Source organism: Mytilus californianus, unplaced genomic scaffold, assembly GCF_021869535.1.
Source record: "Mytilus californianus isolate M0D057914Y unplaced genomic scaffold, xbMytCali1.0.p SCAF_2, whole genome shotgun sequence".
NCBI classification, from domain to species: domain Eukaryota; kingdom Metazoa; phylum Mollusca; class Bivalvia; order Mytilida; family Mytilidae; genus Mytilus; species Mytilus californianus.
The window spans coordinates 37,941,510-38,229,867 of NW_026262668.1; the positions used below are offsets into that span (position 1 = coordinate 37,941,510).

The 288,358-nt window shown below is 32.5% G+C and overlaps 2 protein-coding genes and 4 long non-coding RNA genes across 7 annotated transcripts; 2 read left to right on the forward strand and 4 right to left on the reverse strand.

Moving 5' to 3' along the window:
• The first annotated feature begins 24,027 nt into the window (after positions 1-24,027).
• On the forward strand, positions 24,028-33,510 carry LOC127727967 (uncharacterized). Its single transcript, XR_007993948.1, has 4 exons — positions 24,028-24,107; positions 25,876-25,985; positions 32,904-33,040; positions 33,158-33,510. It is a non-coding gene; the product is annotated as an uncharacterized LOC127727967 (long non-coding RNA).
• Positions 33,511-85,105: 51,595 nt separating this feature from the next.
• On the reverse strand, positions 85,106-102,187 carry LOC127727941 (uncharacterized). Its single transcript, XR_007993920.1, has 3 exons — positions 102,017-102,187; positions 92,579-92,746; positions 85,106-85,442 (listed from the first exon to the last, which is right to left on the reverse strand). It is a non-coding gene; the product is annotated as an uncharacterized LOC127727941 (long non-coding RNA).
• A 175-nt stretch (positions 102,188-102,362) lies between these two features.
• Positions 102,363-129,237, forward strand: LOC127727920 (early growth response factor homolog 1-like). 2 transcript variants are annotated; one of them, XM_052235072.1, is made up of 4 exons: positions 102,363-102,422; positions 120,966-121,194; positions 124,062-125,549; positions 127,451-129,237. In XM_052235072.1, exons 2-4 carry the CDS (start codon positions 121,056-121,058, stop codon positions 127,819-127,821), a joined length of 1,998 nt encoding a protein of 665 aa, XP_052091032.1. In that variant the 5' UTR covers positions 102,363-102,422; positions 120,966-121,055; the 3' UTR covers positions 127,822-129,237. The 2 variants fall into 2 exon arrangements, with proteins under 2 accessions (XP_052091032.1, XP_052091034.1); XM_052235074.1 differs by having other exon boundaries at positions 102,364-102,447.
• A 3,830-nt stretch (positions 129,238-133,067) lies between these two features.
• LOC127727917 (condensin-2 complex subunit G2-like) lies at positions 133,068-229,694 on the reverse strand. Its single transcript, XM_052235067.1, has 29 exons — positions 229,630-229,694; positions 226,413-226,501; positions 225,684-225,833; positions 223,211-223,328; positions 219,150-219,304; positions 214,214-214,348; positions 206,284-206,378; positions 200,728-200,797; positions 199,157-199,237; positions 198,576-198,668; positions 194,820-194,945; positions 193,528-193,707; positions 190,262-190,414; positions 182,488-182,710; positions 181,645-181,772; positions 178,551-178,658; positions 171,012-171,089; positions 165,663-165,733; positions 164,871-165,048; positions 163,106-163,279; positions 160,622-160,741; positions 158,566-158,859; positions 148,387-148,486; positions 144,639-144,829; positions 143,567-143,710; positions 142,064-142,158; positions 139,349-139,449; positions 137,322-137,427; positions 133,068-133,236 (listed from the first exon to the last, which is right to left on the reverse strand). Exons 2-29 carry the CDS (start codon positions 226,488-226,490, stop codon positions 133,173-133,175), a joined length of 3,609 nt encoding a protein of 1,202 aa, XP_052091027.1. The 5' UTR covers positions 226,491-226,501; positions 229,630-229,694; the 3' UTR covers positions 133,068-133,172.
• A 23,494-nt stretch (positions 229,695-253,188) lies between these two features.
• On the reverse strand, positions 253,189-264,283 carry LOC127727950 (uncharacterized). The gene is made up of 6 exons (XR_007993931.1): positions 264,236-264,283; positions 261,523-261,586; positions 259,272-260,863; positions 257,707-257,773; positions 256,501-256,551; positions 253,189-256,146 (listed from the first exon to the last, which is right to left on the reverse strand). It is a non-coding gene; the product is annotated as an uncharacterized LOC127727950 (long non-coding RNA).
• Positions 264,284-265,602: 1,319 nt separating this feature from the next.
• On the reverse strand, positions 265,603-267,733 carry LOC127727966 (uncharacterized). The gene is made up of 3 exons (XR_007993947.1): positions 267,665-267,733; positions 267,239-267,302; positions 265,603-265,904 (listed from the first exon to the last, which is right to left on the reverse strand). It is a non-coding gene; the product is annotated as an uncharacterized LOC127727966 (long non-coding RNA).
• Positions 267,734-288,358: the final 20,625 nt, after the last annotated feature.

The following is a 288,358-nucleotide window of genomic DNA, read 5'->3' on the forward strand; positions in this document are numbered from 1 at the left end:
TGAGCTGACGGGTAACCGTTTCCCTGGTTCTGTTGGTTATTTCCACTTCTTTGTCCTTGATAACTAGGACGGTTTTTCGTCCAGTTTGAGTTTGATGGGGGGGCTTGATTTGGTCCAGCTTGTCTCTTGTATAAGGGGCAATTCCTATAAAAGTGGTCAGGAGAGTTGCAGGTAAAACAATTTCTTGGGCCTCTTTGAGGGGGTCTGGCTACTGTATGAACCATGTTCTAGTCTATCTATTCTGTTAATAAGTTGCTGTAGGATTGATTCATTTTATTTGCTTTGGACTGGTATGTCAGTATCTTGGGTGTTTAGGTAAGTCTTAGTGTCTGAAACTTGTCTTATATTTCTCCTTTTTCTATCATTAGGATCCCCCAAGAGAGCCTCATATCTCTCTATTAGGTCTACTGCTTCAGTAACTGAACGACAATCTTTATCTATACAACGACATTTCATCTCCAGGGAAATATTTTTAAACAATTGGTTAAGGGCAAGGACTTCTTGGGCCCTTGTATCTAGGTTACTGTATGCTTTTTGTGCCATTTGGCGTAAGTCATCTCCAAAATTTGCAATGGGCTCATGAGGTTGTCTGTATCTAGTTTCAAATCTTGAAAGCCATCTATTTTAATGTCTGGCATTTCCGCATCTCTGCTCAAGGGTTCTGACTAATAAACAATAGGATTTTTTCTCTGTACTTGTAAGGCTTATATAGAATGTCCTAGCTGGTCCCCGTAGGCTAGCAGCAAGCAAAAGAACTTTTTCAGATTCTTTTCATCTTCCAAGGTCTGCACAGTTTTCAAAGTGTGAAATATATTCTTCCCAACTGTCCTTTCCATTGTAGGGCTCTGGTTTAATGGTAGTTCTACTTATACTTCCTCTTGGACATCCTACCGGTATCTGGTTGTCAAAATCTGGATTGTTGCCACGGATATTTGGTTTTCTGTCTGGGAAATCTCTCTGGTTTGGTACAAGTGGGTATTCTTTACGGTAAAAATTCTCGCCAACGCCTCGGTATTCGTCTCTTATCGGTACGTCACCTTGACCTGCTTCGTCGTCGTCCACGGCGGTACCGCTGCCACTCGGCCCTAGATTCCGTCTGAACATGATTTCTCGGTCGGGAGATTCCTCTCGAGGTTTTAATAATTGGCGCGTCTCATTATCATCACATTCAAAGTCTGACATTTCTGCTGCTGCTTTATCAAAAAGATAACAAACATTATTTTGTGTTTGTTTTATAAAACTGATTACATACAGGGTTAAAATACGGTCGTTGAAACGTCCGCCTTAGCTTTAATTTATAAATACAACTGTAACGGAACAACGCAGATTACTATAAAAATTAACTGGAAACGTTATTTACAAATTTATTATTTACATGTTCCACCACACGTCAAAGCTAAAATAATCCCGAATTGGCTATGGGTACGATCACGGGATGTCTGGAAAAATTGACATCCCACTTCTGACACCAGTGTAACAAACCGCCGACACAGGCCGAGTAATTGTGGAAGGGTCTGTTGACAATTTTAGGGCCCATTATGCTCTCGTCAGGAATAACTGCATCTTGGATTTCCTACCTTCGAAGACGAATGGATGCCAGGCAATACACTCATTATACTCCATAGTTGGGTTGTAAAATAAAGTTCTAACGTATATTATATTTATTTACATATATATATATATACACACAATAGCAGACACCTTAGTTAGTAATCATTTTCGGGACATTTAGGTCACTCAGTGTGGTGGGGGATAACTGCCGCTACATTTCTTTCCCTTAAAAATACTTCATCTTATCATAATGAATTAAATTATATTAACCTGCTTGGCTTTTCTTTTTGGAATTGGTCTGGTAATGATAAACTTTCAAGAAGATTGTTAAGCTTACTAGTTAGGCTTCAGCTAACAAGTTATCCACCATTTCACTGAGCAGAGCCCTATTTATACTCTTTTGAGATTCCTGTAAGCCAATCGAAAATAAGGGATCTAGCCAGGGATCCCTGAGGGCCAATGAGAACCCTGTCAGGACTGACAGGAAAATGTCCGACAAAATAGGGGCTTGACAGGAAAACCTGCACATTAAGAAATAATATACAAAATGGACATTAAAATGCCTGTCCATTAAATATCAAAGGGATGGGACTTAGTCTTAACTTTTTCTTTATTAAACTTTATAGTTAGAAGCTTAAATATTTGTAACTAGACTTGTTTCCAAGTTCTAACAGTGCGTAGTACTAGCAGACGCCGGGAGTACTTATATTAAATTCCAGCGGTAAACTGGTTAACAATATAATTCCTATAAACTATTCTTTTACAGGTATAAACATTGAAGCTTTAATAAAATTATTAATACAATGCCTTATTTCTTACTCTTAAAGACTACTTTTGATATTTAAGGTATACCGATACAACGACAAAAATATTTCCTACTGCGGTCACATGATCAGTAAAATGGCTCTTCACAGAAAAACGAGAAACATGGTATTGACCGATAGTAAAATCTTAAATATTTCCTTACTTAGACCCTTTCAGGACTTATAATGGGTTGAAATATAATTTCAGGTATATGAATATTTATGCCAGACACCTTACGATCTTTAAAAAATATGTTATCAAGTAAAACGAGTTTGGTAAACAAGTGGAAGGGGGCACTTGCCAAACAAAATGGAAAAAGTTAAAAGATACAAATGTTACAATATGTGCAGTTTAAATTAATGTTCATAAAGTCAATAATATTTTCTGTTCCAGATTATCACCAAATAAAGTTTATATCCATCTGTAGTTGATTTCTTTCTTCTGTTGGCATGGTAAATTCCAGGTTGTAAAAATTATTAAATGTTATTTGTTCCAGTTATTACAATATTTTGCAATGTTCAGATATTTTCAATGTTGTTTTACCAAAAATTAAAAGGCAATAGCAAATTTTGACTATACTTAACCCATCTTGCAAAACATTTATAAGTGACGCAGTTAGATTATTTTCTTTTGGATTTTGTAGGGTAAATTCATTTGGATAGAACAGTTGTGAGTTTAATCATACCTGTTTCAAGTTGAAGAAATACAAAAGTCGATGAAAGTAAAGTGTAGTCTAATGAGTCTTAAACATCTTGAGTACATAATAATTGTATTGTCATTGTGTTTTTCAAATTGGTTTTTTTTACAGCTTTTGTGTATTTAGCTAAATTATAACTTTATTGAAAAAGTACTTTACGCCCATATGGGCAAATGGCTTAAAAACATGTATATAGTCATATATAACAAACAATGAAAATAAATAATACATATACATCTTACAATAATCATCTTTTTTCTTTATATATATAGAAGTCTATAAAGGACCAACCAGCAAATTTAATATGTACAGGATCGTCTAGAATAGGGAAAAAATGATAATTTGGCACTCATTTTGCAGCGCTTGCCTGGGTATTGTCTAATGGTTGAGTTGGGGTTTGGCGTTGGTGGACTTGTTTATCCTTACTCTTGACTTGAGACTGTGGCTGAGTAAAACATATTTGTGAGCGCTTAACCATCCCCAACCTGGGACACTGGTGTAACAGCACAACACAAACACAAACTATAAAAATCAGTTAGGAGCTGCCAATATTAAATTGTTTATTCATTTATCTATTTTCAAAATTATTTAAAAAAAAAAGAATCGAGCGCATGCACTGAAAAACTTGATGAAATAGTTATTTCCGTCATGAATCTTCCGCCAGCATACAGTATTGATTTCACGATAAACCGTCATAATCACTGCAAATGTGTCACTTTACAAATCGAATTGTGGAACAACTAATATCTCAAGTTGAATATTACTGACATTTTAAATTCTGATTACGATATTAAGGGCTGTGTAAAAAATCAAATAAAACCTAAACAAAAGAATTCAAACTGAAAGTAGTTGTGTGCACAAATCAGGATCAGAAAAATACCTAATCAAACATTAAAAACTAGACAGTGTAGAGAAGGAATCGATCTGATAAACATGTGATGAACTTTTAAAAAAGGGACTTATTCTTTCTTTAAACCAATTTACGATAAATAGGTTACTGCCTGAAGACATTATGATTCCAAGTTTTTAGTAAATTGTTTACTTTTAAATGGTTATTTTTAATTATAATGTTAAGTAGGTTTTAGAAAACAGTATTTGGTTCTCCTGATCACATTTTCAACTTTAAATGTCTCAAAGATTTATACTTACAATTTACGTTCTAATAAACCTTTATTTTGTGCTTTTATAGATTATCGTATTTTAGTATTCGATTCAGTGATTATTGTGCTTTATCATATACTTGTATAAAATATTACTTAAATTTTACAGTTCAATAACATTTAAAAATAATTAAAAGGCTATGAAAGGGTTATTATGTTTATTAACCAGATTCCCAAGAATTTCCTCGGCGGGCTGATAAACGAACCTTTATTGACTGCTTCCGGAATGTTATCACATGCCTTTCCGTTATTGTCCGTGGGGTTTATCACATGCAACTTCGTTCATTTCCGGAAATTTGTTTGTAAACATGGCAGACGTGACAATATTTTTTTCAAATAAAGAACATAATAATTGTTGTGATATGTCACATGATAAATGAAATGCTTGTTATATCAATAAAAACAATTAAAGTTAATAAATTTGTATTTCATTGGTTGTCTGTAAATTAGGGGACGACCATTTGATATTCCAGGGGGGGGGGGGGGGTGCAGAAGGATTTGTTTTGGATCGGTTATTTATTTTTGAGGACTAAAAGGACAGATTATTTATTTTCTGCACTCTTGAAGCATGATTAATCGTTTTCATTAAAACAAGGAACTGATTATTTATTTTCACAATTATATTCATAATGTTTGAAAACACACAATTTTTAAATTCATTTTTTTATTCTTAAATTAATAATACATGTATAGTTAAGTCATTATGTATTATTAAATCAAAATTAATCCTCCTCCTCTGGAAGTGAATCTTCTGATTCCAAACTGCATATATTGCATGCGTACAAGGTATTAAAGTTGGGCTGTAAATAGACTATTTTAAAAGTAATGCCAATTATATTCGCCGATCGGAGCGAGGCGAAAAAAAATTTCGGCGAAGGGTTTGGGGGCCGCTGAAGGCCCCAAGAAGCTATAGAAAAAAATGCAAAATTGTGCAATCTGCGTGTTTCCCAGACCATTTCTTAATCTGAAACACAAGTTCTGTTTTAATTATTTTTTCGACAATATTTTGGTCTCAAAGCAAATTATATACTTAGATTCAGTGTAAGACTTTTAGTTTTTAGGGACAACATCAAAAGACCAATATGTAGGATAAAGCAAAAAATGTAATTCACATAGTAAAGTATGTGGCTGCTGTTTTTTTATGCCCCCGCACTCGCGGAGGGGACATTAAGTTTTACCATTGTCCGTCTGTACGTACGTACGTCCAAAAATTGGTTTCCTTTCTCTAACTTTAGTTTGCCTCAACTAAATGTTATGAAACTTATACACAATGCCTATTACCACAATACACAGATCAAGTTTGAATTTTGGTGGCGTCCCTTTAACCGTTCTAGAGTTATGTCCCTTTATAAATGGAAAAATTGCAAAATTTTTAGTTTCCGTTCTCTAACTTAAGTTTACCTCAACCAAATGTTATGAAACTTATACACAATGCTGTTTACCACAAAATACAGATCAAGTTGAATTTTGGTGGCGTCACTTTAAACATTATCGAGTTATGCCCCTTTAAAAATCGAAAAATTGCTAAATTTTTAGTTTCCGTTCTGTAAATTAAGTTTGTCCCAACCAAACATTATGAGACCTATACACAATACTTATTACCACAAAACTCAGATCAAGCACAAATTTGGGTAGCGTCACTTTTATCGTTCTTGAGTTATATCCCTTTAAAATGTTGTATGCAAGCGGGGGCATCATATGTGTCCATGGGGACACGTTCTCTATTTATTTTATTTTTTTTTGGTATTTCGTCTTGCAGAAAATCTCTCATACCTGTCAATTATGTGTTTTTTTTCAAATTAAGTTGAGAGGGGGCTGATTATCATTGATTTAACTATGTCAGGTAAATTTTTATAACACATTTCAATTACAACTTGATGTAGTTCCTAACTGGGATACAATTTAAAGAAGTTTGTAAAATAAGATAAAAAGTCCTTAAATAAAACAAAATTAATAAATTACAAATGGAATGCAGCACTAAGAGAATAAGGAAGGGCAATTAATGAGCAAAAGACAAACCCGGGAACAGATAAAACACAAAACAACAAACAATAGACAAATAACACTGAAAACTAGAAATAAATGAGAAACATTGATCCCGAAAAATGGGGGCTTCGTCAGAGGGTGAACAGAACTTGCTTCTTGCAAGAAACTTGCGTGAAAACAATTTGATATGAAGACAAGCTTTTGTTTTTGAAAATTCCTACATGAGGCATTTGCCTCAATGTAGTTACGGCCCTGTAATAAAAGGGAGGTAAATGTTCCTGAGACAATATACCTCAAGTAAAATGAAACCCGAAAAAAATATGAAAAAGATGAATTTTGGAAGAATCTGGTGCCAACTCATACATTAGAATAGCATTTATAAAATGGCTTAAAAGACCTACCGAGTTATTTATTTTCAATACATTGTAAATCAGGTTATTTATTTTCAAACTACCGCAGAACAAACCATTCATTTTTGTTATTATCAAGGCTGAGTTATTTATTTTCAAAATCCTCAAAATGTCAGCTTATTTTTATAGCAACAAACGAATTGATTCAGATGTGGGAATATCGGTATTTATCGCAATGGGAAATTCGTGTAAATCACCATCATCTAGATAATAAACAATGACATCTTTTATTTTGATTTTAACTGTTACTCTTAGTAATAGTTATATTGTAACAACAAATTTCTGAAGAGTTTTCTTGACGACAACCGTATAATGTTATTTTGAAACACGAAATAGATTTTAGCAGACAAGATAATGACAAATTATTTCCCCCGTTATAGTTACAAACGTTCAACCAAGAACACCGCAATCCAAACGCCAAAAAAAAAAGGAACCCTTTTACTGTTTTCATTATATATTATCGTTGATTAATTATTTTTATTCATTTATCTACACACAAAAAACCCAATTTAATATAAATTTGATAACAAAATGAATAACTATGGCGAGAATTTAAAGGTTTTGATTAAACCCGCATAAATGTGAAACATAATATAAATATCAATGTTAGTTAGATGCAGCACATTTCAAATGTATAACACGCTGTATAGAGATCTAAAATGATTTATTTCGATATTATTCGAGGAATTATTTCTATAATACTACTTGCACTGGTTTTGAAGTCTGGACTCAACTTATTTCATCACAAGATATTCGAATTGATAAGTAATATTTTTTCAAAAATTGTGAACAATTTATCTACTTTTCTTAAAAGCAAAACCTACAAAGCAGAACCTTATCACAATATATCGAAAAATAGGACTGTCATCTCTTCTTCGGTCCAGCTTGAAACCCATCATCAAAGAAATAGAAGGCAGTCTTCATCAAAAAGTATTACACGATTTTCACCAAATCCATCTCCATGCAAAAGACAGAGAAAGGAATCATTAACGACCAAGCTTTTAAAAAATATAACTGGTGATGTTTCTGAGTTTATCAGTATATTTGGCTTAAATGCCCATGAAATGTTGATGGAAAAATATAAAGCGTTTGGCCCAGTTTACACATTTTCAGCTTTTGGAAAGAAAATGGTATTTTTATTTGAGGTAGACGATGTTGAAAAATTGAAAGCTGCTGAAGGTAGATACCCACAACATGTTGACTTCAAACATTTAAGGCGACATAGAGAGGACCAAGGATACCCAAAAGGACTCTTAGTAAGGTAAGATGTGAACATTTCATTTGTTTGAACATACACTTAAGTAAGTGTATTATATGTGTATTATAAAGTAGAATCAAGAAAGCGAACCGAATAGAAAATGAATCAGTAATGTTAAAAACATCTTCATCTTAAACAAGAAAATCAAGATGATTAAAAAAAAACAACCAAATAAACATTATTTGTTTAAAGAACAATTAAAATGTTTCCAATTTCAAATTGAAAACTGTTCATAATTACGATTTGACAGGCTGAAAAATATGCAAAATAATCAGTTTTTATCAGATACGACACCAGTCAATTTTGTTGTCCTACGATTGGTTTCGACACTCATAATCTAAATTGTGAGGCTTCATGTACCATATGAAAAAAGGTGAAATTGGTTACTTCCAGTTTATGCAGAGTTTCTTTCTGTCATTGGAACGTCACTTGACACCAATTCCAAAAGTATGGTTTCAATGCACTTTTAATGAAATATTGGGTAATCAACTATGTCCTGTTAACACAATATCAATTCAGCTTTCAGTACGATGATGACAAATATATATGATATGATTGTTAAGTATTTTTAAATGATATAACATCGAATGCAACCAATCAACTGACTTGTACTAAGAACCGTTTAGATTTCTGGAGAATCAGAAAAAAAGGGTGTTCGTGTTACACATTTTTTTGTTTTCTGTGTAGCGTTTTCTTGTGAGCTGTTTGTTATCTATTTGTCATTTTTCTTTTGCCATGGTGATATAATATAAGGTGATATGGTATGATTTCTTTGTCGCAACATTCCAGCCGCGCCTGCATATGGAATATATATCTCCCAGTTTATACGATTTCCTATCGTGATTTCATTAATAGAGAGTTGCTGCTTACAAGGAAGCTCTTAACCCAAGTGGTCAAGTTCAAGTCATCCTTTCAAGAATTTAACGGAGACCATCACGAGTTGGTTGACCGTTTTGAAATATCTGTTTCACAGATATCGACATATTGTCGCAACCACAATTCCGTCTACTTTTCATCGATTGTGACATCAACGAATATTATCGAATTGATACTTACACGAACAAAACGACGAGTGCCACATGCGGGACAGGATCTGCTTATACTTCCAGAGCAGCTGCGATCACCCCTGTTTTTTGGTGGGGTTCGTGTTGCTCAATCTTTAGTTTTCTAATTTGTGTTTTTTATACATATATATATATATATATATATATATATATATATATATATATAACGTCTGAATAATAGTCAACGATTTTTCCCACGAGGGCGCTGGATCGTTACGAGTAACGATACATGTACACAATAAATAAATTATATATATATATATATATATACTGTTGTTTGTCTTTTTGTCGTATTTCCCCATGGCGTTGTCAGTTTGTGATCGAGTTGGAGTATCCCTTTAGTATCTTCCGCCTTACTTCAAGTTTTCTCAATATCTCTTTCTTTTTGACGTTTACTATTTTAATGCAAAATAACCCATGAATTCATCATGTATAAATTGTTCCAATATAAAGTTGTGATAAAAACATTAATTCAATCATTTCAGAGGCAATTATCACAACAAATATTCTAAGGATCACATCGTCAAATGTACAATATCTGCGTCTAAGGAGTCAAGCGCCAAAACAGTTTACATCAGCTCTAGTTTTGTAGTTTATTCACGGCGTTTACTCCTTGAAAGCCTACAACCTGTGATATACCGACAAAATACAGATACAAATATGTTGGCATTCAAGAAATAGTTTCCGATTGTCAAAACCAAAACTAATTATAATTTGTAAAAGTTAAGATTGGCCTTCCAATTAAATTTCAAGATAATATTTCTATTCTTCTATTTGCAATCAAGAGAATGTTTTTGTCTCTTTATTTGGAATGAGGATTTTTTTTTCTTGACAGCTCAGTGAAAGCAAATTAAAGATAACTAGAACAAGACTGACTGGGGAATAGAATTATGGTAACAGTGGTTACTCTTTATCTTTTCCGACCAGTTGGAAGTAAAACCCTTGCAAATGTGGAGTGTACGTGTAGCTGTGCAGAAAGTATAAATTCTCAACCATATAGAGAGAGAATGCCTCACTCCTTGTACGTTAAGCACCCTTGCAACAACTCTTTTATGGGTTGGTGGCCTATTACAAGGCATAATTTCAGTTCATATGCGATTTATCATGATTTCCTGTGGCATTCCAAAGGAGTAGGCCTTGTTGAACCCCTTTTTGGCCCCAAAATATAGCATTTTTATAAATTTGTTGAAATGTAAACTTTTAGCTATTCATTGGAAAGTAGAATAATTTTGTTCCGTAAATATGGGCTGTTTTTGACAATTCAATGCACGTGCATCAGGTACTAGTATCATAAATTCATGCAATATTACTGAAATCGTCACAATTTCAGCATTTGCGTTAATTTTCAGACGGTTTTTGTATTAAATGGAAGTGGCCGCATTTGTGTTCAGTCTTTTTATTTAAATATATGTTGTATTTGATGATAATGTATAACATATATTAAGGTTGAGACTGAACACGAATGCGGCCACTTATATTCTAGACAAAAAAACAAAAAGTGACGTTTTATGGCTTATTTGATAAATTTTTCATATCTAAGCTTGAATTTGAGCGCCTTAAATGGTCAAATCAGTTCAAATCTTTGAAAGAAACTAATTGCATCGCTGAAGTAGACACTTAAGTGTTTAAAAAATGTCAAAAATCTTTTATCAGATGTACTTCGAATTTTAGGCCAAAACAAGTCCTTACCGGACCTTCTCCTTTCCCGCACTTCATCCCGGTCGACCCCTTTTACAGGACCTATACCTATTGTATGTATTGTTAATTTGTTCCCGTCCTTAACATGAATGAAATATCTAACACTGGACGTTTATCAACGAACAATAAATCATTAATCTGGAAAATATCTTAGTCTTCAACAAATTATAGTACCTAAAATACAATACTTTAAGGAATAAATTGGAGTATTGTTGCATACAGAACAGCAAATATTTATAAGGTTGTGTTGCATCTAGGTCATGATTTTCTAAAAATTGTATGACATTTCACAGTGATATCATACTTTAACTTTGTTTAAACCTGTTTATTAACTTTTGACTTTAATTATTTATCCCTTGTAATTTTTTATTAACTGTGTATTTGCATTCAGGTGTCACAGGTCAAATTTATTCGTTCATTGTGTGTTAATTTACGTTTTTTGATTGAGTTAAGCCTTCCAATTGATACTTTATAGTGTGTTTTTTCTGTGTTGTGATGTTATATTATTGTTTCAGAAAAGGGAGAAGGTTTGGTACCATTAAAACGTTTAATCCCGCTGCAAATGTTTGCACCTGTCCTAAGTCAGGAATCTGATTACAGTAGTTGTCGTCTGTTTATGTAGTTCATACGTGTTTCTCGTATCTCGTTTTTATATAGATGAGACCGTTGGTTTTTCCGTTTGAATGGTTTTACACTAGTAATTTTTTGGGGCCCTTTATAGCTTGCTGTTCGGTGTGAGCCAATGCTCCGTGTTGTAGGCCGTACCTTGACCTATAATGGTTTACTTTTATAAATTGTAACTTGGATGGAGAGTTGTCTCATTGGCACTCATACCACATCTTCCTATATCTACAGACGGAAAAACTAAAAAGAATTTCAGAAAAATACAAGAACTTGTTGTATTAACAACGTAGTTATTAATTTTTAGATTCTTTCAATAAATTGGGTGAGGTTGCAGTAATCAAACGGTCTATCGCATGATCTGATTGCAATCATTTTTTTTTTTGCATCACACATAAAACATTCTCCTGTAACATTGTGTAATGAAAACGATACATGTGCTAGATATACTTACTGGAACTGTAGTAAGATGATTAAAATTATTATTCCTACATGTCAACATTCGACAATAGAGTTTATTGGCAGATTGTAGGTTTTCCTATGACCATCAATTGCGTCCCTTTAACAAAAAGTATGACGAAACTAAGGTTCAGACTCCATAAGGAACAGTTAACCTAAAATGAATTTGGTCTTTTTAATGTACCTTTTGGTCCTTTTTGTGTATATTCCCCAACTCCTTTGCCATGCCCGTATTTGTTGTTACCTTTTGGATCCAATTATTAATGGTGAATTTTGAGAAAAAAAAATCCTTTTAAGTTAAATCTTTTACTAAATATTTACATAATCACACATATTTTGTTAAAAAGTTTGGCTTTACTTCTGAAATCCTATAACAAAGAGAATATCACTTTTAGTTTTGACGGTTGTGTTGTTTATATTTTGAGCTTGTAAAATAAAATACGATCCATATGAAATTTTTCGTCCTTCAAATAAACCTTTTTTAAAGGATATTAAAAGTAAGGTTACGTAATATCTTTGAATATTGTCTTTATTGGTACAAATATTGATTTATTCATAAAAGTTTTAACTCACAACTAAAAACGTTTTTTTTTCTATCCAGCTATTTATACACATGCCTGTCGGAACTCATATTTTGGCATTTCACAAGGTCATGTTTTTCTCAAACTGTTTATGACATTTTACACAAAATACGTTGGGAGTTTATGAATGTTTAGAAAACATGGTTTATGTAGGATGAACTTCATAACAGCTTGGATACGCGTACACAGTATGTTGTTCATCTTACCGAACACTTTACATTGATCGTATCTGTCAATAACTATATATAACAATGATTTCACGCAAGTGCAGTTTTTAGGGGCCTTTCAGTACGACCACTCAATACACGTTCTATTCATTTAGCAGTTTTAGGATTTGCTTTAAATAGTAATTCTTTAAAATCTTTATAAAAAATAATCACAATAAAAAATATACATTCTAATTTGGTCTTACGATTTTTTTTTTGCGAAAGTAACCGTAATCGATATGAAAAAATCATTTAAGTCCTATAGATTAGAGGATTTTCCGCACTCTGAATTCACATATTACACTCCGGCGGTAAAATTATTTTGAAAATTCAAGTATCGATTCGTAAAATATCGTTCGTGTCGGTTGTTTACGTGCAAGATTTACGTTGATGTAACGGGTAAACACAAATAGCGGCACCTTATTAAGTCTCCCAAACAAAGTTTTGAAATTTTACAGAAATGCGCCCCGTCATTCTTATATCAGAAATTAGGGTTTAAAATTTCAATATGACTGCCATTTCCATGGATACTATTTGACGTGACATCAGTTTTTGCTTGAAGTTGCAATTTTAGTTATTCATAGGTCACCGAACGAATGTAAGGTGACATATTGTTATTGTGGGTTTTGTTTTTTTTTTTTTTTTTAGCTCAAAGATCTTATCCTCTGAAACTACTGGGCCAAATTTAACCAAACTTGGTCACAATCATCATTGGGATATATATTATCTTGAAAATAATAATAGATAGATGAAGCTTTAACAGGCAAAAATAACTCGTAAAACAAGATCTAGAAATAAGTCAAACATGACAGAAATAGTCATATATAGATATAAGAAGATGTGGTATGAGTGATAATAGATAGAAAGAAAATTAAAAAAGCAGAAATGTATCAGTAACTGTAGGACAAGATCTACAAATAAATCTAGTGCCCGAATTCTTCAGTCGACTCGTTATTGGAGTTATATTACTCTTTAATGACAATATTTACCAATGTTTAGTGTTTTTGCCTTGAAAACTATAATAGATACATAGACACTTTTTAAAAATAGCAGAAATGATCAACAAAACAAGATCTACAAATAAGGCAGCATGGCTGAAATCGTCAGTTGACTCATTATTGGTTCACAAAAAGTGACTGCAGTTCCTTTATAAACATGGTAGATGTCTATAAGAAAAACTCTAGAAAAACTTTATATACTGCTTTATACTGCAAATATTTTGGCCTCGAGCATCACTGAAGAGACATTGATTGTCGAAATGCGCTTCTGGTGCATAAAAATTGGTACCGTTTATGTTATTACTACCACTGGGTCGATGCCTCTGCTGGTGGACTGATAGTCCCCGAGGGTATCACAAGCCCAGTAGCCAGTACTTCGGTACTGGCATGAAAATACGGATTTTGTGTTATTAAAATTTGCTGTTACAAAGTTTTGGAAATTATTTTGAATTAAGGAATATATCTCCCTCATGCAAAGCTCTGATTCCTTGACTGACATTTTATTATAATGCTATAAAGGACTGGAACTTGTTGTCAAATGAATTAAGGAGCAACAAACATTTTGAATCTTATAAATCTGGTTTTAAAGATTTTCTGTCAAAAAAGGAAAGCAGCGATTTTAATAGCAAATTTTTATTTTATTGATTGGCTTTAATATTCTAGTCAATGTCATCGTAAATTTTAATTTTAACATAATTAGCATAAAGCCTGGCAAAATCATGATTTCTTAAAACTATATTTGATATTTTTAAGAATGTAACATTAAGGGACCCCATTGGAAATAAGCCGTATGGCTTTCATGGGCAATCCTGATTAGGTATCAGCAATTGTTTTAAGATTTTATGATTTTAGTATGTTTACATGTCTGCTATTGTTTTATACTACATTTGTAATGTTTTATGATGATACTTGATCAAATAAATCTATCTATCTATCTATCTGGAGTTATTGCTCTTAAATGACAATACTTACAATACGGAGTATATATCTCCCAATTGATACGATATTCCCGGGTTTGGTTTTCCTATCATGATTTCCTTGATAGAGGATTGCTGCTCACAAGGAAGCTATTAAACCAAGAGTTCCAAATGGTGAAGTTGAAATCATCCCTTCGTAAATTTTACGGACGCCATCACGAGTTGGTTGACTGTTATGGAATAACCGTTTCACAGATGATATCGGATATGTTCCTTATGTCGTAACTACAATACCCTTCCCTTTTCACGAATGTGACCTACCGAATTAGACTATTTACCGGATTTGTAATAACATAAGCAACACGACGGGTGCCACATGTGGAGCAGGATCTGCTTACCCTTCCGGAGCACCTGAGATCACCCCCAGTTTTTGGTGGGGTTCGTGTTGCCTAGTCTTTAGTTTTCTATGTTGTGTCATCTGTACTATTATTTGTCTGTTTGTCTTTTTATTTTTGGCCATGGCGTTGTCAGTTTGTTTGCGATCTATGAGTTTGACTGTTCCTCTGGTGTCTTTCGTCCCTCTTTTACAATTTTTAGTGTTTTTGTCTAGAATCTTGAAAACTGATAGATAGATTGACTCTGAATTGCAAAAATGAAAGCTTTAAATAACAAAAATCATCAGCAAGACAACATCTACAACCAAATAAAATTTTGTCGAAATAGTTGGAAAATTCTTTATAGGAGTGATTGCCTTTTAAATGACGATTACTTTTTACCCTCTTTTGTGTTTTTGGCAAAAACTAAAGAAGATAGAGAGAAACTGTAAAGAGAAAAACTATTAGCAATACAAGATCAATGAAAAGAGATTTTGTCATGAATTCTGTTCTGGTGTATGATATTGGAGAGTGTCCATTGTTGAAGATGTACATAGACCTAGGTGAACGAGTAAATTGAATCTTCATTTTTCAGTTATAACTTGAGAACAGTTAAAGAGAGGCGGAAGATACCAAGAAATATTCAAACTTATTAGTCGATGACAAACTGACAACGCAAAAAAAAAAACCAGGTGTGATCTCAGGTCCGCCGGAAGGGAAAAAAGATCCTACTCTACATGTGATACCTGTCGTGTTGCTTATGCAAGTTAAAACTTGGTATTAAGTCACATTCATGGAAAAGAGGACGCGATTGTCATTACCACAATTAGAACATATGCGTTTCATCTGTGAAACAAATATTCTTTTATGGTCAGCCAACTCGTGATGGCGTCCGTAAAAGTTTGGAAGAGATGACTTCAACTTCACCACTTAGAACCCTTGGATTAATAGCTTCCTTATAATCAGCAACCTTCTAACAAGGAAATCGTGATAGGAAATGCAAGAGAGTTGTCTCATTGGCAATCATATCATATGTTCTATTTTTTTATAAGCTCTGGAATATTATTTTTAATGAGAGATAAATACTCCATATGCAAGCGCTGATGGAATGTTGCTACATAGAAATGGAAAGTCACAATTTGGAGGCTGAAATCATCCCTTGTGTCGTAAAGTTGTGTTTTAAACCGACTATCATTGTTACTTTCTAGATGTAAGTCAAGATATTAGGCAAAATTTACTGTATTTATTGTATCCTTTATTTCAAATTGTATGGGATAGATGACTTCAACATAGTCACAAAACACTGACTTATTTAGTGAGGGACATCATTTAACTAGGAAAACGTGGAGTTAAGGGATAATACTAGCTTCTTTTCATTTTTATAATAAGCTCCTGTATGAAGTCTGTCTCATGCGAATAAAGGAATAAATCGGCTAGAGCAGGAACAAAGTTGTTGTCAATCAAGAATCTTGATAATGTCAGTTTCAAAGGTTTTTTATTTGAATTTGTTTTTTTACAAAGTATGATTTTATTCTCCTTAAACAAGTTTTTATCCAATGGTTGTCGTTGGTTGCTGCCTATCATCAAATTATTTTCGTTTATTTTGAGAGCTTTTATCGGGTCATTGTTACTCTCATTTGAATTGTTTCATATTTTTTCATCACTTTTATTGCACACTATACGATATGAGCTTAGCTGATTATTGAAAGTCAAGTACGATTACGTAATGGTGAACAGTTGTCTCATTGGCATTCATACCACATCTATTTGTTGTTATTATATGTACAGAATGTTATGCCATAAAAAAAAACACACTGTTTTCAGTCTTGCTTCAGACTATTCAAAAGGAAATTGACGTTTATCTCCGAAAATATCAGCATATTTTAACAATTAATATATCAGCAGAATGATTCAAACAATCGAATGAATCTTGAGAATAAGCGTATTATTTTGCCTGAAATTCGAATACATAGGTAAGATCAGAGTAAAGCCATAGGAACATCTAACAAAACGATGACTTCGTAAAACCAGGTTTAGTCCATCATTTTTCTACATAAGGAAATGCCTGTACCAAGTCAGGAATATGACAGTTGTTTTCCCTTCGTTTGATGTGTTTGAGCTTTTGATTTTGACTTTCCGTTTTGAAAATCCTTGGAGTTTTTTTTGTTATTTTACTTTTTTCGTATTCATAAAATCAAAAGATTGAACCACAGTACTGATGTTACAAAAGTGAGTGTACATAGTTACAAATAAATGTTGCACAGAAGAGTTTCGTTTTTCATATTTTATTAAGCGAAAACGCGAAGGCGAAAAGCCCTAAATATGATATTTTGTTATCCTCTCCTTTCCCTATCTTCGTGACTGCCAAAAGTAACCAGTAGCATGACAACTTTAGTATATATGAATTGCTATTTATCTTAAACTCATTGTTATTTCATTTCAGTAATGACAATGAATGGTTATGTCAAAGGAGGATTTTAAGTAACCCTATGATGCTGAAGATTGGTCACCAAATTAAGCATTTAGAAGAAGTATGTCATCTTTTGTAAAACCGTAACAGCTTAGATAAGTTGATGGGATTATTTTACAAAATATCTTACGAGAAAGATATTCGCACGTTAGGAACATTTCAGAGTAACCTTCCGAGAACCTACCATTTATTAAATGTACAAGATTTGTTTGTGAAAAAAGCTGCGGGCAATGATGAAAACATCCTATTGTTCCCCTTGATTTGATATTTTTCGCATGTAAGAACATTAGAATCATTTGCAGTCATATCTAAAACTCATACTATCAGATTCACTTGGATTTTCCAGTATTACACTACTGAATTGCCTTAATTTAAGCATAAATATAAAGGTATCCCAAAAATTCTACGCTAGCTATTTTCTATTTGTATATATGCTTTGTGTAAAGGAGAAGCCGATACATGTGTGAGTGATCCTTTCTACTTTTTTGACCAAAGAAAATCATATTCATACACAAACTAAACTGCTTGTCAAAATATCATTCTACTTTAGTGTCTCATTGACGAATAAGGCATATCCCATTTTCATTTGAAAATAGATAAGATGCCGTCATAATATAGATATAAGAAGATGTGGTTTGACATAAGTCCAGAATGAATGAATTCTCAATCAAATTAAGAAACAAACTCATGATAAAACATAATTTCTTACAAGGCTATAATTTGCTGTCATTCTCATATTGAACTTCATATTCTACAGACCACAGTATTTAACGATATTTTGTGCCAAAAAAAGGAAAGATTATTTAGTCCATTTTAAAGAAATTTACGCTAGATTTCCCAATTTTACTAGATTACTGAAAACTGCAACACTCGTTTTCCAAACCTGAATGCAAGTTCTTTGAGGTCTTTTGGGTTTTTAAGTCGTTTGGTTGCTGAGTCCTTGTGGTTATAGTTCGGGTATTTCGCTCTTTTCTTAGAACAGAAACAATTATTCGTACATCTGCCCATACAACTAATGTGTTATACCATGGTCATTAAATGTAGATATAAAAGAAGAAAAAGTCAGATGAATTGTCTTTCTAAAAAACACGTGTTCTTTTAAAATGTGAACACTTAGCATATACTTAGTAGTCCATAATCCATTTCAACTCATTCACTGGATTGGTCAGTTAGCTAAGGTAACTAATATTGCTTATCATGTTAACAAACAATTATATTGGCGGGGACATTAGTATGCTGGTGTATTTATATTCATAAAAAGTAGTGCACCCGACCAGCTGATTAAATAAAAGGATTTATGTTTCGCCATGATATTTAATTTTTTTTTTTAAATTACCAATCACTCAATTTCTGTACTTATAAAAGTCGATTGATGGACTTATTTTTAAGTGTTCCTTTATAGTTTCTTGATGTTGGGAATTTTCTGCAGCTTCAATTGGCCAGAGTTCTTCTGTATACTCGGTTTCTAGCACGTCCTAAATTTACAGCAGCCGGCAAAATCTGCATAACTCGAGATGGACCGGAAAAGATCGTCATTAATGTTACTCTCCACACTAGACATTTTTTACTATGGTAGTGTAAAATATTTTTCGGGACTTAATATAAACGCCTTTGAAAACAAACATGCTCTGATCAAAGGAAAACTAAAATCAAATTAACACGATCCTATTGATTTATTCTATACATACTTTTTTAGTTTCCCAAGTTTTAGCGAAGATTGTGCATTACTCAGATAAGGTACTGAACTATTACAATTTATTTTTTCAATATTTATTCATGAGATCATTCATTATACAAGTATGTCCAAGATATGTTAAATGACATGATTCATTTTATATATGTGCAGCTTATGCAAAATTAAAAAATATTCAAAGGTGATCTTTCTATTTGCTTTCACCAAAAGAAAGTAATAGACAAATATAAATGAACCGCCTACTAACTTAACATTTATTAAGTTTTATGGCTTCTCCGGACGTTGTCTTTTAAATGCCATGTTGTCTGTTATTAGTATGCATTTCCTATTTTTTCTTTTATTAGTGCCTTGTTTATTTTCAAACTTGAGTAATATTGCAGCTTACACTAAAAACATTAGCAAACGCAGTTAAAGATTATACCGTGAATGGATTTGGAACATTTGAAGTCGAACCAGTCACAAGAGATTATGCAATAAACGGTAAATTTAAAATTTACGTTTCTTCTATATCTATTAAACTATTAAAATGAGAAAACATTAACAGATAAAAATCATAAACAACGTCGGCTACCAGATTAAATATCTCAGTCTATATAGGTTTATATCGATTTACAAATCAAAGCAAATGAATGTTGTGTACAAATTGTAATGTTGTTCAAATTATAATTTATACAAAATTTTGCTACTAGTATTTTGTGCTGTATTTTTGTCACGTAGTGTTTTGGCGATATTTTTCAACATTGTCATAAAGCATGGAGGTTTGGCATGCTATGAAACCAGGTTCAACCCACCATTTTTTCAAAATGTCCTGTACCAAGTCAGGAATATGGCAGTTGTTATCAAATAGTCGTTTATATGTGTGTTGGTGTTTGTTTTTGTTGCACTTCGGTGTTCCTGTTGTTCATTTGTTTTCCTCTTATAGTTGATGTGTTTCCCTCGGTTTTGGTTTCTAACCCGGATTTGTTTTATCTCAATCGATTTATGACTTTTGAACACCGGTATACTAGTGTTGCCTCTATTTGTGAACCTGCTAATCATTTGATAAAACAAGAACACTGTCTTTAAATTTGCCTTTCATTGTCAGATTTTCATGATTACATGCTACAGTCCTATACACAGCACTAATACAAAGATTATATAATAACACTAGTCTGCAGTGATGCAAAATGTTATGAGCTTATTTATCGCTAGCTTAAGAGTCAAGGTTAGTCAAGATCAAAATATTATCATCGTCCAAAAGTAAAACAATGTTTTCCACCCACTGGGATCTTACATGACATTCATTCACATTTTCATCATCCGCTTGGGTTACATTACATTTGTAACAATATTTTTTCACTGCCTAAAAACTTGATTAAGAGATTATGCACTTGACCACTTTTTGTTGTTGTTTTTTACATCGTCTGGTGAAAGAAGGTAAGTGACAAATTACTGATATCTTGCACACAAAAAAAACCCTGTAAAAAATGAATTTGTACAAAATTACAACTTATACACAACACATATAACGGCAATCGTTATATTTTTATTGTCATGAAATAAGAAATGACTGTGGAGCAAAATCAAAACCTTTATATCTCATATCATAAAACAGAAATGTTCAAATCAAATACATATAATTTCTTACAAAATTCATAGGATGAGATTTTAGAAATCGCAATTCAAAGTGAAAACAATTCCTTTTAAATTAATTCAATTCATTTCAAATATTGATTGACATAATATACTAAAACTACAGCACGTGACAGAGTAAAAACAAAAACAACATCAATATACACTATTTTAGAAAATACGTCAAGAGACCCCTGTCCTCAGTTTTATGGACGGTTTTAAAAAGGAGCCACTCTTATCTACCACAATGAATGATGGAATCTCTATACATTTATGCTCGATCCAATTAACATCCTTAATTGATGGAATAACAGGAAGTGTAAATGTAACATATATGACATGTCTTTGATTTTCAGAGGCACTTCAAAGACTTTAAATTGCACACAAAATTTCAAAAAACAAATTGATGATTCAACTTTTTTTGGCGTATTTTTTAACATATGAACAAATTTATAAAGGCCTAAATATGCTTCATAACAGCACTTTGCAGCTGCTACTCAGACTTTGTAAAACGTCACAAGTGTCTGAGCAAAAAGTTGATGAACCAGGGTTATGTCAAAGAACGTCTCGTCCTTTTTCCAAAAAAAAAATCATCAGAAGATACGAAGACCTTGTTGATAAATATTCCGTATCAACTTCACAAATAGTACATGATGGTCTTGATGTATAGATTCTAGGTACTGACGTTGTTTATCATCTTAATTAAGTGTTATAGTGTTCTTTTATTTGTCTTTGTAAATTATTAACGTTTACTGTTTGGTCCATTTTTGGTAATATCCTTTAGACGTGGCTCGGTACTTGTACATCCCGCCATTGTGCTGTTGTGCTGTTGGCATTTTTTTTATTCTTGTGTTTCAATGTTGCATATGTGCTTTGTCTATATGCCATTTTGTTTTTCTTTGTTGACATATTTGTTTCTTTTTATAGTGAATGAGATTATAACACAATGTTGACTGCTGTACCCCTATTTTTGACATTTTTACCTATTATGTCTGTTTGTTTTGTTCACACATTGTTGTCAATATAATGAAATTTTATGCGACTGTCATACAAGTGAGAGGTTTAGCTAGCTTTAAAACCAGATTTAATCCACCATTTTCTACATAAGAAAATGCCTGTACCAAGTCAGGAATGTGACAGTTGTTTTTCATTCGTTTGATGTGTTTGAGCTTTTGATTTTGCCAATTGGTAAGGGACTTTCCGTTTTGAATGTTCCTTGGAGTTCGGTACTTTTGTTGTTTTACTATTTAATAGAAAAATCAAGCCTCTATATAAAGTAACACTATATGTTGTTTTTAAGATACAAAATTGTTCATTTTGGTTAACGTTTTCCTTATATGCAAAATTTTATATACAAAACATAAAAAATATGCACCATTGTCTTCAAAAGCAATACAAATATATCTAGCACTGAAAATATTATTGACAGTAGGTAAAAATATAAAACTGTTGCATCTTTTTAAGTATATAACATAGACTTCCGAAAATTAAATTCCAATAGACAACAAGAACTTTCTTAATTTGACTCTGTCACTGAGTATAACAATCATTGGAGAAATTGTTCCTACTCCAAATTTATGACAAAATAAAAATCGAAGAACAATATGACAGACAACAACCGACACCACCACTGAATCATAGGCTCCTGACTAGGGACAGGCATATACAGAATATGGCAGGGTTAAAAACGTTTGTGTGCGCACAATCCTTCCCTAACCTGGGACAATGGTGTAACAGCACAACAGAACAAGAAACTGTAAAAATTAGTTGGACAGAAATAGTGCAATTTATAAAGGAACCTGTAAGAATTTTTTCGATTCTATGTTATAGCAGGAATAAACGTACGGTGATCCCATTGTTTCTTCTAATATTCTAAAAGCATATTACGAAACGCGCGTCTGGCGCAAATACAAAATTTCAATCCTGGTATCTATGATGAGTTTATTTTCAACCATTGGGTCGATGCCACTGCTGGTGGATTTTTTATTCTCCGAGGGTATCATCAGCTCAGTAGTCAGCACTTCTGTGTTGACATGAATTATTATTGATATGGTCATAATTATAAATTAACTGTTTACAAAACATTACATTTTTGAATTACTAAGGCTTTTCTACCTCAGGAATACATTACCTCAGCTGTATTTGGCAAAACTTTTAGGAATTTTTGGTCCTCATTGCTCTTCAACTTCGTACTTTATTTGGCTTTTTTAACTTTTTTTAATTCGTGCGTTACTTTTGTAGACGAAACGCGCGTCTGGCGCAAATACAAAATCTCAATCCTGGTATCTATGATGAGTTTATTTATAACAGCTATCTTTTGATATTCTATTTCAAAATAATATCATTTAGTTTTTCTTCTGTTCACATTATGATGTCTCTTCTCTGTATAATTCATACAAAATGTGTCGTTTTTTCACCATCTATAGTTTGAAACTATACTCCTTGACCTAATAATTTTATCATATTTTTTAACATATCCCAATATATACTGTATTTTGATAAATTATGAAAAAATTTCTATCATATTTTGTTTGTACTCCTACACAACCTTAAGGACAATTTATGATCAATGCGCACATGAAAAATATATAAAACCGTTGCATGCTACGTGCATCGGCGATACAATTTGGCGAAGTTTTAATATATTGTTTTAGAGATATATGTCCCTTTTATTAATAATGAGGATACGTGTCACATGAAAGTCTTATAGCTAGAGTAAATCCCTCTGTAAAAACAAGGAAATTTCCCATTACTGTTCACCTCGTCATTTGCATAATATTGTTTAACACTCCAGATGCATCTAAACTTAATTTGAACTTTGAGTATAACTTTTATTTGATGTTTGATTTGTTATGGTTTATTCTTGAAATTATTTGTAAAATAAAGCAAATAATACATGTAAGATTAAATGGTATCGATTTATGATACTGTTCATGGGCTAGTTATTACGTGCAATACCAACCCTTTGAATTTCATCAAACAAATCAACAAGATACGCTAATGCGTCACAAAACATATGTCTGGTTCTTTGACAAGTTGTGTTCAGTTGTGTTTTAAGTGCCGATTGTGTTTTGTATGTGTTCATACCCATCTAAATTACATACCTAAAAGATGTTACCTTTAGTATGTTTAGGAAACAACAGTACTCCGAAACTGACGACTCTATCAAGTTAATTTAAATATGGATATATTTTCAATTCTGAGAAGAAACATGGTTTGTGGTTTTGTGTAAAATGTTTTTGTATCTCACCATTCTTTTCCCGGTTACTTCGGAATCATATTAATTATGGGTCGAGTCACATCGTTTCCCGTATTAATTTAAAGAACACAAAAAGGGGGAAAATGAAAACAACACGTTATTAATTTCATGCGTCCGAAGCTCATTAAATAATGCATTGGCTTTACTCTTTTTCTGACATATTTTCAACTGTAACACATTTTTTTTTTTTTTTGATTTTCAGCATTCGGAAGTATTTTATACGGAAATTCTTTCGAAACAACATTTACACAGAATGGAAAGACAATACAGAAATTCGCTGAAAAGGCAAAGTATGATATCATTACCTATTTATAGTCCAGTCACCGATTAAGAAAATCGGAATTGCCCTAGCAAATCAGAGTAAATTATCCCTCAAATCTCCATTTAACAATTTCGGTCTGCTGAATCCGAAAACTAACATTGACATAGCGATAAATGACCTTTAATTGATTTAATACTCCTTATTAAAATGGCGGCCATTCGTAAATTATTTCCCATTTGACAGAGAGAAGTTGTTTAACTGACTTTAAATCGTACTATCTGAACATACTTTAAATTTTTCACCATCTATAGTTTGGTACTTTATCCCGGCCTCGTTTAACATTAGTAGTATATAATTAAATAAAACTAGTAACATGTCATTAATCAAAATTCTGAAATATACATTACTATATTATTATGTATCCTTTGTTTATAGTGTATTGTGCAATAAAGAAAGACCTTTATTTTAGAGAAAAAAAAATAACAAAAATAACAGAAAACAGAAAAACAAAACACACACAAATTTGGATTTTTGGTAGTATATATATTCATAGATAAACATGATTTAGATATAGCATTTACTACAGTTTGGAAGGATGTTTTTCTTTTGTAAAATGGTTATGAGCACAAACAAGAACAAAACAATTACACAATAGAAACAACATTATAACAATATAATATATAAATAACATATACGGTGGTTTGGATAAGGTTAAACAATATACACAGTAATACTACCTAAGGTAATGTTAAGTTTCTTTAGTGAAAATTTTCGCAGGAATGGAATCTAGGGATCCCAGCAGAAATTGGTCATGTGGGGGGCTTAATTAAAAAAAAAACATTCTTTTCTAATATTAGATTTTCTCTGAGTGATTTTTGAGTCCTGTAAAATTTAATTGGTTTTCACATAGTTTTGTTTTTTAATAAAGAAATTAAATTAAAAGTAGTATTTATTTTTTTTATTTTTTACTATTTCCTGTTTTTCCTAAATTTTCAAATAAAATTATATCCATGTTTAACGAAATTATTTTGTGTATATGGTTATGAATCCAGTCACCGAATTTTATCCACAGATCTGCTATTTTATGGCATGTTCAAAATATGTGCTTACTATCTTCAAAAGCTTCATTGCAGAAAGTACATTTATCCTTTTGCTTTATCGAAGAATGCCAAAGATTCAGTTGTATTGGAACTCAATTGATGAAGTTTTGAGCTATTTGTAGTGTAAAAAGACATATTGTGCAAGCTTCTCTTATCGAAATTCTGTTCAATATTTTATAATATGTTTGTTAGGCCTAAATAAAGTAGGCTTTCAATATTGATTTTTTTCTGTATATTATAATGGCTAACTAGTATTAAGTTTTGGGTTGTCTTTTAACAACCGTCGGATCCAACTTAGTTTCAACTCTTTAATATATTTGTCAATATCTAGCATTATCAGCCCTCCGAATTTATATTCAAGACATAATATTTCTCATTTTACTTTGTCATGATTGTTTTTCCCAAATAAAGGAATACATTCTATCAATTAATTGGTTTAAAGCATTTTTACATGGTGCTTGTAATGTTAGAAACAGGTGGTTTAATTTTTAAATAAATGATTGTTATATTCTAACTGATGTCATTGTTTGTTTAGACCAATTTTTTTTATTAATTTATCAATTTCTTTGATTCTTGGATACAAATTTAAAAATTCCATTTCATGAATTTACTTAAAGGTTTATACAATTTCTATATAGTTTTATTTCGATGTGACATAATTTAAAAAAAGCTATTCTTATTTAACAACTCTTCTAGAAATAATTTTAACGATGCAAAGAAGTTATTAGTAACACCAGAATGCATGATGAAGATGCACCCAGCATGGAAACGTCACAATAAGAGATGGAATTTTCTACTGAAAACAAGTTAGTATCAATCTTGTCTTGTTTCATAGGCAGCTAACAATGAACCATTGATCAAGTTGCTATGAAAACGTCAGAAATTAAAACATTAACAATACGGTAAACGTGAAAAATCCTTATATTCACAGTTTCATATTTTTCAACGTCTATCCAAATACGGATAATCGACAGAACAAAATTGGAACGACAACAATTCGTTCTTTCAGGTTTATGAGTAATAACATTAACGGTACCAATTGTACTGCACCAGATGAACATTTCGACAAGTAATGTCTCTTCAGTGATGCTTGAGGCCAAACTTTTTGAAAATTCAAAACTTATTAAAAAGTTGAAGAGCTGGTAAAACCAAACAAGGACAATAAGTATAGCCAAATCCGGGTAATTTTTTGGTAATTTTCCTTCATTGAATTTTCCAATCTGATGAGGTAAGCAAAATTGAAAAGGACTGAAGAGGTATGGCCAATCTCCCCTGAATTTATATCACACTTGGGCTATTTTTAAAAACCATACAATCTTTACTTAAAGTCTCTGTATATACATAAAGTATACTAGTAAGTGTATTTATGAAATTTAACCAAATAATAAACGTTTAAAGTTTGTTCAGAATTACAATCTAATTATTTTGATTTTCGTTTACCACCAAACTATTAAAATCAACAACGTGACTGTATAGAACTTATGAAAAGAACTTTTAGAATAATGCAAAGTGCTCTAGACCAATGAAATTATTGGATTTGGTGTTATTTAAATGTGAGGAATGAATGTACATCGTGTTTTTAGTAAGATATTATCATATTGTTTAGGCCTATTTACAGTTCAAAAGAAAGAATTTCTATAAATGCGAAGCACATTTATCAGCTTGAAAGGATTAATGATTGAATCTAAATTGATTATTGAAACAAACACACAAAATCCACATAAGTTTGAAGTTTACCAGTACAGTAATATTGATGATTAATGTCATTATGTAAATATTTATAACTTCGGATTTATAAAAATATGTAAGCAATATCAAAGCTGAATGCAAAAAAGAAAGAAGAAGAAGAAAAAAAAAACCTTTAAGAGTTCAATATAACTTTGATCTTTAGCTAATACACTTAGACTCAGATTACTGTATCTGCAGGAAATATAAAAAGAATATAATAACGTTTGATTTATTTGAAAAATTAAATTTAATTTGATTACGTAGTATTTGATGTAAAGAACTATGTGATAAAATTTAGTTGTAACTCAGATTTTGAATATATTGATTTGAACTGGAAATAAACAAAAAAGATAATTCCTTACTTAATTGTTACATGAATTACATTCATACTCACAATAAGGAAACTTATACAATTCCTACCATTTCATCTACTGTTGTGTCATCTAATGTCTAAAACACAATTTATTAAAATTTTTCAAAATTGTAAGAAAGATCCTATATCAATAAGATTAATCCATAAATGATATGTCTAAAAAGGAAGCCCATTCATAATAGGTTCTAATTAAGACCATAACTGGAAAATTCGTCACAACAATAGTACGAGACACAATAGATAAGCGCTAGTACGTTTATAAAGTACCATTCGCCGTCCAGGTCAATGAATTGTATCTTTATAACGAACTAGCGCTTAAACTCTCAAACCACTACTGTGACGTCAGTCTATTCATTTTCTGTGGTTTCTTTTCTAGACTAAACGATTTCAGTGACTGAAATCCGTCGCTGAAATAAAATCATAAATAAAGGAAACAGTAGTATACTGCTGTTCAATAGTCATAATTCGATTAAGCAAAAACAAATCCGGGTAACAACCTAAACCGAGGGAAACTTTGAACTACAACAAAAGCAAACGGACATACATAGAAACGGACTTTAGATATCAACTGCCATATTCCTGACTTGGTACAGGACATTTTAAGAAAATAAATGGTGGGTTGAACTTGGTTTTATGGCTAGTCAAACCTCCCGCTTATATGGCAATGTTAAAAACACCGCTAAAATGACAACACTACGTGACAGAATACGGTACAAACAAACGCAAGAACACTCAACACAGAGAACTACACAAATAAATAATATAAAAGTACATTACAACATGCAAACCGCAGAATAACAACGGACACCTCCCATGAATTTACGACAGCACACCAGGACAATACAAACGAAATATAAACTGCGCGTCACATGCATGGATCAACGTCACAAAAATTTATGAAATTATATTGAATTGCTCCTTTTGTTCGTTTAAATTGATTAAGTTTGGAATTGTTCGTTTTACGCCCTTTGCTATGGCGGTTTTGTTAATTTATCATCGACGTACGAGTTTTAAATCTCCCCATGATATTTTCTTTTTCTTTGATATAAATGATAAATCGATAACGTTCATCGAAATCTAAAACGACACTTCAGACATGGACATAGATCAAACGAGTTGGGATATATAAACACTGTAATCAGTTCGATTGAATTAAGACGGATCTTTACTAACCTCGGCCATAAACTGTGATTGATAACAATACAGGAATAAATCTTCTATAAATATGGCACACTTGATGTCCATAGGAATACCAACAATCTGTAAATAAAACTAATGCCGAAACTGCCAAGGTTGGAACAGGGTGAGCCGCCTTCAAACATGTTTAATCCCGCCGCATTGTCTATGTGTCTGTCCTATATCAGGGACCTGTACTTCAGTGATTGTCACTTGTTGCTGAATATCATACTTGTATTTCTTTGATTGTTTCTTTTTTGAATAAATCAGGCTGTTAATTTTCTCGCTTGAATTGTTTAACATTTGTCATGTCAGGGTCTTTTTTTTATTTTGCAATGCAGTAAGGGCTTTTCTCAATATTGAAGACCGTACGGTGATCTCTTGTTGCTAATTTCTACGTGATGAGGTCTCTAGTGGAAATTAGTCTCATTGGCATTCATACCACGTCTTCTTGTATTTATATAAATGTTGTCAAGGAAAACATGTTAAGGCTTAAATCTTCTCCTCACACTTCCAGTAAGTATATCTTGTATATTTTCCATTTTCATTACAGAAGAAGGATGTATATTAGTTGCAGCAAATACATTTAAAAGGATCATCTAATCAAATACAAAAACTTTTGTTGGATGGATAAAATTGTGCGGAAGTGTAGTGTAGAGAGTCGAATAGTCATTACTGTCAACCGAATTGAAAGGACCATTACAAGCAAGTTGGTTGGATATTGTGTTATGGCTTATCGTTTGTGTTTTGAATTCTGTATTTTCGGTACATTTCACATATGTCTTATTTGTCAGTATAGTCGAGTTAATTTCCATTTAAAGTATTGTGTTAGTCCAAATAATTATGACGTCGTCACAGCATTAATTTAAAATAGCCTTTCAAGACCGTCATAATCATGATAATTATTTGGACTAGTATTGTGAAAATAATCGGAATTTTTGGATCTCGTTCCATATAATTGTATGAATTTCAAGATTATATATAGGTCACAAAAATACGTCACTTTTTGTGGCGTTGGTCTATTCATGTGATGCACAGTTTGTGGTGTCCTGTGCTGTCGTTAATGGGAGATGTCCGTTGTTATTCTGCGGTTTACATGTAGTAATTTACTATTATATTATTTATTTATGTATTTCTCTGGCTGAGTGTTCTTGTCTTTGTGTGTACTGTATTCCTGTTAGTTATTTTTTAACATTGCAATATAAGCGGGAGGTTTGGCTAGTCATAAAACCAGGTGCAACCCACCTTTTTTTCTTAAAATGTCCTGCACCAAGTCAGGACTATAGCAGTCGTTATCAAATAGTTCGTTTCTATGTATGTTGGCTTTTGTTTTTGTTGCAGTTCAGTGTTTCTCTTTTTCCGTTGTTTTCCTCTTATAGTTGATGTGTTTCCCTCGGTTTTAGTTTGTAATCCAGATTTGGTTTCTCTTAATCGATTTTTGACTTTTGAACAGCGGTATACTACTGTTGCCTTTATTTCTTAAACATCCAATATTTTTTTTTAACTACAAAAATAATTAATTCTATTATTTTAATTTGCGTTATCACTTGATTACAGTAAGGAAACTTGTTAAAAGCACTGCAATATTAGTTGTAAACACTTACTAGAAGTCGAAATGAAACGATAGAGTGTAGTTTAGATATCCAATACATAGTAAGGACATATATAACCGTGGCCATAGGCTCATATAAATTCATACAGAACCTTCTCAAAGACAAAATGCAAAAACACATTTCACAAAGTTCTTTAATTTCACTTGCGGATATAATGAGGATGTCATGTCACTCAACAAGCCATATTTCAGTGAGTGCTTCAATCTCATTTATCCCAGTGAACTTGAGATTAACGATACTATCGACACGAGAAGGTCTGTTTCACATATCAATCTTTTCCTCGATATTGCACAGATTGACGACTATAAAAAATTGAAAACAACACGTTTAATAATTTCCTGCGTCCGAAGCGCTTTTCTGGATTTACCTCCATCAGGAACGCTCAAAGCCAAACATTTGAAATCCGAGGGATGTATAAGTACCGAAACAGTTGAGGAGCTAAATTAGAATAGATGACAAACGTGATGATTTCAACTTTTCAATCGTCAACTTCAAATTTATCAGCGGTAACATTTCTTCTGTCTAATAGTATGACGCTTTCATATCTCAATTAATACGTTACACCGTGCTTATTCACACTATATCGACTTCAATTGAAATGGTGTGCTCGTTTCACAAAAACTGCTCAGGAAGAACGAATGAAATCAACACTACTTAAGTTTCACGATGACCATCACATAATGTTTGACCGGTACGATGTCTGTTTCTCAACTCACTACAACATTTTTTGCAGTCTTAGATCTTTAGATACCAGAATGGTCGTCTAATCTGTAATTTTATCGATTATGTCCTATTCCCAATTGTGACATTTTGCCTGCGTGTAGATTCGTTTGGCGAGTTTATCCGATTCCATGTGTTTGTTTGTTACCTTGAATTGACTTCTTACTCGATTTATTAGATTAAAGCATCGATAAACTAGTGTTGTCAATATAATGGAATTTTATGCGACTGTCATACAAGTGAGAGGTTTAGCTAGCTATAAAACCAGGTTTAATCCACCATTTTCTACATAAGGAAATGCCTGTACCAAGTCAGGAATATGAAAGTTGTTTTCTATTCGTTTGATGTGTTTGAGCTTTTAATTTTGCCATTTGATAAGGGACTTTCCGTTTTGAATTTTCCTTGGAGTTCGGTATTTTGTTTATTTTACTTTTTACATGAATTGAGCGTACAACCTTCAACAATAAACAAAATTCATACTATGTAGTAAGCTATAAAAAGTACTAGGATGACGAAAGAGAGACTGATACCAAAGGCATATTCAAACTCATAAGTCGAAGACAAACTGACATCGCCATAGCAAAAACAAAAACGACATAAGAAAACAACAGTCTACAAATCACAACATAGAAAATTAAAGAACGAGCAACACAAATCCCATTTAAAACTAGGTGATCTCAGGTGTTCCGGAGGGTAAGCAGATCCTGTCACACATATGCCACCCGTCGTGTTGCTCATGTCAGTACAAAGTTGGTGATAAATCTGATGTCACACTCAAGGAAAAGAGGACGCGGATGTAGTTACTACAACTGAAGCATAATCGTCGTCATCTGTAAAACAGAGATTGGTCAACTCGTGATGGCGTCCATAAAATTTTCGAAAGAATGAAATCAACTACATATCTTGGAACTATTGGTTAAATAGATTCCTTGTAAAAAGCAACTCTCTATCAAGGAAATCATGATAGGAAATGCAAGCTCTGGATGATCATATTATCTGGGTGATGTATACTCAATATCTATGCGCTGCTGGAATGTTGCTCCATAGAAATATCTCTTTAGTCGTAAATTGGTTTTTTTTCAGTCGATTCTCTTTGTCAATTTCTAAATATATAAAGTCAAGATATGATATATACTTAACTATTTCTGTAGTATCCTTTGAGTCAAGTTCGATGGGATATTACGCTCAAAATAGTCTCAAAACTTTGAACTATTTAGCGAGACGACATCATTTATATAGCTGGTCGTGAAGTTTAAAATAATGCTAGCTTCTTTTCATTCTTCACGAGAAGTACTTGTATGAATACCGCCTCGTATGAATAAATAAAGAACTTTGCAGTTGGTTTCCATAACATCCTGATTGTTTGTTGAGAAAAACGTCCTTCAAACGTATCAAAACATGCTGTAAACCAAGAAATCAAGTATCTTGATAACATCGGTTTCAGATTTGTTTGACTTGTATTTCCTGTAAAATGATTAAACTTAAATGTAATCAAATAGTTTGCGCAATCTTAAAATAAACAATCCTAAATACGTGCAAATGTTATGCGCTCCACAAAAAATGGTATCACAAAACTGTACAAGAAAATGCCTGTACCAAGTCAGGAATATGACGGTTGTTTTCCATTCGTTTGATGTGTTTGAGCTTTTAATTTTACCATTTGATAAGTGACTTTCCGTTTTGAATTCTCCTTGGAGTTCGGTATTTTTGTTATTTTACTTTTTATGTGACAGAAGAAAATTATACCGGGTAATACTCATTTTTGTGACAACGAATATTTGTAGAAAATGGTGGATAATATCTGGTTAATATTGTTTTTTTTTTTTATTTTGATGGTTTACTGAATCGACATTTTACCCTAAATTTTATTTGATACGAGTTACATCCCTTAGGTGAGAGTAGTGATGTTGTCTGCTATGGGAGGTATGTTGCGGGAAAGTGATTAGTAGTTGCTTTACCGGTTTATTCTGCGTTCATTTGCGGGCATGTTTATTTTGGGGTAAATAGTGTATTTTAAGTTCTAGAAAACTTGCTTTAATTGGTTGTTTTTTTTTATTACACTAGCTATCCTGTGATAAGTAATGATTAAGGCAAAAGAAAACTTTTCATTACAGCTATGGATATGATTGAAAGGCATTCAAACGACACATCTGATTATAGTATTCTATCACATCTGTTGCATAACAGAAAACTCAGCGATAAAGAAATCTACATAAACTTGACGGATTTACTTGTTGCCAGCATTGATACAGTAAGTTGAACAAATTGAACCATCCAACCATAGTTCTTCCTTTCTTAACTCCGGACATTAAGAGTCTTATAAATTTGTGTGGCATGAGGCCTCTATTTTTCTTGTTTTCTGTTTCAGACAAATACAGCATTACAATGGTGTCTCCATGAACTTGCATGTCATCCTGATGCACAGGATACAATTCTTTCTGAATCTGAAAGGATATTAGATGGACGATCAAGTTTGGAGAAGACTGACTTGGATAAATTAGATTTCCTCAGTGCTGTTCTTTGTGAAACTTTAAGGTTGAAACTCAAATTATAAGTTATAAGATTAATTGATTAAACTAAAACGAAATTTGGTATGCCTCATATAATATCAATTCTTTATTAACGTCGTAATTATATTTCAGACCGTTTTCTAATATATACTAGGGAAACTCACAGTAAAACATGACAGACACTTCTTTATAATAGTAAGGTGGTATCAATTGGCGCAAGTATGGCAACTCTATTTGTAATATAATGCTATTTGTAAGGAAAACACTACTTGTAATTGCAGTATTTTTGTCTGTTTTTTGCCAATCTGATTAAAATAAGTTCTTTCACTTTATTCTGTTAGATTTGTATGTCGCTTCATTTAAGATCAGATAAAAATTTTAAGGGGTCATGTTCAGTTACCTTTTAGTATCCAATATACCCTTCCCTTGTGTGTTACAATTCAAAATCCAAAATATTGTTGGGTAAACCCTTTTTACGTTATATTTTTAAACTCAATGTTTGCACTGAGTATTCAATTTTCTATTTGTATACTACAAAGCTAACACCGATATGCTTATTTACCTAGTTGTTGGATAAATTCATCAACTCTGATACAATCCTGTTTTAATATACATAATTTTAAAAAAAACCAAGACAATCAACTTGATTCCATCTTGTTTGAACTTTAAATTGATGTGCACCAGAAAACTCCGTTTTAAAATATGACCAATAAGCTTAATGTTACCACAATAGCGCTAAAATGGAAAACAATGATCAGTCGGAGTAAAATAGACAACAGCATGGCCAAAAAGATAAACGACAAAACGACAAAAAATCAGAATACAAAACATTACGCAGAAAACTAAAGACTGAGAAATACCAACACATCAAAAAACAGGTAATAACATATAATTGGTTGGTATTCATCGGAAGAAAGGGAGAAAAAATGTTGAGAAGCATCAAAATATATGGAAATATAACAAATTACCTATTATTACAGATAAGATATTTTATGTGAAAAAATGCGGTGCTCAACATAAACAACATTGCAGTGTGTTAACATCATTCGAAACAAGACCTAGTAATATCAGTCATAGATGACCATAGACTGCCGTATGGCGTACTAAAAATATCTTTTATAACTCCATGAAGTTCGTTTTCGTTACAGTCTTTGTACAATAGAACAAACCGAAGTGGAAATTATACAATCATGGTCATAGTAGAAAAGATGAATATCCAAACTGTCCACCCTGAAAGATTATTTCCCTGATCGCAGCCAAAATGAAATAAAGTTTAAGGGTTGACTATTTTGGATATTTATCGCTTCTAAGTAACCACATTTATTTTATTATACGGAACAAACAGTAAAGGTCCTTTTGAGCTATTGAAGAAGCAGTTGCCTTGCTATAGTAACTTACATTTAAAAATTATTTTGTGTCTTAGATTCTACGTCAGAATTTCTCGTATGTACAACAAAGGTAGACTCTTTCTGCGAAATATTAACGACCCAGAAAAGAGCCGTTTGTGAGAGCTATCATCAGCACTAGATTACTTTCCAACCATTGTTTCCACATCACTTGGTGGGTTTCAAACCTTGCCGTTGGAAGTTCGTATACATGCTTCTGTGAGGTCATTTTGATGGGAAATAACTCGTGTACAAATCAAAAAGCTTGAAAGGTTAATAGAACAATTCATCGCTGGGTGATAACTTTTATGGTTATTCGTGCTTATTTGCATTAAATTAAAATCAACTGAATTAGAATTGTTTATCATATATGTAAGGTATAATAATAACCTTTAAAATTCTCCTTCAATGTGTGTTTGTTTGTTGTTTTCGTAGCAGATTAGCTCCCAAAGAAATACAAATTGTTGTTTACTTACAAATTTCGATGGTTTTTGTCTATTTACATAACTGCATACCTTAAAGGTACCACTAACCTTAATAACGTTTACTTTTCATGAAATAACATCATTTGAAATAACTGGAAGAGGGTTATTTCATCAAACAGTACAATAACTTTTAACCAAAACAATTTATGGATTGTAGATTGCATCCGGTTGGATTCTTTACAAGTCGCATAATAAAAGACTGCATGGAAGTGAAAAGCATTATGATACCACCTGAGGTAAACAGCCTGCTGCTGTACTGAGTTTCCTTATACAGCTAATATACTATCAGTGTAACCCCGACACCCCATCCGTGATGCATCTTATTGCTTTTTATCATTAAGGAATCCTCGATCGTTAAATTTATTTGTAATTTTACAGACTCGAGACTTTTTAACGTATCACATGTTATACAGCCATTTTTAAATTGTTAAAGACTGCATATTGACCTGTAGATGCATTCTTGGTTTTTGTTTCCAATTATTTATATATATTTAATTTCAGAAGTAACGCATTTTCTGATTGGATAAATTTATTTTGTCTATCATCTCATAGACATAATTTTACCACGTGACAGTGGCGTCATCAACAATTTTTTATTACAAGTTTTATTTCGATACTAAAATTAAATCATAAGGAATGACTGTAATATTTTTCTGTCTATTCGAAATAACCTCAATTCCCGTGGTGCACACTTGAAAATATCCCACGTGATTGAGGTTATTTCTTCAATGACAGAAAAATATTACAGTCATTCCTTATATAATAAGTGGACTGTCGTTGGTGCTTTAACGTTTGTCGATATAGTGAAATGAACAATCCCGATTTATATCAATAAATAAGTGAAATGTACATCTTCTATCGATGTCATGAATATTGTCGATAAACGGCTAAGAAATAATAGGTATCATGGTAAACGTAATCAAAGTACTAAAGAACTGAACATCGGAAGACCGCAAGTTCTTGTGGATGGTCACAAGCACTTGTCTCAGAAAAGAAAAATCACATCTCTATACCTGAAAGTGAAGTTAATGTACAGAGATGTATTTTTTCTGAGACAAGTTCGTGCGTGGATGATGAATAAATGACAGGGAATTCAACATCACCGTAATAACTATTATATTGTAGTGATACAAATCAGTATACTTTGGTTTGTTGTTATATATTATATTAATATTTGTATATAACAGTTACATGTATATATAATTTTCATCCATTTGTATATCATTATATTCTACTATTCTAATAATAGTGCAGTGCAAGTGCATGGTAGACACTCTTCTGTGAAAATTCGATTGTTCTAATAGATTGGATTTGAGTAGGCATTCATATTTTCCCGCAAAATGTTCTTGAGATATTCTTCCGCATGCGTTAACACAATTTTTCTGTACGTGTGCATAGATATTAATAATTTTTTACTTATATATATATATATATTTCTAACGACAAAACATTTTCATATTATTAATTTATGTTCTAAAAAAAATTTTTTATGAGTATTCATTGAAGAAATAAATTTATAACAAGCGATAAGGAATGTTATTTTGCACTCGATAATGTCCGCGTATTTATAGATCGGTTACCAGTCAAAAACGAAGGTTACGTAAGTAGAAATCTCTGTGGCAACAATACATCGGAATGCCCTCACGGTCATCGCGATGTAAAAACCGTAATCTAAGTATTGAACATCGTATAAATTATACACTTGCTGATCTGTTATCTACAATTAAAAATAATGGTAGTAATCAATTACTATGCAAACTTGGTCATAAACCAATAGGTAAACTATATGATATTTTTCTGGAGTGTGATAAAATTTCATTTTTCAGCCCGTTGTATGAATACACCCGTATTATTACAGCCTTTTGTCATCACAGGCTGTTTCCTAGTATCGATAAACCTGGAAATCATAAACGGCATTTTTTAAAATTAAAATATATAAATAGAGGTATTGATTTTATTAACTTATCTAGTATATTCAATGACTCTACCATCCATAGCCAAATACCTCCATATTTTGATAATGCAGAACCACCTATTATTTCGTATTCGTACAAAAAAAACCAGCAGAAGTTTGATTTTTAATTATACGTCAGTAACATCAGACGTCAATATAGAAAAAAATAACCCTTCCACTTGAGACTGTGAAACATCTAGTTTTAGATATGTTCCCGGTGGTCATGTCATTACAGGAGATCTCAACATCGTTGAAGATCGTTATGTCAAAACTTTTCTTAAGAAAGGACCTCAATATCGTCCTTCATCTATTATAGATTAGAATCAGTGTCGTCGGGTCATTAAAGACGCTCTTCTGCCAACTGTAAAAATTTGTGTAAACGTGAAAAATCTGATAACAAATCTCTAGACAGTTATTTGAGTAAAATTATGTACACCGTTGATATTCGTATATCTTCTTTTGAAACCAATTCTGAAATTAATTATAGGGTTCATGATATACCCATTTCTAGAATAAAAAATAAACTCCAAGTACTTGCAAAGCGGTTTGTGTTGGTACCGGCAGACAAAGCAGCCAATAATGTAGTGGTGGTGTGACGCATATACTACACGGAAGTTCTCCAAAACGAAATTATCAATTCTTCTACATTCAGGTCCGTATGCTCCACAGAAAGTCAAATTGTAAACAAGCATAGCACTGCCACTACCCAGCTAAAAGTCTCTTCCGAACATTTGAAAGTCCCGACTATGTACTGGTTACCTAAATTACACAAACAACCATTTAAATTTCGTTTCATCTCCGCATCTAATAAGTGTCAGTGCTTCTAACTACCTCCCTTACTACTATCAAAGAATTTGTTATTAACTTTTGTTATAAAGTTTATGCAAATAATGGTATTAATCATTTTTGGAGTGTTAAAAATTCTTTAGGTTTTAGATAAAATACGTGCTTTTGATGGTCCTTTTAATTCTGTTGACAATTATGATTTTTCTACTCTCTACACTACACTTCCACACAATCTTGTCAAGAAAAAGTTTTCATATTTAATTAAATGGTCTTTTGAAAAATCTCATTGCAAATATATTTGCTGTAACTAGTTTAAAGCCCTTTTCTGTAACGAAAAAGGAAAGTATGCTAGATACACTTTCTAGATTGAAGCTTTAAAGTTTCTCCTAGACAACACATGTGTACGTTTCGGCGATAAAGTGTATCGACAGGTAGTAGGTATTCCTATGGGCACTAATTGCGCCCCTTTAATAGCAGATTTATTCCTATATTGCTATGAATCACAGTTTATGGCCAAAATCAGTAAAGACACGTCATTGTTACATTTAGTTGACACATTCAACAATACCTACCGTTATCTTGATGATATTTTTTCATTAAATAATCCAGAATTCTCTAAATATACTACCGAAATTTACCCAAAGGTAGTTACTTTAAATAAATCTAACATAAACAGCAGTAGTTGTCCTTTTCTAGATTTAGACATTCAATTTCTAAAGGGGAACTAATACAAAAATTTACGACAAAAGAGAAGATTTTTCATTCTCTATTGTTAATATTCCTTTTTTGGACGGCGATGTTCCTTTGGCTCCATCATACGGTGTTTATATATGCCAACTTGTTCGTTATGCACGTGTGTGTAGTGATGTCATAGATTTTAACGAACGTAATCAATGTATCTCTTGTAAATTATTAAGTCAGGGATTTTGTTACCATAATACTTTAAACATTTACTAAATTCTTTCATAGATACAAAGATTTGATTAGTAAATTTGGCTTTTACTAAAAGCGCGGAATTCACTATGTGATCCGTGTAAACTTATCGAACTTTAAACAAACTTATTAGTTAAGGTTATCTTATAAATGTTGTAATAAGATCTTTGAATATTGTTTTCATTGGCACTAAGCTCGGTTATGTCATCAACAAATTAAAATATAACTAAATATGTATTCTTTTCGAATGTTTTTTTGGGATGTATATATACACATCCAAGTTTATTTTCTATTTAGAAATTGTTTTATCTATACATAACATCATACATATTTATTATTAAGTTAAATCCTAACTATCCTACTGCCTGTCGTTACTTTTATCTTGGCATTGCAAAAGTCATGTCTTCTTTGACTGTCCATGGCGTTAAAACATTAAATCCCTGCCTGGGATGTGTTTTACTTGATTTTAGTCTCTGGTGCATGATATTTTATTATTAATTGTTTTTGGCTTTTAACTAGCTTTCAGTAACTGCGAGTACTCTCAAATCGTACTTTCGTGTTAATTTGACCTGTTGACACAATTTGTAATGCATTTCTGTTATTCAATGTTTACTTGTTTTGTGTTATATCTCGTCTTACTATTTCTAATATGTACCACCTTTGATAAGTATTTAGTATGACGAAAAAAAATTCACTTCTGTACTCGTACTATGAATAACAAATTAATTTTGTAAAAAATGTTTCTGTACTCCTAACAACAAAATTGTTATATTTAGATTTACCTGTGTACGTTACTTTATTTAACGCCATTTTGTCCTAGGTTAAAGTTGTCTTTTTGACATTGAAACATCTTTTTTATTTAAATTGTGTCATAGATCAAACTTATTCGTTCAGTGTATACTTGTTTTTGTGTATTGTCTTTTTGATCGAGTTAAGCCATTTCAATTGGTATTTTATTGTGTGTCTTTTTATGTTGTAATAATGTTATACCACTGTTTTAGGTTAGGGTGAAGGTTGGCACCTGTTAAATCGTTTAAACCCGCTCCATTCTTATGCACCTTTCCTAAGTCAGGAGCCTGTTGTTCAGTGGTTGTCGTTTATTAGTGTGATTCATAAGTGTTTCTCGTTTCTCGTTTTTTTATATAGATTAGACCGTTGGTTTTCCTGTTTGAATTGATTTACACTAGTCTTTTTGGGGCCCTTTATAGCTTGTTGTTCGGTGTGAGCCAAGGCTCCGTGTTGACGGCCGTACTTTGACCTATAATTGTTTACTTTTTACACATTGTGACTTGGATGGATAGTTGTCTTCTTAATTATAAGTATATCAAAAGTTCAGCTTTCATGAATAAACTAGCATGATCAAAAGTTATAACTATCAAAATATTGAGTCTTTCAGAAGTGACAGTTATAGCTCGGAAGTGATCTTCTCTACCAGCAATTACACATTTTCCTGGTTTTGATTATTTTGGATGTCAATTCTTTATTGGATATTGGTTCGGTTAAAACCTTGCTTGTTGTAGCCTTTGTTATATTGGCCATTTTTCATTTGTTGAATACATTGTTTGTTGTCGGCGTTTTACTGATCGTATTTAACATGTTCTGGTTCCCTGTAATAAAAGCATGACCCTTTTCCTGAATGGTCTCCTTTAAAAAAATGGTTGTCGGCACAGTATAATTAGTATTAAAACCACCGACATCAGCAAGTTGTCGTTAATTTGGTTTTCTATGGCTTGAAAGAGACGCTTCATATTTCAAAGTCAAATAAAGGACATACTCAGTAGCATCAATAATCAATGGTATAAGGCCCCAGGCAAGGTAATAATTAATCAATGCTTCTCTTAAACTACCATAAGCAATATTATCTAAAAACCTCGTGGAGAGCTCTTGTGTAATCCAAACGGAGAAGCCTATTGATATCAAATGCCTCTTCAGGCAAACTAAACTTTTTTTCAAATTAATGCGTCACTTTGACTTTTTGTATAGTTTGGTCTGATTTTCTAGAGAAAACATTCAAGTAAGAGTATCGATAAGCTCAGTATTATATGATGGCCCATTCATCTATTAAAAGATAGACGAAAGATACCAGAGGAACATTCAAACTCATAGGTCGAAAATAAACTGACAACGCTAAAAAAAGAGAAAGACCAACAGACAAACAATATTAAACAAAACACAACATTAATGCATCGCAGATACCAGGATTCAAATTGTGTACGCCAGACGCGTGTTTCGTCTACAAACGTGACGCTAGAATAAAAAAAGGTTAAAAAAGTCCAAATAAAGTACGAAGTTGAAGAGCATTGATAACTCAAAATTCCGAAAGGTGTTGTTAAATAAAGCTACGGTAATCTTTTCCTGGGGTAGAAAATCTTTAGTATGTCGAGATAAATCAAAGTTTATACAAAGTTAATTTTTTAAATATGACCATATCGATGATGATTCTATGTTATATGTCTATATTCAATATTCAGGTTAAGATTGCATGAACATTTTTTTTTCTCGGTCTCTATAAGTCACAACAACAAATAGTGTGCTGGGTTCTTGAATCAAGAACAGTTTTGAATATCAGTTGATAGGAACACTCTTAGTGAAGCGCGAAGTGTAGAATTATCGTTTTGTCTGTTCCATTCATAAGTTCGTTCAGTCGTCAGTCCAAATAATTGTTTCTTCCTTCGTCTATCGTCAGTGATTGACATACGCAACTACTAGAAAACTTTCAATCATCCATTCAAAATACTTTTAGACATTGTGCGCCTGTTAATTCTATTTTATATGGATAAATTTAGAAATTATTAGAATTCTTAGATTTCACCCTTTCAGGCATAGCTGACATTAGGTGGATTTGGCTTTTATTTTTATGTCTCTTTTGGTCGTATAGCTCATCATGTATTCAGGCATTTATAAATTGTTAGCTAAAAATATATGGGTTTGTGCATTCCCGATGAAGGCAAATCGGACGCACCACATTTATAGTATAAAATGAGGAGTTGTGGTATGATTCCAGTTGAAACATCTATCTAACAGAGTCCAAATGACATGAATTTAAGAAATTATATGTCACCGTACGGCCTTCAATAATGTGCAAAAGCCATACCGTATATACAAAAAGTGCTGTCTTCGTTTACATGAATCATCATAGAATGTTTATTCATAAATTGTGCATTGTATAAAATTAACTGTGCACAAATTACTTGCTTTATTTCAGACCAATGTTGCTATTTCAATGTACGTGATGGCAAGAAATTCGGCTCTTTTCCCAAATCCAGACAAATTTATACCAGAGAGATGGATGACTGATAACGTTAGAATCAAAAAGCTTCATCGTGATGTTTTCTTCGGTTTTGGACCAAGAATGTGCTTAGGTCTATACTATAAGATACGTTTAATACATGTTTAAATTGAAAAAGTCCTTGGATTTTTATAATAGCAATACGTGATTGATAATTGGTAGGAAAGTGACGTATAAAGTATGGAACTACTAGTATAAATGTAGGACTCTAAAGTGCGATATGGACGCTAAAGAACGATTGTTTCGCAAAAGTGCGATGGTATGCGCTAAAGTGCGATGCCTCCATACGCTAAAGTCCGATGGTCCGCGAAAGTATAGACGTAAGAAACGTAGTTGGATTATGACGTTAACAGTCTTTTATACAAACCAAAAATGAACATGCTGAAAGATAAATTAAGAATATTTGATTAACAACTTTTAAACAAAATATCCATGACTTAATTAATTTAAACCTAACCGTGCTTTGTCGGCTGAAGCAAATGTGTTTTTTTTTTTTCGGGTGCTGGATGCAGGACTTGTATCCTGCAGTCGACCATTTTACTATATATGATCATATAGATACAAAATAGTATACGCATAAGTATCCTGTATCCTGCTTCTATTGGAAGCGAACGGATACATTTGAATCATTATCTATGTTGCAGTTTACTAATTGCGGTCCCCTTTAAAATACTGTCTATTTTATTGAAAAGTAACGTCCGTAAAATGAAGGTACATGTTTTCAGCGTAAATTATAAATGTCGGCTAAAACATTAGTTTGTACATAGTAGGAAAATATAACATGCATATGTACTCGCTACGAAAAAGGAAAGAGCGCGGCGAACATCGCCTTTCTTTCGCATTTAAATTATAAAGCTTATACAAATACATGTTACTTATTCCGAAAATGAACGAATTTTGTATTTGAAATTTACAATGACGACTGTAAGGGGATGTGTTCACATTAGTGAAAGACTGATTGAACGGCAAGCTACACAAATTATCCAAATATCTAATACGCCCGAATTGTTAAAAATTCATTTAACAGGAAATAAAGTATTTTGTGACACCTAAATGACACCTAAATTACCTTTTTAGCAATTATTACGTGGTCGGTTGTCTAAATTTAGAAACAATCACTTAAGCCTACCGGTAAATTATTAAGCCTATCACATATGTTATACCTTAGCATACTAGCTTTTGCAAAAATACTATTTTTTTTAACTTCAATATACTTAAACGTTTTAATCCCTCGAACCTTACCCTATTGGTCAATTGCACTTTAGCGTGATATACTATCGTACTTTAGAAAACAAACAACCATCGCACTTTAGCGCGAGACACCATCGTACTTTAGCGTAGACCATCGCACTTTAGCGTGACCATCGCACTTTAGCGTACCATCGCACTTTAGAGTCCTACATATATACTTTGTTTTCCAAAAGTTTTCAGATATTATACGTTAAATCTCCCCAATTGGAAATCATAATTTCTGAAATTCAGGCGATTGTGCTTTAAGTTAAATTTGTGTTCATGTATCGATTATCAAACTGGAAAGAAATATGACTATAGAGTCCTATAGAGTCCTAGATTTAGGCCATAACCTTAAGCTATGTCTTAGCTCACCTAAAACCAATATTTACAATATAAACAAAATATGCAAAGTTAAGTAAATAATTGCATTTAAAAAGTTTATTACCATCTGGGAATCATCGGCCACAGCACATCGACATAATTAAAGTTTTAAAAGAAAGATGTGTTTTGGCTTAATACACTTTTAAAAAACATCTTCTCTATTAATACATGAAACCAGTTTTGTTTAAAGCAACCCAATCCTTATGTAGCCAACATAATACTCAAAATTTTGATTTACATCGACATTGTGTGCAATATACACGAAATGATGCCATCATTACTGACTGACTGATATTTGTTCAGGCCTGTAGATTTTGATTTCCACCATTCTTGATTGTCCTGTTCTTTTAATTGTTTTTCAGGTAAAAAAATGGCTGAAATGGAAATGAAGCTCTTTATCCTGAAAGTAAGAAATTTAAAGTTCAATGGAATCTATATCGTATATATCTATAATACAAAAAATAACGAGGTCCAATTGTTAGCCGGCATGGGGTAAAACGACGAATCAAAGAATTCAACTTTATATATATAGGACAATGGGGTTGATTAAAAATTACACCATTCCAGGCCCTTTTGTTTTCAACATAATTAATATTACCAAATATTAACAAGTTCCGGATCGAACCCGATACCGATACCAATAGTATATGTCACCTGTAAACTGGTCCACCATTCCATCTAAATCTCCGCACCGTTAGTGTAGCGATAATCCGTGAATACAACAGAGGTCCAGTTTAATGTCACCTGTCACCTGTTACCTATTACCTAATCTGTACATTCCGCATCTGTCAGGCGCACCACCAAACGGTGTACTTGGAATTGGCTTTATACACGGGTCATAATCACTGTTTCCTATTGTAGTATCTTAATCAGCATGATTATAAGATGACAATACGAATACTAAAAACCAGACTTAAAATAAGGCGTAGGTACCGTACAGTTTCCAATTCGTTAGCCGGCATGACGTAAAAACGGCGAATAAAAGAATTCAACTGTATATATAACTAATATAGAACAATAGTGTTGATTAAAAATTACACCATTACAGGCCCTTTTGTTTCCGAAATAATAATTAGTTCCAGGTCGACGGGTTCAAACAGAAAGATTTTGAAAGCAGAGAAAACCGTGCATCTTATAAACAGCATGACTTTATCAGATGACAATACCAATACTATAAAAATCCAGGCTAAAAATAAAGCTTATACATGATAAGATATTTTAATTCAGTCACGGACCCGCGATGTCGCGGGTGTATTCTAGTAGGTATATAAGATAATACACATCCACAAAATAACATATTTATGAGAAAAAAACTGTAGTAAGTGAGTTTTTAAATATATAAAATATATTTTGGCCTCGAGCATCACTGAATGGACATTTTATAGTGTGTCTTTCTATGTTGTGATGTTACACTATTGTTTCAGATAGGGTGAAGGTTAGCGCCTATTAAAACGTTTAAACCCGCAGCATTTATTTGCACCTGTCCTAAATCAGGAACCTGATGTTCAGTGGTTGTCGTTTGTTGATGTGGTTCATAAGTGTTTCTCGTTTCTTGTTTTTTATATAGATTAGACCGTTGTTTTTCTTGTTTGAATGGTTTTACACTAGTCATTTTTGGGGCCCGTGTTGAAGGCCGTACTTTGACCTTTAATGGTTTACTTTTACTAATTGTGACTTGGATGAATAGTTGTCTCATTGGCACCTTCTTATATCTATTGATTGTCGAAAATATACTCATCAAAGAAACCAGGCTTATAATTTTGTACACCAGACTCGCACCAGACAGGCACTTGTCTCTGAAATTTTTACGTATATTAAGGTATAAAGGTAAACATTTGTTCAGAGACAAGTGCCTGTGTGTAAATGCGCATTTTGGTTCAATAAAGTTAGTACTGTTAATGTTTTTACTATCGCTGGGTCGATATATCTTGTGATGGTTTTTCAACAGATTGTATCACCAGCCCAGTAGCAAATACTTCGATATTGGCATGAACCAATCTAATTAAAATATAGTTCTCTAAATCAGAGAACTATATTTTAATAAGATTGGGCATGAACATACGGATATTGTTCTATCTAAATTTGCTATTATAAAATTTCGAAATCAAGGAATCATGTATCTCCCTCAGTATTGGTTATTTCTGTAGTTGGCTTGCTGTCTCATTGACGTATACCTTACATGCATCTCCTTTTACTCATGAATCACTTAATTTTCCGTGTGCACAGATGGCTGAAAATTTCTTTTATATATATTATCATATAAATCTGATATCACTGTCAGTTTTGTTTTGTATCAACTATAGCGGATTGATTTGAATGTTTTCTACTTAACGTCTAGTATATATAGCAATATTTCACGCATATCAAAGCCATTATGCCAGAAAATCAAATTGTAAAGCTAAGGCACATGTGACGCAAATACAAACCACAGTTTACAAGCCACATATACATTACATTTTATTAAGAAATTGTCTCACTCAACAGTCTAATTCTTCGTTTTTGGCTTAGCTTACCAATTGATCAAGGTAGTTCTTCTTGTTGCTGTTTAATAATTGCGGTTGCATGGTGTTTTGTTTACTTCGGTTTATTAAAGAATGATATGCTGTCCTACACTCTAATATCGGTTACTGTACTTTAGAGAAAATGCCTTACAAAAACGTCAGAAACAGAACAAGATGACCTATCACAGGGTCTGGATGGGGGTTCCTTCAATTCAGTATTCTTTAATATTTGAAGCTATTTTTTTCTATTCTTATAAATTTATATAAAAATAAGGAGATGTGGTATGATTGCCAATGAGACAACTATCCACCAAAGTTCAAATGAAGTGGATATGAGCAATTATAGGCAACCGTACGGCCTTCAACAATCAGAAAAATCCATACCGTATAGTCGGCTAATAAAGACACCGACATGAAAAATATGAAACAATTCAAACGAGAAAACTAACGGTCTAATTTAGCCCATTCTTCTATATTCATTATATTTCAACACACCTTTATTCTCTATTCTTTAATTTTTTAGCCTATTTTTGTCTATTCTTTATTTTTTTAGCCGCATTTATTCTGCAAGTTTTGCCCATTATTCTCTATTCTGTAAACCCCATCCAGACCCTCATATCTTTGTGCAATGCAATGCAATTCAATGATAAAAAAAATTACCTTGTCATACCGTTCAAGAATTTTATGAAATATTGGTTGTAGTTTTTTTCATGATTACGAGATATATATAATAATAAGAAATGTGGTATGATTGCCAATGAGACAACTCTCCACCAGAAACCAAATGACATAGAAGTCAACAACTATAGGTCACCATGCTACCTTCAACAATGAGCAAAACCCAAACCGCATAGTCAGCTATAAAAGGCCCCGAAATGACAAAATTTAAAGTAAGAACAGCGAATATGATGCCGTTCAGTTGCGTGCTGTTGGATTGTTGTTTAATTGATGTATACCTTGCATCTTCCTTTATTCATATTCTATGTTGTATGTGTCAAAAAGTTGTTGCCTATTTACTATACATTGAAAATATTATCTCATTTTATAGCTCACGTTTATCATTAAAAAATCTATTTCACGGCACCCCCCTTTTCTAAAGAAATTTCAAAACACAAAACAATGCAGAAAGCAAAAGTAAAACACCCCAAAAAATGTTGTTCCACACATAATACGAAACAAAACAAGCTACTTCTCTCAGAGGTTAGCATACGATGTGTAGGGTTTGAACCCCTTATATAGTACACAATTTGCAAAATTTCCTCAGAGAAGGTATTGGCAAAAATCTTGGTCGTTTATATACGTATTTTATACGTTTGTAAGGTTTTTGGCATTTTTCGTATTTTTTGAAGTTGTGATCTGCACAGACTAAAATTAAATAGTCCCAAAAAATTTTAAACAACGACTCAATCATAAAATGAGTCTTTATCATGCTTTTTTCTTGATAACAAACACAACTTTTGCAAAACTTTGAAATATTTCCGTATTATCATACCTTTTCCATCAAATAATTTTTACATATAAGTTTGCATTGCGAGATTTGTAATCTGACCGCAGTCTAGTATATCACAGTCTTGTCTGTTGGGAACTTAGCCCTCGTCGGGACTGAGTGAAACCCGTACGTACATTGAGTCGACGGGATTTTAATCTATGATGCAACTCTTCCCCTATCTCTCTCTCCTAGTAATATTGTAAGATAAAAGGGGGGATGGTTGATATTGAAAAAATACTATAATTTAACCCTGTTACATTTCATTTTCTTATACGTGAGTGAGGAACGTTCGTTGTCGTTGGTGGTCGTATGTCATATCGTAATGTGTCCCCCTTTATTTAGAGAATTTAGTGTTACTATCAAATCTTTGATTGTTTCTGTTGAATTTATATATATCTTTCATGGAATCTAGACAATTATGAGCGAGACATATTGTGTGTGTATTTACCAAAGACTGTATGTATGCACCAAGATGGGGTGAACACTGCTGGCTGAAAAATTTATATAAATATGATAGTACTTATAAGACATATTGTTAGGACATCTGTCTTTTGTTTAAGACTATATATACACGTTTACCTCTAGATGTCTTTCGGTTATTTCTGTAGTTGGCTTGCTGTCTCATTGAAGTATACCTCACATGCATCTCCTTTTATCCATGCATCACTTAATTTCCGTGTGCACAGATGGCTGAATTTTTTTTATATACTGTAAACCAACTTATTTGCGCGAGCGATTTATTTTCGCGACTTTCGCAAGTAGAAAAATAACGCGAATATAAATCGTCGCGAATATGTAAAATTTAGATCTTTATTTGTTTAACTACATCAAGCAAATTTGAAAATCGCGAATTTAAATCGCCGCGAAATGGGCTAGTAAGGACTAAACGCGAAATACAGTATCCGCGAAAATAAGTTGGTTTGATACCACTGTCAGTTTTGTTTTGTATCAACTATAGCGGATTGATTTGAATGTTTTCTACTTAACGTCTAGTATAGCAATATTTCACGCATATCAAAGCCATTATGTCAGAAAATCAAATTGTAAAGCTAAGGCACATGTGACGAAAATACAAACCACAGTTTACAAGCCATATATACATTACTTGTTATTAAGAAATTGTCACTCAACAGTCTAATTAATTCTTCGTTTTTGGCTTAGCTTACCAATTGATAAATGTAGTTCTTCTTGTTGCTGTTTAATAATTGCGGTTGCATGGTGTTTTGTTTACTTCGGTTTATTAAAGAATGATATGCTGTCCTACACTCTAATATCGGTTACTGTACTTTAGAGAAAATGCCTTACAACAACGTCAGAAACAGTACAAGATGACATATCACAGGGTCTGGATGGGGGTTCCTTCAATTCAGTATTCTTTAATATTTTAAAATTGAGAATGGAAATGGGGAATGTGTCAAAGAGACAACAACCCGACCATAGAACAGACAACAGCAGAAGGTCACCAACAGGTCTTCAATGCAGCGAGAAATTCCCGCACCCGGAGGCGTCCTTCAGCTGGCCCCTAAACAAATATATATACTAGTTCAGTGATAATGAACGCCATACTAAACTCCAAATTGTACACAAGAAACTAAAATTAAAAATAATACAAGACTAACAAAGGCTAGAGGATCCTGACTTGGGACAGGCGCAAAAATGCGGCGGGGTTAAACATGTTTATGAGATCTCAACCCTCCCCCTATACCTCTAGCCAATGTAGAAAAGTAAACGCATAACAATACGCACATTAAAATTCAGTTCAAGAGAAGTCCGAGTCTGATGTCAGAAGATGTAACCAAAGAAAATAAACAAAATGACAATAATACATAAATAACAACAGACTACTAGCAGTTAACTGACATGCCAGCTCCAGACTTCAATTAAACTGATTGAAAGATTATGTCTTCATCATATGAATATCAGGCACAATCCTTCCCGTTAGGGGTTTAGTATCATACCATCATAACATATATGAGAAGAACATAACCCGTGTCATGCCAACAACTGGTTTTTAAATAAATGTGTTTAGTGCCGATGCAAAGACCCTATAAGTGAATCAATATTAACGCCAAAATATGCAATCTTTAATGACCTGACAACAGTATCGTAACTATATCCCTTCTTAATAAGTCTATTTAAAGGTTTTGTTAGCTTCAGAGGTGAATACTGACATTTTTGTGCTTTATAAAGAATATTTCCATAAAAAATTGGATGTCAAATACCTGAACGTATAAGAAGTCTGCATGTTGAGCTATATTTACGAATGATGTCCTTATACCGATGATAAAATTTAGTAAATGTTTTGACTAGTTTGTGATATCGAAAACCCTGGTGTAATAATTTAAGCTATTTTTTTCTATTCTTATAGAGAATAATTTTTTTTATAAAAATAAGGAGATGTGGTATGATTGCCAATGAGACAACTATCCACCAAAGTTCAAATGAAGTGGATGTAAGCAATTATAGGCAACTGTACGGCCTTCAACAATGAGAAAAATACATACCGTATAGTCGGCTAATAAAGGCACCGACATGAAAAATATGAAACAATTCAAACGAGAAAACTAACGGTCTAATTTAGCCCATCCTTCTATATTCATTATATTTCAACACACCTTTATTCTCTATTCTTTAATTTTTTAGCCTATTTTTGTCTATTCTTTATTTTTTTAGTCGCATTTATTCTGCAAGTTTTTCCCATTATTCTCTATTCTGTAAAACCCATCCAGACCCTCACATCTTTGTGCGATGCAATGCAATTCAATGATAAAAATACATTACCTTGTCATACCGTTAAAGAATTTTATGAAACATTGGTGGTAGTTTTTTTCATGATTACGAGATATATATAATAATAAGAAATGTGGTATGATTGCCAATGAGACAACTCTCCACCAGAAACCAAATGACATAGAAGTTAACAACTATAGGTCACCATGCTACCTTCAACAATGAACAAAACCCAAACCCCATAGTCAGCTATAAAAGGCCCCGAAATGACAAAATTAATGTAAAACAATTCAAACGAGAAAACTAATGGCCTGATTTATGCCCAAAACAATGAATGAAAAACAAATATGATATACAGCAACAAACGAGAACCACTGAATTACAGGCTCCTGACTTGGGACAGGCACACCACCTTTTCTTGTCCCTAATTCCTATCCACGATAATTTTTGTACTTCCGTAAATTTTATGGGGGCGGGATCAATATACCGTTATTGATACGTCAGAACGTACTGGTTACCGAAACTTTGGATACACCAAACAAGGTACAGTAACTTCATATCTGAAAAAAACAGGCAAAATATGCCCTCAATTTTAGAATTATATGACCCGACAATTGTTCGTTCAAAGTTCACATTTAGGATTTTGTATATTTTTATAAATGTTAGCTTTTTATTATTATTCCGAGTCCTCATTGCGTTTTAATAATTTATTAGTTTATTGTATTTTACGCTTTTCAAAAGTTACTTGTATTTTACACTTAACTATAATCCTTTCATTCAGATTAATTATCAAAGATTTATATCCGTCTTTAAGATAAAAGATTCTGTAACAAAGAACATAGATAATTTGACACTAAGTGATAACTGCCGAAAGCCATTCTTGACAAACTTATACGAAGCATGTTTTTCATCCGTAATCCCCGCTTTCGGCAAAACGCGAATTAATATTATTTAATGAAAAGGTATTTGATTGGTTGATATTCTGCATGTCAATCAGTCTTTTGAATTTGTATTTTAGATTTGTGTTTATGTTGTTATTCAGTTATGTTTTATTGTTTGAATTATATGGATGCTAAATAAATATGAAAACTTTCCAGCGACTTGGACATTATCTGAGCTACCGCTAGTTTCCCCCGAAACTAATTAATATGACAGAGGTGACCAACAACCTGGTCATATGTGGTGGATTAAGTCCCGTGATCTCAGAAGTGTACCTCAAAAGCCAAGCGAGTGACAAAATGTACTTTTAATATTAACAATATTTCGTTATAAGTGCTATTGACAAAATTTTAGCGAGGAAATGAAACGACGAAAGAAGAGAAAAATGTGTTTTCCGTTTCCATTGGACATATTCCTATCACAACTATGATGAACTTTTAATATAGATATAGATCTGTACAACTGATTTCAAAATGGACCCTACTAAATTATTAGCTAAATTCAAAGGTGACTTTACCGAAAACCCAAGTCGTTGGTGGAAATTATTTGAAAACTTCGTTTCGTTATATTACGATGAATCTAAATTTTGTAATGCCTTTCCACTATTTCTAGAAGAAAACGCACAAATATGGTTTAATGGATTACCGGAAGATTTAACAAACACTCGTGAAAATTTAAAATGCGAATTTCTGAAGAAGTATCAAATTTCATACGGACAGAACTTTCAAAAACTTTCGGACTTTATAGATTTAAAACAACAAGAAACAGAATCTGTTGCAGAATTTATTAACCGAGTTAACGCTTTGTCTGAAGACCAAGATGTTGGACAGCAATTCAAGTTGACGAAACTGCAATATAAATGCAAACCAGAACTTGTTAGACTTATGTCCCTAGATAAATGGCCGGAAACAGTCGAAGAGGCAGAAGTGCGCTTGCGGTCAGTAGAAGCAAACTCTCACTATTTAGAAAAATGCGAGAAGAAGGAAACTGAAGACAAAATTATGTCAGAACTGAAACCTAAAATAGATATGATGTTTCAACAAATAAGTGCCGTTAACAGCAATACAATAAAACAACTTACAACCAGCCCTACAATGGTGGAACCACTTCTTTATTCGGATGCTGATCGCAAGGCCAAAGTTCAACAACGTACAAGAACGCCAAGACGACAACGCAGACGTAACCCATGCCACAGATGCGGTGAGTGTGACCATATACCATCTCAATGTCGCTTTATTAGAATAAAATGTAATAAATGCAAATCCATAGGCCACAAAGCAAAAATGTGTAGATCAAAACAAAAACATTTTTTGGCGCAACCAACAAAATTTATTTCGGCAACAGGTTTAAATAACACAAAAGTATCAAATTTAATTAAAATTCGGGTTGCAAATCATTTTGGTATGGCTATGGTTGATTCTGGAGCTACTATTAGCGAAATTTCGGCAGATTTTTATTATGCAAATTTGCATAAGAAGGTTACACTTAAAAAGGCATCGCTTCTTGCAGCAGGAGCAAGTGGAGCATCTTTAAGAGGAATAGGAACAATTGATGTCCCTATAGAAATAGGTCGTTTATCTATGGAACAAACATTTCAAGTTTTTGAAAATTTTAGACATTCAATTATTCTTGGTTTAGATTTCTTAGATCAACAAAAAGCTAGGCTGAATTTTGATGACAAAACCCTTGTTTTACAGTCCGGTATAACGGAAGTTCCCCTTACTAATGGTGAAAATAATGACAATAGTATTTGCTTTATTTCTTTAATTAACGACGAAGTAATTCCCAGTAGGTCAGAAGTCATTATCCCCGTTCAAACTGTTGACAAAAGTATAAAATCTAAATTAGGTATTATTGAACCGAACCCAGCCTTGGTTGGTAAACAGAATATTGTAGGTACCACATGTCTTGTACAAATAAGAAACAATAAAACATTTTTACAAGTTCTTAATCCTACAAATGCCAAAGTACGGTTATCGAAGCATACAAAAATAGGCAAGTTCAGTGAAATTATAGAGAACTCGATTTCAAGTGAAATCACCGATGACACAATAGAAATAAATTCAATAGATAAGGGTACACAAAATAAAAATAATGAAGCAAAGTACATCGAAATAGCTTAAAGTTTAAATTTCAATTTTTCTGACTCTGATTTAACAACAGAACAAAAACAAAAACTAATGGTGATGTTAGGTACAAATAGGGACGTTTTTGCTATGAATTTATCCGAACTTGGTTGTACAGATCTCCATCCCCACCGTATTGAAACAGGCGACGCGCCACCTGTAAGACAAAGGTTCTACAGGCAATCACCAGCCATTAAAGGAGAAGCCAGCAAACATATAGAAGAGATGAGAAAATACAATATTATAGAACCGTCACAAAGTGAATGGACCAGTCCCATTTGTTTAGTCCTGAAGAAGAGTCCAAAGTCAGCATCGTCAACACCCAATACGCCCCAGTATAGGTTTTGCGTTGATTTTCGACTCCTGAATTCTTTGACAACTAAAAAGGTGCACCCGATTGTTCAAATGGACGATATTGTTGATATGTTAGGCGAGGCGAAGGCGAAATTCTATAGTACCGTCGATATGTTCAATGGATTCCATCAAATAAAGCTCGATCCAGAAACGAAACACAAAACTGCATTCACATGTCACGAAGGAGTCTTCGAATTTAACCGACTACCATTCGGCCTTTCTAACAGTCCGCACACTTTTCAATTAGTCATGTCCGAAGCCTTACGTGGTATAAACTGGAAAAGTGCACTAGTCTACATGGATGATGTACTCGTATTTTCAAGAACATTTGAAGAGCATCTGCAACACCTTACGATTCTATTCCAAAAGCTACGGGAAACCAATCTAAAACTTAAACCTACAAAATGTACTTTCGCTGCAAAAGAAGTAAAGTTTTTAGGCCACGTTTTGTCCAAAGATGGAATAGCTGTTGACACAACCAAGACAAATGCAGTAAAAGCATTTCCAGTTCCCCAAAATACAACAGATGTCAGAGCATTTTTAGGACTTGCAAATTACTATAGGAAGTTCGTTAAAGGTTTTTCTAAAATTGCTAACCCGTTACACAGACAACTTGTAAAAGGAGCTAAATTTATTTGGGGTAAGAGCTGCCAACAGTCATTCGAAGAAATAAAGAAACTTTTAATTTCATCTCCAATGCTCGCATTTCCAGACTTTTCAAAACGATGTTCCATACAATGCCTTTTCAAGTATCGAAATGATTTACACTTTTCGTCTTTTGTTTAAAATAGATATCAGGTATAAGCGACATTTTGATAAATGGTTACATTCACATAGATGTGTTCGATGTATTAGTACAAAGATGTGTACATAAATATGCATATAGTGCTACAGAACTAGTTCGGACAAATGTTCCTGAAACTTAAAATATGTAGTAACAAAGTTCAGATTGAAGAGAATCTCCGTGATATTCTTAGTGTTCATTCCAGGTGGAAATAGAGTTGGTGATGAAAACAGATTTATTTGACAAAACAATGACTTAATGCAATGACAATGTTTATATACATATTACTGATTTGTTTTATATTCCCATATAGATTCAAGTATCGAATTTCTGTGAAAGAGACACAGTGTTCATTTGTTATTTGCATGGTGGCAAATATTACAGACTGTTCGTTTTATACATATTGATTCGTGATTTATTCGTGTTGGTATTTAGACACACTTAGATTTAATTACATGTACTTTAAAGAAATTTTGAGAGAGAAAATTTTAGACGACAAATGTTCGTAATAGCGCGCTTGTAAATAATGTAAATAAATTTTGCTCTTTTTAATTTCTCCTCTATGCATTTTGAAATATTATTCGTTCATAATTTACACATGCTGATACGGGAGTATCAGATAAGGAGCGACGGGGTAATATGACCCGACAATTGTTCGTTCAAAGTTCACATTTAGGATTTTGTATATTTTTATAAATGTTAGCTTTTTATTACTATTCCGAGTCCTCATTGCGTTTTAATAATTTATTAGTTTATTGTATTTTACGCTTTTCAAAAGTTACTTGTATTTTACACTTAACTATAATCCTTTCATTCAGATTAATTATCAAAGATTTATATCTGTCTTTAAGATAAAAGATTCTGTAACAAAGAACATAGATAATTTGACACTAAGTGATAACTGCCGAAAGCCATTCTTGACAAACTTATACGAAGCATGTTTTTAATCCGTAATCCCCGCTTTCGGCAAAACGCGAATTACATGATATTATTTAATGAAAAGATATTTGATTGGTTGATATTCCGCATGTCAATCAGTCTTTTGAATTTGTATTTTAGATTTGTTTTTATGTTGTTATTCAGTTATGTTTTATTGTTTGAATTATATGGATGCTAAATAAATATGAAAACTTTCCAGCGACTTGGACTTTATCTGAGCTACCGCTAGTTTCCCCCGAAACTAATTAATATGACAGAGGTGACCAACAACCTGGTCATAATTCATTCAAACATTTTTGTATTATTTAAAATTGTCAGTCAATATGTGTTCTACAAGGATCACCAGTCCTTCACCTTTCATTTGATATCTAAATAACTGAAATATTTTCTACATAGTTTTATATTTACATCTATGCGTAGGAACTATTTTTTTTGAAATATGTACTACTTTCTTGTGTGTTCTTTTGTCACCGGGTCCGAATTAGTGGTTCTATACCTTTTGGTAGTCAAGTTAAGCGCAAAATAAAAGAATATACACTCAAACCATTTTGGGAAATTAGCACATACGTCCTTGCACGCTCTATGTAAGCCTTACTTATTTCCTGGAGACAGATTCAAATAAGCAAAAACTAAACGAAGAGGAAATTGAAAGAATAAAAAAACACTGACTCCTTTTTTCATGAATATATGTTTATAATTCAACAATAGTCAGACTATTTTTGGAAGGTTTTGTGACTCTAAAAAGAGCCGTTTTCAATATGCGATTGTCTTTGTTCTGTAATAATCTGTCTGGGTTTAATCACTTTAACTGCTTCTTTGGCAGTGTTAACATTTGATTCTTCCTCTAACACTGCAGTGTAGACCGTCTTTCTTCACAGTTCCGTTACATCTGGTACCATAATGATGTCAACTTCGTCTTACGACTTTTTTCTACTCACGGAATGGTTATGCCAGTGTGACTCCGACTTCGACTGAAAACAGTCTTTAACAGTTTTAATCGTTCACGATGAAATTATGCTGTTTCTTCGTCTATTGCCGATATTATACTATGATATTATTACGTGAGTATTTCTGTATTGGCCTTGTTATTGGTCCGAGGCTTGCTGTATTGGCCTGAGGCGAAGCCGAAGGCCAATACAGCTGGCCGAGGACCAATAACAAGGCCAATACAGAAATACACGTAATAGTATCTTTATTAATTAACTACAGTGTTACAATATTTTTTTTATTTCATTTCACAAGAGATAAACATTTTTACCTTGAAGTGGAACTATCCAAATCTCAGTTTCTTTTTATAAGATGCTCTATCTAATGATCTGGTGTCGTTTCCAGGTGTCTTCAGCATTTTCTCATCTGATGAATTTTTCTACCCTTTCCAGTCACTATAAAGTGTTACAATTTAAATTTAGACAAAACACATAAATAGTAATTGGAAAGGTACTGCCATTGCATGTGTTATGCAGAAACAAACTGAAAAAATAATGTAGGAGTTGAAAATGATACAACTATCCATAAGCCAACTGACCAAAGAATGAAGATTTGCACAATTACAGGTCACCCTTCCAGAATGCATATGCCTGGTTCGGGTTTAAAAATAAATGACAGTTTACAAAACATGAGAAGCGAAAGTAAACAGTAAATCGATTTGTACCATCGTGAAATTATGAGGTCGACAAGAAATGAACTTTGTGATAATCTACTCGTTTCCCAAACCTGAAATAATTCCATCGTCTGCTTTCAAAATGCTTTTTAAATGAATGTGACCATCTTAAGCCTGAAATATATGCCATACTGAACGTTTCAGCATGTTTATGGTGAGTAAATGAAAACTGCGTCTTCCAAACAACTGTTTACTTTCAGTTTGTGTTTATCGTGACTTTCGATCTAAAAACTAGAGACGTTCCGAAATCCTGTATTGACCGGATCAGAACTCGGCCAATACAGAAAAAAAATCTATATTGGCCGAGATATTCTGTATTGGCCGAGTTGACACCTTTATATTGCATAGGCAGTTTTCATCATATTAAGTCCAATAACAGTGTAGTTAATTAATAATGTGATATAAAATTTACATCTACTCAGATTGACGGCATTGCAAAACTCTGTAACTCGCCTATTTTTACACAGGCCTGCACAGAAAAAAGTGCCGCTCTAAAATTCTATTTATTTGGCTAATTTGCTTCACTATAATGTCGTCATAATCATAACTCCACCCCTTGCACGTGAAAAGTGGTGTAGATTCGAACTGACAATCTAATAAAGTAAAAACAGCGAATATGATGCCGTTCAGTTGGGTGCTGTTGGGTTGCTGTTTAATTGATGTATACCTTGCATCTTCCTTTATTCATATTCTATGTTGTATGTGTCAAAAAGTTGTTACCTATTTACTAAACATTGAAAATATTATCTCATTTTATAGCTCACGTTTATCATTAAAAAATCTATTTCACGGCACCCCCCTTTTCTAAAAGAAATTTCAAAACACAGAAAAATGCAGAAAGCAAAAGTAAAACACCCCAAAAAATGTTGTTCCACACATAATACGAAACAAAACAAGCTACTTCTCTCAGAGGTTAGCATACGATGTGTAGGGTTTGAACCCCTTATATAGTACACAATTTGCAAAATTTCCTCAGAGAAGGTATTGGCAAAAATCTTGGTCGTTTATATACGTATTTTATACGTTTGTAAGGTTTTTGGCATTTTTCGTATTTTTTAAAGTTGTGATCTGCACAGACTAAAATTAAATAGTCCCAAAAAATTTTAAACAACGACTCAATCATAAAATGAGTCTTTATCATGCTTTTTTCCTGATAACAAACACAAATTTTGCAAAACTTTGAAATATTTCCGTATTATCATACCTTTTCCATCAAAAAATTTTACATACAAGTTTGCATTGCGAGATTTGTAATCTAACCGCAGTCTAGTATATCACAGTCTAGTCTGTTGGGAACTTAGCCCTCGTCGGGACTGAGTGAAACCCGTACGTACATTGAGACGACGGGATTTAATGTTAGATGCAACTCTTCCCCTATCTCTCTCTCCTAGTAATGTTGTAAGATAAAAGGGGGGATGGTTCAGGTTGAAAAAAATACTATAATTTAACCCTGTTACATTTCATTTTCTTATACGTGAGTGAGGAACGTTGTCGTTGGTGGTCGTATGTCATATCGTATATGTGTCCCCCTTTATTTAGAGAATTTAGTGTTACTATCAAATCTTTGATTGTTTCTGTTGAATTTAGATATATCTTTCATGGAATCTAGACAAATATGAGCGAGACATATTGTGTGTGTATTTACCAAAGACTGTATGTATGCACCAAGATGGGTTTTTTTATTTCTGTCGTCGGGCTGCTGTCCCATTGACGTATACACCCCATCTGATTCTCCTTCTATTTCTCACTTAATTGTTCGTGAACACTGCTGGCTGAAAAATTTATATAAATCTGATAGTACTTATAAGACATATTGTTAGGACATCTGTCTTTTGTTTAAGACTATATATACACGTTTACCTCTAGATGTCTTTCGGTTATTTCTGTAGTTGGCTTGCTGTCTCATTGACGTATACCTCACATGCATCTCCTTTTATCCATGCATCACTTAATTTCCGTGTGCACAGATGGCTGAATTTTTTTTTATATACTGTAAACCAACTAATTTGCGCGAGCGATTTATTTTAGCGACTTTCGCAAGTAGAAAAATAACGCGAATATAAATCGTCGCGAATATGTAAAATTTAGATCTTTATTTGTTTAACTACATCAAGCAAATTTGAAAATCGCGAATTTAAATTGCCGCGAAATGGGCTAGTAAGGACTAAACGCGAAATACAGTATCCGCGAAAATAAGTTGGTTTGATACCACTGTCAGTTTTGTTTTGTATCAACTATAGCGGATTGATTTGAATGTTTTCTACTTAACGTCTAGTATAGCAATATTTCACGCATATCAAAGCCATTATGTCAGAAAATCAAATTGTAAAGCTAAGGCACATGTGACGAAAATACAAACCACAGTTTACAAGCAATATATATACATTACCTGTTATTAAGAAATTGTCACTCAACAGTCTAATTAATTCTTCGTTTTTGGCTTAGCTTACCAATTGATAAATGTAGTTCTTCTTGTTGCTGTTTAATAATTGCGGTTGCATGGTGTTTTGTTTACTTTGGTTTATTAAAGAATGATATGCTGTCCTACACTCTAATATCGGTTAGAGTACTTAAGAGAAAATGCCTTACAACAACGTCAGAAACAGTACAAGATGACATATCACAGGGTCGGGATGGGGGTTCCTTCAATTCAGTATTTTTTAATATTTTAAGCTATTTTTCTCTATTCTTATAGAGAATAAATTATTTATAAAAATATGGAGATGTGGTATGATTGCCAATGAGACAACTATCCACCAAAGTTCAAATGAAGTGGATGTAAGCAATTATAGGCAACCATACGGCCTTCAACAATGAGAAAAATACATACCGTATAGTCGGCTAATAAAGGCACCGACATGAAAAATATGAAACAATTCAAATGAGAAAACTAACGGTCTAATTTAACCCATTCTTCTATATTCATTATATTTCAACACACCTTTATTCTCTATTCTTTAATTTTTTAGCCTATTTTTGTCTATTCTTTATTTTTTTAGTCGCATTTATTCTGCAAGTTTTGCCCATTATTCTCTATTCTGTAAACCCCATCCAGACCCTCATATCTTTGTGCAATGCAATGCAATTCAATGATAAAATACATTACCTTGTCATACCGTTAAAGAATTTTATGAAACATTGGTGGTCGTTTTTTTCATGATTACGAGATATATATAATAATAAGAAATGTGGTATGATTGCCAATGAGACAACTCTCCACCAGAAACCAAATGACATAGAAGTTACCAACTATAGGTCACCATGCTACCTTCAACAATGAGCAAAACCCAAACCTCATAGTCAGCTATAAAAGGCCCCGAAATGAAAAAATTAATGTAAAACAATTCAAACGAGAAAACTAATGGCCTGATTTATGCCCAAAACAATGAACGAAAAACAAATATGATATACAGCAACAAACACGAACCACTGAATTACAGGCTCCTGACTTGGGACAGGCACATCACCTTTTCTTGGCCCTCATTCCTATCCACGTTAATTTTTGTACTTCCAAATATTTTATGGGGGTGGGATCAATATACCGTTATTGATACGTCAGACCGTACTGGTTACCGAAACTTTGGATACACCAAACAAGGTACAGTAACTTCATATCTGAAAAAAAACAGGCAAAATATGCCCTTAATTTTAGAATTCATTCAAACATTTTTGTATTATTCAAAATTGTTAGTCAATATGTGTTCTACAAGGATCACCAGTCTTTCACCTTTCATTTGATATCTAAATAACTGAAATATTTTCTACATAGTTTTATATTTACATCTATGCGTAGGAACTATTTTGTTTGAAATATGTACTACTTTCCTGTGCGTTCTTTTGCCACCGGGTCCGAATTAGTGGTTCTATACCTTTTGGTAGTCAAGTTAAGCGCAAAATAAAAGAATATACACTCAAACCATTTTGGGAAATTAGCACATACGTCCTTGCACGCTCTATGTAAGCCTTACTAATTTCCTGGAGACAGATTCAAATAAGCTCAAACTAAAGGAAGAGGAAAATGAAAAAAAAAACACTGACTCCTTCTTTCGTGAATATATGTTTATAAATCAACAATAGTCAGACTCTTTTTATAAGGTTTTGTGGCTCTAAAAAGAGCCGTTTTCAATATGCAATTGTCTTTGTTCTGTAATAATCTGTCTGGGTCTAATCACTTTAACTGCTTCTTTGGCAGTGTTAACATTTGATTCTTCCTCTAACACTGCAGTGTAGACCGTCTTTCTTCACAGTTCCGTTACATCTGGTACCATAAGTGATGTCAACTTCGTCTTACGACTTTTTTCTACTCACGGAATGGTTATGCCAGTGTGACTCTGACTTCGACTGAAAACAGTCTTTAACAGTTTTAATCGTTCACGATGAAATTATGGTGTTTCTTCGTCTATTGCCGATATTATACTGTGATATGAAATTTACATCTACTCAGATTGACGGCATTGCAAAACTCTGTAACTCGCCTATTTTTACACAGGCCTGCACAGAAAAAAGTGCCGCTCTAAAACTCTATTTATTTGGCTAATTTACTTCACTATAATGCCGTCATAATCATAACTCCACCCCTTGCACGTGAAAAGTGGTGTAGTTTCGAAGTGACAATCTAACAAAGTAAAAACAGCGAATATGATGCCGTTCAGTTGGGTGCTGTTGGGTTGCTGTTTAATTGATGTATACCTTGCATCTTCCTTTATTCATATGCTATGTTGTATGTGTCAAAAAGTTGTTACCTATTTACTAAACATTGAAAATATTATCTCATTTTATAGCTCACGTTTATCATTAAAAAATCTATTTCACGGCACCCCCCTTTTCTAAAAGAAATTTCAAAACACAAAACAATGCAGAAAGCAAAAGTAAAACACCCAAAAAATTTTGGTTCCACACATAATACGAAACAAAACAAGCTACTTCTCTCAGAGGTTAGCATACGATGTGAAGGGTTTGAACCCATTATATAGTACACAATTTGCAAAATTTCCTCAGAGAAGGACTTAGGTATTGGTAAAAATCTTGGTCGTTTATATACGTATTTTATACTTTTGTAAGGTTTTTGGCATTTTTCGTATTTTTTGAAGTTGTGATCGCACAGACTAAAATTAAATAGTCCCAAAAAATTTTAAACAACGACTCAATCGTAAAATGAGTCTTTATCATGGTTGAGGTTGAAAAAATACTATAATTTAACCCTGTTACATTTCATTTTCTTATACGTGAGTGAGGAACGTTGTCGTTGGTGGTCGTATATCATATCGTAATGTGTTCCCCTTTATTTTGAGAATTTAGTGTTACTATCAAATCTTTTGATTTTTTCTGTTGAATTTATATATATCTTTCATGGAATCTAGACAATTATGAGCAAGACATATTGTGTGTGTATTTGCCAAAGACTGTATGTACGCACCAAGATGTTTTTTTTTTATTTCTGTCGTCTGGCTGCTGTCCCATTGACCGTGTGGGGTTACTTAGGCTAAAATGGTTTAATTGCATATTTATCAAGTAAAGACCCGAAGATCAGAGACATATGTCTATGCGAAGAAACACCCTGTCAAGTCATTTTGACGGATTCTTTAAAAATAATGGTCTTACTGGTTTTGAGTGGATTTTAATGACCGAAGTCAAGGTTTTCGAACGCATTTCCAATGAAGATAAATGAAGAAAAAAAACAGGAAACATTGAACAAGCAAAGAAATGATACTTAAATAGATAGTATAATCTTCTTAGTACGCAAATACTACTTTACTACTTACAAATTCAAACTAACTGAACGAAATGCCCGGAAACAATAATTTTCTTCTTAAAAAAAAAAGATGGGGGACAGGGAGTTATACACAAATTGAACAGCAGACATTCAGAAATCAAAGTACCTTTCCGATGTGTGCACACATATATGTCAACCTCTTGGGTCTTTTATTGTTTCTGTTTTGGTATTTATAGCCGGATATTTTTTGGGGTTTGGTGTATTAAATGTCTTAAAATTAAAAGTTAAAACCATTGTTGTTTAATGTATTCAGTGATATTAGAAATAAAATAATTACTGTAACTGTTCCTGTAACATATAAGTAATCAAAAGAATAAATCATATGATATATAATAAAAGAAAAGAGTTCCAATGTCCCCGCGTTGCACATATTTTATTTATCCAAGGGCAATAACTAAAAAAAACACTTTGTTCAAAACAATTCATAAGTATCTTAGAGAAATGAAGGACTCAGAGCAAATGCAATGCGATTTCCGTTATAATTAATTTTTCCAAGAGGCATAACTAGTTAAAAATATTTATCAGCACTTATTTTCGAAAGTGTTCAAGTCATTGCTGATATAAACCTATGATATAAATTTCATAAAATTCTGGTAAGAATTGTACACATAAGAGCGTTAACAATGCAATTTTCCATATAATCAATATTTCAAAGGGACATAACTTGTTTAAAAATAATTGATCGGCACCAACTTTTAACTTTGTCTGAGGCATTGATGAATAACCCTATAATATAAATTTCATAAAAATCTGGCAAGAATTGTACACATGAGAGTGCTAACAATGTAATTTTCAATATAATCAATATTTCCAAGGGGCATAACTCTTTTAAAAGTAATAGGTCGGCACTGATTTTCGAACTCGTCAAAAACATTACTGATATAAACCTATAATATAAATTTCATAAAAATCTGGCAAGAATTGTACACATGAAAGCGCTAACGATGCAATTTTCCATATAATAATGTTTTTAATAGGCATAACTCTTTTAAAAATAATTGATCGGCACTGATTTTCGAACTCGTCCAAGACATTGCTAATATAAACCTATAATATAACTTTCATAAAAATCTGGCAAGAATTGTACACATGAGAGCGCTAACGATGCAATTTTCTATATAATCAATATTTCAAAGGGGCATAACTCTTTAAAAAATATTTGATCTGTGTTATAAGTTTCATAAAAATCTGGCAAGAACTGTACACGTGAGAGCGCTAACAAGACCTGACGGACGGACGGACGCCCGGTATTATTTCTATGTCCCCCGCAACGCTTTGCGTGGGGGACAACAAATGTCATACTACGTATGAGTAAAAATGGTATATGCAGTGGTATATTTATAAATTATGATAACATATCGATGAATTCGTTGCAGTGATATCGTCCTAAGTGCGAGTCTCATTGGGGCATCCAGAAAGTGTTCCTGGGGTTGGAATCCCCCTTTTTTATTTTTTTTTATTCTTAATTATGTAACGTTTCATGGTATTCTGGGGGTTGAAACCTACTTTCAAAATGGCCGGATTCGCGTCTGTGGGTGGGGTGGGGGTGGTATGTGTTTGCTTCGCGTTACGGTGCGGAGCTATTAGTTTCAACCTATTACATGAAATCAAACACAACCAGAAAAGGTCGCTTTATCTATTTATATTTATGTTTATGTTTATATCGGGTTATGTGACCGTCGTTAGTCTTCGGAGGTAATCTCGATGGTTAATTAGATGGCATCTAGGCTAAAATACACACGAAATGCTGATATATATTAACGCGTCCATGCATTGTTAATTGTTTATTTTAAACTTATTGTAATATGGATATACGTTTTAGTATGTTATAGATCAAATATGAGAATTTGAGTCAAATCGGTGAACATGAATTTGACAGCTAATGCCCCTTTAACATCACATTGGCGTGTTCTTGTTCTTATCATGGACTTTAAACATAGCATAATTCAACTGCTTGGTTTCAATGAATGATACATCTCAAACTGAAAAGTGAATATCAATACGTACTTGTTTGAGAATATAATCAAAATTAGTAACTAATCATAAAACTAGTAATTAATGGAATAAATATAAATAATTAAAGTAACTGGGGATAAAATAAGATAAGGTAAATACAGGATGATGTTATTTTATTCAAATACAATAACCTTTGAAAAACATAAGGTTATATGGAACTGTAGTCTTATATTATTACTTTCATAATTATGATGCATGAAATGTGACTTGAAAAATAATAAATGGACCACTAAACTCAGCAACTCCCATAGAAATGTTAACTTAGCATTAACTTTAGATATATCTGATCAATTTTGGAACAAGGCAAAAAGAAAAGAAAAATGAGTCAAATAAATTTTTCCATTTTTAAACAAAAGAATGTTATTTTTCCTTATGGTGTGTTTGCTTAAGTAAATCAAATATTACAAGGGTCACAAAGAACTAAAATATGCAAATATCACAATTTCGTGTCACCGAAATTGATCTACTTTGTAGATACATTAACTTTATTAATAATATTTTGATATTTTAGTTTTGCCATCAGTTTGAGTTTTCTACGGATGATGCTGAAATGGATCAAGTCGTGAAACTACTACTGTCACCAAGCAGGCCCGTCAAAATCAACACAGTATTGCGACGTCTCACTGATTGATTTTACATTAATAAATGTCATTGCATAATATCCTTCTGATTAAAATAAATTATCTATTTGGTCAATTTCTTGACCGTTTAGAACTTTAAAAGACATAGTTGATGTTTTTATATTTGCGTGTACAATACGTGTATTTTATCATTGTCATGAAACCATCAATGAGATACAAATTGATTTATTTTCATTAAAGATGTCCTTCGATGCAAATTTTACAAAAATATGTAAATTTTGAAATGTTGTATAAAATAAGTAATCAACAGCATTATATTGCACCGAACCACCATTTTCTAAGTGAATTTGTTAAGCAAGTGTGTATCTCAAGTGTCAGTCCGGAAGAGTAAGCAGATTCTGTTCCATGCGTGGAACCCGTCGTGTTGCCCAAAGCAAGTACAAATTCGGTGAAAGGTCTCATTCGGTGCTGTCATGATCGAGGAAAGAGGACAGGATTGTAGCTACGACATATTCGTGGTCATCTATGACGCAGGTGTTCCATAACGATCCAATGCTATCACTGATCCATCAGTTGAAACCTGTATGTCGGACATGTACATCGTATACAATCATTCAATTCAATACATCAAATATAGTTGACCAATGGAAGAGACATATTGACAACTCTGTGAAATCACGTGAAATCACGCGGCCAAGAATGAGACTTGCCGATGAATTACTCTACAAATCGTGGACGAATAACCCCCGATAGCTAAAAAAAATCAAAGTACTGAAGTACTGAACATCGGATGACCGCAGGTACTTGTGGATGGTCAAAAGCACATGTCACAGAAACAGATCACATCTCTATACCTGAAACTGAGGTTAATTTACAGAGATTTTTTTTTCTTATACAAGTTCGTGCTTGGATGATGAATAAATGACAGGAAATTCAACCTCACCGTAATAACTATTATATTGTAGTGATACAAATCAGTATACCTTAGACTATTATACTAATATAATAATAGTTCCAGAGAATACACTGGTTTGTTGTTATATATTATATTAATATTACGGTTGCATGTATATATAATTTTCATCTATATGTATATCATACTATTCTACTATTATTATAGTGTAATGCAAGTGCATGGTGGACACTCTTCTGTAAAAAAAAATCAAAGTCTTAAAGGCTGTAAAAGCAATTGCTGCCATGTTAATGTTTTGTGGACTTTTATTTTTCATCCATATATATAAGAATTAAACCTGACAGGACAGGAGTGTTGACTAGTGAGAAGCAAGACGGTTTTAATTTTATATCAATATAAGACTTTAGCAGGAAATCATTTTAAATATGTTTTATATTTTACAAGGAGAAAACAAGTTTACCAGGCTAAAGTTGGGGTTAATTATACATGTGCTGAAACATATAACTGAAAAAAAAATCATTATGGATTATCCCCTGGTAGTGTTTGTAACTGGGCAATAATTTCCTTTATTGATTTAATTTTAACCATTTTCATAATTAATTTAAATTAACCATTCAGTTAAAACATTTCAACTTTCCAGACGCAAATGTTGAAAAACGGGACAGAAATAAAATATCTTACAAGACATAAACATGTAAAAAATAAATATATATTTCAGCTTACTAAAAATATTTTCATAATGTTACTTTGACATCATTCCTTAAAACTAAGTCCCAAACATAATTGCTCAGTTGACATGTGTCATCCTCATGCGATACGAGATAACTATAATTCTGATGCAATCCCGAAAAGGGGGGTCATCACAAACAAACATGACATTAAATTGTCATTATACGAACTAGAACAAACAGCTCTATGTTGCTTTGATATTTATCAATTTTCAGGAAACATGTGAAATAAATTTCAGGTCCATTTCATTATAGTGCCTAACAAGATTGCGTGAGGTAGACGAAATTGACCTTAAAACGATCGTATTGTCTTTTGATGTCCAAAAATAGGCAGATCGGACATATAAGGACTTTATCTAATGACTACATACATTTGGGATTTATTATTATTATAATATTCTAATGAAACTGAAAATTGTATTTTTTTTTAGGATAAACAACAATTTTACCTGGCGTAGCCGTTCATAAATGTTTTTTCTGCATTTATCTTCGAAAAATGGCGTATTTAATGGAATAGAACGTTAATACAGTAAACTTTCTCTTTTTTCTCCGCAATAGGCTATCAAAAATAATTTATCTAATGTGTATGTGGAAAATTATGTGAAAAGATAAAAAGTGGCAATTGTTACCTTTCATACCTTAAGTTTCGTTCATCTGATTCTGACCAATGCTTATATTTATATGCCGCTATTATTGTTGTTGTTACCAATTATGTAAATCAATTGTATCCGATTTTATGCCCTTTATGGGCCCTGTAATTTGGGAAATAAAAAAAAAATCTATTCATTGATAAAACGTAATATGGACTGGTCCAGTGTCCAGTTTGCAGGTCATTTAATTTTCTGTACACATTCATGCACGCTCTGATTTAATCAATATACTCGTACGAAAAAGCATGAACAGTTTGAAGGTAATCTAATAATAACTTAATCCAATCAAATTGCATAAGATTCAATAACAATGTCAAGTCCACATCATAATGAGTAATAGAGGTAAACTGGGTAGGGAGAAAATGACAGATATTTCAAGTTAATATTTATGCAATAACGAATTAAAATTTGTCAACCAAAAGTTTTGCTACAATTTCAAAAACATGTCGTTCTGTATGGGTATAGTTTTCGGATCTTTCATTAGCGTATTTAAGGCTATTAAAAGTTTGGGCTTCAAAAGTTCACACAATTATTGACTTTATACAGAAAATTCGTCCTTGTAAAACATTTAATAGTTCACAAATGATACGCGATTTTAAAGTAAAATTATTTCTTAAAACACTGCAAAAAATTTCATTCATATTGATAAAGTGGTATCGTCATAAAGTGCGTTGAAATGAACAGTGGTATAGCAAACATCGAATTCCCTCACAAAATGTTATCACACACTACAGTAAGGGGAGTCAGTTAAGTTTGTCTATTTGTAGATACTATACAGGTAATCTTTTGACACTACGTATACAACCTGTGTGACCTGTGTAGTGATTTTGATTTTACGATAAATTCATGAATGAACGATAATTTTATGAATGAACATGAGCACCTGACCTCTTTCTTAAACACCTATTAAACATATAAAACCGTATTTAATAAGGAGATAATTCAGTCAAATTTTCAGTACTAAATCAACAACTGAAATGATTCCATTTTTTGATGAAACATCGTACGAACGGAGAACGGAATCGCAGGTATAAAAATGCACTTTTTTCCCTTGTAATGACCGCGGATCTATAATTTTTATAGATCGGTTGAAATCCCAAAACTAATTTGCATAATGGAAATTTAGGCGATAGCAATACATCGGAGTGACCTCAAGGTCATCCTCTGTAAAAAACAATGGGAAAACGTACTTCAGATCAAATAATTTCTTTTCCAAGAAGCTATTTGAAAATCGTTGTATTTAATTTTAAGTATTTATTGAGAAAAATATTTTCTGCTTTTCGACATTTCTAATTATTTTAAGATTAAAATATGGGAATGATCATAATATTGATAATGCAAGAAACATTTCTGCACTTCACTTCTTTGCTAAACTTGGTCCTTAACTGATACCCAGTGAAATTATGTCTAAATCCGATTATTGTGGATTCACAGGTGTGCGATTACGTAATTTATTGCCCTCCGATCACCTGAATCAGTCATTATTTGTTGTTTTTTTTTCGCTTTGTTTTTTTAAGACTTAATATCACCGGTTCTGATTAAAAACAATTTGTATTATTATACATGTAAGTATAGTAAAATTCTCTGCTGAACTGTAGACTTAATTTTTTTGTTTTATAGACTACCGGAGTACTGCAACATTCTTATCTTTACTCTTTACTATCGGGAAGTGAACCTCGAGTTTGAAATTAGACAGATATGATATTGTGCATAAGTTCTATCTGATCTTTTGTTGGTTTGTGTTGCTCAAGGTAATTTTCGGTGCAGTGCTATGTGGGCTGTTATTTTCTTTTCTTTTGTTATTTTTTCCAACTGTGTTACACGACCTTGTCTTTTTGTATTGCCCCTTGACATCTTCTGCTTCTGTTTGCTTATTTTAAGCTACTTTGGTCATTCTAAAGATTTAAAATAAACCTTAACCACTATTTTTTTTGTGGTTTGTTCTAATAGGATAGTGTCTCATTCCCTGAATTTGTTATACAGGAATTCATTTTAATATCAGTTTTTTTTATACGCAAATAAACTGCTAGGGCTCTTCACGCAACTTATTTTAAGGACGGAATGTAAAACTGAAACAACACAACAGATAAATACAAACAAGCACCGTTGTATAAAAAGGACTGAAACAAACATAGATGATGACCAATATGAACCCATAAAGACTAGTGTACCAGTAGATTGAACATTGCTTGCTTCTTATTCAACATCTTTTGTCATTTCATGTAAACAATCAAATATTAAAACTTAACAACGAACCATGAAATAAAAATGAGATCGATCTTGGTAGGCTGAAACTAGCCAGAGTGCTATCAGTATGTACGCCAATTATAAATGAAGGCGGCCTAGTTTATAGTAATTGAAAACGGACCCAATCACGAAAGCTGAACCTTGTTCACTGTTCCATGAAAATAGTTCCAAGGTTAGGCGAATCTTGTTTCTGAATGATCATAGATCACATAATGTCAGAAAGTAATATTTGGCCACATCGAAGGAGCCAGTCTGAGATAAATTCTAAAAATTGTTGACACAGTCACAGTCACAGATATGTCTCTTTGGCACGGCATATCTACTAATTAAAAGTCTAAGGGGACAACAATTGTTATCGACACATGTTCAAACATAACCCTTAGGCATATGTGTTGCTGATTTGCTGTTTAATTGATTCTTGTTCAGACTTCTGAACTTATTAAATTTTTAACATAATTATACCTTATATAAGAATGCCGGATTTTGATTGGTTGTTAGCCAGTGTATTTTTCGCATATTCTAACATTTTTTCCTCATTTCAAACGAATTTGCCTGTTTTTTTTACCACTGCCGGTGAATTTGCCTCACATTCCCCTCTCTGCCGTGGTATTTGCCATTTTGGATATTCCTCTTTTACCCTCGCGAGCCTGTTCCCGCCAAAATTATTCGGAACCTTTCTCAATTTATCCCGACAACATGGTTAAGCAATATGATTGAGTTTAACCGAAAACTGTCAGAAATATACATATAGAGGGGGGAAAAAATGTCCCGTCCTAGCATTAACTTGTTGGGAGTGTAGCCAGTACTTCTATTTATACTGGCCCTTAAAACCCCTGCTAATTGAGCTAAGTGTTCATCCCAGCTATCTTGCTGTTGGTCCCACAGCATCCATTAAACTTCTGTTCTGACGTTCTACCTGGCCATTAGCAGAAGGTCTGTATATTGTAGTCCTGGCCTTATGTATCTGTAGGAGGTCACAGACTGCCTTAAACAAGGAACTCTCAAAATTCCGACCTTGATCTGAGAAAATTTCGAACGGGTATCCAAATCTGGAGAAAAATTCATTGATAGCCGCTTGTGCTGTAACCTCTGCTGTTTGCGAAGGCAAAGGGATACATTATGTCCATTTAGTAAATTGGTCAACTAGCATCAAGAGGTTCTCATGTCCATTTTTGGTCTGGGTAGTGGTCCCATAAAATCTAAATGTAACATCTCCATAGGTGAACCAGCATGGTAATTGGTCATAGGACATCTCCCATACCTGTTTGGTTTCTTATTCTTGTTGCAGGCAGCACAAGTTGCAACAAAGGTCTTTATGTCAGAGGTCATTCTATACCACTGATATCTTGTTTTAACCTTAGCCATGGTTCTAACCATACCCTGGTGTCCTGCACTAGGTAGCTCATGATAGAGCTCCATAACTGTATCCTTTAGACTGGACGGAATTACTAACCGGACACTTGCTCCTTCATCTTTAGGATAACTTTTTAGGATGCCACTGTCGTCCAAAAAGAATTTCTCCTTGTTTATCCAGTAACTTTTGACTGCTGGTGAGGCTGAAAACAAGATGTTCTGAGTTGGCTCTACTTTATTTTTTAAACAATTTGTAACAATAGCAGATCAGGGTCTGCTGACTGTTTAATCAGTGTGATCAGTTCTCACTGTAAACTCCTTGCCTAACAAGTAGTGGCGAAACTGACGTGTGAATCTTATTACGGCCAGTAATTCCTTTCGTGTAGTGCAGTAACTTTTCTGTTCAGGAGTCAAGATAAAACTACCATAGGCTATGGTTCTCTACCTTCTATTTTGGACTTGTATTAGCTCAGCTCCTATAGCATTCTGGGATGCATCTGTGTCCAAAATGAATCTATCTGTGGTGTTGGGTAAGGCCAACACTGGAGCTACCATTAATTTGTGCTTTAAGGTGTCAAAAGCCAATTGTCTTTGGTGAGTCCAAAAGAATGGTTTTTTCCCTGTAACTTCATACAAAGGTGCTGAAATCTTTGCATAATCTTTGATAAAGGAACGGTGATAGTTCACAAATCCAAGGAACCTTTCGACATCTTTAGTACAAATAGGCACAGCCCAACCACTAACTGGTTGTAAATGTTGCTGTCCAATTTTAAGTCCCTTGTTACTCACACTCCTCCCCAAAAATTCGACGGAGGTTTTGAATAAAGCACACTTCTTGGGTTTAAGCTTCAAACCGTACTCTCGGAACCTTTTGAATACATCCTCTAGATTTTTTATATGTTCCTCAAAGGAAGGTCCTAAGACCAAGATATTGTCCAAAAAAGCTAGGACTGTTTTCCATGTTAGTCCCCTAAGGACTAGATTCTTTACTCGGGCATAGGTCCCTGGTGCATTACATCGTCCAAACGCCATTTTAACACATTCAAACAAACCATACTTGGTCACAAAGGATGTTTTCTTCCTGTCTTCCGGCTTGATGTTAATCTGCCAATAAGCACTATTTGCGTCCAGTTCGGAATACCAGAAATTTCCGGCCAAGGTGTCCAGGCACTCGTCAATGAGAGGCAAAGGAAATAAATCCCGGGATGTCACTGAATTTAATTTCATATAGTCAATACACCAGCGCACTCCCTCGTCCTTCTTCCTTATTAACACTGGTGCAGGGGCCCATTCAGACATGGAAGGTTGTATCACTCCAGCATCTAACATTTTTTGTAAATGTGCTCTTCTTCGTCGACGAAGCATGCAGGGGTTCTCCTCATTCGGTGTTGAATAGGCTTTGCTTCCATTGAGTCGATGGTATGTTCTATGGCGCTGAAGCTGCCTAGATCAAAATCTTCTTTGACGAAAACGTCGCTGTAATTAATGAGCAACTGTCTTAGTTGTGCTCCTTGTGAACGTGACAATACACGAATCTTCGTACAAGTCTTTTAAATGACTTGGTATCCCAGACTTGGGACTGCCTTTTTTCAATGTACTAGGGGTAGTGCAAGTACCAACACTTGGCAGAGGTTCTTCGTCCATTGATTGTATGACCTTGACCTCTTGGGTATATCCTACCTCGTCACCCTTTGGAATTCTGACAGGATTATCTGTTATGTTTAGAAAACATAGAGTTGGTTTTTGACCTTTTGCACATACTGTTCTAGGGACCAGTAGAGTTGTGTTGTTCAATGAGGTAATCTGAGGCCATGTCTGCTGACTCCAGATCAATAGGGAGAGCTGAATTCGGTGGTACTATGACAGTTTGTTGTACTGTGACCCTGTTTACCACTGGAGCATTTGTTGGAGAAGTTTCTCCTCCCAGTTTCAAATGTACTTGTGTATTCCTTAAATTCATCTTTTTGGCAGGTACATCAAGAATAGCTCCATGTTTAATTAAGAAATCTGCCCCTATCAGCATATCACAATCGATAGGTGCTACGTGTAGAGTTTCTTTGAATGCCAAGAGTTCAATTGAAAATTCAGTAGGGTTAGTGATCCTACATGTCATACGAATGTCTCTGCCTGCACCATGCATAGTACTGAGTTTCCCTCATAATGTAAGGTTTCTGAGTCAATGCATCAAAAACACTGTCCTTTAAGATGGTTACTTCTGACCCAGTGTCAATCAAGGCACGACGAAACAAGTGTGCAGACCCTTAAGTACCTACAGATGCACCTCCAGTGGAGGTCTTATCTACTTCATCCTGCACAAAGATGTCTTCCTCAAACTCTACTCTCCTTTCATCTTGAGTGTTATTTTTAGATGTCAATTGTTTTGGTTGTTGACAGTTGTTAATCCGCCATAGATCTGGACAATTTCGTTTGTAATGACCCTGCTTGTGGCAATAGTAGCATTCATTGTTATCATAGCCCCGTCGGTTTTGTCTTCTGTCAGTAGAATTATTTCTTCGCCCAAGTCCTCGGCCATAGTTACGTCTAGGCGAATAATTTGAAGACCTATTGTCTTGGTTTGGTGACCTAGAACTCGGACTGGTTCCCTGTTTGGCTGATTTCTCCTGTACCAAACTGGTGACTGTTGACATCATTTTCTCCATATATTCCTCCATGCGAGAGAGACGGTTGTCCATACTGGACTGTGTGCTTCCTAAACCAAGAACTACTGGTGAGTTACCTGGCTTCTCTGAAATAGACTCAATTGCTTGCTTACCAGGTTTTTGAATAGCACTAACTGCCTTTCTGGTGTGCTGACACCATCTTATCATATCCAAGGCTGCATCCATGGACTTAGGTTTAGAGATACAGGCTTCTGTTCCTGCAACTGTATCATTGCAACCCTGGCAAAATCTCATGATTGCCTGTTCAGTCATCAGTTGTTCACTGTACCTGCTATATGCTCTTGTGGCGAGAGACAATACCCTTTCTGACCACTCCTCCAAGGTCTCCTTTTCGCCTTGGGCACTTGTCTGAAACTGTACTTGTGAGGTTTCTGGCAGTTTTTGATGACCAAATCTTTTGTTCATATTGGATATGATATCAGTAAAACTCGCTGTTTTATTATTTTCTAGGAGTAAGGTGTAGTACTCACTAGCTGCATCAACTAAACACCAGCAGAGCTGTTCCCGTTTTTGATCATCCGTCCACTCAGCAGTTTTAGCATAACCAGAAAACTTGATGTAAAAGGCTTTCCAGTTACCTTTCCCACTGTAACGGAGTGTTTATGGGATTGAGGACAGAAATAGTCTTTTCTCTATTTTATCTTTCTTTTTCCTACTTCCCCGACTGCTTTTAGAAAGTTGCCCATCTGTGTCAGATTCTGGTTGTGAGTCATTAGACCCTCTGGACCCTCTAGGACTATTACGAGTACGGTGTAATGGAGAACTCCTTACACTCCTCATAGGTGAAAAATCACGCTGATGATCCTCTCGAGGTCTGTTGTACACAGGTTCTGACCTGCGCTTATTTCTGGTGTGGCGGTATGCTGAAACATCTGACGTGTCAGAGTCACCTGTATACTTATGACCAGGATCACTTCTTCGTTGTCTCCCATAGTAATCACTTTCGTACTTATATTCCTTCGGTCTTGCTGAAGGTGGGTTATAATGTAGCTGAGGTTCTCCTGATGGTGGAGGTTGTTGCTGTGTGCCAGACATAGATAACTGTTGATAAGGCAAGTGTAATGGTTGTAACTGTGGCTGTGGCTGATAGCCTGAAAGGTTAGGATGACCCAAGCTCAGATACGTTAACCCAGATATGTATTGTTGGTTGTAAGGCGGTAAATTTGTTGGTGCCTGTGGCGGTGGTCCACCTCTAGGAGGCTGGAACATTGATGTTGGGTGACCAATCATCTTATGTGGTTTGGTCCTTGATACAGAACTGGGTGGTTGAATCCTTGGTTCTTGATAAGTTGGTTGTTGATGAACAACCGCACTAACCTGTTGTTGTTGTAGCTGCTGTTGAGGTAAAGAAAGCGGCAGGTTGTGCATAGTTATTGACCCCTTGTTGAAGCTGGTCTAGCCTTTGTTGTAGGCCTTGAACTTGTCGTTGCATTTGCACACTTTGTTGAGCTGGCAACAAAGGTTGTTGAACCTTGTTGACACCTGGTTGTTGGTTGGTGGGACTACTATGATAGGATAACTGATGATGACTCAGTACATTAGTCTGATTTTGTACAGTTGGTTGTTGACTCTTGTTGACTTCCAGTCGGTGTGGACTGTTGTAGCCATGTTGATATTGGTTGACATCCTGATGACTGTGTTGAAAAATTGGATGTTGAAGGTTGGCAAAATTTGACGGTGTTGTTGGTTGACCCTCAACACTAAATGACTGGTGAAGAGGACTGTTGGCGTCTTGTTGACGGTGGTGCGCATGTTGTACACTTGGTGTAAAGTGAATATGGTCAGATGTCGGTGTATGTAAGAACCTTGGTTGTTGGTTATAATAATTAGTTGGTGTAGGGCTGTAATATCTTAGTGAAATCTATTGCACCTCTTGTTGACGATTGCAATCCTCCTGTTGATCAACTTCAGGGTGTGGAATATGCCAGTTCTGGCTAAGTGGTGAACACATTCTGTCATTTGGTTGTTTTTGGATATCACGGTCCTGTTGACTGTCTGGTTGAGGGCGAACAACCATGTTGGTCCTTGGTGATGGAGTACGATACTCACTGTTTTCACAAACACTCAGATTCTCAAGCTCTGAGTTTAAACTCTCTGTAGAGAGGCTCTCCTGTGGTGGTTCACAAAGTGACTGCTCTAACATAGTTGAATGTTCAGAATGCCTTGGTGGTTGTTCCAAGCGACGTTGCTCCCATTCAAGACTGGAGCAGGCTCCTTCCTCTGAGCAAGACGACGCTACCTCATCTTGTAGATCGCATTCTTCTAACCAGTGTCTTATGTTAGAGTTGAATTCTTGCAGATGTGCAATCTGTTTCTCATCTTCTGTCCGTCTATCTCTTGGGACAGGATGATAAGGTGGTGCCTCATACTCTGAGATGCATGAAATATCTGTATCCTTCAAATTCGCACCATGACACTCCTCTGGGTCCATATCAATAATCACGTGATTATGCTTTGGAGTCGACATGCTCATAGATCCTGGTCTACCACATCTGGCTTTACTGACCTCAGCCTGTGGTCTCGGTGAAAAATCAATAATGCCTAGGGTACCTTCTGTCACTCTCATGTATGGAATTTGGGACAAAACATCTCGATCAATATGTATACCTTTTTCCCTCATATCCATAATTCGTGCTGCTATGGCATCCCATATGCCAGGTATGCAGGTAAGTATGACCCTAGGACAGGTGTTAATGTTGATCATATACCCCTTACTACTCTGCATAATGTGCTATTCCAGAAATAATCCATACCCCACTATAGAAGGTTAAGGATTTCCAGAAAAAAAATCTGTAAAAAACTCTGATTTTCCAGAAAAAAATCTCATAGTCGCCAATAATTTCCAGAATATTTAAAAAATTCGAAAAAATATTCCAGGGAAAAAATGAGAATAATAAGAAAATTTCCAAGAAAATATCCCTTGTAATAAATATTTCCAGACAAATTTAACTTTCAACACAAAATTTCCAGATAAAACATTTTCATGAAGCATATATACTTTGAATATTGTTTATATTGTGTCATACATGTAGATGATTCAGATCAAACTCATTCATTCAGTGTATGCTTACTTGTTTTTGTTTAAATGTCTTTTTGATCTTAATTGATTTTTTTTATAGTGTTTTTTTTTTTATATTGTAATGTTACACTACGTTCTTGGGTTAGGGTGAAGGTTTGCTCCTCTTATAATGTTTAAAACCACTGCATTTTTATGCACCTGTCCTAAGTCAGGTACCCGTTGTTCAGTGGTTGACGTTTGTTGGTGTGGTACATGTAACTGGTTCATAGGTGTTTCTTGTTTCTGGTTTTTCAGTTAATTTTGGGGCCCTTTATAACTTGTTGTTTGGTGTGAGCCAAGGCTCCATGTTTTTGACCTATAATTGTTAACTTTTTTATTGATACACTGTGATTTGGATGGAGAGTTGTCTCATTGGCACTCATCATGCTCATACCACATCTTCTTATTTATATCAACTTATTCATGACATTGTTTTTAAAAAATACATCATCTTAAACAGTTATTAATGATTATAATTATCTTTATTTAACAGTCAATAGACCTTATCGCCAGGGGCGTTTCCAGGATATTTGAAAGAGGGGGCGTAGAATACAATCCTTATTATTTTGGAGCTTTTTTTGGCCAAAAAACATAAAATAATTGTGAAATGCACTAATGTAACGGTTCCTGACTTGGAGCATGTATATTTTATAGTTAAAGTGTCAGGGTTTGATATTTTTTATGCCGAATTCTCTCCATTAATTGTCTATGGTATATTAAAATGATTGGATGGATCTTAACAGCAGTAGACCAATAACGAGAAATTTCAAATTCTAGGGTATAGGGCGTTACTTTACATTTCAATGGTCCTAGGCCAGGATTTTATGAACGGGAGGCGTAATTCCGGTTGCCCTGGTATGGGGTCCATGGGGAAGGTCAGAAGCTCCTGGATTTCAACAATTCAGCATCATATTATGAAGTATTATAACAGACTCCATGATAGACAAATTGGTGAAAATAGTCTGCCTTCGGATCATTCAAATTATGTATTGATTAACATGTGGATATCAAATCTTTGGAAGAAGTTGTAAATTCAGTTAAAAGGTTATATGAAATGGGCATGAAAAATGAAAAATAAATCTTTAACGATAGCTTTTTCTGAACTTTTGATATATATATATAGCCATACCCGTTTTGTTAAAATATACCTTTTCACTGTTTTGGTCTTTTGGAAAATGTTGTTTGTGCTGTATTTAGACCCCTTTACCAAGAAATTTGTTTTGCATGCACACGTATAAAAATTGCGTTTGAACGTTGTTTTCAATTTAGTAGATATAAATAGATGTGGTATGAGTGCCAATGAGACAACTCTCCAACCAAGTCACAATTTATAAAAGTAAACCATTATAGGTCAAAGTACTGTCTTCAACACGGAGCCTTGGCTAACACCGAACAGCAAGCTATAAAAGGGCCCCAAAAATTACTAGTGTAAAACCATTCAAACGGGAAAACCAACGGTCTAATCTATATAAGAAACGAGAAACACTTATGAACCACATCAACAAACGACAACTACTGAACATCAGATTCCTGACTTAGGACAGGTGCAAACAGTTGCAGCGGGTTTAAACGTTTTAATGGTACCAAACATTCACCCTTATCTGAAACAATAGTGTAACATTGTATTTATAATACCCCGTTCTAGATAGTCAAATCTGACCCCTTCCAATGCAAGGCAAAAAAACATAACCCCATTTCAGACAATTTAGCTGAAAGTGCAACCCCGTTTGTCGGAACATACCCGGTATCATATATAGCGAGTATCCCCCGGGTAGATGTAGAATGACCGTTGGGGAAGTGTCACACAAAACAACCATTTCATGTATAGATTTACTTACCGCTTTGGTTGTTTAAAAAAGGTGTCCAAGTCACCCATCGGATGGGGGAATCAGTATAAAAAGAAATCAGAGTATGTATTTAATTAATGAATATGATAAATTGCCATATTCAATACAATATAAGCAGAAAACGAGTTTTTTTTTTTTTTTTTTTTTTTTTGAAAAGGGAGGGGGGGGCGAACGCCCATTACGCCCTTACCTGGACCCGCCCCTGATCGCTATTTGGGAATCTGCAACACTTGACCTCACAATTTGCGATACTTGAACTTTTAATCATACAACAGTTCATTGATAATTTTCTATGTTTTCTATGTATTGTGTGCGATTTTGTCCCATGTACATTTACTCCATATCCTTTCATTTTCTAAACAATCACTTTTCCTTTGTGGCATCAGAATTTTTATTCTTGTGACCTCAAAGTTTCTTCTGTGATTTCCAGTTATGACAGACCATGGAAGTATAAAATTCGTAAGGGTTCCGTGGAATCCAGTGTCTCGCCTACTTTTGCTGTTAGTCGCAGGCTCAACAAAAATGGGGAAATAGTTATTAAAAATTTTCTTCTAGATACTATCTTTTGAATGTAAGAAGCTTCTGTTCAAGTTTGGTAAGGATCCAGGATGGTTTAATTTATGAATCTAATAAATGTTTTAAAAACTTTAACTGCAGACTGTATGTAATGTTAACTGGAAGAAAAACTAAGTCCATTTATAAGTAAAATACGGATAAACAGGATTTTTTTTTTACAAAATTGACTTCTGGATACTAGCTTTTGATCATAAACAAGCTTCTGTCCAAGTTTGGCACAAATCCAGGATAGTTTTAGAAAGTTATTAAAATTTGAAAAACTTTAACCACAGAGTGAATATTTGTGGACGCCGCTGTCGCCGCCGACGGAATGTAGGATCGCTATGTCCGACTCGCTTTTGCGACAAAAGTCGCAGGCTCGACAAAAATTACCAATAAAAATATAGAAAACAAACAACAGTTAACAGAAAAAAAACATACACTTAAAGGACAAATGCTAGATTATAGTTTCATCAACCAAATAACCAGAACATTACCTAATTAACATCTTATATTGATAAATCATTTAGTCAAACACTTGTTTATCTATCTTCACAGTAGGAAGTGACCAGAATCAGTAGATAACTGATAGTGATAAGCCATGTAAGAAATGTCAGACCAGTTATGTTCTGTTCAATCATCATGGAAGTATTATATTCATAATAATTGTCAATATAATACTTCCATGGTTCAATAATCACAAAATAGATTGGCCAGAATCAGTGGCAAGCTGTCTACTGATATTTTGAATTTACAAACACAATTGGTTTATTACTACAAGGGAATTCATAAATTAAAAAAAAAATATGGGTAGTGTCATTTTAAGGATATTACAAAAACTTTTGAGATATGAATAAATAAGGAATATGACCATAATAACTGATTTTTACAAAATTTCAAAATTTTTAAATAGTTTTATTGTGTACTTGATTCAAAAAGAAAGAAAATATAAAATTTGATGTTTTCGTAACAAACATATTTTGAAAATTTATTCTTTAACAATGGTTCCCAAATCAAAAATTTGAAATGCAAATGTACATGTATATAAACTTGACTTCATAAACGAAAAAAAAAACTTTTCCAAGAATAAAACAAGACCTTTTAAAAATTGAAAAGGTATTTACAACTCAAAACATTATGACCAAATGTTTTACAGTGGCTTAAAATAAGGACATTTTTTTTCTTCTTATAGATTTATTCATGACGATTCAAATCATGATAATTGGTGCCTATAATAATATTAAACTTGATATCATTTTCTGATATTGATTGTTGGGACAAAAAACATATCTGCTCTGATTTTCAAGCTACAAAATTGTGCATGTCATAATTTCCTAAAACATTATGAAGTTAAGGTGGTACCAAACACCTTGACTAAAATTAATTTGGCTCTTTTAATTTTCATAAAATTTTGACAAATTATTTACTTTGACCCTATGACAAAAATATCAAAATTTCAAAAAACTTGAACCAGACACATTATCGGTAAAAATTGGTTGGATATCATGGATATATTGAAGTTTGACAAACACTAATTTTGATCATTGAGAAGCTTCAAATTTTCTTAACAATATAACAATATATATATATATTAATATTTGATTAAAACGTTCAGCTGACTTTACAGATTTATCTCCCTGTAGTGTAAGTATACCACCTTAAAATAAAATCACAAAACTTTTAAACAATCGTTAAACTCTAAATTTGTATAATATGAATGACATTTTCAATGTATATTTACATGTTTATAGTTAAAATAAGTTATGGAACTGAAAGATGGATATTCAAAACATATTCAAGCAACACAATTTCTACAAACATTTTAACAACAGCAAAATTGTAAGCTTTCTTCTAAAAGAAGATATTGCCTTTGCATGACGATTTTTACCCATATCTTGTGCGAAAAACTATATATATTAGACAGAGAGAAACTAAAAATAGAAAATAATTAGCAGCAATAAAAAGAGGTCATGAATTATATTATTGTAATCAAATCATGAGAATGCACATAGGTCACAGGTGAGCGACATTAGATCTTCTCTGTTTAAGAATATAAATGACAGGCATTGACGTCTTTACACTAAATCCATTGGATGTTGGATGTGTACTGATTGATATTTGTTTATCGGTTGTTATAAGCTTTGAACTAGCTGTCAGTAACTGCGAGTACTCTCAGATCTGTACTTAATGTCTTTTGTTGTTAGGGATGAGGGATGGATATATAACCTGCATGCCACGTCCTGTCTGTATTTTTGTTTGATGTTTTTCTTTGTATCGATCTGATGAGTTGAACCTTTTTCAAATAATGTTTATAGTGTGTTCTTATGTTGTGCTGTTACACCACTGTCCCAGGTTAGGAGAGGCTTGAGCGCTCACAAACATGTTAAACCCCGCCACATTCTTTATGTGCCTGACCCAAGTCAGGAGCCGGTAGTTCAGTGGTTGTGTTTTGGTTCACGTCTGTCATATATATGTTTTTCGTAAATTGTTTTGTTATAAATTAGGCCGTTAGTTTTCTCAATTGAATTGTTTCATATTTTTCATGTCGGGGCCTTTATAGCCGACTATACAGTATGGGTTTTCTCATTGTTGAAGGCCGCACGGTTGCCTATAATTGCTTACATCCACTTTGTTTTAACTTTGGTGGATAGTTGTCTCATTGGCAATCATACCACATCTCCTTATCTTGAAAGGGCTGCAAATAAATAAACTTGCAGAAGTCAGAATGACATTGAATAGTCTAACACAAATAATGTAGGAAACAGTTGTGTATAAAAGCGAAAATTAATGTTCCTGTGTTGAAGCCACGAAAAAAATAAGCACGCGTAGCAAAAGAGAGAAAAGATACAAAATGGATAATCAAACTCATATGTCGAAAACGAACTGACAATGTCATGGCAAAAAAACGAAAATCGACCAAAAGACAAACAACACTAATATTAATTTAACATTTTTTTTAAATCATAATTCTATGACTGGGAGAAAAAATAAACAGATTTTTTATTTGTTCAATGTATCAAAATTGACTACATTACATTGCATCTCATATCTGAATGACATATGTTAACTCGGATATATAAGAGATATAAAGCATAATTAGGTATTTGAACTTAAAGCGCTACTTCGTGAAAAGGACGGCATATATTTTTTTTAAAACTAGCAAGTTGCCATAGAGTAGGAAAACAAGTGGCCGTACTGTAAATCTGTAAACATTAGCAAGTTGCCGTACCCTAGGCTTGATTGGTTTTTAACGATATTCTTTAGAAAACAACTTTTTGATAGCGAATTTCAGTAATTGTGATGTCACACTATCATAATCTAAAAATTTGTCTGGAAAAAGAATGACAAAAAGTTGAAAATCTGGCCAGCGGGACGTCGGCGGGCGATTGACCTCTAAATTTTCTGGTACCAAGTGCACTGTTTTGAAGTATAACACAAAATCTTGTCTTTGTTTGCTACTTATTGGCATAAGAAATTAAAGCACTATCTATCAGAAAATCATTTCACAAGCGGTAACCTCATCAAAACGGTAGAAATGGTTGAAATTAAAGGATTTCTTACCTTGCTTATTTTTTTTTCTCCTTTCTCTCCGCTTCGTTGGTACCCAGTGTCCGGTGGCGATGATACACAGTGATTACATTAATCTAATGAAAATTAAATTTAACTGTCAATAGATATTTTAATACAGTGCATAAACGTACAAATTATTTAGCATGTGTTTAGGATCTGCTTATCCTTTCAGAGCACCCGAGATCATCCCCTGGTTTTTGGTTTGGTTTGTGTTGCTCAGTCTTTATAGTTTTTAATGTTGCGTATGGTCAGGGGCGGATCCAGGATTTTAGGTTAGGGGGCGCAAACTTAATTTTTTTGCCTAGGGGAGCAAGGCAAAAAATTTTTGGAGGTAAAATTATCGAAATATTCTTTATTTAGCTTTTTAGCTGAGGACAACACATGCTTTGCAAATTTTAGGGGGGCACACGCCCGCCACGCCCCCGCCTGAATCAATCATCAATATTGAACTTATCGTAATTACCTCCATTTTGTCATCAGTAACAACAGTCGGACTACAGTAACAACATATTAAAATTTGAAAAGCTTTGGTTGAACGGTCCATGAGTTAAAGCATGGACACGACTGGAAACACCATTTTTCAATCTTGCAAGAACAACAACTCCTGAACGGTGGAAGTGAAAATCGTCAATATCGAACGGACGATTGGAAACACCATTTTTCAATCTTTCAAGAAACATAACTCCTGGACGGTGAAAGTCAGTAACAACATATTAAAAAAAGTCAATATCGAACTTGACCTCCATTTTGTCATCAGTAACAACATATTGAAATTTGAAAAGCTTTGGTTGAACAGTTCATGAGTAAAGGCACAGACACTGTTTGACAGCCCGGATGCCCGCCTGCCGTACATCCCCAAATCAATTTTTTCTTCGGAAATCTGATTAAAAAAACGATTTTTAGATTAATTGAACAAATATTTATGTTCTTCTCTCAGTATCATGAAATAATGAAAATCCAAGTATGTTTAAAATAAAGCCACACACTCTTTAAGTTTCTATATCTATTTATTTCAAGTAATCATTATTTAAATATCTTGATGCTAAATTTAGTTTCTTGTCGCTAAATTAATTTTTTCTTGTCACTGAATTATTTTTCTCGTCGCTGCTTGACGCTTCTACATGGATTCCTTCTACATTTATGTTCTATCTTGGCTCGAATTAGTGGTGTTAAACCTAATCCAGTAATGTCAAATCTTATGATATATCTAGTGACAATAATACAAATATCGTAAAGATATTGCACATAATCTTTACAAGTGGTAGTATTTTTGAAATTTAGGCAAAAAAATCCTTGACTGAGGCAGAGACATATATACACATATATGTGTCTGCCAATGGTAATAAGGGAGCAACCATTTAACTTCAAAAGGGGGTGGGGTAATGTTTTTTGTCCGAGTCAGAAATTTATTTCCGCGCCGTGAACATTTTTAAAAAAAAATTTCAACGCTATCAATCAAATTATTTTTTTGAAAATTTAACACTATAAGGTATGGGGAAAATCTGGATTCAGATTTTTTTTTGTCATCTGCTTGACCACAATATTTTTTTTCATCAAATTGGGGATCAGAATATTTGTTTAGGAAAAAACCATAACCCCCCCCCCCCCCCCTTGAAGTTAAATGGTGGTCCCCTAATCCCTTAAAAACAGACTAAATTACAAAAGATTGACGTTGACAAATACAAATGAGGTCAAGGTCAGATGAAAAAAAAAAAATTTGGGTTTCCCTTACCAAAAGCATGAAATTTGCAAGGAGCAGGGGTATCATTTTGTGAGCTTTGCTCACAGTGCCTCTAGTTATTTTTTGCTGGTACATGTAATTGTGCTAGTGCCTAGTTTTCCTTATTAAAACAATACGTAAGTAAATAAGAAAATAAATAAATTTTATTTAGAATTGGCACATATGTACAAACAACAATAAACATGAGCTTAAGAGGCTCTAACAACCAACTTTAGCTCTTACAACCTGGGACTTTTATACTGTCAATACATAATGTCCCTGTTACAACCGACTATAGCTTTAACAAACGATTCCTGATAGTACAATATATGCGTAAGACTCAAACCCCATTGATTTCTTCATAAGAATTTAAAGTCTGTCTTCGATACATCCTTGAAAAGAAAAAAAAAGAAAATCCCCATTTCCAAGTCATGAAACACCACACTGTTGTTAAGTAATATCCTTGTCCCTGAATAGTTAGACCTGAAAATACACAAAAATACCGGGGTAAACACATAGATTAATCAAACATTTATTTTTTTCTTTCAACATATTACACTTTGCTCAGTAATATAACAATAATCATGATAAAACTATATTTCAAGAAAGTGCCTTTTTTCTTCCTTTTAATGCTATGATTATTATTGTTTAATCGATCTATTCACGAAGTTTATAGACTAGGGACGATATAGGTTTTGACATATTGTATGTATAAAGACACTTGTGTTTACTGTCAAAACCTGTATGTTGCACTCTATATGTCTTTTGGTAATGTAGGTCCTGCTTGGCGTCTCATAGCCACATCTCTTTTAATTTGCATATTTGTTTTTTTAATTGGTTTGTCCTGCTGCAGACAACAAGAGTTTAAACTTTGACCAATTGAAAAACTTGAGAGCCGTAAAAAATAGTCATGCTTCTAGTGAGACCTTAAAAATAAGCTGGATTCTAATGACGTGAAACAAAATTTCTTTACAAGACACAGAATATCCATAAAGGACAAAAAAAAGAAGACAACACCTTGTGATTTACCAATTACACCCAGGCAATCAACATTTATAAGAACCTCTGAAAGTATAAGATATATTGATATGGTCCAGAATTTTTTTCTCTCTCTAGGTTTTATGCATTACCCTCTTTTTGAATCTTGCAGTTTGATATTTTTGTTAAAATATTATAAATTTAAAGTCATTCGAAACGGTATTTGGAATGCCATATAACTTACCTCAATTTAGGATAGACTCTTGAATTTTGAAGAGTCGAAATAGGATGAACGGATCATATAAACCCGAAGGCAAATATAATACAAGCCCAAACGAAAAAATATAAATAAGTCTAAATTGAAAACAACGTTCATACCTATGATTGCATTGGATAAAAACCGTAATTTTTATATGTGTGCATGCAAAACAAATTTTTTGTTAGAGGGGTCTAATACAGCACTAACAACATTTTCCAAATGACTAAAAAAATTAATGGGTAAATTTTAACAAAACGCATTTGATTAGCAGGTCAAACAACAGATGTTCTTAAACCCTGCTGACTGCCATTGGCGATTGCCAAATAAACAGATCACCAGATGTAACAAAATGGATCTTAACTATTAATTTAATACCAAACACAAAAACAATAAACTTGCGGAAAAGATGGTATACCGCAATCAAAAGGTGCAAAAATTAGTACACCATATCCGGATTTCGACAATTAATGTCTCTTCAGTGATGTTAGGAATCAAAACAGTATTTGGAAGGCATAATTTACCTCAATTCAGGATAGACTCTTGAATTTTAAAAATCGAAAACAGGATGAACAGATAATATTAACCCGAAGGCAAATATAATTCAAGCCCAAACGAAAAAAATATAAATAAGTCTAAATTGAAAACAACGTTCAAACCTTTGATTGCGTTGGATAAAAACCGCAATCTTTATACGTGTGCATGCAAAACAAATTTCTTAGTAGAGGGGTCTAAATACAGCACAAACAACATTTTCCAAAAGACCAAAAAAAGTGAAAAAGTTTATTTTAACAAAACCCATTTGACTAGCAGGTCGAACAACGCATGTTCTTAAACCCTGCTGACTGCCATTGGCGATTGCCAAATAAACGGATCACCAGATGTAACAAAATGGATCTTAACTATTAATTTAATACCAAACAGAAAACAATAAACTTGCAGAAAAGATGGTATACCGCAATCAAAAGGTGAGAAAATTAGTACACCATATCCGGATTTCGACAATTAATGTCTCTTCAGTGATGTTAGGAATCGAAACGGTATTTGGAAGGCCATATAATTTACCTCAATTTAGGATAGACTCTTGAATTTTGAAGAGTCGAAAACAGGATGAACGGATCATATTAACCCGAAGGCAAATATAATACAAGCCCAAACAAAAAAAATATAAACAAGTCTTAATTGAAAACAACAATCAAACCTATGATTGCATTGGATAAAAACCGCAATTTTTATACGTGTGCATGCAAATCAAATTTCTTGGTAGAGGGGTATAAATACAGCACAATATATATTAATTGTTTTAAATTATGCTTGTACATTTTGTATATATATATATATATATACAAGTCTAAATTGAAAACCACGTTCAAACCTATGATATATATATATATTTAGACCCCTCTACCAAGAAATTTGTTTGCATGCACACGTATAAAAATTGCGGTTTTCATCCAACGCTGAAACCTTGAAAATGAGGTCAAGGTCAAATAAAACCTGCGTGACTGACATATAGATCATAAAATATTTCCATACACCAAATATAGTTGAACTATTGCATATAGTATTAGAAAAAAAGACCAAAACTCAAAAACTTAACTTTGACCACTGAACCATGAAAATGAGGTCAAGGTCAGATGACACCTGCCAGCTAGACATGTACACCTTACAATCATTCCATACACCAAATATAGTAGACCTATTGCATACAGTATAAGAAAAACAGACCAAAACACAAAATCTTAACTATAACCACTGAACCATGAAAATGAGGTCAAGGTCAGATGACACCTGCCAGTTGGATATGTACATCTTACAATCCTTCCATACACCGAATATACTAGACCTATTGCTTATAGTATCTGAGATATGGACTTGACCACCAAAACTTAACCTTGTTCACTGATCCATGAAATGAGGTCGAGGTCAAGTGAAAACTGTCTGACGGGCATGAGGACCTTGCAAGGTACATACATACCAAATATAGTTATCCTATTACTTATAATAAGAGAGAATTTAACATTACAAAAAATCTTAATTTTTTTTTCAAGTAGTCACTGAACCATGAAAATGAGGTCAAGGACATTGGACATGTGACTGACGGAAACTTCTTAACATGAGGCATATATATACAAAGTATGAAGCATCCAGATCTTCCACCTTCTAAAATATAAAGCTTTTAAGAAGTAAGCTAACGCCACCGCCGCCGCCTTGCGGGATCACTATCCCTATGTCGAGCTTTCTGCGACAAAAGTCGCAGGCTCGACAAAAATTATTATCTCCATATGAAATTGGGTCTCTGTCCGGAAATACAATTCAGCAATTAGTCTGGAAAGTAACAATAATCATTTTTTATTGTCACCAGAAATAGCTGTTCTTGCGCATATTTCACATATATTTAGAAATATTTTAGTACAGAGAAACCAAATATTTTAGAAATCTGTATACAGTAACCTATCATATGAGACTGGAAGTGATATTTTGTAAACCAGAAGAAGCAAATTATCTCCCTTGATTTAAAGAAAAGATCAGAAAAACCAATAGTTTTGGAATCAGTGTGAAGAAAGCTTACATATGAAACTGGTAATGACATTTACCAAACCAGAAGTGGTAAATTGTCACCCTTATGTCAGGCAAAAGTACAAAAAATGTAAATAGAAACTTTACATTTTTGGAATCGGGGTAAAACATATATAATTTGATGCTAGACGGAACCAGATTTGGCTTCTCATCAACCTAATGAACATTCTATTGTGAAAAGAAAAGATTTTCAACTGTTCGGTATAATTAATTAATTGTTATTTTAAATATTTCAGGGGTACTCCAAGACCTATAAGAAAGCATCAGATTTATTCAAACCAGATTTCAAAATCTTGGTCTTCTTGTTCCAAACACTTTCCTTTATGCTATCTTTATCGATATTACAGCTTCAAAAGAGTAGCAATAACAAGCAAAAGATAAAATCTAGAACATCATAACAGTCATTGGCTTTGATCAAATCATTATAATTTTAATATTTAGGAAAGCATGCTTACACTAGTATATCCTGAGAGAATAATAGACAATTCAAAGTACTAACACAAATGTAACAGATATCTTGATATATAATGTTTCAAAGACAGTCATTTAAGTATAACTTATAATAAATTGCTTCACCGAGCGCAGCTGGATACGACCGCAGAGGTCCAACCCTGAACAGTTGGGGAAAAATGGACACAATATTCGTGCTTGATACAGGTCTGAATTTGGATTGAAATTAAATGTTTGACACATAATAGGTTTCTGACACAGAATAACTGAAGTCAAAGAACTTAGAATTGGTTATATGATTTGAATTTATATTCAATTTTTTGCTTTTGTGCAATACACTATGCTGTTGCGAATTGACCCCCCCCCCCCAAAAAAAAAAATTTCACCCCCCCTTTTTTTTTTGGCAAAATTTTTTTTTCACCCCACCCGTTTTTTTTACAAAAAAAAAATATTTGAAGAAATTTTCTTTTTAATTTCTGAAATCTGTAATGAGAAAAAAAAATTGTTCCCCCCCCCACAATTTCTTTTTAACCCATAATTTTTTTTCACCTCCCCCCCCCCCCCTCCCCTTTTTCCAAAAAAAAAATCTTTCCCTCAAGATATGGTCATTATCTCAATTCAAATTTCCAATGGAGTTTGCAACCATAATTACCCATTTAAATACATCATAAAAGTCTTAATTAAAATAGAAAATGACATACATAATCATGTCTAAAAATAATATATCTTTAATCAGCATTTTTATTAGTACCGGTAACTTCTAAAAATAAATTGACAGCTTATCACCTCAAGACAATACAAAATTTCTTTATACATAATTTTAAAGCAGTGTAAGGGAGGTAATCCAAATTGAACATTGTACTTAAAAGTGATTGTCCATTAACAAGGAAACCCTTGTTTTTCCCCCTTTTTTGCCCCTAATTCCTAAACGGTTTGAGCCATTACCTCCCAAAGCCAATTCTAACCATCCCTTTGCGGAATGGTAACTTGTACAATTTCAGAGAGATCCATACACCATTCCACAAGTTATTGTCTGAAAACTAGAAAAATGCTTATTTGGGCCTCTTTTTTTGCCCCTAATTCCTTAACTGTTAGGACCGTAATCCCCAAAATCAATCCCAACCTTCCTTTTGTGGTTATAAACCTTGTGTTTAAATTTCATAGATTTCTATTTACTACTACTAAAGTTATTGTCCAGAAACCAAGTGTCTTCGGATGACGACGACGATGTGATACTAATATACGACCGCAAAATTTGTTTGCGGTCATATAAAAATGACTAAACACATGAATACTTTTGATTGATCCTTTTTCATGACCTTTAAATTTTTAACCCATGCATGAATAGGACCTTTTGCAGTCAACTCGACTCACTGAATCAACTTGTTTAGTGTGACCATATAAATATAAGCTTCATGTTATTGTTTTCCTTGTTTGTTTATTTATATATATAACTAGCTGTTTCTGTATTGGCCCTGGTATATATTTGTAGATTTTCCATCAGCTGTATTTTCACTCAACTCTTCAAGTCTCTGGTCTAACACAACTAACCTCTAATATATACCAGGGCTAATACTGAAATGGTCATTTAAAATAATTATAGGAGTAATACCACATTGTTTTTTCCCTATTAGTCTTGTTAAATTGGCATAATTTCAAAAAAATGTTCAGAATTCATCTTTGTTTCAAATAAAGAAATACTAAGCATGAGTAATGTTTTATCCTGTCTAGTACAATAGTCAAAATTTCACATAATATTTCATTGCATATAAAATAAAAAACCATCACTGGAAGTTAACTAATAAAATTGGCACCTCTTTTTTTACCTGTTTACAAGCTTTAGTAACCATGTCATCTCAAGTTTCCAGAATATTTTAAAGAAACACCAAATAAAAAAAGAATGGTGCTTTGAATCACCAAAGGTAAATGTTTTTGACTCAGAAATTTTTTTCTGCAATGAAATGCAGGGTTAATTTCCTACAACTGTCAAATTCAATGGATTTTTTTTTCTTTCGTACTATGATTTGGCGGTAGTACAGCTATAGCATTGACTTTGTATATATAAAAAAAAGAAGATGTGGTATAATTGCCAACGAGACAACTCTCCACAAGAGACCAAATGACACAGAAATTAACAACTATAGGTCACCGTATGGCCTTCAACAATGAGAAAACTCATACTGAATAGTCAGCTATAAAAGGCCCCTAAATGACAAATGTAAAACAATTCAAACGAGAAAACTAACGTTTGCTGACTTTGTATATGTATTCTATGTCATTTGGTCTCTGGTGGAGAGTTGTCTCATTGACAATTATACCACATCTTCTTATTTCTATATGAAACAATATGTTTGATTTATATTTGAGTACTCCAAATCCATAGAATTAGTTCAGTTTTAAATATTGGATATATTCCAAAATCTAATTGTGATACTAATATAAATTATTTCATTTTTTATCGATTCGTCTTAGCATTAAATCTTCTTTTATCATAAGTCATTTCAAATTAAACGCTTGTTTTAATATCATTATAGATATAGGAAGATGTGGTATGAGTGCCAATGAGACAACTCTCCATCCAAGTAACAATTTATAAAAGTAAACCATTATAGGTCAAGGTACGGCCTTCAACACGGAGCATAAACATGATAAAGGACATTTTGTCTGTTTTTTTATAAACAAAGCCTGACTACTGAAAAAAAAAAAAAAATGTTTGGTTAAAATACTAGCATATATTAACATTAAAAACAATGGAGTTAATTTTATCTCCGCTTTTTATTGATTAATAACCTTGACAGGGGATATGAGCCTAAAGCAACATCAATCAATCAGAAAAATTGAATAAACTTTTCACACAGAGATATGTCTCCTCAGTTTATTTTGATAGTAAAATGCAAATGTTGAAAATTAAAATAGCAAAACTTTCACATGTTAGTTATGCAATACTCAAATTAAATGAACCTTGACCAAAGGAACAGACCAAAATTATTTCTGAGATATAAGATATGTAAAAGCTAAAACAACTGCATGTATACCAAATATCATTGACTTATCATAAGTAGTTCCCCCGAAAACCAACCTAACCACAAACTTTAGCGTGTAAAATATGCAAAAGTTTCAAAGTCTATAAACCATGGCTGAAGAGGCGTGGGCCAACTAATCTTCATGGAAATGAGATGTGGCAAATTGAATGCTTATACAACTGAATACCAAATATCATAGATTTACTGTTAGTGGTTCCCCATAAACTGACCTAATCAGAAATTGTTGACACAACCGCTGGAAACAGCATACCTAAGTCTCACTTTTTGACTCCCTCAACGCGAGACAAAACATGATAAAGGCAAAAGATTACCTTGACTTTGTGTAACAGCCAGTGCCAAATAAACAGCAAATCCTACTACTCCAGCTAACTGTATTAAACAACCAGTCAACATCAATAACTTTAGATTTGGCATGCGGTTCTGACTTTTCTTCTTAACATACCATAAATGGAGAAAAAATGTTCCTAATGCAGCCAAACCTGAAACAAAGAAAAAAATAGCTTTAAAAACATAGATGAATAATACAAGAAACTGCTGTGCCATGAGTGCATGATTTACCACAAATCAGTGAAATAATGGATACTGAATGTGGATTTAGTACATTTTTTTGAATGAACAAAACAGTGATTAAATCTTTCATGATTCAATGTACATGTACACACTAGAATGATTGTCAGACACACGAAAACTTCCTAGTTTTGAGGATTTAAAAGTCTAATAACTCTGGAATGATCATGATGAAGATATTTGTCAAAATTAAAAGGCCACAGACTTTTATTGGAACTAAATGACAGTAAAAAAAAAACATAACTTTTTAGCATACCAGGGGCCAAGGGTTAGTGTGAGTTATTGCCATTATTGTGGGTTTATCATGATCAGCAGCTCTGTCATTATGTCATCCATCCTCAACATAAGCTTAGACTATATTATACTCATGAGACTGACTTCAGAGTTATATTCAATGAAAGAATCAACCATGAAGATCATCACTTAACATGCTAAAATAGAAAATTGCAAGGAAAAAAGTCTCATTTATTACTAACATGTTTGTAACTGATCGATACCCTTTTGATGCTCATGACACCATCTGCAATTAGACATGTTCACAAGCATTCATACAAAATACGGAAAGTAGGCAAAACCTCAATATTTTTTAATAAAAATTCTCGTAAAAGGCTCATTGCTACCAAACTTTGAATAAAAGTATGGGGATGATGGGTGCAACAGGCTCCCACATAGATTCGTATAAAGGCTCTGATGGGCAGCAAGGGTTATAGTATATCAGAAACTCTCCAAGTTGAAGCAATTATATAAGAGAAAGCCATGGTCTAACTCTATTATAAATCTTTTTATCCCTATTTTTTCACCTTTAATACATATCTGAATTAACATGATGTAGCTTTTCAAGTTGTTATTTTGTATATATATTTGAAAAAGAAAAATGAGCAATCTTTGACAAATGAAACAATTTCTTGTTAGAGAAACGAGAAGATCTTATTGGGAACCATCACAGAGGGCCTTGCTTCATGTAAATACGTTAAAAGTCGATGCACTTTTTGAGGTCATCAAGGTTTTTTATTTAAAGAAAATAGCTTATACTTAAAGACCACAGAAATTTTACTTGAGCACTTTTCACTTCTCTACCATATTTCTACTAGTGGCAAATAATAATTCTCATGTTTCATTCCCTACACTCCAAGGGTTTTCTAATATTGGAGAGCGAAAAACTTTCTGTACAGTTTGGACCATGATTTCAATGAACAGTTTTCTTTCTTTCATATTTGTTTTTCGTTCATTATTTTGTACTTAACTCAGGCCTTTAGTTTTCTCGTTTGAATTGTTTTACATATGTCATTTCTGGGCTTTTTATAGCTGACTATGCAGTATGGGTTTTGCTCATTGTTGAAGACTGAATAGTGATTTTTAGTTGTTAATTTCAATGTCATTTGGTCTCTTGTGGAGAGTTGTCTCATTGGCAATCATACCACATCTTCTTATTTTTATATATATTTACCAAAATCTGTACATGTGACTTAGCCAATCTACAGTTCCTTGACCTTAATTAAAAGTACCAGTGAAAAGCCGTGCCAAGTTTCACCACTTTTAAAGTTAAAGAGCAGAAACATTTTTTTGTGCATATGCACAGGAAATGACATATGTGGCTAAGTTAAAAGAAGTATTTGACTAAGATTTTCAATGTACTGTTTTCTTATTTTTTTTAATCACACATCTTCTTGTAGTGGTGGATATACAAGCCAAGTTTAGTAATTGAGCTCCATGGGATTTTAATCCTAGAGAAGAAATAAATAATGACAGATGCACAGACAAAACACAGATGATTCAGTTTGCTTGAAACGTTTGTAGAATTTCTATATTTGAAAAACATTTGATCATGTTGATTAAAAACTCAAAATAGGGATAATAAATTTGATCAAGAGTGCACATGTTGACATGTCTCGCCTACTTAACTTACATGACTTATCATTATTGAATTTATATTGAAAGTCTGTAATATGAAGATTTCACTACAACATTGCACAAGTATAATTTAAACTTAACATCATCAATGTAAATGAGGTCACGGTCAGATGAACCCTGCCAAAGAGACATGTACACCTTACACCTTACAATCATATTAAATACCAAATAAAGTCAGCCTATTGCTTATAGTATCTGAGAAACAGAACCCATGAAAACTTGCCATTGACTGATGAATCATGAAAACTTGCCATTAACTAATGAATCATGAAAATTAGGTCAAGGTCATATGAAACCTGCCAGACAGACATGTACGCCTTCAATCATTCCATACACAAAATATAGTGACCCTTTTACAAACATGTATAATATCTGAGAAAAAGACCAAACCACTAAAGCAAAATATTGTCCAGCATTTGTACCATTAAAATGAGGTCAAGGTCAGATAAAACCTGCCAGTGTGATATGAACAGAAATACAATCATTTCATATACCAAATATAGTTACAGTATCTGAGATATGGACTTGACCTGAAAACTTAACCTTGATCATCGATCTATGAAATGAGGTCAAGGTCAGGGGAACCCAGTCTGATGGACATGTAGACCTTGCAAGGAACCCATATGTCACCAGGCTTGTTTTGGACTTAATTTTAATTTTATCATTTTATTTAGAAATTGGACTTTTGGAAAAGATATTATTTACAAATTTAAATATTTACATGTATAGACAAATAATGTGTTAATCTTAATTAGTGACATATGATTTTCAAATGTTTGTGACAGATTTATTTATTGAGTAACAGAAATTAATATGAAAGACATTAATTCATACTAAAGGTGTGAAAATTATTGTATAGGAAAATGAAAGAATAAGATTATATGAGTATTATAAATTATAATTATCTTTTATATTAATTAATGTGATTGCTGTCACTTATAGCTTAAAGTTATGAAATGTCATTTTAATTTGAGTATTGTCATGTTAATTGGGTATTGTCTATTTCCGATATTTAGTATAAATACTTATTGTAAACTTTGTAAAATCAGTACGATCAGAAGTAAGAATACTTTGAGTAAGAACATTCGGTAGATACAGTAGGAGTCATAGTGTTATGCTGACATTGTCCTTTGTATAGTTTATATTAGTACTTTGGCTTGGAATTAAATTATATAACTTGAATGTGTTGGATCTTTGTGAACTGCAACAACTAGTTCCTGAGATTAGTGACCGTCATAGTTTAATTGTTTTTCTAATGATTTTACAAATAAAATCATGACCCCGTAACATTTAGGGAGCCAAGACAAGAGTACCAACTGTGCCCCTATTGGATACACATATACCAAATATAGTTATTAAATTACTCATAATATGTGAGAAATTTACATGACAAAATTAAAATACTTATTTTTTTGGCAAGCAGTGGCTTAACCATGAAAATGAGGTCATGAAACATACAGGTCTTCTACCCACTGAAATATAAAGCTTTATACAAATAACATACATTTTTCATTTACAGCAGGCACATTTGCAGGCATTTCAATTTTATCTAAGATCATATTTCTAAATTAGTTATAATGATTATAATTTGCTTTCTTTCTGAAGTTTTTGGACAGTGAGTTCCATATCCATAATAAAGGTGCAGCATATTGAAAAGATCTCCAAATGTAGTTTTGCTCATTGATGGAATTTTCAGAAAAGCCTAATAAAAAAATGCTTGTGTTTCTTTAATTTTTAAACACTTTAATGATCATCTTTTTGTCATTTTTGAACAAGTACTATTAAGTATGGCTCTTTCCTCTGTGTAGACCAGTCAAACACTTTAAAAAACAAAAATATTTGACTACATATACCTACCCTATTTTTTAAGCATGTAAGCTAAAACACAGGCAAAGACAAGGCATTATTCAATTATGCCTAAATTAACATTTCTACAATGTAATTATACTTTTAGTTTGATTTTATAGTAACAAAATTCTTCAGACTTGGGAGGAGCTAAGCCTTTTATGATTTTAAAAGCCTCCAACACCATCTTTTTATGCAACCTACACAAAGCAATGTATCATAGTCTGAAGGATGACCTTTGTATATAAATCTCAGAGCCCTCTCCTAGATTTTTTGTTATTCTATTTACATTTCACTATAGGTTGCACTTTGTAAATACAGCTGTTTCCCAAACCAAGCCTCTTTTGGGGAGATATTTAATATTCATTTTTTATTATTTAATGTTCTTTTTTGACCAGGCCCCGATTAGGTGGTGTTACATCTTACAAAGTCTATCCAAACTTATTATTTTTGCAAAGAATTCTGCTCAAGCCGGTGCTTAGGGACCGTCTTAAACTTGCATTGAGGTGAGAGTTTTTTTGTTCCATGTTGAAGGCCTCACTGTGACTTTGAGATGAAGAAAAGCAATAAAAGCGCTGTTCCTTTGCTTATTGTGTGTTTTTTGCTGTGCATGTACTGATTTTGTGTCATGGATAGATACCCCATATCCTTTGTTTTTCTAAAATTAAAGATATTTTGATTTGTTAACTACTGGTTCCCAGATATGATCTCTATGTTTCATCTCATTAAGCTCATAGAAACACAACTTGGTACATTTACCGGAATAAATACACAAGGATAGCAGCCAAATCGAATTCTGAAAAAGACCCAGAGTGAAGGGAGGGGTAGTACAGAATTTAAATACATGTATTAGTTTAAACTTTTAAAAAGTTGGAGGCATATAAATGTTGAAAATATGTAGCATATGATTTGACCGGTGAAAAAAATAGAAGTGCATAAATGACCTTCCCATTCTGAGGATATAATTTTTTTACAAAAGTTCATAGTAAAAGTGGCACAGTTTTAGTCGTAAAAAGAATTCCTATGGGAAATTCCATTGTCTATCATGTCTATATTTACAGAAGTGCAACCTATAAAAGTGCCATAAAAGTGGACAAAAATTTAAATTTAAAAGTACAAATGAAGTATCAACATGATAAATTAAGGTGTGATAAATAGTTAAATTGTTTAGTTATGATAAATTACCACCAATATTCTTTTGAAAACATTTAATTGTTAATAATGATGCCTTTCTACATGATTTGTGTGCATAAAGTTAAAGTCTAATTGCACCGAGTACCCAATTTGCATCCATTTTGCAAAAAAAGCAGATGAAATCTTACAGGATTTCTTAGAGACGAAACAATTTGTATTTTTATAATTTGCAAGTATGCATGTATACCATAGCTATATACTAGTCAACAAAAGAAACGATACAAGGCAATGTATTTTCCATATATAATAAAATTGGATACACTGTACCAAGGTAAGTAATTGCCCAATTGGTCTAATATTTACAGAGTGTTATTTTCTTATCAACACCATTGATTTTAGGCAAAAACGCGAATTTTTTTTTGGAAATTTTTATTATTATTATTTTCACCTAAAAAATTCAAAAATCGATATTAGAACTTAAAACTTTAAACTTAAACATGGTCTACTTAAATTTTGAATGCCTTTGCAGATATTTGAATACTTAATTCTCATCTTCGAAAGTAAGTGCCGACTTTTGTCATCATTTTCCGCAAAATAAATTTGACCCATTAGTTCAATAACACGGTATTTTCTCACTTTTCAATTTGGTCAGATTCTTTTAATCATATGCATTTGCTTGGCAAATGAATGTTTTTCATTTGATAATTAAGCAGTTTTTCCTATTTATTATATTTTTTGATAAATTTGAGTTCAAACTTGTGTATCGTTACTTTTGTTAACTAGTATATATTCTTAAATATACACAAACAGTCACATTATAAATCAACAGATGAAGTCTCCAATGAAAAAAGTAAAATTCATGGAAACGTTTCATGCAACGTCTAAAAAAGTCTAAATAAAATTTTTTTTTTTTTTAAATATATGTCACAGACATCCATTTCATACAAAATGCATAAAAAGCATGGATTATTGTAAAATTGTTCAAAAATGTGAAGAACTTAAACCAGACATCATTTATTCAAATTATACGGATGTGAAGTTAAGCATGTGTGCAATTAAAGAATTTTTAATTAGATCGTTTGGACGTCTGTTCAAACCCATTTTTTTAGTTTTTTTGATAATTCAGAGGAGACATTTCCATTTTGGAAAAATTTCGTATGAAGTTCATAAAAGAAATTTTAGGTGTTCATTGCAAAGCACTAAATGATGCATGTAGGGCTGAACTTGGCAGGCTACCATTGTGGTAAAAAATCTCCTTTTCTTGTATTAAATTTTTTGATCATTAAAACTGTGTGACCTTGTATCCAAATTTTTCTGACAACTGAAAAAAATAACCCCTAAACAAAGAAACTTTATTCCATTTAAACAATCTAGGATTTTCAAGCCTAGCTAAGAGAAAATATTCTATTAAACACTATCAAGTTTTAAACAACAAGTGATTGATCAGTGCACGCAGGATCAATCTTCAAAAATTTACGGTTCATCCTAATTAAAATCTTATCAAAAATTCTATAATTCAAATCAGCGTAGTTCTTATGCTGATGTTCTAAGGAACAAATCAGAAAGGTCATCTCTGTATAAACTAAGATTGAGTGCACACAATCTTGCCAAGAGCGAAATTTAGGCATACCCACCAATGAATGAGTTTGCAATGTTTGTAAATCGGGTGAGGTCGAAGATGAAAACCACTTTTTACTGAAGTGTGAAAAATATTCTAACTATAGAATATAAGCTTTAAAAATATTATACAATCCTGGGTATTGAAAACATAATAATATGTCCTAGGGTAAATAAATAAGTACATGTTAATAATTATTCATAATTGTAAGCTCACTAGAACATGCCCTTCACTAAATATCGACTTTAAATAAAACTTTGAATATTAAATTGAATTGTACATGTATGAAGGTGCTGGTGTTGAAAATCGTAACAATATTACAATTATCATAAGAATTAATTGTTTAAATGTTCTTCAAGATAATACTATAATGTAGTAATGCCAAAGGCGAATATAATATAGTTCAATGGTTTGATATTTGTGATGGCTGCTTTGAGCGGTTCCACCCAAACATGCATCAGCCTTAAACATGCATGCACCCAAAAGCACATTTACTGAATTTCCAGAAGTTGCCATTCTAAATCAACTATACAATGCATGCAATATTGTATTATTAAATTAATGTAGAATATAAGGGTTTTCAGCTTCTATTTCAATATGCTACTATTCCCAGCATTCATCGAAACGCATTGACATAACAATAACGCAATGTAACCATAGACTCAAATATTATTGTTATGTCTGTAAAAAATCAGTTCATCATGTTCATAACACAACCTTGCATTCACACAATTAGTCTCAAATGTAACATTAATTTTTGGTTATTAATACATTTTCAACACAATGGTAGTCAGTGTTTTGTATAAATGATAAGTCTAAACAATGGAGTAAACAATCAGAATACATGTACAAGTGTATAATGAATACAGAGTAACAGTTCTTATAAATATAAAAATAAGAAGATTTGGTATGATTGCCAATGAGACAACTCTCCACCAGAGACCATATGACATAGAAGTTATCAACTATATATATAGGTCACTGTGCGGCCTTCGACAATGAACAAAACCCATACTGCGTAGTAAGATATAAAAGGCCCTGAATTGACAAATGTAAAACAATTCAAACGAGAAAAATAACGACCTATTTAAGTACAAAACAATGAACAAAAAAACAATATGATACAGCAACAGACAACCATGCACTGAATTACAGGCTCCTGACTTGCACGGTTTATTAAGTTATTGTAGTTTCTGTAGTATGCAGCATGTAAACAAAATTTTTCACATTCTTTTTTTGTGTTTTGGATAAATCTATGAACCCTGTTAAAAGTCACTACAGTCAAGACAGTAGCTAATCTTGGGTGATCCATGTCCACTCTTCCCTTTGCCAACTCGTACTCAACCAACTAATACCGGTACCCGACTTTTACTAACTCATACTTTTACCAACTTGTACCCAAGTTTCAGTTGTATTCATAGTAGTTATTTTGAATGATATAAAAATAAATTAAAAAAAACAACCAGAAAATCTAAATTTTGATTTGAAATTATAATTATAAAATATACTATCAATTAGGTGTCATTATACTGTGGACCTAAAACTGATTAAATTAGGGGTTAATTGAGTTTATAATAATTTGAGTTTATTGAACATAAATTTCGGAAAAAATGCAGCACTTTGAATATCAGAGTCTGTTCATTAACTAAGGTGTCTACTCTGACAATCTCTATTTTCACTGAAAAGAAAAAAAATATTGTTTTAAAGTTTGACATTTTAAATTAAGAAAATGCATTGAAAGTTTTGTTATTATTATCATCAGTGGCGGATCCAGAACTTTTCATAAGGGAGGGCCCGCTGACTGACCTAAGGGGGGGGGGCGCCCGCTCCAGTCATGCTTCAGTGATTCCCTATATAATCAAACAAATTTTTTCCACGAAAGGGGGGGCCCCCCCTGGATCTGCCTATGATCAGGAAAGTATCTAATATATATTATATGTATATATTTACATTACATTTGGTTTTGTTTAATTCGTGTGTATCAAAAAGATGGTGAAGACTTCAGAGATTATTTAATGAAAACTTCTTCAAAACACACCCGATGAAAAAAATCATTCAATCAAGAAACACTTTAATTTGGACCTCAGATTTCAAGCTCATTCTAGCTCAAGATGAAGTGATGTGTGTCTTCATTAATCATACATGTATGCAAACTAAATATGTCTCGAACAAGATCAATTATAAAAAAAAATACAAAATTACCATTAAATTTACGATTTATCTAATTAGTGAATAGTAAAAGTACGAGTTGGCAATGGTAAAAGTTGTGGTGTTTCAATTAGGGGGAGGCACCTCCTCTTCTTGATTGCAAAATATCTTTAATTAAAGAAGGATCATTAGATACTGAAAAAAGAAGACTTTTCTTAGTTTTCTACAGAGACATGTTATATGTATAATCTGATAATATGTCTCTGCTTTTTACCTGTTCCACTGAGAACATGGAGGTTGCCTAGTTTGGGGCCCAACCCCCCTTTTTCAAAATCCTGGATCCGCATCTAATGTAAATTATGAACATGACTGGATCATTATTACAATTCTCTTTCAAAACAATTTATCTCGCCAGAGTATAGTAACATGCTATAAAAGTCATGTTTGGGAAAGGTCAATAATTAGAACAAGGATTTATACAACTCCTTGGTTTTTGACTGTTTCTTCTTGCGTTATATATATTTACCTGATATAAGACCCCACAAAGCAGCATTCCAATTTTTGTATTTTAATCCGAAAACAACAAAAACCGAAAATCCTATGAGAAATCCAGTAAAGCTGTACACAAGTCTAACTTTAAGACCACAAGCAGGACGTCGACATCTACAGCATCCTTCTGCCATTTTTTTATCCGTAAGGGACGGACACGCAAGAAAACCCGGGCCTTGTCATTTTTTACGTCAACCATGCTCATAACAAATGCATCGTTCAGAATGTAGGAACTAAGACCTTATATATATGTTTTCTATGTACAACTTGACCCACAAGTTTACGAAAACGAATGTCCGGAAATAAAGTTCGAACTTGATTAATATTTAGACATACCCATCCCATTATGGAACCAGCATCAGTTGCATCTCAGCAACAAAAATGTATGTACTACACCTGAATTGGGACGTAAGTTATGTCCTAGACATGGCCATTATAAAATCGTAACGTTATTTGACAAATGAACTAAAAGACCCCCTCCCCCCAAAAAAAACACATAAAAAGACAACACACACACTGACACATTTAAGTTCAAAGTCACAACACTCAACAGGGGCAGGAATAACCATTTTAAAATATGTGGCTTAACACAATTATACTCAAATTCCAATTTAGGAATGCTAGATTTATTTAATTCCCTGCATGTTATAATCAGAGACATACATATGTGTATAGATATACATGTATGTCTCTGTTATAAATTAGGGTAAGAGTAGCTTTTGCATACATAACATCAGAAGTCCATTACTAGACCAAGTGTGCAACCTGTGCTATATAGTAAGGAGATCACGATCTCCCCTTTATCAGTGGAAAGCGCCATTGGTGGTCCCCCAAAGTCTCGTTTTATAACCATGGAATCATGGGTAAAAATATTATCATCGAACAGATAGCTGTTAATTAGTCTCCTTGAGCGTTTGATTAATTATCAGTTTGGTGTAAATTAAGTCAGCCGACTTAGTGCGGTGGTTTCTTATTGCCAGTTAGTTTCTTCATTTTAATTCAATATTTAGAAAATGATATAAAATTTTATAAACAAATTCATTGGTACCATTTTTCATCTCGCAAAGGCAAATGAGAACTATAAAATCGGCCGTGTCGGACTTAAAATGTATCATCTATCTAAAAAATAAAGTCATAACTGTCTCCTTTTTTAAATAGAACCGCGTTGTGTTGACGAATTATGTCTCGGTCATTTACGGCACCAAGGAAGCTATATACGGTGATGGATAAGCAAAAGACAGGGGTTTTTTCTTCACTTCTACAGAAAAACAATAGTATCCGACCATTTGTTGCTTCAGATGACTTCGAAACAATTTCGAATTTCAAAAATCTCTTGTTTTTTTTACCTTTTTTAAATTAAGAGACATACTTTTCTCATAATACGATCTCATTATCTAATTCTCATCATTACGTTCGCTAGATTAATCACAAGATCACTCACAAAACTGAAGGCATCTGTAGATGAAGTGGATTAAAATAATGATTTATCGCCTGTTGCTAGCGTAACGTTCAGTGGGAAATATAAATATGCATATCCCATCACAGAGTTGTCTCAAGTGTAATTTAACATCAGAGATTGTAATTAACATTCATCCTGAATACGCGAGGTACTGGATTTCACTTGGAAGTAGCCTGGGATCCTGGCTAACTGCTCGACGAAGTATTAGACTGGGTCAGGATGTCAGGCTAGATCTGAAGTCCCTCCTCCGACCTGACGCAGCTGCTATTAATGTATACATCCCACACTTGTAAGAAAGGGTTTTACTGTTGCAACCGGACAATTCCAGGAATTACTGACTTTATTTCTTCACGGCACAACTTAACCCTTGAGATTGATTTAGTATTTGAACAAATTAAATCAAATTGTCCTACAGCAAGGTTTTTGAAATAGGACTTCGTCTTATTTCAGTATAAAGTATACTTACATAAAGAATATATATTTATTACCCTGCTTACAAAGATCGTGATCGCAAACTTTTCCTACAATTTAAACCTATAAAATTTATATGTTGAACGCACGTGTTGAGAACTGCTTTTGTAGTTTTTAAATTGATAAATTATACAAACATTTTTATCGTTTAATATTTAAACCATCATAATGAAGCATGACACTGATATAATATCGCATCTAGGATCTGCTATTCATTAACACGTCGATGGTCAAACATTATATTCAACTGTGTGCTAATTAATGTATAGGGTGTTTTGAATAAATTATCTCTACCCAGAATGCATCACAAAAAATTTGGCCATTGATTTTTGTTACTATATATAGCAATCTCGCTCAAATCCCGTTTCAATCACAGTTGGAAGTACGGGGACAACGTGATCGCCTTACTATATAGCGGGTTGCACACTTCGTCTAGTAATGGACTTCTGATAACATGTATAACTATTTACATATTTACATAATCACGTTGATATAGATTAAGTTATTTCTTGGATGTGCACATACTTTTCTAATCCAAAACATACTAGAAACAAGGAATGACCTGTCAAATTGACACCAAACTGGGTTTTCTGTATTTTGAAAGGCACTTTCAGGCTTTTTTGACCTGCCACATTCTATAGATAGAAGAAGATGTGGTATGAGTGCCAATGAGACAACTCTCCATCCAGGTCACAATTTGTAAAAGTAAACCATTATAGGTCAAAGTACAGCCTTCAACACAGAGCCTTGGCTCACACCAAACAGCAAGCTATAAAGGGCCCAAAAAATGACTAGTGTAAAACCATTCAAACAGGAAAGCCAACGGTCTAATCTATTATATAAAAAACGAGAAACACTTATGAACCACATCAACAAACGACAACCACTGAACATCAGGTTCCTATCAAGGATCATAACTCCTATTAGCTATGGGAAGTTAGGTGTTTTTAGCTCATCTGGCCCGAAGGGCCAAGTGAGCTTTTCTCATCACTTAGCTTCCGTCGTCGTTGTCGTCGTCCGTCATCGTTAGCTTTTTACAAAAATCTTCTCCTCTGAAACCACTGGGCCAAATTTAACCAAACTTGGCCACAATCATCATTAGGGTATCTAGTTTAAAAAATGTGTCCGATAACCCCGCCAATCAACCAAGATGGCCACCATGGCTAAAAATAGAACATAGGGGTAAAATGTAGATTTTGGCTTATATCTCTGAAACCAAAGCATTTAGAGTAAACTAACATGGGTAAAACTGATTATCAGGTCAAGATCTATCTGCCCTGAAATTTTCAGACAAATCTGACAACCTGTTGTTGGGTTGCTGCCCCTTAATTGGTAATTTTAAGGAAATTTTGCAGTTTTTTGGTTATTATCTTGAATATTATTATAGATAGAGATAAACTGTAAACAGCAATAATGTTCAGCAAAGTAAGATCTACAAATAAGTTGCATGACCAAAATTGTCAGTCGACCCCTTTAGGAGTTATTGCCCTTAATAGTGAATTTTTAACAATTTTTTGTAAATTTTTGTAATCTTTTACAAAAATCTTCTTCTCTGAAACTACTGAGACAAATTTAACCATACTTGGCCATAATCATTATAAGGGTATTTAGTTTACAAAATTTGTCCGATGACCCCGCCTTCCAACCATCATGGCCGACTTGGTTAAAAATAGAACATAGGGGTAAAATGCAGTTTTTGGTTTATATCTCTGAAACTAAAGCATTTATAGCAAATCTGACAGGTGGCAAAAATGTTCATCAGATTTAGATTTATCTGCCCTGAAATTTTCAGACGAATCCGACAACCCTTTGTTGGGTTGCTGCCCCTAAGTTATTAATTTTACAGAAATTAATCAGTTTTTTGTTATTATCTTAGATATCATTATAATATCTAATATCTAATACTATTGATTATGATTTTAAACTTATTTTACATGATTTCCAAAGCATCAGTAAATACAGGTGAGCGACACAGGCTCTTGAGAGCCTCTAGTTACTTGTCATTTTCCGATCTATCAAGGACCATAACTCCTGAACGGCAAATATGAAAATTGCCAATATCAAACTTTACCACCATTATGTCATCAGTAACAGCATATTTAAATTTTTGAAGAGCATTTGTTGAACGGTTCATAAGTAATTGCATGAAAACAACATAAAGTGCCATTTTTCAATCTATCAAGAACCATATATTTTCCAAAACGGCATAAATAAAAATCATTGATATCTAACTTTACCACTATTATGTCATCAGTAACAGCATATCAAAATTTTGAAGCATTGGTTAAGTGGTTTATAAGAAATTGCACTGAAACGACATAAAGTGCCATTTTCCAATATAGATCAAGGAACATAAAATTGAGAATGGAAATGGGGAATGTGTCAAAGAGACAACAACCCGACCACAGAACAGACAACAGCAGAAGGCCACCAACAGGTCTTCAATGCAGCGAGAAATTCCCGCACCAGGAGGCGTCCTTCAGCTGGCCCCTTAACAAATATATATACTAGTTCAGTGATAATGAACGCCATACTAAACTCCAAATTGTACACAAGAAACTAAAATTAAAAATAATACAAGACTAACAAAGGCTAGAGGCTCCTGACTTGGGACAGGCGCAAAAATGCGGCGGGGTTAAACATGTTTATGAGATCTCAACCCTCCCCCTATACCTCTAGCCAATGTAGAAAAGTAAACGCATAACAATACGCACATTAAAATTCAGTTCAAGAGAAGTACGAATCTGATGTCAGAAGATGAAACCAAAGAAAATAAACAAAATGACAATAATACATAAATAACAACAGACTACTAGCAGTTAACTGACATGCCAGCTCCAGACTTCAATTAAACTGATTGAAAGATTATGTCTTCATCATATGAATATCAGGCACAATCCTTCCCGTTAGGGATTTAGTATCATACCATCATAACATATATGAGAAGAACATAACCCGTGTCATGCCAACAACTGGTTTTTAAATAAATGTGTTTAGTGCCGATGCAAAGACCCTATAAGTGAATCAATATTAACGCCAAAATATGCAATCTTTAATGACCTGACAACAGTATCGTAACTATATCCCTTCTTAATAAGTCTATTTAAAGGTTTTGTTAGTTTCAGAGGTGAATACTGACATTTTTGTGCTTTATAAAGAATATTTCCATAAAAAATTGGATGTGAAATACCTGAACGTATAAGAAGTCTGCATGTTGAGCTATATTTACGAATGATGTCCTTATACCGATGATAAAATTTAGTAAATGTTTTGACTAGTTTGTGATATCGAAAACCCTGGTGTAATAATTTTTCAGTAATACATAAATTTCTCTCGTTAAAATCTAAAACATTGTTACATACACGAGCGAATCGTACAAGTTGAGATATATAAACACCGTAAGATGGTGACAAGGGAACGTCACCATCTAAAAATGGATAATTAACGATAGGAAATGAAAAATCATCTCTTTTATCATATATTTTAGTATTAAGCTTTCCGTTAATGATATAGATATCAAGATCGAGGAAAGGGCAGTGGTCATTGTTAGTATTAGCTTTATTTAAAGTAAGTTCAACAGGATAAATTTCTTTAGTATACATACTGAAGTCGTCATTATTGAGAGCCAAAATATCATCCAAATATCTAAAAGTATTATTAAATTTGTGTATCAGATGTTGTTTCGATGGGTCTTTACTGATTTTTGTCATAAATTGTAACTCATAGCAATACAAAAAAAGGTCCGCAATAAGTGGTGCACAGTTAGTCCCCATTGGAATTCCGATAACCTGACGATATACGGAATCTCCAAAGCGAACAAAAATGTTATCTAGTAAAAATTCAAGGGCATATATAGTATCAAAGCATGTCCAATTGACATAGTTTTTTTGTTTATTGCTACTAAAAAAAAAAGACCTAAAAGAGTTTGAACATATATATTCACATTCTGACTTTTTAAATGCCCATTTAATTAGGTGTGTGAATTTTTTCTTAATGAGAATGTGAGGCAATGTGGTATATAGGGTAGAAAAATCAAAACTTTGAACAGATTCAAAATCACCAATATATGCATGCAATTTATCAAGTACTTCCAACGAGTTCTTGACACTCCAAAAGTAATTAATTCCACTATTTTCGAAGGCCTTATTTGAACAATTTATTATCAGGTTTTTGATTGTACCAAGTGGTAAGAAGAATAGACAATTTAGTAGTGGAACAATGGCTTGAAGACGAAATGAATCTATATTTGTAAGGTGTTTTGTGTAGATTCGGAAGCCAATACATAGTTGGGACTTTCATTGTATTTGGTTCTGCTTGTAAAGCGGTAGCTAAAAGTTTATGTTTGTTACAGATGTCGTTTTCTGAAAATGGAGTCAGTTGGAATGTTGGTGAATTGGTAATTTCTTTTTTCAGAACCTCAATGTAAAATTTACGTCAAGCAATAATAATATTATTAGCAGCTTTATCGGCCGGGACAAAAACAAATTCCTTGGCTAGTTCTTTTAGTTTATGTTTGATACGAGAAATAGGTTTATTGTGGTTATTGTTAAGAGTAAAATGTTCTTTAAAATGTTGAATACGTATATCAACTATGTTCATTACTGATTTAAAAAAAGAGTCCAAAGATTTTTTTGTCAGCTTTTTCCCGTTTTATCCATTTCAAACAGTAAGTATGGAGTGAGTAGTGGATGATATTACGACACTCATTCCAATTAATAATTGACGGGGGACGATATTTAGGTCCTTTACTGAGGAATGATTTTAACTCTCGGTCTTGAACGATGTTAAGATCTCCTGTTATAACATGGGAAATGGGTCCATAAATGTATTCGGAATTACTGCAATTACATGAAGTAGGTGTATTTTCACTGATATTAACATCTTTACACAATTGGCTATAATTAAACACAAATTTCCGGGTAGATTTCTTGTAAATATAACAAATAAGAGGGAGCTCAGTATTATCAAAATATCCCGGAATTTGTTCTTTAACAGAATGGTCGTTAAAAATACCGGCAATATTTACAAAATCAAAACCTTTATTGACATACTTTATTTTAATAAACTGTTTTTTATGATCTTCAGGGCGATCAATTTTGGGAAACAGTTTAGAATAACAATATGCCATTATAATTTGAACGATTTCATACTTAGGACTGCTATATGAAATTGTGTTGCAATCCTCTAAAATTTTATTTAACTTATTAACCGGTAATGAACAGAGCTTTGTTAACAGATAATGTCTGCCGTTGTTTTTTGAAATAGAAATTAGGTCCGAAATATTGGTATGATTGGTCCGAAATTTTCTTTGATTGCGATTTTTTCTACGACCATGAGAACGGTTTTTACGAACAGTTTTAGAAACTATATCCAAAATGTTAACAGAATCGGTTCTTGATATATTACCAATTCCCATGATATTATCATTAAGACCGAGAGGGTAGACTGTCTGTAATTTTTTAATCCAATTTAATTCAATTATCTCCTGAACGGTAAAAGTGAAAATCAAACTTGACCTCCATTTTGTCGTTTGTATTGACATAGTAAAATTTAAAAAGCATTGGATGAACGCTTCCTCATTTTTTGTATGGAAACTGTTGGTAGCCGCGCGCCTACCGTACTTCACCAATTTAATAACTGTTTTTTTCCCTTCGGAAACCCCAGTTAAAAATATAAGAAAAGTGTAGAAATTTTACAAAATATACAAATTCTGTCCACTCCTTAAGCAATCAAGCTAAGTACATGTAATACTCGAAAAGTGACACCAATTATTCAGGAGAGTCCATGACTAAGCGAGCATGACTTACTTTGCTACAATTCTTCATTGTATTGCTGTGTAAGTCTCAGTGTGTGTGAGTCTGTTATTACTTTTACAATACATTTTCCAATTAAAAGTGTAGGGTTTTATATGGAAATCACTCTTTGGTGTTTATTTTATTTCATTAGTAAAACAGACTTTTTTAAATGATGAAGAAGATGATATATACATATGATTTCCTTTTGACTTCTACTGGTTCAATGTTACCCACCTCATCATAAATTACAAACACCTGTAAAAACCTGAAACCTTTATTTTCTGACAAAACGCAAACAACTTTTTAATGCACTTTACCCCAAGCTAGAGACAAAAAATGTTGGTAAAAATAAGTCCACTGTATATCTATAGGGCATCTACTTTCAATTTAATTGTGTATAATAAGTCATCAAGCCTTCATCCATTAATCATAAATTGTGAGATTGCTAAGCCCAGGGGTTCACAAGGGTTATTGTCACGACATTTTCCCTGAGGACAAATTTTCTATTAGCTATGGGAAGTTAGGTGTTTTTACTTGTCATTTTACTGAACAGATGTAGTCCTCTAAGGGCACTTAGTAATACTTTTGAGTATTACTGATATACATTTCTGGGTTGAATTAGTTATTGGATTGTAATGAAAAACTGTAAGTACATCATAGTTATGATGGGTAAATTCTTTTTTTTTGTTATTTGTTATTATGGAAATAGATAGTAATACTATACTAAATTCTTTTTTTTGTTAACTGTTATCATGAGAATAGATAGGTATACTGAACTAATTTGATACCAGTTGACATTGTTTTATTCTAATAAAATTTATATGAATACAAGTCACTGTTATCACATTTGTGCATGTTAGAATATTGTGTATAATAATATAAATATTACTACGAATAAAGATGTTATTGCTAATCATATCAGTCAGTTATATAGAACCAAATAATTTTCATGATTTATTTTAAAGAAGTAGTAAATGAGAAATCAGTTCTTTGTATTTTTAAGGAAACCCGCTCATGCATGTTTACCCAATGTCAAAATAATGTCATAAGAGAATCATGTGTCGGCATTGTACCTTATTGTAAATCTGTTGCCCCTGGGTTAACAACTTAATGTTACTAAAAATGTATATAAATGCTTCAGTGGCATAAATTACAGATGGAAAATAAATTTGTTATCAAACAAAATATTAAAGGTTGACTTAAAACTTACAACTCCCATTAGCGCCATGTGAAAATATTAAAGGCTGGAATATTTTATAATTATTTTCATCTCTGAATTTTTTTTGATTTAATATTGATTGATGGTCAATGGTTGTCACAGCAAATATTAGATGAATATTAAAAAAAGAGTGGAACTCAACACTGTGGAATTCAGTTTAGATAATTCAAAACACCAAGTTGAATTCCACAGTGTTCTCCCCAGATATATTATATAGCATCCTTATAAACAGGAAAATTTGAAATACCATCTTGTTTCTAAAAATTATAGAATCACATCCATAACACAACCTATGCATGCTATAAGAAAATAAATTCAGTTGCATCACATTCAAGAAATATAACATCACATTACCATGATGCTAAAAGGGTCTGGGGAGAACACTGATTCCAGTAGGCTATTTGGCACACACAGCAATATGACACAGTATCAGAGTATGTAATGAGGGTAATCGGTAGAGTGAAGAAAGAGCCACTTCTTTTTTTTTTACTGTCATCCTGGCCTGGGGTGCAGGTTTAAAATCAGTGTTTACTACCATCCCTCCTTTTTCAAATAGGTCTCCTTGATTTAATAGACTTATTAAATCCTTAACTTATAGACTTTTGTCTTATTAAATCCTTAACTAATAGACTTCTGGCTTATTAAATCCTTAACTTATAGACTTATGGCTTATTAAATCCTTAACTTATAGACTTATTAAGTCAAGGAATAGGTTTGTTCCTTGTAATTAAATTGGATTAGGTTGTAAAAACATAAAGCTTATTAACTTCAGGTAAAGATACATACAAGTTACAATGCCTTAAGTTTTCATCAATGTCCAATTCAAAAGTACTAATAAAAGAAAATATCAAACAATTTCTGAAAAATACATGTTCTTGTATTACTGAAATTGTCCGGTATCTTTATTAGTGTCATGTCATGAGCTTTTCCCATCACTTTGCATCTGTTGTCTGTCGTCCTCCATTGTCCATCATCTGTTAACTTTTTCAAAGATCATCTCCTCTGAAACTACTGGCCAAAGGACAAGGTTCACTTTAGGCCAAATATGACCTTGAATTTCAACTTTATCAGAAAATTTTAAAATTGCCATAATTTGGTTCGTAAATCATGTAAATGGATCTATTTTAAAAGCTTAACTTCTTTGTTAAAATAAATCTCTTCATAAGAGTACATTCTTGGCTTCAAAATCAGCACATTTAGGATATATTGTCAAAATACGATGATTTTGTGCATTTTTCAGATCTAAAAGCTTAAGGAAATCATTGGCTGCAACCTAGTTTCCAAAATGTTCTGTAACCAAAAGTTGCCAATGATGATATTGAATCCCTAGACACAAAAGCTTTCTGGATCATGGGGGGCGGCCAAAGTAAATTATGCTAAACACTGTTAAAAATTATTGAAAAATTGACCAAAACTGACGTTTCAAAACAAATAATGCATACTTAAGGAGTCAATACATGTACTTCGTCATTTTTAATTTGATGTGCCAAAATGAAGGCATTTTGTATGAAGAGTAATATCACAACTTGTAGTATTTTGGCTTGATTAAAAAACCGTCAAAATCTTCAGGCCAATTTTAACCCATCGTGAACTTACTCCGTTAACCAAACTCTACCACAATCATCAATGGGGTATCTAGTTATAAAAAATGTGTTCACAATGACCCCACCTGCTGACAAACATGGCTAACATGGCTACAAATAGAACATAGGGGTAAAAAGCAATTTTTGTCTATTATCTTTAAAATAGAGAAAATCTGACAGTTGCAAAAATGTTTAGAATGATGATATCTACCTTATAATTGTTGACTTATAAACTGTCAGACTACTTCTTATTGGAGTTATTGCCCTTAAGCAACACATTTTACCACTTTTTAGCTCACCTGGCCCAAAGGGCCAAGTGAGCTTTTCTCATCACTTGGCGTCCGTCGTCCCGCGTTCGTCGTCCGTAAACTTTTACAAAAATCTTCTCCTCTGAAACTACTGGGCCAAATTTAACCAAACTTGGCCAATATCATCATTAGGGTATCTAGTTTAAAAAATGTGTCCGGTGACCCGGCCAACCAACCAAGATGGCCTCCATGGCTAAAAAAAGAACAAAGGGATAAAATGTAGATTTTGGCTTATATCTCTGAAACCAAAGCATTGAGAGCAAATCTGACAGGGTAAAAATGTTTATTAGCTCAAGATCTATCTGCCCTGAAATTTTCAGATGAATCGGACAACCCGTTGTTAGGTTGCTGCCCCTGAATTAGTCATTTTAAGGAAATTTTGCCGTATTTGGTTATTATCTTGAATATTATTATAGATAGAGATAAACTGTAAACAGCAATAATGTTCAGCAAAGTAAGATCTACAAATAAGTCAACATGACCAAAATGGTCAGTTGACCCCTTAAGGAGTTATTGCTCTTTTATAGTCAATTTTTAACAATTTTTCGTAAATTTGTGTTATCTTTTACAAAAATCTTCTCCTCTGAAACTACTAAGATGAATTTAACTAAAGTTGTAAACAATCATCATTAGGGTATGTAGTTTAAAAATTGTGTCTGATGACCCCGCCCTCAAACCAAGTTGGCCGACATGGCTAATAATAGTACATAGAGTAAAATGCAGTTTTTGGCTCATATATCTAAACCCAAAGCATTTCTAGCAAATCTTTCAAAAACAAAATTGTTCATTAGGTCAAGATCTATCTGCCCTTAAATTTTCAGACCATTCAGGCAACCCGTTGTTGGGTTGCTGCCCCTGAATTGGTAATTTTTAGAAATTTTTTCAGCTTTTGGTTATTATCTTGAATATTATTATAGATAGAGATAAACTGTAAAGAGCAATAATGTACAGCAAAGTAAGACCTACAAATAAGTCACATGACCAAAATGGTCAATTGACCCCTTAAGGAGTTATTGCCCTTTATAATAAATTTTTAACAATTTTTATAAATTTTGTAAATTTTTACAAAATAATTTCAACTGAAACTACAGGGCCAAGTTCATTATAGATAGAGATAATTGTAAGCATCAAGAATGTTCAGTAAAGTTAGATCTACAAACACATCACCATCACCAAAACACAATGTTGTCATGAATCCACCTGTGTCCTTTGTTTAATATGCACATAGACCAAGGTGAGCGACACAGGCTCTTTAGAGCCTCTAGTTTTCATTTTTACCTGCTATCTCAAAAATTATTATAGATATTGCCCTTTAATGACGATTTTCCCAATTTTTGCATTTATGCCTATTATCCTGAAAACTATTGAAGATAGATAGAAACTTTAAATAGCAAAAATTATCAGTAAGACAAGGTCTACAAATAAACCACATGGCTGGAATCTTCAATCGACTCATTAATGGAGTTATTGTATATTTTATTTTTCTTTCCTTTTTCAAAACTGTTGTGTTTATTTCCTCTTGTAAACAAAAGTGTTTGTCATTTAGTGAATCCATCAAATCTATATATATAATAAACAATTGTAAAGTGAAACTTATTTATCGTAAAAAAATTGAATTTACTAACACCATAATGTAAGCATTGTTTAAGCACCAAAAATACTTTAAGCACTAAAAATATAATCATACTCATGAGAGAAATTTATCATATGAATTAAGAATTAATTTTCTAGGCTTAGTATATTACATGTGTATCATGAGAAAACAGAGGAGGGATATCAAATGTACTCTATCGCATTGATAAAAAATATAGCAAGTTTTCTCATAGAAAATTTTATTGATGATCAAAAATGACTTTTACACAAAATATTTACTGTTTTTTTACTTCTTTTTGGTAAATTATATCATTAAAGATTATGTCCCATAATGGCGGAAATTTGTATTCGATCTCTGTTAAAATACAAGGCACAATTTTTGTTAATATTTCGTTAATTAGAGTGTAACAATCATTGACATTTATATTGTTCATCATACAACCTTGAACATAAAAGGGCTCCTTAAGTGTCCATCCTTTGCTGCATAGTAAGTCGATAAAAAACAATGATTTTCAAACAAAATTTCCAAATATATTTGTCAAATCCGTGAACAAATACATAAACATTAGGCTCAAAAACCAATTTTTTGTGTATTTTAATTATATTTAAGTCAAAATTAAAATTTTTCACCAGAAAAACCATGTAAAATAGCTTTTTAATTTTCTAATTTTGTATTTTTTGTGTATCGGTCAGCTTGCTTTGTTTATTGTGTTTTCTCGTATTTTTTGTACTGATAAATGAAGAAATTCCAATATTTATAATTTCGTATTTACAGTAATAAAATTTTGTCCGGAATACAAACTGGAAATCAATGTAACGAATTCAATAAATGAGTCTTCAATACGAAATAAGTCCACGGGAATTAGCAGAGTTGATAAAGGGAAAAATATGTACATTCCCAGCAAATAATGACAATTACCAAATTCGTTTATTATATATACATGTAGGAATATTGTATAAAAATCACAACTGTATATTACTGCTTGAGCTTTTAATCTCATTCAACAAATTTTGAGCGTCCAGGTGATGTTCACACCATGACGTGCTTGTAACAAATGACACGTTATCACTGCGACTGATCGATAATATAAGACAAATCTGTGTGATGTGTGCAGAGTGTCGTCCCTGACTTCTGATAAGAAAAGAAACAAACTTGCTGACTAGTTATAAAATATAAAGACTACATGATGTTAGAATTTATCACAAAATTAATCTACATAAAGTCAGTGTGTCAGATCTGTGATCTTGGACTAACATATGAATTCCATCTATGGGTCCCAGGTGTAATGCTGCTTCTGTGTACTGTGCTTGGTCTATCTTTCTTTAATAGTTATGAGGTGTATTTGAAATTTGGCTTGGCCTTATCACCTTTATACTTTTGTAGCATTTATCCCAGCACCAAAGCTAGCTAATAAGATTAAGGTTAATATTGTCTCTATATACAATGATATATATTTTTATTCTCAATAAACATATATATATATATATACATATACATGATATAAAGGTAAAGAAAAGACATTTATGTACAGTGTTTTTAATAAAACAGGAAAAAAATTGCTTATACAATATATGAAGTACAATTTTAGCCAGGAGCACTTATATACCTGTGTTGATAATCTTTCTAAATTTACAAAGTTTAATCAATTCAAACACTGTGTCTATTTTTTTGTTCTAAGTCATAATCTGCATTTTTAAATAAATAATATTCAATGAAATTCATCAGACCAAATAATTTCACATTTCTTATTCGATCAATTAATTCATTAATTTTCATTTAATAGTACATTCATCTTTATTTTTTAAAATTTTTAATTACATACATGTATGTAATACGTGTAATTCTGCTTGTATTTTACATTTCTGTATTAAGCTTTTTATACCTCATTACTTTTCCTATTTGAAATATTATTTTTATATATATTCAAAGCACAATTCTATGTATGATTTTCGATTTGATTTTCTGCAATGTATCCATTTTAAGCTCACCTGGCCCATAGGGCAAAGTGAGCTTTTCACTTCACTTGGCATCCATGGCCGTCTTCTTTAACTTTTACAAAAATCTTCTCCACTGAAACTACTAGGCTAAATTTAACCAAACTTGTCCACAATATTATTAAGGTATCTAGTTTAAAAATTTGTCTGATGGCCATAATTATATAAATAGAACATACATGTAGGGGTAAAATACAAGTTTGTCTACTACACCGTATCTTGAAAACCGCTATTAACAGAGAAAATGTGACGGAGGCAGAAATGTTCAAATGATGAGATCTACTTATTGTCAAAACTGTCAGACAACTTTTTATAGGAGTTAACTTTTATAAGCAAATATGATAAACAAGACAAGATCTACAAATTAATCAACATTGTTGAAATCGTGATTTCACTCCTTATTAGAGTTATTGCTCTTAATGACAATTTTTTCCCATTTTCAGTGTTCTGCCTCTTATCTTAAAAACTTTAAAAGATATGTAGACACTTTAAATAGCAAAAATGATTAGTATGACAAGATTTATAAATTAGTAAAATTTTGCCGAAATTGTAAGTAGACCATTTTAATGTGTGATTGCCATTAAATACTCCTTCAACCAAACTCACCCACAATCATCAATGGGGTATCTAGTTTAAAAAATGTGTTCATGATGACCCCACCTGCTGACAAACATGGAGGGTTGAGATCTCACAAAACATGTCTAACCCCGCCGCATTTTTTGTGCCTGTCCCAAGTCAGGAGCCTCTGGCCTTTGTTAGTCTTTTAATTTTAGTTCATTTATGTTTTGGAGTTTAGCGTGACCTCCATTTTCATTGAACTAGTGCACATTTTAGTTTAGGGGCCAGCTGAAGCCCTCCTCAGTGTGCGGGATTTTCTCGCTGTGTTGAAGACCCATTGGTGGCCTTTGGCTGTTTTCTGCTCTTTGGTCGGGTTGTTGTCTCTTTGACACATTCCCCATTTCCATTCTCAATTTTATTGGATAGAGAAAATCTGACATTTGCAAAAATATTTAGAATGATGAGATCTACCTTATAACAGTTGACTTCAAAACTGTCAGACTACTTCTTATAAGAGTTATTGCCCTTAAACAACACATTTTACCAATTTTTTTTTTTCATTTTTGCCTATTATCTCAAAAATTATAATAAATAGAGAGAAATTTCAAGAGAAAAAAAATAATCAGCAATACAAAATCTACAAATAAGTCAGGATGATCGAAATGGTCAGTCGACATCTTATTAAAGTTATTGACCTTCAATGTTTTTGCATTATTTTGTCTATTATCTTGAAAACAATAATAGATAGATAGAAATTTTAAATAGTTGAAATGATAAGCAAGACAACATCTACATATAATTTGCATGGCTGAAATTGTAAGTGGATTCCTTATTGAAGTTATTGCCCTTTAATGACGATATTTCTCATTTTTTTGGCATTTTTGCCTATTATCTATGAAATTATAATAGATAGATAGAAACTTTAAAAAGAAAAAAAGAATCAGTAAGACAACATCTACAAATAGATCAGCTTGACCGAAACCAGTAGTTGATTCCTTATTGAAGTTATTGCCCTTTAATAACAAGTAAAACCTAAAATATCAGTGTTTTTGTGTGTAAATCAATGACATAAGAAGGCACACCACTAATTCTTGGCCCCATTGGTTTCTATGTTAAATCAGGAACATATATATTGACTGTTAGATATACTGTTCCCAGGTTAAATTCTTTGATTTCAAACATTCATAAATATTTTGTCAAGTTGAGATAAAGTGAAAGCCATTTCATGTCAAAGCACTACCCTAACTTGTCTTGTGCTGAAAAATGCCTGTAATTGTATATAAGAGTGTACTGATTCCCAATACAAAGGAAGTATCAAGACAGGTATTTCAGATCTGAGAAACAGGCAGAATATTCCCTCCTTTTTTAAATTTTATGCATTATGTTTTTTTATTATTATGGAAATTTATCAGTCAAAAAGTGTTCTACAATGATCACCAGTCATCCAGCTTTCATTTGATACCTAAATAACAAAAATATTCTTCATATTTTTTAATGTATGCATATGCATAGGAATTGTTTTGTTTTAATATGTTTTACTTTCTGACCAGGCCCAAATTACTGTTGTTGAACCTAACTTGCTATATTGACTTCTTCATTACTTAATTTCATTCTATTATCAATTTCTAGCAAAGAAATACATTCCAAGCACAATTCCAAACACTATTCCACTGAATGTAAGCTCATATTAGACTGGTAGTAACATACATTGTATATGGGTTATGCAAAGAAAACTGCATATGGATATTACCAGTGACCAATATGAGGTTGTTTTCTATTATCATTAGTACTAATTTGTTGATTTTCTGCTAAGAAAACAGTTTTTTTCCTTATATATCAGAGATTGTTCATTAAATAAAAATACTGTAGTCTAAACATAACACATTTTAGACAATTTTGCCCTGCCTTTTGAGAAAGGAACATTTTAGGTATAAAGCATACTTCTATGGTAAAACATGGACAAATGAAAGTTTACATGCTTAAGTTTTTATATTATGATAAGGTCAGTTTAAGGAAAACCATGTGCCCTAATGATATGCCAATGATAATTATTCTATATACAGTTGTTTGAGCATTATTGCATCTGATTTTCATGGAAATTATTTGTCCACTCCACATTGGTCATGGTTAATTGACTTTGAAACTTTTCCATATTTTACTTGTCATGCATGATCTGGTCAATTTATATACTAATATATCAGAGTTATGATGAAGAATGGGTTATAAATTTTTGATGATTATTATAAAGGCATACAGTCTTACTGTCGTTTGTTAGTTTAATCTTGTCATTTATCTTTCATTGTTGAATACAAGTATTGTCGTTTATTTTGAAAACCATTATAGAAAGAGGAAATCTGACAAGCGCAAAAAATTTTCAGAATGTCAGCATCATGATATTTTTTACTTTCAAACAAATTTTTCAGACAACTCCTTATAAGAGGTATAGCCCTTAAATGAAAATGTTTACCATGTTTACCATTTTTTTTAGCCTATTATGCAAATTATAATAGAGATAAAGTTGAAGTAGCAAAAATGATCAATAAGACAAATCTACAAATCAGTGACACCTTATAGGAGTAATTGCCCCTAAACAACTATTTTTATCTCTTTTTTGTTTTTTGTTTTTAATATATAAATAAGGAGATGTGGTATGACTGCCAACGAGACAACTATCCACCAAAGTTCAAATGAAGTGGATGTAAGCAATTATAGGCAACCATACGGCCTTCAAGAATGAGAAAAACCCATACTGTATAGTCTGCTATAAAAAGCCCTGACATGAAAATTATGAAACAATTCAATTGAGAAAACAAAAGGCCTAATTTATAACAAAACAGTTTACGAAAAACAAACATGACAGACATGAACCAACAACAACCACTGAACTACAGGCTCCTGACTTTGGACAGGCAAATAAAGAATATGGCAGGGTTAAACATGTTTGATGGCCCCAATTCTCCCCAAACAGTTGAGTAACAGCACCACACAAGAACAAACTATGCAATACAATAAACCAAAAAAGATATGAGAAACATGAAAAAACGACAACCACTCAATTACAGGCTCCTGATTTGGGACAGACACCTATAAAATGTGGCGGGTTAAACATGTTTGAAGGCTCCAACCCTCCCCTAACCTGGGACAGTGGTGTAACAGTACAACATAAGAACAAACTATAATAATCAGTTGAATTGTCCATTATCTTGAAAAATATAATATATCATGTGCGTAGATAGAGGGAAACCTTTAGAAGCAAAAATGAGGAAGTGTATCAAAACAAATTTGAATGTGTTCTTTCCAATTTATCCTTTTGTATGTTTCCTAACCAAGGTCTGTCATGGTTCTCTCCAGAAACTCTGACTTCCTCCACTAATAAAAACTGGCAGCCACGATATAACCAAGGGTGCTGAAAGTGGCGTTAATCACCAACAATCAATCAATGATCATCCGTCTATTCATATTTAGTAACACAATGGTTGGTTCCATAATTTGTAATTTCTGGTGATGTTATCCCATTTATTTTGATTATAATTATGTGTGTTAAAAATTCTGTTAGCTAAAGTTTGCCTCAACAGTCTTTATGAAACTTTCAAATGTTCTATGAAGCTGCCTTTTGTCAATAAAATTTTTCATATTTGTTATTTCAGAGGTTAGAATTAGACTTAATTTTTGTAAACATGGTAAAGGCAACATTTAAAAGTTTGTATATATGCATCTTGTGATAACTTCAGTTTTCTTAAATAAATCTTTGGGAATTATTACATGTATCTTATTAACACTTTCAGTGTTGAAAATTTTCAGATTTGTGTTTACATGGTGAGAGAATATGACATTGTAACAATAAATTAACAGGGGTAAACATTTCCCTAATGAGACAGATTTTAGGAAATGAATAATTTATTTTACCTCTATTCAAAATGTAATGAACTGTTGTTTATATTTCAGAAGGAAAATTAATGCCATATAATAGAGTAAAAACTTTCAAGTGCATCACCAATATTTGTGTTAATTTTAAACTGAAAATAGCTAGACAAAATGGAGGCAGACTTGGTGGATGTCAAACAATTGTTTTCAAATATGATGAAGAGAGTACAACCATGGATTCTCTCTCATTTCATTATGTGGTTAGACCTTAAAATAGCAGAATACAAAGTTTTAGGCTATATGGTTCTTGGTAAGTTTTCAATTTTAACAGATGTCAAATTTGTCTTTTGTGGGAAATTTTTCAGGGAAAAAGAATTAAGTTATGTTTCTTATCAATATAGTACGATTGTTTCTTATCAATATTGTATGATTGTTTCTTATCAATATTGTATGATTGTTTCTTATCAATATTGTACGATTGTTTCTTATCAATATTGTACGATTGTTTCTTATCAATATTGTACGATTGTTTCTTATCAATATTGTACGATTGTTTCTTATCAATATTGTACGATTGCGTTGAATTTTCAGAGTAAATAGCTAAAACTGCACCACGATGAACCTGTAAAAAATGCCTCTGAATATCAGTAAACTGTATATATATAGATACAAGCTTTATATGAGCTTTGTGATGATTTCATGTATACATGTATATACAAGAAGACACAATTCTGTTGCTAACTACATTGTTACTCAGCATATAGTGTTCAAAATTCAAATAATAGTTGTCTTAGATTGTTTACATACTGATCTATCGCTGCTGTTGGATATTAATCTGTTGTGTTAAAAATTTATCTCTTATTATAATATTTACATGTACCAGTAGTTAGACATTTTTTAGCTTTTCTCGTCACTTGGTGTCAATGCAATTTTTGGCTTATATCTCAAAAACCAAAGCATTTAGAGCAAATCTGACTTGGGGGTTAAAGTGTTCATTAGGTGAAGTTCTATCAGCCCTGAAATTTTCAGTTGAATCTGATAACCCTTGTTGGGTTGCTGCCACTAAATTGGTAATTTTAAGGAAATTTTGCAGATTTTGGTTATTACCTTGAATATTATTAATGATAAAGATAAACTGTAAACAGCAAAAATGTTCAGCAAAGTAAGATCTACAAATAAGTTCGATGACCAAAATTGTCAATTGTCTCCTTAAGGAGTTATTGCCCTTTAAAATCAATTTTTCACAATTTGTTCATTTAGTTTGCTTACTTTAAAAAATCTTCTCCTTTGAAACTGCTGAATCAATTTCAGCCAAACTTGGGCTGAATGAGTTTCAGAGTATCTAGTATAAATTTTGTATTTTATTTTCTTGTACGTCAAGAAACATAGCCACTATGGCTAAGATGAAACATAGGGGTAAAATGCATTTCTTTGATTTTGAAGAATATATGACAGATACAAAGAACATTTCAATGGAAGTTTTAAGCCAGTCATTAATATATATTGAAAAGCAAAAATAATCATTGATGAAAGATTTAAGCAAAAATTTACAGGTGAGCGATTCAGGCTCTTGAGAGCCTCTTGTTGTTTTGCCTATTATTAGGAAACTATACTAGATGGACTCTTGAGAGCCTCTTGTTTTTTTGCCTATTATTAGGAAACTATACAAGATGGAGAGAAACTTTAATCAGGAAAAATTATCAGCAAGACAAAATTTATAAATGAGTCAAATGCCATAGCTGAAATCATCAGAAGACTCTTTATTTAGGTATTGCTCTTTAACAAAGATTTTTACTACTATCTTTTTTGCATTTTTGCCTACTATCTTGAAAATTATAATAGATATATATATATATATATATAGAAACTTTTAATATAAAAAATGATCAGCAAGACAAGATCTACAAGTAAGCCATCGTGTTTTAAATCTTAAGTCAACTCGATAATGGAGTTATAGTCCTTTAAAGATGTTTTTTTCCCATTTTTTTAGTTTTTACCTATTATCTTGAAAAGTATAATAGATACAAATGTAGATAGAAAATTTTAAAGGCAAAATGATCAGCAAGACAAGATCTACAAATACAACAACATGGCTGAAATTGTCAGTTAACTCTTTGAAGAGTTATTGCCCTTTCATGATGATTTTTTCCAAAAAGTGGCCATTGTTGGTGCAGATGAGCGACACAGGCTCTTTAGGGCCTCTAGTTTTTATTTTTGCCTGTTATTCTGAAACCTATAAAAGATAGAGAAACTTTAAAAAAGCAATAATGATCAGCAACAAGACCAGATCTACAAATGAGTCAACAAATTTTGTCGAAATAATTTGTAGACTCTTTGTAGAAGTTATTGTCCTTAAACTATGATTTTATTTTACCTCTTTTTGTGTTTTGGGCAAAAACTAAAGGAGATAGGGAGAAGAATATACAGAAAAAATTATCAGCAATACAAAATCAACAAAAAAGATGTTTTTGTAATGTATTCAATTCTAGTTCATAATGTTGGAGATATTCCATTGTTAAAGATGCACATAGATCTAGGTGAGCAACACAGGCTCTTTAGAGCCTCTAGTATTTTTTTTTTGTTCATTGTTTTGTACATAAATCAGGCCATTAGTTTTTTTGTTTGAATTGTTTTACATATATTATTTTGGGTCTTTTATAGATAACTATGCAGTATGGGTTTTGCTCATTGTTGAAGGACTTATGGTGACCTACAGCTGCTAACTTCTACATCATTTGGTCTCTGGTAGAGAGTTGTCACATTTGCAATTATACCACATCTTATTTTTGAATTTTTCATACAATATAGCATGTTTAGTATTAGCTATGAAAGGCTTTTGAGGAAAAATTGTCCAACAATACAACAGAGAAAATTGTGGTGGACTTAAAGATGTTTGTCAGAACTCAAGTGAAATAAGTCTCAATACAAATTGATAAAGTTTTCCTTTTGTATTTCCGGTCAAAATTAAATTCTGGAGTTCTCATTTTCTTAATTCAGGAAATTACAGTTAGTTTAATGAATGATATAGATATAAGAAGATGTGGTATCATATGAGTGCCAATGAGACAACTCTCCATCAAGATATCTAGACTTTAACTAAAATTGATTGAGAATGAAGCATTTAATGTGAAGTTAATGTTAAAACAGTGTAATATGTTATTATATTGTTTATTTCAGATAAGAGATCAGCTTATGATAAAAATCATGCAACATTGTACAATCAAACAAGTCGAACCAATACTTCATCTCCAGCTTCAGCATCTTCAAGTGAACATATGTATATCATACCAACACAGGAGAAATGTATCAAACAGAACGGATCACCAAATATAACAAACGATAATACAGAGTATGAAAATTTTATAGAAGGTTCTAATAAACAGGAGAGTCTCAATACCTCTGGGGCTTTTGTATCAGAAAGAACAAACATTGCATTGAAATGTGTAAAGCTGAAAAGTCAGAATAAAGAGATGGATAGACAAACATCTGTTTCTGGGCGTCAAGAGAGTTGTCAAAGTAAATCAAATGAAAAGGGAATTCAGAACCAACGAAAACAGCGAAAGCCAGGCAATTTCTTACACAGTATTGTAAATAATTTAAAGCAGAGCTGCATTAAAAATCCACTTGTGGGATACTCAGGACCAACTGTTTGCCAAATAAAGAACCTGGAGAATGAAATACCTGAGAGAGAAGTTCAACCTGACTATGCCCATACTAGATACCATTCAGATAAAACAAAAGATGCAGAAGCTTTCATTGGAAAAAGTGAAAATAATCGTATCAACATTCAGAACAGCCTAGAGATAACAAGTTCGACAAAACAGAAATTACAACCTGAAGATTTACAAGATGATATGGTCATACCAGTTGGGACAACAACTAAAACAGAAATTTCTGCTTCCCAAGAATCAGCTGTATTTGATGAGGATAATACACCTTTATATAAGAGCCAACAGTTTAGTTCATTAATTTCCCTTTCAAGGTCACGTGGAAGAAGACGAAGGTCATCAAATGATGAAATTACCTATCCCTTAATTTCTACCAAAGATAATGAAATTTCACAAACTTATGAAGAGGAACCAAGATCTCAAAGCCTTGCTGATTTTTATTTTTCTCAAAATCAACTAGATGAACAATTCGCTGTAAGAAGAGCTAAACAAAATGTCTGTAGAGTGACAGCAAAAAATCATGACGAGAAAGACGACCTAATGAGGAACAATCTATCTGAGCCAAATCACCAGGATATAACAGTAAAACAGGAAGTAGAGCCATTATTCAGAAATGAAAATAAAAGTCCAAGAAATCATGAAATTATAGGAGAGAAATCATCAGAGCCAACTGAAAGTTTAGTTCCTCATCAGTTTTATGATAATTATAATCACAGCAGTATGTCTACAACTGATGATGGAGTTATGGTTCACAAAAATAGCAGAGCAGCAGTTGTTGTTAAGTCAGAGCCAAACAATGATGAGGAATATTGTTGTTCTTCTACAACAGGAAATTATGACAATCACAGTTTCAGTTCAGAAGGGGACACTTCCAGTAACCATGACATTTCAACACATTATGAATACCATGGAGATGATATGGCAGACGATTCTTATATGCTCAGTAATTCTGAGTTATATGGAGAAGATAATGTTGATTTGCTACAAGGGATTGCAGGTATGGTGTAACAGATATTGTACATTTATGAAAATACTTGATATTCAAAGTGTCTTGTTTATACTTGTAGTTTGTATTCATTCCTTGTTTTATACGCCTTCATAGACGATACTTTACTTATAATGTTATACTATTGTTAGTCTGTTATTTTGTCCAATGGTTCGTTCACAAGTTAAACAAAAACTATAGAATGCAACTTGTATGGAATATTCAATGTGAAAGTAAATTAGTTGGAATTGGAATTCCGAATTAAAGAAAACAAGACAATCGTTTTTGGTTTTTCGAATGACAGTGGAAGAAAGCTAGGTATTTTTCGATTTTTGGATATGAATTAAGGAGATATGGTATAATTGTCAATAAATCAACTATCCAATAGATTTCAAATGAAGTAGAAGCAAGAAACTATAGGCCACCCTACAACCTTCAACAAATGGCAAAACACCTGCTATATAGTCAGCTATAAAAGACACTGGCATGACAAAATGTAAAGCAATTCAAACCAAAAATGAAAATGTATGAGAAAACAATAAACGAAAAACAAATATATTAGACAACCATCGACAACCACTGACTTAGACTCCCAACTTGGGACAGGCACATATAGGGTTATCTGACCTTGACCTCATTAACATTGATCATTGATAATGATAATTTTGTGTAAAACTTGTTGTATGGCCTTTTTCTCGAAGACTATCAACATTAATTCAATCATGATCATTTTGGAGTTATTGCCCTTAAAATGTAAATTTTTAGAAAAATTCAGTTTTTGGCTTAAATCTAAAAATTTAAAAGAGTAAGAGCAAAACTGGAATGGATAGAAAGGAATAACAGGTCTGTCTTCCATTAAATTTTCTCAAAAATCCAACAACCCATTTTTGAGTTTGCTCCTTAAATGTCAATTTTCCCAAATTTCAAAGATTTTGGTGATTATCTTGAAAACTGCAATCGATGGAGAAAAATATTAAATAGCAAAAATGACAAAACCACAAGATTCACAAAAAGGCAACTGAACAAAGATTGTTAATTGAACCCTTATAGGAGTTATTGCCTTTTGAATGATGATTTTTACCCTTTTTTGCAGAAACTATAGATAAAGTGAATCTTACAATAGTAACATTTTTAGGTAAAAATAAGATCTACAAATAAGTTAACATGGACGAAATTGTTAATTGACCCCATATAGGAGTTATTACCTTTTAAAAAACAACATTTTTTTTGGTTCATTTTAAGCGTTTTTCAGAAACTATCAAAGATAGACAGTGCCAGTAAATAGCAAAAATGTTCAGCACAATATGATCTGCAAAAGTGTCAACTGACACCTTATAGAACTTATTTCCCCTGTTGGTGATTTTTTTGCATTTTTGTCAAAAACTATAGTTAATACAGAGAAAGTTTAAAAACAAAAATATCCGCAAAATAAGATATACAAGTAAGTTAAAATGTCCAAATTGTCGGACCCCTAGGATTTGATGATAATATTATTATTATATGAAGTTTTATATCCACCCTCCAAAGGAGGGGGTGTACTGTTTTACCTCTGTCTGTCCCTTGAAATTCTATTGCTATGTTCTTAGGAACTACAGATCAGAGCTACCTGAAATGTGTTATCAGTCTTCATGTGAACAAGCTACACCGTGAAAGCAGTTTTAGATTCATCCATCTTCAACTTCATGTTTTCCAAATACTAATATATTCTAACATATGATGACCATGCATGGAATTCATAACCTCAGTGTTGACAGGCTAGTGATGCAATAGTTGAAATACTTAGACCACTGGGCCACTGAGACCCAATTTATTAATGAAACTCTTCAAACTTGAAATAGACTAAAAAGCAAATAATTTGCACTAAGGGAAATACAAAAATATTTTTTAAAAATGTGAAATTTCTCTCATTTTAGGAATGGACCAGCATGAAAGTAAGATAATGAGGCCAAGAAGTAACAAGAAAAGACAGTTACACTGTTTGTCAAATCAAGTCCCTCGAGACCCTTCATCAGGAAAGTTTGTTTGTGAACTCTGTGGTGGAACATTTACCAACAGATCATCCTACTTCAGGCACAAGAGAATCCATGGAGAAAAAAAATTCCGTTGTTTTCTTTGTGATAAAGCCTTTCATAGGAAAGAACACCTTCAATCACATATTCATAGACATACTAAATCGTTTCCATTAAAGTGCTGCAAGTGTAGTTTTGAATCCCACAGCCTGGACGAAGCAACTGCTCACTTTCAAGTTAGCCACAGTCATCATGTACAAGAATCAAAATCCTGAATTTGTAATTAACAAAATAATATTCTTGCAAAATAGTGTAAAAATATAAGACTTGTCTATTTTTTAGACCGCATATTGACCTCTAGATATATTTTATATTTACTAGATAGTACCCCGTGCAATATATGGTATATACTTTTTTAGTACCCAGTGCAATATATGATATATACTTTTAAATTTTTACAATTATGTTGTATTGATTGATGAGATAATGTCTTATATGTACTACTTCAATTGCTCTTTTTCCGCAAGTCTGTTTAATGAAATTATGCAGAAAAACCAAATAACCCTTTCTATACAGATTTCCTGCTAAATAATCTCAACATTTATCTCAATGATCCAAAGTTAGATCATGATTGAAGAAAAAGAATAACATTTGAGTCCACACAGAATATTAGAATAGTCTACTGTTTACAGAATTCTACATACAAAACTGCATACCAAATGCTTCTATAAAAAGACGAAGAAAATTTATGCCTGTAAGAAGAGATTTCAAATGTGCTTACCAAGATTACTACAGTTTGAGCAAGGGAAAGCGAGAGTACAGCGTTAAAATTTACAGATGGTAATCATGATAGAGCAATGTTACGTAACAGTACCCTTGAAAAAAAATTGGGAGTCAATAGGGGGACTGTTGCAAGAATGTCTGCCCGTCTGACATGCTTTTTCCCAGTTGTAGTCAAATTCTTGTTTTCATCCTAGTCAAAGAACTCTGCTGAACCTCTCAATTAGATTATTGTTAATTTGTTCTCTTCCTAAATATGCATGCAACATTTATCACTTGATGTTAGGCAAACTACAAACAATCAATCAAACCGGAATCAAATTGGACTATTTTGCAAAGTGGTTTGCCATTTACCTGATTAAATATTTGCTTTAAATACACGTTTTTGAGACGCATTAGTGCATGGACTCCCAAGGCCTCAAATCGTTTACTTCACCAAAAATAAGGGTCATGCTACACCACTGAAGTATAACAATTAGTTTCTTTATCCCAAACGGAAGTGACCCTAAGAAATGGTGAAAATAACATACATGTAACAGTCCAGAATATGTTTACATCTTACCTAGAGGTCACAACCATTTGGACTATTTCCAAGTGATGTCATGGGCTTTAAATGATAGCAAAATCTTTTAAATCTTGTTTTTATCAGTTTTAAAAGGGCATTACAAAAAAATCACTCAATATACAGGTAAAATTATGATTTATATTTTTTTAATTTACACCATGAAATCAAATAGACCTAGAAAAATTGTTGTTGTACCATTGCATGTGCTTGTCTGTCTATATTTATGTTTATATTGGGCAGTATTACTGTCACCAGTCTTCAGAGGTCATCCCAATGGTTAATTAGATGGTGGCAATTTGAAAATATGCACAAAATGCTGATACATTAAAACAAGTTTATAAATTGTTTCTTTTAAATTTTTTGTAATTTGGATATATATTCACTTTTATAGCTTGTTATAAATCAAATGTGAGAATTTAAGTGAAATAGATGATAATGAATTTGACAGCTAAAATTCATGCTTTTCTATGATTGTTTAAGTCGTCTTTACACTCACTCCCTTGGATGTGTACAGATTCTTTAGTCTGGGAGTTTCATGGTGCTCCAGTAGGGTATCACCCTTAGGTCACAAGGTCAAGTTAAAAAATGCCTCTGGTCACCTGGTAATTTTTAAGCAAGGAAAACATTTGAAGGGGCATTAGCTACGAGATATATATGTTAAGCTATTAAAAGGAAAAGAATGTCAACATTGAAAGTGAAACGAGGGTAAACCATTTGGTTGACTGATTCGATCCACAAAAATTAATTCTTATACAGGTAAAAACAATGATTAACATATTATTTCAACCTATAATATGAAATCAAACAGACCTAGAAAAATCCAATTGCACGTGTTCCCTATCTATTTATATCTATATTTATTTACATCGGGTTATATGATCGTTGGCAGTCTTTTCAGATGTCACCTAGATGGCAAATTAGATGGTGTCTAGACTAAAATACACAGGAAATGTGGATACATATTATTGAGTCCATGCATTGTAAATTGTTTATTTTAGACATAATTTGGATATATGTTTGAGTATGTTATAAATCAAATATGAGAATTTGAGTCAAATCGGTGAACATGAATTTGACAGCTAATGCCCCTTTCAATAAAATGGTTTTGAACATTTCTAAAAAGATCACAGCTCCTTTTAAATAAAATGTCGCAGTTAGGATTTGACTTTGTTGAAGCCGTATTTATACATGTATATTAGTTGTTATTGGCTTTGAACTAGCTTTCAGTAACTACAAGTTTCTCAGATCAATACTTTGAGTCGTTTGACTTCATGTTAAGTTATTTTTTGTGGTTCTTGTCGATCTGATGAGTCATTATATTGTCCAACTGATTTTTATACGACCGCAAAAAATTTTTGTAGTCGTATATTGGTATGACGTTGGCGTCGTCGTCGTCCGGCGGCGTCGTCGTCTGGCGTCGTCCGGCGTCGTCCGAAGACACATTGGTTTTCGCACTCTAACTTTAGTTTAAGTGAATGGATCTTTATGAAATTTTACCACAAGGTTCAATACCACAAAAGGAAGGTTGGGATTGATTTTGGGGGTTATGGTAATAACAGTAAAGGAATTAACTTGTAGGAATGCTGGGATTGATTTTGGGGGTAATTGCCTCCAAATTTTAGGAATTAGGGGCCAAAAAAGGGGCAAAAAACAAGCATTTTTCTAGTTTCATGACAATAACTTGTGTGTAAGTGTATGGATCTTTCTGAAATTGTACTATAAGGTTCCATATCACAAAGGGAAAGCTGGGTTTGAGTTTGGGGGTAATTGCCCTAAACGTTTAGGAATTTGGGGCCAAAAAGGGGCCAAAAAACACATTTTTTTCTAGTTTCCAGACAATAACTTGTGTTCAAGTGTATGGATCTCTCTGAAATTGTACTGCAAGGTACCATACTACAAAGGGAAGGCTGGGATTGAGTTTGGGGGTGATGAATCATAATGGGGGTTCAAAAAATTTTGGGGGGGATTTATTTTTTTTTCCTTTTTTTTCTTTTTTTCCTTTTTTGTTTCTTTTAAAATTTTCCATTTTAAGTTGGTTATTTCTGATTTATATTTAAAATCAAATAATAATGATATGGTAGGAGATACACACCAAACAGGATGTGTAAATTATTATATAATAAGTATTGTGCAATAGCAAGAAATTTTCAATTGCACAGTATTGCACAATAGCAAGAAATCTTCAATTGCACAGTATTGCGCAATAGCAAGAAATCTTCAATTGCACAGTATTGCGCAATAGCAAGAAATATCCAATAGCACAATATTGCGCAATAGCAAGAAATTGTCAATTGTACAGTATTGCGCAATAGCAAGAAATATTTAATAGCACAGGATTGTGCAAAAGAAGATACTTCCTATAAATTGCTTATTTCTTGACCAATTTCAATGGGGTGTTATTCTTGATTTCATGGGGTTCTTTAATATGCTGAATCTAACCGTGTATTTAGTTTTTGGATTTTGGGCCCCGTTTTTAAATTGGTCCACATTGAGGTCCAAAGGGTCCAAAATTAAACTTTGTTTGATTTCATCAAAAATTGAATTATTGGGGTTCTTTGATATGCCGAATCGAACTGTGTATTTAGATTCTTAAATTTTGGTTCCGCTTTCAAATTGGTCTACATTAAGGTCCAAAGGGTCCAAAATTAAACTTAGTTTGATTTTAACAAAAATTGAATTCTTAGGGTTCTTTGATATGCTGAATCTAAACATGTATTTAGATTTTTGATTATGGGCCCAGTTTTCAAGTTGGTCCAAATCGGGGTCCAAAATTAAACTTTGTTTGATTTCAACAAAAATTGAATATATGGGGTTCTTTGATATGCTGAATCTAACCATGAATTTAGATTTTTGATTTTTGGGCCCCGTTATCAACTTTGTCCACATTGAGGTCAAAAGGGTCCAAAATTAAACTTTGTTTGATTTCATCAAAAATTGAATTATTGGGGTTCTTTGATATGCCGAATCTAACCGTGTATTTAGATTCTTAATTTTTGGTTCCGTTTTCAAATTGGTCTACATTAAGGTCCAAAGGGTCCAAAATTAAACTTAGTTTGATTTTAACAAAAATTGAATTCTTAGGGTTCTTTGATATGCTGAATCTAAACATGTATTTAGATTTTTGATTATGGGCCCAGTTTTCAAGTTGGTCCAAATCGGGGTCCAAAATTAAACTTTGTTTGATTTCAACAAAAATTGAATATATGGGGTTCTTTGATATGCTGAATCTAACCATGAATTTAGATTTTTCATTTTTGGGCCCCGTTATCAACTTTGTCCACATTGAGGTCAAAAGGGTCCAAAATTAAACTTTGTTTGATTTCATCAAAAATTGAATTCTTGGGGTTCTTTGATATGCTGAATCTAACCATGTATTTAGATTTTGGATATTGGACCATAATAGGTGAATGTCCAATTTAAAATTTTTAAGTTCTTAGACCACATTCAATCTGTGTTAGAAACCTATGCTGTGTCAAATATTTAATCACAATCCAAATCCAAAGCTGTATCAAGCTTGAATGTTGTGTCCATACTTCCCCCAACTGTTCAGGGTTCAACCTCTGCGGTCGTATCAAGCTGCGCCCTGCGGAGCATTTTATTACAGTTTGTTCTTGTTTTGTGCAGTTACACCACATTCCAAGGTTACAGGAGAGTTGAGCGCTCACACATGTTTAACCACCACATTCTAAATGTGCCAGTCCCATGTCATGAGATTGTAATTCAGTTGTTGTCATTGGTTTCTGCATGTCATATTTTGGTTTTATTATTTTGTCATAAATAAGGTGGTTGTAATTTTCGCTGGATTTGTTTTAAATTTGGTCATATTGGAAGCCTTTTATAGCAGATTATACAATATGGATTTTGCTCTTTGTTGAAGGCCTTACAGTGTTTTTTGTTTGTCTAAATTCAAGTCATTTGGACTCGGTGGATATTTGTCTCATTGGAAATTATTCCACATACCCCGGTATCCTTTTTTTAAATTGGTAAACCATATTTTTTATGGCTCAAAAGATTTTGTTCCGAAACTGAAATGTTGACCATCTAAATGCCATTCATCATATCTTTAATACTGGAGTAAGCAAATTGTTGGTGAGGATGCCTGACATTTGGCGACTTGTTTTTGCAGCTATGGCAATAAAGTACAATCTCTAAACTATGAATGAAAACATAGACATGTTCACTGCAATGAATTTATATGTTTTTAAACATGATAGTTCTGTTATAAAATAGTAAATTGACAATAATAGATTATACTCTGGGCTATCACACATAAACTGTTTGTCACTGAATTGTCATTCCACTGGATATCAAAGCCAATTTCTGATTCATTAATCTCATGCTTTCTCTGTAAAAGAAAAAGAAATAAATTATTTTCCAAAGATTGCAGAATATATTTAAAATTTTCATAAATCCCTTCAAGCTTCAGAGAGCATGTCATTTAACCGTTAGTGCAAGCAATTAAAAAAAAAAAAATCAATTTCCTATAAAAAATATTTACAAGAAGCATGTTTTTTCGAATACTTTTTTAGTAGTAAAAATAATGTTAATGATGATATACTACAGCTTATATAAAGCTGTGGATGCACAGGTTCCTGATATGGGTGTCCAGGACACATGTACATACCTTAAGGAGAACCCTGCATGTTAAACAAGAATTTAGAGGTATATATATATAATTATCTCGCCTTGACAGAGTCAAAAAGTGAGACCTAGGAATGCTGTTTCTGGTAGTGACAACAATTTGTTAAAGTTTGTGATAAGGTCAGTTTAAGGGGAACCAATAATGATAAAACAATCATATTTGGTATGCAGTTGTATTAGCATTGGCATACCTCATTTCCATGGAGATTATTAGGCCCTGCCACCTCAGTAATGATCTGCTGACTCTGATTTTTTTTTTTTTTTTTGCATACTGTATATTCAGAAATTATTGCGTGCATTTATTATTGCGATTTTTGAAGCATGGGCTAAAATGCAAGGTTAATTATTGCAATTTCAGGAAAATCTACATACAGATATAAGTATCAGATATCGAAATACGAGTTCTTATTATTGCGATCTTTATCCACTTGCATTATTCGCATTAATAAAAACCTCGCAATAATTTCTGAAATTACAGTAGTTTACATTTTGAAGTTAGTGAATAGGTCAGTTTAAGGGGAACATCGGAAATAAACACATTAATTCTAAAACCAGTTATTGGCATGATGCGGGTTATGTTCTTCTCATATTTTTTATGATGGTATGATACTAAACCCCTTACGGGAGGGATTGTACTTGATTTTCATATGATGAAGACATAATCTTTCAATCAGTTTAATTGAGGTCTGGAGCTGGCATGTCAGTAACTGCTAGTAGTCCTCTGTTCATTTATGTATCATTGTCATTTTGCTTAGTTTCTTTTGTTACCTATTCTGACATCAGACTCGGACTTCTTTTGAACTGAGTTTTACTGTGCGTATTGCTATGTGTTTCTTTATTCTACATTGGCTAGAGGTATAGGGGGAGAGTTGATATCTCACAAAACATGTTTAACCCAGCCGCATTTTTGCACCTGTCCCAAGTCGGGAGCCTCTGGCCTTTGTTAGTCTTGTATGTTTTTTTAATTTAAGTTCATTCATATGTTTTGTAGTTTAGTGTGACGTCCATTTTCAATGAACTAGTACACAATTTTATTTAGGGGCCAGCTGAGGACATTCTCGCTGCGTTGAAGACCCATCGGTGGCCTTCGGCTGTTGTCTGCTCTTTGGTCGGGTTGTTGTCTCTTTGACATATTCCCCATTTCCATTCTCAATTTTACAGTTTAAGGGGAACCACTTATGATAGTCAATTATATTTAATATGCAGTTGTATAAGCACTGGTAACCTTATGCAGCTATGTAAGTACATGTATATGCACATCTCATTTCAATGGATATTAGTTGGCCCTGCCCCCTCAGTCGTGATCTGTTGACTTTTGAATCTTTTGCATAGTTTACATGTGGAAGTTTGTGAATAGGTTAGTTTAAGGGGAATCACTCATAGTAAGTCTGATATTTAATATGCAGTTGTAGAAGCTTTGGTAACCTTTTGCAGTTATATAACTACATGTATTGACAAATCTCATTTCAATGGATATTAGTTGGCCCTACCCCCTCAGTCATGGTCTATTGACTTTAAAACTTTAGCATATTTAACATGTTAAAGTTTGTGATAAGGTCAGTTAAAGAACCACCACTTATGATACATCAATAATATTTGGTATGAGGTTGTATTAGTATTGACATATCTTATTTCCATGGAAATTATTTGTCCATGTACCATCAGTCATAATTCATCATTGACTTTGATGCCAGTGCTGGTGGACATTTCACCTGCCCTTTTACCCCATTTTTATGATTGACATGAAATATCATGGAATATCATTGATATGTTAATTTTTTGTAAATTTACTGTTCATAAAATGAATTATTTGAAACACTAAAGTTTTTCTACCCCCATGGATGGATTACCTTAGTAGTATGTGGCACAACTTTTCAAAATTTTATGATTTTTACAGGTCTACACTTCATATTTGATTGGCCTGCCAACTGTTTTAATTCAAGCGCCACTGGTTAGTCTGATGTACTTGAAATGAGTGTCTGGCGTACAACAATAATAAACCTGGTATCTTTGATGAGTTTTTTTTCTTAACTGTATCTGTTATATCCTTTATTTCAAGTTGGATAGGATAGATATGTTCAACATTGTCACCAAATTTTGAATTATAAGTGAGAGGACATCATTTATATAGCAGAACAATATTAAGTTAAAGCATAATGCTAGCTTCTTTTCACTCTTCCCAAGAAACTCCTGCATGAAGTCTGTCTCATGTTAATAAAAGAAGAGGAGCACAGTTGGTTCCCATTGGAATGAGGATTGTTTGTTAAAAAACGCATCCTTCAAACATAACATAATGTTGTCAATAATGAAATTAAGCATAACTTTATAAAGTTTGTTTCAGAGAATTATTTTTTTTTTATCTGAGTTTTTTTCTTCACAAAGTATAATTTAAAAAAAACCTAACTAAAATAAGATATTTGTTCTATGTTCTTTTTTTATGAAACAAAGTAAGGCCAATTCTTTCAATTTGTTAAGTTTGGAATGGGGAATTGCTGTGACAGTCTTTGTCTTAGCTATTGCGTTATTTACTACAGAAGTACAGGTAGTCTGATAAACTTTTATAATTTGGGTGCTGGTCACTTAAGTAAAATAGCAGTGGTGGACATGAGTTGTTGTCTCGGCTGTAGTCCAAGTAGTCTTGAGAGACGTTTGCACCTTCAGTGCTGTACACAGGTGAGGTGGTAGCATTGTCTTGACAGTCATTGTGTAAGCTGATGTCTGAGAGACGCTTGAAGCTTCAGTGCTGGACACAGTATGTAGTGCAATTAGTCTATGAGATAGTTGTATCTTTAATGATGATCCCTGGAGAGGTGGTGGGGGCGGCCATGAATTTTGTTGTCTCAGCTATAGTGCCTGCAGTCTGCTTGTGACTGAGGAGGTAGTGGCAGTGGCCATGATGGTCAATCATCTCTGGTGTAGTGTCAGCAGTCTGATGGACATTTGTATCCTCAGTGTTGAACACTGAAGTGCCAGTAGTCTGAGAGAGACAGTTGTACCTTCGGTGCTGGACACTGTAGTGTCAGCAAGAGCAGTCTACATGATAAACTTTCGCAGCCACAGGCCTGATGCTCATTTTTTGGAAAATTTTGTAGATTCTATGGGCCTGCAGTAGAAATTTCAGCAGGACCGACAGTGATTTTACAAACCTGAGCTAGTGGGCCTGTGTCTAAGTGTGAAGACTACAAGAGGCGGTTGTACCTTCTGTTGTGGTCGTTAGAAAGTGGGGGCAGTGGCTGTGACTGTTTGTTGTCCCAGCTATAGTGTCAGTAGTTGGAGAGATGGTTGCACCTTTTGTGCTGACCACAAGCTTAGCGGTGCTACAGTCATTGTATAAGCTGAAGTGTCAGTTGTATCTTCTGTGCTGGACACTGCATTGCCAGGGGATTGAGAGAAGATTGAACATTCGGTCCTGGTTACTTTACAAGTTGATGATGGCGGCTGTGAAAGCTGTTTCATCTGAAATACTTGTAGTCTGAGAGTTGTACCATGGCACAGGACACTGTAATGTCAGTAGTCTTAAAAAAAACGGGTGTACCTTAGGTGCTGGTCACTGGCAGGGTGATTCCAGCTGCTATGACAGTCATTATGTCAGTTGTAGTGCTAGTTGTCTGAGAGACAGTGGTACCATTAGTACTAAGATCAGGTGAAATGGCTGATCAGTGGAAAAGATCCTTCGAAAAATGATGGATGCCAATTGATAGGAAAAGTTTACACTTGCCATTAGCCAAGCAAAACAAATAATGTAAATGAAATAGTGCCTATGGAATATATATTTTCTTAGATACTAACTGTTCAGCAACTCCTTCAAGCTGTTCCAGGTCTTTTCTTTTCAGCTTCTCCAATTCCCTGTGTATAGATTCCCAACAGTCCTTTGTTCCTGGGAAAGCTAGCCTACCTTTAAATAGATTACCTATATTAAACATTTTCAATGAACAAGAGCAAAATAAAGATAAATAATTTACAATTTTATTGAACAGTATATGACTTATATTAAAGATCATACTGAAAAAAAGAAAACTTATGGCATCAAAGAACTAGTATCACTCACATGGCATTTTTGCATAAAATTGATACAATGCCATAAGAAATTTTTTTTTAATGGTTTCTGGAAAAACAGCAAAAAAATGGGTAAACATTGTCATTTCTATAAAGTTATCTACTGATGATTTTGGTCATGTTGACCAAATATTTTGTCCTGCTGTTAATTTTTGCTGTTTACAGTTTCTCTTTATCTACTATAGTTTCCAAAAAAAAAGGGTTAAAGGTTACCAGAAATACAAAAAGGATATCAATCATCAATAAAAGTGCAATAACTTTTATTAGGTGTTGACTGCCAATTTCGGTTGTTTAACCTATATCTAGAGCTTGTTTTTGCTGATCATTTTTGCTAATACAGTTTCTCTAACTTCTAATCATGTCTATTGTCTTTTAAGAAAAATGCAAAAATGGGTAAAAGTTGTGATTTAAAGACAATAACTATGTATACTATAAGGGGTTGATTGACCATTTTGGCTATGATAACTTATTTGTAGGTCTTATTTTGCTGATCATTCTTGCCTTTAACAATTACTCTTAATTTCAGTTTTTGCCCAAAATGCAAAAAAAAGTACAATAGGTAGGTCTTGAAACAGTGTTTCAGCCTGGATGAAAAGACAAGACATTTGGACTCACTTGATAATGAGGGTATATGGAATAGGGACAGGAATTAAGCCTTGCAACCAGCCACCTACAGACACTCAGAGTTTTTTGCAAGGGTTCTTAACGTGCAGAGAGTGTGGACTCTCTCACTACATGAGACATCAAATCTAATGTCCCCATTCTGACTGGATGTGGAAGCAATTTATACATCCCACACAGCCAAACTGACACCCCACTTTGGCAAATGTTTTACTGCCAGTCTGAAGATTACCAAAAATTACTATATTTCTATTCCCCAGTCACCCTTGGGGGGCCAGACATTTAGTGTTCATTATAGATTCTGTATTTCTATTTCATTTCACATTTTTTCTTGTCAAATCCAACAAGTGCGTTACAGCTTTGGTTGTACAATCCTGAATACTGCATACATTTACATGGATACCATTTTTTATGGATTGATGAAAAATAGTCTTTTGTGGATATCTGATTTTGTGTTTTTAACAAAAACTGTGTACCAGCCTGAAGAAAATATGTACTTTGTGAACATTTAAATTTGGTTATCCTATACCTTCAAAATCTTTGAACATTGATATCCAACAGATGATGATGATTCCACAGTATCACCTGTATCACCTGTCCAATGAAATCTGACAACAATTAGGTCAAACCCTGTCTGCATCCAAGCAAAAATCATTAAAATTAAAAGGGAGGTTGTCTTTATGGAACTTGACAATGTGTATAATATTAGACTTATTGAAGCAAACCATAGCATTATTGAGATGTGCTTCAAATTGTTATAATTTTCCCATAGTAACATGATGGGTGTCAACAGTGGAACAGGAATTGTTCAGTTTTTGAGAAAACAGTTTATATTGTCTTGTATGTTTTTTTTAATTTTGGTTCATTTATATGTTTCGGAGTTTAGTGTGACATCCATTTTCTCTGAACTAGTACACATTTTGTTTGGGGGCCAGCTGAAGCCCCCCTCTGGGTGCAGGATTTTTTCACTGTGTTGAAGACCCATTGGTGGCCTTGGGCTGTTTTCTGTTCTTTGGTCGGGTTGTTGTCTCTTTGACACATTCCCTGTTTCCACTCTCAATTTTACCATAATATGTGCATGCCAGGCTATGGTTCCTTATGTTGATTCTACCATGAAGGTGCAAAAAATATTGGCTTACCGTTGACAATAGTTGCTAATAAATGTGATGCACTATGTAGGTTGTGTAGGTCTGTTATGGCTCCTGAATCAATACATACTGACAATTCAGTAAGAAAATTCCTAAAAGAGAAAAAAATGGATCAAAGACTCAAATTGCTGGGTTGTGGAGATTGTTTGTTCAACATTTGAGCATGGTCTATACTGAACATTTAGATATATGGAAATATAGCAAAAACTCTTACAACAATACAATTTATAAACTAAATCCTATAAGGAATATTCAGGCAAAGTTTGGCAACATTTTGTCCAGTAGTTTCAGAGGAGTTGATGTTAATACAAAAATAGAATCAACAATGACAGACCTTACGCTATAGCAATAGCTCACATGATCCTTTTAGGCCATTTTAAAACCAAAGATTCCGAAAAGTTGTGCTGAATACAGCTACGGTAATCTATACCTGAGGGTAGAAAAACTTAGTGTTATGAATAATTCAACATTTTATATACAAATCTCAAACTATCTTGTTCAAATTTTTCACAATAATACAAACAAGGCAAACATTTCAGAATTTACAGTATACACCTTATTGCTATTTAGTCCAATTCAGAAAAACGTCACTTAGACAACTTCCTGTTTGGGTCAGGTGTCGCTAAAACAAAGGTCATCAGTAACGAGATGAGGGAGGAAAAAGTTTAGAAAACAAATATTTTAAAACTTTGATAGATTATGATTCACTTTAAAAAAAAAAAAAATTATATAAATCATAAAAATGCTTTGTTTGAAGTGTTTACGATGGTTAAAAAATGTCTCTTTGAAAAGTTTTATGCAAAATACATTTTTTAAACAGGGCCCCAGACAGATTTGACTGGATGAAAAAGTTGTGTATTTCAGAACTTATTCAGATTGGAATAAATAGCGATAAGGTGTATTTGAATTAGCATCTGAAAACCACTTATCTGCACAAATTTCAGTCTTTTTATAGTATAAATAATAACCTTGACTTTTGACCTTGAAACTTAATGCACAATTGACGACAGTCTACTGGTTAAAAAAGCATGTGTAATGGGTAAGAAATATCAGCATGTCTGACTTGTGAAAAGTTCCTTTTTATAAAAAAATTATAAATAGAAAATTTTAATGTAGAAATCAAAATCATCAATAGCCTTTGCTGAAAAGTTCACAATAAAGTAAATTGTCTGTACTTAGTTAATATTTCTGCTGTCAGGTAAGTCACATGTTGATAAGTCAGCTAAACCCTTACAGAACTAAAATGTTTGCTGCTAACAAGAAGTTTGCAGGAAACCTGTAAATAATGCTTGCTGCAAATTCACAATAAGATTGCAGAATCTTTGATCATTCTAATGTTCACAAAAAAAAGCATTGCAAGATTAGATGTGAGGACACAGTTATCTACCAAATATAATTCCCATTTAATTTCAGTGTATTTTTTCTTATTTTTTTTTTTTTTAAAGAATTTTTCAAATATACAGTCTGAAAAAAATCTTTTTGAAAATTTCAGTAGAAACGCATGATTTGGTCAAGTTAATAAAGGTGTAATTTCCTCTTCTCAGAAGCTCTCTGGCTCGATCCATACCTACCTACCTACCTAAGTCTACCTAAGTGTTTCCAAACGCAGGAGATCAGCTTGCTCCTCTATATTTGGCTCTATTTCACTATCACTGTTGATTACTGTGCTACCTCCGATCGTGAAGTTGTAATCTACTGTGTAGCCATAAATCATACCAATGTCCTTATGTTTGAGGTTACCAGGAGAGAATGAGCTGATAGACTTTTCTGAATTTTTTATATGTTTTAAAATAAAAGTCCAACTTTATGCAAACCAAATCTAAGTAGAAAAACACAGGAGGATTTTTTTGTTGTTAAGATTTTGCAATTTGGTGCTTGAGTAATTTTGAATATGACCGAGAGAGGCATTTGTTGGTTCCTTAAGGGATATTCAATGTGTAGTTTTCATTATTTATAAGTACAAATTATTCATAGACTGTAGACTATAAATGAAAGTATTCATTTGTCTCCTCCCCAAATACCTTTAAGGTTTGAAAAAGAAACATGTTTGAAATACCCACTAATCTCTAATCGTTTCAGATTTTTTAAATTATAAGCCATGTTGAATTTTGTAAAGAAATTTACTTACTAGCTCACAAAATGCACTTCCAAAGCATCCCTCTTTTGTATTTTTAAATATTCAATCAAGTTTGAGCACTTCAACAAAAAAATTAATATATCTAAAAAGTAATTACTGAAACTAAGATAATTTTTCGAAAGATGATGTCTTTTTTAGAATTTGAATAGGTGATGTGAAGACAACATGGCATTGATACATTGTAATTTGTGTAATTCCTGCAAGTTTGCAGCAAACATACACAGGAAAGATTAATTTGCATGGTAACTTGTTTGTGGCAAACTTGCAGCAAATATAAATTCTATTTAAAGTCCTTCTTTGGCCTTTCTGCTATTTACCCAAATATCAGTAGGGTTATTCCCCTAAATCTTCCAATTATATAAGTTTCAATGTTTAAATTAAGGATATTGCATCTGGAAAGCATTTGCCCAAGACCATGACAGATGGACATAGCAACCACTATGTAATGATGTTCCCTAATTTTTTTTATAATCATAACTTATTCTCCAAAATATGAGTGATTCTAAAGACCCTTTATGAGTTTGAATATCACTTTGGTATCTACCACTTCTCTTATATGTATCACTAACCTGGCAATAAAGGACTTCCTGCAAACAATTTCACACAACCATGCTGACAAAAGAGGTAATGAAGTAAAACTGTCACAAAGCCCATCAAGATCAAGCTGAAAATAAGAAAAAAAGTGGCTTGATCATTCCAATTCTACTGGGCACACAAATTCAGTTTGGGTTAGCAAAAACATTTTCCTGAAGCAAATTTCATCAACTGGTTTTAATGGAAAGTACATATTGGGGAAAGGAGTAAGTTCGGTACGGGCCAAATTTGGCCCCGATTATTAAGATCAATGTTTCAGGATAAAACGTGTTTTAAGTTAATGAAAAGACATGTGAGAAAGTTATACAGAACTATTTTTGCCAGAGTTTTATTTTTAAGCATTGATTTTGACATCCCAAATAGGTTTAAAATAGAGATTTTTGGACAAAATTGTTCGGATTTCAACCAAATTAAGACCTAGGAAACATAGAGCGCAGGCGTCGACAAACAAAATATTCAAGTCAGATATGTAAAATGTCATAACAAACATTAGGTTTAAATATCTGTGTTGTCGATGCATGCGCTCTATGTTTCCTCTTAAAAAAATCAGTGTAAATTTACCATTTTCATGGAATTTTCGCAGGAAATCAAAATGAGTGCTATTTGTGACGTCATGAATAGAACGCAAAAACATAAATCTTCAACAAAGACGTTTTTCCAATCTAGTCATTATATTAGCTATGATTCCTTATGACATTGGTCAATAAATCCTAATTTCAAATATCAGATAGAATTAGGGGCCATCTTAGGGCCTTATCGAACCTACTCCTTTTGCACTGTAGATTCACCAAAAATAAAATGTTGTATGATACTATCATTGATCAAATTTTAAAAGCATTAGAAGAAAGGCTTTCAGAAAATTTTCATGTTAGCCAAGCCTTGACAACACAATTTGACAGACACTCTGTGGTAAAATTAATATAAATTCAAGCCCCCATGAATTATTTCTATTCAAATAGGATTGAAGTGCTGTGAATGAAGGCAAATAATCGCTGTTCCTGTAATTTAACACACTATTAATATTACCTGAAAGAAAACTGAATAATTGACATGCTTAAACAATTAACAATAACATAGTTAGACAAGTTTGCAGGAAGTTAAATGATTATCTTACATTAATTTAAGAAAAATGGCTTTCAACAAATTCCTTTAATCGTTTGTTCATGTTTCCATGTTTTGAAGACTTTCAGTTTCACAGTCCTGCACTTTCCCGTAGAATGCTTATATTCTTACGTCATTGTTCAATGACCTCGATTACACCAATTGACTTTGGATAACTCATTCATAAAAAAGCATACCATACGGCATTGGAATATGATTGGAATAGAACAAACAAATCATGACATTGTCAATCAGCTGACATACAATAATATTGGTATTATGCACAGACAGGAAACATAATGCCTCTTATATGATCATTGGGCTTAAAAATCGACCTGACAACAGAACAAACAGATTTAAATAGCTTCATTACTTACATTTCTACTAGCATTAGACATCTCAGCCAAGACAGCAGCTACCATTGTAGCACTGAGGTCTCTGATCACAGTAGATTCCAACACATTACTTTTATATACAGACATCAAAATTTCTGTTACTGGTCCTTTCACCAAGTTCAATACCTGTATGAGGGTAACAATCAGGATCAATAGAAGATAATATTAGAAGTAGATGCACTGGTTTATTCTACACAGTCATATATGTGTACAAGGTATTGATTTGATACTAGATATACCTAAAAACTATTAGAAAAACAGAACAAAACACAAAAATAACTTAAAATTGACCAATGAACCATGAAAATGAGGTCAAGTTCAGATGAAGACTGAAGTGTATAGGGGCAATAACTCCAAAATGGATTGTCCAAGATTTCTGAAAATTCCACAGATTGTTGTAACTGCTTTAGTTTTTATGATATTAGCAAAAACTACATTTTCTTCCTATGTTCTATTTTTAGCATTAGTTTCCTTGTTTGTTGATGGATCAAATCCCTGGATAATTTTTTTGAACTGGATACCATAAGGAACATTCTTGTAAAGTTTGGTAATTATTGTCCCAGCAGTTTCTGAGGAGAACTCTTTTTTTTAAAGTTTACTTAACGGACACTAAGTGATGGCAAAAGCTCACATGGCCAGATAAGCCTTAAATGTGTGACAAAAAATATTACATTCATTGAACATATTGAAAATTCAAAGGATTGGTAGAAAGGAAGAAGGTGTCACACAGATAAAAAAAACTTTGAAAAATTATAATGTCCTGTTAATGAGAAATACAGAAAAGATGTTATCACATGAATTTGCTTGCTAGTTGGGATAAAACGTGTATTTTTTGTATATATTAAATTATTTGTAGTTTCAAGGAACTTGTTTTGAGACAAAAAAAATTGTGAACCACCAACCCCCGTTCAATGACTGGCACCATGTAATCTTTAGATGACTGGAGCAAATAACAATGGTTAAAAAATAGAGTAGAGGAGATATAATGTATAATGAACTATTTAAGACACTTGGCCTTCAAGGTAGTTCTATCAGATATGAATTAAAAAAATACCTTTATTCCATGTTCTTTCTTCTTGCTTATGTGAACTGCCAAGGAAACAAATGTCTTGCCAAAAAAGTCAGATATCAGGTTACCATGGTGGCTGTTACTATTATTGTCAACAACATGGTGACTTAGCAAAATAAACTCAGTCACCTGATAAAAACAGGTTATTATCTGTGGCAGCAAGTTCAATGCAGAATCTGGAAAAAAACCATTCTTTATGATTAAAAGGAGATAAGGGATATAGACATCTTTAAAATCATACATAAAAGGATGACAGAATTTACAATTTGACAGTTAAACATATCAAATCTCCACCCAACCACCAATCTCCATGAGAAAACTGATGTACAAACACAAACAACAAGGAATAACACTGTCCAGGTTAACCCGACTTGGTACAGGCATAACATGTGGTGGGATTAAACAAATTATATGCACAAACAATCACCATCCCTTCTTTGCCTGTTTCATCATGTCATAAAAACAAATACTGTAAATTCAGAAATTATTCTTGCATTTATTTTTGTGATTTTTGAAGAATGGACAAAAATGCAAGATTATCAGGATAATCTGCTTACAGATATATGTATTAGATATCAGAATGTGATTTCTTATTATTGTGAAACTCGCCCAATCCCATTATTTTAAATAATATGAAAATAGCTTCTGCTGTTTTAGCTAATAGACTTATAAGAGTTTAACTGTTTATTATAAGTTTATCATAAGTTGGCATTGAAGACCTGTTGGTGGCCATCTGCTGTTGTCTGTTCTGTGGTCGGGTTGTTGTCTCTTTGACACATTCCCCATTTCCATTCTCAATTTTATTCATCACACAAAAATATTTCATCAAAGACAGATTTTTGGTGAGAACACACACCTTTTATATGATTTACTGCACTTTTTTGAGGAAAATAAAGGTTCTTTTATTATTTGTTGATTTTGAAAAGGCTTTTGATTTCTTAGAATAGTTGTTTTAAAAAAATCTTTAAAAAGTTTTAATTTTGGGTCATTAATATGCAAATGGTTTGAAACTTAATAATCAACAACAAGAAGTTGTGTTCTAAATAATAGACACATGTGTTGCAATATATATTTCTAATTTGGAAAGAGGTTGCAGAAAAGCTGACCCTCTTTCTCCCTATGTATTCATAACTGGTGTTGAATTACTATCTTTGAAATTAAAAAGTAATCCTGATATAAGGAGAATAACTAATCACTTTTAGAGCTATTTTCCTAATGCTTGTAGTTTAAAGGTTTGGTTGGCTTACTTGCTTTGTTTGTATAAATGTTTGCTCAAGCATTGTAATTAAGATTGACATCTGCTATCAATAGATAGGCGGGGCTTCATCTTGCATACATTATATTTAACATCCAATAACATTAAAGAATAATGTATACAAGCTGAAGCCCCTCCTATCTATTGATTGCAGATGTCAATCTTAATTACAATGCTTGAGCAAACATTTATACAAACAAAGCAAGCAAGCAAGCCAACCAAACCTTTTAACTACAAGCTTTAAGAAAATAGCTCTAAGCAAGTATTCAGATGACCTATTCCTTATGCTAGATGAAAGGTAAATATCTTTGAAGAAACAATTTCCTATTTTGAATCTTTTTATAAAATTTCAGGTTTTGAAAACATATGCTTCAAAAATAATAGCATTCTGGGTTAGAAGCCAACAGTATTCAGATCTTATTCTATGTTTTATTTTATCATGTTTATTTTTTCATAACATTTTTTGCAGTTGTATTGAACATTATCATTATACTTGACTTTCATACTAATGTATGCCATGTACTATATGTTTGCATTTTTTGTTTATGCTTTTTCTATGATGAGGGCCTCAGGGAAGATTCTTAAACAAGAGTTGGATGTTGTTATTGTTCTTAAAATAGAGTTGTTGTTGTGTTGTTGTTGTTGTTGTTGAAACTTCATTAACTTTTTGGGATTGAATTTTCTTTAGATTTGAACTGCATCACAGAAATTAATTTTGCCTCCTCTCTACAAGCAGTTGAGACAAAAACCATTGGGAGTAAATGACAACAACTGATTAGAATTTTTACTTTGGCTTGTTTGAACCAGTCATATTAACATGTGGCTGTATGAAAGTACTAAATCATTATACTGCATCTAGTATTTTGATCTGACAGCTGAATATCAAACAAATGATATAGATCAAAATACAGAGGAAAATCTCCTTGAAGTTGCATTTCAACATTGATATCACTAATGACATTATAACTTGAGGATCCAAGGAGCATTAAATTGTTCTCTTCTGTACACCAGATTTAATTACCTGTACATGAGATTTGTCTACATGAGTAAACTACATGTACAACCCATGTAAATGTTTATTACATAGAATTGAATAGAAAATTTCTCTGTTCAACTCTGGAAGCCTTTAGACTATTCATCCTTGGTTGGTTGGGTTGGTTGGGTGGGTTTGGTGATGTTTTATATGTAATATATTTTTGTTATTTGAAAAAATGTTTAAAAAACCTTATAAAAATTTGTTTCAATTGAAAATAAGGGGTTAAAATAAATTCTACATTGTGTTTCCAAAAAAGTCCTTGTTCCTGTATGTTACTGAAAAAATGTTTTTGTTTTTGCTTATGGGCATACAATACAGTTACAGGGGAGGTAATTACGTTGCTAACGTTAAATGTTAATTTTCGCGACGTCTAACAGTGAAATATCGGGGAAAGATGCATTTTCCAACAGATTTTAATCATTAGCTTTAAGACGAGAACATCGACCCTTCTTTTTTAAAATGACATTTGGCTTGATTATGTATGACAATTATTTGAAGCAATTTTTATGAAGAAATCACTGATGATTTTTTTTAAATTGGATAAATATACAGCAAAAAATGCTCTTTTTTTTCTTAAATCCTGAAATTTTTTAAAAAATAATTTCAAAAGAATTGTTACACAAACTTATGGTATACTTATGTTAAGACAATATTCTAAATGTTTTTACAAAAATCCGTTTGTGATTATCTTTTGAAACAAAAAAGTTAGGTATGTCTGTTCAAAGGATAGAAATGTCCAAGAAACCGAAATTTTGAGCAAATGTCTAAAATTTTGACCCCACTTATCTCTAAAAGTAGCACAGGTATATTTTTTATTACATATTTGAATTGACTGGGTTAAAAAATAGCTTGTTTGCAAATTTTCGTCAAAAATTCACCATGGGATCAAAACTGTATATAGTATGCCCTTAAAGTCGAAATATTGGTTTGCCTCCCCCCCGAAAAAAAAACAATCAATCAAATAACCATAAATTCATTAATGTCAGAGTTTCTGGATGAGTCTACTCAATTCAGGAAGCTTATGATATGTATGATGATTGCATTTTCAGTCTGCCACCTGTGAAGTGATCTATAATCATTTACATGTACTAACATTTTCAAAGTACTTCTAAAAAGGAAATCAAATTTTTCCATGGAATTACAGTAAAAGATCATACATCACTTGAAACTTACTTAGGGCTGTTCCATAAAAACATACATGGGACCCAGAGAAGGCAACTTAAATTTTCAACTATGGGTGGGTATGAAATATTGTGCTGTATGGGTTTAAATGTATGCAGGATTTTCTATGGGTGGTCACTCTGTTTGCAAAGTGCCTTCCCTGGGTACAATGTGTGTTTTAATGGAACAGCCCTTAAAGAGTTTCACCAATTAACAAATATCAAATGTTTTATTTTTTTGTGAATGTCAATGTTAAGCTTTAGAAAATATTGTTTACTTACCTGCTTGTAAGCAATCTGAACAAAAATTGGTAACTTGAACTGAAAAATCTTCATCAGCTATCCCAATCAGAAACATGTTACTGCAAACACTTAATAAACCCTGAAATAAAAAATGTTTATTACTGTCATTGCCAAATATATGTACAAGGCAATAAGATAATTTAGAGAGAGATTAACACATGGATCAGATGTGGATTGAGGGAGGGGGTGGACTTCCACCATCTTTTGGAACTACATATATGGTTAGTGCAAAGTCTTTTTACAAGTCCCACTCATTATATTGCCTTGATGCCCCCTTCAAAGTCCTGGATCTGCAACTGTGGATGTTAACAACAATATGGGTGTTTGCAATATCAGTAACTAGTAAGTAATGGGGGGCTATCATATTGGATCTTTGCTCACTTCAGAAAAGCAGAAACCATGGAGGCATTGATTTCAAACCCCAGACATGGCAGGTGCGTTCCGACTCAAGTCATAATTGACTAGGATTGTCAGTTTTCCTGCCAAAGGTCAGTGGTTCTCTCCCCTTCCTTCTCCAATAAAAACTGATTGCCAGGATAAAGCTGTGGTAGAGTGGAATTTGATATATATTTCTAATTGTAAATTTGTATGTATCGATTAAATTTATTGGAATAAAATGATTTTCATACTATTGATATTATTAGCTACAAATTGAATGGTATTTAATTTGTCCAGCCTGGATACTGTTATACTGACCAGTTTACCAGTTTTTCTATGTTGCCGTGATTTCTATATTTAGAATCTTAATTCTTTAAGGCTATATTTCTTTATGGATAGTGATTTTGGTCACAGGTTCTTTTTGGGGGGATATTTCTATTGTTTAAGCACTCTCATTTCAATTTACTCACTGAGCAGTCATATTTTTAGATTCTGGATGGATTGTTAAATTGCTTTGATATATATTGCTGTAGTTACTCTTGAATCTTTGGGAATCATTATTATTACTTAACAGGTCAGTTGTATATACCTTCTCACATTATTTTAATAAGTCTTAGAGTTTTTAACAGAGTATGCAAGATTTGCTAAGATTGATTGATTGAATGGAGAAATGAATCTGAAGTGTGAATCAGATCTTTATGAATGATAAATACAATTAATTAACCATAAAATGCTTTAAAGTCATTAAAGTTTGATAAATAATTAAAACATTAAATAATCTTAAAGCAATAGATTATAATGGAGTGAAATGATATAAAACAGAAAGAAAAGTTTTCTTGTGTATAAATAAGTATAAATTAAATAGTTATATAGTCATTTCAAAACCTTTATTAATTCTACCATCTAAGGAAACAACTTTTTGTAGGTTTATTATGTGTTCATATTATGAAGTCATATTTTAAACACTGAATACATAAGTTATAAATTCACATTTATCTTCAGGTTTATATTTGATGATGTACCCATATGATGTGATTGAGGTACATATAAGCATATAGTCTTGTGAACTTCAAATTAACACTTGAGGTAAGAAAGAGTTGTATTATGTAGCTTTATGGTTAAGTTAGTAATTTGCTTATTTTTGCTTATTAGAATTTGCTTAGTTGCTGCATGTAGATATTTTTAATGCTTTAATGTTTTGCTTCATTTACTTACAGTTAAGAATTCATGTTGAAGTATATTTTTATATGGGAACAGAATATTTAGCACAATTAAGTTTATGAGATGCACAAACTAATACATGTAAGACACAAGTTTAAGTTGAGTCTTTTAGACAGAAAATATAGATGTAAATGAGAATGACATTATTTTTCTTAGAATGTTATACAGTGCAAATTTACTTGTTCATGGACATGTCAGAGTTATCTTTCTTTGCACTAGTATTTATAGTATTTTATGATGGTATTTTGTAGGGGCTTTATATGAGACTACATTGTTATGTTGATGCCATCTTAGACCTTTAAAGAACCTACATATCTTTCCATCCAAGTGTTTGTTATACTCATGCCTATTTTCACCTGATTTCATAGCCAATAGGACTGAAAGTGGTGTTTAACAACAACTATCAACATATGCATGCAGATATATGTACTTTGTCAGTCTTGTATTATTTTTAATTTTAGTTTCTTGTGTACAATTTGGAGTTTAGTATGGCGTTCATTATCACTGAACTAGTATATATATTTGTTTAGGGGCCAGCTGAAGGACGCCTCCGGGTGCGGGAATTTCTCGCTGCATTGAAAACCTGTTGGTGACCTTCTGCTGTTGTCTGTTCTATGGTCAGGTTGTTGTCTCTTTGACACATTCCCCATTTCCATTCTCAATTTTAGATAGTAAAATGCGAGTTCTTATTATTGCTTTACTCACTCTGTCGCATTATTCACAATAATAAAAATCTTGCAATAATTTTTGAATTTACAGTACTTGAAGAGAGGTCATGGTCATGGTCAGGTAACTCCCGTCAGAAGGGCATGTAAACCATACACCCAAATTATAACCTTTAGTTGATATATTTATCATATTACCGGTAAATAAGAAACTTACTTAAGTGTGTAAACTAAATATTGATCATTTAACCCTGAAAAGGTCAATGTAAGAGGAATTCTGTAAGACAGACATGTACACCCTAGAACCATTCTATGGGTCATAGTTCAAGAATTTGACTAAGTTCAATAAATTGTTAACATAGAGATATGTCATGTCTTATCAATCATATGGCTCAATGAAAACATTTTATGAATTGAACATATGTACCAAGTTTCAAATTGATGTTACCACAACTTCTTAGTAAACAACCTTAACAAAAAACTTTTAACTTGAGAATGTACTGGTTTCACATTATCACATAAACTGAATAATTGGTGTCAAAACTAAACTGGCATATAATTTTAAAAGTTTATAGGATATTGGTTATGAACATGAGTAAATGTACTATTAAGTTTCCTCTCAACTTCCTGGTAAATATCTTACCCCAAAAATGTTGAACCTGTTACAGGACATATGGAAGAAATATTGGACTGACCATAGTTGCCAACTCACATGATATTCGTGTGTAATACACGCTTTTTCAACAGTTTACACACAAAGATTTTGTCACATTGGGTGTACACGCTTTTTCGTTATTTTGAATTTTTGGTCGTTAGTGATATCACGATTCTCAGGTTTTTTTCATAATTAGACGAAAAGTACCAAAAATTTTGTAGTATTAGTTGGGTCGCCATTGTTTATTTTTCGATATGGACGAACAACAAAAGCCCTTCAGGTAAGTTTGTGAGTAGTTTTTAAGAATTTGTCTCTGTTGAGTTTTTCTTTCTGTAAATTATCAAGAAAATAATAATATTCCTGGTGGAAATCTGCATACACATGAACTTACTACAGGTTTACTAGTAATGACATAATAAATCAAATCAAATATGTTTATTTTCCTAATCAAAGGGCCATAAAGGGAGAACTATTTGATAAAGCATTCATTCAATGGTATATATTATAAAAATTATAAAATTATTTTTCTTTTTCAGTTTCAAATCTAGCCAACAGATTTCCACAGGCAATAGGGGATGGGAATATCACAGAACTGTTGGATCAGTTCGCAGAGTACCAGCTGTCTTCTCCTGATGAACTACCCACCTTTGAACAGGAAATAGCAACATTCTGGGGAGCAATGGCAGATATAGATGAAATTTTAATGACAAACTAGATCTGGACAATGCCCCCCCCCCCCCTTTTCTGCTCTGCCATATGCATGAGTATAGTTCCACATATTTTAGATTTGACAAACAGTGATGTTGGCATACAACTTGAAATAGTTACGCTGTCTGTAAGACACAAATGATGCCCCTGCCTGACCAAAAAAATGACTTAAGTCCAACTACCTGTCATTTTCAAAATATTTGAAAAAAAAAAATCAAAATCCTTTGGCCATGCACACCTCCAGTATGTGTTTGAACATCCTACAAAATATTAAAGCTGTATCTTCAAAACTGTAGGAGGAGATAGCCGGACAAACCATGATCTCTTTATGCAGCTAGTACCAAAAAAATGACTAAGTCCAACTACCTTTCATTTTCAGAATATTTGAAAAAAATCAAAATCCTCTAACCATGTACACCTTCACTATGTGTATGAACATCCTACAAAATATTAAAGTTATACCTCCAAAACAGTAGGAGATAGCCGGACAAACAATGTATCGTATGAACGGACGGACAGGGGTGTACATGTTATCTGGATGTGGATATGTAGATATAGAAAAATATCAGCCCGCGAGCTAGAATATGAAGCTAAATGTCGAGTGAGCGTAGTGAACGAGCCATTTAGCTTCATATTCTGTTGAGGGGGCTGATATTTTACATTATCGCTATTTTACGAAAATTTCCTTTGATCTTACTGACTGATAATTTCCTTTCTCAGCGGAGTCGAGTGATATGAAAATTATCGCTAGAAACTAAGGGGGCACGTGCCGTTGCTAATGAAATTGACAACGTCGTCATAGGTAAAATAGCGATAAACAGATTATCATTGGTCATCTCAACTCGATTGCTTTTCTCCCTTTCGCCGTACCGGCTCAAGCTAGAAAATCAATAATATACGATTAACGATAATCTATAAATATCTATACAATCCACATTCAGATAACATTTTTATCATCTTTCAAAGCAATGTTTTTTATCAAAATTTCCTTTTTCAATAATTTCGCGGGAATTGTTATTACCAGAGTGTTTCTGTTATTACTAGGCAACACATGTCATCAAAATATTAAACCGCGGATACACCTTGTGGCCAAAATACGCAGGGTAAAATATTCCAATTAACTAGAGGAAGAAAAATGTTTCGTGTTCATGATAATGCATATATGAGAGTATAATATTTGAAGAGGATACAAAAAAAAAAAGAAATATTAAAGATTATATTGAAAGATCGTAGTATTTCATATCAGCAGAAGAAGAAAATTTCTACTCGCTGACTGCTGAACAGCATACGCTTCATAAAAAAATTCCAGAAACGCATCAAAATGCTGTTTGTTTTCAAGACTAAAGGTACACATATATTTAAGTAGTCATAATTCGTAAAGGAGAAGTTAATTTGAGAAAGACAGATGTTGGTAAATTGTCCTTCTTGTATGTAAATAGTTATATCTCGACATCTTGCACCTTGTACCCGCCATTTGTACATGAGAAGACAAGGAAGATTGGTGTTATTTTTGTAACGACTACCCCACCAAATTGCATTGGGACGGTATTCTGGTTCAGGTTATGGGTACCATTTCCTATAAGTGCTTTGCTAAATGTTATCATTGAGGAAAACATATTTGGTTCAAACATGTCAAAATTTTCTTCTGTATTGACAAATAACAGAACCAGATCACCTGGATTTTTGAAATATTATACAAAATTGCTTCACTGCATTCTGTTTGTCCATGTACATTGAAATATCATTCTTTTGATGACTTGGAGTTAAAATGACAAGATACATCATGTTTATGTTTCTTGAAAAAAAATTATGCTTTCAGTGTATTCAACTAGGTAGCTCAGGGGTCAGAGCATCTCTTTATGAGAAGGTCTTAGGTTCAAATCCTAACTTAGTTACACAGAAACAGTAAATACTATAAATGGAATTTTAACATGTTTTACCTGTATTAATCATTCAATATTTTGCCCTCTTCAGTCTATTTCATGTGAATTATCAATGTACATATACAGATATAGCCAAAATATATGATTTACACCATTTTTCACAACAAAAACATTAAATTGCGACTTTTTGTGGAATTTTTCAGGATACCAATTTAATATGCAGTGAACATGCTAATAAATTGTTGTATGTGTGCTTTTTTTTTTGAAACAATTATTTTTCTTTGTTTTACAAGCAATTTGAGAAAACTTGGTATATGTAATTCAGGCTCAAATAATTTGACATTAGTGATACATGTATGTACATGCACTCAGTTTGACTTTGACTTTCATTTGCTGAATTTCCCCCGAATTGAAGTAAAAAATGTCTGTTTGATTGGTCTTCAAAAGCATTATTTTTGTCAGTAGCCATTTTGTATGTTTGTTTTGTTTTGTTTTGTTTTAGCAGACGAAATAAGTATTTTAGACTTGTCAGAAAGAGGGTTGTTGTTTTGTGGTAGATTTTTCCCCCTATTTTATTATTTAAAATGAAATGTTTAACCTAGAGTGTATAATATATGTGCATCTAATTAATCAATTTTTATTATAAGTTTTACTGTGAATTTTATGTTCACTATAAATGTTTTTAATAATTTAAACTGCCACCCCCGCATTGTTGACATTTGTATCGATAGATTGATCTCAATACAGGTCAGATCAATAGTTCAAATTAGGTCAAATAATTTAAGTTCTGAAAAAGTAGTCCCGGCAGAACTTATCAAGACTCCCGTCGACAACATTTTATCAACATCTCGTTTCAGAATGTAAAGTAATTTTAGGAAAAAAGAAATGGTTCATTGTAAAATATGTACTGCAAGTGTAATTTATTTTATTAAAAGAATTTATTTGGTGACTTATCACCATTACAATACAAGGCAATATGTTGTGAGAATTTGTTGATAAGTCCTGCTCACTTGATAATGTCTCCTCACTTGCACGCGCTAACTGGATACGAGTTTTACAGATAAGTTGAGGAAGCTGATATAGCGATAGGGAAGGATGATGAAAATTAATATGCCCCTCGACATTTTGTCGCAGGGGCATAAAAATGTTGACATTCTTTCAAAGCTTACTAAAGCTATTTTAGTTCTGCCAAATAGCAATTCTGACTGTGAGAGAGCATTTTCAATTATAAAGAAGATTTACATTGAATTCAGATCAGAACTCAACAATGACATGAATGATACATTGTGTGCATTGTTATCATGTAAATTTAACCAAACTGGCAGTTGTTTTGAATATGTGCCTAGTTGTGTTGTTTTGAAAGCAGCAAAACAGGCCACTGTTGAATACAATAAAAGTTAGAATATTGTTTTTTGTATTAACAAATTTGTATAATGTTCATATTAAAAAGTCCCCATCTACATCACACGTTTTCACACGCTTTTTGGCATGTCATGTCATGACATAATTTGTCATTGTCAGAGGTTGGCAACTATGATAATCATTAGGAAACAATTTCAGGATTTTACTTTGCCTAAAACTACTATAATCCTCCATTGCCTCATTGCATAAATATCATTTTAGGGCAATAAGCCCTACAAGGTGTTGATGGCTAGCATTTTTAAATTTTAGGACATTCTTTTGTTGGCACTGGCTACGATTACGTTATTGTTACTTGGACACTAATTGCTGGAATACTATGGTGAGGAACCGATTAATTACGAACGTAACAATAATATTTGTGTCTACTGTTACGTTGCATTATGGTAACTTAGATTTATCAAACTTTTAACCAACTTTAGTTTTGTTGCTGAATTCTGTTTTAATGTTCTTCAAGAAAATATTAGTTTAGTAGTACCAAGGGCTAAAGAATATGGTTCGATGTTTAGAAGAAAAGTGTTCACTTCTATGTATTTAAATGCACAGTTACCCTTACTTTTGTCATTATTATACTTTGAACAATGGATGAAATTATTCCCAAAACAGCATCACATGTTTCCAACAAAAATTTGGGACGAAAACATAAATATTTCAAGAATAAAAAAACTACTTTTCACCTGAAGCATGGCAGGCATTGAAAGCTGGTATAACTTCAACAAGGGAAATTGCATAGTGGAACTGTTTAGTTTGCAAAACAGACATGCACATTGCAGCATCACTCGTTTGTGATGGGTACCTATAGTGGTTCCACCCAAATTCGTTGGACTAAAACATGCACCCAGAAGCACATGCTGGATGGACAGAATTCCCAGCATACATTGAAATACATTAGCGTAACAATAACACTATATAACCATAGACACAAATATTATTGTTAAATTCGTAATTAATCGGTTTCTAACCCAACCTAGCATTCCAGCAATTGGTGTCCAACGTAACAATATTTTTGTTGTTATTGTTACATTTCCAACGTAATCATAGCCAGTGCCTTTTTTGTTTATACTTTCTGTCCATCTATTATTGTTTTCAAGTTAAATAGGCAAACTTGCTAAAGTTGGTAAAAAATATCATCACAAAAGGACAAACTCCTATGATTATTATGACATAAAATGGATTATCGCTATTTTATGAAATTTTCCTTTGATCTTACTGACTGATAATTTCCTTTCTCAGCACAGTAGAGTGATATGAAAAATTATCGCTAGAAACTAAGGGGGCACGTGCCGTTGTCAATGAAATTAACAACGTCGTCATAGGTAAAATAGCGATAAACAGATAATCATTGGTCATCTCAACTCGAACCCGTACTGGCTCAAGCGAGAAAATCAATCTCTTTGAGATGCCCAACGATAATCTATAAAGATAGATAGGTATACACTTTTGAACATTTTGTGTCCCGTTAAATTGTTAAACCTATTATGGTTTTGAAGACATTAAACAACTAAAAAACAAACAGGTCAGGAAGGGCCCTGCTTGCACATTTTAGTATAAGGCAAATACACAAATAAGAATACTGATGAAAAAAAATCAATATATAAGATATGTGACATAGCATATGTTCATCAGGAAAAGAATGTCATAGACAAATTGTAGTGCCAGTTAAGGGGTACAGGACACCTAACGGAGGTAACTCTTTAAAAATCAGCTTAATGTTTTAATCACATACTATTAGTAGAGGGAAATCCAGCTTCTCAATGATCAAAATCAGTGTTTGTCAAACTGCTATATCCAATGAAATCATTCCTTTAAACTGTGTTGTTCAAATTTTATTGAAATTTTGGTATTTTTGTCAACAGGTCAAAGTAAATATTTTGTCAAAATTTTATGAAAATTAGCCAAGTCTATTTTATTCAAAGTGTTGGGTACCCCCTTAATTATGATTAGTTTTCAAAATTTAATCTCAATTCTATAGATAACATCAGGAATTAAATTTTATGTTAGAGTTATATTAGACTTTTTGGCAGGTCCCTAATTACTTGCTTAATAAATACTGGACACCCAAAGGATCAATTCTCGGAAAATTTGATTGGTTCCATAGTTTTAGAAATGGGACAGAGATCCAAAAACACAAAAAAACTCAAGACTTCTAGAGGGAAACAATATACAGTCTGCAACTATAGAAATGATAAATGTGCGTACACAATTTGTCAAGTTCTAAATCATCCAGACTATGAAAGATCTGCCATTAAATGATTAATCTTTGGTTAAATCTGGATTGCATCTTTGTTTATTGATTTATAATATTTTTAAGTCCTTCCTCTTATTTGCCTTTTCGTTAGAATTCTAGCTTTCTTTTAATAAAATCACAATACGAGACTATAAGCTGCTTTCAAACAAAAAAATCGTAAGGGTTCCGCAGAACCCAGTGTCTCGCCTACTTTTGCTGTTGATTTACTTTTGCGACAAAAGTCGCAGGCTCAACAAAAATAGGGAAAAAAGTATTAAAATTTTTCCTCTAGATACTATCTTTTGATTGTAAGAAGCTTCTGTCCAAGTTTGGTAAAAATCCAGGATGGTTTATGAATCTAATAAATGTCTTAAAAACTTTAACTGCAGACTGTATGTAATGTTAACTGGAAGAAGAACTAAGTCCATTTATAAATAATATACGGAAAAACAGGAAATAAATTTTTACAAAATTTCCTTCTAGATACTAGCTTTTGATCATAAACAAGCTTCTGTCCAAGTTTGGTACAAATCCAGGATATTTTCAGAAAGTTATTAAAATTTTAAAAACTTTAACCACAGAGTGAATGTAATGTTAACTGGCAGAAAAATTAAGTCCTTTTATAAGTAAAATACGGATGAACAGGATTTTTTTTTTTACAAAATTTACTTCTGGATACTATCTTATGATCATAAACAAACTTCTGATAAAAATCCAGGATAGTTTAAGAAAGTTATTAAAATTTCAAAAACTTTAACCACAGAGTGAATATTTGTGGACGCCGCCGACGGAATGTAGGATCACTATGTCTCGATTTTGCGACAAAAGTCGCAGGCTCGATAAAAAGGGATGGAAGATTTGGGAAATGAATATCTTTAGGAAAAGGGTCAAATTTAACTGGAGCTCCTATTCTTTTTGGTGTCACCATTATTCTACATATATCGCAGTTTTTACATTTATTTAAAATATACAACAATACAGCTTTTTATCTATTTTTCTCACCTGTATTACATTCGAAGCAAGGTTAATTGCATGTGGTGTTGCCTTTCCAATAGAGCGTTTTCTGGATCTACCTCCAGACAATAACACCGTAGCATCTACATTATATAAAGTACGGCTAAATACACCTTGAGTAAAATCTTGTGTATTTGAATGAGTGTTGTTATCTGATTCAGAAGACAGACTTGTTGTTGAATTATTTGATCTTGACCGATCTTGTGATTCTAATACAGGTATCAGGTGAGAATCACTCCAGTTAATAACTTGACCAAGCTTGAGTATTGCACTGTTATCACCCTAAAAAAATACAATAAATTATGAACACCATGGTTACATATATACAGAAGTCCCTCATGATTACTTCATTTTCTCTATCAGGGTAGCATTTCCTTACAGTGGACAAATTGATAACAGGGAAGCAACTTTAGCAAACTAGAGGTTCTAAAGAGCCTGTGTTGCTCACCTGCATCTTCAAAAACAGCTAATTTTTGGTAAAAATCATCATGAAAGGGCAATAACTGACAATTTCAGTTATGTTGACATATTTGTAGTCTTGTCTTGCTGATAATTTTTGCTATATAAAGTTTCTATTTATCTATTATAGTTTTCAAAGTAAAAGGAAAAAATGCAAAATAATGGAAAAAAATCATCTTTAAAGGGCAATTATTTCAATAAGGAGTTAATTTCCGTCATTTTGACTTACTTGTAGATCTTGACTTGGTGATCATTTTTGCTATTTAAAGTTTCTTTCTGTCCATTATAGTTTTTAAGATATAAGGCAAAAATGCCAAAAATTGGTAAAAATTATCATTTAAGAGCAATAACTCCAATAAAGTGTCTTCTGATGATTTCAGCAGGACAGTAGGTAGATCTCAACATTTCTGCTTGGTCAGATTTTCTCTATTCATAGAGGTTTTCAAGATAATAGACAAAACTTGCATTTTACCCCTATGTTCTATTTTTAGCCATGTCGGCAATCTTGGTTAACAGGCTGGATCATGGGACACATTATTTAAACTAGATACCCCAATAATAATTGTGGTCAAGTTTGGTTAAATTTGGCCCAGTAGTTTCAGAGAAGACTTTTGTAAAAGTTAAACAGAAAACGACGACGGATGTCAAGTGATGAGAAAAGCTCACTTGGGCCTCTGGGCAAAGTGAGCTGAAAAAGAAGAAGAACTAGAATGTAATGTAAACACAAAGCTTAAATTTAAGAATGTAATGGGAAATTTTGGCATATTTCTTACATTTTAAAAATGGATTCCGAATGGACTACTAATCTACTGATCATTGCTTCAGATCAAGTTTCATTGAGTGTATAATTTCTTTTGTGTTTTGTTCACACATCGTTGTCAATATAATGGAATTTGATGTAACTGTCATACAAATGAGAGGTTTAGCTAGCTTTAAAACCAGGTTTAATCCACCATTTTCTTCATAAGAAAATGCCTGTACCAAGTCAGGAATATGACAGTTGTTATCCATTCGTTTGATGTGTTTGAGCTTTTGATTTTGCCATTTGATTAGGGACTTTCCTTTTTGAATTTTCCTCGGAGTTGAGTATTTTTGTGATTTTACTTTTTTCTTTGGATTCTGTAAATGCCCTTGAGTTCTTTAATATCATAGATGGATTCCTATAATCCCTCCAAGTCTATCACTTTTATCAATGAACAAGTAAAAGCTACAAAAGGTATTTAAGAAACAGTAGATTTTGTTTTTGTTGAAATTTTGTCCAATATTTATATTCTTGTCCTTGAGGGTTTTTGCGCAAGTTGGAAAATAATGTTAGAAGTAATAAGTGACCACTGACATTTATATAGGTCATATGGTCCTATGACCATTACCGAACCCAATGTCTCTATCACTAATTACTGTTCTCAAGTATCATTTAAACATGAAAAACAAGTAGCTTTAAAAAAAAGAGAAGAAAAGTGCCACTAATGAAGCAGGCATACCCTTCTAAAAAACATGTTTTTAATCTGTTTTTCTATATACTGCACTATACCAGGTAATCTTTTTTTAAATGTTTGTTAAAACTAATTCTTTTCAATATACTAACATCATCATGCAGAAGTACAAGTAACTTTAGGTACACTGTAAAACATTCCACCAATAAATCATCTGTAAAGTCGTCACCTTCTGTAGGTATTCTGTTTGTCATTCTTCCCTCAATACATTTCTGTAACAGTAACATAATTGTTAAAATATACAAAATTTTCATTAGCAAGAAAACTAGCCTATCCAACTACATATACCTTTAATAGAATGTACAGTGCTTATTTCATACCAATATTGCACACACTGAAATGACTAGCCTGCTATGCTTAAATGATATATGCTGAGAGTCTGTAATACAAAGATGCTACTACAAGAATCACATACACATTACATTTTCAATGATCAGTGAAAATGAGGTCAAGCTCAAATGAACCATGCCAGATAGATATGTACACCGTGCAATCATTTCATACAACAAATATATGGCCCTATTGTTTACAGTACCTGAGAAACAGACCAAACCACTAAAACTTAACATTGTCCAGTGAATCATGAAAATGAGGTCAAGGTCATATAAAAGCTGCCAGGCAAACAAGTAAACCTTACAATCATTCAATACACCAAATGTAATGGCCCTATTGCTTAAGTATACCAAACAAAAATTACTCAACATTGTCCATTGAACATGAAAAAAGAGGTGAGAGTCAGATGAAACCTGCCAGTGAACATGTACGCCTTATAATCATTCCATAAATTTAGTTGACCTATTACTGATAGTATTTTAAATAGACTTTTGACTACAAAAAATTAACCTTGATTGCTGATCAATGAAATGAGGTAGAGTTCAAAGTGAACCCTTCGAAGACAGACATGTACACCTCACAATCACTCCATACATCATGTACATCAAATATAGCTGACATACTGTTTTTGAAAAACAGACCAAAACACTTAAAATTGACCAATGAACCATGAAAATCAGATCAAAGTCAGATGAAAACTGCCAGATGACAAGTACACCTTACAATCATTCCATACACCACATATAGTTGACCTACTGCTTACAGTATCTGAGAAACATACCTTATCATGTAACTTTAACCTTGATCACTGATCCATGAAATGAGGTTGAGGTCAGGTGAACTCTGTCTGATGGACATATAGAACTCACAAGAAACCCATATGCCAAGTATATTTATCCTATTACTTATAAAAAGTGAGAAATTTACATGACTAAAAAAAACTAAACATTTTGTTCAAGCATTCACTGAACTATGAAAATGAGGTCAAGGACATAGGACATATGACAGACGGAAACTTTGTGACATAAGGCATCTGTATACAAGGTACGAAGCATCCAGGTCTTCTACTCTCAAATTTATAAATATTTATACAAATAGCTTATGCCGCTGCCACCACCAGAGTGTAATCACTGAGACTTTTGTCGCAGGCAAGACAAAAAAAAAATTCCATAATGGATACTTTACACTCAAAGAAAATAAAATACTGTAAACTGAGAAATTTTCGCGTTGGTTTTTTTTGGCAGTTTTCTCTCAAAAGGCATGTGTTTTATTTTGTTGTGTGTAATTTGGGTGCTTCGTCCAATTGATGTTTTTCAAAGTTGGCACAATAGTAGTGAGCGAGCTCATTCATATTTGCCTTTATTTACCAGTTTATTGACAAAATATCAATGAACTATATACACAAACTACAAAGTTAACTAAATAACAGAATCTGATATGGATGTAATTGCAAATAATTCCATATCTCAGGGTTCAAAGCTGAAAGAAAATATGAAAACATAATTTATACATTTTATTTACAATAAAATCTAAAACATTAAAATCATTTTTTAAATAGATTATTTATATAGTACAAATATCATATGAAATGATATTTAATCATCATTTCTCTTGCAGTACATGTTTATCTATTGATGATCAAAGATTTAAATTTTAATCCTTATGCCTCTGGCAGTACATGTTAATTTTTGAAGATCAAGGATTACAAGGACTGTTGATATTCTAATGATCAGTGATGGCATCTAATCAGCAATGTCGATAGTCTGACATATTTATGACATGTGTGAATAAATTGTGTCTTCGTAACAATTTTAGAAAATTGACAATTAAGTTAAAATTATATACCGTAGTGTTATTGTCAAATTATACCTGGTATTTATTTGCAGATTTGGTATAGAATTGTAGGAAATATACCGAAGATATAATAGGATAAAATATTTTTCCCTACAATTAACATTACAATATTATCATAGCGGTACGTGATTTTGGCGTTTCAATTTTCATTGTTTGCTTTATTTTCATGTGTTTAATTTTGGCACTTTCATTGGAGGCGCCAAATAAACCAAAATAACCCAATTTACGGTATATTTTATCATTTAAACAACATATCTCTTCAAACGAATAACCAAGAAGAGGACCTAAAAGCATTAACTATCAACACATTTGTAAACAGAATCTTAATACGAGTGCAAGTTCAGCTGTACCAGTACTTATAGAACAGTGCAAGGTTGTTTATGTCTCACCCTGACATCTTGTAATGTTGCTATCAGTTCTACTACATTGTCTCTGTATTTTGATAGAATAATAGCTTGACAAGTTGGATGTTTTATCAGGTAGGATATATACTCTAGTCCAAGCTGTGGTCGAGGTGCACTAGGCTCTACAAAACCAACACTCTTCCTTGTTCTTTTTACAGTCTGAAAGCAAATATCACATAGGTTATATCAAAAGTGTAGCTAGAGGTATTCAGCTTTCTTACAAAATGACATCGTAATGAAAGTCTATGATATAAAGAGGGAAACCCCAAAATTATTTGGATAATAACAAGAATGTGTCCATAGTACACAGATGCCCCACTCACACTATCATTTTCTATGTTCAGTGGACTGTGAAATTGGGGTCAAAACTCTGATTTGGCATTAAAATTAGAAAGATCATATCATAGGGAACATGTGTACTAAGTTTCAAATTGATTGGACTTCAACTTCATTAAAAATTACCTTGACCAAAAATTTTAACCTACTTTTTGAAATTTTCAACCCAAAAATATTTGTCAGTCTCTTTTTTGATTACACCATTGATGTCAATCTCATCAACTTTGTGTCAATGTTGAAGGTAAATTTTCCATGTTATTTCAACACAGAGATATGTCTCCCATGTCAGCATAAAATTCAGAAAAGACAATCTGATGGACAGCAACATTACTAATTAATTCAGTCACTGGACCATTATATAGAGGGCAGCATGTCAAACTGAGATGTACTGATAGTAATGCAACTTTATAGAAATATCATTGTTTATCATAAGTAGTTCCTATTAAACTATCGTAAGCAGTAAACTTAAATTGATAAGTAGTAATTAATTCAAAGTCACTGGACCATGACCTAGAGGGCAGGGCCTCGAAATAGTCATCAAACTGATATGTACTGAAAGTTATGCAACTTTACAGAAAATATCATTAATCTATCACAAGTAGTTCCTATCAAACTGACTTAAGCAGAAAAATTTACAATTGATGCCGCCAGAAACACAACACCAAGTCTGGCCTTCTGCAATTTTCGTTACCAAGTTCCATTGACTTATCATAATTAGTTCCCTTTAAACTGACCTAAACAAAATTTAACTTGTAAACGTTTTACAAGTCAATGAGCATTAGATGGGGCGAGGTCATAAAATCTCCATGGAAATGAGACTGGTTAATGCTTTAACAACTGCATACTAAATATCAAGGACTTAACATTAGTTGTTTATCTTAAATGGATCTCCTCACAAATTAATACATGTGAACTATGGAATCATTCAAAGTCAATAGACCATGACTGAGGGAGAGGAGCCAAATAATCTCTATATGGAAATGAGATGAGCCAATGCTAATACATCTGAATATTATATATCATTGGCCTACCACTAATGGTTCCCCTTAAACTGACCTAATCAAAAACTAATACATGTAAACTAAGCTTAAGTTTCAAAGTCAATAGACCATGACTGAGGGGGCAGGGCAAAATAATCTCCATTGAAATAAGACGTGCCAATACTTATACAACTGCATTCCAAATATCATTGACCTATCATTGACCTACCACTAGATGTTCCCCATAATCTTTTAACTAATCACAAACTAATACAGAGTTGACACCACCACTGCCACTGGAAACAGCATGCAAAAGTCACACTTTTTATACTCGAAGGGATACAAAAATTGAGGATGAGGGAATGCTTAATGATGGCAATAGCTGTTTATTGAAATTTGAACTACTGGGAAACTACAAATAATAAATATTTTACTGTAGCATAAGATGCCAAAATGTTCTTCACTGCTTTAGGCATTGATGCTTTTATCCATTCATCCACCATTTCAAAAACATCTTCAATTTTCCCCCAGTTACACATGACCTCTAAAAAGCACCCATAGTCTTCAGTTTTATTTTCTTCCATTTTCCTCAATTTTGACAGGCAACTTCGACTATAAATAGAAGATTTCTGTATATTTTCAAAATTGTTGCAGTTACTCTTTACTTGCAATATGTAAGACATTGAAGCATTGATAAAAATAATTTTGAACATGAAAAGATTTACAAATGAATTATCAAACTGAAATTCCTTCATGATAAAAATGTGCAAAGGGTTTCTCAGAACCCTGTCCCTCATCTGCAATTGCTGATATCAGTTCTAAAAGTGTTATCTTGCCTGTAAAAAGCAAGTCCATTTATCAGTAAAATATGACTCAAATATTTTTTAGGCAGACCTACATATATCTTAAACTAGTTGGTACTAAGATATGCACTTGCAACATGTGCAAGTAAAATGCTTTCAAAAACTACCAATGCAGCTCCCTCTGGCTAAGTAATCCCAAAACAAATCAGCAAATTTGGCCGCACTTCTTTACACAGCCTTTGCTTTTTATTTTTTTTTTCATATTTTTAACGATTGCTAGTTGCCTTCCTTCAACCACAGTCAAAAAGATATACATTACACTGATTTATACTGTGTCTTCTGAACATCTGTTACCTTCCCTAGAAAAACCCTAAAGATGGCTGATATCCAGGATAACTTTCAATAACTTAAGACTATAGTTACCTGACACTAGGTACAGATTTAGAGGGCAGATTACCCGCTATCATAATCAGCGATGTCAATATCTGTGAATCCTAAAAATATAAAAAGTTTATTGGAACAATTTACAACAAATATCTCAAATGTAAAAAGACTATTCTGAAACCAATCAAGTTCAGAGGTGATATGTTAAAAGATATTTATTCTTTAAAAATGCAATTCATGATACAAAGTTGTTACAATTTTTTCAATATATTTAATAAACTCACATGGCATTTTCCCATATAACTGATACAATGCAGTAAATATTATGCTGAAATGAAACTGTGTGGTTTAAAATCTTCCATGATTTTTTTTTTGATAAACAAATTTTTTGTCTTTCTTTTTTAGTTTTCTTAAGGAATGACTGTAATATTTTTTCAGTCTATGAAGAAATAACATCAAAAATGTGGTGCACACTGAATAACCTGTGTAGCGTGTTATTTTAAAGTGTGCACCACATTTTTTATGTTATTTTGAATAGACAGAAAAAATATTACAGTCATTTCTTATAATTTAATTCTAAATACCATTTTAAACCGGAGTAAACCATGAAAAAACGTTCATGACGTCACGGTCACATGACAAAATTATGTCTATGAGCTGATAAACAAAACAACTTCAGCCAATCAGAAGACGCGTTACATCCAAAATTAAATTATAAAATAATAGACAACAAGAATGTGTCCATAGTACACAGATGCCCCACTCACACTATCATTTTCTATGTTCAGTGGACTGTGAAATTGGGGTCAAAACTCTAATTTGGCATTAATATTGGAAAGAGCATATCATAGGGAATAGTTTACTACGTATCAAGTTGATTGGACTTCAACTTCATCAAAAACTTCCTTGACCAAAAACTTTAACCTGAAGCGGGACAGACGGACAAACGAACGAACGAACGGACACACAGACCGAAAAACAAAATGCCCCTCTACTATCGTAGGTGGGGCATAAAAATGGAAACACAAGAGTGCACACACTGAAATGTCTCGCCTTCTTTACGAACCATTGATTTTATGTTGATAGTCCTAAATATAAAGCTTTACTACAAGTAACACATAAAATTAACATGATCCAAGAAAATGAGGTCAAGGTCAGATAAACCAAATGAGAAATACATGTACACCTTACAATCATTCAATAAACCAAACATAGTTGACCTATTGCTTATAGTTTCTAAAAACAGTCTTAACCAAGAAAACTTAACATTGACCAATGAACCATGAAAATGAGGTCAAGGTCAGATGAACCATGCCAGACAGACATGTACACCTTACAATCAATGTATGCATTAAATATAGTTGACCTATTGCTTATAGTATTTAAGAAACAAACTTAACCATGAAAACTTAACATTGACCAATGAACAATGAAAATGAGGTCAAGGTCAGATGATACCTGCCAGACAGACATATACACCTTACAATCCTTCCATACAACAAATATAGTTGATCTATTGCTTATAGTTGAAGAAAAACAGACCAAAACACAAAAACTTAACACTGAGAAATGAACCGTGAAAATGAGATCAAGGTCAAATAAAACCTGCGAGACTGACATGTACATCATAAAATATTTCCATACACCAAATATAGTTGACCTATTGCCTATAGTATTAGAAAAACAGACCAAAACTCAAAAACTTAACTTTGACCACTGAACCATGAAAATGAGGTCAAGGTCAGATGACACCTACCAGTTGGACATGTACACCTTACAATCATTCCATATACCAAATATAGTAGACCTGCTGTATATAGTATCTGATATATGGACTTGACCACGAAAACTTAACCTTGTTCACTGATCCATGAAATGAGGTCGAGGTCAAATAAAAATTGTCTGATGGGCATGAGGACCTTGCAAGGTACGCACATACTAAATATAGTTATCCTATTACTCATAACAAGAAAGAAATTAACATTACAAAAAATGTTGACTTTTTTTTCAAGTAGTCACTGAACCATGAAAATGAGGTCAAGGACAATGGACATATGACAGACGGAAACTTTGTAACATAAGGCATCTATATACAAAGTATGAAGCATCCAGGTCTTCTAGCTTCTAAAATATAAAGCTTTTAAGAAGTTAGCTAACGCCGCTGCCGGATCACTATCCCTATGTCGAGCTTTCTTTTGTCGCAGGCTCGATAAAAAACCATAAAAAACATGGGTTAAAATTGTGAATAAGGGAAAAAAACTCCTGTAGAACAAGCAAGCGACAATATCAATAATATCAAATTGTCAATAAATTCTAAAAGGATCCAACTGACGACTTTGGTCATACTACTTTTTAATAAATCTTAATTAGTTGATCATTTTAACTGTTTACAGTTTCTCTCTATATATAGTATTTACCAACAAGAGGCTCCTAAGACCTCACTCGTCAAAAATTGAAATAAATTATAATAGGCAAAAACTCAAAAGTTAGTAAACAACTAGATGTGTTGGAACGACATGAATGGCCCCGCTCACACAAGCTTGAAGCCATTTTTAGGAGTGGAAATTTGAAAATGAAAGTCTGTATAACCATTATTTTCAGCAAAAATCAATATAGCGGAGCCAAACGTAAATTTGATCTGTAACTCATCATAGTGGACTCGCATACTAAAAATCAGCTCAAGATGTAAAGGCATTTAGGAAAAAAGTCCTTATAACTGCTATTTTCATGAAATTTTCAAAGTCCAGTAATTTCGGCAAAAATCAGTGGATGGGAACCAAACTTAAACTCGATCTATAACTCATCATAGTAGACTCACATACTAAACATCAGCTCAATATGTGAAGTCATTTAGAAGAAGAGTCTGTATAACTTTTCTTTGCGGAATGACGGAATGGCGGATAAGGGTAAAACTATACATGCTATATATGGCCCAACAACTTTGTTGTGGGGCCATAAAAATCATCTTTTATGGCATAGAACCACTAATTCCAGCATGGTCAGAAAGAGCATACAATAAATTACTACATACTTTAAACAAACTAAGTACATAATTAAACAAAAATGTTCCTATCCCTAGCTGAAACTTTGTCAGTTAGTAAAATACTTGGGTAATTTTGGTATCAAATGAAAGCTTAAGGACTTGGGATCACTATGGAACCTTTGTTGAGTTTCGTTTGGATAATAAAATAAGGAATTAAAATAAGGCATATTTGCCCTGTTGCTTTGATCAGAAGTATCTGATTTTGTACTACAAAACTTCCAAGAACCAGTGCTCTCTTGTATGCAATTAAAGAATGAAAACAAAACTTTATAAATTCCTTGAGTTTGAAGCGCTTTTCTGGATTTACCTTCATCAGGAATGCTCAAAGCTGCATATTCATAAAGGTGAGTTGAATTTTTCAACACAAGTCAGGATAAGGTATAGTTTTGACATAAAAAGCCTGTCGCTTCATTTGAACTTAAGGCAAAATAGCTATATGAATGCTTGAAATTGCAGAATTTAACATAGAAATCAATGGGGCTATGAATTAGTGGTTTTGATTCTATTACTGTAGAAATGAGACGAAAGAAAGTACTTACATGTAAGTGATATTCAAACTCATAAGTCAAAAACAAACTGACTAATTTTGGTGGATAGTTGTCTCATTGGCAATCATACCACATCTCCTTATATTGACAATGCCATGGCAAAAAAGGAAAAATGATATCAAGACAAACAATAGTATACAAAACACAACATAGAAAACTAAAGACTGAGCAACACAAAAACCACCTGAAAAGCATGAGAAATTCAAATTTCAGAAATTATCCCCATTACAATAAAAATTAGTCAAATTTGTTGTTAGTTATGTTACAGAAATTATTTTAAGTAAAACTATGTTGGTGTCAAAAGTAAAATAACAAAAATACTGAACTCCAAAGAAAATTCAAAACGGAGAGTCCCTTATCAAATCGCAAAATCAAAAGCTCAAACACATCAAACAAATGGAAAACAACTGTCATATTCCTGACTGGTACAGGCATTTCCTTGTGTAGAAAATGGTGGATTAAACTTGGTTTTATAGCTAGCTAAACCTCACATAAAAAAACAATTATCTTGACAACAATGTGTGAACAAAACAGACAGACATAATAGGTAAAAATATCTACGAGTACAAAAATAGGGGTACAGCAGTCAACATTGTGTTATAATCTTCATCACTATAAAAACAAACAAATATGTCAGCAAAGAATAACAAAATGCCATATAGACAAAGCACATAAGCAAAAATGAAAGACAAGAATACATATAAATGACCATAGCACAATAACACAATGGTGGGATGTATAAGTACCGAGCCACGCAAAAAGGATATTACCAAAATTAGACTCAACATTAAAGGTTTATAATTTACAAAGACAAATAAAAGAACACTATAACTATCATCATCAAATTGCACCAATAGGGTATTTCAGCCAGAAATCGGTGAAACATGCATATAATTACTGGTTTATAGTTAGCTTTTGTTCAAATTATCTTGTGACTTTTCATGCTTTATTGGGTTTGTATCATTTTATGACTTATGAAATTGGTACATATGTTGTAGTACAAGTTGAAATTCAGTAGGATCCAGAATCCTCCTAGTACAAATTGGAATTCCAATATCTACGAGTAGAAATTGGAATTCTGATTTAAAATTAATGAAAATCCAGTGCAAATCAGAATTCTAATATAGGGATATCCAGATTTTTTCTAGGTTGATTCTGGATTGTACTATATTTCTAGTAGGATCCAGGGCCTGTATGCATAAAAAATCTTATATTACAGCTCTTTTCATAATGCTAGCAAGACAAAGGTTTGTTTGGCTTGCTTGCTTTGTTTGTATCAATGTTTGCTCAAGCATTGTAATTAAGATTGACATCTGCAAACAATATAAGTAGGAGGAGTTAAATCTGTGTAAAGGTAAATTTGATTATTTGATAATGTCCAATCAAATTTAAATATAATGTATACAAGTTTAAATGCTCCTTTTTATGTTGTTTTCAGATGTCAATCTTAATTACAATGCTTGAGCAAACATTGATACAAACAAAGCAAGCAAGCCAAACCAACCTTTGCCTTGCTAGCATTATGAAAAGAGCTGTAAGTGTTCCTTAAACTTAGATTTTACTAATAATTTCCATTGATAAGTGAAATTCTCAAGTCCTACGCATAAAATTGTCTTTACTTAACTAAGGAAATCTTAAATCAGAACCTTTCTCGACTTATTACTTATATTTAATATATATGTTAGCTCATCACATGTTCTCATCCATGCAAAAGTTTGATTTTTTTATTATTTACATTGATTGAACAAATAATGAACTTTGGTTAAATTACAATGGTGGTGTATAATAACTACTTACATTGAAAGCTTTAAACATTTCTGGTAAAGCAACCATGAACTTATTCTGTAATCCAAGTAAAATCTCTTTGTTACATGTCTGTAAAATAAAATACCACATAAGCAGTCATTTAAATACATTGGAAACATGGCATTTAAACTTGTTAAAAAAATAGACGTTAATTCAGATCCAAAAAATAACATTCAAACTGCAAATATCAAGTTTATAGAAAAGAAATTTTTAAAATAGTGATGGTAATTGAGGAGGGGGATTATATCACTTTGTGGGTCTGCTTTTTACACTGTTATATTCACAGCAATGTTTCTATAGACTGGCTTTGGATGCAACCATCAATCATGATTAAGTGCTTATGTAGGTATGTTTACACAGAGGCTTTAACTACAAGCTTATATTTCCCCCAGGATTATTTCATAATCATGATAATTCAGTATACTTCAAATTTTAAGTATAGACCTTCCTGTTCAGTGTGAGCCAAGACAAGAGAGTTGTCTCATTGGCACTCATACCACATCTTCTTATTTCTTCTTAATGTTTTTGGGAATCTGCAACACTTGACCCAAAATTTTGAGACTGTGAACAATTGATGTCCTTAGGGTTTCAAAAGTTACAAAAAACCACCAATTCAACAATGAATGAGGATGCTTAATTCAAATAATCAATCCTATAAAGTTTCAAAACATTTGCCAAACAGGTTGAGAAGATGATTTTTTTTTTGATTGGCCAATTAGAATCAAAGATTGCCATTTGTGCCATATTTGTCATTGGTTCAAAACCAAATGAGGTATATATCATTCCTGCCAAAGCTGGTTAAAATGACAATCTTGTTTAAGAGAAGACGATGAAAAATATGATTTACCTTAATTAAGGTTTAATTGGAACAGCATACCAACAATTCTGCCTTATTTTTGCCCCCATTGAGGTTGAATGAGGATTTTTTGTAGAGGATCTTCCAATCATCAATCCCTTAAACTTTCAAACTATTTCGTCTTGTAGCATCAATAAAAATTTATGTTCTATTTGGACAAAAAATTCCAAAGAAAATTATGATAATGTGATTTTCAATGGGAGTTCTATAGGAATTATGTGCCACCAATCCCCACCATGTTTGCCACCCAATCAACATTAAATGACAAAATTTGGTAGGTCTTCCAATCATCAATCTCTGAATGTTTTAAAATATTTCCAAATATAATTTCCGAAAAGATAACTCGAAATCCCCCAATCAGACGTAAAGATTAACTTTGAGGGCCATGTTATATTTGAACAGAATGAAATGAAGAATTTTATGAAGGACCATGCATCAAGAGACAAAAAAATATTCCTAGATGATTTGTATTTCCTTAGAACTGGACCCTAATGTTATACTTAAATAAGTCAACATGCTTAGGGCTGTTCCAGAAAATACTTTGTCCCCCCCCCCCCCCCGGGACAGCACTTTTTTTTTAACCCCCACCACCCACAGAAATAAAAATAAATTAGAACAACACTCCCTCTGCATTTTGGTATTTCAAATACAACCACCCACATAAAATTAAAAAAAATTGCCTTCCCTGCGGGGGACATAGTATTTTCTGGAACAGCCCTTATAATGCAGGCCAATTCTTTTAATTTTAGTGTAAGCCTCAATCATTAAATATGATACATCAACTGACAAAGGATCATTCCTCGATGATTATAGCTGCTATCAATCTGATTAATGTAGATTCTTTGTCCAAACAGGATATGTATTTTAATTAGTTTGCTTAAATATAGACTTCTTCATACAACTTAACCAATTTTATAGCTTTAAATACGTTACCATCATAAATTCTGAGTGTAACCCCAATTGCGTCATAGGTCAGATGGAAAATCCCGACTAAAAATAAACGTACTCTCACTGGTCCGGACATATACCCCTGTTTGCCCATATTCTCCCATTCAATTTCCATCTGCGACATCGGTCACACGTGCAAATATATACAGATTCAACAGAGAAGTGTTTAGTTGTTTGTAAAGTTTTTGAATAGCTTAATTGCTTTTCATATTGTGTATATTATTGGAAATTTATTCCCTTGTTTAGTTTGAATTTCTAAACAAATTATTTGTGTTTTTTTGACTAAAGTAAATTTTATTATGGACTTTAATTTGAATAGTCCGTATGTAAATATTCCTGGTTCGGACTATCTCTTAGATGGGTCACTACCTTTAAGTCCCCCCCAAACTACCAGTACTATGACCGGAGTTTCGACAACGGTGTCTGGTAATGCTACCTATCCGACCCTTTCACAAGGTTCCGCCATGCATTTTGGGGGGGTACCTACGTCAACTTCGGTGACTCATACTTTATCTAGGCCTGTTAATTCATCGGGTACTATTAGTTCTGTCCCAGGTACAGCTATGGGCTTGAACTTGCCAGGTTCTAGACCCCCATTATCCTATTGTGGGTATATGCTTCCCAACTCGGGCACACAACCTTTACCCTCATGGTCTCAGCCACCTTGGCCACAGTCTTACCCTTATGGTGGGTTTATGCCAAACCAACCTGGTTTTTGGCCTTATAGGGACAATTTCTATGGTCCCCCTTCTGGGGTAGCTACTGCACCACCTTTAGCTCCTGCTCCACCCGTAGCAGTATCTTTGACTCCTGCAGTAGCTCCTTCTACCACCGTACCTGACTCTCGAGCTCAATCTTCTAGCTCTTCTCATGGTACTCAGGGTTCTGATCATGCATCATCTTTGGATGGTTTTCAGAAGTTGCTTTTGGACTTTGGTGAGTCTTTCAAGGCTGAATTTAGTACTCTATCCAGTCGTATGTCTCTACTGGAGAATAGAGTTTCTTCTCATCAACCTTCTCCAGCTAAGTCTGTAGAATGTGATGAGAGGGAGGATGACGAGCTTTCTGTTTCCCCTGGGAGTCATGAAAGGGCTTTCCTCACTGATGAGGATGTTGAAAGTTCTTCTTCTCCCAAGGTATCGAAGACGGCCCCTGAGCCTTCTTCTAAGTCAGCTCAACAACCTCCCACCAAGGAGACTGAGGATCCTCCATCCTTGAAGGATCTTAGGGATAAGGTGTATACCTTGATGAGGGATGAAGCACATATCCCTTTTGCCTCTCCTTCCAAGCCGAAAAAACCTTCTTCAACTTTTGAAGCTTCCTGTGGTATTTCTCAGGATACTGTGACTTCTCACAATTCTTTTCCTGAATCTGGCCATATGGCATTTGCTTTACAATTTATTAATGAAGGTATCGCTAATTCTGCTAGTGAAAAGGTTGCTAATAACAATATCTCTGGATTTGGAATGTCATCCTTTTCTGATCAGGTTAAGTACAAGGATTTTGATATCTTTGATTCTTCACTGGGTAGACTTGTTCCCAGTTGTGACAAATCTATGTCATCCTTATTGGGAAAAAAGCCAGTAGATGGTCTTTGTCTCACTCAACCTGTTTGGTCAAAGACTGAGAATCTCCTTCGTAGTGCTTCTCAAGTTCTTGGCACAGCCGAACATTTTCTAGCTGCAACCGGACATTTGCTTAACAGCGAAGATTCGGTTGTTCCAGCAGAAGTACGATCCTTCTTACTTCAACTGGATAAAGCTCTAGGTTCATCTCAGTTGCTTTTAATGGGTTCTATTGCTAATTGCACCCTATCTAAAAGAGCAGAGTTTCTTGAAAACATTTCTGTTGCTGAGCCTTTGAAAGATTCTTTACTGAAATCTCCACTTACTGACAAGATGTTTGGTTTACCCTTACAGCGGGTTCAAGAGGAACTCAGCAAAAACCCTCCTCCAGTCAAAGTTAGTGTACAAGTTACTAATGGCAAGAGGTCGGTTAATGCTACATCTAGTTCTACTAGTACTTCTGCTTCAGGTGGTCCTCCTTCTTCTGCTAAGAAAAGGAAGAATAACTACGGCAAACCGCAGAACAAACCCAATAACTCCGGAAAAAACTCAGGTAAGCCTTCTGGTGGTTTTAAGGGTCCCAAGAAACCTGGGTCTAGTACCTAGGTTCTTGCCCCCTCGTACGTTATTGACAGCTTCCCCAGGGGAAAATTTACAACAAGTTCCTCAAAAATCAATACCAGTAGGGGGGAGGTTAAGTTTTTTCCTAAATCAGTGGAAGAAAATTACCTCAGACTGTTATGTGCTGTCAATAATTCGAGGGGGATTAACACTTCAGTTCAAGAACCCACCTCCTCTGTCTGCAGTTCCGATAAGTTTGTCTCATACTCAAGACCCAGTCAAGTATCAACTTCTATCAGTAGAAGTGGACACAATGTTACAAAAATCTGCAATAGAGGAGGTGTCGCTCTTAACTCTGTCTCCGGGATTTTATTCCCGTCTTTTTCTGGTTCCAAAGAAGACTGGAGGAATGAGGCCGGTCATAGACCTATCTATTCTGAACAACTTTCTTATTGTTCCCCATTTCAAAATGGAAACCAACAGATCAATCAGGGCTTCAATCCTTCCAGGAATGTGGACTACTTCTCTGGATCTTTCAGATGCTTATTTCCACATTCCCATTTCCCATACTTACAGGAAATACCTTCGCTTCGTTTGGAACAACAAAGTTTTCCAGTTCAAGGCTCTCCCTTTTGGCCTGTTTACAGCCCCTTTGGCTTTTACCAAAATCATGCAGGCAGCTATAGCTCACCTACATTCCCTGTCTATTCAGATTCATTCCTACCTGGACGATTCCCTTCTCAAGGAATTTTGCCCAATCAAATTGAGGGTTCAGACAGATTTGGTCATCAATTGTTTTCTGTCCCTAGGCTTCCTAATCTCTTGGAAAAAGTCAGAGATAATTCCTTCTCAAGACTTTGTTTTCCTGGGAGAACATTTCCTAACCAGTGTAGGCCTAGTCCTCCCACCAGAGGAAAAATTTACAAAACTATGTCAGAAAATACATTTATTCCTGACGGTTCAATCAGTCACAGCACGTCAATTCTTGCAACTTCTGGGTCTATTGAACTCACTGGCAGATGTAATTCCATTGGGACGACTTCACATTCGTCCGCTTCAGTTTTATCTGCACAAGTTATGGATTCCAGCTTCACAAGAATGGGAAGCATTGATTCCAATCACTCAGCCTTTATTTCCACACCTTCAATGGTGGTTAGTACGGGAAAATGTAATGAGGGGCCTATGTCTGTCCCCTCAAGTTCCCAGTCTAACATTATTCACAGATGCCTCCACCCTCGGTTGGGGAGCATATCTGGAGGGGCTTACAATCTCGGGAGTCTGGAATCCAGATCTTTTGGAAGAGCATATCAATGTATTGGAAATGAAAGCAGTTCTGTTTGCACTGAATCATTTCCAAATGTCTCTAAAGAACCAGTCTGCCCTTATCTCAAGAATCAGGGAGGAACTCATTCACCTTCTCTTTATCAGATAGCCAGAGACATTCTCCTTCTGTGTTTTCAACTCCAGGTTCATCTAGTGGTGAGACATATTGCGGGGCACCTCAATATTCTAGCCGACACTCTATCCAGATCCCTTGCTCCAGTAAACACGGAGTGGGAACTACTTCAAGTAGTTTTCAAAGCTGTGACTCTTCATTGGGGGTCACCTCAGATAGATCTGTTTGCGACCAGTCTCAATCACAAACTTCTAACATTTGTGTCTCCGGTTCCAGATCCAAAATCTTTTGCGGTAGACGCAATGAGCCTATCTTGGAAAGGAATGTTCGGGTACGCCTTCCCTCCTTTCAGGTTTCTCTCCCCAGTACTTCAGGAAATAGCAGGGGAAAATTGCAAGATCATAGTTATTGCTCCAGCATAGCCGAAACAGTCTTGGTTTCCAGACCTTCTGCGCCTATCATGTGCTTGTCCTCTAGTTCTATCTCTGAGACCAGACCTTCTGTCTCAAATCAAGGGCAAGGTTCTTTATCAAAATCCAGAAAAACTTCATCTACACGCCTGGCTTCTCTCAGGGTTAGCCTCAGAAAGAGAGGTTTTTCTGAAGGAGCAACCAAGCATCTCACAAAGTCTGTCAGAGACTCCACTAGCATTGTCTATGATGCAAAATGGTCAATCTTCTCAGATTGGTGTAGTGAGCGGGAAATTGATCCTTTCCAAGTCACTGTACAACAATTAGCAGACTTTCTAGTTTTTCTTTTTGAATCCAAAGGATTATGTCCCTCTACTATTAAGGGATATAGATCAGCTATTTCAAGAACTATTCATATTTCTGGTGGCCCAGATTTTGGAAACAATGAGCATATTTCTCTTTTGGTTCGTAGTTTTAGTCTTGAAAGACCAAGACAAAAAACTTTAGTTCCTAAGTGGGACCTTGGACTAGTTTTATCCTTTTTAAAACTTCCTCCTTTTGAACCAGCAGAAACAATAGATTTAAGGTTTCTTTCCTATAAATGCTGTTTTCTTTTAGCTTTGGCTTCTGGACGGAGAAGGAGTGAAATCCATGCCTTCTCTATTTCTGATGCTTGCCTTCGATTTAACAGGGATAAATCTTCTGTTACTCTTTTAACGGATCCTGCTTTTTTGGCAAAGAATCAGATTCCAGATAAGGGTGCAGAATCAGTCGTGATTCCTGCACTCCCTAGCGATTCTATTTCTGTACTTTTATGTCCAGTAAGAATCCTTTCTATTTATCTGGATAGAACGAGTAGTTTACGTTCTGTTTCTAACTCAAGACTCTTTATTCCTATTAAAAAAGGAATCTCAGATCTTTCTGTTAAAACTATTTCTACTTGGATATGCAAATGCATATCTTTAGCTTATGGTTCTTCTAAGTCAGAACTTTTAAATAGTTTTAATGTTAAAGCTCATGATGTTAGGGGTATCTCTACATCCTGGGCTCTGTTTAACAGTGCATCTTTAGAAGAGGTACTGTCTGCAGGTTTCTGGAGAAATGAGAACTCTTTTATATCTCATTACCTCCAATCTATGGCTACTTTTGCCGAGAGTTTATACTCTCTTGGACCTATAGTTTCAGCACAAAGATTGAACTTTCCTCCTGTTTCTTCTGTTACAGGGGATTCAGCTTTACGTTAGATTCTGTTACTCAGAATTTATGATGGTAACGTATTTATAGCTATAAAATATTCAAATTTTAAAGTAAATTTGGATTTTATTAGATAAATACTTACCATCATAAATTATAGGTCCCACCCACCTCCCCTTCATCCCCTTTCCCTACGTTTCTGTCTTGAGGAAATTGAATGGGAGAATATGGGCAAACAGGGGTATATGTCCGGACCAGTGAGAATACGTTTATTTTTAGTCGGGATTTTCCATCTGACCTATGACACAATTGGGGTTACACTCAGAATTTATGATGGTAAGTATTTATCTAATAAAATCCAAATTTACTTTAAAATTTGAATAGATTGTCCATGCAAAAAATGAAATGGAGATCCAGGTATACAATTCTTAGAGTGCAATTTTTACATTAACATTCCTTTTAAATCATTTGCAAATGCTAACAGGACCTTAACCATACATTGAACAGAGTACCAAAGCACAAAGCCAACTGATGGCCTTTTCGACATGTGATTTTCAAAATTTGGCAGCAAAATCTTGAAATTTAGTGTTTCATACTTACCTTGTCTAACTCCACAGAAACAGAGTTCCACAACAAAACTATAGCTTCAAGAATCCTGGTCATAAGTTTGATGTTGTGTACAGAAAGTTCATCCTCTGAAACATCAATCTGAAACATACTGTTAACTTGTTACATGTTATACGCAAAAGTAGTATCTGAATCAAATACAATAATGAAAATATCTTTACTGATGCTGTTGTGTATGATTTCAATTCTAGAATATAAGGATTAGAAAAACAGCTATATGTCAAATTTTTACTTGTACTTGTGAAAAGCGTCAATCAGGTCATTTTTATGTGTGGTTATATTCCAAGGACAAGAATTTCCATAACAAGAGGCTCTGATGAGCTTGAATCACTCAACTGGAACTTTAAGGAATTTAAAGACAATGTTCTATGTATTTCACATACATGACATCTCTATCTAAATATTCAAGATAATAGCCAAAAGTGAAAAAATGGGTAATGACTCATAAACATCGGTATAAATTGTTTTTTAAAGGCAAAAGCTCCTACAAGGAGTCTACACACAATTTCAGCCATGTCCAGTTGTTTGACATGTCTGAAGATCTTGTTGATCATTTTTTACTATTTACAGTTTCCCTATCTACAATAGTTTCAGTGTTCCAGCTTGAATCTCAGGGCAGAAGGGTGCTTGTTGTCTGAAAGGGCACTTTAGCATTATAACCCAGATTTTAAGGGCAATGTTGGACAGTGTATAAATTACCTTGAATATTGCTAGGCTCAACTGGAGAACATTAGTTGTATTTAAACCATATTCAGAAATTAATGTGTTCTTGATGTTGGTTCCAGTAAGAATTTGTTTTCATCAAATTATCATACCATGAAGCAAAGCATATCATTTTGATGTTAATCTAAACAAACTTGTACATTTGGTATGGAAAATAATCATCAGAAATTTCAATGTTTTATAACTTATACCAAAATAAACAAGTAGTTTTGAAAGATGGAGTTATACATGCAAAATTGAATGTTGAATGTAATTAAATTATCTACATTTAAATTACTTGTTCAAACATATAGTATATATCTTATTGAGAGTTATTTATTATCATTTGAATTGTTACAAAAAAGTATTTTTAAGTGCACACCAAAGTGCTCCTCAGTAAGAAGTTTTATAAATATAACAGGTGAGACAGGAGATGATCATATTTTATATTGATGCAACAATATATTGCAGAAGGTATAAACAGTTACTTTTTTCTCCATCATTGTTAAAAATAAATTTGTTGAGTGCTCCTATGTCAGGAGGATTATAAAATACAAGAAGTATTAAAAACAGGAAGTGAATCTTGTTATGTACCAAGTACAAATTTCTTTGATTCCTCTTTAAATTTCATACTCATGGTTATGAAACAAAAATTTCTTTACCAATTAAGTCAAAACTATGTATGCCTTTAAAATTGTTTAAGATTTTATTTTTTATGTTATGCCTACTGAAATAAATTTTTTCAGGTGTACATGCTGTACATAAACATTACAAATGGATAACATGTGGACATTTCATTCTGTATTAAATATCTAGTATTTGTTCAATTATCTTAAATCCACTAATTAGCAGTAAACAATCATTAACAAAGGTGATAAAACTGCCAAAGCACTAGGTATTTAACTTAATCCCATTGTCAGTTAATTAGTGTTACACAATCAGGTAACAATTTTACCGGAAATGCCGGTAGGCATGAAATTTGGAAATTTTATTTTTTTGAAAAGGCAGAGGGGTGCATTCTTTTACTTTGGAGGGCGGGGGTAAGGGCACCAAGGGCGGGCCGCCCTTCTATTTAGGGCAGGCGGGAACACTGAGTTTCCATAATAAACACAAAATGGGTAGACATTTGCCTTCAACAAGGGCAATAACTCCTAAAGGTAGTTGACTGACAATTTCTGAATTAGTGAAATTATTTGTAGCTCATATATTACTATTTACAATTTCTCTCTTCTTCTTTGCTAAAAAATACAAAAGCATCAAGAGTGAAAACCAAAATGTTGCAGTCAGTCATCTCCTTTAAGAAGTAATTGCAAATTAATAAAAAAAATTATCCATTTTTTTTGCATATTTGGGAAATACTATAGCAGACAGAAAGAAATTGTAAACAGCAAAACTATTCTGTAAGAAAAGATCTACAGATAAAGTCTGAAAGGCAAACATTTCAGTCACCTCCTTAAAGGAGTTATTGAGTTATTTATAGATCATGTGTTGCTGATCATTTGCACTTTGAAATTTTCAGTCTATCTTTTATGGTTTTCAATATACTTAGTAAAAACACAAAATTGGTCAAAAATCATCATTTCAGGTTAACTTTCTCAACTCATCCTTAACTAATCATAATTGCGTGTTGGAAGTTTTTAAGATATATGTTTCACTTAATCCTAACATTATTAATTAGTAATGAAAATGAGGTTAAGGTCAGATGAACACTAAAATACAAACATGTATACTTTACAATTCTGGTAAAATTACAATAATTCCATATACCAATTATAGTTGACCTACTGCTTAAAACTGATTAGTGATCATTAGCCAATATCTCCTTAAAGATTTAAACAGTAACTTGGAAGGCCCTTTTCATTACCATACAATACCTAGTAGCAGTTTTATTATTGAAAAAGCAATGCCAACAAAAATTAGTGCAAAATTGTGATTAAAAATCAAGATCTCAATGATATAACCAAAATGATTTCTGTACAATTTATCTTTCTTGACCTAAATCCCAAATACCATTTCAGTCATTGGTCTTTCAAAAACAGTCATGTCTGGCAAATATGACCATTTTCTGACCCTTGCCATGCACAGGGGTAACTAAGCTGGACTTTTAAAAAAAAATTACTTTCACAGTACTGTTTTCTTACAGTATTTGTATCATACACACCTTTTAGTAGTGGAGAATAATCTTGTCAAGTTTCTTTACCCAACTCAAAAGAGTGTAGTTGAAAGAGCATAAACAATTTGTAACAGATGATATATGGTGGACCAATGCATAGACAAGCTGATTACTATAGGTGTTTGGCAGATTAAAGAAAGGACCATAAAAAAGACATTGATACAGTATGCCTATAAAAGTCATGTAACAAACCTGAGTGTCATCTTGATCTCTACCATATTTGTCACCATCACCAGTAGCACTGTCATTTAATCTGTTCTTTATTGCTTCTGCCTTCATACATTGTAGTATACATCTACACAACAGTGTGATGTAATTTACTGTAAAAAAAAACAGAATTATACTTTTGTTAAAATAGAATACATGGCAGCCTGAACATGCTCTTTCTAATTGTAGGCAAATCATAAAATCTTAAATTTAGCTGTATTACACCTATAATAAAGTATATCTCTTGCAGTTATTAAACAATATAAGGAGAGGTTTTTTTTAATTTGTTGATTTTCATATGCCATTCTAATAACTGGATTTCTTCTCTGGATTTTTCTGGGGGAAAAAAATAAAAACCTTTTTTATTCATATTAAAATAAGAATATGTGGAATGATTGCCAGAGAGATATCTCTCCACCAGAGACCAAATGACGAAGAAGTTAGCAACTATAGGTCACCATACATCCCTCAACAATGACCAAAACCTATACCACATTGCAAGCTATGGAAGGCCCTGAAATCATAAAATCAATTCAAGAAGCACTTTATTTTTCTGAAAATCTGTATTAAGTATTCTATGTGTCACATTGACCCTAAAACTGTAATGCACATTAAGGCATAAGTAAATTTGGGCTTAAAATGGTCCAAACATATTTCTCATTCATATAATTTTTTTAAGTTTTAGTAAACCACTTCAAAAGAACTAAATTTGATTACAGTTGGGCTTCTTTTACATGTGTTCTCAATGTGATTGGTTGAATCATTGAGTCTTGAATATAAATATAATATTGCCAATGGCCACCTAATAACCAGTAATAAATCATATACCTGTATCCTGTATACTCATATGGTTATGTGCTTTGTTATAAAACTGTCTGGCTGCCCCAATGTTGGTTTGTATTAGGGTCACACATCTACCTATCTGCACATCAGCAGGTTTATCTGCTGGCATAAAACTAGAAAAGATCAACTTCATAATACGCCTAGCAATAGGGGGTGTGTCTATCTCTAGTCTGGCTAGAAGATGCTCAACAGGGACAATGCTCCAAAACTGAAAAACAAAACAAGGCATTGTGAGAATTTTATCTATCATTAATTTTAAAGAAAATAATGTTACTGGTACAAAAATAAAAGAGCAGCGTTCAAATGTCCCCTGTGTTGCACATATTTTATTTGTTCAAGGGCAAAACATTTGTTTTTCCTTTTTTTTTCAACAATTCAAATCAGGGTATATATCTTACAAGAAGTGAAGGCATGAGATCATTAATATTATTACTTTCGATTTATTTCTATTTCCTAAGAGAATATCTCCTGTAGAACAGTTGGCACAGCGTAAAGTTTCCACTTTATCAAATCAAAGCCAAAAAAATTATAGTACAATATGTGAAAAATCAGATCTGACAATTAAAGTCCCATCTCTCTGGAGCAACAAACCCAAAAATTCAAAAAATCAAAACGAAGCTTCCTTTCATCAATCCCCACAATAAAGTAAAGTTTGGGGGAAATCTATCCAGGAATAGTGCGTGATTTGTGGAAAAATTGTCTTAAATGTAACAGTTAAGTTTCTGTAGCTCTGGAATAACAAACAGGAATCAATTCCAACGATAATGTAAAGTTTGGAGGAAAACAATTCAGGAATACTGGAGTTAGTGCTCGATTTGTGAAAAATAGCCTTAATTCTAAGGGTCAAAGTTCCGTAACTCTGGAATGACAAATCCAAACCAAAACAAAATAAAAGGGAGCATTCCACCATCAATTCTAATGTTGTAATTTAAAAGTAATATAAAAATTGGTTAAAGCAAATTTGAGTTATCTGATGAAGTGTTGACCGACACATGAACAGACAAACATTAGTATACCATTATACGTCTCGTCTTCAAAGGGCGTATCAAAATTAATTGATTAGCGCGCTGATTTTGGGACTCAACCTTAGAAATAAATTTTATAACAATCTGTCAAGAAATGTAGGCTTGAGAGGACATGCAATACAATTTTCTATATACTTAATATGCTCTTATTTCAAAAATTGTCCTAAAAAATTGCCAATATCAACTTTTGATATAAATTTCAATAAAATCTGGAAAGAATTGTACACATGAGAGTGCTTACAAGACTGGACAGTCAGACACAGGAACAGACTGACAGATGGATGTCCAGTATGTCTATGTCCCCTGCAATGTGTCGTGTGTGGGACAAAAACTATATAACTATGTTCAATTGCTAATTTTCATATTTATGATTAACACTTAGTGTCCTTACCACTGCTGGTGGAATTTGTCCCAGGGAACATTCTCCACTCAGTAACCATTGCTAAAACTTCAGTCCATTTGATTTAAATAATAATATCTTTATACAACACAGGTTTCCATATCGATTTTCTTTTATAAAGTTTTTGTGGTTTTTCCTGGGCATTCATATGTTTATTTATTCTGTATATGGGCAATAATTTGGTATTGGGACTGTTTCCGTTAACAATAGAAAAGTGATAAAATATTGTATTTTGTTGAGAGAATGTTGTTGCTCCACCATCAAATGCTATTATTTCTATTAAAATATAGGTGCTTTCTAATCTCCCCTAGAGAGAATTTGAAATAAACAAATGTTTAAGATTCTTCGACCACTTTTGTATGTCGTTTCTTATCGTTATTTTCGCTTCCGAAGTGCGTAACGCTGCCCGATTTAAAGATAATCGTCGCCTGCAAAATCGTAATTTTTGCTTTCAAATAATAAAGAACATCGATCAAAAATTATAGTCAGAAGAAATTGCCAAGAACTGTAAGTATTTTTGTAGCAGGTGTAAGGAATTTAGCGTTACTTTGGTTTCCGATTTCGTAACGCAAATTTTAGATGGTGTAGTCTGCTTTATTGTGATTGAATTTTTCATAATGATATGCAAATCTCGCGAGATGTTCAAACAGGTAAATCAGTGATTATTTACATTCTAGTTTTGTTCTTCGAAATAACTAAGTTAGAAAATGACGTTATCGTTATGCGTTACATTTCACACGAAACAGAAGTCGTTATTTACTTTTTTTTATTAAAATTGTTTTTGTCGTTCAGTCCAAATCATTTCCGGTCATACGTGAAACATGTGGCTAACATGTGATTAAGCGCTTACGGCGGGGTATATGAAATATTAGGTCTAAACATTGTTTTTGTTTCCAACGGGATAGTAGCAAGCATATTCTGTAGACTGTTTTCATATTGTATAAAAAAGGAAAAATACAATTTTCAAAGAGATCGTGCTGGGGGTCTATTATTTTTCCTACGTGCATGTTACATACGATCTTGAGTGAAAATAAATGCCCAATGACTTGACAAAATCGATTTCTTATTCGCGGGGTGTTACAACACACTTTGTTTCCGGATAACGATGAAAAGGGTCCTTGGAAAATTCATTCAACATTACGTCTCTTATCATTTTGACGATTCTCGTTGAATTGATTTTGCTTCAGCGGTCAATTGTACTTGATATTTTAGGTAAATAAAGATAATTTTAAAAAAATACATGTTGATATACCGTTACACTTGGAATGTACAGAGTTGGTATCTTTGTTACATTTTTTTTTTTTTTTATTTTAATCATATTCTCCAAACACTTTTCAAAAATGCAATAATAGTGTCAAAGGAGAAGTAAACTTTTACCATGCATGACTTGAAAGGAAGTACTTTTAGCCCACTAAAGAAGGTTAACATGTGGAAACCATGTAGATGGTGTACAGGTCACAAATATCACATAATGCCTATTATAAGATTTTAATTCCAAGTTAAATGATTTTTACTCTACTGGATTAATAGGAATTTGACATTGGAATTAATTGTATAAAACTTGAATTTCAAAACCAATAAATACATTTTTTTGGCTAAAACATCAAGATACAACGATTATGGTATCCTGTATCAATAAAGAGAACGTGGAAATTTCTGAATAAATTGCACTAATTTTTTTTCAAAACAAACACATATATAGGAGTTTTATAGTAATACTATTACATTTAAGACAGATTTTAACCAGAGATGCAAATCTAAATGCATAAGTATGCCAGAAGTAAATCAATACACGGAAACCGCCAATGTTGTATCCAGTTCAGTTGTATGCGTCACAATTTCATAGCTTTTCAAAAGTGTTATTTCCCTTCAGATAAGTAGTGCAGGTTCACTGCTCGCATGGCCAATATATCAACACACTTTTCTTTTCAACTTAAAAGTAAAATTTGCTTTGAAAATATGTTCACCTATATCAAATTTGCCATAAAACATTGCATGAAATAACATGTCACTTTAATGTTGACATGTAAAATAAGCTTTTTACTGTTGCCCTTGCTGAAAGGAACTAGGGTTCTGTTTAATCTAAGGACTTGTGACTTTGAAGATCGGTCATAATTTGTATTGAATGATAAGAAGTTACGATCAAACATGGGACCTTTAGAGAAACGAGCCTAATAACAACTTACCAGAATTATTTTTAAAATCAGATTTATATATTTGTGGTCACAAATTTTGGAAAGAAATTTTGTGAAATAAACCAGGCTATTCTTTTTGGTACATGAGGTTTTTGGGTATGTTTCTGTAATCCATGGTACTTGTAATTTTCCAGCAGTTGTAATGAATGGGTATAAACAATTATAGGATTTCATTGAGTTTCTATACACCAGCAAAATAATGTTTTGTATATGGAATCTTGTCTATATAAAAAAGAAGATGTGGTATGATTGCCAATTAGACAACTCTCCACAAGAGACCAAATGACACAGAAATTTACAGCTGAGCTATCAGTCACCGTACGGCCTTCAACAATGAGCAAAACCCATTCCACATAGTCAGCTATAAAAGGCCCCGAAATCACAAATGTAAAACAATTCAAACTTTCATTGAATATAAGAAGATGTGGTATGAGTGCCAATGAGACAACTCTCCATCCCAGTCAAAATTTATAAAAGTAAACCAATATAGGTCAAAGTACGGTCTTCAACACGGAGCCTTGGCTCACACCGAACAGCAAGCTATAAAGGCTCCCAAAAGTTACTAGTGTAAAACCATTCAAACGGGAAAACCAACGGTCTAATCTATATAAAAAACTAGAAACACTTATGAACCACATCAACAAACGACAACTACTGAACATCAGATTCCTGACTTAGGACAGGTGCAAACAATTGCAGCTGGTTTAAAGGTTTTAATGGTACCAAACCTTCACCCTTATTTGAAACAATAGTGTAAAATCATAACATAGAAAGACGCACTATAAAATATCTATTGAAATGGCTTAACTCAATCAAAAGACATATTAACACCAGTGAACATACACTGAACAAATAAATTTGATCTATGATACAATGTTTAAGTACACTATTTTCGACAACTCAAACAGAGATAAAGGTTACAACAATTCTAAATTATGTATGTCTCTTTAATTTTTTTTTCATTGATTTTCTTTTTATGACCACCTATATGATTTGCAATTTGGTATGCAGCTACAGCATGTTTGGTTGTTGCAGTTGGGTCACTTTCTGTTATATAATTAGGTGGGGCTATGCTTTTAACACATATCTTCTACCTCATTTGAAATTTATTGTATCTAGCATATGATTTATACACAAACTGTTGTAATAAGGTATTTAAAGTTTTTCTCTCTTGTCCATACTAAGATTTGAACCTACATCTATCAAGCTGTAGAGTGCACACCACCTTAATACTACAGTCCTTTTAAGATGTGAAAAAATAGTTATATCAAAGTTTTCATTTCTAATTATTTGTTGTTTTCTACTTTTGTCATCTATGATACATGTACCTTGTACATACGCATAACCATGATAACACATGCAAATTTATTAGATGGTTGATGTTTATAATCAAGTTTTGTAGTCAATAACTATTCAAGTGTTATTATTTGTATCTTTGAATTTTGTTTCATCTTCAGATCATAGTTCAGTTTTTGTTGTATATCATAGATAATAAGCTATGCCACCAGCCATTATCATTATTGTTGAATTCTCATTGCAGGTCACAAAAGTTAAAAATCCATGGCTGTGGTTTCAATTTTACAAAAAGCAAGGGACAGGGTGGACGTTACAAGATACTACTTATACTGTGGATAAAATGGACATCACTCACATATTGGATGTTCCAAACATTAATATGTTTGTTGGATCACGCTTTTTGTTTTGTGTTCAATAAAATCATGAAAATTTAGAAATTTAAAATGTCCTACATCTTTCCAATTGAATCAAATGAGAGCTGAGAAAGTGCCTCCTAACACCCCAATACATTCACTTCTGGAACAGCCCTTTATAGAAAAGTACATTATATAAGATAAGAAGCACTAGCTAGATCTCCCAGTTTTTACAGTGCTAATTGACGCATAAGCATAAAGTGTAAACCATGCAGTTGTGTTACAGAGCTAGCTGGCACACTGCATTGGGTGCACTAAGGGTTAGTAGGCACATGTGCTACATATAAAAGTGTATAAGAATTATAACAAAAAGCATGAGAAAATACATTGGTAGTCAAAATCAGTAGATGCAAGTCGGTGCCCAAAAATAATTTATTATAATGACATCATAAATTGTCCTTGTTTCTATATTCTCATAGTTTTTATTGTCTTTTGGGAAAAAATTATCAAAAACAGTCCTAAATTTAATAAACAGCTGCGCCATGAGCGCATGATACGCCCGTCGTCTTGTGTGTGAATTTTTATGCAATAAGCATAAATAGTTTCTGACATACGGCGTGACATGCGAAAACCCCCCCCTTTTTTTTTTACAAAAAACTCAATATCTCTAAAATAAAATTTTGAATCAATACCAAAAAGTATACAGATCTTTAATTTAATATAACTAAGAAGTGTGTAAAATTTTAAGCAATAATCATAAATCGTTTTTGAGATACGGCGCGACATGTGAAAACCCCCCTTTTAAAAAAAAAAAAATCAATATCTCAAAAAAAAATTTTTTGAATCAAAACCAAAAAGAATAAAGATCTTTAGATTAATATAACTAAGAAGTGTGTAAAATTTTAAGCAAAAATCATAAATCGTTTTTGAGATACGGCGCGACATGTGAAAAAACCCTCCCCCTTTTTTAACAAAATACTCAATAACTCAAAAATAAAATTTTGAATCATCACCAAAAAGTATACAGATCTTAAGGTTAATATAACTAAGAAGTGTGTAAAGTTTTAAGCAATAATCATAAACTGTTTGTGAGATACGGCGCGACATGTGAAAAAAAACACACACCTGTTTTAGTTACTAAGTCCCGTAACTCAAAAAGTTTTAATCTTTTTTTCACCAAAAAGTATACAGATCGTTTGACCATCATAAGAAACAACTATGTTAAGTTTCATGAAATTTGGATAAGTCATTCTCAAGTTACGGTGCGACATGTTTACGCCGGACACCGGACATTTGTATATCATAATACGTCCCGTCAAAAATTGACGGGCATATAAAAACCAAAGTTATAAGTAACATTATCAAGAAAAAGTTTACTGTTCAGATTATTTTAAGCTGATTTTCCCATAAAATAAAACTAAAAAAATGCTTTCGGTTTCTTATGGTTTCCTGTCGCATTTAAAAAAAAACCTTAACTTAACATTGAAAATAGATTTTAAATATTAACATGAAGCAAGTGACACTAGTAATGGTGTTCATTTATGTCTTTTGAAATAAATTGTGCAAAATAAAGAAAATAAAGTTTTGTTTCCTGTTTGGTTTCCTGTCACAAAAACGGTGAATCAAAATGGATTAATTTTTTCTCGAAAAACCCACATGTTCCATTAATACTATTCTCACACCAACACAACCCACAGAATAAAAGTTAAAGTTTTAGAACTTAAAAAAGAAGATACAAAAAGAAACCAAAGGCCGAATACCAAATTATTGCCCATATATACTAGTATGCTCACATTTTGAAATGTATATTTACAGCATACATGTATTGATATATAAAATATATATCAAATGCCAGCTCAGTTAGTCTGCACAGCTAAATGCATTCATTTTTGTTCATTGTTATTGAAGTGTAGTTGAAATGTTCAATAAATATCTATTTTAGTAAGACCCAGTCAATGACTGTTTATATAATAAAAACATGTGACATGAATTGACAAATCAATTTATAAATAAAATGACATTATAAAAAAATATGTATCTCTCATATGTTCAGATGAGATTTGAGGGTAAATACAATACTGATACTGTGGATTCAATATTCGTTGGATTCCAATTTTCGTGGATTTCATTGGTACAGGTGAACCACGAATTTAAATGTTCAATGAATAACAAATTTTCTATGGGCTTGTATGCAGATTTCCGTAAAACCATGAAATCAAATGGCCACGAACATATAAGTTTTCCTTAATCCACAAAAATTGGTACCCACGAAAATAAATGAATCCACAGTATGCTACATCCACTTATGGAAACCTAATGTCAAAGTATAACAAACAATGATTTATTCCTGAATTATAGATATCACACTCAATAAGTTTTGCTTATGAATAAGCAAGAAACATTTTTGCAAATTATAATTAAACTAAAATCTATCGTTTCAAAGATTTCTTAATAGGCAAACACAAAAATTAATCAGAGTTTAATACCTACCCTGATTGCTCTAAGACCTTTGACTTTCAGCAACATATCTAACATGGCCACCCTGACCTTTTCTGAGGAATCATGGACAAAGTTCTTCAACTCAGGAAGAATTGGTTTCAAAACCGAGTGGCATAAAGGATTATCCAGGAGGACTATTAGACCCTAATAAAATAAAACAAGACATAAATCATGTGAATCAATTTATAGCCTGTTTACAAGTCTTTACCTGCTAGATATCAGTCTTTAGCAACCTCAAGCAAAATAATGTACAAGACTAAAAGAAAAGGAGGAAAAATGGAACTGACACTATTTCACCTATTTGGTTTATTTGTTAGTATTTTATGCCACTTTCAGAGACCTTTGCAGTCAGTTTTTATTTGTGGTGGAATCCAGAGTGCCATTGAGGTCCACTGACATTATGTGACCTAAATATTAGTGTAATACAAAATAAATTTTGTGTTAAAGTAACTGACAGGTATATATATATGTGCAATATGTCTTCACCATAAGTTCCTTTAAATATTATGAGTACTGACTGATATTTTATTGTTAAAATTGGCATACTTGAAATGTTCATAAAAAGACAAACAGAGGCTTCAAGGAGTATGAATCACTCATGTGGCATTACTATGACATAATGATATTTACTAAGACAATCAAGACAAACAAATTATCTAAATTTCTTTTTATTTGCACATGAACATAATAGTAAGTTATAGACATTTTCTGCATAATATAATATATAGGCTGAAGATACATTGTATACAACATATAAAAATAGACACAGCTAAAATAGTTTGATAAATTGCAAAATATGATTGCAAGACAAAGGCTGCTTGGATAGAGAATACATATTTTTAATTTATACAACACACAGTGTCTGTTGTTTATCTTTGCTGTTATGACAATAAAGGAGTCCAGGGGTTCCAGCAGTTCTCTGCCCTACTGAGTCTTTTATTTTTATAAAATATATATTTTTCTATTAATAAGTTTTCTTTTAAATATTTTTTTAGCGCTGTCATATTGGTTTGTTCCAATGATAATTTGCTTCTATAAATATAGAATTTTGTTAACAGAATTATTAAGTTTCTTATGTCATTTATATCAGTTTTCTTTTACCAAATAAAACCAAATCTATATTTAAAGTTAGTTCTATTTCTAGCTTCTAAAATATCCATGTTCCAGAGTTAAGGTCTTCCCATAATTTCGATATATACAGACAAGTCCAGAATATATGTTCTATTGTTTCTACCCCTCCACACTGAAAACTACACTTATTTGTATCTTTCACTTTTATTTTAAAGAGAAGTTCATTCGTACCTAAAATTCGATGTATTATTCTGTATTGAAACCACTGCATTTTTGAATTCTTGGTAATATAAAAGGGCAATATATGGATATTTTTCCAATTGTAGTTTGTATTGAGAATTAAGGACCATTTTTGTTCACATTTCTGTTTAAGGTTTGACTTTTTACTATTTAAAATATTATACAAATCTTTTGAACCTCTCTGGGATTTAAAAAATATTTTTATAACTGAGGGCAAAACTGGACCGTTTTCTCTCACTATATCATTGGGACATATATTATATTCTTATAAATACTATTTTATTGCAGAAATTAGGCCTTGATATTGTACACATTTTTAAAGTTATCAAAAGTCATGAAATTTCCACATTCATCTAACAAGTCATTATTCAGCCAAACAAATTTTTTAGTCCAATCTTTATATAAACCTGATTGATTACCAATCTTTATTTCATCATTCTTCCATATATTGCATGTGTTAATTTGAGATTTATCTTGTATATTTTGAATATCAGTCCAAGCATCAAATACTTCTTTCCAAAATGGATTTTTCAGCCTTTTATAAGGCCCAAGAAATGTTGCATTTCCAAAAAATTATTTCTATTAATTCTTCTTATTCAGGTTAATTTTAAATCTTTTATGTAATTTTCAATGTTTATCATTTTTAGACCTCCTGCACTGTGTGGTTTGGATAAAGTGTCTCTTTTAACTTTATCTGATTTGTTATCCCAGATAAAGGAAAATATTTTGTCAGTAAAATGTTTAAGCTTTGTATTACTTGGACTAGGTATATATAGGAATAAATGGCTTAATTTTGATATTATAAGTGTTTTTATCACTGTTATTTTTCCAATTGGGGAGAGTATTCGGTTTGTCCAAGTTTTTATAGTATTTTTGATTTCTTTCATCCTGGGATCATAGTTGAAATTTTCAATTTCATTAATATCCACAGAGAAGTGTAACTCTCCTGGAACCCCACTCCAATCCCCACTTTACACACATAGTTTCTTGGCTAAACTTTTTCTTCCCAATCCAAACAACCTTGGTCTTGTCTAAATTTATTTTAAGACCTGATAAATCTGCATATTTATCTAAGAGTACAGAGAGATGCATTCAAAGATTCTGGTGATCCATCAAGTATAAGAGAAGTATCATCTGCATATTGTGAAATGAGATACTATCTAGTGATTCCTTTAATTTGGTCATTATTTCGTATAAGTATACCAAGTACCTCTACACACAGTAAAAATATACATGGTACAGGGGACCCCTGGTCTACAGCCTCTTTAAATCTCAAAAAATTCTGAGAGAGGGCAATTTTGAGTTACTGCAGATTGAATTTTAGTATAAAAAGTAATGATCCAATGTTTAATAGATGGTCCAAAATTTAAAAAGTCCAATAAGCTTTTAATAAAACTTTAAGAAATTGAGTCAAACGCCTTTTCGAAATTAAAAAGGAGGAGAATACCAGGTATGTCATTTTCTTCTGTATACAACAAAACATCATAAATCAATATAGTATTTTCACCAATATATCTTCCAGGAATAAACCCTGTTTGATCATTATTTATAAAAAGTGACAAGATAGACTTCAATCGCTCTGCAATACAGCTAGACCCAAGTTTATATATTGTGTTTAAAATTATAGGTCGACAGTTTTTCATATTTTGTCTTGGTTTATCCCCTTTTGGTATTATTTGAAATTATTTAAAAGGATTCCAATACAATCCTTATCCTAATCTTCAAAAGATTGTGATCTGTTGATTTCAATTTATTTGTTTAAATTTTTCTGTTTATAGTTTACATGCATCTCTATCCATTATATTGTTCACACTTAAAGTTCATTACCAGAGGCCTATTAGAGCCTGAATTATTCACCTGGTCAAAATATGCTATATCGATATTCACCAAATAATGTTGTGCATAATTAACTGTGTAACTAGTTGATGAATGAATACATTGCATACCTTGATGACATTCTCCCTGACATCAGCTGAGGAAGCATCCCATATCAGTTCTAGGATAATTTTAGATATCAAACTTTGAATTATTTCAGCAGGGATCATCTCCCAGTAAACTGACATGATCTTAAACACACCAGCCACAGCAGTACTTCTCACAACAGGAACAGGATCGTCCAATAAGATCTGAAGTTAATATATTAACAAGTTATCAAAATCTATTTTCACATTTCTTAAAACTAAACAAATGTTTTTGTAGGGGAATTGTACTAGAATATGTGATTTCTATGTTGCTGCCAAATGCTTGCTTCTTGTTAATATTATGTTATAAAAGACATTTGTGAAATCCAAGAAATGCAGCTGGACCACCCACACCCTTTCCCTAAAACATAGGTAAGCTAGGATTTCACTATTTGCTCCTTTTTTCTTAACATGAGTTTTATAATATTGGTGCCTTTCAGTTTTATTCAGAGCTCAAAATTACACACATTTGAATCTCAAATTTACTGTTGATCTTATTGTATGGCTGAATCATTTTTCTAGATACTCAATACTATTTGCAAAATCAATATAAATACCAAAGTATAAAAAAAATTGATCAACAAACTTTACTTCTATGTATTTTTATTCAAACTTAGATCAACTGACTGTCCTTGAAAAACCAAATGGCAGGCTTAATAAAGCAACAGTTTTTTCACAGACCTTGAAACTGAGTTGTATTTAATTGCATTCAAATTCAGTGACCAATATCAGGTCTTTCACAATCAGATTGCAATACTAGATCATTGATACTTATTCTTTCACAATAAATTTCATTGATTTATCAAATCAAATGACAGCTATGTACACGAGTTCATGTGTGATTTGTGAAAAATTTAGTAAAATTTGATGGCTTTATTCCCACAAATATGGAATAACAAACTGATTTTTTTTCAAAGAGTGAAGGGAGCTTTCTTCCACTTTACTCATTCATACAAGTTTTATGTTTTCATGATATTTGCTCATTGCATTCTATTAGTTTTGTGCATGAGACAGAAGAATGGACAAACTGACAATAGATACCATGATACCATCATTTATTTTGCTAACATTTTATTCCAATTCAATGTCTGTGGGTACTGCAAATTCTGCTTTAAATATCAAGCCCACAGGAAGGCCAACTATACTCACTTCATTTTTAAAGCCTACCAGCCTGATAAAATATTATCACAGAAGGAATATGACTTTTATGAGGATTCATTTTTGATATGGTCTACCCACCATATGTCAAAATAAGATATAAACGGAAAAACTCTTACCGTTATAGTATCAAATTGTTTTTGCATCAGTTTGTTGGTCTCTTCAATTTTAGAATCTGGATCTTGTAATGGAAAAACATCCATCAAAATTGCTGTGGCATTGACTCTCACCAAAGGATTTGCTACCTGTAATTGTAACAAAACACTTCTTAAGCACATGGGTATTGAAATGATAAATGATAATCTCTGTAGAATGAGATATGCCAATGCTAATACAACTGCATATCAAATATCATCTACTTATACCATTAGTAATTACCCTTAATGATAAATGACCTAATGACAAACTGAAACTTGTAAAGGTTTGAAGTCACTGCACCATTACTAAGGGGGCAGGACCATATAATCTCTATGGAAATGAGATAAGCAAATGCTAATACAATTGCATATGAAATATCACTGATGATTTTAAGTGTCAGTGATTTTCCTTAAACTAACCTAATTGCATAACTTAATTTACTTCAACAAATTGTTACTGGAAAAGGCAAACTAATATCTTGCAACTTATGACTCACCACTGAAACATAAAAATGCGGTAACAGTCGGTCAGTTTTTCCCCCAATTTTGCATACAAAGTATCTTGTCTTAGGAAGGGATAAATTGTACTTTGTAACTAGAGGCGCTCAAGAGCCTGCGTCGCTCACCTGATTCTACTTTGGTTTTGGAAATCTTGTAAAAATAGATTAAAATCATAACAGATATCCTAATAATGATTGAGGCCAAATTTGGTTTAACATTGGGGCCGTAATTTAATCAAAAGCAGAAGACTTTTGTAAAGTTTACAGAAATTACCAATAAATTCATTGAAATTGTAGAAAATGACTTTATAAGGACAATGACAAATCAGCTACAAAGTAACAACACTTGGTCAGCACCTCAAAAGAAACATTCATACAATGTTAGGTTTCAATCAATTAAGTGGTTTTCTAGAAGAAAACATTTGTGTATATTTCCCATAGGGTCATTTGTTAAACTAAGTCCCCCATTGGCAGCCATCTTGGTTGATGGATTTGCTACAAAGTAACAACACTTGGTCAGCACCTCATAAGGAACATTCCTACCATTTTGGTTTCATTCCATTCAGTGGTTCTTCAAAAGAAGACTTTTGTATGTATTTCACATAGGGTCCTTTGTTAAACTAAGTTCCCCGCTGGCAGCCATCTTGGATGATTGATTGGCTACAAAGTAACAACACTTGGTCAGCACCTCATTAGGAACATTCATGCCATGTTTGGTTTCATTCCATTCAGTGGTACTTTTAAAGAAAACATTTGTATGTATTTCCCATAGGGTCCTAGGTTAAACTAAGTCCCCACTGGCGGCCATCTTGGATGATTGATCGCCTTCAAAGTTACAACACTTGGTCAGCACCTCATAAGGAACATTCATGCCATGTTTTATTTCATTCCATTCATTGGTTCTCTAAAAGAAGACATTTGTATGTATTTCCCATAGGGTCCTATGTTAAACGAAGTCCCCCGCTGGCGGCCATCTTGAATGATGGATCGGTTTCAAAGTAACAACACTTGGTCAGCACCTCATAAGGAACATTCATGCTATGTTTGGTTTCATTCCATTCTCTAAAAGAAGACATTTGTATGTATTTCCCATAGGGTTCTATGTTAAATGAAGTCCCCCGCTGGCGGCCATCTTGGATGATGGATCGGCTACAAAGTAATGACACTTGGTCAACACCTCATAAGGAACATTCATGCTATGTTTGGTTTCATTTCATTCAGTGGTTCTCTAGAAGAAGTTCAAAATGTAAAAAGTTAACGACGACGACGGACCACAGACTCCCTTTGGGCCAGGTGAGCTAAAAAATCACTCTGATTCAAGCAAAAAATTCTCTGAAACTGACATTATCAAGATGCTTGATTTCTTGACAACATATTTGTTACTTTTGGAGGAAGTGTTTTTCAACAAACAATTGGCATTCCCATGGAAACTATCTGTGCTCTTCTTCTTGCCCACTTGTTCCTTTTTTCATATGAGGCTGACTTCTTACAGGAGCTTTATAGGAAGAAAGAAAAGAAGTTAGCATTACCCTTTAACTTCACTTTCCGCTATATAGATGATGTACTGTCACTAAATAATTCAAAGTTTAGTGACTATGTTGAACCGATCTATCCCATTGAATTTGAGATAAAGAATACAACAGATACAGTTAAGTCTGCCTCATATCTTGACTTACATCTAGAAATTGACAATAAGTGTCGGTAGGAAACAAAACTTTACGACAAAAAAGATGATTTCAGCTTCCCAATTCTATGTAGCAACATTCCAGCAGCGCCTGCATATGGAGTATATATCTCCAAGTTGAAACGATATTCTTGGGCTTCTATTTCCTATATATCTTGATTTTCTTGATAGAGGGTTGCTGCTCACAAGTAAGCTATTAAACCAAGAGTCGGAAGTGGTGAAGTTGAAGTCATCCCATTTGTAAATTTTACAGACACCATCACGAGTTGGTTGACCATTGTAGAATATGACGATGTATATGTTCCAATTGTTGTAACTACAATCCTGTCCTCTTTTCTACCAAATTAGAATTATCACCAGGTTTGTGCTTACATGAACAACATGACGGGTGCCTTACCCTTTTGGACAAATTAGATCACTCCGTGTTTTTGGTGGGGTTCGAGTTGCTCAGTCTTCAGTTTTCTATGTTGTGTTTTGTGTACTGTTGATTGTCTTTTTGTCTCAATCTTTTTTTGCCAAAGCATTGTCAGTTTACTTTCGACTTATGAGTTTGAATTTCCCTTTGGTATCTGTTGTCTCTCTTTTTGAATAATATGATAAACAAAAGTTGAAACATGTGGATATTTCCAGATTTACCACAATTTCCATTATTTGCTAGATGGTCTTCTACCATACATCTCACAATATTCCTGTCGTAATTTGAAGCAGTACCTCCTATAAAGTGGGCAATGGGCTATGATTTAGTGGTTTTATTCCAGCACTTATTCATATAAATACGGAATATGTTGAAGTTCAATTCCAATTTTTTTTATACTTTTTCTACAATTTGACTTCTTAGATAAAATAATTTATCATCTCTCAAGTATAAATTTGATTTAAACATTTCTTAAATATTTCTCAAGCCTTATGTGCTAGACTTTAAAGATTGAACTATCAAATTTTAAAATAAGAGGCTCCGAAGAGAATCTGGATTTTTTTTGTGGAAATCTTGAAACAATGATTATTTTGCTGTTTTTAAATGTTAATTATGTAATGTAATGTTTGTTTAAACATGGCATTAAAAATATCTCTCTATCATAGTTTCTGCAAAAAACAAACAAAATTTGGTAAAAAGCATTTTTCAAGGGCAATAACTCCTATAAGGGTTTAAATGACAATTTCAGTCATGTTGAACAGTTTTGCCAATCAAAGTTTCTGTCTATCTATCATAGTTTCTGAAAAAAAAACTTATTAATTGATAAAAATAATCTTTCAAGGGCAAAACTCCTATAAGGGATCAGTTGAACAATTCGGTCCTAGACTTATGCTTATTTTCATATAATAGTTTTCAAGATAATAACCAAAAACTGAGAAATTTCTGGGGCAATAATTCCAAAATGATTGTCTGATTAATTTGAAAATTTTGCCCTTTCACTTTTGCTCTAACTATGCTTACTGCTAAAGTTTATTTTAGGTATAAGCCAAAACCCAGCATTTTTTTGTTGTTATGTCTATACAAAAAAAAATCTATACAAATCAGTATATAAAACTAATTAGACAAAATTCTAGATGTACCTTAAGGGACCTCCACAAAATAGGGTCATATAATTTCAGTAACATATCTTCTACTCCTTTCTGTTTCTTCTGATTATGTATATAACACAGAATCTGTAATAAAAAATATAAGTATAAATTTATGTATACTTTTTTAAAGATACTGTAAAATTGCAATATATATCATTAAATCTTCATATTTGACTTCTGGGAACACAGGATTCATCTTCAATAAGTTTATCAGATACTTCTCGTCTAGTTAAAGGATAAAGACTACAGTCAATATTTTTTTTTACTTCTGAACATTTTTTCTTTATTACAACAGTTTTCTTTTCCTGACCATCGTTAACCGAAAAGGTTGAGACGTAAAACCATGCGTCACTAAGGTGTGATGATTTCAAGGTGAAACCCAGTATTGTCTAATCAGGGAAAAAGTCTGAGAGACCCGAAAAAATCACAAAGATGAAAGAAGTCGAACTGTTATATTTCTTTTGCCAAGTATGAATTTTAATCGCCACAATTTTGATTTTTTCTCAAAATGGGAAAATGGCCACCACCAGCAGAAACCCTGGTCCTTACAAATGTATACCAATAATGCCTACCCTTCGAAGACTTTGGCAGAGTGGTTTTCTTGTATGTACAGCATTATACATTAGATCTTGAATACAACTAGTTTCTAATTTCTGGAATAAAAAAAAGAAAAAGTATAAATATTTTAACATCATTTAATACAATTATTGGTAATAAAAAAAAAATGAAAAACTATAAGTATTTCAACAGCATTGAAAAACAATAATTGATTAACTAAAATATATATACATGTACTTTTAAAAGAACATTAAAACAAGCACTCACTAAAGCAGAACATTCCCTCCTCATCCCACATAATTTTAGATGTTTAATTATTTATTTCTGACCACTGAACTTTGACCTTGATATCAAAATCCATAATTTGTACTACATGTACATTTTTTATCTGCCTTGATCTTAAACCTCAAAATTATTATTGATCCTCTTTTATGAGTAACCATTGGACTAATTTCTAAGGCCAATCTCAGCAATAAAAGCTAAACTATATTATGCCTACATGCATGGATACATAGACAGTCCTACAAGTTAATATATATATCTCCTTAGTCAAAACTTTGACCAAATAATTGGAAAATTAAATGAGTGCTTGAGCAAGATTAAATTTGGTTACCAGTATCCTCAGAAATACAGGTGATTCAAAAGACAGAGTTTGTTGGTCCTTTCGATAAGTTTTCTTAATTTTTTTAGGTGGCATGAATGGAGTGCAAGAGATTTTAACACATTGATGGTCAATTGTATTCAAATCAAACGCAGAATTGATTTGGTTGAAAAAATGTTCGGGAACTGGTATTTCATTGTATCCATAAGGAAAACATGTGATATTCCCAGTGACAAAATAAACTGGAATGACCAATGTAGACACATTTCACTTCAGTACGTGACAGTTACCTCAAATGTGACAACAATGTCCTATAGCTTGTTTTGTTGGGACCAGGCGCTCATTGTTACATAAGTATGTGCCAAGCAATTATTTATTGCACCATTTTGACCCCTTTGGAAAATCAGAATGGGACATTTCATTAAATTTTGCCCCAAATTGGCACAAGGCATTTTCCCAAAGGGATCTCTGCTGGTAGGGTATTGTCACAGACAAGACAAGAACTGGGAGATCTAATGATCATATGACAGATATCCCCGATCTGAGATACTCTTAAACTGTAATTAGACCTGAATGCCAAAACCTGAATTCAAATTGAGGTTGACCTGTATTTTATGTATCATAACATTGTGTTATAAAACAATACTGTCATTTCCAACTTGAGATGAAAAAAATCCAAGTTTTAAGGTAACTGTAAATTCAGAAATTATTGCGATGTTTTTATTATTGCGAAAAATGTGACAGGGTTATAATCGCATAATTTAAACTCGCATTTTGAAATTTTTTATATGAATTAAACAGGATTTTTCTCAATATCGCAAAAATTAAATTGGCATTTTAGTCTGAAATGACAAAATCGCAATAGCCTCTGGCTGTTCGTAATCCTCTTGAAATAAAAAAAGAATTAAATTAAAATTGCAATAATAAATGCACGCAATAATTTCTAAATTTACAGTACTGTAAGTGATGCAATCATGCTTTTACCTCTAAAACTGGTCCTGTAGCTCTTTGCCATGCTCTAAAGTAAATCTCTCCATACTTCACTAACCATGATCTGAAAGTAAATAAACATTTCTTCAGTGCCAGAATTAAACAAGATAAGCTGTGACCCACTGTTCACTAATGATGCTCTGGTTATAACATTTTGCTAACAGGAAGTTGATAAGCAATTGATCTGCAAATGTATGCTGACATGATACCAAATTTTAGGAAGCTCTGATTTATAGTTCCTGAGAAAAATGAGGCAACAAATTTCATACAAGACCATAATGTCTACGAGTATAAAACTATTTGTTTAACAGGAAATTGTTGAATGATGAATGTGAAAATGCATCACATGATATATCATGCTTTCATGAAGCTTGAATTTATAATTAAGAGAGCTCAGGCCATGTGGTCATATAACTTTCGAGCACAATTATTGCATTTGGTGTTTCGAGCACAAGTTTTGCACTTCGAGTACTGAGTAAATTTTATGGCAGAGGGCCCTGATTATTAATTCTTTAAAACTAGAGGCTCTAAAGAGCCTGAGTCGCTCACCTAGGTCTATGTGCATAATCAAAAATGGACTCTCTCTAACATTGTAGACAAAAATAGAGTTCATGACAAAAAACATTTTTTTATTATCTTGTATCGCTGGTCATTTTTTTTTTTTTCTGCTTAGTTTCACTCTATCTTCTTTAGTTTTGCTCAAAACACAAAAGAGGGTAAAAATAATTCTCATTTAAGGGCAATCACTCCTATGAAGAGTGACAGTCTACTAAATATATCGGCAAAATTTGACTTGTTTGTGGATCTTGCCTGGCTGATCATTTTTGTTATTTAAAGTTTCTATTTATCTATTATAATTTTCATCATTAACTTTCAATGTATTATACCCTTCAACACTAAGTAACTTTGAGAATTTTCATTTATTTAGGGTAGGTACTTTTAAACTGATGTATATTTGTACTCAGTCGTCCAATTCCATCATACATGTCATATGAGGTATCAAAATAATCAGCATACTTTGTACTTGCTGCACCTGTTTGTCTGATTGTGACTTATGGTGACATACAGGTAAAAATACAGGTAAATCAGGTAATTTTAATAAACTGGTGTTTTAACAATGACATCACTTTTATTTTTGTTTGAATTTATATTGATTTAATAGTTTATGATCATTAAAAAAAAAATAATGTTATATTGTCTCAATTGACAAAGTATTTGTACTTCGTTTGCACAGGTAAATGTGTAAACTTTCATGTACGATTTTCGGATTGCGTTCAAATTAGTTAAATTGACGATAGAAGTGAAGACTTCTGTAGTATAAAAACATTGAAAATAGTTCAGGGCAGATGCTGAAGTGTCAAAATTTTAAACTGGGCCCACATGTTCCCTAAATTCATGAATGTTTCTTTGAGTTTCGGTCTTTCTCCATGTGTCAAAATTTTTGTCAACATGTCTTCGGCTTCGAACCCCTCGTGAGTCATATTCATCATCACTGTCCCCTACTATATTTCTCCATTGCCTTTCTAATTCATTTCTGTCAGCTTTATTAACATTTATTAAGTCAAATTGGCCGACATTTATCAATAATTTCATCTCCTGACAGTTCATTTTCACTATCCATATCCGCCATTTTGTGTACAAAATTTCCAAAAATTTTCCATCGCTAATAATAGCCCAATATTTACTTTATTTTCCGTTAAAAGTACGGAAAAAGCCAGAGAAACTCGAATGAATGTATATGACGCTAGTATGTTACTTTAGAGGGGTTTTCCTAACGACTGACCAATGGAAATCTTGGATTAAAAAAAGTAGCATGTGCAGCCCGGTATAGCGGGCTATAGTGTTTACGGAAGTAAAATTGATTTCCTGGTAAACCGGGTCATAGTGCTGAAAGAGTTAAGGCAAAATGCCAAAAATATTGTAAAAATCTTCATTAAAGGGAAACAAGGGGTTGTTGAAAAATTTCCTCCATATGGTCTTAAATGTAGATCTTGTCTTGATGATCATTTTTGCTTATTTAAGTTTCTATCTATCTGTTATAGTTTTTAAGATATAAGGCAAAAGCGAAAAAAATCGGTAAAAGTTTTCATCAAAGGGCAATATTTGTAATTAAAGAGTCGACTGACGATTTCAACCATGGATACTTATGCGTTGATCTTGTCTTGCTGATCCTTTTTGCAAGTTTCTCTCCATCTTTTATAGTTTTCAATATATAAGGCAAAAATGAAAACAAATGGTAAAATTTGTCATTTATGGGCAATAACTGACAGTTTTGATGTCAACTACCAATTGGTGGAGCTCAACATTCTGTACATTTTTGCCCTGTCAGAATTTCTCTATTCATAACAGTTTTCAAAATAGACAAAACTATTTTTAGCCATGTCGGCCATCTTGGTTGGCGGGCAGGGTCATGGGACACATCTTTTAAACTAGATACTAGATGATTGTGGTCAAGTTTGGTTAAATTTAGCCCAGTGGTTTCAGAGGAGAAGATTTTTGTAAAAGTTAGCGATGACGACGACTGACGATTAGTGATGAGAAAAGCTCACTTGTTTTTCGGCCAGGTGAGCTAAAAATATGAAAGCAATTTCATTTAAGACAGACGAAAAGATGTAGACAGACACAAGCCAATTACCACGATAATGATTGTTCATAGTTTGATTCAAATTTGCAAAGTAGTTTGGAAAGAAAAATATAATTTTAAAAGATAACAGACAACAACAGACTTACAAACAAAGGCCATGTGATGACTTGGACTTTTGAACCAGGTGAGCTAAAATGGACATGTCAGGGAAAATTACTTTAAATTCCCTTGTTCAATTTTACTGAAAATCTCATGGTAGATGCTTTAGTTTTTGAGATAAAAGCCAAATAATGCAATGTACCACCTATGTTCTATTTCTAGTAACATCTGCAATGTTTGTTGATGGATCAAATCCTCAGATTAAATTTTTAATCTAGATTCCTTAAGGAACAGTTAAGTTTGGTAATGTTTGGCCCAGTAGTTTCAGAGGAGGATATATTTGAAAGTTTACGACAGTGATAAAGTGATGGCAATAGCTCACATGGCCTTTTGGGTAAGGTGAGATAAACTAGAGGCTCTAAAGAGTCTGTGTCACTCACCTAGGTCTATGTGCATCTTCAACAATGGATACTCTCCATCTTTATGGACTAGAATAAAATTCATGACAAAAATCTCTTCTTTGTTGATCTAGTCTTGCTGATTGTTTTTGCTATGTAAGTGTATACCTTTCTTTTATAGTCTTTCAGATATAAGACAAAAACGCAAAAATTGGTCAGAACCATCGTTAATGGGCAATAACTCCAATAAGGGGACATCACACGATTTCAACTATTTGACTTATTTGTAGATCTTGTCTTGCTGATCATTTTTGCCTATTTAAGTTTCAATATATCTATTTTACTTTTCCAGATATTAGGCAACAAGAATGTGTCCATAGTTCACGGATGCCCCACTCACACTATCAATTTCTATGTTCAGTGGACCGTGAAATTGGGGTCAAAACTCATATCATAGGGAAAGTTGATTGGACTTCAACTTCATCAAAAACTACCTTGACCAAAAACTTTAACATGAAGTGGGACAGACGGATGGAGGGACGGACGAACGAACGAACGGACGCACAGACTGAAAAACATAATGCCCATAAATGGGACATAAAAACACAAAAAATTAGTAAAAATGGTCATTAAAGGGCAATTACTCCAATAAGGACTAGGTGTCATCAGACGATTTCAACCATGTTATATAGTTTCTATCTATCTAATATTATTTTCCAAGATATTAGGCAAAAATTTTAAAAGTTTTTAAATTTGTCATTTAAGGGCAATAACTCCTATAGAAAGTCGTTTGACAGTTTGGAAGTAAATGGGCAATAGGTAGATCTCATCATTCCAAACATTAATGCCCTTGTCAGATTTTTTCTATTTATAGTGGTTTTCAAGATAATAGACAAAACTGTCATTTTACTCCTAAGTTCTATTTTTAGCCATGTCGGCCATCTTGGTTGGTAGGCAGGTGCATCAGACACATTTTTGTCAAGCCTTCGACTTTAGTCAAAAAAGCGAGACATGGCGATCCTACATTCCGTCGGCGTCGTCCACAAATATTCACTCTGTGGTTAAAGTTTTTGAAATTTTAATAACTTTCTTAAACTATCCTGGATTTCTACCAAACTTGGACAGAAGCTTGTTTATGATCATAAGATAGTATCCAGAAGTAAATTTTGTATAAATAAAATTCCATTTTTTCCGTATTTTACTTATAAATGGACTTAGTTTTTCTGCCGGGAAATATTACATTCAATCTGGTTAAAGTTTTTAAAATTTTAATAACTTTCTTAAACTATCCTGGGTTTGTACCAAACTTGGATAGAAGCTTGTTTATGATCATAAGATAGAATCTAGAAGTAAATTTTGTAAAAAAATAAATCCATTTTTTCCTTATTTTACTTTTAAATGGACTTAGATTTTCTGCCAGGAAACAACACATTCACTCTGTGGTTAAAGTTTTTAAAATTTTAATAACTTTCTTATATTATTTTGGATTTGTACCAAACATGGACAGAAGCTTGTTTATGATCAAAAGCTAGTATCTAGAAGGAAATTTGGTAAAAAAATAAATCCATTTTTTCCGTATTTTACTTTTAAATGGACTTAGATTTTCTGCCAGGAAACAACATATTCACTCTGTGGTTAAAGTTTTGAAAATTTTAATAACTTTCTTATACTATTTTGGATTTGTACCAAACTTGGACAGAAGCTTGTTTATGATCAAATGCTAGTATCTAGAAGGAAATTTTGTTTTCTTCCAGTTAACATTACATTTAGTCTGCAGTTAAAGTTTTTAAACATTTATTAGATTCATAAACTATCCTGGATTTTTACCAAACTTGGACAGAAGCTTCTTTCAATCAAAAGATAGTATCAAGAGGAATATTTTTATTGATTTACTTCCTCATTTTTGTTGAGCCTGCGATTAACAGAAAAAGTAGGCGAGACACTGGGTTCTGCGGAACCCTTACAAATTTTTTAAACTAGATACCATACTGATGATTGTGGCCAAGTTTGGTTAAATTAAGAACTGTAGTTTTACAGAAGATTTTTTATAAAAGTAAACGACGACAGACGATAGAAGTGATGAGAAAAGCTTACTATGGGCCAAGTGAGCTAAAAAAAGGGATACACCTAAGCAAGAGTATTTTGAGAAAATAAGAAAGTGATAGATATTTAAAATTAAACTTAACATTCATTTTCTTGCTTGATATAACATTAATTTGAAGAATCTCCATTGCTTCTAAAATTGTTGTGGTACAGCATTTGAATGCATGATTAAATGACAGTAATCTTAAAAGTCCAGTGGGCAATATTTCAATCATGCATGTTCTTGAAAAGAACAAATTAACAAGTAATCTAATATGCAACTTGAAAATGAAGGAATATTGGATAGGGATAGGAATTAACCCTTGCACTCAAAGTTGAATGCAAGAAAAGACCTAATATAAGAAATACTTAAGTGAATATAAATACCTGGCTGTAGTAGATAAATGATTTTTTATTGTATTGTGCAGAATCTTTGTAAGCTCTACTTCTTGGCTTAAAATATAAGCCAGAAACCTGCATCCCTGAAAAACATGTATATATATATATATATATATATATATGTCAATATAAACTGTTAACACAGAGATATGTCTCGTCTTTTTATTATTCTGATAATGCAAATGTTGAAATTTAAATAGCAATACTTTAACATGCAAGTTATGCAAATATTCATGCAAATATGCAAAAAAGTGCATGGCTAAACAATCTCCATGGAAATGAGATGTGCCAATGCTAATACAACTGCATATCAAATACCATTTATCAGAAGTCGTTCCCTTTAAACAAACCTTAACACAAACATTAACTTGTAAACTATGCAAAAGTTTCAGTCAATGAACCATGATGAGGGGGTGGGGCTATATAATCTCCCTGGAAATGAGAATTGCAACTGCAAATACATTCACATACCAAATATCATTTACTTAACATTAGTGGTTCATCTTTAACTGATCTAATAACAATCTAATACTTGTAAACTAAGCAAAAGTTTCAACGTCAATAGACTATGACTGAGGGGTAAGGACCCAATATTCTTCATTGAAATGAGATGTGCTGATACTTATACAACTGCATACCAATTATCATTGACCTACCACTAATGGTTCCCCTTAAACTGACCTAATCACAAACTAATATATGTTAACTAAGCAAAATTTTCAGTCAATAGACCATGACTGAGGGGGCAGGGCCAAATAATCTCCATGGAAATGAGATATGCCTATGCTTATACAACTGCATACCAAATATCATTGACCTACCACTAGTGGTTCCCCATAAACTTACCTAATCACAAACAAATACATGTGAACTAAGCAAATGTTTCAAAGTCATTAGATCATGACTGAGGGGACAGGGCCAAATAATCTCCATGGAAATGAGATGTGCCAATGCTAATACAACTGCATACAAAATATCATTGACCTACCACTAGTGGTTCCCCATGAACTAGACCTAATCACAAACTAATACATTGTTGCCGCCCACTGAAAACAGAATACCTATGTCTCGCTTTTTGACCCTGTCAAGGTGAGACAATAAAACAAAAGATCCAGTATACAATGTATTTGAGTAACAGCATGTATATAGGTACATGTATGCATAAACTTCAACGACTGAATTATTACTGACTGAGAAAAGAATCAATTGATCCTGTAATCCTGGCAGGTTTTTTTTCATAGTATATTATACAAAAAAAATCATCAAATATTCCAAGCTTATAATTTTGTACGCCAGACATGTGTTTCATATACAAAAGACTCATCAGTGACGCTTGAATTATGAAATTAAACTAAATGTGTCGGAACGACACAAATGGCCCTTCTCGCAAAAAAGCTTGACACCATTTTTAGGAGTGGAAATTTGAAAATGAAAGTCTGTATAACTGTTATTTTCACAAATATTCAAATTCCAAAGCCCTTAATTTTGCATAACTCAGTTGAGCAGAACCAGACGTAAACTCAATCTTTAACTCATCATAGTAGACTCACATACTAAAAATCAGTTCAATATGTGAAGGTGTTTAGAAAAAAAGTTGGCAGTGTTCTCCCCAGGCTGATATGACGCTGCGGTTCCGCAGCGCCTTAATTGGCAGCTGTCCCTTGATCCTGCAGCATGTTAATTTTCACATTTTAATTATAAATGTTGGTTAAAATTGTCAAGTTGCTGATCACCGCTGAGAGGTCGGTCAATGTTGCGCAATAACTGATGAACTAGCAAAAGTCTCTGATTTACCTATTCCAGCCTTATCAGACCATGTAATCAGGTTATAGCGTAAATGATCATCAAGAAGATATATATTTTTAGTAGAAAATAAAGTTTTTAAATACTTCAGTGCACAAATTAAAGAAATAGATTGTATTTACGCATCGTCTGTGTGCAATCACTTAGCCATTTAAGTAACAAATTTTTTCATTGGTCGAGAAGAAGAATCTATTTAAACACGACCAATGAACATGATGAATACACGTGATAAATTTGAATAAACATTACTAAAGAAATTCACAATGAAATTTATGAATGAAAGTATTTGTACGTCAAAAAACTAAAATAAACTTTTATTAAAGATAACGAAGAGTGATTTATTTTATTAGAAGGTGAAAAATTGTTGCTTTCAAGTAAAATCGTCTGTCAACTGTCACATTTTAGAAATAAAATAATTTTTAACATCGATCGTTAATTCGATAATCGGGAAATGTATGTACAGAATCGTTGCAGCATTTGTATAATGTCACCAGTAAAGAATTTCACTGGTCTTAACTTTGACGAATTTGTCAAGTTTCGTGTATATCTACCTGCCAAAGAAACGTTTTGACAATTATACACACGGAAGCGTAATGTCATACTACAGACACTGGTCAGCTGGTTCATTACAATTTTTTTTGTTTTAAAAAGTTGTATACCAAACATCTTAAACATAATCAATTTCAATGCTGAATCAACATGTTCTTTGCAAAGAAGAAATGGGTTAAGCGAAAGGCAGATGATGTTTTCAACCCTAAAGAGGATAAAGACTGAGGAACAGGCTGTCCAACAAAATTACAAACTGTCTTGTCACTATATCTCTAGAAGGAACAGGGAGTACAGAAATAAATATTTCTGAAGCTGTTCAGCATTGGAAGGCCCAGAAGACCATGAGGATTTTTCTTGAACTATATATACATTTTGACTTATTTAATTGACTGTGATATAAATGCTTTTTGTGTTTGAAAATGAATTTATTTCATATATATTCTTATTCTTTAACTGTATATTAATACTGTGCATTATTGCATGTAATGATTTATGACCGATTGCTTCAGGTCACAATAGTTCACTCTAAAATATAGTTACGCACCCTTGAAATTTTGCACCTTAAAAAATTTCTGGGGAGAACACTGGTTGGTATAACTGTTATTTTCACAAAACTTTCAATATCATGTGCTTATTTGTATCATATTTAAACAGAAATGATAACACATTGGTCCGGGTACACAGTTATCGTCCTTTGATTTTCGTTGTCCACGAATATAGTCCCTAGTGTGGACAGTGTGTTACTTGTCGATTTTTTTTATACCCCTTCCGAATTTATTTCTCCATGTTTTATGACTCAAATAGTAAGTAGGGGGGTGAAATGACACTAAAAAAATTTGGGTCATGAATTTTAAAGTAAAGTAGTGATTTGGTCCAGCTGAAAAATGTTAAAAATTAGCACTTTGGAAGCTGTCAAAAGATTTGAAGACCCCCTTAGCATGAAATTGTCCATATTTTGAGTTAGAGCCGATGAAGTTTTCTATAATTTTGATATAATTTGTCCCAAAAGTAGTACAACACACTGTAAAAATATTATTGAGAAAGCGCAGGTGGGATTTTTTTAATTTTCATTTATTGTCTAAAAGAAATGCACTACGAAATAACTGTGTACTCGGACCCATTGTCTTGTTGTGTTAAAAAAATTCAAAATCTAATAGATAGAAAGAAAAGTATAGCTATTTAAAAAAAAAATGTCATCATAAAATGACCATTTATGTCCCATTTGTAATTGCAAATATGCCCCTTTTTACGATTTTATAAGACAATGACATGCATTGCATGTTTTAATAACATTAAAGGTACCAATTTTTCTGTACCAACTGCCAAGAAAACATGTTTGGAAATAAAATATCAGATGACATAATAGTAGAGCACAAATTTTGTAATAAAGCAGAACACAGTAATTCTATATACACTTATGTCTTTTAAAAAAATTTTTATTTATTTTTTTTTTCGACCAAAAGACCTGAATTTACATCAAAAATCAATAAACAAAAGAATTAAATAAAAAACAAAAGTTATCATTTCAAAACAATATGACTTAAACATAAACTGTTCGCACAGAGATATGTCTTCCCTTTTGGTTATTTTGATAGTAAAATGCAAATGTTGAAATTAAAATAGTAATACGTTAACATGAAAGTTATGCAAATATTTAAAATCAATGAACCATGACTTAAGGTACAGGACCAAACAATCTCTATGGAAATATAAGATGTGCCAATGCTAATACAACTGCATACCAAATCTCATTGACCTACCACTAGTGGTTCCCCACAAAACTGACCTAATCACAAACTAATACATGTAAACTATGCAAAAGTTTTAAAGTCAATAGACCATGACTGAGGGGGCAGGGCCAAATAATCTCCATGGTAATGAGATATGCCAATGCTATTACAACTGCATACCAAATCTCATTGACCTACCACTAGTGGTTACCCACAAAACTGACCTAATCACAAACTAATAGGTGTAATACCACCAAATCATAGTACGTCACATCCAGTTGCATACGAAAATAGGTCGGAAAAAAATATTCCCTTGCATTTGACAGTTGTAGGTAATTGATCCTACATTTCATTGCAGTAAAACATTTCTGGGTCATAAACATATATCTTGGGTATTTCAAAGCACCATTATTTTTTTATTTGGGGTTTCTATAGAATATTTTGGAAACTTGAGGTTACATGGTTACTAAAGCTTGTACACAGGTTAATAAAGGGGGAAAATTTGATTGGTTAACTTCCAGTGATGGTTATTTTCTTATATGCAATGAAATGTTATGTGAAATTTTTCTATAGTACTGGACAGGATAAAACTTTACTCATGCCAAGTATTTCTTTATTTGAAACAAAGATAAATTCTGCACAATTTTTTGAAAAGTGCAAATTTAGCAAAGACTAATAGGGGAAAATCAATGGTGGTATTACACCTAATACATTGTTGACGCCTCCACCGACGCCGGAAACAGCATACCTATGCCTCACTTTTTGACTCTGTCAAGGCGAGACAAAAAACCTTATATCCCAAATCCTCTAGATATAGCACTATTGCAGACAATTGCATTTACTGCAGTTCTTTAAAAACAGATTAGCAGTTTTCAGAGGATAAATGTGAGTTGATGACAGTGGGTTAAAACCTTAACTAAATTCTTTTCAATGAGGCAAAAAATAAAATATTGTTTGTTTCCCCTCCCACAACCGACCCGGTAAAATCACCACGACCAGAAAAATTTTATTGGCCGTTTGTGTCCAATATTATTTTTTTTTCAATTTTGTTTTTTGGTGATACCTTTTTGATGCTGTAGTCAAAGAGCGTTTTAATTCAAGGCATTTTTGCATAAAAGCGTCTAAATGATTCGGAATCAAGAAAAACAAACAAAATGGCTGGTCACACTATTTGTGTGTCTGCAAGGGTGATCTTTAATAAAAAAAAAAAACTGAAGCATCTTTCAACCCCCTGAGTGCATATTGATTTGCTTGTTCTCTAATCTCTGTTCCTGTATAAAAGATAAAACTTTGAGTAAAAATGGTCTGAATCTGAATCAGGGAACACCCCAATTTTCTGGTGTTAAAAAAACCCAATTTACAAGGACTTCCTTTTTCTATTTCAATTTATGGCATGAAATTTACAAAAGGGCACTTTTTTACTGCATCAGTAGAATTTGTAAATACTAAAGTATTTCAGGAACAACAAAACATGAATATTAAAGTGAAGCCTTGTTTTTTTCTAGAACTCACAAATCTTTTGTTTAGGAATCAGTTGACCAAGCTGCATGCTCCAGGTGTAACTGACCATAACTGAATCATGGTTACTTCTATTGCTTTCTATTCATTGAATTCAAATGCCTAAGTGATTAACTTATCTTTTTGTCATCTCATAATGAATGATCAAGGTATGAATTGGTGAACAAGGGAATTGTGTTGTTGTGAGTTACGCATCAAATTAGTCTTGAAATTAGCTTGATTTTTAACTTTATTAATAAAACACTTGCTATCATAAAACATTGTTAACACCTGTAGAAGGTGCACTTTTGTAGATTTCATACAATATAATTTGAATAGGAAACTAGAGGCTCTCAAGAGCCGGTGTAGCTCACCTGTATTTACTGATGCTTTGGAAATCATGTAAAATAAGGTTAAAATCATAATTAATAGTATTAGATATTAGATATTATAATGATATCTAAGATAATAACAAAAAAACTGCAAAATTTCTGTAAAATTACTAACTCAGGGGCAGCAACCCAACAACAGGTTGTCAGATTTGTCTGAAAATTTCAGGGCAGATAAATATAAATCTAATGAACATTTTTGCCACCTGTCAGATTTGCTCTAAATGCTTGAGTTTCAGAGATATAAACCAAAAACTGCATTTTACCCCTATGTTCTATTTTTAACCATGTCGGCCATAATGGTTGAAAGGCGGGGTCATCGGACAAATTTTTAAAACAAGATACCCTAATAATGATTATGGCCAAGTATGGTTAAATTTGTCTCAGTAGTTTCAGAGAAGAAGATTTTTGTAAATGATTACAAAAATTTACGAAAAATTGTTAAAAATTTACTATAAAGGGCAATAACTCCTAAAGGGGTTGACTGACAATTTTGGTCATGACGACTTATTTGTAGATCTTACTTTGCTGAACATTATTGCTGTTTACAGTTTATCTCTATCTATAATAATATTCAAGATAATAACCAAAAACTGCAAAATTTCCTTAAAATTACCAATTCAGGGGCAGAAACCCAACAAAGGGTTGTCAGATTATAATATATCAAATATTATTGTCTGAAAATTTCATAGTAGATAGATTTTGACCTGATAATCATTTTTACACTATATCAGATTTACTCTAAATGCTTTGGTTTCAGAGATATAAGCCAAAATCTACATTTTACCCCCATGTTCTATTTTTAGCCATGACAGCCATCTTGGTTGGTTGGCGGGGTCATCAGACATATTTTTTAAACAAGATACCCTAATGATGATTATGGCCAAGTTTGGTTAAATTTGGCCCAGTGGTTTCAGAGGAGAAGATTTTTGTAAAAGCTAACGACGACGGACGCCAAGTGATGAGAAAAGCTCACTTGGCCCTTCGGGCCAGGTGAGCTAAAAAGAAGTCCCTGTATACTGGGTTTTTTTAACAACAGAAAACGGGGTGTACCCTGAATACAGGGCATACCCCACCTTTCCTGACTTGAGTCCAACCTGTTGAAATTTGTACAAATTCAATATAGAAAACCATATCAAGGAATAAAATAAAATAATTTGCCTACCTACCTACCAATACCCTGAAAACCTCAGTCGGGAAGGGGAAACAAAGATATTTTTAATGTTGGCCTGATTAATCACCTATTTGTACTTATGATGAGCAATATGACGGGTGCCAAACCCCTTGTTTTGGTAAAGTTTGTACTGTTCAGTCTAATTTTCTATGAAGTGTTTTGCAAATTGCTGTTTGTCTTTTCAATGTTTTTCTTTTTTGTCATGATGTCTGGTTCTCTTTAACTCTAGGTATCTTCTGCCTCATTTCTAACAGATTTTTCAAATTTTAAAAAACTTGAACATGGTTGTTGCTCAATCCAGCCAGGTGCAAATAGTACCCTTAATGAGAATACTATCATCACTGAGGCACCCTCTTTCAAACTATGTTGAAGAACATAGTTTTCCCATAGAAATTGCTACCTGAAACAACGGTTTGCTTCTCATACTTTTATATTTTCAGTCTTATTTTCATCAACTGTGATCTTGATCTTTGACAATCATTGTTAGGGTTCTTCCACCTCTTTATATCTTCTGTCTATGTAAGTTTCATTTGTAAACAAGCAATGAAAATCGAGATTTCATATAAAAAACATTTTTTTTTAAATCTATTTTTATTTTGTTGACCCTTTTCTAAACATTTCATTGATATAAGTTTTGATTCAAATAAGGAAGGGAACTCAAATTTAATTATGATGTCCAATTTTCATGAAGTTATTTGTATCAAACAAATAAAAATAAAAAATATTTTCCGTTAAACAACAGGTAAATCCTACATGCAATTTTCATAACCACTCACCTCTGAGCATCTTAGGTATGCTATATTGTATGTACATTGTTTTAGCAGGTTTTTCAAACTTTTACTGCTTTCATTGGTCAAATCGACCTGACTTAAAGCTTCATGTACTGTCCACACTCTTTTTACATCTACCATCTGCAAATAGAATAATTTTTTTTTATAGAAATTATAATTTTGCAAAATCTTCAATTGAAACACAATGAATAAAATATAAAGCACAAACCTCATCACCCCTTTGTGCTAATTTAGCCATATTAGATGTGGATGTTGACAAGTTGATCTGTTTTCACCTTATTTATTTATGTTATGTGCTGAAATTCTAGCAATAAAACATAGAAATCATATAATGATTTAAGGACTTAACATATCAAACCTGAAAATAAGGTTTCCAAATTTGAAGATGACACTGTTATGTCAATAGACAGAAAGCAAGGTCCATTGAAAGAAACAATGATAGAACTAACAGATATACAGAAATCTTAAGTCTGAAAACTCCATAGTATGGATAGTAAGCAAAAATTACTGCAAAGATACTTTGTGTGCAGAATGAACTCTATGTTGTATGAAAAACTCTTTTTATAAGAAATAGAATTTAATATTGAGTGATTTACCAAAAATGTTGAAAATTAATCTAGAGAAAAAAGTAGCCCAAATTAAATCACTATTAAAACAGTGGAATAAAAGAAATATCACAGCAATAAAAACATTTGCTATCCAGTAACTAATACATGTGTTCTTTTCACTACCAGATCCTGATCAAAAAAAAAATAAGGTGTGGTATGATTTGGCAATGAGATAACTCACCACCAGAAACCAAATGACTTAGAAGTTAGCAATTATAAGGCACTGTACAGCCTTCAACAATGAGCAAAACCCATACAGCATAGGAAGCTATAAAAGACCCAGAAATGACAAACAATTCAAATGAGAAAACTAATGGATATGTGTACAACAACAATAAATTAACAAATATAATACACAGCAACAAACGACAACCACTGATTACAGGCTCCTGACTCAAGACAGGAACATACAGAACGTGGCAGGTTAAACAGGTTTGGGGCATCCAACTCTCCACTAACTTGGGACAGTGGTGTAACAGCACATCATAAGAACAAACTATAATAAGCAGTTGCACCAAAAGGGCAGGATAGCCATTAATGAGCACATTGAAACTGTGCAAAAATAAAATAGGATATTTAGAAGCAAATAAAATGTTGCAGTAAAAAAACATGTATGAACATACCTATACACATACAAATATTGTGTCAAATAAAATTGTAAAAGTCCCACAATTATCACATGACTATGGAATGACAAACCGGAAAACTTTCAAAATCAAAAGTGAGTCTACATTCACCAATTGAGTTTGTAGCAATTTGATCCAAGCATACTAGAGCTAGTGTAAAATAAAATGTTGACACAGAGATATGTCTCACCTTTTTGCATAAAATTCAGAAAAAGACAATCTGATGGACAGCAACATTGTTTATTAATTCAAAGTCACTGGACCATGATATAGTGGGCAGGGCCTGAAAATGGTAGACAAACTGAGATGTACAGACTGTAATGTAACTTTGTAGAAAATATCGTCCTCATTAAAAATTGCTTATAAATTCAATGTCACTGGACCATGTCCTATGGGTTAGGGCCTAAAAATAGTCGTCAAACTGATATGTACTGATAGTAATGCAACTTGATCCAAATATCATTGATCTATCACAAGTAGTTCTTATCAAACTGACTAAAGCACAATACTTAATTGAAAATTGCTAATTAATTCAAAGTCACTGGACCATGACCTAGGGGACAGGGCCTCCAAATGGGTCAATATCCCTAATGCGCCTCCAATTGAGGAACACAAAAGTTGTGTGTAAACAAAAAATCTCTGTGTAGTGATATTGGACATGTTTCAATTTTTAACAAGGGACTGAGCTTAACCATTTGTGTTGATCTGGAAAGTAGAGGACCATAGAATAAATGTGTAAAAACTATGGAGTTATTAAATGTATTCAAAGTATTAAATTTTCAAAGAAATTATTGTGTGAAAAAAGGGATTTTTTACCATGAAGAGTCGCATCACGAAAGGATTTTCGGGGTATGCTAATTTACGGAAATATGAATCACACTTCGTACCCCGAAATTTTAACCACATATGTGAAAATGTCTCAGCTTCGAAACGAGCCATCATACATATCCAAGTTTACGATATGGACTGAGCTACAGTAGAAAACGCTACCATTACGGCCTATGGAGAAACAATTGCGCATATTGCCCCAAATAGTGGTCAAACTGATATGTACGGATAATAATGTGACTTTGTACAAAATATCATTGATTTATCATAAGTAGATCCTATCAAACTAACTTAAGCAGAAAAATGAACATTTAAAATTGCTAATTAATTCAAAGTCACTGGACCATGACCTAAGGGGCAGGGCCTCAAAATAGTTGTCAAACTGATATGTACTGATAGTAGTCCAACTTTCTATCAAATATCAAAGATCTATCACAAGTAGTTCCTATCAAACTAACTTAAGCAGAAAACTTAACAATTGTTGACGCCGTCACCAGAAAAGCAATCCCTATGTCTTCCTTTCTATGACTTTTGTCGTAGGCGAGAAAAAAATGCCTTTTATTTATCTGACGATCAAAGTCCCACAACTCTGGAATGACATATCAGATTTTCTTTTAAATCAAACCGTGTGTTCCAACAATTCTGTAAAGCTTCCAGTAATTCAATACAAGCAACCTCAAGTATTGGTACAGCATGTAAAAATTTACTTAAATCTGACATGAAAGTCGTTACTCTTGGACAACAAACCAGAAAAAAAAAAAAAATCAGAAGGGAGCTTCCTTTGATCAATCCCAACAATAATGTAAAGTTTTGAGGAAATCAATTCATGCATGCTATTTTGTTTCCTGTCTCCCAACCCTAACTTTATGAAATATTATACATTTCATATTGATAAACAAAGAGCATATAGCTCTGAGGTGGAAGAAGATGCATAAAAGGTAACTTGAATTACCATGAAAGCAGCCCACACCAACCCAGCCTTCTCTGTCCCATTATTGCTTTGGATGTATTTTTTTCTTCCAAAAATAATATTCTTTAATAATACTCATATCTCAACCAAAACAGACTATACTAAACATAAAAATCTACAAATACTGTTGATTCAAATTAAATTTTCTATAATTCCATACATTCGTCTCAGCATGGTCAACTTGACACGAGCAATTTATATACCAGTAATTGATTAGGTTTCACTTGAAAGTTTTTCTGTCAAAGGTAGATAGTTCACTTTGGGTATTCCGAACTCCTTCCTATAAAATAACTGGCCACCATGATTTTAGTCTAGTGTGCTTGAAAGTAGGGTTTAACACCAACATCAATTAGTTTATCATGAATTGTTATAGTTGTTCCCAGTTACTTGTTTTTTTCATTATAAACATATATTGAAAAATGCTAAATATATCCAATGCAGAATTGTCTCAGGTCAGTGATTGGGTTTTGAGCACTTGTTAACAATTCAAACCCGTTCATTTTCTGTATGTGCTTGACCCAAATCAGAAACCACTATTTTGCTTTTCATCTAAAAATTTTACACAAAAGTACGAGGGTAGGAATGCCCTTTTCCATCAGGCGTCAAACAGTCATTTTCTGAAATGTTTCGTGAACAATAATACCATTGACAGCAACGTTTTACTAGGGTTGTAATAACGGTACCTTCATGACGAATAACGGTAAAAAGCTGGACTATTTATTTGTTAAATCCCGTTTTTTATCACTTAAAACCTTGGAACATAAGGCAATAAAGGTAATCATTGGGGACATTCCGACAATGACTGACATGAAAACTATGTACTTTCGATATGGATTCTGACATTAATGTCAACTGACATAGTGACATTAGTTCGTACATTGATATTTCTGTCAACTGACGGTTCATCGTTTGAAGTGTAAAGCACCAGCAGATTTACATGTGCGCTTGACTCTTTATTATTGCAATAACATACTAAAATATTCTAATTTCGTTTTAAAAAACGCATGTTTTCTAAAACCGGAATATGACTTGATTGCGTTTAAGATCCGAACACAGACGGAGCAACTAAATTCATGTATTTTTGTCAAGCATCATTGAGTTGAAGTTGTACTCTCCGCTTAGATACTTGAAATTAACATAAGATGCATTGTATGAATTAATGAAAAGTCTGTTTATCATTAAATTATTTTGAAACGTTCGGATGCACAATTAAATTTCCTATTTGTGCACATGCCCAGATATGTAACCAACGTGGTTTGGATTAACCCGAATAATCCAGTTGTTTTATTCCGATTACTCCAAAGAGAAACGGCAGTGGATGGAGGGCGCTGAATCATTCGAGTTAGTTTCAGATCATCAATTAAAATAACGCATGCCTACTACCAAACCTACTTTAAAAACATCAGGTTACAAGTAAATAAATAAGGTACATTTAAGATGAGATGAAATCTAATAATTAACATAAATAAAAAGGTAGATATTAAAACTTTAAAACATGAGAAATTATAACACTAATGATAGTGATTGGTTTTTTTTTTCAAGCCTAACTGTACATTTATTTAATAAAATAATGCAGATGCTATTTAATAAACTTGAAACCGATCAAGAGTAAACATCGGTGTTAAGATATGGCACGGAAGTAATGAAATTGTAAAGCACAGAAAGGGATACGGCAACACTCCTGGTGACAGTTCAATGACTTTACAGCCGGCAGTATAGGATTTCAGAAGACTTCAAGGTCTTCTTCCACCAAAAAAAATTAAAAGCCGATTCCTTAGAGATTATCTTGAAACATACTTGAGGATTTTACTTCAGTCTTGTCTTTTAAACAAATCCTTTCAACTTCTCTGTTTTGAGTTGTCTTTTTTTCTATGTTTGTGATGACTTACTGTTTGAGTTTGAAGACTCCTTTGCAAAAGATAGATAAATGTGTTTGACATTAATTCTTCTGCCCCCTGTATCTCTTTCTGCCACCAAACTTCAAATAAATGTGACATTATATTTTTCAGTTTTTCTGCTTTCTCTGGCAAAGGCAAGAGCAATCCTGAAATAAAAGAAATACCTTACACTTGTTCTAAAGATTTATGACCCTTCTGTAGGCCTGTGTATTATGGAATTTTTTTTGTGCAATAATACTAAAACAGCAAAAATACTCAATAAAAGATATGTGCCATGTTGTACATATGCCAAAGGGGCATGTCGACCTCCTTTATAGCAATAATTGTGTTTCAATTAATAGAAAATGGGATTTTGTGGCAAATCAAATTAAGTTGAGCACTCCTTAGAAGGTGTCAGGGGTTCAAATTAGCGGTGGTCCGAGACCTGCCATTTTTGCAGTCGGACTCTCGTTTTGGTTACAAGCTACGCCCGACGGACCTTCGGTTTGAAAGAAAATAAAAATAAACTTTGCCAACCTTTTTAAACAAAAATTTCCAAACAATCTCAAAATTTATTTTCATCATTATTATTCATGACAGCGATGTTCATTTTGTTCAACCAATAGCTTTATACCGAAAATTGCCAACTAGTTATGTGTAAATCCGAGTAAAATCGTATCTGACTGACAAAACAACATTGAAAAACATTGGATGCCATAAACCGGAAATGAAGAAAATAACAAAAAACGGATCCGATTCCGGAGCGGATAAGGGTAATTCCAAATTTGCCGATCAAATACAATGAAAAAATAATAATTCCAGGCAGTTGACAAAATATATCTATGATGATAAAATATAAACACTAGAATTGAAAACCAAGATATATTGAAAAGAAAGAAAAAGTAGGAAATATTTTTTTACAGAAACTCAAAATTACTTTTAGTTCATAAATTTTCATCTCAAAATCCAAAAAAATGTGACAGTAATTTTCTTTATCATTAATAAATATTGATATTACATGTAGATTTTTGTATAGTGTAAACGTATTACTACAATGTCTTCTCAATTTTAAAGGACCAGTACAAATCTGGAAGTTTCTTATCTTATTTTCACAGAGGAACTAATGCATTATAATAGTGCAACTAGATATGATACACTTAAACCAGAGACATATATATATACACATGTATGTACGTCTCTGCTTAAACAGCTTTGAATTTGAACTGTTTTATAAAATGGTATAAGTAGTAATAAATTACCAATAGTTGAGACAACACACCCACCCATGGTGACACCCTCCTCAATAACAAAAAAAATTAATTATCTGAATTTATAATATACAAGACAATTACAATTGTTATTAAATATTTTATACAACAGTGACTTTGACAATGAAACAAGTTGACCTAACACCAACAGCACATTAATTTTGTTACTTGTATCTTACTATGTTAGGAAATATTTCAAGTAAAAGTAGGACCTGGAATTTAGGTTGTGGACCTTTCAGCTTGGAGTGTCAAAGGTCCTGAACCTTCCAGTACCAAATGTTAATTTGAACCCCTGAGGTGTACTTGAATAGTTCCATATATTTTTTCTTGTTTTAACTAATATCTTTATTTAAAAATTTGTTCTAAGGGAGTTTAAGGGGAAAAGCTATTGATTTTCTATAAAATTTCAATATGTTCAGCATTGAAACAACAAAAGGGTACATAATCCTTAAGTCCTGGAAAACACAATTAATAACTTTAAAACTGACATGCCAGCAATGGTGTTGTTTTTAAAAATTCAGACTATTTTGAAAATGGTTCCCAATAAACATTTTTAAATTGAGATTTACATGTCAGAGGGATAATTTTTTACAATTCTTTTTACAAACTTAAAATGTCAAATTTCAATGAAATATGCATTTGGAAGGTAATTGTATGTTGGTAGCCATTTTGAAAATAGTGGCTGATGATTAAATTTTGACAGTTAATAAATCAATTGAGGATAGCATGTTCTTCATAGATACTGTATAAACTTCTGTTTAAATGAATTATTTCATGTGTTATAGCAGATATTTTTTGACAACAGGAAGCAATTTGGAATAACACATTATTTGTCCTATGTATTAAATTATCAATTTCATTGAAATTCTAGCACAAAAAGAAGTTTCTCAAAATTTGTCATTTTTAACAAAAAACAACATTTTTAAGAACATTTATTTGTAATATCAACATCATGTGTCATGAGAAATATACATCAGAAAAAAAAACAAAAATGTCTGTGTACAAGGGAATTTTCTGATTTACTGATCAGATTGCGTAATTGCATAGATTTATATCATCGAATAGGTTAATATTATTCTTAGATACTTTTTTCAGTGTTTCAGGGTTAGAATTAAGGGAAAAGATTGATATACAAATACGAAACGTATAAACGCATGGCTTTCCTGATTAATCGTGGAATTAAATATTGAATTTTCTCATTGATAAATAATAAAAAGCTATTCTAATACGACAAAAGAACAAGTCAGCTGTTCATTTTAATTCTTTTGTTTTAAAGAGTTGTATTCTCAAAAATAAAAACCTTTTTAATAATAATACAATATATTAAGAAGGAGCAGATGCACCAGACATGGACATATCTAAGCTGTTCAGCACTGGAAAGCTCAAAGGAACAGGATAATATTCTCTTGAAATTACTAAATTTGGACTTTAACGTTAACTCTATAAATGGACTGTGATATCAACATGATCAATGTGTTTTATGTGTGTGTAAAATGATTATATAATATATTATATTTCATGATAATTTATAAATAGTGTACATAATTAAACACCTTGCGCATCATAAGCTTTTAAATTCATATTGTATTTCTGAAGGATTGATTCGCATCACAATAGTTTACTAAAAAAAATTTGTAAGGGTTCCATGGAACCCAGTGTCTCGCCTACTTTTGCTGTTGCCTATGTTTTCAGTGTGATAGGGGAATGCACATAATAGATTTACAGTTAATGAAATAAAACGTTTGAAATGTATGAAAAAAGTTATGCTTGTAAAAAAGTTGCAGGCTCAACAAAAATGGGGAAAAAATTATTAAAAATTTTCCTCTAGATACCATCTTTTGATTGTAAAAAGCTTCTGTCCCAGTTTGGTAAAAATCCAGGATGGTTTATGAATCTAATAAATGTTTTAAAAACTTTAACTGCAGACTGTATGTAATGTTAACTGGAAGAAAAACTAAGTCCATTTATAAGTAATATACGGAAAAACAGGAAATAATTTTTTACAAAATTTCCTTCTAGATAATAGCTTTTGATCATAAACAAGCTTCTGTCCAAGTTTGGTAAAAATCCAGGATAGTTTTAAAAAGTTATTAAAATTTTTAAAACTTTAACCACAGAGTGAATGTAATGTTAACTGGCAGAAAAACTAAGTCCATTTATAAGTAAAATATGGATAATCAGGATTTTTTTTTTCTAACAAAATTGACTTCTGGATACTATCTTATGATCATAAACAAGCTTCTGTCCAAGTTTGGTAGAAATCAAGGATAGTTTAAGAAAGTTATTAAAATTTTTAAAACTTTAACCACAGAGTGAATGTAATGTTAACTGGCAGAGAAACTTACTAAGTCCATTTATAAGTAAAATACGGATAAACAGGATTTATTTTTTTAACAAAATTGACTTCTAGATACTATCTTATGATCATAAACAAGCTTCTGTCCAAGTTTGGTAGAAATCCAGGATAGATTAAGAAAGTTATTAAAATTTCAAAAACTTGAACCACAGAGTGAATATTTGTGGACGCTGCCGCCGCCGACAACGAAATGTAGGATCGCTATGTTTCGCTTTTGCGACAAAAGAGGCAGGCTCGACAAAAAGGTTACTCACTAACAATCTTTGGACCTTTCTGGGAAGAACACTGTGTACGGGTTCCTCGATAACAAGCACAGTATTTTATGTGGCCTTCTCAAGTCAATTATGATATTTTTTTTAAAAGACAATATAAAAGCCCCCCCCCCCCCCCCCCCCCCCGGTCAAACACAAGGGGATTTAAAGTGTTATATGTAAATAATAAAAATGTACCATTTAGGACAACTGAAGTAGAATATAAGGAGACTGGAACATAGATTTCTTGCTGGTTTATAGCTGCTGATGCTAGGTTTACAACACCTTCCAAAACGTCTAGCAATTTCTGTAATTCCTGTAAATCAGATAAGCATATTTAAAGTAAAATTTAAATGTTATTTACTTAATAATTTACTTAAAACATGTTATGCAAACATCTGCAGTGAACATGCATTTCTCATCTTTAAAACCCAATAAGGCAATGTTTTTTAATATGTTGATTTACAAATCCGCTGACCCTATTTTTCCGATTTTCAGAAAAAAAATTAAATTGACATTTCATGCATTTTCATTCCAGGCCACCCTAACAAATACATTACCCTTGAAATATAAATAAAAATATCTGATTATCAGCATTTTCATGAAGTTAAATTCATTATTTTAGCATGACAAAGATTAACGGAAGTGATTACATATTTTGTTCTAAAAAATAAAAATCTTAAAAATAATACATAATTTGAGTTTCTAAAAATAGACAAGCATAACTGACCTTCAAATATTGTTTGAGCAAATAATTTCTGGAACAAAACCTATGATAAAAACCCATTACAAAAAGTTTGTTTTTCTTTTTTTGACATTATTCAGTAAGATTTTCATCTACCCGTCCATACGTGAAAGACGTCAAGTTTAAAGTAAGAGATATCCACAAACATTTTTGAATTTTCTTGTTTTATAGATTATAAATATGTTGGTCGTTTGGATATCAAAAACAGGATTGCCAGACAAAGCATGAAACCGATTTCCTATTCTATTCTCTAGACTATTCGTTTTTGACACATCTGGTAAAGTGTTATATGCTTCATGCATAGTGTTTGTAGTTTGTATTTCATGTTTTCTTGCTTGAAGCTCATTATTCACCATGTTGCCTAAAAGTTGACATAAAGTCACGTGTAGCTGTTTTTACTCGTTAGTGAAATTACCATTTATTTTCCTGTTTGTTTGTGCAGGCACCCCATTTTACAAAATTTTATGACGATGTCATGCATTGTATGTTTAAGCAATAATATTTGGAACCTAAATTTAAGAAATGGTGACAAAATAGCATACCAAAAATATTATTAGTAAGCTGAAATATATATTTATCTTATACATATTTATGACTTGTAAGATTTTTTTAATAATTTTTTTTTACCAACTGAGCACGCTTTCATATAAAAAATCTGTAAACCAACAAATTAAAAAAACATGTGCCTAAGACAATAAAAGCAGATCACAATATTTAATTTGAATAAGTTTGGTGGGTAAAATCCTTGTTCATTTATATTTTTAGTGTTGGGGAGAAAAATGTACTTCCTTGATGATACAGTATAAAAAGGTTAGTTCAATCAGTTAAAAACCACTCTTGCAACAATATGTAATAAAAGTGCTTGTTAGCAATGAAGGGTAAATATTGCTTTAATTTATCAGTTGGAAGTAAAATTAAACATTGCATTGTAAAAAGAATTGGTTGATTCAACTACAATAACGGACAAAGGAAGATAACTCCAATTTTAAAGATTACTTTAACAAGGATTAGGACAGGTATAAGATTCCTGCACCTTACACAAGTTATGTAATTGTCTTGACAAGTATTACATCATTTTGCAACTTGAATATCTGAGCATATATTTCATTGATAAATTTCTGGAAATTTTCATGGATAGGATGTACAGAATGTTATGATTGATGCACTATATTTTGTGTATTTCAAAAGTAGTGATAAAGTTTGAAAAATTGATAACTATCAAGGCAGCCACATATGGGTTTTGAATTCATGAATATACTTTACCCCAAAAAATTGCCTTAGTTGAAACTGTTAAAATCCTGTATAACGACAAAGCCAAAATTTTTAAAATCAAAAAGGAGCTTTCTTCTGTCAATCCTTAAGTTGTATTAAAATAACATGCGAGTAGGTTAGAGCAAATTTGAATTATCGTACAAAGTGTTAACTGAAGGATTGACAGACAGATGGAGGGAACGACAGAATGACAGATGGTTGGATGAACGGACAATGGTATACCATAATACGACTGGCAAATATAAATAGAAACTATGGACAGAGAGAAAAAAGATGAATAACATGCAACCATCACAGCAACTGATTGAAATTCAATGTAAATGTCAGACTCGGGGAAACTAACCTTATAAGAGAGGTGACCTTTGAATTGAGATGCAAAATGCATAGGTATTTCTACAGTGGGACTAGACTAATAGAGGTGACCTTTGAATTGAGATTCAAAATGCATAGGTATTTCTACAGTGGGACTAGACTAATAGAGGTGACCTTTGAATTGAGATTCAAAATGCATAGGTATTTTTACAGTGGGACTAGACTAATAGAGGTGACCTTTGAATTGAGATTCAAAATGCATAGGTATTTTTACAGTGGGACTAGACTATTAGAGGTGACCTTTATAGCGAGTTTGACTGTATTTGCATAGTGGCAGTGTACCTCTTGCATTTGATCTTCATTCTCTTCTGCAACCTCTAAACTCATAAATGTAGTGGCACATTTCTGTTGTATACTGTCCCATAATTTGTCCAGTTGAGACTTGCTACAGCCACTCAACACTTCTTGTAAATCATGCCCATCTGTTTTGCACTTAAAAAAAAGTCATTATTATCTCAGGTACATACATGACATAAGGTACATGTAAATAAACCACTTACATTTTTCTTAAGATTAGTATATATACTCAGCAATAGCTTTCTAGAAATGAGTCTCTGATTGGATATAAATCTTATGTAAAAAATAATTTTGTTTAGTACAAGGAGTTCACAACAATGAATAGAATAATGAGGCATTGTTAATAATATGTATCAGAAATACAGGTTTATTTAAAATTTTTCCACCTGAATCCAAGGCCAGGTTTATAATTTTTAAACACTGCTTGCTGTCTAAGCAGTTGTTCAGCATACACTTTATGACAGCTAGAATAATGTTTTAAATGTTTAATTCCTGTATATACTATCAGTATTAGTAGAAAAGGGTATTTTTAGTATTAATTTCATGGAATTTTTAGGTAAAATTATATTTTTGAGGATACATGTACTTAGATTCATGATTTTTACAAATTCTGCATACAAACCAAAAGGTGCTGAATACTTGAATTCATGGTTAACCAACACCCACAACATATAATAATGAATCAACTTTATATTGAAAATTCAACATAATTACCAATTTCAAAAAAGAAACAAATTGGTCGAGGCCTCCATTTTCAGCAACATTTATTAATTCTTCACGTGTGTTCTGCATGCTAAAATAATCTATAAATAAAATTTTAAAATAAAGTTATATTCAAATTCATACATTTGTACATTTGTGTTGTAGTAACATACTTTCCAACTTTCAAAATCTCCATGACTGACAATTTCGGCAATGTTGGTTAATTTGTTGATCTTATCTAACGAACTTACAGATAATTTTTGCAGTTGAAAGTTTCTATTTTTCAAGGTAATAGACACAAGGAATGAACTGCCAAATTAACAGCAAACTGGGTTTCCTGTATTTTGAAAAGAGCTTTCAGGCTTATTTGACCTGCCTCATTCTATGCCTATTTTCCAATCTGTTAAGGACCATAAGATCAGAGGCCAAAAAAATAAAATAAAATAAATAAAAAAAGGGTTTTTTTTGTGATCGGAAAGAAATCACTTTTTAAAGCATGTCCCAAAATCGCTGTGATAGGAAAAAAAGATTTTCCTTTAACATGTCCCAAAATCGTCTGGGTCTAATTTGAGCTTTTGTAAATGCATTTTTGTGGCCATGAATAAGAAACAAATGGCAGGCTTAAACTATTCAGAGTGTACTCGCAGTTCGGTTGATAAAATACAACCTTAAACCTGATATATATACAAACATTCATGACAGTTACACTCGAAAACATTCTAACAAACGGTTACAAAAACTTCATGATGAGATTGATTAAACAAACTAAAAAAAATTAATCATTTGTTAACGTTCATGCTGTCTAATGTCAGGTGCCTGTAGTACAGTGGTTGTCATTGGTTTATGTCTGTCATATTCGTTTTCATAAATTGTTTAATTTTCTCCTTTGACAGAAAATGTTTGAATAGGCCTTTCATGGTTATTGCAGTAATATTGAAAAGAGGGCAGATTTTCATAATGGAGGTGAAAATTCTTTGAAAAACATCATTGAAACAAAAGTACTTTCTTACTACTTCCACCTCCATCCCAAAAATCTGCCAGTGATTTTGTTAGCGCTCGTCATTTACGAAAAGGTTTTCAAAATGACTAAAGTTTTTCAAATCAATTTCATCACTTAAATTTGAAAAGTGTAAAAATATTTTCGCATGAAAATACTATAATTCTACCTGTCTTCATGTTTTTGACAAGTTTATGATTCTCATCTAATTAACATTTACAACAGGTGTTATAAGTTGTGATTACAGGTAATCCGCTTATCGCCATCGGATGGGTCACTAATCCGTTAATTAATGAACCTCATAAATTATTGACCATCATAATTATTTTTCCCACTAAAATCGGTCAGTCGGCATTTCAATTACAATATTTCTCAAACGATCACAATTTGCAGTTTCATCATTTGAACAAAATGTTTTCCCCTGCGGACAGTTCGCATTTTAATTTCAATATTTCTCAAACGATCACAATTTGAAGTTTGTTTGTCGTAGTTTCGTCATATGAACGAGTTTTCGTCATATTTTATATAACTTTTCATCAAAAACTTTCAACAATTTTGATTAAAGAGAAAGAACTTTATTCAAAATGTTCCGTAATATTTCCATGAGTCAAACAGGTGCTTCTTTTACTATATGCATGCTTGAAAGTATTCTTATAAACTAGATATTAAAACGTAAAATACGATATCATTTGGTATCAAAATAAACAAAGGAGACAAACATATTTCTCACTAAGCAACTAGATTTTGAAATATGATAATTTCCTGCCTTTTGTTAAAAACGAACCAATCTGTAGATGAATCCAGATTCATTCTGAATTTATTATCCTCCTGTCACTTCCCGTTTTCATTTCGTTTAAAAATCGAAAGTAAACAGGATCTATTCTTTATTAATTAACAATATACAGTCATTAGAATCGTTCCATCAAGGATTTGTACAAATCCTTGGTTCAAAGCTTATAAAAATGAATTCCACATATTGATTTAACTGTTTTTACAAGGATAATAATTATGCAGTGAAATAGTCGTTACAGGTTCATTTATGCTGTGATTCCTGGACCTGGTTTAAAAAAAAAGGAACCCAACTTTAGTTGATCAGGAATGTCCCCTGAAAATAACCTAAGTGAAATCGTTAACTAGAAATCTGGATCCTTATTAGATCTTATTATAATCTTCATATTTAAGCACCACATCTATCAAATTATGCAATAACTGCCTGAGCATGCCTAATTCCTTGAAAGATGTATAGCTAGTAATACATATCTTTGGTCCATTGCTTTTACCCAAAACACGGTTGATTTTCATCTCGCGCAAAAATGACTAAAGCCCCCAAAAGCCTAGCTGAAACACTGAATCTGCCCCCTATTCAATATGGCTGCAATAACCGTGAATTGGCCTATTGTTTCAAATTTTTCATGTCTATAGGCCTTATATAGCCGACTATAAGGTAGGGTTTCCTCATTGTTGAAGGGCGTACAGTGGCTTATAATTGCTTTGGATAGTTGTCTCGTTGGCCATCACACCACACCTCCTCATTTTTTATGTCATACAGACAATTTTTTGGGGGTGGAATTTTTGAAAAATCGTAAGATTTGAATTTTTAACGGGAGGGACGGAAAAGGGCTTGAAAATCGGGAGATATATATTAACCTTCCTAGGCGTCACAGCAAAAGCATTTCTTGATCTTGATATGGTATGGTGACACATCTGATGGACATTAATACACGGCGTGTTAGTTAAGTAGCGATAAGACATCATAATTATGATTTTGAACCATCTGCCTGGCCAGAAGAAATTTTATGATTTTGAACTATCTCGCCAGAAGAAATTATCGTAGATATCAGTGTGGGATAAATGCGGTATCGATTACACAGGCACTTGTTTCTATCCATGGGAAGATCCACTATCAACGTATATTTACTTGATAGTGGATCTTCCCATGCCCATGGTCTAGCTGCGAAAACGTAGCTCTTAAGGTCCTATTGATGATTTTGATATTTGCGGACTATGGCAAAAAAAAATTCAAAGGACAATAGAGCTACGTTTTCGCAGCTAGCCCATGGTCATGAATAGAAACAAGTGCCTGTGAACGATTAGCGCTGCTAATCTCGTGTAGGCTCTATGTCTCTGCTATTTCGTGGAGCAGTGACAGATATTCAGATCACAGAAGAATAAAAAAAATATGCAATCTTATGTGAATACAGATCTAACTGTGATGGATGACTTTTTGTTTACCTTTGTCCAATGTTGACAAATTTCTTGAATCTTATTCAAAAACGCGCCTCTCGTTTACAGTCTCGTCGGGTCTCACTAATTAGAGACAAGAAGAGCCAAGGAGCGACAAGAAGACTAATTCAGTACAATTATAGTTCCAAGCTTTTTTTATTTGATTTTTATAAAAGTAATCTATTTTCTAATAGTCACCATATTTTTTAATCTAAATCTAAAACTTTTAAATAGGTAAACCATGCCGTGTTGAAGACCGTACTGTGACCTATAATGGTTTACTTTTATAAATTTTGACTTGGATGGAGAGTTGTCTCATTGGCACTCATACCACATCTTCTTATATCTATTTAACCTTATTCTAAATTTACTGCTAAATTGTTATTGCATGCTATGTGTGAGATTCAACTTTATTACAGGTTGTTTATATCTTAGACTGTTTTTATATTAAGTATATGTTTTTATATTCGGTCAAAAGAGCTTGTGTTGTATATTTGACTTATCAAAATCAAAATAATGTTTTCTTATCTTATCTAATAGAAACGAAAAAATCAAATCAAATCAAATAAGGAAATCAAATTTAGCGTCAGAGACATATAAATATGTGTCTGTTAGCGTCAAGAAATCGATTTTTTTTTCAAATAAATAAAAATAGAAACATGCATTACAATCTGGGTTCTTTTTATAAATATACTGTATTTTTAAAAGTGATTTTCATTATTTCATATATTGAAAATGTCTCTGCAAATGTCATGAATATATATATCTGGGACATAATAAAGTATAATAGTCTCAGTACATATTGAATTTAAAATGACTATATATTATGTATAATTTCTATATTATAACTGTATTTCCTTTTTAACAGATCATGCTATGCATTTTGATGTGAATATTTATTAAAGGTCAACTGACCGGAATAGTATTTCAAGAAGGTTGAGTATACTAACAATATAGTATGTCCTATAAACAGATATATGTATATATATTGCGGTTTTTATCCAACGCAATCATAGGTTTGAACGTTGTTGTTGTATAAACAAGTCTAAATTGAAAACAACGTTCGAACATGATTACGTTGTTTTCAATTTAGACTTGTTTATAAATATATAAACAAGTCTAAATTGAAAACAACGTAATCATAGGTTTGAACGTTGTTTTCAATTTAGACTTGTTTATACAACAACAACGTTCAAACCTATGATTGCGTTGGATATATATATATATAAACAAGTCTAAATTGAAAACAACGTTCAAACCTATGATTGCGTTGGATAAAAACCGCAATTTTTATACGTGTGCATACAAAACAAATTTCTTGGTAGAGGGGTCTAAATACAGCACAAACAACATTTTCCAAAAGACCAAATGAGTGAAAAGGTATATTTTAACAAAACGCATTTGACTAGCAGGTCGAACAACTGATGTTCTTAAACCCTGCTGACTGCCATTGGCGATTGCCAAATAAACGGATCACAAGATGTAACAAAACAGATCTTATTATTAAATTATTACTAAACAGAAAACAATAAACTTGCGGAAAAGATGGTATACCGCAAACATGAGGTGCAGAAATTTGTACACCATATCCGGATTTCGACAATTAATGTCTCTTCATTGATGTTAGGAAACGAAACGGTATTTGGAAGGCCATATAATTTACCTCAATTTAGGATAGACCCTTGAATTTTGAAAGAGTCAAAATAGGATGAACGGATCATATAAACCCGAAGGCAAATATAATACAAGCCCAAACGAAAAAATATAAACAAGTCTAAATTGAAAACAACGCTCAAACCTATGATTGCGTTGGATAAAAACCGCAATTTTTATACGTGTGCATGCAAAACAAATTTCTTGGTAGAGGGGTCTAAATACAGTACAAACAACATTTTCCAAAAGACCAAATGAGTGGAAAAGTATATTTGAACAAACTGACGCATTTGACTAGCAGGTCGAACAACTGATGTTCGTAAACCCTGCTGACTGCCATTGGCAATTGCCAAATAAACGGATCACAAGATGTAACAAAACAGATCGTATTATTAAATTATTACTAAACAGAAAACAATAAACTTAGACTCTTGAATTTTGAAAGAGCCAAAATAGGATGAACGGATCATATAAACCCGAAGGCAAATATAATATAAGACCAAACGAAAAAATATAAACAAGTCTAAATTGAAAACAACGTTCAAACCTATGTTTGCGTTGGATAAAAACCGCAATTTTTATACGTGTGCATGCAAAACAAATTTCTTGGTAGAGGGGTCTAAATACAGCACAAACAACATTTTCCAAAAGACCAAATGAGTGAAAAAGTATATTTTAACAAAACGCATTTGACTAGCAGGTCGATCAACTGATGTTCTTAAACCCTGCTGACTGCCATTGGCGATTGCCAAATAAACGGATCACAAGATGTAACAAAACAGATCGTATTATTAAATTATTACTAAACAGAAAACAATAAACTTGCGGGAAAGATGGTATACCGCAAACATGAGGTGCAAAAATTTGTACACCATATCCGGATTTCGACAATTAATGTCTCTTCAGTGATGTTAGGAATCGAAACGGTATTTGGAAGGCCATATAATTTATCTCAATTTAGGATAGACTCTTGAATTTTGAAAGAGTCAAAATAGGATGAACGGATCATATAAACCCGAAGGCAAATATAATACAAGCCCAAACGAAAAAATATAAATATATATAGGCACTTATATATATAAAATAAGTCTAAATATATATATATAGATTGCCTAACAATGTAATTTTAACACACTATTTAGTATGTAAATATAAGAATGGTGAAATCGGATGTAGATGAGAGGAAACTTTTGCAGCTCAATGTATATGTTGTACTTGAATTTAGCTGCCTTGAAAATAATACATAAATAATACATAATTTGGATGAAGTTCAAGATTTTTACAAAATTGGTAGTTGAAGTTAGCAACGTCCATTGGCCAATATTACAGGATAAAAAGGACGATATGCTGTGTACTAAATTATTCTTTATCTTTCCTGTATCTTTTCTCATCTTTTTCGTTAAGACCACCAGGTTCTAAAGTGTGGAGTTGGTGGACCCAAAAAAATTCTCTTCTCCTTTTCGCCGTGGTGTCCCACTCGGTGTTGACTTCTATGATTTGGAAAGAAACATTATCAAAAGAATGTTTCGTTGAACGAAGATGTCTTGTGAGAGGACAGTTTTTTTTTGGTTTTGTACCATGAACGATGGTTATTGAGCCGAATATTAAATGTGTCCATTGTTTCTCCCACATACTGAATGCCACAAGTGTCACATGTTAATATATAAATTGAGTTCTCCGTTTTACAGTTGGAATTTGAGTAGATGGTATAATTTTGTTTAGTAACGGAGCTGATGAAAGAACTGCTTGTATTGGCAGCTTTACAACACAAACAGTTCCTTCGACCACATTGTTTGTAGCAACCGGGAGTACATGTCCGGTATATATACACCTCTTAAGAACAGGGCATACGTTTGAAAATATCACCTTTCAAATAATTGAGGTAAACCAAAATTGGTACTCCCAAAGGAGAAAACAGAGAGAAAGGTTCTGGATGCATCAGCTACGTACTCTTGAACCTGATTGAGTATCGAGTTTTGTTTTATATTATGATGTTCAGGATATTGGATTAAATCTATAGACCAAAACTTACCTGTATAACTGAGCTATTTTTATACATATAATCAGTATTGTTAAAATTATCGACACTGAAGTAGGCTATTTTTTAAGCCGAAATATTTGTCAACACGATTTAATAACAACATCTTCGTTCGTATAATACCATCTTATATTAGTATCGTTGTGCAAATCTCTAGACTTATATAATTTTTTCCTTATCTGCACAGTATCGTCTATTCTAGACGATCCGGTACATAGTAAATTTGCTGGTTGGTCCTTTTTATAGATCATTGAAGAGACATTAATTGTCGAAATCCGGATATGGTGTACAAATTTTTGCACCTCATGTTTGCGGTATACCATCTTTTCCGCAAATTTATTGTTTTCTGTTTGGTAATAAATCAACAATAAGATCCATTTTGTTACATCTGGTGATCTGTTTATTTGGCAATCGCCAATGGCATTCAGCAGGGTTTAAGAACATCAGTTGTTCGACCTGCTAGTCAAATGCGTTTTGTTAAAATACACTTTTTCACTTTTTTGGTCTTTTGGAAAATGTTGTTGGTGCTGTATTTAGACCCCTCTACCAAGAAATTCGTTTTGCATGCACACGTATAAAAATTGCGGTTTTTATCCAACGCAATCATAGGTTTGAACGTTGTTTTCAATTTAGATTTGTTTATATTTTTTCGTTTGGGCTTGTATTATATTTGCCTTCGGGTTTATATGATCCGTTCATCCTATTTCGACTCTTTCAAAATTCAAGAGTCTATCCTAAATTGAGGTAAATTATATGGCCTAAGAAATACCGTTTCGATTCCTAACATCACTGAAGAGACATTAATTGTCGAAATCCGGATATGGTGTACAAATTTTTGCACCTCATGTTTGCGGTATACCATCTTTTCCGCAAATTTATTGTTTTCTGTTTGGTAATAAATCAATAATAAGATCCATTTTGTTACATCTTGTGATCCGTTTATTTGGCAATCGCCAATGGCAGTCAGCAGGGTTTGAGAACATCAGTTGTTCGACCTGCTAGTCAAATGCGTTTTGTTAAAATATACTTTTTCACTTTTTTGGTCTTTTGGAAAATGTTATATATATATATATATATATATATATATATATATATATATATATAAGTGCCTAAGAATGTAACTTTAACACACTAATGAGTGTTATAAAATTAGTTGTTATATTTCATATTATTCACGCAATATTTCGCTAAACAAATTAGCTTCATCAGGCGCGTGCAGCCAACCAGGTAAAAGTTAGAGGCTGTAAAGAAATTTTTGCAGCTCAATGTTAAATGTCTAGAAAAATATTTTTGCCGTTCATTGTACATAGCAATTCTTAAATCAAAACAAATAGTTGTTTTAGTTAAATAGAAGTTCAGGATTTATTTTTTTGGTTTTGGGTAGAACTGTTTTTCATCTCTTTCATTAAGCCCATCAGGTTCAAGAGTACGTAGCTGATGCATCCAGAACCTTTCTCTCTGTTTTCTCCTTTCGGAGTCCCAATTTTGGTTTACCTCAATTATTTGAAAGGTGATATTTTCAAACGTATGCCCTGTTCTTAAGAGGTGTCTCGTAATTGGACAGTTTCTTCCTTTTGTATAAAAAGACCGGTGATTGTTAAGTCTGATGTTGAATTTAGTTTCTGTTTCACCAACATACTGCAGCTTGCAAGTTCCACAAGTAAGAATATAAATACTATTTTCCGTTTTGCAATTAGATGTAACATAGATGTGGTATCGCTGCTTTGTTACTGTGCTGCTTAAAGAGTGGTCAGTGTTGGCGACTTTACAGCACTCACAATTGGTTCTTCCGCATTGTTTGTAACACCCAATCTTAGAAGTCTCTTGTTTCTTTACTTTAGATGTGACAAGTATGTCTTTGAGATTTTGGGTCTGCGATAGGCAATAACAGGAGGTGATGGAAAAATTTCTTTTAAGGAAGAGTCATTTTCGATAAGACGCCTTACACCAAATATAGTAGACCTATTGCATATATACAGTATATGAAAAACAGACAAAAAACACAAAAACTTAACTATAACCACTGAACCATGAAAATGAGGTCAAGGTCAGATGACACCTGCCAGTTGGACATGTACACCTTACAGTCCTTCCATACACCAAATATACTAGACCTATTGCTTATAGTATCTAAGATATGGATTTGACCAACAAAACTTAACCTTGTTCCGTGATCTTTCAAATGAGGTCGAGGTCAAGTGAAAACTGTCTGACGGACATGAGGACCTGGCAACGTACGCACATAACAAATATAGTTATCCTATTACTTATAATAAGAGAGAATTTAACATTACAAAAAATCTTAACTTTTTTTTCAAGTAGTCACTGAACCATGAAAATGAGGTCAAGGACATTGGACATGTGACTGAAGAAAACTTCGAAACATAAGGCATCTATATAAAAGTATGAAGCATCCAGGTCTTCCACCTTCTAAAATATAAAGCTTTTAAGAAGTTAGCTAACGCCGCCGCCGCCGCCGCCGCCGCCGCCGGATCACTATCCCTATGTCGAGCTTTCTGCGACAAAAGTCGCAGGCTCGACAATAAAATTAAGAAGATATGGTTTGTATAGGTATAATTACCTTTGATATTTCTTTTACTTTATAAGATATCTATTTAATATTTTAAAATATTTTGAAAGTTGAACGAATATAACAACAACTTACTAGTACCATAACTATTTTATTTACAATTAACTTTTCCATATTTCAGAACTTCACATTATTGAACGAGAATACAGAAGTGTTGGATGATTCAGACGTAAGCTCGTCACCCAAAAAGGCCAAACAAACAACTTCCGATGGGAAAAAGATTAAAGTTAAGCTTGAAGAGTTACAGTTACAGGGGAGGTAATGACGTTGCTAACGTGAAATGTTATTTTCGCGACGTCAAACTGTGACATATCGGGTAAAGATGCATTTTTCGACTGATTTTTATCATTCAAACTGATTTAACTTTTAAACGAGTGCATGGACCCCAATTTTTTAAAATGACATTCGGTTTGATTACGTATGAAGATTAATTATAATATACCAAATTTCATGAAAAAGTCAATGATGCAATTTTTTTTTAAATTTGATAAATATACAGAAAAATGACGTTTTTTTCTACATTCATGAACATTTGATAAATTCTAGTTATTTCTAAACAAAATATTTCATAAATTTATAGGATACTTATATAAAAGAGAACTTATAAATAATTTAACAAAAAACAGCTTGTGTTTATCTTTTTAAACAAAAAAGTTATGCATTTCTGTCGGGAGGAAAAAAACGTCCACAAATCCGAATTTTTAGCAAATATCTGAAATTTCGACCTCATTTTACTCAAAAAGTAGCACATGAAGGTATATTTTTTATAACATATTTCATTTAAGCAGGTATAAAAAAAGCCTATATACCTTAAAGGGAAAACTTCTCACCGTCAGAAATAAACTGTTGGATATGCCCTTAAGTTCTACTGGAGAAGAAGAGACAGCGCACTATTGTTTCGGAAAGTTGGTGGGGAAATCACTCTCGATAATGCCTAACAAGAGGACAAAGATGATGTTAAAACATAAGATACAAAATCTGATGTATGAGACACAGTTAATGTGTATGCCTGCAGAGGTGCCAAACAACCAACTGTATCCAAACCAATCGTCCTTCAATTTCAATCCTTACCAGTCATATGTTAATGAAGCACCTTTGCCAACTTTAATCAACAGAACTCCATCTAAAACACAACCACAGTATTAGGCACTTGACAATCAAGCCCCTCCTGGAAGTCTTTATAACCCACAGTTTCAGTACCAACGACAGTACCAATCTTCCAGTTGCTCCATGAGTGGTGAACCGAATGACACCAGTGGACCAAACGTATATACGGAACTTTAAATATTTGCTTATGAAATTCATGTTTTTTGTCTTTTTTGTTTTCTTAAATATTGCCTTTTGCTGAAATATCAAGACTTAGTCTTCGAAATGAACATGAAGTTTAGTAAAAGGTGTGAAATTATTGCATGGTTAAGGATTAGCTGTCAAGTGATATATTTCTTGTAAATGATCATTTCCAATATTGTATTAAGTAGGATTAGCTGTCAAGAGATATATTTCTTGTAAATGATCATTTCCAATATTGTATTAAGTAGTAGTATCAAAAAAAATTGTAAGACCAAAACTGACCATAAAATTAAAATTGTTCTTATTTTAAATTATAGAAAATTACAAAATATTAGTACAAATCTATTATACATAAAACCAATACCAAGACCTGATATAAAAGTGTAATAAAATATTTCGGTGCAGTTTTTAAATATCTTTATTACGGAAGCAATTATAGTCCGCAATATAAAAGAAAGGATATCCAAACATACATTTGACAAAAACCCAGGAACAAGAATTGATTGTAGTTCTTCATCTCAAAAGCTAATGATGTCTTCATGATAGAGCTAGGAATTTTGTCTTCTAGTTCGTGTAAGTGATCCTTTAACATTTCAAACTGTTATTATGAAAAGTGGGGAAAACAAACTGTCCCAAGTCAGGAGCCTCTTATTCAGTGATTGTCGTTTGTTGATGTATTTCAATCATCTTTTAGAACTGTGAATTTTTGATGTTATAAAGTCAACCTGTAGCCTTGATATAGCGAGATGATGTATCAAATACTCCTGTTTTATACGTTTTCAAGACAAAATATTCAACTCAAACACGCCCTAACATAAAAAGGTGCACTCGATTTTCTCTTTTCGATACAATTGTTACCCATTTTTTGGAATTTTTTCTTGAGTCACATAATGGAAGGGCAGACAGGAAATTTACTGAACGAATAGGTTGATATTTTCTCCATCCGTGGTAATCGGGCAGTTACTTTTCTCGTTTGAAATTTTTTACATTCGTCATTTAGGGGCCTTTAGTAGCTGACAATGCGGTATGTGTTAAGGCCATTGTTGAAGGCTGTGTGGTGATCTTTATTTGTTAAATTGTATGTCATTTTGGTCTGTGGTGGAGAGTTGTATCTTTTGCCATCATACCACATCTTCTTTTTTTAATCTAAAAGCAAATATCAATACAAATGGTACCATGTTAATGCTCTAACAAGTTTTTATGACAAATATTGCTAACTATACAAACCTTCAAATACTTGTCTTTAAGGGACAAATACAACGCCTCGCATACTTTTGCATAAATACAACGAAATATTATTAAGATAAATTCAACATAAGATAATATATATTTATAATAATACAAGAAAAAAGTTTTTACAATTCATATTACCAACAAAACACTTATTGTTTAAATGGAAACAGAAGAATGACGGTCTATGTAATGTATGTAACGAAGAAGAAGATTATAACCACTTTTTTATTTCTTGTAGATTTTTAGAAAAAATTTGGAAAAGTATTTATGAGTTAATGATAAAATCAAATTTAAATTTTAGAGTATCGTTAAAACAATTAGTCTATGGATATAAAATTTTTGACAAAAATTATTTTGGTCTGAATTATTTCCTAACAATTTTAGGTTTTTCTATATACAAATCATATTATGTATCTAATCAGAAATTGACAAATGTAAATGTTTATCAAATTTTTGTTCAAGAATACATTAAAAGATATAAAGAAAACAGAACAATGAAATTTAATCCATTACTGAAGCCACTAAAAAGAAGTTTAGACGATTGAATAGAATAAAACATAATGCATTAAAATGTTGTACTTCAAGAAATTTATACATATTATTATAATATATACATATATACCAGCAGCTGATTACTAACCTGGGTAATATAACAGGATACATCAAGAAAAGCTTGGTTTCTTGGTGTAACAATGTAACAAGCATATTTGGTGAATAAATATATAATGTCGTAAAAAAAAAAGAAGAAAAAAAGTATATTGGCCAATATTTTGTTTTATTCGATTTTCTTCTAATGCTTTACCCTTATTGGCCTTAAAGCTTGATAACGAGCCGTGTGACTGAACTTTTAACATTTCTATAAATAGAATGGTATAATCATCATATAAAGAATCTAAACTACATGTTCATAAAGTATGATAAATTTGGACGATTAAACTTTGTTAACAATTTTACTTATATTGTTGTTTTTTTTAATGTATTTTGTTAACTGTTTTATAACACTCAGGCAAATTGCAGCATGGAAATAACAATGTTCTTCGATTTTTTAAATAATGCAAGAAAAAAAAAGCAATGTATGTAACGAAGAAGAAGATTATAACCACTTTTTTATTTCTTGTAGATTTTTAGAAAAATTTTGGAAAAGTATTTTTTCTTGCATTATTATAAAAAATCGAATCTACTTGCCACGAGTAGTTAGGTATCTCAGATTTTCTGCAAGTCTTTCCTCTGGTTGAATTGGGGATCTCATATTTGTCGACTTCCTTGCAATTTTGTCTGTGATCAAATCCAATAATGTTAAAAATTGTTGAGGACTGCATCTTAGAAAATTTCTAAAATTATCACTATCCGCTTCATTCTTTAGCTCTTGTAGCAGGGTCCTACACACGCCAAGCTGATTTCTCCTGCCTATCTAGCCAGGGTTTTGTCCAAAAATTCTTTTGTTTTTTTGTAGAGGCCTTTTTAAAGGCAAGTGCTGCCACCAAACATCTGATTGCTCTTTTTTTCTTGCTGTTCATGTTGCTGTTTGCAATCTTGAACGAAATGACGCCATTGCAAATATTGAACGTTATGACGCCATGTTTAGTGCAAAGACAATAAGTGACAAAGGGGTTCTGGACAAACAGTTTATTGGGAGTAAATGGATATTTTTCAATTGCATACAAAAGTCGGTGCCTCATGTAAACGATAACTTTCTCATTTTCGCATCCCGACTGCGTAAACAGATAAAAGCAGCGACAGCCTTACATCATTATGTCTACGTCTCAATTTATCTAAAACGCAATCTATAATGAATAAAATGCAGGCAACTTGACATATATTGTACAGACAAATTTCAATTGTTGAAACCCAGACTATGGAAGAAGCGAATCGATAAAAACGTTTCTTATATCAAATAGCGATATTGTCTAATATGAATTGTAAATATGCAGACATTCCATGCGGAAAAAGTAGTTTTTGACAACGAAAAATTAAATACGAATTTTAAAACAAATTGTTATAGGATTAAACGACTTTTTAAAGGAATTTATTGGTGTATAAACTCGACCAATTCACTCACAAAAAAATCAAAGTCCGAAGGACTTTTATGATATGTTTTGTGAGTGACTTGGTCCAGTTTAGGCCTATACACCAATAAATTCCTTTAAAAAGGTGTTTAATCCTTATAATTCTTTAAAATTGGAGACAAAGAATATATTTTTCCACACTCGTAACCTCTGTCACACGTAAATTGTATAGTTTGTGTCATTGAATAGGCATGGTGCATGAATATATTTGTTGGTTATTGCAAATATGTACTCAATGAAATTTGCAATCTGATAAAAAATAAACTACAAAAACTCTTATTATCATTCAAACGAATGTTTTTGTGTTGATTATTTAATTTAACGCGATAAATTTTGTTAACGTCTGTGTTTTTATCGCCGCCATCTTGTTTACATTGGTTACGAAAAGAAGTTCGGTCAACGTCAAGATCAACAACCGGAAGTCGTCTCGACCAATCATATCATCGTATTCCCTAATATGCAAATCATATAAGAATTATTTAAGGAATGACTGTAATATTTTTTCTGTCTATGAAGAAATAACATCAAAATGTGGTGCACACTGAATAACCCGCGTCTGACTACTTCATTGTTTCGCACTGCACATCCATTTTCAGTAGTGAACCTGCAGGTAACTACTGTACATCAAGAAATAACTGATACGATATGTTGTTAAAAGGAAGAAGTTTATTGGCAAGGCTTCTGAAAATTGAAGTACTGAAGTACTGAACACCGGATGACCGCGGCAAGTTCTTGTGGATGGTCACAAGCACTTGTCTCAGAAAAAAATCATACCGCTATACCTGAAAGTGAAGTTAATGTACCGAGATATATTTTTTTCTGAGAAACTGAGTTCGAGCGTAAATGGTGAATAAATGACAGGCAATTCAACCTCGCCGTAATAACTATTATATTATAGTGATGCAAATCAGTATACCATAGGCGGATCCTGGGCCCCCCTTTCGTGGGAAAAATTTGGTTGATTATATAGGGAATCACTGAAGCATGACTGGAGCGGGGCCCCCCTTTAGGTCAGTCAGCCCCCCCCCCCTTTTATGAAAAGTTTTGGATCCGCCACTGTATACTCTGGTTTGTTGTTATATATTAATTTATATTAATATTCGTATATAACAGTTACATGTATATATAATTTTCATCCATTTGATTATCCTTCTATTCTACTATTTTAATAATAGTGCAGTGCAAGTGCATGGTGGACACTTTTCTGTAATAATTCGATTTATCTAATCGATTGGATTTTAGTAGGCACTCATATTTTCCCGCAAAACGTTCTTGAGATATTCTTTCGTGTGTGTTAACATAATTTTTCTGTACGTGTGCATAGATATTAATGATTTTGATCATTACATATATATATATATATATTTCTAACGTCAAAACATTTACATATTATTAATTTGTGTTCTAAAAAAAATATTTTTATGAGTATTCATTGAAGAAATGAATTTATAACAATAAGCGATAAGAATTGTTATTTTGCACCACATTTTTGATGTTATTTCTTCATAGACAGAAAAAATATTACAGTCATTCCTTAAATAGATTTTTTTCTTGGTACACCATAGAGGTCTAAAAATACAGAACGGTTCTTCGTAACTGTTTCAAGCTTCCATAAATATCGCCAAAAACATGCAATTGACGGTCTTCCACGAAACAAAACGGCACAATGTCGAAAGAATATCATTGTATATGCCATTAGAAATTAATAAATAATCGAAGGAAAATGTTTTATCCAGGAAACTTATTCCGTTTTAGTTTTCTGATACTCGACGTGATATCTGTTCAATTATCAAGCAAAAGCACTTGTTCGAGTCTGTTCAAAATCGGATGGAAAAACGTATCGTGCATGTAAACAGGACGCTGTACGATTTACCTGAGCGTTGGTATAAAATCGGATGGAAAATCGTACCGTGTAAACGCACCTTAATTAAGCCTAATAAGGGGAGATAAGTCAATTAAACTTACTTACCACTTTTGTTAAATATACATCATGTGTAGCAAGTAATCAAATCCCATGACTATGATTTTCTCACATTTTAAGCAAATTTTTAGAATTATCTTCTCATATATCGTTTTAAAATGGTACATTTTATTGTTCTTTCTATCACACAAAGTTTGTTTTTTTCTATTTATCAATTGCAACTATACAAATTCTGACATTTTTTACACAACTTGTAGATTATAAAAAAAAAAGAATAAAGCAAGTAATTAACTTTATTTTTTCAAATTATCAAAAAATTCTATTGATTTTAATTTAGACCCTTTACAATTTGAGAACTTTGACAAAGTTATTTAAGAAATAATTTCTTCATGTCATGCTCTGTGTTCATTTTAACATGGGTAGGCTTAATATTTGTCGATATTTTACACGGAGCGTTGACGTTAACTGTTGACGAAGCTACAGCTTCAATGACAAAATGTTGCAGACTTGAAAAAAATATCTAAGGAATAATATCATATGCATTGCAAGGGAGACAAACCAATACTTTTTTGTAGTTTAATCATATTCCAGATGTCATTTGCCGAAATATTTATCAATTATGGACTTTTGACGAGGTCAATACGTTATATCAGAGACATATAATACAATGTATTATATGTCTCTGTTTTTACTGAGGACGAAGTCCGAGTGTCAATATAATCTAACACGTCCATATATATAACGTATTGACTGAGTGAAAGTTCTTAATTTCTATATTACATATGTAAATAATGTATTAGGAAAATGACGTTCAGTGTTCTTTCTGTGGATTTTTTAATTGTATTTTGCAAGAATTTTAACATGTTACTGAAAACAAGGATTTGTATAGTACTATACAAATCCTTGCTGAAAATATCATTTTTTTTATTTTTAAACTTCATAGCTTGTTGCATTAGCATTGATTCTTGTATTCTTATCGTCTGCATTAAACATAAAATTCTTGAAATCTCCTGATAAACTTGCAACTTTTCTTTTCTGTGGGGCTTCCTCCGTGGTTGTTATGTGTGACGTCATGAAGTCATAAATCTAAATTTAGTAACATTTTCATATTGACCACCAATATACGTATAAGGCAGCAATCATTTGATTTTCTGGAGGGGGGTTGGGGGGGGGGGGGGAGGCTATGGATTTTTTTCCGGACAAACTTTGGCGAAAAACAATCTTTTTTTTTGGCGACAAGTCGAAAACAATTTTTTTCTTTCAATTTTAGCATTACATATAGTGGCAGCTGAGGGTGAAACAAACTTTTTTTTTTCTCAAGGTCATAAACAAATTATTTTTTTTTTCTCCAAAAACTGGAAACAAACTTTTTTTTCCAAAAAAAATCCATAGCCACCCTCCCCCTCCCGAAAAATGGTTACTGTCTAAATAGAAACACAGCGTCAATATACGTAAAAATAGAAACAAGGCGTCAGATACGTAAAATAACATTTGAAACACGTGATCGTCATATCCAATGAAAACACCATATGTAATATAGAAGAACAATGTTATCAAAAATTTGTCCCAAATGGCTTCATGTCTTGGTCAGGAATGATCAGGAATGCTCACAGGGAAATGTCTTGCCCGTGTAACTGATGATGGATGGGCATTGGCTGCTTAAGTTCAACTGCAAATTAATATGCATATTAAGAATGAGAACATGTGAATCTTATATGAATATTAACCCTGCTTTGTACTAAACAGACAGGCTGAAAACTGATGAAAATTGAATTCTAAGTTGAAAGACCAAAAATGCAGGTTTTAATCTAGGTATAACAGAACATTTACATTACCATTGACCCATGAATATAAGGTCAATTTCAGATAAACCCTGTCCATACTACACCTTACAATCATTTTATACACTCACTATATATATATAGTTCTGACCTAATCATAATAAAATGCACTGCAGGGCACAGTTTGTTACAACCACAGAGGTTGAACCATGAACAATTGGGGCAAGTATGAACACAATATTCAAGCTTGATACAGCTCTTAATTTGGATTGTGATAAAATATTTGACACAGCATAGGTTTCCGACTCCGAATGAATGTGGTCTAAGAATTCAAAAATACATTTACCTATACCATAATATCCAAAATCTAAAATAAGTTAGAATCAGCATTTCAAAGAACTCAAAAAATTCAATTTTTAATTTTTTGATTTTGGACCCTTTGGACCTCAATTTGAACTAGTTTGTTAACAGGGCTAAAAATCCAAAATCTAAATACAGATCACAGTTACCAGTAGATTCAGCATATCAAAGAACCACAAGAATTAAAATTTTGGTTTAAATCAAACAAAGTTTAATTTTGGACCATTTGGACCTCAATGTGAACCAATTTGATATTGGGCCCAATATCTAAATACACAGTTTGATTATATAAAAAAAAACCAAAGAATTCAATTTTGGGTTTAAATCAAACTTAGATTAATTTTGGACCCTTTGGACCTGAATTAGTCCAGCCCTGGCCTCAGTGACTTATTTTCAATTTTTATTTTTTTTGTTGTCACTGAGTCCAGCTCGCCCTCCATTACCTTCAATGGTGCAAGCTCCCGGGTAGATTACCCGGGGACGATATAGACAATACCAGAGCGCTCAAGTACGAAAAATGTATAACAAATGGTAAAACTTGATAAAATAAACAAGTTACATACCTGAAATGCTTATACACTATGTGGAAACTCATTTTAACAGGAGGAAATCCCTTGCAGTCGGAGCTGTGGAGATCTTGTTTACATCAGTAACGCTATATTACGGAACGTGACGTTTCTACGCTATAACGTAGACGAAACGAATTCAATGTATCGATAAAGATTTTCAACGCTTAAAACTCGTTACGGTAACACGATACCGAATGGCATATCTCCCGATATTTAAATTTTTTTGGCACACTTGTATTTCGAATCGAGTTACATTAGCATATGTCATTGTATGCAATAAAAACTTACGTCACCATTTTTGTTCTTGTAATTTTCATAAGAAAACGTCAGTCAATGTTAACGTTGACGACAAATTTTTTGAAGGGGAAATATATAACAAATGGGGCTTGGTATTTTTGGGGGGTATTTGAATTAACTTAAACTCGTCTTGCATAGTTGATTTATGTAAAAAATTGACAAAGTAAACTCGTGTTTTTCATCGAAGGAAATTCAATGTTCACACAAGTGTTTTTGAACCAGGAATGATTACACTAGTGCTTTTGTACCAGAAATGATTACACTGATTTTGAACCAGGAATGATTACATTGATTTTGAACCAGGAATGATTACACTAGTGATTTTGTACGAGGATTAATTGCACTAGTTATTTTGAACCGGGATTCATTACACGAGTGTTTCAGATCCATACATTGATGAAGTGTTTGGGTACTCATTTTGATTTGAATACATCATGATAACACAATAACGTTTTAATCACAAATAAGTTTTAAATGATTTTTCTATGCAAATCCATAAAATCTTATGATTTGAATTTTCACTAATTGTAATAATCATATACTACATTGCCGAAGTTTTACAGTGCATTTGCGTTTTGATCGACTTAAAATCATGTCTTCTATGTCAATGTCTATATATCATAAAACGCCGGATAGATTGATTCAGATCAATTACACTGGTTCCTTGAAAATTATTCTAATTATTCTAATTCCAACCCATAAATGTATGTAAACAATAAACCAGTCAATATAAACAAAACAACGATATCAAGATCGACGCTTTCGAGCTATTTACATCCAATATTCTCTAGTGAAAAACAGGTACACGGAATAAATACACGGTGGAATGAAATTACGCTTACATATGCACCCTCTATATATGTAGAAAACTCTGCGCAAAAGTGCCAGTTTGAAATTGCACATGTCGGAGATGTAAGCCGGAGTCTGTATTATGCGTGCCTTTTTGTATTATCAAAATGCCAAATCCAGCAACATGTCATTTACAAAATATAAACCTGACGATATGCGCAGCAATTTTAGTATAAGCAGGTATACAATTTAAAAGACTGCAGTCGTAAGAAATTAGCCGTATAAAACCTATTTATACCCAGTACGGATTGGACTTTCGAACGGGCACGGTTAAAACAATATATATATATATATATATGTTATGGTGGTATTTTATAAGGCATGTGGTGACAATACAAATATCATTGAAGATGCAGTTCATAGCTATAGCATGTATAGTGAAATGGTGATTTGGAGATCTGAAATGAAGCAATGTTAGCAAACAAACATGTACGTCATTTGGTTTTTGGTGGAAAGTTGTTTCATTGGCAACTATACCACATCTCCTTATTTCATTATGGTTTGAGTTTTCTCCAGAAACAAAAGAAGTTTAACAACTTAAACAAATATGTACTTGGAAACTGAAATATGTTACTACGATAATTAAAATATGGCTATTGTTGTGAACGTGATAGATTTAATTCTTGCTATACTAAATATACTTATATATCTTTCCAATCCAGGGGACCAACGTTTACTAAAACTACAAATTAGAAGTACAAAGATACTAGTCCATAATGCATTAGTCACGATTTTCTAGATATATGTGGTTTTGATATCATTAGTTGCATAGCTGTTGCTATCTTATTGTATATCCCATATCTCCATTTATTCACACAAAGAAACACCAACACTATTTTTTACATACATAAAATTGAGAATGGAAATTGCGAAAAGGTCAAAGAGACAACAACCCGACCAAAGAGCAGACAACAGCCGTACATACATACTTGTTTACTTGCTCTAAAAACTCCTTATAAGACTATGAAAACCCTCGGGCTTTTCCCTGACGCTTATGTGAGCAATATGCCCCCCCCCCCAAAGGCAACTCTGTTAATCGTCTTTCAGTCGTTTTGTCTCCCCCTTGAACTTGTTTATTATGTCAAACTAAAAAAATACACCATCCCCGAATTCCCAGGCGTGAATTAACATGAATATAAAACCTAAATGATTTTAAGATCTCATTGTTTTTAGTCTGTTTCTGCCGTTTGACTTACAATTAATGAGTCATTTGATTGTAGATTTCGAGAAAATAATTTGTAACGGGACCAGTCTGACTAATGCCAGCCCCCACCTACCCACTTGCGTTTTTTTTTAGACTCAAGTGAATAAAGCAGATGTTTTTTCAGTACCTAGCATATATTTACAGAAATTAACATGAACCTTTTCGAAAGGGGTCTTATCCAAATATTGGAAATTATCGTTATCTTTGTTTTGGGATTTTAATCTGCCTTTTGCTCTATAATAATGTATCCATGTATGATATTTCTGCATTATATGTTAAAATTTGTTTAATAAGAGAATCAAAAAGATTACAGGATACATTAACAGGGAAATTTCCCAAAAAGGCTGCATGTGATTTTATTGAAAACAGCTTTCCTAGCTTTTTTTGGTAAATCTGTTAAACTTGCATTTAGATTTCCATTATTTTTTATCAGAGTGCCCAGAAATTTATATTAAGTAACGTTATCATTTTTTCCATTGTTGAACCTTACAATGTATGGTTCCAGTTTTGTAGTTCTTTGTTCAATGGTCATTGTTTTTGGTTTTTTTAGTATTTAGACATAACTGCCATTTTTCACAGTAATTCGATAAGTTATTTAAGCTATTTTGAAGACCTTATTTACTTTCGGATAAAATGATAAGGTCATCGGCAAACAAAAGACTTCCTATATCAGAATTTAATATTCTCAAGGGTTTTGAATCTTTATGGTCAAAATTTTCAACTATGTCATTTATAAATAAATTGAAGAGTGTAGGATTAATACTGTCCCCTTGTTTTACTCCTCGGTCAATGGAAAAGAATTTAGAATGTTTATCATTATATTTTAAAGATGCTTCAGTATGAATAAACTGTTTTTTTATTATTTCAAACAAATGTTTTCCCACACCCATTTTAGCCAATTTATAAAGCATTCCAATTCTCCAAAGGGAATCAAAAGCCTTTTTAAGATCTACAAAACAGACATAAAGTTTTCTTTTATTTTTATGAATATATTTATTTATTAAAGTTTTTAGGATAAATACAATGTCTACAGTTCTATGATTAACTCTAAATCCAAACTGGGCATTAGTTAATTTTTTTTTCATAGTTTTAATCATTCTTTGATTTAAGATACTGCTAAATAATTTAGATATACAGTTGATTAAAGAAATGCCTCTGTATTTGCTTGGATAACATTTGTCACCAGATTTATGTACTAAAGTTATGTATGCAGAATTCATGAAGTTGGATAGTATCCTGTTTTTAACATTAGATTAAATAATTCAGCATATGCTTTGGTATTTACTGGACTACTAAATTTAATTACCTCATTCAACACGCTATCTGGACCGCTTGCTTTTCCATTTTTTAAAGTTTTTTATAATACATTTAATTTCAGAGCAAGTAATAGGACTGTCAGTGTCCGGGTTAAAAGAAATAGTAAATTTTGCTCAGTTTTGGTTTGAAAATCATTATTCATTTTTGAAAACTTTCCTTGATTTTGAAAATGTTTTATTGTGCTTTCACTGTCCTTAAACATTTCTTTTAAATCTGCATCTCCATCTATATTTTTGTTTTCTAGTGATTTTATATAAATCATGCAGATGCAAAGGTATCAATAGAAACAGAATATTTAGGTATATTCAGCGGAAAACGACAAAGCAATCAATGTCAAATAAAGGTTACGTATTGAATCAAATCTATCGGCACTCTGCATCTAGGAAAACAGTTGAAAATGTCACATAGTTACAAAAACTAAAAGGATTTTCACATCACGATGACCGTGATGGCATTTCGATGTATTTGTTGCCGCAGAGATTTCTAGATTTCAAGATGCATGCGGAAGAATATTTCAAGAACGTTTTGCGGGAAAATATGAATGCCTGCTCAAATCCAGTCTATTAGAAAAATCGAATAATACAGAAGAGTGTCCACCATGCACTTGCACTATAACTAGAATAGAAGAAATAGAATGATATACAAAATGGATTGATATTATATATACATGTTACTGTTATATACAAATATTAATATATTAATATTAATACAGTATTATAGTTATTATGGTGAGGTTGCATTCCCGGTCATTTATTCATCATCCACGCACGAATATGTATCAGAAAAAATAATATCTCTGGACATTAAACTCACTTTCAGGTATAGAGATGTGATTTACTTTCTGAGACAAGTGCCATCCACAAGAACTTGCGGTCGTCCGATGTTCAGTACTTCAGTACTTTGATTATTATTTAATCATTTCGTGATTAAAGAACCTTTTGCATTGACTAGGAGGTATGAACGTTTTCTGCGGGTCAAAAACCATTCACACCGGTAAAGGAATGTTTTCATGGTTGGCCATATCTTCTAGGACTAAAAAAACTAGAATCTGATATAATCACATGACTATTGTCCATATCTTTGTAAATTTTCAGTAAATGACGGGACAATAAGAAATCTCTCCATCAATAAAACATTACACTTTTATTCTTTTAACAATTTTTCAACCCTATATTTCAATGCAGATGGTCCTGCCATGATACGATTTTGGAAACTGGACTTAGTCCGTAAGTCTAGTTTCACATTAATCACCATTCAAAATACTTTATTTTGGCCCAAAGGTTAATAGCAGGTATGTGTATCGTTAATTTGAAAGTTAAAAACATGTATTAGATTGCATTAAATTACAATGTTAAATTGAATACACTAATTAAGATATAAAAGACTGTAAGTGAAAAAACAGTTTCAGACTTATCATTCGCTGCTTCAGTAAAAAAAGACTTAACGAGGCCGGAATTTCAGATGTATATTAACGAGAGCTTTAAAACAATGAGAGAAAATGAAAATCGTCAGTATTAAAGTTGTTCTCCATTTTGTCACCAGTAACAATAAATTCACATTCAAAAAGCTTTTGAACGAGCGGTTAATATATAAGTTATCGCAAGGAAATCGACAGAGCCGCCTATCAGCCGTACGGCAACCCCAAATACAAATTAGGGGTTATTCGTTGAAATTCGGGTTGAAAAATGGTTCAAAAAATAAAAGTGTGATGATAAATTGATGAAGAGATTTTTTTAATATTGTCCCGTCATTTATTGAAAGGAACCATGATATGTGAAAACGTTTAAACTGATTTGGTTTCTGTCACTTGGAACTGAGAAAAAAAACACAATCAGTAAACTTCTTCTGAACAACAGAAGGTATACACATACATAATTTAAAGTGTCATAATTTACCAGCAGCATTCAGTGCCCTTAAGTCCACGTTTAAAAGTTTGAGGTGCAAAATCGTTGATTTAACGAGTTTAAACGTCGAATATCTTTATCGATACATTGAATTCGTTTCGTCTACGTTATAGCGTAGAAACGTCACGTTCCGTAATATAGCGTTACTGATGTAAACAAGATCTCCACAGCTCCGACTGCAAGGGATTTCCTCCTGTTAAAATGAGTTTCCACATAGTGTATAAGCATTTCAGGTATGTAACTTGTTTATTTTATCAAGTTTCACCATTTGTTATACATTTTTCGTACTTGAGCGCTCTGGTATTGTCTATATCGTCCCCGGGTAATCTACCCGGGAGCTTGCACCATTGAAGGTAATGGAGGGCGAGCTGGACTCAGTGACAACAAAAAAAATAAAAATTGAAAATAAGTCACTGAGGCCAGGGCTGGACTAGACCTGAATGTGAACCAATTCGAAAACAGAAATACACAAACATGGTAACAGATTCAGCATATTAAAGAACCCAAAGAATACATGATTCTCATCGAAATTGAAATTGGTCAAGAAACAAATAATGTATACAAAGTATTGGTGTTTGTTTGGTTCCTAATTCATAAATAGTTTGGGCCATAATCACCAAAATCAATTCCAAATTTCCCTTTTTGGTTTAAAATCTTGTATAATAATTTCATAGAAATCCATGGATTTATTCTCAAGTTATGGTCTGGAAACCCCGGAAAATCTTTTTTTTTAACCATTATTCCTAAACTGTTAGGGCAATAACCCCAAATTCAATTCATACCTTCCTTTTGTGGTATGGGACCTTGTGGTTTTATTTCTTTGAGATCTATACACTTATACTCAAGTTATTGTCTGGAAAACATATGTCTACAGACCACAATGACGACATATCCACACCATTATAAAATGGCAAAAGTTTTGCAGTCTATAAAAACTTAATGTTGACCACACTTCAAAAAAAGGCCAAGGTCAGATGTATCTCATCAGACAATCATATTCACATTACAATCATTCTGTACACCATACATTGTTGACCTAGAGAATCTGACCGAGAAGAGACCAAATCATGGGACCTAAATGATGACCAAATGGTGCAGGATAAGCCACTCAAATTAACAAATTTTTCGTAAACCTTTTTCTTATCCCAATCCATGCAATGTGATACAAAATACATCTCTTCATGTGAGAAATAGATCACAGGCAATAACCATAAGAGAATTAATTGTCCTTATTACACATAAAAACTGTCAAATTAATTTGAAAACAAATAATATACACATACCCTTAAAAATGGAATCAAGATAAAGTTCATATGCCAGATTAAACCAGACCATAAGGCAACTGCATACAAGATATGGATTAACTCATTCTTATTCAGTCTGGATTATGAAGTTTTATATCAGGAGCATCCACTGCGAGATCTGTATCCCTGTGTTTTGTATCTGATGAGCCTTTATATAAACTAGATCATTTTAGAATTCAAGATCTATTTAAAGACTTGGCAGCCAATCAGGTAATCAGCAAGTCCAATGAACATTTCTGTCATGTAATTCCTAAGTATTATTTGTGTCAAGTCTTGTTTAAACTAGCAAAGAAGTTTCTGTGACATTTAAAACTCAAAACGTGATGTTGAGAGATACCAAGAGATGGAACTATAAACTGTTGACACAGAGATATGTCTTGCGTTTTTTGGTGGTATAATGCAAATGTCGAAATTAAATTGCAATATTTTAACTTGTTATCTACATGCAATGAACCATGACTGACGGTTCAGGGCAAAATAAAAACACCATGGAAAGGCTAATGCTTATAAAACTGCATACCCAACACCATTGACTTATCAATTGGTACCTTGTTAAACTCTGAAAGTTTCAAAAGTCCATGAACCATGATAAGGAAGTGGGACCAATAATCTCTATGAAAATGAGACTTGCAAATGCCCATACAACTGCATACCAAATATCAGATATTACATGTAGTAACTCATCTTAAACTGATCTAATCACAAATCACATGTAAATAATGCTAAAAAAATTCAGTCAATAAACCATGACTGAGGCTGGAGCTGAAAAATCTCTATGGAACTGAGATTTGTCAATGCTTATACATCTGTATACCAAATATCATTGACATACCCCTTATAGTTCCCTTTCAATTGACCTAATCACAAACTTATACATGTAAACTAATTAAAAGTTTTAAGTCGACTATTACTGAGGGAGAGAAGCAAATTATCTCCTTAGAAATAAGATGTTTCAATGCTTATATAACTGCATACCAAATATCATTGACCTTAGACCACTAGTTGTTTCCTTTAACTTGAACTTATCACAATCAAATACATTGTTGAAGCTGCTGCTTATGGAAAAAGCATGCCCAAGTCTCGCCTTTTCAACTTTGTCCATACCATACAATAAATCAGCTGTGTGTTACCCTTGACCACAGAAACCTCTTCCCCCTTTATTTGTCATTCAGACTCAAATAAAATATAAGAAAGGTTTTCTCAATCAAATTTTTATTTACCTATTTATTTATATCATTATCATGCATCATAATATAAAATACTCAAATGAAACCAGACCCATTCTGCTCCATCAAGTGTGTACAAATTATTACAAGTAAAAGGAGGAAAAGGATCTGCATCATGGGTAAGGTATCATTGGTTAAATATTACAATTATACAAAATAACTGACAGCAATGAGGATTCTTTTTAGTTTCTTGATACCAGTTCCCAGACTAGCTGTTTAAATAGAATTTAGAAAATCAATTCTGTTCTGAGATACACGTCTTAAATTTAATATCCTTAGGTCTTAAAGGAATATTTTTTTTTGCTCAATATTAAACTTGGTGCTTTCCAATACATTTAAATACCAAACTTAAAATACATTTATATAATTCCATAAAATATATGAATCCTCAGTTTGTCACATACGAAGAGGCATTTACAAATATAACAAGGAATACAATGGTAAATACTAAGATAAAAAATGCATAAAAATACATGAATCAAATTCATTTATGAGGTGTACTCAATTTCTACTGGGTTATTTAAATAAACTAATATAGTGATCTGTGCAAAATTAGATTAGATCACCAAGGAAATAGTTAACTGCATTTCATTAAACATTTATAACCCCAAGCTCTTATATTGTATATAAAGTTTCTTTATAATTCCTCCCAATTTCTAACCAAAGTCAATTCTTTATATCAAAGTAGGACAGTTATTTAACAATACATGTATGATATAAATATTTTTTTTTATTATTTTCTGGGAACCAGAACTTTTTGCCCAGGAAGTAATAAGTAATTATTTCATATAAAATAAAAAGAGGAGATATGATTGCCAACGAGACAACTCTCCACCAGAGACCAAATGACATAGAATTTAACAACTATCAGTCACCTACAGCCTTCATCCATGAGCAAAACCCATACCCATAGTCCATATCCTTTAGGAAATGTGCCATTGTAAGCAAGTATATTATCTGTTTGCTCATCCGTCTACAACTTCCAATCACAATTAAAGGATTGAATTGTTTTTGCCTAAACTTTCAAATAATCTTCAGTATCTGTTGGCATTGTGTATATTTTTTTCACATCCAAAGGTTCCCCAATCGAAGAATGGACTTTTCCATTTATAAAATTTTATTACTCATATTGAAGGATAGGTTGGTTCAGCTGATAAGAACATAGATTTAGTTAGAGCAAGATTCTGCATTTATAAATCTTGTAACTTGGTCAATCTTCAACGACCACTTCAATATTTATGTTCATTCATTTTTCTATTTTATCCACTAAGAAGAGTTAAAAGCATAATAAATGTCTGATCTCATTATGTAAATTTATATTTTGAATTGCATGTATAATCAAAATATATAAACTCAATCATACTAAGGCTTGGTATAATAAGATTTGACAGTAAAAACAAATAAAATCACATAAAAGCCACTAAAATCAGATAAAACACAAATCTTGTTATAGCAAAGCCTTATAAAATTTACATTAAAGCTACAGTGGTAATATATATCAGTGTGAACCCCAAATTTATTTTGAATTTAAGTAATTAAAATTTTGTCATAATGAGATCCAACTACTAAAACATGATTAAAACAAATATATTTGAACCAACCTATCCTTCACATGATAAAATGGTAGTATGAGAAGCTTCTTTCCCTTTCTTTTCAAATACTTAGGAGGTCCATTCATTACAATTGAGAACCCCAAAATTTCATTATAATAAAATAAAATACACCAAGCCATTAGATACAGAAGATAATCTGAAAGTTTAAATGAAAACCTTCCAATAGTTTATAAGCTGTGGATGAGAGATGATGATGATGGACAAACAGACAGACAAATCTTCTTTAATAACCTTTTTATGCTCAACATGAGTGCAGATGGGCATGGGATTGGTCCTGCCCTGGGTCATATCAAAGAATTGAAAATTGGTATTTGATGCTCCCCTGCTAAGCATTAAGCAATTAGGAGTAGGAGCAAAGACGGGTCAGCTGGAAGTCAGAATAATGTGTTCAGGTAGGGTTAGATGTCTTGTGCAGACTTTTACATTATGAACTAGCACATTAAAAAAATCTTGCATTTTTAATTATCCATCCATCCTTCAAAATCAAAACTTCTTTTACAGGATCCTGGTTGTACATGTGGAGGGGGGAGGTAATTGTTTAGAAGCTGAGTACAAGCCTCAAAAATCAAACATTAAAATATAAATAATCATAAATGAGAAAAAATATAGAAATCAATCACACAAAAATGAGAAAATATGACAAACTGCAAAAACTATGTAATTATTTTCACTTAGAGTGGTCTCAGATGCTGAATAATGCATTTATAATATATAAACAAAACCAATAAATAAAACTGACAGCCATTAATTTGTATTAATGTAAAGAATGCAGAGTCAAAACAAACCATCTAACTAAACATTTTTATTTCTAGTTCATATTGCACCAAAAACTCAGTACTTATAATTGTTTAATAGGGGATTTGTTTTATTCCCTTTTAGTGTTTGGCCATCAAAGTCCTACTTAATAGGTTTTTAACCAGAAAAAATCATTTAACAAAGGACTTATAATTCTTAACTAGTGTACATAACCTAAAAAAATATATGTAAACTGAAGCAAGTCTTATGGGTATCTTGTGAAACCATACATCATGCCTTTGGGACCTCTCAAATAACAATAATTTCACAGTTTTTTTTTTTATATTTCTTCAATCACAAAACAATAATTGAATGCAAGAAAAAATAATGAAATAAATATTTATAATTTGAATAAAAAAGCATTAAAAATTAATTGCATTTATAATTCATTCTGCTTATAAGACAAACATCTGCTGATTTTTTTACAAAAGATAGCAACAGTTCATCCAATGGTTTGCAGGATTGTAGTCTGAGGATTTTACCATACAAGGAAGGCAGCAACAGCAACTCTTTCGACTGAAAAAGAAACAAAATTATATTTCAATTGTTGATTCTTAATTTTAAAATAATCTAATGGGAATAAAGAAACAGACATCAGTGTATGTTAAACAATTTGTTTGTTACTTATATTGATTACTCAAAAATATATAGTATCAAAAATATCCGATTTTAAGGTTATCTCCCCTTCATATATCTTCTTCAGATCTAGTATCTGCTTTAAAGGGTACATTATTTTAAAATGAAAAGATTGAATACTGATTTTTTTTAATTGTAAATTAAAAAAAAATATATATATTGAAATCTATTTAGTGACATTCATCACACTATAACATAAAAACATTAAAGTTGTATGTTGATGAAAAAGTTCACCTTATAACAGCTTTATCCCAGCAAGTAACCCAATGGAAACCTGATGCTAACCTGGAAAATAAAAGTAGTCAGTTATACTAAACTTTCCTAAAAAAAATTATTACACATGTACTCAATTTAAAATTGCACTAGGATAACAAAAAATCGTAAGGGTTCCGCGGAACCGTGTCTCGCCTACTTTTGCTGTTACCTATGTTTTCAGTGTGATAGGGGAATGCACATAATAGATTTACAGTTAATGAAATAAAACGTTTGAAATGTATGAAAAAAGTTATGCTTGTAAAAATGAATACAGTATGGAATCAAGTCTATAGATTTATAAAAGAGTTGAAACATAAATTGATTGAATGAACAAATGATAAAAGAAGATAATTTTTACATTGTTTGATGATTTATCCCTTAATTCAGACGACGACGGAATGTAGGATCGCTCTGTCAACAAAAATGGGGAAAAAATTATTAAAACTTTTTCTCTAGGATACTATCTTTTGATTGTAAGAAGCTTCTGTCCAAGTTTGGTAAAAATCCAGGATGGTTTATGAATCTAATAAATGTTTTAAAAACTTTAACTGCAGACTGTATGTAATGTTAACTGGAAGAAAAACTAAGTCCATTTATAATATACGGAAAAACAGGAAATAAATTTTTACAAAATTTCCTTCTAATTACTAGCTTTTGATCATAAACAAGCTTCTGTCCAAGGTTGGTAAAATTCCTGGATAGTAGAAAGTTATTAAAATTTAAAAAAACTTTAACCACAGAGTGAATGTAATGTTAACTGGCAGAAAAACTAAGTCCATTTATAAGTAAAATACTGAAAAACTGGAATTTTTTTTTTACAAAATTTACTTCTGGATACTATCTTATGATCATAAACAAGCCTCTGTCCAAGTTTGGTAGAAATCCAGGATAGTTTAAGAAAGTTATTAAAATTTCAAAAACTTTAACCACAGAGTGAATATTTGTGGACGCTGCCGCCACCGACGGCATGTAGGATCGCTATGTCTTGCTTTTTCGACAAAAGTCGAAGGCTCGACAAAAATCATGGAAAAAATATTTGGTATTCTGAATTATAAACTGAGTTTTATATTTACCAAAAAAATTCAACCGGTATCTCATCAGTGTAAAATTATTTTTTTGGTACTAAAGAACCTTATGAAATTGATTTCAAATATTATATTACTAAACAGATGCTTGATTACCTACCAACATGTTAACAATATCAGACATCCGTCTTACTCCCAACACCATTAAACATCATTATTATAACAACCTAAAAATAAAAAAAATTAAAAAATAATTACTTGTTTTACAGATCAATCGGTCTCTAAGAAGACTAACAAAATAATGCTATGTTGCATTTATTAAAACCTGTTATACATTATCATCTTCACTATATAAACTTTAAACTGCTAGAGATAGAAATTGACCTTGTGCAAGTGCACGTATATGTATAAGACAACGATTTTGGAATATTCAATTACAAAATCGGATGTTTTGTTCTCTTTTGATGGTTCTTAAAATCATTTTCATAACAGCGTAGACAACCCCAATACTTATGTTGGTAATAATATACTAACTCAATTGCTGTAAATTCAGAAACTATTGCAATGTTTTTATTATTGCAAAAAATGCAACATGGTTGTATTGGCAATGATTTAAACTAGCATTTTGAAATTTTTTATATGAATTAAACAGGATTTTTCTCAATATCGCAAAAATTAAAATAGCATATTAGTCTAAAATTACAAAATCGCAATTAATGAATGGTTATTATTATTTTGAATTTATTGAACCATAAAATTAATTTTTGACTCTTCACATTGAATAAATCTATTCAATATAGTGGCTTATGTAAAATGTGAAGTAAAAAAATTTATTTTATGGTTCAATAAATTCAAAATAAATTATAGCCATTCATTATAAATAAATTTCTATCAAAAATAAGACTCAAAGAACTTTTTATATTATTTATATTAACCATAACAACGTACACCGATGTTGGCGTATGAATAAACAACGTTAGAGTGGGCGTATCACCATAAAAATTGACAACATTGAAAATAAAAGTAATACTTTTAACCAATCAGAAGACAGTAAATACACCAAATTTATTTATTAAAAATTGCACACAATAATTTCTGAATTTACAGTACCTTTAACTTGTTTGCCATTGGCTATCGATAACAGTGATTTTACGCTCACTCAGTCTGTCAGAGGCCTTCCAATAAGGATTTAAATAGAATAAAAGAGCAAAGTACATGTAGGCACAAGAGAAGAAAAAGAGAAAATAATTATTCAACATTTAAATCAACACAAGGTTTAATCCTCTGCTAGTAATTCGTACTATTTGATGTAGGCATTTAGAACCTTTGGCGACCCGAGTTTAAATGTCTATAACACATTCAATGTGACAAGTGGGCGTTATAAACTTTCACCTTATCTGACCCAGTCAATAGATAATATAAAAGCGCCAAGAAATCGTCTTGTCCACGCTTTTATGAAAATGATTCTATATCAATTCAATATTCAAACAGTTACAGACTTTGCATAAAAATTTGTTGGACCCAAATAAGTTTACAAATTCATTGATAATAACTTGCATACAGTTGGTTTCTATCCAACACAGCTCACTCGATACCAGACAGAAAACAAATGTAAGACTAGATACTCTAAAAATCAAACACCGATAGAAAAGAACCCTTAAAAAATAATGTTAAATGCCTATATATATATTATTATCATAAAATTTGTGGAATATATACACTTACCACATATTTTTCATGGTAAAGCCTCAGACTTGTTGAAGATTAAATTGACCATCTCCCTTAGAGCTGCTCTCCCGGCTGACAAGGTGGCTCTCCTCATCATCTTAACATCTTTTTTTTTTTAAATATAGTTTTATACATTAAATATATCAGATGTATTTCCAATAAATCCCCTCTCTTGAAAATTTCAGCAAATCAATTGTTAATGACCCAAGATTTCTCCCACCCTGCATACTTATTATCTAGAGCTCTGCTTACATTTATTTTTTTTTATTACAGAGCTCTAAATAATAGTCAACATTAGCTAGTATACATCTGATATTAAAAAATAATGTACAAACATGAATATCCAAGTAGATGAAAATCCTAACATTGAGGGAATTTCAAGTATGTGGAGTTAAACAGGGGTATAATAAATTGACTCCCTTTGACCCAAATTTCACCCTGTTCAGACTCCACATCCTTTTTATATTAAACAAAATAAAAAAAATAGTACAATTAAAATTAAAAAATAGATTGATAACAAAAATCTAATATATTTTAATAAAATATTTCGTACTGATCGACTTATGGTGGCAGAGTGGTCCTATAAGTAGTTCAACTACTGTATCACTAGCCTGTCAACACTGAGAACCCTCACATGAAATGTGTAACTTCATTCTTAATTTGACTAGGGTTTGCCCATTTCCCTGATGAAGGTGATGTTTTTACCAGGCACTTTGGCTGTCTCCACAAATAAAAATTTACAGCCAAAATTATAGTAAATCATGTTAAAGTGGTGTTTAACACCAAAAATCAACCAATCCAATTTCAACAAGATGTTCTTCAACTATGCCTTTTGTAAAATTATTCTTTAAAAAATATCACCTTGGTTACAAATCAAAATCAGCTAAAAATGACAAAAAAAGTGCAAAAAATATATTTCTAACTTCTTAACATCGTAAATTCCTCTGCATTAGAGCACCCTTGTCACATATCTTAAAGATATTAAAATTAACATGAAAGAAAAGGTTGTAAGGGGATATATATACTGCAGACCATTATTCATCTTTTTAGTTTACACTAGAGAGGCATTTGCTATGGTAAGGTATTTTAATACGTTGCTAAAAAAAAATAAAAATAATTAAAATTTTTGCTAGGAAATTTAGTGGGAATATTCACATCGGCAGATTTAATTGCATTAACTACATGTATAAAGTAACTTGTAAAATTTGAAATTATCTCAAATCCAAAAATAACAAAAAGATGGCAAAAATATATACATTACAATTTGCAAAAAAAAAATACATTTCAATAATTGAACCTTTTTTTTTCTTTTTTCTTTCTTTTTCTTTTAGATTATCCATTCTTAAACTGCTGGAAGTTTTTTGACTAGACATGAGTATAAACGGAAAATAGAAAGAATTTTTGTAATGTCAAATACAAGTTAACCTACAACTTCCAATCTTGTTGAAAATGGAGAATCTTTACATATTTTTTTTTTTTTTTTGTAAAAAAATTATGAACATTTTCTCAAGCATACACAAAAATAGTCTGAATTACATTCTTTACTGTTGCAGTTATATCACACAACCATTTTATGCAGCCACAGTTATCTAAAACAGAAATATACATAACTCATGAACACTGAAATAATATTTAATGCAAAACAATTATAATTAACTGAGCATTACAATTATAATGTATAGAACATTTCTTTTTCTTTGTTATAAAGTGATTTGTTGACATAAAATTTAAAGTACCAGTATTTCTTAGCAATAAAAGGATGAAAAACAAGTCATTGGCTGATGTCTTGACAAATATCTTTTTAACATTGTTTTATAGCTATATATAGTATATCAGGCTATTAACATACTTGATTGAATTTTTTAACATTTAGTCATGTTGAATCTTTATAGCTAACTATACAATATAGGTTTTGCTCATTGTTGAAGGCATAGGGTGACATTTAGTTGCATCCACATCATTTGGTCTCTGGTTGATAGCTGTCTTATTGGCATACATACCACACTTACATATTTTCATATATGGGGACAACTATAGATAACAAAAAAACTGAAATCCCAAGATTTCAAATTATACATTATACTTTTTGACTTCCCTTATATATCTTTATATCTACTTCTAAATAGTTTATTCAACTATAAGTAAAGAAGACATAAATATGTAAGATTTACATCTGTGCCTAACAAAAATCTTGGGCTTTAAAATGCTCTTGGATGAAAAGTTCATAAATCTATGTATTGATTCTTACCATAAAAGTCAGCTCCAATGCCCACTCCCAGCTTCAATCCTTACAGACAAGCTGTGATGCTAACCTGAAATATATAATGATAATATGATATTATTACGTGAGTATTTCTGTATTGGCCTTGTTATTGGTCCGAGGCTTGCTATATTGGCCTGAGGCGAAGCCGAAGGCCAATACAGCTGGCCGAGGACCAATAACAAGGCCAATACAGAAATACACGTAATAGTATCTTTATTAATTAACTACAGTGTTACAATATTTTTTTTATTTCATTTCACAAGAGATAAACATTTTTACCTTGAAGTGGAACTATCCAAATCTCAGTTTCTTTTTATAAGATGCTCTATCTAATGATCTGGTGTCGTTTCCAGGTGTCTTCAGCATTTTCTCATCTGCTGAATTTTTCTACCCTTTCCAGTCACTATAAAGTGTTACAATTTAAATTTAGACACAACACATAAATAGTAATTGGAAAGGTACTGCCATTGCATGTGTTATGCAGAAACAAACTGAAAAAATAATGTAGGAGTTGAAAATGATACAACTATCCATAAGCCAACTGACCAAAGAACGAAGATTTGCACAATTACAGGTCACCCTTCCAGAATGCATATGCCTGGTTCGGGTTTAAAAATAAATGACAGTTTACAAAACATGAGAAGCGAAAGTAAACAGTAAATCGATTTGTACCATCGTGAAATTATGAGGTCGACAAGAAATGAACTTTGTGATAATCTACTCGTTTCCCAAACCTGAAATAATTCCATCGTCTGCTTTCAAAATGCTTTTTAAATGAATGTGACCGTCTTAAGCCTGAAATATATGCCATACTGAACGTTTCAGCATGTTTATGGTGAGTAAATGAAAACTGCGTCTTCCAAACAACTGTTTACTTTCAGTTTGTGTTTATCGTGACTTTCGATCTAAAAACTAGAGACGTTCCGAAATCCTGTATTGGCCGGATCAGAACTCGGCCAATACAGAAAAAAAATCTATATTGGCCGAGTTATTCTGTATTGGCCGAGTTGACACCTTTATATTGCATAGGCAGTTTTCATCATATTAAGTCCAATAACAGTGTAGTTAATTAATAATTCATTAATAAAACCCTGTAACTTGGAAACGTTAAATCTAAAATTTATAAAAATCGAAAGGGAGCTCATGTCAATAGATATAAACAATTCACCAAAGTTTTATGCAAATTGGTTGAAGCTTTTTTGAGTTAATGTCCGACATGTTGACGACAGACGGACAACGGTATACCATAATACGTCCCGTAAACCAGGGCTTCCAAAATTATTTTTAGCCAGCCGGACATTTTATATATTATCCCGATTTTAATCCCTTAAGACTAAATAAACAAAAGGCAATTATGGTAATCAGTTGCCGAGTTGGCCATCCCAATGATTGATATTTAAAAAAAACGATATTAAAATTTCTTTGATTCAAATTCGAAGTTCTGAAGTAAACTGTTAAATTGGCAGTGCATCATCCGAAGTGTGCAACATCAGCGTACATAATCTGCCTTAGACTCTTTATTTGTGCAAAATAACGTTGTCAGAAACTTTACTTTCGTTTTTAAATCTGAAACCGGATGTTATCTTGACAATGGTAAAACATGGACCAGAGACGGATACGTAAATTCCGTGTACGTTTGCAAAGCATGAATGAGTGTAAGTAGCTCATTCTACGTTATTTCTTCAAGAAAATATTCGAAATAAACGTGAGATAAAGGTATCAATGACAATTTAAGCATTTTTTAAAGAAATTAGGATGCATAATTAAATTTCACACCTGCGTACATGCACATGCGTACACGTGTACTAGTTCAAACAGAGACATGTCTCTGGTTCAAACAACGTGGTTATGACGATTTTTCATTTTCACCTCTTTAATTTTTTCATCAAATCTTTTTTGTAAATGTATTTCTGATAATTTAAATCTCTTTGACTAAATTAATTAGATGCAAACCGGTGAAATGTAAGAAAATAACTTTGAATAGACCGATCAATGTCCGGTTCAAAATAGTTTACCTGTCACCTGAACAGGTAAATTTCAGCTGTTCGGCAACTAATTAGCCTTGATTAAAATGAGAAGGTATTAAAGTAGGGGTTGTTTTGATAGTACTTAATGATCATGTCACTTTTATGACCGGAAATATGTGGCTGTTAAAGGCAAAAGGTTGGGTCAAAAAGATCGTGAATTATGTTAAAATGACCATCTCTTAAGAAAGCCTTGAAATCTAAAAAGTAGATGACCATTTTGTGCTTTGCCCAGCCGGACTTTTACCGGACATTATACAAATGTCCGGAATATATGACCGCTTTGGAAGCCTTGCCGTAAACAGGTGTATAAAAACTGTTTAAAAGGTTTTTTGGTATTATGTATGTATATTGAATAGATTGAATGATTGGTTATTCAGGTTGCTTAAGGTCCAGTGGCAAATCATTGAATAGAAATAGTCTTAAAATGTGTTATATATGTCAAGAACATATGAATGAGACAGCAATCCAACAAGCCAACACATTTTTATGTAAACAATTCAGATCCTAAACTTTACTCTTATTTGTTACTGATATATTAATAAGAGTAGATTCCTGTAAAAAATCTTAAGCGTTCAAATCTTAGTTTTTCCATAAAATATTTAAAATACATTTGAGTTTTCCAAAACAGGACTAACATACTTGTACATACCTTTGTATTACCTGTATAAGACCACCAAGTCTTATTCCCACACCATGAAAACATGTCTCAGAAAGAACCTGAAATGAAATTATAATCAACACATTATACATTTTGTAAATCAATTTGTGTGTTACCGATAACCTAAAATTTACTAAATATTGTTCTGATTTCTTATTGCAGGTAGACAATTGTATAAAATCATTTTTTTTTAAATCAATATAAAAGATAGAAAAGTAAAAAAACGTCAGATTTAAATTTTAACTGCACAAAAAATATCTGAATATTTTCCAGTTATCTCCCATTGAATGCAAAATCGTGTTTTAAATAGAGTTCAATGACTATTTTTAGGATTTGCTATTGATATTTTAATAGAAAATCTTGTTCATGTATCTTGTATCTTTAAATACTAAACTGGTAAATTAATTCATTAATGGTGTTTTAAATGCAATATTTCAGAAGGGTCTGTTATCTTAAAAGATCTGGCTAAAATAAACTTGCCTTTTCTATTTTCATGGTAAAGAGTCAGACTTGGTTGAAGATTTAATTGACCATCTTCCTAAGAGCTGCTATCCTGGCTGACAAGGTGGTTATTCTCAATATCTTATTGTCAATCTATGTTGTGTCCATTTGTTTTTAGAAAATAAAGTAACATACATAAAAAAATATCAGATGCACTTTCAATTAATAAACTTTTTGAAAAATTTCACATAATTTATTTTACACATAATTTTTCCCACCCTAAATTTCTATTATCTAGAAAACATCTGATATGTAAAAAAAGTGCATAAATGTGAGTATCCAAGTAAATAAAAATCTAACATTGAGGGAATTTCAAGTATTTGAAGTTAAACACAGTATAATAAATTACCTCCCTTTGACCTAAATTTCACCCTGTTAGAACTCCACATCTTTGTTATATATAACAAAAAAACATAAATAGTATACTGGTAATCAAAATAAAAAAATAATTAAATTACAAAAATTCAACACATTTCAATAACATATTTAGTGCGGATGGAGTAATGGTGGCTGAATGGTCAAAGTAGTTCAACTACTGTATCACTAGCCTGTCAACACTCTGAACCCTCACATTGTAGGTGTGTTTAAGGTCAATCTTAATTGACTAGAGTTGCCAGTTTCTCTGTTGAAGGGGATGTTTTCACCAGGCTGTCTCCACAAATAAAAACTGGTAGCCAAGATATAGCAAATCATGCTGAAAGTGGTGTTAAATACCAAAAATCAATCAATCTACTTTCATCAAGATATTCTTCAACTATGCTTCTTGTAAAATATTCTTAAAATAATATACCCTTTGTTATAAACTCAGCTAAAAATGACACAAAGGTGAAAAAATATATTACAATTTGCAAAAATAAAAAACATTTCAATAATTGAACATTTTTTTTTTTTTTTTTTTTTCTTTTCTTTTTATTTTTTTTTAGATTCTCCATTCTTAAACTACTGGAAGTGTTTTGCCTAGACATGAGTATGAACAGAAAATAGAAAGTTATTTTTGAAATTTCAAAGACCTATTAACCTACAACTTCCAATCTTGTTGAAAATGAAGAAACTGTACATAATTTTTTTTTTCTTTTTGTAAAAATTATAAACATTTTCTCAAACATACACAAAAATAGTCTGAATTACATTCTTTACTGTTACATTAAAATCACATAGCCCTTTTATGCAGCCACAGTTACCTGAAAAAGAAATATACAGAATTAAACGTAATTGTCAAAATCTGAAAGTTGAAACAATATCTTGCAAAATAATAAATAACTGGCCATTATAATCATGATTCATAAAATCTTTCCCTTACTTTGTTTAAAAGTGATTTGCTGATATATTTTTTGAATTACCAGTCTTTATTAGCAGAAAAGGATGAAAAACAAGTCAATGGTAGATCGCCTGTACGAAATTATAAGGCGTATTACGCCTGGAAATCTGGCGTAAACCAGGCGTAAGTGGTAGTTACGTGTCCAGATCCAGGCGTAAGGGAACAGGAAACGTAAATTTGTAGTCCTTACGGGCGTAGAAAATATGGTAAACCTGGCGTAAATTGAAATAAGCAAGGCGTAAATTTTCCTACGAGCGTAAAACTGTTGGTATGGCGTAAATCATAATACCCATAATGCTTTGTTGATAAAGGATCATGGGATTTTTTTTCAAAATTTGGCTCTTTGGTATTATTTTGCAAGAGTTGGACTTATGGCAGCTTTATATATTCAGGGATAATTAAGCTTGTTTTGTGCTTTTTGGAAGAAATTGGAATTATGGAATCAAATTGATTAATGAAAATTGTGAAATAAAAGGAAAGTAATATACATGGTAAAAGATAATTATGTGAGTAACTAAGTTTTTTTTTTTAACAGTAATTTTGAATTCTGAAAACCTTCATCCTTGGATGATAACATTAAAATCTTTCACATTAAGTTAAATTGCAGTATTATCATTGATATTTTGGTTAAAATGACATTAATTTTCAAAAAAACTTAGTTAAAATGCTGGTTTTATTTCAGGAAGAATTAATTGTCATAATTCTAATTTAAACTAAAACTTATTTGAGCCAGTGTCTGTCTAATATGTATTTATTTATATAGCTTCTTCAATTAATGGTTAACATTTCAAGTTTCATGTCAAACAATGAGAAATTTAAGCAATAGTACAAAAGTTTGTATCAAATACACAAAAGTACACAGCTAGGGTAATACACTGATTTAAAATAAGTGTAGTATTATGTAAGGATATTACGCCTGGTTTTTTTATTGACCAGGCGTACTCATTTGCATATAACGCCTGGTTTTCTGTGGACCAGGCATACTCATTTAAATATTACGCCTAATTTTACGCCTGGTTTCCGCCTTAGTTACGCTTGGTTTCCGCCTGGACATGCATTCCGTAAACACTACAATGACGCCCTGATAGAGTATGATTTCTACGCCTTGTTTCCGTGTCATTTACGGGCGTCCCATTTCGTACAGGCGTCTAACATATTTCTTTTTTTGCATATTGTTTTTTTTGTATTGGTTCTTACCATAAAAGTAAGCTCCAATGCCCACTCCCAGCTTCTATCTTTACAGACAAGCTGTGATGCTAACCTGAAAAATAAAATGATTAGTCATTCAAGATTGTTTAAAAGGATCATTTTTGATATATTGTATGTATATTCCATATTTTGAATGATTGATTCATTTGATTGTTGGTTGCTAAATTCCAGTGGCAAATTAAATAAAAGTCTATAAATATGTAATAGAAGTTGAGAACAGCAAACAAGCATCCCAACAAACTTTTACATAATCAAATCAGATAATTAAATTTACTCCTTTAAAGGCAATTAAAGAAAGCAAAGACTTCTTACCAAACTCCTACAAACCTTCACGCTTAGAGCACATGCTATTTCCAAATACATTTTATAATACTTTTTCTTTTTTCAAAACAGGACTAACATACTGGCACATACCTTGGTATTAGCTGTATTAGACCACCAAGTCTTATTCCCACACCATGAAAACATATCACAGAAGAACCTAAAAAGAATTAAAAAAGACATATTATATATTTTACAAATCCATTCCTCTATAAATATAAAGTCACTATATAATGTTCTGATCTCTTACAAAATGTACACAATAGTATCAACACGTTTGTAAGATAAACTGCTGACAGGGATGTCTTAATTCGATAACTTGTTAGTAATGCAAATAAATACAAAATGTCATTGATCTATAGCAAGGAGTAACTATTAACCTGACTAAACAGAAAACTTGACATAATAAAAATAAAACAAGTCAAAGGTTTTTGTTTGGAATTTAACTGCACAAAAGTGATGTGCAAATTTAACAGTTATATCCCATTGAATGAACAAATCTTGCTGTTAATTGTATTTGTCTCCCCTTGAAATTTTAAATATTTTGATCGAAAATCTTGTTCAAGAAAATGGTAACTTAAATTATACAACTTATTAAAATTAATACATCAATGGTGTTATGCATGCAGAAGATCAGAAGGGTGCTGGCGTGTTGTCTTTATATGCACTTCTTGTCGAATATTTTCTAGAAAATGTATACAAATATTTGGCTTAAATAAACTTGCTTTCTTAATTTCTTGGTAAAGCCTCAGACTTGGTTGAAGATTTATTTGACCATCTTCCTTGGAGCTGCTATCCTGGCTGCTTTCAAAGGTTTTCCATCATAGTTTTTTATGCTAATCAGTCCACTGAATCCATTTTATCTAAGTAATGAAATGTCCTTTCCATTGTACATTATAAAATGTACAATAGTCACCAGAATGTTCCAAGGCATCTCACATTATTTTTCCAATCATGGAAACTGAAGAAATTCTCAATTCAAAATACAAATAATTTATTAAATTCATTTAAAAAGTACTGTAAAAATACCAGACATGCTTTTAAACAGGTAACTTGTATTTTGATAATTTACGAAATGTATTCTGTACCCCACAATTTCTTCCACTCATTAAAAGTATATTTTAGAACTATGTTTACAATTTTTTTTATTTACAGAGCTCTAGATAATAGCTTTTAATTATAAGTTACCAGACATCTGATATGAAAATACTTATACCAATGTAAGAAAAAAAGTACAGTGTAGTAATAGTATAATAAACACATATAAATCAACATTTTTTAAATATTTTGAAGCATAGTTTAATCAAAAATATCTCATTTTCAAGGTTTACTACTCATGTACATAGTAGTCATGTATAGTCCCAAAATTTGTAAAAGCCTCTATAGATTTGCAAACTCTCTGTGAATTCCAAAAGATATGGGTTAAAAACTATTTATTTTACCTTTGATGAAAAATTACTTAGTTCCCAAGTCAGGAAAAAAAGTATCAAACAATTCCATAGTACCAAGTGGACAACTTAAATATTTGTACAATCATTGTGTGAAGTTAAAAAGATTGAGATTGAAAACTGTAGGAGTTGATTACACAAAATCAGTACCATCTTTGAAAATTTTGGAAAACAATCATCAAGATCAGAATTAAGGGAAAAATGGGGGGAAATTCCTCAAACAATTTCATGTAAGCAGGTACACAACTTCAAAATGTACGCAATTATTGTGAAGTTTCAGTGGTACAAGAAAAAGAAGCTGAAATGAAAAAATACAAATATGATGCAAAATGATATTACATGTATCAAGTATGAAATCTTTAAGATTTAATAAAAAAAATTTAGAAAGAAAAAATTAAGAACTCAAAGAAATGATATAAATACTGATTCTTTATAATAAAAATTAATTTCAATACTTTATAATTTAAATTAATTTTAAAACTCAAATGGCACGTAATACTTCAATAAAATAGATTTTTACTTTTTACTTTAGTTTTATACTTGAAAGAAAAATAGTAGCAAAATTTACAATTGAAAAAGTAAAATTTTTTGTTCCCAGATTATTTATGATAGCATTTTTGATTGGTTATATCAAAATTTGTTTTATGTAAGATTACTTCCAATGACTTTTGTCAGAAAAAAAGGAAAATCACTGATATCTTGACAATAATGGACTGAGGCAAGGTTACTGCACTCTCCGGAATCATTTGTTCCTTAAATGGATAAGAACCAGAAGCAGCCAATATACAGACTTACAGGAATCAGCTCGTTTTTGCTACCGGGAAAAGAAAACAGATAACCAGTTAAATCTAAAATAGTCTGGTTATCTTTAACTTTTTTAGTGATTAAATCCCCAAAGTCTGAAACAGGGTCTAATATAAATCTAAAACTGCTTGGTTAACAGAACTGATTGTATGCTATCGCTCAGGCAAAAATAATCATGTATATAATGCCTATCCATGTTAAAACTACAATAAAGTATAGCTTGCAATAATTATTTCTTAATTATTATGGACTAATGGAAAACTCCTTTGAACTAATTAGGCTAAAGTTGGATCCCTGTTAAAAGAGTCAAGCTCTTAGATTACTCTTTGTCTGGCCATTAGTTTCAAAAAGGATCCAATGAAGAATAGCTGCAGTCAGTTATTGATAATTGGGTTTTACTTATTTTATTTTTTTAAAGTATTTTATGATGGCAAGTGCTTTACCTACAAATGTATATTGTAATTACCAAATTTGAAAAAGATAGAATGGTTTGATACCAAGGAGCAAATTTATTTATGTTGTAATTCAAACAGTATTATAGGGTTAAGATCAGTCTAATACCTTTTTCAATAAAAGATCTAAATTGTATAAAATGAGCTATATTTCAACAAACTCATGATTTGAAATTTGAAATTTTTGTGTTGTACAATCTACTCCTTTTCATGTACACATGACAAATAGAATAAAATAGACCAGTTTTCAGCTCCTTTTTTGTGATCTTGAAATGATCCTGCTCACTGTCAATACTTTTGATTGCAAAAAAGAAAAATTGTTTCAAGAAGCTGGACAAAATTATCCTTTAATATATTGATCACAGAATGGCTTGGGAATTTAAAAAGATTAATTTTCTATTAAACAGGAAATGTTTACAAAGAAATGCTTAAACTCAAGACAATTTAATTTTACAAATTACGATGAGCAATTGTTAAATGGGACCAACAAGTAAAATTAAAACATTAATACCAGTTGTCAATTATGGTCTCATGATAATGAAGTTATCATTAAATGTCTGGAATCTGTGGATGAAAACCTAGTGTTGAAGGTGAGAGTTGAAAATTAACCCAAGGTTCAGAAGCTTGAAGCAAAGGGAGATAACTACTGTAAGATATAGGGATTGATAAGTTAGATAACTCTTCACTTGGAGATGATGATAGTTTCAGATAACTCAAAATGAAGTTTTTAGGGTATTGGAAATCATTATAAATTTCGTTGGTCATCTCAACGAGATTGATTTTCTCCCTTGAGCCAGTACCGGGAAAGTGAGAAAAACAATCAAGTTGAGATGACCAATGATAATCTGTTTATCGCTATTTTGCTTATGACGACGTTGAAATTTACATTGACAATGGCACGTGCAGCCTTAGTTTCTAGAGATACTTTCCATATCTTTCTACTATGCTGAGAAAGGAAATTATCAGTAAGATCAAAGGAAAATTCAGTAAAATTGTGATAATAATATATATATCATAGAAATTTATTATTGTTCACCAAATATTAAAGACTTGTACAAGCTTTCAGTCATGTAAGAATTAATAACCTTTGCGATTATGTTTATAACTCTATAATAAATGTAGATTAAACATCCAAATTCTTTTTTGTATGGCAGAATTTTCGTTATGGCTTGACTGCTATAAAAATGTATTTTTACTTCTTTATTATCTTAATAGCGATCAGTGCTTTAAAGATGTAGATACCCAGAAACAATTTTGAAGAAGATAAAGTATATCTAAAAAACTTTTGGGATCATTTTCCACTTCCCCTGAATGCAACTTAATTTACGAGAATATGTTATCTAGTTTTCCATTTCCATTACATCATAATATGTCAAATACAATTTAGATTTTGATTTTGATTGAAGATATTCATTTTCAATTTTGAAAATAAGAAATTAAAGAAAGTATGAAAATCGTACAGATTCAAAGTTCAAAGCAGCTTTATGCTCAAACATTTGATTATTTTTTTTTTGACTAGCAATATCAAATATTTTTCATTTCAGAATTACATATATAGATTCCTTCGAATGGTAAACACCACACCCTAAATACCTCAAAACCAAAGAACCATCCAAAGAACAACTGAAACAGACAGAAGATATAACCAACCCTACTACTTCAACACCAATAAGCAACTTTGTTGTTAGTAAAGACACGCAGCGCTCCAAGCATAATGTATTTCTGAAATGATCATTTGATATTTGTTAAGTCTACACCAAAACTCTGAAGATAAAGAATGTTTTGCTTCGGAACTTTGCATGCACTAGACTGAGTTTAAATCAATTTCAAGTACTATGTTATTCTATAATCTGACAACTACAATGCTTTGAAAATGTAAAAATTTTAGGAAAATTATTATTTCACTATAAATCTTAAATTTTAATTTAAATGTCTTAGGAAAATTATTTCATTATAAATCTTAAATTTTAAATTAAATGACATCTTTTTTTTTTAACAAAGAACCAAAAAAAATGCATTTACTCATTATCTTTTGATTTTGCCATTTGATTAGGGACTTTCCGATTTGACTTTTCCTCAGCGTTCAGTATTTTTGTGATTTTACTTTTTTTTTCACCACAAAAAAAGCACTGATAGACCTTTAAGACAATGTTAAAAAAAACTTTCAATCGTTGGATCAAATGACAGTCTGTAGTGGTGAAAATACAGAGAAATTAATCATAACCAGGATAAACCTCATCTGAAGTTATTGCAACTATCATCATCTCTGTATTGATAACTTTTAATATTAAATTAACACCCCAAATATAAAGAAGGCGTTATACCCTGGGTTAATCTCCAACTTCTATATTTTGCTTCTTATGTTGTTGCACATTAATAGATGCATAATTTAACTATCGAAAATTATGGACAAATCTTTTACTGCATTCAAGAAGAAAAGATAGACGTGTTTTGAGTACAGGTACTTGGCTATCATGGATCAAATGATCATTTGGCTACTGTTGTAATAAATAACATGAAAACTTTCACAATTAAAAATTGCTCATCATAATCCTTCAGAAATATTAGAAATTTTAATGGTGAATATTTATAACAAATATAAAAGAAGACTTTTTCATATAAAAATAACTAATTCAGAATTAAAGTATTTTTAACTTGGGGTGTACTGGATGACACACACAGTACATCTGTGTTATAGAAATTTCGCCTGCAGATTAACCACATAGTAGTAGTAGAAGTAAATGTGTGCATTTTCAAATCATCAAAAGTTGAGATATTTAAAAAATTACTGCATTCAAATTTTGTTCTAAATACCGGTACATATTAAGAGTAAAAATATGAAATTTAAATAATCTGAACCCAGTCATATTTTTTCAATTGATAAATACTTCACATAAATATCTTAATTTTGAGTCTTGGGGTTGGAATCCCTCCTTTTATTCTGATTCCTCTTTTTTTTTAATATGTGAACGTTTCATGGTGTTCCTTAAGGTTTGGAACTCCCCTTTTCAAAATGGCTGTATCCACACATTGTACTGACTCAACTTCCCTAATGTAAAATAATATACACAAATGACTTCTCTGAGCAGTTTAAATTCTTTCAAATTTGTAAATTCAGTTCATATGAGTTACCTCCCCTTCACTCAGTGAAATTTTTAAATTTTCTATCATCATGGAGGGACATAAGGATTTTTTTACAGACTTCAAGGTTAATTATTTTTGAAGCCAAAGGGAATTCAGTATGAGGACTATTTTTCGGGGGAATTTGATTCACCCTTATTAGAACTCTGGAATTAATGAGTAATTTTTCCGACTCAGTGAGTGAAAGCTTTATTCTTTTACACAAATTTTGGTAGCACCCTTGCTAAAGCCCCTCATAATGCAAGATACCAGTGTTTTCATGGAGTAAGACTGAGTCGTCATCATCTTAACTTGACTCACATGAATGTTAAAATAAATAACCAATATTTTCTGTGAAAAAAAGGTGTATCAATTTAATAAATTATGGAGCATATTTTTTTAAAGTTAAATTGATGTTAAAATTTTGTCAAACATGAAGATACTTCAAAAGAACAAACAAAGAATAATAATTCTAAAAAACTATATTTGAAAATTATGTGCCATCTTTATCTAAGTGTCACATTTAAAATTTAGAATTGAAGAAAGAATGAATGAAAAAACACCCTTCACTTTGTCAATTTGTAAATTTGTTAACATATCAATTACTTACCCACTACTGTCCTGTCCTGGTAGTAAAAAACCCATCCTAGTAGTATTTCTGTCCTGGGTCACCCGAGTTCATCCCGTGGTCTCTGGTTGGCTTGATGTTGTACATATTAAGTTTTCAGTTTAGTGTTTTGTAGACTTTTGTCTGTCATTTCTTTTGGTTCCAACTTCATGGATCACCTGAGTTCATCCTTGGTCTTTGATTGGGTTGGTGTTGTACATTTTTTAGTTTGTGTATTGTTTTGTATATTTTTGTCTGTCCTTTCTTTTGGTTATGGAGTAGTCTTTTTTCATCCATACTTATAAAGGTATTTAACTTATTTTCGTCTGTGTTTTATCCCATTGACATTAATACCACATACTATTTCTTTATGACAAACTTACAAACATAGGACCAAAAAAAAATTAAAAATACAGTATACCTATATTCTCTGTATAAACTCTGTAATGGAAACAGATAATAAAGATTAGTGATGTGTTTGAGAAAATTGTTGTCAATTCCATCGAAGCAGATCTCTAATAAGCCATATTCAAGGTTTATGACTGAATCTGCCTCTGGCCCCCATCTGTAACAAAAATTAAATTTACAAATTAGTAGTGTTGGGGAATGTTGGCGTCACTTCTATCAAACAGGCCCTTTAACAATCTCAGAGAAGAATTATCTTGTTATTATTGTATAGCGTTACGAGAACTATATGCTACTCTCCCTAGTCTGCTACAACGGAGTCTATCCAAGGTCTATGACTGAAACATCCTCCCAGCTGCATCTGTAACAAAAATAAAATTCATAAATTAGTAGTGTTGGAGAACGTTGGCGTCACTTCTATCAAACAGGCCCTTTAACAATCTCAGAGTAGAATGATCTTGTTACTATTGTATAGCGTTCGAGAACTATATGCTACTCTCCCTAGTCTGCTACAACGGAGTCTATCCAAGGTCTATGACTGAAACATCCTCCCAGCTGCATCTGTAACAAAAAATAAAATTCATAAATTAGTAGTGTTGGAGAACGTTGGCGTCACTTCTATCAAACAGGCCCTTTAACAATCTCACAGTAGAATGATCTTGTTACTATTGTATGGCGTTACGAGAACTATATGCTACCCTCTCTAGTCTGCTACAACAGAGTCTATCCAAGGTCTAGGACTGAAACATCCTCCCAGCTGCATCTGTAACAAAAATAAAACTCATAAATTAAATGTCTGTGGTAAACCTTAAAATGAAATAGAAATACATATAAAACATTACACATAAAAACATAAAATAAAATGGATCAACCAACCTTATTTTCAATTCTTTGAAGTAACTTTACCCCCTGAAATGAAATATAAATATTTATTATACCTCAATTATCATTTTCTATATAAAATAAGTACACAATATTTTGACTTACAAGCTTTGAACTATTGGACCGGTCAATAGTTTACAACTATTGGACCTCGCTGAAACTATTTGACTGAAAGTTTCATTATATTTCGCGGGATTTGCAATGCAGCTATAATGGAGGATTTTGAAAATACCAGGGAGAGTAATTTTTACCTATTGTATCTAGGGTTGACGTCAGTGCCAGACGTAGCCTTAGCATTTCAGAATATTTATGAAGTAAACGTTATGGTTGGGTTTCTGCTTTATATATTACCATAGTTGATTTATCACAGCCATTTATTGTCTGTTGTCTTTTTTTGATATAATAAAACACTTAAGGACTGGATATTTGTGGAAAAGTAAGTTTATTGTCCCCTCGGAAACAACTATTGCCTCAGCTATGCCTCAGGACAATAGTTGCACCATGAGGGACAATAAACTTACTACTCCATTCACACAGTCAATAAGTATACAATATGCATTAAACATAAACATATAAAAAAAAAAAGATTATTATATATAAAACAACCTTTTTTTTAGTTCTTTTAAGTAACTTTAAACCTTTATTGAAACTTGAATTATTTTTTTTCAGTTTTTTTTACCTCACTTTACCATAAAATTTGCAGGGAATAAGACTGCTGTCAAAAAACCATTTAAGATTTTTATTTTCAAAGAAAATTTCTCTCAAGCTAGTCAAATATGGAAGCATAAAAATTTTAGTTTTACCTGTGAAAGAATATTTTATGGGGACCAAATAAGTCAGGGTTGCTGTTTTTTGTGGATGCTTCTTTTTTATTAAATTTTGACATTTCTTTCCTTTAAAGATTTGACCATGCTGTACATATGTGCAACCATCCACTACTATTGGTCAAATTAAATGTTGCATGCAATACAGACCAAAATGAGGTTCAATTTTCGTCTTGGAAAACAATAATATATCAGCTATGTTTTTAAGCTCAATTTTACAAAATTTACCCAAGTGGCTGCTTAAATCAAATTATTTCATTTTAATTAATGTTTTAAAAAAATCCTGTTACCCTTTAAGGGGTAAATATTTTAAATGTATTTTTTTTTCAAACTTTAAAAAAAGAGTGGAAGCTGGCTAAAATACACAATATAATCAAACGTTTTTTATAACCATTTCAACCTCAAAGAAAAAGACAGTCTTTCCTAAGCGTGTCTCTAGCTTAGCTTTACAAATTTGTTCGTTAATTTTTTGTTGAGGAACAGTGACAACCTCTTTGTCCAAAAAAGTTTACTCTAGTGCATAAACCCTCAGCCTTGCTATCAAAAGTAAAAAAATATAAATTAATGGACTATTGAAATCAAATCTTCTCAACACTTGGAATAGATAAGCTGGGTTTTGATCAAACTCATTTAAACTCTGCAGACACTAAAATAAGTCAAAGTCAATCAGATGTCTGGCAGTTATAATGCACTGAACATTTATATGAAACTAAGGAACATATGTTTCTATGTGAGACCTCATCTAAGAGATCAATGCACTTAAAACTACCAACAATGATAGAGTGCTTTCCACATCCTCAAACCCGGTCGCCAATAGTGCATTCAATTATATTGAGTACCCGTACTTATTTGTCAGAAGTCTCTGTGCATCAGTCAAAGTGCTGGTGAAATAGTCTCTACAGAGTAGAAATGAGTAAAATCTTTTAAATAAAAATTCTTTTTCACAAACTTGTATATTAACATTATTAAATAATATTTGCATTATGAAGTAGGATACACTTTTGACATGTTAGTGTGATGATGTGGGTCTCCATGCTGTGATGTTTTGTTAGAATGACATCCTACATCACTGCCTAATTTTTGTGGAAAATGAAAAAAAAAATGTGTTGATGTAAGTATGGCAAAGGGTTGTTATATAACCAATTTCTGTAATTCTTTATCTTCAGTTATCAATTATGAATATAAAAGATATTACCAATAGGAACAATTGAGAGAAGAAATTCAGTTTCTTTTAAAAATGAAATTTTTTGCTTCATTTAAAAACACATAAGAAAAAACTATCAAAGTTACCTCCCATTGATAAAAGGTGATTTTCATCAAAACAACTTCCATTCACTTGTAAAAGTTTGAATAAATTAAAGTACCAGAGCAATTGAAAAATTAACAATGTTAAAGGCCAATGATATTTAAAAAAATAACAGGATTGAAATTTTTCTCTTGGTGTCATCTCATAGATTTTCAAAAATGTTTAGTTGCATCTGGTAGTTTTGTTTAAAAGAACATAAATTAGCAAATCTAAACTTTGAAGCCGTTCAAAAAAATAATTCTGCTTGAAATTATGTAGTTTGATTTAGGCATTGCACAAGTTTTCATATCAACAGGTCTAAAAATTTGAGCATTCTTCAATTCATTTCTAAGGGTGGGCTTTGAGATATGAAAAAAATACTTTCGTTGGGTTGCTGGCTTCATTGATGTATACCTACATCCCTTTTTTTCTTAATGAGGATCTAAGAAAAAAATTATAGTGTCCTGATGCATAATTTTTAACCAACAAAAAAATACTTACCATGTATAATTATAGACGAGGTTCTTACCACACTCTTTGGTAACTACAAAGATGGATATCTTACTGTACACATTGCTTACTCTTCAAGGTCATTGCTCAATTTTTGGGTTCCTGAAAAATATTGGTTTTGTATATAATATTTGAAAGGGTAGAAACTTATATTATTTCTGGTTCTTTAAAAAATTTCAATCTAAGACAGTCATCATGGTCATATGTTTTCTTTGATGCATCTCCTTTAATCATTGCTATCTTTCACTTAAAGGGAAACTCCGCAAAAAAATGAAAAATTGATATTTTGTTCTTTAAGCATAAAAAACCACATGTTCATAAATAAAAAACTTTTATTCTCTATGAAAAGAGATCAAAATCGATTTTTGAAATTCACTATCAGTTCTTGACATATCGCCATCTTGTCGGCATGTTCGATCTAAAAAGTCACGTGATATCTATAAACCACAAAGACCAAAATGAATCAGGGATTTACCGACCGTGCGTTAAAAACTCCCATCATCAATCGGGGATTACCGTGGATAATCACCCATTGTGAAAATGTCTTATCAAGTATACGGTTGTTCTGTCCGACAAGGTTATGACAAAAGTCTAAATAGTTTTCCTAAACCCACAAAAAAAGAAAGTAGTTATGATCTATAGCAAGCACAAGTTGATGTGTGAAGACCATTTTGAACAATCTTATTTCGAGGGAGATTTGATGGTAATTATACTTTTTTTAATAACAAAATAACCTAGCAGTTCTGATAGCTATAGCTATCAAATCCTTATATGATAAGATCTCGTTGATTCAATAAAATATAGATTTGACGAGGAAGAAAAGTTTCAATTAGAAGAAAGACAAATGCAGTGTTCTTGTAACAATCATTGATTTACAAAAAAGATTCATTAGTATGCCTCTTTTATATAAAGTGCATTGGTTTATATAAAGAATAGTTCCGTATTTAGTCAAGTTAATTTTTTAAATTAATAAAGTTATACGATAAATAACATTTTTAAATTATGATATTTAACGGATATTGACGGGGAGCAATGTTAGGAAGAGGTTTTAGCTAAGACAAAATATGTTGATATAGTATAATATTCCCAGGTTATAGAAATGTAAATATCGAAATATTGGACATCTCATTTTTTTTAACTAATCTTTTAACTATATGAAATTGATACGGGATCAATTCGGAACAGTCACTTATAAAGACACTTTACAGTTAAATGTGTGACCCTATCTGGTATGTTTGGTAAAAAATGTATATATTTTTTTTCTTTCTAAATTTTATTTACGTTATCTTATTATATATATATATATATATTTTGGCTTCCTCTCGAATTGATAATAGGTATGTCAGAACAGAGACATATAATACAATTTTTGTATTATATGTCTCTGGTCAGAATTATTGATAGATGTCGTGTCAGAGCGACACATTCAGTTAGTTATCCCAAGGACGTACATTAGATACACGTCCTTGGTTATTCTAGTGACATCCTGTCGACTAAAAATTCCTATTACACAATATATTATACAGGTTCATGCATGGCTTCTTAATTGAGGTACCCGACGTGCACAGGTAACATTTATTGAACCACATATATTTGTGTTCGACGTTATTTATCTTGTGCGTGTTTGAAATTATAATTCCACCTGTTAATGAATGATGTTCTGATAATAATATTATCCACTATTTTTGCTGATAATAAGTTTAAAAATTTTATAAACATGATCTTTAAAAAAATTTGTGAAATACATCTACTGTTTTGTCATGATTCTGGACCCTTCTTTTGAAAAAAAAAATCTTCACGCAAATGCAAGCTTTTGACGATTGGCAAACATGCAGTATAAAGTAATGCAGCACTTATAGTCAGTATCAAATATTTATTTATTGACGATAAGAGAGCTCCTTCTATGTCTAATGTCCCTATCTTTATACGGATTAGAACGACAGGGGAAACAGTCACTGTAAAGGAACGGAGATAGAGTGGCATAGTGAAAAAAAAATAACCAATTAGAGAAAATTATACTACATAGAGAATGATCGACGAAAAGGGTAATAGTTATTGTAAAGGAAAAGAGATAAAGAGAGGCATAGTAAAAAAATGTTTGCTAGACAAAGTTACTGCACGCTTTGATATTTTTATACAAAATCACACATCGTGTTCCAAATTGGTATTCATGTGCGCTAACTTGATGTGTTAAGTTTCTGCATAGCATGGTTAAAAATAATTAAGTATCCCATTTGTTATATCGTAGTGTCACTGTGTTTCTTTGTTCAATTTATTTAGTTTGTTAATGATTATGTAAATAAGAATAAATCTGTATACCCTTCATACCCGTTTAGTTATTGCCTGTAGGCGTTTCATTATTGTTACATTTAATATATATATAGAATCTTTCATACATCTTAAAGTAAAAGATGTGTGTCTGAGTCAAACGGCGACATGAGAAGCCTGTATACTAGTACGACTCGAGTATAGCATGTAAAAATCCTACTCAATATGGTTGTATTGAAAATCTTTTCATACAGATAGATAACTCATAGTCCGACATTTATGTAATATTTGCCACATGACGCTCATATTTCTTTCTACTTTCATCATCTTATTCATTAAATATTGCTGTAAGCATCGATGGTTCACACCCAAACCAAATGGGAGTAATATACCTTTAGAGCTTCTCCGTGGTATACACTTGTCACAAATATATAGACGAAATTCGTTATTGAAGTGAATCTACATCTCACAAACACAATTTTTGAATTACGATTTTGAGTGAACACCCACCAAACCAATACAAAATGGCAAGATATAACCATGCAGGCATTTAGTTTTCGTCAGACACAAGATAAATAATATGCTCATATTGCTTTCTACTATCATCATCTGCTTCATCAAATATTGATGTTAACAACGATGGTCCACACAAAAAAAAAAGGAATTATATACAATCAGAGCTTCTCAGTGGTATACACTTGTGAAATATATAGACGAAATTCGGTATTGAGAAGTGAAATTACATCTCACAAACATTATCTTTGAATTACGATTTTGAGTGAACACACACCAAACCAATAAAAACGTATAGCAAGATACATTACCATGCAGGCATTAAGTTTCCGTCAGGTACAAGATAAATAATTACATGCATGCAGTTTATGATAACAAGAATAAGAGGTCGATGTCTGTAAATCATTGTTCAGTTCGTTTACTGAATGTTCAGAATCAGACACGTCACTTATTCTTGGAAGCATTCGTGTACCCCATCCGACGATAGGAACTCTTTTCTGATAGTGTTGACAACTATGCTTGTATGGTGATTCTGTTTTTCTGGGCAAGTGGTTGGCCTCCCCTGACCCAACAAACAAACGAACGATACGCTATTAGTCTGCTTTGTCCTTTAGAAAGAACATCTGGAGCTCGTCTTCAACGGCGCTTATACCTCAGGAAAAGTATACTAGTACAGCTTGTTTCAAGGAGACGAACTGTTCTAAAATCGTCATTGTCAGCAATACATTACTAAGCTATGCCATTAATTACTACAATTACTATTTTGGATTAATGACGGCTACCCTGTAGAGTATTACACTAAATTATAATATAATAAAAAAATGATTATATTTAATTTTCATATGTTCAAACCGTTAAAGACAATTAGAACACCTCATACAAAAAACAGATCAACAGAAAAAAAAAAGAAAAGAAAAATTTCCAGACGGAATAAACAATTATTTTAATAGCTTAGATTTATAATGAATGAAATAAATGATAATTGGCATTCGTTTCACAAATAATTATTCTAAGAGATTGTTAGTTGAATTTATTATGTAGGAATGAAATTTTAAAAAGAAGATAAAAAAAATCATGCTATTGTATTTTTTCAATAAAAACTTTTAAATTGCGATAGTTTTTCGATTGTTAGCATTTAAACATCGCCAGATTTAAATACAAGTTAAAGAATTCCAGTAAAGTAAATTAAAACAGATGTGCAATTATTAATTGGGAAATGTTAAATTAATTTTCTTTTAACTTCATATTTTAATTTTATGCTAATTGCATAGAGCATAATCGAAAATTGTTCCATTTCAAAATACACTTTCGGAATTAAAAAAATTGAATGTTTATTTTCAATTAATTTATACATTTTAATAATTGTTTCTCTATTGTCATCGGGTATTTCAGCTTGGTGTATTAAACACGCTATACTCTTTCTGTTAATCCATTCAAAATGACAACATTCACACCTGTGTACGCTTGAATTCACACCTGTGTGCGCCTGAAGCTAAATTGCTGCAAGGTAAAGTTCAAACGAATTCTCCTCAAATCGATAAATAAACAATGACTTTACAAAATAATATACACACTCTGTTCACAAAAATTTTGCCTTGAAATGGTTACCAAAGTTATAACGGTAAATAAAACGTAAAATATTTTCAGTTTAATATCAGTCAAAGTGTTCAACAGATATTTTATGAAAAAATCTCAACAATAATTTATGAAATTAATTCGAAAATATTTATATTTAGATAACTTCATATAGGAAGTTTTATTCAATCAATACAAAACGGTTCACACATATTCATTTTCTTTCATTCTTATATTGTGGTTATTAACTACGACCAACCGTCATCTGTGCACTTTTAATTACGTAAAATTCTGATAAGCAATTAAGACTTTAACAGATTTTATTTTTTCCCATGATTCAACAAATCGGGTTAAAACGTCACAACCCAGTGACGTAGGTCAACCAAAAAAGTTACAAATACTTGATTTTCTCCGTTATTAGAAAGAATATAAATTTAAAACTTTGTGAATGTGTTTTTTATGTTAAGAAGAAAATATTTAGATGATAAGTAAAAAATCGCGGACTTTCCCTTTAAATTCTAATACTGTAAATTTAGAAATTATTGCGATGTTTTTATTATACAGGATTATCTCAATATCACAAAAAATTAAATTGCATTTTAGTCTAAAATGACAAATTCGCAATAATAAATGCACGCAACAATTTCTGAATTTACAGTACATGTATATATTTATCTCAAAAAGATATTAATATTGTCCTGTAAAAATAACCGATCAAAATTTTTTTTGCATGCAAGTATCATTTACTTTGATTATGGTTATTGTTTCATGACCTATGGCTGTTTATAAACAGAAATTGTCTCAATAGCAATCATGCCACATCATCTTATTAATACCAGTATTATTTATACTGTCAAACCCATGCCCAGTCATTTGTTTTTTCTTTCTGTTCAGATTTGTTAGCTTATAGGTTGAACCTCTGTAAATATAGACAATGAAATTTCCAAAAGGAACTCCTTTTAAGGATTAAAAAAAAAAAATTACTATAAAGTTTTGTAAATAAACTGTTATCACGCTTTTTTGTAATTTCAATAATGCAAATGTTGAAATTAAAATAGCAACACTTTTAACATGTAAGTTTTCGATTATTCAAAGTAAATGAACCCTGACTGAAGGTACATGGCAAAGCAATTTCCATGGAAATGAGATGTACCAAAGCTAATACAACTGCATACCAAATACCATTGACTTATCATAAGTAGTTTCCTTTAAACAAACTTAACAAAAACTAATACATGTAAACTAAGCAAAATTTCAAAGTCAATAAACCATAACTGAGGGGGTGGGGTCAAATAATCTCCATGGTAATGAGATATGCCAATGCTAATACAACTGCATACCAAATATCATTGACCTACCACTAGTGGTTCCCCATAAACAGACCTAATCACAAACTAATACATGAAAACTAAGCAAAAGTTTCAAAGTCAATAGACCATGACTGAGGGGGCAGGGCCAAATAATCTCCATGGAAATGAGATATGCCATTGCTTATACAACTGCAGACCTATTATCATTAACCTACCACTAGTGGTTCCCCATAAACTAACCTAATCACAAACTAATACATGAAAACTAAGCAAAATTTACAAAGTCAATAGACCATCACTAAGGGGGCAGGGCCAAATAATCTCCATGGTAATGAGATATGCCAATGCTAATACAACTGCAAACCAAATATCATTGACCTACCACTAGTGGTTCCCCATAAACAGACCTAATCACACACTAATACATGAAATTAAGCAAAAGTTTCAAAGTCAATAGACCATGACTGAGGGGGCAGGGCCAAATAATCTCCATGGAAATGAGATATGCCATTGCTTACTAGTGGTTCCCCATAAACTAACCTAATCACAAACTAATACATGAAAACTAAGCAAAATTTACAAAGTCAATAGACCATCACTAAGGGGACAGGGCCAAATAGTCTCCATGGAAATGAGATATGCCAATGCTTTTACAACTGCAGACCTATTATCATTAACCTCCCACTAGTGGTTCCCCATGAACTAGACCTTATCACAAACTAATACATTGTTGACGCCGCCACCGCCGAAAACAGCATACCTATGTCTCACTTTTTTACTCTGTCAAGCGAGACAAAAATCATATCCTGGAATCTTAACTTCATATGCACTATTATTCTTTACAAAGTTCAAAATACAGGGCTGTGCAGCATATTTTCAACATGTTTATGCCTTTCAAAGCCTTTTTAATAAGCAAGGTAATTAATATTGTACTTAAAAAAAAAATCATTTTAATGTTGAAAATTGATGAAGGAAAATGTAATATTCAACCAATACAAACCTTAAAGATGAACGCAACTGGCCGATTCTTTTATATTGTTGTATATACTATACAGCCTAGGTTTTCTGAAGGTCTTCTTTAAGTTTCTGTGGTTTAACAAGTCTTCAAAATGAGAATGTTGTGGATAGTCTTGTAAATTCTCTGAAATACAAAATTCAATTTACTTTTCCATATATATATATATGCCTTTTTCAGCTGCACTTGTTTTTCTGTGATCAATTTGCTGTAATATTTTCAAAAGCATACACAAAAACGTTATGATTGATTTAAAAAAAATCTTAAAAATGGAAATTAATCAATGATATAACATTGTTTTTTTTTTTTGGTGTACAACCAATGAGATTACCCATAGTCCTTAGATTTTGAAAAAGAAAATTACATTTGTTTTCGTAAACACAGCCAACTTTGCCAAATGATTATGATGAACTAAAACCAAAGGAAATCACATATAATAAGCTTTCTAAAGAGATACCATGGTCCCAATTTATCATATTAGTAAACTCAAGGAGATGGAGTTTATAACCTCCTTGTTTAATTAAATGTCTTTTACTGACCTTTGTGGCATTTTAAATAGCTACTGAAAGTACAATTTCTTTGAAAAATATTGATTTTGTATTGATTTTGTATTTTTGTCCATCTGATGAGTTAAGCCTTTTTCAACTGATTTTTATATTCGTTCTTATGTTGTACTGTTATACCACTGTCCCAGGTTAGGGGGAGGGTTGGGATCCCCCTTACATGTTTAATCCCGCCACATTATTTATGTTTGTGCCTGTCCCAAGTCAGGAGCCTGTAAATCTGTGGTTGTCGTTTGTTTATGTGTTACATATTTGTTTTTCGTTCATTTTTTGTACATAAATAAGGCCGTTAGTTTTCTCGTTTGAATTGTTTTACATTGTCATTTTGGGGCCTTTTATAGCTGACTATGCGATATGGGCTTTGCTCATTGTTGAAGGCCATACGGTGACCTATAGTTGTTGATTTCTGTGTCATTTTGGTTTATTGTGGAGAGTTGTCTCATTGGCAATCATACCACATCTTCTTTTTTTATATTTAGTTCAAATGATAGGACGTTTTTTCAGTGGGAACTCACTTTTGTCCTGACTGTATATACTCGGAGTCTAGCATTGTTGAAATATCTATATCAATAAAAATCTATATAATGGCGTATAGTGTCTGGTTTTCCTATCTAATACCAATTTAGATGACTTTAAGTTCCTAGAATCCAAGAACTGAAAAGAAACATTTAATATTAAAACAAGTCAATGAAAAAATGTTATACTTCTCAAATAAACAAGAGTGCACACGCTGAAATGTCTCGCCTTCTTTACTAATCATTGATATTATGTTGATAGTCCTAAATATAAAGCTTTATTACAACTGTCACATAAACTTAACATTAACCAAGTAAACTAAACATTGACCAATGAACCATGAAAATGAGGTCAAGGTCAGATGAACCATGCTAGGCAGGCATGTACAGCTAACAATTCTTCCATACAACAAATATAGTTGACCTATTGCTTATAGTTTAAGAAAAACAGACGAAAAACACAAAAACTTAACACTGAGCAATGAACCTTGAAAATGAGGTCAAGGTCAAATAAAACCTGCGTGACTGACATATAGATCATAAAATATTTCCATACACCAAATATAGTTGAACTATTGCATATAGTATTAGAAAAAAAGACCAAAACTCAAAAACTTAACTTTGACCACTGAACCATGAAAATGAGGTCAAGGTAAGATGACACCTGCCAGCTAGACATGTACACCTTACAATCATTCCATACACCAAATTTAGCTGACCTATTGCATGCAGTATTAGAAAAAAAGACCAAAACTCAAAAACTTAACTTTGACCACTGAACCATGAAAATGAGGTCAAGGTCAGATGACACCTGCCAGCTAGACATGTACACCTTACAATCATTCCATACACCAAATATAGTAGACCTATTGCATACAGTATAAGAAAAACAGACCAAAACACAAAAACTTAACTATAACCACTGAACCATGAAAATGAGGTCAAGGTCAGATGACACCTGCCAGTTGGACATGTACACCTTACAGTCCTTCCATACACCGAATATACTAGACCTATTGCTTATAGTATCTGAGATATGGACTTGACCACGAAAACTTAACCTTGTTCACTGATCCATGAAATGAGGTTGAGGTCAAGTGAAAACTGTCTGACGGGCATGAGGACCTTGCAAGGTACGCACATACCAAATATAGTTATCCTATTACTTATAATAAGAGAGAATTTAACATTACAAAAAATCTGAACTTTTTTTTCAAGTAGTCACTGAACCATGAAAATGAGGTCAAGGACATTGGACATGTGACTGACGGAAACTTCGTAACATGAGGCATCCATATACAAAGTATGAAGCATCCAGGTCTTCCATCTTCTAAAATATAAAGCTTTTAAGAAGTTAGCTAACGCCGCCGCCGCCGCCGCCGCCGCCGGATCGCTATCCCTATGTCGAGCTTTCTGCGACAAAAGTCGCAGGCTCGACAATAAACCAACATGAAGAAATGGTTAAGAGCCATCATTGTGTTTCCCATCCAACCTTATTATGTATGAAAAATTTGTGAAATCTTTAATTCTTTAAAAGTAATTTTCTGGAGCTAAAAGTTTGAAATCCAGAACAGAATACATTAAGGTTTATGACCCCTTCTGTAGCCATCTGAATTCGAAATTTTCAAACTGCAATAATATCGCAAAGATAATGTACAGTAGAGAATGGCCATTTTGTACATGTACCAAGGGGAAACTTCGAACAAATCATTATTATTTTTAGTTTCATTGCATTCGATAGAAAATGGGAATTTTGAGACAAATAAAACCAGATTTTTGTAGAAAATCCACAGACTTTAATACTGAGATTTTCGTTATAAAATTCTAAACATAGATTACTTACTTGTTTGTCCATGATGTGCTAGCGTTTATTGTTTACAAAAAGTCCTAAATAACCTTTTAATTAAAAAAAAACTCGTGGTGAGTCATTAAAGTCTAGCGCACCCTAGAAGGTGTACTTGAATAGGTCCGTATTTACATTTGTTTTAACCAATATCTTAATTTATAATTTTGTTTTAAGGAAATCATTGCTAGCACTGCATGCAATTATCGTCTATCAATCAAGCACCGAATTGTCAAATATTAGATTACAAGGGGAAAGGCTGTTGATTTTCTATAAAATTTCCATGTTTAGCATTGAACATGTTGAATCAACAAAAGGGTACATAATCTTTAAAGTAAATAATTATTAGTAAATTAAATACCTTAAACTCGTCATGAAACTTTAAACTTTTTCATGTCTTCAAAAATTTTCAGGAAATTATGCAAGTCTTTGTCCAAGTAAAGATCAAACTAATTTGAATTCAAATCCTAACCTGTAAGTCATATGATCATACGTACAGGTAAAAATCTTTTCACTTGAAATCTACTCACTTCATACTTGAGTAACTGGCTGGGTAGAAAAATATAATAAATGAAACCTGACACAAGGTGTTTCACAAAATATGTAACAGAATTTTGTTCGGATAATAAAGCATTCCCTAAAGACAAAATGAACAGTAAAACCTAAAAACATGAGGCCCCAATAACCTGCATAATTTTTGAAAATTTTGCATGATATTGTCTAAAGCATTTAAATGAGTACATATCTAAACACTGATATTTGGGTTAACTCAGTTAAAAAAAAAACGTTTTTACAATATGAACAAAGTTAATTTTGGACCCTTTGTCCCCTTATGTTGACCTAAAGTA

Bases quoted from the DNA above. Each gene is read 5' to 3' on its own strand.
- LOC127727920 (XM_052235072.1), top strand. From the start codon at position 121,056: ATGGAGGCAGACTTGGTGGATGTCAAACAATTGTTTTCAAATATGATG. The intron at 121,195-124,061 runs GTAAGTTTTCAA...TGTTTATTTCAG, and splicing joins TTTAGGCTATATGGTTCTTG to ATAAGAGATCAGCTTATGAT. The intron at 125,550-127,450 runs GTATGGTGTAAC...CTCTCATTTTAG, and splicing joins TTTGCTACAAGGGATTGCAG to GAATGGACCAGCATGAAAGT.
- LOC127727917 (XM_052235067.1), bottom strand. From the start codon at position 226,490: ATGCAGAACACACGTGAAGAATTAATAAATGTTGCTGAAAATGGAGGC. The intron at 223,329-225,683 runs GTACACTGCCAC...TCTGATTTACAG, and splicing joins ATGAAGATCAAATGCAAGAG to GAATTACAGAAATTGCTAGA. The intron at 206,379-214,213 runs GTGAGTGGTTAT...CATGTTTTTCAG, and splicing joins CATACCTAAGATGCTCAGAG to GGATGCAGGTTTCTGGCTTA.